The sequence below is a fragment of the Pezoporus occidentalis genome, unplaced genomic scaffold (genome assembly GCF_034315485.1).
Source record: "Pezoporus occidentalis ecotype Australia unplaced genomic scaffold, CSIRO_AGI_Poc_V1 ctg104, whole genome shotgun sequence".
In the NCBI taxonomy this organism is placed as follows: domain Eukaryota; kingdom Metazoa; phylum Chordata; class Aves; order Psittaciformes; family Psittacidae; genus Pezoporus; species Pezoporus occidentalis.
The window spans coordinates 1,269,671-1,493,326 of record NW_026912822.1 but is presented as its reverse complement, the minus strand read 5'-3'; the positions used below and the strand labels follow the sequence as shown (position 1 = coordinate 1,493,326).

Genomic DNA, 223,656 nt, shown 5'->3' with positions numbered 1-223,656 from the left:
CCTAAGTCATTAGGCTCAGAAGCAGGCTCTGGACATTTGCCCTTAGGGAGCTGGTGTCTCTGTCACCAGAGAGTGGTGTCCAGTGAGGCTTTAGAGAGACGGAGTTTTACATGTGTAAGTAAGTGAGAATATCCATGTTGGAGGGGCTGTTCTGGAAGGCAAGGCACCATATGTTGGACATACTCAGCTCGTAGTTTCTGTTCTAAGACATTAATTAGGCTTAGGAGCAGGGTTTGGACATAGGCACTTACGGAGTGGTGTCTCGGTCACCAGATACTGGCGTCCAATAATGCTTTACAGAGATTGAGGTTTAGGTGTGTAAGTAAGTGAGGATATCCATCTCTCAAAGGCCGGGGCGAGGGTGCAGGCACCACAGGGAGCTCCTTGGGCGGGGATAATGCTGCCTTCAGGGCTGGCAGCCACGAGGAGTGCACAAGGACGGGCTGTGAGGACGTGTCCCCACGGTGCAGCGCTCAGCAGCCTTCCCCTTGCTGCCTGCCAGCTCCCTCGTGCCCTGTCACAGCCGTTGCTGGGCCCCTGCATCTCCTGCCCCGCTGTGCCAGCCACCATCTCCCTCCCGACCAGCCCTGCTGAGGCCTTTGCCTTTACCCCTTCTCTCCTTCCTCCTGCAGACCATGGCTCTGGGTGTCGCCCGCATCCTGACCGTGCTGAGCATCCTCAGCTACGCACTGAGGGTTAGCGAGCGGTCAGACGTCATCACGAGAATCAACCTGCGGCAGCACGAAGCGGAGCAGGAGCAGCAGAGGGAGCGGCTGACGCGCATGCAGCATCAGCTTGAGCAGAAGAGGCAGGAGCCGCGCTCCGCGCTCTCTGGCAGCGCTGCGGTTTTGGCTCGCTGCCGACGCCCTGCTCATGCTGTTGGGGCTCCTGTGGCTGCGCAGGAAGAGGAGAGCGGCCGCTGGCAGGGGCAGCCAGCAGGAGAGCTCCGGCCCTGCGGAACAGAAGCGGGAGCAAAGAGGAGAAAGGGCCTGGCAAGGCAGAGCGCAGGCCCACGCCACGTCCAGCCCGCTCTTCCTGAGGCTCGGCATCTCACAGGAGGGAGGAGACGGTGGAGACCTTCTCGGCATGTTAACTAAGGATGTTAATTAAATAAACACATGCTTCTTCACCTACTTTTAGCCTGCCCTGGAATTTATTCCAGTAAAAAATCTAAATTTCAGGCTTAGGCCACAAAACACCTGATTTTATAATGGATAAGGTAGCAATATTTAGGGTTTTCTTTTTAAACAATGGTATCTACCATCCTATTGCCCCTCTCTACAATCAAGTGTACAAGCCTTACTGCAGAAAGAATACAACTCGTAACTGCCAACCGGAAAAATACACAAGCACTACAAAAGCCTACAGTTTCATCAGAAATTCAATCATTCGCTACTACACAGAACTGCATTGGTTTTCTGTCGTAAACGTCATTAAATTACTACATACGCTTCGAAGACAATCATTAAGACGTGTAAACGTATCAGAGGGCTACGTGGTCAGTACAAAGCACCACACAAAGTACATAGAAAGCCTGCTCATAAGTTGAATTGCTGAGGTGAGTAGCTCGAGAGAGGACGCCTTCAATCAGCGTCCAGGAGCCTCAACTCAGAGCGGCAGGAGCCACCGAGGGAGCCTCAAGTGCTCACCAGGACCTGCCCAGGAGCCGGCAGCTCAGCTGAGGCGAGCAGGGACTCACAGCGGGCGGAACCAGGAGGAGCGGCACCAGCCCTGAGTGGTTAAAAACCTGCCCAGGGAGCGCGAGCGACCAGGAGCGCGGCACGGTAGTTGGAGCGGGATGGTGAACACTCGTCGTATGAGCAGGGCCCGGTCTGGGAGCTCTGCTCTCACTGCCGCGGCAGTGGCCAGCGGAGGCACCCAGACAGAGCAGACGAGAGGGGAGGCTGCAGCGCAGAGCTCGGGGTGTAGAGAGTGCCTGCACCAGTCTTGTGAGGGAAAGGTGCACAATGGGCAGGGCTGCACTTGGTGCTCCCTGGTGGGGGTCCTCCTGCCGCAGGTGGCTGAGCTGCAGGATGCTGTTAATAGGCTGCAAGATGTCAGGGTAGCTGAGAGGAAGCAGGGCTGCTTGCTCCAGACCCAAGCTGTGCAGGGCCCTCAAGCTTCCCCTCTAGCTCATGAAGGAAAAAAGCAGGCCATTAACCCGGGAAGCTGGGAATTAGTGACAAAAAAAAACACAAAACAACAAAAACAGGTAGATGCAGGGACTGTGAGAATGAAGACCTTGGACCCACTGTATGAGAGGATCTGGTTTGAGACCATCTTAAAAACCTGAACGTGCACAAGTCCATGGGACCTGATGAAATCCATCTGCGGGTCCTGAAGGAGCTGGTGAATGAAGTTGCTAAGCTGCTGGCCATCATACTGAAAAAATCAGGGCAGTCAGGTGAAGTTCCCGATGACTGGAAAAGGGGAAATATAACCCTCATTTTCAAGAAGGGGAAAACGGATGACCCGGGGAATTACAGACCAGTCAGTCTCACCTCTGTGCCTGGCAAAATCTTGGAGCAGATTCTCCTGGAAGGCATGCCAAGGCACATGAAAAACAACAAGGTGCTTGGTGACAGCCAGCATGGCTTCACTAAGGGGTAGTCCTGCCTGACCGATTTGGTGGCCTTCTACGATGGGGCTACGGAACTGATGGACAGGGGTAGAGCAGCTGACATCATCTACCTGGACTTGTGCAAAGCGTTCGACACTGTCCCACACGACATCCTTGTCTCTAAATTGGAGAGACATCAATGTGATGGATGGACCACTCGGTGGATAAAGAACTGGCTGGATGGCCACACGCAAAGAGTTGTGGTCAATGGCTCCATGTCTGGCTGGAGACCAGTAACGAGTGGTGTCCCTCAGGGATCGGTGTTGGGACCGGTGTTGTTTAACATCTTCGTCAGTGACATGGACAGTGGGATTGAGTGCGCCCTCAGAAAGTTTGCCGATGACACCAAGCTGTGTGGTTCGGTTGATACCCTGGAGGGAAGGAATGCCATCCAGAGGGACCTCAACACCCTTGTGAGGTGGGCTGATGCCAAGCTCATGAGGTTTAACCGGGTCAGGTGCAAGGTCCTATACCTGGGTTGGAGCAATCCCAGGCACAGCTACAGGTTGGGCAAAGAAGAGATTCAGAGCAGCCCTGTGGAGAAGGACTTGGGAAACATTCTGGGTGCCAGAAGGCTCGGGGGGGGCTGAGTGGGGTTCGCAGCACTTGAAGCCCCGTGGATCAGCAAGAACAATACAAACTACAAGTCTCGAAATGGTAAAGAGCTGCAGACCTGACACCACCTGTAGGTACAGCACACGTCTCAGAAATGTGGACAGCAATACCAGGGAGTTACTCAAAACAAATTCAGAGCTTTAGGCAACTGTTGTGATGGCAGGTACCACTATGGAGCTGGAAACCATCAGGGAAACAGGAGAGAGCTACAGAAGAGGACCGCTGCGATGCCTGACTGCACGAGGCGAGCTCTTCATGCCAGACTTGTTGTAGTTACACCTTTACCTGGGCTGCCTAGAACACATTTATCGCAGGGCTGCAAGCGGCCGTAAGAATGGGCAGTGCCTACCAGGACCTCAGCGCCCACAAGCACAACATTATCAACTCCTAGATGCTTCTACTGATGCTGCAGGTGAGGGGGTACGCGCAACACCGCAGCTCTGTGGTCTGAAAGAGCACCAATGCAATAAGCGGTTTGCAGGGGTGAGGAGCAGCAAAGCCCTCAGGGAGGCAGGAGGAGGGGTGAGGTGGTGGCCTTCTATGATGGGGCTACAGAACTGATGGACAGGGGTAGAGCAGTTAATGTCATCTGCCTGGACTTGAGCAAAGCGTTCGACACTCCCACATGCATCCTCGTCTCTGTTCATCCTGGAGAAGAGAAGGCTGCATGGAGACCTCATATAGGGATGTTGGGGAGGGACTGTTCATTAGGGACTGTAGTGACAGGACAAGGGGAGCGGGTTCAAACTTAAATAGGGGAAGTTTAGTCTTCATATAAGGAGGAAATTCTTTCCTGTTAGGGTGGTGAGGCACTGGAATGGGTTGCCCAGGGAGGTTGTGAATGCTCCATCCCTGGCGGTGTTCAAGGCCAGGCTGGATGAAGCCTTGGTTGAGATGGTTTAGTGTGAGGTGTCCCTGCCCATGGCAGGGGGGTTGGAACTAGATGATCTTAAGGTCCTTTCCAACCCTATTCTGTGATTCTATGAAAGGAGGAAGGTGACAATTAATAGTAATGGGCTTGAAACGTGCTGCAGTGGCTCAATGGAAACACCCAAATCCTCCCATGCTGCCCAGACCCCCGTGCCCGCGGCGCCTGCTGGAGGCTGTGGCGCGCTCCGCAGTTTCCCGCGTTTCGGGGCACATCCCCCTCGGGGCTCTACCGCGCACGGCCATTGGCTGCTGGTTCCCGCCGCCTTGCCGAGGGAAACGTGCCATTGGCCAGGGCGGGTGCCCGGTTGCTGGGCAGATCGGGGTTGCCAGGCGAACGGGGTCTGGGACCTACGTGAGGCAGGGAGGCGGGCAGAGCCGCGCCGCCATTGCGCAGCAGGCGAGCGGTGAAGGGGTGTGCGGGCCCGCGGCCGCTGTGAAGAGAGCTTAAAACCAGCAAAGCGCAACACCCGCGCTTGTGTGCGCCGCAAAGGGCACATGAGGTGCGGTGCAGGGGCTAGGAAGCGTTTGCCTTGCCCTGAGGGACGCTGCTGGGTGTGCATAGCTGCCGGCGGTGTACTTGCTTCAGTCACACTGTTTACCTAGGACTAAACTGAGCTGATGTTTTCCTTCAGCTTCTGTGGGGCTTCAATAAAGTGACACAACTGCTGCTAAGCAGTGTGCTGTTGTGTGTCCCACAGGACAGCACGGAGTTGGAGGCAGCAGGAGCAGGACTAGCTTCAGAGTTGGAGCATGCAGCCCAGGTGGTGTGACTTTTCCTGGGTGGGCAGTGAAGCACCACACAGCTGCTCCCTCCATTCCACTCACTCCTTCTGCTCCACAGCAACTGGGGGGGGACAGCAAAAAAAGGGAGGTGGGCAAAACCCCCCCCCGCCAAAACCACCACCAAATTCAACCTCCCCTAAAGAATAAATGAAAGTGCGGGGATGGGAGGTACAACCCTGTGGGGGGAAAAATGTGACGGGTGGGGAAAGTTTGGGGAGGAGAAGTGGTTGTGTGGGAACTGTGGGGAAAAACCTCACCAACCAGAAGGGGGGAAAAAGGGGTAGGGGAAGAAGTGTGTGTGGGGGGGGGGGGCAGGAAAGTGTGTGTGTGGAAAGTAGGGGGGTAAAGGTGGAATAAACATGGACAACATCCTGCAAAATAAAAATAAAAATTAAAGAAAAAACCACCACAAACAGGCATGAGGAAAAACGACAACAAAAATCATACCCCAAAAATTCATAAGAAAAAACCCAGCAAACCCCCCCCAACCCCTTAAAAAACAAAAATCACATCAATACTCTCCCCCCCCAAAAAAAAGAACCAAAAAACCCAACACCACCACCAGAAAAAAAAAACGCAAACCAAAAAACAAACACCCCCCCCCCAATAACCTGGGGAAAACCCAGAAAAAAAGAAAAAAAAAAAAAAAGGAAAGGGGGGGAAAAGCCCTGAAGAACAATTAAATAAAAAAAAGCCCACCCTGTGGGGGATAAAAGGGGGGGAAAGTGTGGAAAATAGAAAACCCTCACCAACCAGTGGAGAAAGAAAGAAGGGGGGGGGGAAGTGGAGGGGGAAACAACTTTGTGGGGTTAAAAAATGTGGAACAAAAAACATGGTGGAAGAAAAAATGTAGGAAAAAAGGAAACCAAGAAAAAAGCAAAAAAAAATCCCAAACAAACAAAAAAATACAAACCAAGAAACCAAACCAACCAAAACTACAAATTGCCAACAACTTGCAGGGGAAAACCTCAGCAAAAAGAAAAAAAATGGGCAAATAGACCTCACCCCCAAAACACCAAGAAAACCAATTTCCCCTTCCCCAGAAAAACCAAGTGAAACCCGGGGGGGGTGGTGGGGTGGGGTGGGGGGGGGCAAAAAGTGTGTGTGTGGGGAAGCTTGGGGGGGGAGAAGGGATGGGGGAGGAAAGTCTGGGGGGGGGGGGGACACGAGACTGTGGGGAAAAACCCACCAACCAGAAGGAAAAACATGGGTGGGGAAAAAAGTGGGGAGGGATGTGAGTGTATGGGAAACTATGGGAAAACACTGGGAGGGAGAAAGGGGGAGAGAGAAATAAAGGGGGGGGGGGAAGCATGGAACAAAAAACACCATGGAAAAAAATCCAACAAAATAAAAAACACAAAAAACAAACCCAAAAAACCTCACCCCAAAACTACCAAAAAATATGCCCCCAACCTCCAAAAAAAAAAAAAAAAGGAAAAGAGGAAAGGGAGCAAGGAAAAAAAAAGGAGGAGAGAAAACTGTAGGGAAAAAGTAAAAAAGTGTCAGGGGATGTGAAAGTGGGAGGAAGGGGGAGGGGGGGGAAAAGAGGGGAAAAAATAACCATGGGGTTCAGAAACGTGGAACAAAAAAAAGGGGGAAAAAATCTAGGGGAAAGAAAAAGACCAAAACCCCCCCAAAATTAGAGGGGAACCCCCCCAAAAAAATCACCAACAAAAACATCCCCACCCCAAAACCCAACCAACCAAAACCCAAATAACCCCCCGGGGGGGGGGAAGGCAAACCCACCCCAACTCCATGGGGAAAAAAACAACCAACCAGTGCAGGAAAAGAAGTATGTGTGGATTGCCATGTTGGTGGCAGGGTTGAGGTGGGCACTATGTGCAGGTGATGCCCAGCACCAGCTTTCTGTCCTTGAATCTTAGGTTTAGCATCAGCTTCTGGACATTTGTACTTTGGGAACTGGTCTGTGGGTCAGCAGGGAGTGCATTACACAGATGGAGTTTTAGGTGGGTGAGGATATCCATGTTGGTGGCACTGTCCCAGAGGGACCATGTGTAGGTCATGCCCGCTACCAGCTTTCTGTCCCGGCATCTTAGGCTTAGTATCAGGGTCTGGACGTTCACACACAGGGTGCTGGGTTCTGGAGTGCCCGAGAGTGCACTCTGTAGGCAGTAGGCAGATGGACTTTTATGTCTGTAAGCAAGGATGGATTGCTGTGTTGATGTGAGAGAAAGGTTTTCGCACATTGGAGATGGGGCTATGCAATATTAAGACTTTGAAATACTGGGGCTTGGGCTAAGTTACTAAGGGAACAAAACAAAGGGTTTGAAATACCATGACTTAAACAGACACATTCTGTAGATCAAGACAATGTTACCTTTGGGTGACAGACACACTCTGTGGTTCAAAAGAATGCTCTTTGTACAACCTATGAAACTACACCGGTGCAGGCTGGTTCTGTAGTTAAACAGTAAGCTGGGGTACCACATGTCTGCCACAGAGTTACAAAATCAAACCATAAAAGGAGATAGAAAATAAGAGGAAGGGGCTTATGAAATTGAGTAAGGGGAGATGTAACCAGAGGCAGGACAGTTGGCATGTAGATCATACGTGTTGGACAGGCTGTAAACCTTGGAGTACCCAACCAATAGGGAAACAAGGGAGGGAACCTGCCGGCAGGATAGGATATGTGAATGCAAGTTTTGCTTTTGCTGTGTGTGCCTACTTGCACACCAGTGTGGTGTCTGGTGAGGCTTTACACAGATGGAGTTTTAGGTGGGTAAGGAAGTGAGAATATCCATGTCGGTGGCACTGTTCTGGAGAGCAGCATGTGTAGAATATGCCTAGCTATTTCTTTTAATCCTAACACATTAGGCTTAGGAGCAGGGTCTGGACATTGATACTTAGTGATGTATTTAATGTAGCATCTGAGAGCACGGCCCTGCGAGGTTGTACACACATGGATGTTTAGGTGGCTGAGCAAGGGTGGATTGCCATGATGGTGGCACTGTGGCAGAGGGCACTATGTGTAGGTGATGCCCAGCACCAGCTTTCTGTCCTGGCACCTTAGGCTTAGCATCAGGATGTGCATGTTCACACCTTAGGGGAGCTGGTTTGTGGGTTAGTGAGAGTGGTGTTCATAGCAATGCACCCTTACCTAGCCATGTAAAACCCCATCTGTGTACTGCAATTAGGGACGGTGCTCTCAGGCGCTCCAGAAATCAGCTCCTTAAGAGCGAATGTCTAGATGCTGCTCCTAAGCCTAATGTGTTAGGACAGAAACCAGGAGTTGGGAATGTCTTACACATGGTGACCTCTGGAACAGGGCCACCAACATGACAGTCCACCCTTGCATTGCCACCATCTGGATACTGTCAGAGCTAATGAGTGGGGATAGCTTAAAAAAGATATTCCTGAGCTCTGGGTTTGTGTTTCCTCCTTGCATCTAAATGCAGCAGGAGCTTGGAGCTCCAGTGCATGGGTCTTGCAGGTGAAGGGGGCCTGGTGGCATTTCTTGCCTCTTGGAGGAGTGTCTCTGCGGTTGCTGAGCTCAGAGCTTGCTGGGAGATGGGAAGATACTGCACAGTAGTATCTCATCCCGTGGAGCAGGGACTTCCTGGTTGGCCCTGTGCTTCTAGTGGCAAATTTAACCTTAGATTTTTGGAACAGTGCTGTTCCATGCACTAGTACACTGTGCATCTGTACCGGACTTCATGTATCAGGAGGAAGGATTGCTGCATCTCCCCACAGGAATCTTCAAAGGCTTAAAAAGGCAGCTAGCAAGGGGCTCCTCCCTGCTGATACTGTGTAGGAGGATTTCACCACAGCCCAGTGTGAATGGAACGTTGCTACCTGTTTCCACGCTCTCCATGTCTGCAGACATGTAGTTACACCAGACATCAGACAAAGAAGAGTTTCCCAACTGCAGATTTGATGCTCAGTTACAGAATGGAGCATGACATCTACTTTACTACACTTTATGGGTTTAACAGCTGTAGCAACCAAGATTTCTAATGACACGTTCAGCAATGCATCACGTAAGGAAACTAATCTGACAGCGCCAGGTCACTGAGCCAACTTACAAGTTTTTAAGTGTGTTTATTCTGCCAAATTTGCTGCCCTATTTACTGGACTAAAGTGAACAATTTGCACTGTGTTCATAAAACTCCGTACTTGCCTCTGTTTTGGCAGCTCAGATTCTTTTTCCCTGTTATGCTGTTATTCTGGGAACCATTTGGTTCTTCTTCTTTCCCCATCCTCTCTGAAAACCCTTTGAAGCATTTCCCACAGCATGTATCCCAAAAGGGGGTACACCATAGGATAGGGAAGAGGAGGGACTGTAGCTGGGAGGAGGTGCTGTGGACACAGGCAGAGATGAGGGATGGAGCAACTGGGAGAAGGGCCCACAGCCGTCTGGAAGATGCTGGTTGCCCAAGGGCAGAGGGAGACTGTGGCTCTGGCTGCTCACTGCCTTTAGGCAGGAATTTGTATCCCAGTCACTTGCAAAGATCGGGATCACTGTTACTTCTCCCTAGACTCAGAATTACAGCTGATAGCAGGAAAGTCAGTCCTAAAAAGCGTGAAACATGAAGACTGTACCCTGGGGCTGGATCCAGGCCCACTTCAGAGCCACCTGAGCAGTAACCTTCTAATCTCTCATCTTGCCAGTGGGCTGTGTGCTTCCACATTTTCCATCCTCACAGCACAGTCATCCACTGCCCAGACACAGGCAGATGGATAGCAAAGGATGGCTCTCGTCAGGGGTAAATGAGCTAGTTCTCCTAGAGGTTCAATACTCACAGATGCATTCTCATTATCCCTGCAGCTCATCCAGGAGTCCAGTCCAGCAAGCTTTAAATCCATTCCCACAAACCCTTTCCGTGGGACCAGTGAAGAACAATTAAGAACAAGTGTTTTGCCAGGTCTAAATTCACTGCAGAGAGTGCAGCACTTCCACTGACAAATACTCAAGGTCTGCAAATCAGAGGAGGCAGAGAATGCCCTAGGTATCCTTTTAAGACAGGGGGGAGATACCTCTTTGTTTTTACAAACATTGATATGAAACAAGGTCTTGTAAACAAATAATGTAATGTGTGACCCTTTTATTAATGTGTTAACCTCTGCAATACAGCAGCATGTGCTGCAGTTTATTTTTACCTTTATTCGTATCTAATGAACATTGCAAATATATTTATCAACAGGTAATTTAATTGCTCTTTTCCAGAAAATACACTGCCCAAAATAATCAGTTATTGTCAAAAGACAGTAATATTTGAGGCAGAAACATGCTGAAAAATATTCTTAAGAGGCAAGACCATTCACTGTTTTAACCTCCAAGTGAGATACTTCCTAACTGGTGTTAGGAAGAAATAACTCTGTCATTTGTGCTCCTACTTCTCTTTGAATTCCCTATTTCTCTTTTTTGTTTTAGAAACACAGGAAAAACATGTCAAGAGAGATCTGGAGCCTCATGTCCGACTCCACACCACCACAGACAACCACATCACATTTTCTTTTCTAGTTCCATCTTGAAATGAGTTAGTTTTATTCCCCCCTCCCTCCCTCCTGCAATGTTCTGAATTCATAATTACCTCATGGGACAAAAAGACGGTCCCATGAGCTTGCCTTGAACCCTATCCTTGTGTCAATGTTATCCTTTAATTTTAAATAGCTCTTTTTATTTCCTGTTATTTATCCCAATGGTGCACTACTAGAGAAAAATAAACAAACAAACTAACCCACCCATATTCCTGCTCAGCTTTAGCTTTGTTGGTGAAACAAGGCAAGTCTGTTAGTGTTTGCTTGGCAAAGAGGAGCTTTTCAGTTTCCTCTTATAAGGTCAGCTCTTCCCTCTGTGTGTGCGCAGGTTTTCATTCATTTTTTTTTCACTGTGTATGACCAGTGTGGCAGATGCATTGGGATTTTTTTCCTTCAGTGCTTTGTAATGCCCTTTCTCCTCAATGCTTTGTAAATACTTTTTTAGCTATACTAGAACTACGTCAACTGTGCTATCCTAGGATAAGCTTTGCCTTTCTTACAGCCCCCTTATACCTAGTCCCAATTATCCTACAGAAAGCAAATACCCCAGGTCCTTTCTGTCCCCTTTTGCTGAAACACTGGAGGGTTTATAGAATAAATTGTAGCTTTTTATTAAACTGATCTTTATTATTTGGTATCTCCAAGTTACGCATTGCTTCCCATCTTAACAGTTCCATCCTCCTCCATGTCCCCAGTGCCTCCCACAGCCCATCACCTGTGTGTTCAGCAGCACGTTGTGTTTCAACGCTATTGCTGCATCCTTGTAAGCGCATCCTTGTACTTTCTGTATGAACTCCTACTCTGGCTGTTTCTGATGGAGCACCATGGTCAAACCCTTCAGCAGAGCCTGGAAATTTTGGGTCTGTGCTGATGGTTGTTCTGCACAAGACAAGGTACCATTGGGGAAACCTGTTGTTATTTCAGCCTGCTTTTCATTGTAGTCCACTTCCCTGCCTTACAAAGTCACAGGATGTTTGGGGTTGGAAGGGACCTCTGGAGATCACCAGGTCCAACCTCCTGCCAAGGCAGGGCCACCTATAGAAGGTTACACAGGAACACATCCATGGTGGGGTTTGCATGTCTCCAGGGACGGAGACTCCACAACCCCCTGGGCAGCCTGTGCCAGGGCTCTGCCACCCTTAGCGTAAAGAAGTTCTTCCTCATGTTGAGGTCATTGCTCCTCATCCTGTTGCTGGCACAACTGAAGAGTCTGGCACCATCCTGTTGGCACCCACCTCTGAGATACTGATCTGCACTGATGAGATGCCCTCTCAGTCTGCTCTTCCCTAACTAACTAGACCCAGCTCCCATAGTGTCTCCTCATAGGTGAAATGCTCCAGATCCCTCATCATCCCTGTGGCTCTCTACTGGACCCTCTCCTGTAGCTCCTTGTCTTTCTTGTCCTGAGGAGCCCAGCACTGGACACAGCACTCCAGATGTGGCCTCTCCAGCGCCGAGTAGAAGGTGAGCATCACCTCCCTCGACCTGCTGCTGCCGCACTCCTCCCGATGCACCCCAGGGTACTGTTGTCCCCCGTAGCAGCAAGGGCACACTGCCGGCTCAGTCAACTTGACATCCACCGACACTCCCAGCTACATTGCTTTCCCTTTCCGCGTGCAGTCCGATATGGGGAGGGGGGGGAGGAGGAGGAGGAGGTGAAAACAGCCACCCCAGACCGAACTCCACCGGGTTCCCGGGCCGAGCTCCCGAACGGTGGTGGGAAGCCTGAGACCCCGATACCTTGAGGGAGGGGAACCGCGATGCTTGAAGGAAACAACACCGCGACCGTTACTGGCGCTGCAACCGCCCCGCCCGCCGGTTACCTCACGGCGGAGAAGGGCGGGGCGCGGCGCGGGGCGGAGATAAAGGGCGGCAGCGGAGCGTGAGGGGTGCGTGCGGGAGGCTGGCGCGGTCACTCGGGGTGCGCGGCGCGGCTGTGCTGACCGGTGAGGAGCGGGGACGGGACGTGGCGTGGCGGCTCCTCGGGTCCTGGCTCCGCTGATAAGCGGGTTCTCCTCGGTACAAGTGGTCGGTGATGCTAAAAGAGGTTGCTGTTGTTTAAAGCGGCGCTTTTCCGCGTGCGGGTCGTGCGTTGCCCGTTACGGCGCGGCAGAGCCCGCTCGCCTCTTCTCTCGGGAGTTGAGCCTTTCCGGCCTCCGATGCTGCTGGGGTCTTTAGGCACCGTGGTGTCACAGAGCCATGCTGTCTGCGGGTTTGTTAGGTGTTGGGGTCAAGTTATACCTCTTATAGGGGAGAAACTGCCGCTGGAGGGTGGTGAAGTGCTTCACTGTGTGCCAGAGGTGAAAGTATCTTGTTCTCATTTCTTTTGCCTCTGATTTGAGGTCTGCATCCTATAGAATGGGTATACACTTGGTATTAAATAGGCAGTGCCTGTCTTTGCTTAAGAGTTAGCTGCTCCCTGGTGAATGAGCATCTTGTGAGCACTTCCCTGGTAGTGGGAAGGCTTGGAGTAGCCTGATCTAGTGGAAGGTGTCCCTGCCTGTGGCAGGGGGTTGGAACTGGAGGAGCTTTGAGGTCCCTTCCAACCCAAACCACTCTGATTCTCTGATCTTCATTTATCAGATGATCTTGTGATGGAAAATATCAGTGGTGAAACAAGAGGCATCCAAATACATTAAAGTCATTAAAGACCTGTTGTCGCTAATATAAGCCTTGTAAAGCAGGCAAATGTGAGTGATTTAGGGCTGGGAGGCTTGATTCTCAGGTTGATAGCCTGAGAATTAAATTCTCCACTGAACTGGAAATGAAATACTACATCTTCCTCCTATAAGGTCAGCTATGTGCAGCATTGTCCTGGGTGAGGATCACCCAGCAGAGCCAAGTGTGCATGGTGTGGTGGGAAGTATAGTGTCCTTTCTGGTTGCTGTGTAGGCTGCATGTGTTGCAGCTGCCAAGGAGGCTACGAATGGGAAGGATAAGAAGGAATGTTTTCAGAGGTGGTAGCTGAAAACACTTGTAGCTTAAGTTGAAAGTCACGGAGGACACTTGTGTTCTTTAGTGATTTGAAGGATTTAATGGAAATACAGTGGGTTTACCATGAAAATGTACTTTAATGTACTTGAAGCACCTGAGGGCAGCTTCTGGCAGGCTGGATGTCAGGTTTATGCTGTGTGGGAGCATTAAGGATTGAGTTTGAAGAACCCCTTGATTTGTCCTGATTTCATCTTGTGAATCACAGGTTTGGTTTTGTGCCTGCTGGTTCTGATGTGACCCACAGCAGCAGAGTTTGTAATGCAGCAGCTCATGTGCAAGGACTGAAGTTACTTCCCCAGGAACATTTTTACCTTACTGTATACTTGATCTTGGATTTGACTCTCTTTGGAGGAAGTGACAGGTCAAATGAGCTGCTCCAAAATTAAAAGCTGGAAGAGGACAGGAATGAAATAACAGCTGCTCTCTGAATCTTGCTTGAGAAGCGTTTCATGTACTGTGCTGTTACATGTTAGGAGGCTATACAGTTGGGCTTTAAACAGTTCTTGGTAGGCAAGAGTTAACTGGCTTAAGTTCGACTAGACTGACCTTGGCAGCTGCAGTCTTCACAAGTACTTGGGGCAGAAGGAGGTGAGGCCTCAGTTTGTAGCTGTCAGGAAGCACCTGGCCACAGCAGAAACCTGTAATGTTAAGTGTATTAATACCAGTAGGAGTTGGGTTAACTGTAGAACATGCGTATCTACATACTTCAAAACACAAGCTTCTTAAGCACAACATCTTGTCAACTGTGACAAGACTCCTTAAAAAGTGCAGAAGTTCAGGTGAGGCTGTGACCAACTCTGGCCAGTGAGGTTCTCAAGTCCTTAGTATAACACTGACATAATACACATGTGGCAGCTCTTAGAAGCTTGTTTTTTTTTCTCCACAAATGAGCAAAAGGTTGGGGCAAATATGAATATTTTCCCAAAGGTAGTTTAAGAAGGGTGAAGAGTTGTATACAAAGACTGCAGTGCAGATTGAATAGTTGTTACCTGACTTTGCAGCTGGAATTCTGTCCAGGATGCTGAACTGCTGTAGCTTTTTGCAGGAGTAAGGTGTACTTGGTCTTTATCCCAAGAGTGGTAGATGCTGGATGGTTGAGAAAGCAAAAATTTCTATGGTAAGGAGGAAATCTCTCTGGCATAATTAAAGTGCTTTCAGTGGGCTAGATGTCTAAGCCCTGAGACTAATAGCTGAGGGTCTTCCAGTTGGAGAGAGCAGTTTGAGCTTTATGTGTAATGGAACAAGTTCAAAGCTTAGCTTTCAGAAGTGTTTTGTACTTACAGCTCCTGTGTCTTCAGCTGGTGCTGCAGATGATCTTAAACTTAGCTAAAGCTTATATGTCATCTTCATTGATAATTTCCCTTTAATACAAACTGCTTTGCTTATGTACTGAAGGCTACCTCACCAAAAAAAGGACAGTGACACATCAGTGTTTTGTCTGCATCAGTAGAGAATCTGTGCATCATTTCAGCTGAAAGGCTTCCTGATAATTATATGTACATAGAATTATTTCTGTTTATTTGTGTCTGTGTGTAGACAGAAAAGCAGAGCCTAGAATATATCTAGGAGTCATACAGAAAAGTCTAAAAAAGGTCTTAACTTGTCTTTTTTTGTATATATTTCACCTCCCTACAGTTTCTTTGGAGAAGAAAAATCTTAAGATGGCAGGCAAAGGAAGTAAGACAGACTGCATGTCATGCAGTGTACTGAACTGGGAGCAGGTCAGCCGTCTTCATGAGGTTCTTACAGAGGTGGTTCCGATCCATGGCCGAGGTAACTTCCCAACACTGAAGATCACTCTGAAGGACATTGTTCAGACAGTTCGGAGTAGGCTGAGTGAAGCAGGCATTGTGGTACATGATGTCCGTCTGAATGGCTCTGCAGCTGGTCATGTCCTAGTCAAGGATAATGGGCTGGGATGCAAAGACCTGGATCTCATTTTTCAAGTTTCTCTTCCAAGTGAGGCAGAGTTTCAGTTAGTTCGAGATGTGGTGTTGCGATCCCTCTTGAATTTCTTGCCAGAAGGAGTAAGCAAGCTGAAAATCAGTTCAGTAACACTGAAGGAAGCCTACATCCAGAAGCTAGTCAAAGTGTACACAGAATCTGACCGTTGGAGCTTGATATCACTTTCTAACAAACATGGTAGGAATGTGGAACTGAAGTTTGTAGACTGTATACGACGACAGTTTGAATTCAGTGTGGACTCCTTCCAAATCATATTAGACTCCCTGCTCTTTTACTATGACTACTCTGAAACCCCCATGTCAGAGCACTTCCATCCAACTGTAATTGGGGAGAGTATGTATGGAGACTTTGAAGCAGCTTTTGATCACCTCCAGAACAAGCTGATAGCTACCAAAAATCCTGAAGAGATCCGTGGTGGTGGGCTTCTTAAGTATAGTAACCTTTTAGTGCGAGACTTCAGGCCCATGGATAAGGATGAGATCAAAACATTAGAGCGCTACATGTGCTCCCGATTCTTCATAGACTTCCCAGACATCCTGGATCAGCAGCGTAAACTAGAGACCTACCTCCAGAACCACTTCTCCAAAGAAGAGAGGAGCAAATATGACTACCTCATGATTCTGCGCAGGGTGGTGAATGAGAGCACAGTCTGTCTCATGGGACATGAACGAAGGCAGACTCTCAACTTGATTTCTCTGCTAGCACTCAAAGTGCTGGCAGAACAAAACATCATCCCTAATGCCACTAATGTTACCTGTTACTACCAGCCAGCACCTTATGTTAGTGATGTAAACTTCAGCAACTACTACCTTGCAAGTGCTCCTGTGCCATACAGCCAGTCGTATCCCACTTGGCTGCCTTGCAATTGATTGCTTGAGTGTTCTTGAATGGAGGCTACTGAAGGCCAAGATGCTGAGTGTATATAGACAAGTAATTGTTAGAGGTTTTTCTAATGGAAACATGACTGCATTGGACTGTCCATTTCCTGGTGTGTGATAGAAATATGCAACCAGGTGACCTGCTATCACTATATATCTGCAATTTCTGAGAAGCCTTATTACCTCTTCATTAGGAGAAGAGAATCGACAGCCAAGTATTAAGAGGATTAGTTAAAAACTCTGTACTAGTTCTGGAAGTGGCTGTTAACATATGATCTAAGTGGAGTATTCAGTAAACTGGGCTAGTTAATCGTAAGATGTCTTGAGCAGAGAAGAAGCCACTTCTGGAGTAGCAGCAAAACTGTTTTCTATTGCCTAACCTCATTATTCTATACTTCCTCAGTTGAAGTTCTGGCCAACTTTCTGTTGAACTAATTGTGCAAGAGTGGCTCGTGTCGTGCTTGGGCTGCTTCTACTTCCTGGCTGTGTAGAACTGGTAACTGTTTGTTTTGTAAAGGACCTAAATGTTGTTTCTCATAGTACCTAGGCATACATGGTCCTGTGTCAAGTTCAAGATTAGTTTATTGGAAGTTGAAGATGGATTAGTAAGTCTGTCTTCAAAGCATAAACTGGCTGAGTTTTTCTTGAGTACATAAATTTGGAAGGTGGCATTTCTAAACATGCACCAAAATACAGCCTAAAACTTGGTAATGTGGGAAGTCCTTGAAATGAGGAATTGAAGCCTTAAATAGAATTGGAACCACAGCTTGATTGGTTGAATCCAGGCTCAAGATAAAGCCTTTCTGAATGCATCCTTCAAAACCATGTTTGTCACAGCTGGAAAGTAGCACAGCTCTTGCATTTAAGTTTGCCCCAACTTTCTTCTTCACAGGTCCACAGCAAGCAAAAAAAGAAAAGCCACCACTAAGTTGCAGGATGATGTGTACTCCTGCCACAGCACAAATTCCTAAAGTGCCTCTAAAATAAAGTTCTTATTGTACAACTTCAGGCAGGTCCTGAAGGCTTGTCTTTCTGCCGGCATTTAGGGGTTGAGCTTTGTGGTTTATCACTGTCAACTGGTTACGGTATGTGATGGTATTTTGAGTGGTTAACGTAAAATTCTTCTTCTTTATTGGTCTTAACCTTCACTTGAAGAGGTATATAAATCCTCAAAAGAGCTCTTCACAGAAGCTGTATGTGTTGAAAGCCTATTCCAGTTTTCAGAATATCCTCTAGAAGAGTATGTACTCCCTTGGAGGGGTAGGGGGCTGACCTTCCTAAAGGATGTGTGCTGAACTTGCTGCTTTGAAACTCCCGTGCTTTATAAGGAAGGTTAAAAATACCCCAGTTAATGTATATAGTGGTATTAAACTGGTATATTAACTGGATGATTTTCACTGAATTGCAATAGTAAAATACATGTAGCAAATGATCTTGAGTTTTCTTTGCTTACCAGAGAAGTAGACTAAAAAGGCAAATATAAGAGCTGTTTAATACGTATTGGTGCAATGTTCAAGAATACCTGTTTGCTAAACCTTTTTTATGACTTCTAGCTGTTTCTGCAAGCTTGTGAGACCAAAGTGGCTGATCAAACAGATGATTTAAGATGAGAGAAGGTAAACCAGACAGGAGGTGAAACACCAAGGTACGGTGGTTGTTCAGGGTGGAAAACAGTAGCAGTGCAGCACTTAAATGGCAGTAAAAAACCCTGCCTGTTCCTTATAGGACCAAAAACTTCTAGTTACATTGCAAGTTCTTTCACTTTTCAGAACTACTTCATAAAGATTGCCTGCTTAGAGCAGTGAGGTTGCTCTTCTGTTCAGACTTCTTAATTTAGTTTAGGAAGTTGGGGAGGGATGTAGCAGAGTATGCTTTAGCTTAATCTTTTTTTTCCAACAGTCTTGTAAGCAACTTCAGTAGCAAATAGACGAATAATTTGGTGTCCTCTGTGTAGTGTTGGGTTTGTTTGGGGTGGGTTTTTTTGTTTTGTTTTGGTTTTGTGTTTTTTTTTTTCTGTTAGAGGCTTCCTGAGTAGCCAGCTAAAGGAGCTAAACTCAAATGTGAACCCAGCCTTTTTTATTAACTGTGGATTGGACTTGGTGTAGCTTACAGACAACACACCTCTCACCCAAGGCTTAGACTATTTGGAAGGCTTTTTTAAAGCTAGCATGATGCCAGTGTTGTCACATGCGTTAAACTTAGTGCAGGCTTACTGCTGGAATGCAAACCTAGGCATGAGTAACTTTGGCATGCAAGGCAATACTTGGCCTAGTATAAAGTGTTGCTAGAAAGAAGGAACTTTTTTTTCTTAGGACTCTGTAATTGCTATCATCCTTTAAATAAGGTGTTTTTAAAGCCAGCCTGAGCTATATCCATGGAAGAAGTAAACCATTGCCTAGAGGCAATGTTTGATTCGCATATCAAATAGCCTAGATTATGTATCTGTCTTGTTGTGGCTGGTTTTTAGAAACTGTTCCTGTACATCAGCTCATGTGGAAGAAGGGGTCAGAGACTCAGGAGTCCTCACAAGCTTCAAACAGACTTGTTTTGCTAGTCTTCAAATGCCTTGGCGGCTGAATGTCTGGCCAGGTGTATCCACTGGAAGAGGAAGTGCTAGAAAAAGGGCTCTAATGAATCCCTACTGAGATAGAGCTATGGAGAATTTAAGCTTTCTGCTATAAAATTCTACTTTTGCTAAGGTAACTTCTTGTTGAGGTCTCTAAGGAAGCTTTATGTTGAGTGGCTGCTTACTGAACAGCTGACTTGGTTTAAGCTTTGCAGTACTGCTGTGCTCCCTGTTTCTGGCATATTAGAAACATAAATGCTTTGTAGCCTGGATGCTAGATGTTAAGTGCTTGAATAGTTAAAACTGTATCTGGAAGCTACACAGCACTGCATTGGCCCTGCTGTATAAGGGATTGCTGGGATATGGTCTCATAGCCTTCAAAATAATCCTGGTTTGGCATGTAAAGCTGGAGTACTCAGTAGCTTTTCATCATTGTGTTGCAACCAGGCTACCCCTTTCTGTTTCAAGTTGTCCTAGCAGCTTTGTGTTGCATGTGGCAGTGGCTTAATTTGGTGTGTGCTAGCGGGTTTGTGTTCAGGTCTATGGTGGTCCCTGTAGCAAGGAGTAACATGAGAATGAGCACTAGGTAAGTTAAAAGTGATGACCCTAGGCCAAGTCTAGGCTGCCTGCTTAATTCAGTCTCCCTTTAGTACTTGATGATGCCTTTGCAAACCTGCTCTTTAGTCTGTAGACTGCTACGCTTATTGCATTCCCTCTGGCAGTGATATCAAAACAAAGCTGTAGTAACACTAGAATGCAAGTCTAGTATCAGTGCATCATTCCTCAGGACTAGGCTTCTGATAAACTAGACAGTGTAGTTTAAAATAGCTATTTTCTTCCTGTAGTTTATAAGCTCTGCTGGGCTAAGCCAGTCTGAGGTTAAGCATCTGTGGTCACTATTTATTGCCAAGCTCCTGCTTAACTTACAGTTTACTGGTATGACTTCTTCATTGTAAGAGATTAATCTTTTTATTTGATAAAGATGCTGCCAAGGAGACCTAGTAGTAGACTGGATGTTAGTCACTTCGGTAAAATCCCTGTGCTGCTGATCCATGGTAGCTCTGAAAAGTTGTAAGGGAAAGCATACTTCATGCTCACTGAGCTCAAGATTGAATTGTTGCTGTGTTTGTCCTTAGCTAGTTCAGTCAATCACTAAGATGGAGGTTGAAGACTCCTGCTTGCTTTCAAGTAACTGTTTTTTTTTAAAGATCCTCACACTTTAACATTCATAATCCTGTCTACAGAACAGTAGGTAGTATTTAAATCTAGTCCAAACACCTGAAGCTTTTTATTGAAACTTAAAGACCCATATCTTGGGATTGAGTTCTGGGGTTAAGCATTTGGTATGCCTTGTGCCTAGGCTTTATGGGCAGATCACTAGAATAACTACTAATGTTGGTAGTGATCTCTGCTTATTGCTATATGAGTGCTTGGGAAAAGGCCTCACAGAAGAGAACTTGGACAAATTGCTTCAATTCTAAGCTGTCAGTGTACTGATGAGACTGTTTTTACTATTCCTCTCAACTCATTCAGTCAGGTTGCCGTAATTGTTGAGTGCAGGAATAAGCAATAAATTGACCATAGTCACTGGCAGCTTGGTCAAATTTGGGTATTGGGAGAGCCAGATGGATTGTTATACTTGTAGTCTTTGCCATCTAAGTCTTAACCATTTGTTAAACTTGAACTATATTTATGTTCTTTAATTTCAATGAAACTAGTTATAAGGTGGGATGCTGGGCTGTAGTTGTAGGAGCTTTGGGGAGAATAGTTGGAGCACTCTGTTTTTTCTCAGAAGGTGATTTGCTGAAGGATCTGGATTGGGCTTGTCTCTGATTGAAATTGCACTTTCTGTTAAAATTTAGAAGGCTTTTTTTTTTTTCTATGTTTATCTTTGTTTTTTAACTATTAAAAGAAGTCAGCTCTGGGAAAATCCTTCTCATACCTCTTTGGAAGAACTTAGTTGGGGTTTTTTGGGTTGGGTTTTTTTTTGGCTTTTTTGTTTGTTTGTTTGTTTTTAAGCTGGCAAAACAAGGTACTAGAAATACTTGGATTTGTGATGAGCCCAAATGTGAGATTGATCACAGTAACTTTGTCTACTGTTTTGCACTGTGGTGTTCACTTTCGATTCTTGGAATTTGGGGTTTGGACCTTGATGATTCTGAAATTCTTGTGCAAATAAACTTATGCTAAACATTGCTTGCCTCAAGTAATTCTTGCATCTAAATTAATGCTGACAAAATATTTGGGGAGCTTATTGGCCTGTGTGTGTAGATATGCTGGGGGGGAAGGAAGAAATAGTGATGGGATACATAGTAATGCTTGGGTTTAGATGTTATTCAAGGTACTCTTTTTCTTCATGAATGTACACATTTGCCTCAGCTTACTGAAGATTAGTCAGTGAAACATCTGTCTTTCACTTGCATTATAGTGGCATATTTTAGTCCATTTTTGCACTGACCATTATCTGACCTCAGTTTGAGTTTAGGACTGCCTCAAAATGTTTTAGGCCTGTTAGTGTCTGGTCTAAGCTAGAGCCTGCCAGCCTGTTCTGTGATGCGCTCCATATACTACTCCAAGTCGGCGGCTCCTTCAGACCTCAACTTGTGAGCCAGGCAGCTGAGACATAAAGTCAGCAGTTGTTCTTCAGGCTAGCTTGCAGGTTGAAAGACTGTGCTTTCGCTGTCTGAAGAACTGGTGCTTCTCCTGGGAGTGTGTGGCAGTCTACTTGCTGTTCCTTCTGCTCTAGGATTGAAAATAACTGTGCTGTTATTTCCTCTCCAGAGCTCAGACAAGCTCTAGCCTCTCAGTTAAGTAATGCTGGAGAAATTCTGGTCTTCAGGGCCTTTTAACACCTGCAGTGGAAACTTCTGTGGAGATCAGCAGAGGCAGTGTGATCTCATGGAAGTAATTGTGAAGCTTGTCTAGTCCTTTTTCAAAGTGTAACTGCTTCTCTCTGAACTTAAATGGAGAGCTGATAATACAGCTGGGCAGCATAAGCCATCTGCTTGTCACCTGAAACTTCTTCACCTCAACTACTGGGTTTATGTCATCATAAAAGCTTCAGGGTTATTTTGGGTAACATCCTTAAGTTTCTAGAATACCAAACTTAGCTTTGCAGGGTCAGATACTGAAACAGAGAAAGAGCTATGCTTAAGCAAGTGGTGGTATGTACTCTTTCAATTCTCTAGGGAATGTACATAATGGTAAAAATTGAGAAGAAGAAGAAAGCTGTTCTTGCTCTTTTGCTGTTGTGTTGGTGAAAATGCAATTACAAGTGTTCTGTCCTGTTGCAGTTCTAGAACCTGGCCTTTTCCATGCTGTGGGAATATGAGCTCAGTCTTGTGATGGGGTGGGAGAGGCATTAGACAAATGTTGTTCTAAATTGTTGCTATTGTTCAGGCAGATGTACTTATTTCCTTCCTTCCATGATGGAGTAGTTAATACTTTTGAAATTGGAGTATTCAGTGTGCCTTTCCGGAGTAGATGCTCCTGTGAGAGAAACAAAGACTTTTCTTTGTATGCCTGCTTATTTTGAATACTGCTTGTTACAAATCAGTATAGTTAGTTCACTAATACACTAAATAATCAAAGTTACTATTTTCAACAATAAAATAGCATTAGTATTTCTCCAGCAACTTAAAATGGAGGTATATCAAAAAGTGTAACACACCACCTCACTGTGGGTGTTAGACATAGTGGTTCTGCTTTACTGTAGTAGCAGTGCTGCAATCTGTTCTGCTTTGTCTCAATGAGAGAAAGATGAGCTCCATATCCTATAAGCAAGACTGCCTGGTGAAGGGAGTAGTTAACCTGCCAAGCCTGAGTAATTTTCCTAGTAGGAAAGAGTTGAGTCATATTGCTGGAAAAAAGAGAGTCTTGCCAAGAACTGTGGAAAGCAGCTGCTAGATCCTAAACTGGTAGTTCACATGTACATTAAGGAAAGCTATACTGCCTTCCCCAGTATTACCCACTGACTCTCAGCTGAAGAGAAGGATTGACCTTAGAGCAGCCCTTCAGTTCTTGAGAGGCCTATAAGAAAGCTGAGGAGAGATTTTTTTAGCAGGGCCTGTTGTGACAGGATGAGGGGTGATGGTTTTAAACTACAAGAGGCGAGATTCAAGCTGAATGTGAGGAAAAAGTTCTTTACAATGAGGGTGGTAAAACTGGCACAGGTTGCCCAGAGAGATGGTGGATACTCCATCCCTGGAGACATTCAAGGCCAGGCTGGATGTGGTTCTGGGCAACCTGATCTAATTGAGGATATTCCTGTTCATTGCAGTGGGGGTGGAAGAGGTGAGTTTTGAAGGTCCCTTCCAACCCAAGTTGTGATATGGTTCTATCCAGCAAGGCAAGTCTTCTGAGTGTGTTGGATTTGTGGCACAGGCTGGTCCCTTTGTGGATGTGCTTCTCACTTCAGAGTTGATCATCCACCTGCAACAATTCTCTTTTCCACCCCCTTTCTCTCTTAAACTGAAAGGTATATTTTGTGCCTCCCAGAAAGGTATTCAGTCTTGCCCTAAAGGTGCTCAATAGTGGCAATTCATCATGTACTTGGAGAACCTGTTAGAATATTTGATCGTGGTCATTACTGAGAAATTCATTTGCATTTCCATATTGGTGTTTGAACTTCATCTTTGACCTGCAGACTGCTGCATCCTTATCAACAAGGCTGAAAAGTTCCAGACTCTCTCCTGTTATCCACTAATCCCTTCAGCTCCTGGATGAACTGTGGAAAATGAGCTTCATGTTGTATATATTGGACTTAGAAGCTGGAAACCTTTTCCTCTGGAATTTTGTGGTTCCTGTTCTTCTCACAACCCAGCACCAGTTGCTAGCCCAATGCTCTACGTACCACAGATAAAAAGTAGTGCTAAGATTGCTTCTCAACCTTTTGATGTCTGTGTCCACAAACTGTGCCTGTGCTTTTTACCATGGCATTGTGGCATGCTAAGTGCTTGTGCTGAGTCAGTTATTTGTGGTGATTTCAAAGTTCATCTGCTGCTTCTCAAAGCAGCCTCTCCCATCTGATGTTGACATCATCTGTGCTCCTGGTTGCCAGATGGAGTATTTTGCACTTGGTGGTATTAGAAAAAAACATTTTGTCCAAATCCTATGGGTAAATAGTTGCAATGTAAATGGACAGAGAAGCTCCTCTTCTTAATTATCTACTGCCTTACTGACTTAAGTGTTGCATGGTGCCTGGAGATGACAGAAGTGCTCACAGGTTTGCATTGTTCTTGCATACAGAAGGGTGCACAAGGTTGTTGTGGGCACTTTGAAACCTGCAGGTGGTTTAAAACCAATGTCAGCACAAAGTACCCAAAGGTACTGAATGCAGGTTATTTTGGGAGTATTTTTTTCCCTCTGTAAATAGGGGTAGAGACAGCAAAGAAAGCTTATATGCTGTCACTGCTTAACAGCCCTTCCTCAGTCCTTTCCTCTGCACCCTCATGTCTAAACCACTGTGGTGACAAGTATCCCTGGGACAGCAGTTCACAACATGACCAAAGCAAGGAGCTCCATGTTTCTACTCTTGCCATCACATCTGTTAGTCATCACAATCATCTGCTTGCCTGTTTTACTGCTCATGTGGGGCTCCCCAAATGTTGTGCAGCCCTGACTAATTGCCAGGACTGATGTAGCTCTCTAGACCTCATGAGCTCCCTTTCACTTTCTTCTCCTGGGCAGCTTTAGTTAACCAGTTTAGACTGGGGGAAAGTAAGTTATTTTTGGGAAGATATCCTGCCGTCAATTCCTTTGCCCAAATTCCATGTGACACCAGTGGGAGTTTGACAATTGCTATGAGGGGTGTGCTAATGGCCTGGCAAACCTGAATGGCTGGGCTTGTGTGTTGCAGCTGCACTGGAGTAAGTTTCTGCATCCCTGTTTGATTGGTGGGAGTAACGTGTGGACGGGGCTCAGCCTCTGGCAACAAATTCATGGAGTTACTCCAGAGAAATGTTGCTCATAAAAAATCCCCCAAACCAGCATCTGTTTTGGAGCAGAGGAAACTTTGAATGTAAAGTAATATTCTAGCTAGGTATGTGCATGCTTTAAATTGATGCTTAGCCTCCTTCCTTGCAGTGCTTCTCTGATAGAGGATTCCTACTTACTGCCATTTCCCATACCAAAAAATGAGCCCTGAAGAGAAGCAGCAGCACAGTTAGTTAACACAGGGACTTCCTGGCAGGGCTAGGAGAAGGTATTTTGGAAGCCTTGCTCTAATGATAGGGTGGGAAGGGAAGGGGATGTGGATACTACTGGAACATGTCAGAAATTGAATAGAAGGATGTGGGTGTTTAAAAAGCCCCACACAGATGAAATAGGGAATGCAGTTTTGAAGTAGAGGTGACCATCTTCTCACAGGCATGTGTGACTTAAAACTGCAACATCATGCCAGCAGAACTTGCAGAGGGACTGTGTTATGCCAGTGTTTAGGATGCTCTACACATGTAATTTGTAAATGCTCAATTGCAATGTAAAATCACAGCGGTACATGTTCTGTTCTGTGTATTGTATCTCCTCAGCAGTTACTGTGTGAACCTTGGCCTTTGTTAGTATAATTTTTGCTGTCTGGTTAGAAATAAAAGATTACTGTAAGGGTGTAATTGCAGCCGTGGTCAGGAGTTTCAGTTGACCAGGACTTCAATTTTGTTTTAATAGCAGTTGAAAACATTGGTTTAGTTGAAACAAGAAAGGAAGTTTCTCTCATAAATAAGACTTCATTAACTAGCAGTGTGCTGTTTGATGGCAGTGGTCTTGCCTTTAACTGTAAAAGCTTGTGAAGTTATGACTTTTAGTTCCGAAACAGAAGCTTTTGCTCTGGAGGCATTTTCTACCTGGTTACTGATTTTACTTACTGCTAATGAAAAATAGATGAGTAGCGAATGGTCTCTGGTTCATCTTGGGGTTCCTTTGACTGACTTGCAGTATTGTAACACCAGCTCATTGTCAGATTTTATGTTCACTGCTGAAACCTCCAGATCCCAGACTTCACTGAAAAGTAGTAGTAGTACTATTATAATGCATTGTGCTATTATACTATATTATAATATTATAGTACTATATATAGTACTATAGTACTATTATAATGCATAATGATCTTGAATAAGAGAAAATCTGCAGGGAAAACAATCTAAACCTCGTTTCTTTATGACAACTGCTCTTGAGGCTGTTTCAGGTGTGCCTGATAGATTACGAATGATGTCTAATTTGTAAGAGAGACCATCTCAGAGGAGGCTGTTCATTGCAATATATATTACACTGTAATATATCACAAATAGGCTGCAATGTAATAGCACTGGCTCACGGAACTGTTTGAATCAGTCTGACTTAAATGATGACATTTTATACCCATTGAAGTGATACAACTTTTAAAAATGGTATCAGAGAAGCCTGCAGAAAGACGTTTAAGGTCGGGGTGCCAGAGCTGTCTGGAAGCCTACAGCTGGCAGTGAGCGCTCTGCATCTTGAGATGATTTCTGTGCTTGGGCTATTTCAGAGAGGACCCCAGGGTGCTGCTGAGCACCAAGCAGCAGCAGCACAGGAGCTTTCAGTCCCCTGCCATATTCACTGCTTAATGATACGAATTAAGCAGCAAGTTAAATCTTACCTCCAACTTTAATCAGGCTCCATAGCAACCTAACATACTTGTTTTATTTTTCCAGTGGTTTAATTTCCTTTTTATTTCCGTAGTGATGGATTCTTGAGAATCCAGACATGCCGGAATGCTGGCAGAGTATCTAGACTTCATCCAAATCTTTATTCTCACAGTATAGAGTTAGCAGAGGACTCAAGCACGGAGAAAACAAGGCATGAATACTGTATAAATGTTGTAAACAAACATATAGAAAACTGATTTTAATGTTCAGGAGACCCTTATTATGGAAAATATTTTAAAGAGCTAAAAAATCTTACTTTTATCATATAGCTGCCATTTTAATTTTTCCTTGGGTAGGTGCCAGAGGTGGCTGGTCTCCCAGATGTCATCTGAAGATTCCTTGTCATAGGTGTTAAGGACAGCAAAATGTAGGTATCGCTACTATTCAGGCTAATGTTTTACTTCCTGTGCTCCAGACTGAAGATAATATTTATCTTTTAAAATCATGGTAAGATATTGCACAGGCTCACAACAATATTTTTCTTTCACGAAAGATCACATATACATTCTTTTCTAAAAAAAGATGCATTGAAGCAAGCCTAGAGGTTTATTTTGGCAGGGGGTTCCTGACGTACAGCCACCTAAAATAAGTTGCTTGCAGGATTTCACACAGGGTCGTGTCTGCGCCCAGGGTGTTATTGAAGGATGGGGCAGCCTGTGGTGCTGGTGCCTGGCTGCAAAACCTTGTCTGGTGCTTTCTGGCTTGTGATAATTCAGCTTTGGGTTAATTAGGGTCCAAACTCGGTCTCCAGTTAACCTTTACAATAGTGCTTCTACAAGGGGTTGGTGCACCAGGCATTAGCTGATGTTGATGCAGCATGGGGGTCATAAGGTTTGGGGAAGAGAAAAGCTGTTGGGTGTACCAGAACAAGCTGCAAGAATGTGACTATTTCTGTGGACATGCTGTTTGTTGGCAGTATGTTTTGGAAACCTCTGTTCAACCCTGTCCTCTCTGCTGACAAGCTGTGCTGCACTGCAAGATCACTGGGCTCTAGGAATGTCTGTTTTCTCTCCAGGAACTAAGAAGATATCCTGGAGGGATTGGCTCAGATACCTACACGACAGACAACTGAAAAGGGTTGAAGAAGAGTCTTATCCCAAACTGCTAGAAATCAGACAAAAATACCAGGAATTTCCTTCCAAGCCCACTGGAAGCATTTCTTCCTTTCTGTGACTGTTTTTCTGATGACAACATGGGTTCTTTCTTGCAGGTTGCTCAATTCTCTTTCTGCACAGTGTGTCAAGGCAGGTGTTTGCAACTCTTCTAGCCAAAGGTCTGCAGGGAGCAGGGTGGAGATGTCTCCTGCAGGGAAGAGAAATCTTTGCACCATCATCTCCCACTCTCCCCTACAGTTGAGTGAGCCACTTGACTTGGCTTTTGTTTTTCCATGTCTGTGCGTGTGCCAGGAAACCCTGCTGCGATGGCAGGAGCAGAGGGTTCAGGGGAAAAGTCGGACTCTGAGATCAGAGCTTTATCGGGGAATGATTTACATCTTTTGAGCATGTTTAACCCATGCTCTTAACCATTTTTTTCCCAATTATCTTTGGTCCACAGTTGAGTGAAGTCATTGGACTTCAAGGACTCTCCTGTTTCCAAGTGAAAATCACTCCAAAATGACTCCAAAACATTTGGGGGCCAGAAGGAGAAACCTAGTCAGTGCTGAGCAGCAGCTGGTGACTATACAGATGAGACTGGTTCAGCCAAGAGCAGTTCAAGGGTCTGGAAGCTGGTCATGGAATATCCAAGCGATAACCATTAGGATGTGAAACAGGGTGTTCCTGCTAATGGTTTGATATGTTGCGGCGTGTATCTCTAAAAGCCTAATATCCCAACAGGAGGAAATTCTGAATAAGATGGGAAAAAATCTTTGTGGAAAAAAAATAAAACCCCATTTTCAAAGGGGAAAAAGTTCTTTAGGAAGAATATTTTAGGTAGCCAAAGAGCCCTCTTTCCATGTTTGAGGGACAATAGCTTTAGCTAAAAGCCATTGTACTGAACAGCGACAGCAGCAAGTTGAAGCAATATGTGCAGGATATTAGATATGGGGAAAAAAGCAGTAATAGGTGGCATTTGATGTAAATTATACTTCTGAAGTACAAAAAGATATCAGGAGGGGATGCTGAAAATGGATACATTTTGCTTAAAGATAATGTGACAGTCTTCAATTTTTGGAACTAAACTTACTGTGCTGAGGACATGTACCGTGCTGATTTTTGGAAGTAAGTCTGTTAGTAAAGATTCAAAAGGATAGGATAATCTTTTCTGATGGATGTTTGGAAGGGAGGGTGACATGCTTAGATGACATGCTACTCTTGAGCCCAGTAGCAATAGGGAAAACTTGTGAGAGTTGTTGGCTGGAGAGCATTCTGGTCTGCTGGTATTAATGTTAAATCTTGAAATACTGGGTAAATTCCAGGAGAATGAAAATATATGGCCTCTATTCCAAGAGGAATAAGAGGGAGAACCACATAAATCATAGAATCATAGAATAGTTAGGGGTCAGAAAGGACCTTAAGATTATCTAGTTCCAACACTCCTGCCATGGGCAGGGACGCCTCACACTAAACCATCTCACCCAAGGCTCTGTCCAGCCTGGCCTTGAACACTGCCAGGGATGAAGCATTCACAGCTTCCTTGGGCAACCCATTCCAGTGCCTCACCACCCTCACAGTAAAAAACTTCCTCCTTATATCCAATTTAAACTTCCCCTGTTTAAGTTTTAACTTGTTACCCCTTGTCCTATCACTACAGTCCCTAATGAAGAGTCCTTCCCCAGAATCCTTGTAGGCCCCCTCCAGATACTGTATCCTCATCTCTGACTCCAGTTTTACAGGTTAGTGGAAGAAATGCCTTGTACATGTGAGGGAGTAATCCTGGCATGTGAGGACTCTTTCACGTAAGCTTTGGAAGATAGTATGAAGTGAGGTCAAAGGGGAAGTGTCATACTGCCTTTAAAAGATAAGAATTAGAAAGATCTTCCTTTTTCTGCCATGGGCTTCATGGGCTTGTTCTGGCTGTGGAGAAGGGAGGGGCTTCCTATATCACTGCAGGGCATGAGGTGATGCAGACTCAGATCGGCAGCTTCAGGTATAAGGTTCCTCTGCTGCAGTGTGTTTCTGCAGAGCAGTCCCTACTTGCTTCAGTCACACGTGAGAGGATCTAGAACTGAGTTAAGGATGGGCGATACAAGACTTGTCACTTCACCTGTGTCACCAGCATAAGGGGTTCAGAAGCTACAACTGGCCTTCTCTAGACGTAGCTAGCAAATGCATAAGCCCCCATCCAGCCCCAGTTTGCACTCAAAAACAGGCCAGTAAACCCACCCAAATTTGAGATCTCGCACTCCATGTGGCTGACAACAGGAAGCCTGATTTCAGCTCTGAGAACCCATCTCAGGGTTCAGGGAACAGGCCTTTGTGAGGACAAGAATTACTTTTCTCTGACAATCCTTTAATAGGGCAATAGGAGTCTTTAGGAAACCACTCACCCTTCATGGAAAGGCAGGGTCCTTCTATGGGTGTCCTTACTCTACCTACCAGAAGCCATCCTGATGGACACTACTGAATGAGTCTTTTGAATGGACCCTGCTGAAAGGAGGACTCTTACAAGTGTCTTGATTGAGGCCAGGCTTTCACATGCAAATGGTGGTGGTGCAGTATTTGCTGCCTAGAATGACCATTCCAGTTTTGAGTGTGGCCATCTAGACATTACTGTGGGCTACTGACTCTAGAGCACACTACTTGAGCAGGGGGCTTGGACCAAGTAATCTCCAGCAGTCCCTTTCAACCTCAACCATTCTTGATTCTGAGAATCTGAATAGCTCAACCAGGTCTCATGGTATGTGTTGGGAAGCAGACCAGATTACCGTACTTCCTGGAATTTCAGCCATCTCAAAACTTAAAACCATGGAGGGCTGCTTGAATCTTTTTTCACTGAAATCATCTCTCATCCTCTTCTCACTTCCTGCATTCCCTGCCCGCATAAAAGAAAGGGGATGTGGTAGATCACTGCCTGCACTGAGCCATGAGGCTGGTACATGAGAGGAACTTTGCTTGAGAAACACTCTGTTCTTTGCCTGCTTGAGAAATAAAATGGACTTGGAGCACAGAGAACCTTCTAAAATTTTGTGAGCCAAGAGTCTTTGAAAATGCTTCAAGTACATTCTGCCTGGAATTTAGACACGGTGCTTTGGAGAATGTAACTCAAGGCTGTAAGGGCAGTGTTCCTGTTAGGAAATGATGTAATTTGTTCTTGCACTTTTGTCTTCAAAGAGTATTGAAAAGAATTCTTCCTATGTGTATTGTGCTGTGCACACTTAAAGTCACAGATGATGCAGGCTTTTTTGAAGAGAAAACAAAACAATGTTACTGATCACTGATGTTCAGATCCCTGATCCTGTCTGCAAAAGGGAATGTATTTCCTGTGTTTTAATTCTGGCTCACCTCAGCCAATAAACTTTATCCACTGAGGTTTCAAAACCAGTTCACTTTGCCCTAAATAAGTATGGCTAACAAGGAAAACTTTTGTTTTCAGTGTCTCATTTTAGAGAAACTTGGGCTCTCCATGTAAGAGAGAGAAGAGAGGCAGGCATTTAAAAGCTCATTTTTAGGCTCAGATAAGTTCTTCCCTCTGATCTTGTCTCTGTTGAATTGTCTCAATGAATAAGCAGTGACTCATTCTACTTGTGCATGTCTGCTGTGCTCTTTGGATGAAACATAGAATGGTTTGGGTTGGAAGAGACCTTAAAGCTCATCCAGTTCCAACCTGCCTGCCATGGGCAGGAACAGCTTCCACTAGAGCAGATTGCTCCAAGCCCCATCTAACCTGGCCTTGAACACTGCTGCCTGCCACCTTTTATGCACCTTGGGCAATTATACATACCACAGTTCAGCAGCTGCATGCGCCTGTTTGGGCTAGTGATAAGTGGGCCACCCCTGCCATGAGTCTCATTGTATGAATTATATGAATTCCAAGTTCAGAGAAAAGCCTGGAGGGACTCTAAGGGTAAAGGCCTGTGAAGAGGTTGGCTTGTTGAAAGCTGTAAGGACAATTAAAAATGTATCCTTACACCAGTGGTTTTCTGAAACTTCTTAACCTCTACACTTCTCCCCTGTGCTTTTCAGGCTCCTGCAAAGCTGAGCAAGGCTCTCTCTCCTTTGGCAGCTAGGGACTTTGCTTCAGAACATGGATTGAGGAATGAAGCCCACAGTTGCGTGTGGGTCATAATAATTTTGTACCTTTAGGGCTGGAAGTTGACAATACCCCTGAGGTGGTAAGGGTGAAGAAAGCCATCCTTCAAACTGAATTTCTAATGCGAAATTCCAATTTTTGTGTTGTTTTTTGCTCGCTTGTTGGGTGTTTGGGGTTGAGTTTTGGGGTATTTTGTTGGCTTTTTTTTTGGGGGGGGGGGGGGGGGGTAGGTGTGTTTGTATGTGTGAGTTTTCCCCCTGTCACCCGGCTTCACCCAAGGAGCAGACGCTTTGCTTTGCCCAGCAGTGCCCCCAGCCCCAGCAAGCCCCGGGGAGAGGCGGCGGTGGAGCTCAGCACCGCGGACAGCGCCCGGCCCAGGCTCTGCGGGACGGGGAGCTCTGCAAGCTGAGCTGCCGTGTTCCCTGCGGTCCCAGTCTGAAGGGAAGGCTTTTCTTCTCCAGGACTCTTCACATCAGTCCTTCTGAAGACAGCCTCCTTCTTGAGCCCAGGCAGGGCACTGAGCAGGTGACAAGTGACTGAAGTAGGGGCCTTGCTTACTGAGCAAGGACCAGTCTACAGCAAATGGAAGGACTGAACTTGGAGACTTCAGTCTGCCTGTAACAAAATCTCTCCTGAGCTTGCAGGTCATCCTCACGTTCTCCTGTGATTAGGAGTATGAATGGAAGGTGAGGGCTTCTCTTGTACGTGTCACCTACATGAATTCTGTGCATCCACCTACTCACAGCTATGGTGTGTTTATAGCAGTCCCTCTGTCACAAATGGTTAATACTATTTCATTGTGAGAGTCTCATAAGGATCAATTAATTTGCCTTTCACCATGACAGACGGAAGTATTTTAATCCCAGTTGTATTGGTGGAGACCTGAAAAGACAAGGAAAGAGGAGAATTGAAATAGTCACAGTACAGTCCCTTCAGGCTCACCTCTACTCTTAATATGAAGCAATCTTTCCTGCAGCATGGGCTTGCAAGGATTTCTTTGCTTCTTCCTCACAGAGCACAGATGAGAAAAGTCTCAAGGCAAATCCTCTTTAGTAGGCAGCTGCACAGGAAAGATAACTCAGGTCTAGGGCTATGACAGAACAAATACGAGAAGAAAAGCTTTCCCACCTTAGTGCCCACCCCATGCTCAGTATATGCTAATCAAAACCCACTAGGGACTTGTTTCCAGCCAGCTGAAGGCATTTAAAAGACATTGTTTACCTAGGTGATGGTTTTGAATAGTAGATTCCCCTTTCTCTTCTGCTGTTGCAGTGTGAGCTCCATGCCCTGTTTCAGTCTGCTTGCTCTCTCTAGCCAGAGGCCATGTGTTAGCTTGCAGCGGTGTTTGGGCAATGCTCTATTTAACCTGTAACTTCTAATCTCCTTGATGTGTGGTAGAAAAATAATGGGTAGGCCGTGCTGTTCGGGTTCTTGAGTAGACCTTCGTACAGAAGAGTGTGATACCAATGTGTAAAAGAAGATATCAGAAGGGAGAATATGTAAGTAGGGGTAGAGAGGTCAGGACTAGATCAGCCTGACCATGGAAGTGTCAACAGGAGGAAGGAGCTGGATACACAGATGGCTTTTCTTGGATTGCCCGTAAAAGCTCTGTCTGGGGTATGTGCCTTACTGTGCTGGTGCACCCAGTCAAAGAGGACTCAGCTGCCTCCCTCCAGTGTGCCCTCTCTGGCTGGGGAGAAAAAGGTGAGAGGACTTGGGGCTTGGCTTGGAAGCCTGAGTGGGTTTGAGTGGCCTTTGACTTCTAGGAGAATTAAAGGTCCCTTCAATGATAGAAAAATAGGAGGGAAGAAAGTGTTTCTGCCCATGGTAGGGAGTTGGAAGTAGATAATCTTTAAGGTCCTTTCCAACCCAAACCATTCTATGATTCTATGAAAGGAAAAGCTGCCATGGGATAGGATTGAAGAGAAAAGGGTCCTGCTGTGGAAAAACCCTGCCTCCCCAGGCTGGCAGGTCTCCCTACAGTGGAAAAGTCATTGTTATATAGGAGCAAAACAAGTGCTGCTGCTGAGGGACAACAGGGAATTCAGGAGCCCAGGGTGGCCTGGGGCTTAGTGTTTTTCCTTCCTTTTCCCTCTTCTCCTACAGACCTCAAACCTTACAGCCTCTGCTTGCTCCCCAACACCTCCCTTCCTGTTACCCTTCCCTTCACACCTCTTTGCAAGGGCTGCTGACTTTAGCCCTGTCCTCTCCCTCTTTAATTGCAGACCCCCTGCTGAAGCTTTCCTGCCTTTTCTAGAGGGGTGCTCTTCTGGACAAGGGCAACTCCCTCCATCTCTGGGCACCACTTGCCGTGCAGCGTGGTGGGGTCAAATGGGATGTTTGTGCCCAGCCTGGGCTGTCAGCAGCTCCTCTCCAGTTTCACATGTGCACTGGCACGTTGGTGGTGCAGAAAGCCCTGCGACAGCATTTGCATTCCCCCGGGAAGGCTGTGTCCCTGTGGTGTGGGGGATCCCGGCCAGCTGTGCGTGCTCCCTGGCAGCCGGAGGGTGCTATATTGTGTACACAAGAGTGTGTGAACTCAGTCAAACTTCACAAACAAGGATAAGAACAGAGCCAGGGCATAATCAGTGCTCAAATATAGCAGCTCAAGGTTTCCTGAGAGAAAGACAAGCAAAACAGTGAGGCAGAGCAGGTGGTTTGGGCCCTGTGGCTTTCACTTCCCCCTACCTTGGCTTCTCAGCACTGAAGCTGGTGCTGGCTAGGGGGCCCGATTTAGACTACAGGCAGCAAAACAGCCCATCACAGGCAGCCTTGTTGCTATGCAGGACAGGAGGATTACTGTGCCTTGCATGGTGGCACGTCCTGGTACCACGCAAGTTCCTCACCTCTGGCAGCGTCACTGCAGCCAGTCCCCACCTCCATTGATGGCTCCAGTGGTGCTACCAAAACAGCTAAGTGTGATCCCAGCCTTCACCTAGAAGCAGCCTTGTGACTGGTTCATGGACCAAGAGTTAGGGGCTGTGCCCCTCTTCTGCACAGCCCCTGCTCCTGCTCTGCAGAAGGAACCAAGGGATCTGGATCTCCAGCAGGGAGGCTAGCTCCCCACATCAGAGGGGACTGCAGTGCCTGAGAGAGGTCTGCAGCATGGGGGTTCCCCTTCACCTCCAGAAGAGAAGCTAGGCAGCTGGAGACCTTACAAATACTGACATTTGAATTTCATCCAGCCCATTGCTTCTTCAGCAAGGGGATGAGTAGTGTTGTTTGCAACACAGCTACTGGCTAGACTCAGCCCAACTTGGTCTCACTGACAAGTCTGGCCACATCTTTCTGATGGTGGAAAGGTTGGCTTGGTCAAACAAGGGGGGGCAAGGTGGCTCCAGTCTGTCTCAGCCCCTCACAGGAGGGACATAGCTGCCCAGCAGCGTCCTCCTCAGCCCAGCAATGAGATATGTGCTACTTCAGCTCTCTCTGGGAAGAAGACCCAGAAGACCCTATGGCAATGCAAAGCAGAGGAGTGTATCCCCACCCTGGCATGGCTTGGCTAACATGGGGTAAAATAAATTGCTGCCCCTCTGAGCCCACAGGGAGCTGCCATAAGAGATGGTGCTGCATGAGAGCCACCTGTAGCTCTCTGTAGGCTTGGTCACAGCTTGGGGTGAGGTAGTTGTGTGTCAGACGTGGCCTGAAAGAATGGAAAAGGGAACTTCTCAACCTAGAGCCAGGCTTAGAGCTCTTCTGGGGCTGGATCTAGGCAAAACCTGCCTTGTGCTCAAGTAGGGCCCACCAGAACATCAGCAGCCTCAGAAGACCCTCTTGGTCAGAAGCATTGCTTGTGCTTGGCTTTCCTGTTGCCGTACCATGGAAGGTACCCTGGCCATGCCATTGCCCTGGAGGAGAGGCTGGATTCCCTGGGGTGCTGAAGCCAAAATGGCAAGTATTCAGAAACAGGGGCCTCCTGGATACATCGAAGCCAGGACACTTTGGGGCTATCAGCATCCTGCAGAGCACATCTGTCTCCTGACCTGCTTCGTCAGCTGGGCTGGCTGCTTTTGACCTTGGGTGGTGGTACAGCCGGGAACGGCCGTGCTCTCGGTGTCCTTTTCTGACTCAAACCAGCAGCTCTGTGAGAGGACATGGCACTAAAATGGGATAAAGCTGGAGGGCCAGGTGCAGCCAGTGTGAAAGCTTTTGTGGTGTACTGAGTGCCAATAATGTCCTGAACAGGGGAGGGAGAAAAGCAGAGAGAAACCAGCTCTATCCTCCTGTGCACTCATGGTGCTCAGGCTCCCAGAAAAAGCCTAAACCAGCTGTTTCCTGGAATGTGCAGGTGAAGGGGGCCAGTGGCTATCCCCCTTCTTCAAGATGCTTTGGTCCCCATCCTCCTCCTCTCCCCTCATGCCTGCAGACAGCATGGGAACTGGAGTCACCTATGCCCCTGAGATAAGGAACTTGTCCCACTGTTTTCCTGCACCTCTGCACCCCACAGAACTACTCCTTCCCCTGGTTTTGTGCTCTGAACTGAACATCAGCAGGTAAATGGGGGCCATGGTCAGCACAGAGCTTGTCGCAGTGGTGCTTTGCTCCATCTCCATCCTTCACCATCAGTGTGGGGAAGTGCAATGACAGGGTTTGGCACAGGCAGACGGAAGAGACCTGGCTGGCTGAGTTGGGTGAGGGAGAGACCTTTAGTGTGTGCATCCAGCCACTGGCCACATTCGCTGCCCTGGCACGTGTCCCCAGGCTTGTGTGACCTGGGTATTTAACCCAGACGGGGAGGCAAAACAAGCCCTGAGCTTATGCTGTAGCTCAAGAGTCACATCCTGCTATGGTTTGCTGCAGAAGCTGCATCCCCAGTGAGGCACCAATTGCACCAACCCCTCTGCTGAGTGCTGGCATCCCAGGCTGTGCCTGCACCCAGAACCGGCTGGGTGGGTTTTGCTGGGGCAGCTGCTGCTGTCCTGGGCAATTGGGATCATCAGTTAAAGTGGGCAGAAAATCATTTAAAAAGGGTCTACTGAGCTGCTGTGTGCTGCTCCTGGGCTGGAAGAGGTTGGTACAGTCATGGCAGCACAGGGGATGCTGGGTTATCACATGGAGAATACATGCAATGCTTTCACGAGAGGTTTATGGGTGTCCCTCCAGCCTGCTTGAGACTGCTCATTATCAGCCTAAATTCAATCAACCCCATCTTTAATCTTCACCACTGGCCTTGAAGCCCGATCAAATATTCCTGTCCCTGTTCATAACATTTCACCTGGTCTTGAGCCATGGCAGCGCTTCACCCCTGTAGAGACTCACTGGGCTTTACTCTTCCTTAAATATACAGGTCAGGAACCAAGTAATGTCCATATGGCCTTGTAGTAATAAGGAAGGCTTTAATATCTATTTTAATAACCTTTGGGTTGAGCACCATGAGGCAGAATAGCTAGAAAGGAAAACAAACCCAACAAACCCACAAGCCTGTATCCTTACACTGTCTGCACATTACCTGACAAAAGACCATATCAAAAACTTTGGAAAGCCCAAATAAACATTAGTTCGTTCCCTTTTAGCCACTTTTTGGCTGACTCAGCTGAACATCCTGTTGGGTTCATGGGATGATGGCGTTTGCTCTGCAGCAGGCATTCCTTGGCTACGCTCAGTGAGTTTATGGTTTTTCAAACCATGTCTTTGCTTCTGCTTGTTTTGTTGCCTCCAGTGATTTGCCAGGTAAAGGTATAAGTCCTAAGGGTCTGCATTTCTCTCAAATGACAGGCTGAAGCTTTTTGGAAGTCTCAACACAAACTGCTGGCATAAAAATGAGCTCATTTTGTTCTGTCTCCAACATGAAAATGTCATTTTTCTTTGAAAAGCAGCATTAAACTGAGAGGGGAGTTGGCTTTCTAGCCCATCTTGCAAGGGGGAGGAGGGAGGACAAATGCTTTGCTTGGAGCATGGTTTGGGCCATTTGTTTCTTTAGAAGCAGACACAAATACCTGCAACATTGTCAGACTTGAGTTTCTTTCTTTTTATTTAGGAAATTGGGTCATGATTGCTCATTTTCTGGAAGACTTTGTGGGGTACCACTGATGTAGAAGATGCTTTTGACGCAACCCAAGCAAAGGGGAAACCCCAGAGCAAACAAAAAGCTCCAAAAATAGTTAAGTCAATCAGACAATTCAAAACATACATGTTTTATGTGGGTTCCTTTTAGCAGCCCTTTGTCTCCAGATGTCTGGCAAGTGGTAGAAGAAACATTTCATGTGAACGTTCAAAGAGCGGTTGCTGCTTCAGCTAGCAATGGAGAAGGTTTGCCTTGCTGTTTCTCCTGATCTAACCATCTTCCTGCAGGAAACAGAAGGGAGATGAGATAGACAATGTTAGGGAAAGCAGGTCATGCAGAGACAACACAATTCAGCATTAAAACCCAAATCTATATCTAAAAACCCCAAACCCAAGCCCCTTCTGGGCTATCTTGGGAGTTTTATAGACAGGAAAACAAAAGCCCTACAACAAATCAAACTCGTGCAAAGCCACAAATTGCCTGTGACCTTTTGGAGACCATAGGAGACTGTCATCACCCTGCCTCTGCCCCTGGGAGTGGTCTTGCAAAGGGCTGACTCCACAGCATGAGCCCTTTTTCTACCCAGGGAGGACACTTCAGTTTAACTGATACGGCTTGTACCTTGGGAAAGATTGAAACTGGCTTTGACACACTTCCTGCCTGTTTCACTCCTGGCTTTGCCTGGCTGAGAAGCTTTTACAAGACAGAAATGGAGCCTTTGCTGCTGAAGCTGTAGGGACAAAAGAAGGATAGCTGCTCTCGGCCTTGGGAAAAGAGGGGTTATTAGATTTGCATGCCATGGGCCGAACAGCTTGAGCAGGAATGTGCAGAAAGCCTGTGGAGCCCGTGTGGCCTGTTCCCACCACCCTCCAAGGTCACCCCTATCAGTGCTGCTCCCCCAAAGCAGCGCTGAGGCAGCAGCTGCTCGGCTTCCCTCTGCTCAGCCTCCCTCTACTCAGCCCTGGGGTTACCTGCACCAAGGTCCAGCCCTGCCAGAGCCCTCCCCTTGTGGGTACCAAAGCTCCCTATGCCCAGCCAGTTTAGTGCTGGGGATGGGGATGAGGGACTGAATTCACAACTTAACTTAGACATGGTTCCCCATTCACTGCGGTGCGGCCCCTTGCATCTGGTGTCTGAGTGACAAATGGGTCTGTGACAATTTCCCTTTTATTCTTCTTTATTTATTTATTTTTTTTGTTCAGAATAGATAGTGAAAATTGCCTCACTTGGCTTGGAAAATGGCAAGAATAGGATGGGAGGAAGTTGCCTGGATGTGACCTTTCCAAAAGGTGTCTGCCAGCAGGAAAGTGGATGCTAAAGGAAAAATAATAAAGTTTTAAAAGTGAAATATTGAAAATTAAAAAAACCCAAAACTCCTATGAGTATCACATTTTGGACCATCAAACAACACCCTTAAGGTGTATTCTTGGGTTGAAGACCCTGTGCTTTCTGGCTCATTTTCTGGCTGGCTGTGCATAGCAGCTGTCTGCCCACTGTGAGCCTGCCTGCCCTGGGGCTGTTGGGTGTCTGTCCTGGGACACAGCAGCCTTTCAGAATACAGCAGAACTCAGCTGCCATGAGGCAGGACTGAGCCCAGTTTAAAAACCAATACAGGTTTTTGGGCCCTGGAAAGCAAAGCACCTCGTCTGTCTGTCCTTGTCTCCCCCCGTCTTCCCAAAGGGACCAAGGGACTTTCTGCCAGCCTTGCAGGCTCTCTGTTGTGTTGCCTGGTCCCGGGGGGAGCAGCTCCAGCATCGCCCCCATCCTCCCCTCCCTGTGTGAGGTCACTCAACTGCACGTATGAAAATAACACACATGTCCCAGTTTATTATTTCTCCCAAGCGGATGAGAGGGCTGGAGGCTGATCAGAGCAGAGCAGTCTCCTGGTGAGTTCAGTCTTCAAAAGCTCGGCTGGCCTGCTTCTCATTAGGGCTTGCTATAGTGCCAGGAGAAAAGAATACTCCTCTCTGGATTCATGTGCACGTTCCTCTACTGCTGTCCTGGAGCTGCTACAGCTGCTCCCCTCTTGGAATTTGCCAGACACAGCAAACCCCATGCTGTTTAGACTGCACAGGGTGCTGGCAGCTGGAGGTGGAGGGCTCAGCACTGTAAGCTGTGCTGTGCAGCACTGCCATGGGCACGGCACTCATGTCTCCAGCAGTGCCTAAGTGCAGGTACCCGCTACATTCACAGACCCTGTGATGCATCAAAGAATGTCCAGGAGTCCCCTAAAGAGCTTTGTTCCTCCTCACCCACAAAAAGCCATGCCAAACCCCCAAGATCTCCAAACAAGATGTGTGGGGTCAATTTAATGACGATGGTTTAAAACTGCACCGAGCAGTGCTATGGGATGGGGTGCTCTGGAACTGCTCACAGCCCTGTTTTCCTTGTTGGCTGCTCCAGGGTTGCAGTGTATTTCCTCAGGCCAGTGGGTGAGTGGTGTTTCAGGCAGAGGGCACATGCTAATAGAATAGTCCTCCATGGGAAGACCTTGCTGCTGAGTGCAATGTATTTTCCACAGGTGTAAAGACTGTTTCTAGTTCTACTGCTTGGCTGTCTATCTGAATCAGTAAAGTAACTTGCACAGAACAGCAAACACTGGCATGCCTTTCCAACCCAGGTGTTGGAAAGGTTTTGCACTTTGAACTCCTTGGACATAGGCCACTGGAGGATGGGGCAGGAGGGAACAATGCATTTTGCAGTGGGGGCAGCCCCGAAGTCTGTTTTTAGTGACTCAACTTTGAAGGCTCATTGCTAATTGTGAAATGTTTCTGCACTTTTGCTTCTGTAATGACTATTTAACTGGTTTTGCTTGCTAATGGTAACAATGATGATTGCAGCACGGAGAATGAAACATTTACATGTGATGCAGCAGAGCAGAATTTGCCTAACGGCATCAATGGCTCCAAAAATGTCTAAAAGCACACGTTGCTCAAAGCCAGATGGAGATGTGCAGAAACTCCATCATCTTCTCTGGGTCTTGGTATGCTCTGCTGTACTGGGTACCCATCTCATTCCCTAGTTCAAATAGATGCTCAAGTGCAAACAAAGCTACTGAGATGGGACACGGAGCATCTCCCTTTAATGTAACTACTTCATTGGGATCTGCCAAAAGAAGCTACCCTACTGTTACCATAAAACACATTTGCATGTTCCAAATGCTCTTTGGCTCAGTGGTCTTTCTGATGGCCCTGAACAGAAACTCTTGTTTAATGTTTTTGTTCTGACCATGCTGTTGCACATCTGCTCAGTAACATCTTCCCAAGTTCACATTTCACACTGATTGCATGTGCAAGCTTCTGATGCGCTTTCATACCACATCAGAGAGGCGTGTTCCTGAAATGCCGTACTGTCCAGCCACCTGTGGTACAGCCCTCTGAAGGCCACTGAGACCAGAAAAGAGGGATTGCCCTGGCTTGCAATGCAGAGCACTTTCAGGGGGAGTTTCAGCTATGCCCAGCACTTTTGTGTCAGGTTTCCCCTCCCTTGCAGACTCAAAGGGTTTGGTGGACTGGCCTGATTAGGCTTTACCTGCAGATGGTGAAAGATTCAAGTGACTTCAGGCTCTGAGGTTTCTTTGTCCACTTTTCTGTCCTTGGGTGAGCACTTGCCAGGCTGGTGCAGTGACTCTTTTGGGATCTCCTGTACTGGCTCATCTCCGGGTTCTTGCATCTTACTGAAGAGGTGGCCAAAGACTTTCAGGAATGCCGCAGTCCACACAGGGTGTATGTAACTCTGAGGGCAGAGTTTGGTTACAGTTGGCTTGTTACTGCTGGGCTGCTACTGAGCAGAGCAGGTTCATTTGCTGTGGATCACCTGTCCCAAACTGCACACTTTTTCTTGCCCACCTTTGCCATTTCCCTGGTGTTTGATCCAGCAGGCACATGGCGGCTCACTGCTCTTGTAGAAACCCAGGGCAGCAGCATCCAATGAAGAGGATGCTGATGGATCACTGAGCCAGAGAACCAGCAGAACTAACATATGCCAGCCAGTCGTTTCCTTTACTGCCAGTACAAATTCAGACAAGGGGCCACATTGCACCTTCCCTGTTCTTGTGTCGTTCGTTACTGCTAGGTTTTGATATACAAAGCCACCTTTGCAAATCACTTTCTGGGCAGACTTGGTAACATCTTACTTGGAAAGAAGCAAACCTGTTCAGATGATGTAAATACAGCTTTTCTTGCCAAACTATTAGCAATGCCTAAGTGTGTCCAAGTGGTTACAGCAGCCAGCTGCTGTTATTAACCTTTTAAACCACGGGAGTTCTGAGCTCTTTATTGCTCAGACATCCTGGTGAGAATGAGAAAGAAGGTTTGTAACCAGTTCTTTCTAGAAAATAAGCATGACAAACCCGTGGACAACACTGGGCTCGTTCTGGGCCATGTTACCTAATCCCAGCACAGGACACTCACATGCCAACACAACCACCTGGTGTTTTATGTGTTGCCTTATGGTAGGCTGAGTTTGTTGCAGCGTCATGCTAGAAACAGAAGCAAGCCCACAAACAAGACTCAACTGTGAAGGGTCCTGTTTATAAAGTAACTCTGTTTAGCAATACACATCTGAAACTCCACCTCCACCCCTTTCTTTAAGCATTAGGCCAGACTACAGTCCATCTGCACTGGCCATGCAGGAGATGATGCATCCATGTGCCATGTAAGACCTGCAGCTGGAGAAGCAGTTTAGGTTTATGGTAGCCAGGAAGACCCTCCCACCCAAATTCCCCAGTCATGCACAGGAACCCCTTTCCTGAAGGTACCAGGCATGCAGGCTTTCATGGGGAAAAGATGCACAACACAGGACATCTACTGCTCTGCCACAGGCTACACAATTGGTCCTAGCAGAGGTCCTGACTACATCACTCCAGGGCTCCAGTAAAAGGTCAACAATCCATTCATTCTCCTTATCAACTACTTAAAAACTGCTTTTGGTTTTCTCCCCCAAAACTACCAGCAATGCAACAAGACATAAATGATCATGCTAAGCCTTTCTTCCGAGTGTCTGGTCTCCATGTCAGTTCTCAGTGAGTTAGGGCACCTTCCCAAAGGACTGAGATTAAGCCCATCATGTTTTCCCACAGCTTCCTTAATGGGTGATTGATTGAAATTCACATATGCAGATAGCAGTTCAGCTGCAGGTACCAGGCAGAGACAAGTCAGGACCACGCTTGACTGATACAGACACAATGCAGATCTGGTGCAGACTCTGGCTTGGGCCTCTAGTCTGGGGACAGTCCCTCCAGACCATCTCCCCAGGACCTGACTCAGGCTGCTCATACCATTGCTGACTCCCTGCCGACAAAGCCAGATCTCACTCCTAAAACCAGTTCCACCCAGAAGCGTCAGTTTTAGAGGACACTGAACTGTTGCTTGATGCTGTAGAGACAGGACAAGGGGTGATGGGTTCAAACTGAAACAGGGAAAGTTCAGGTTAGATATAAGGAAGAAGTTCTTTACTGTGAGGGTGGTGAGGCACTGGAACAGGTTGCCCAAAGAAGCTGTGAATGCTCCATCCCTGCCAGTGTTCAAGGCCAGGATGGACAGAGCCTTGGGCAACACTGTAAGACATCCCTGCCCATGGCAGGGGGTTGGAACTGGATGATGTTAAGGTCCTTTCCAACCCAAACCATTCTGTGATTCTATGATTCTATTCCTCATGCAGACCTTCTTCCACAGCATAGGGATGGGCATTTAACAGCCATTCACCCCTAAAAGGGGAGAATAAACTCCAGTCCATGGGATGAATGAAGCAGAAGAGGCTCTGCTGCCTACATCCTCCCTGGAGTAAGGGCTGCTTGTAACATTGCAGTGAAAGTGTTGAGCACGTGATAACATTTTGGGGTTTGCTGCTCTGGTGCAACCCACGCTGTAATTGCAAGCAGCCCTGCCCCAGCTGGATGAGGAATCTGGTTTTCAGGGGAAGCACAGCTGAGAAAGGCTTCAAACAGGATCTGATTAGCCGATTAAAAACAGATGCTGTGCTGGCAGACAGGCTGCCGTGGATGATCCCATACAATCCCCTTCCCCTCGGTTTTGTACATGATGTCCTTCCAAGAAAAGCCACCTCCCCCATATTTATGTCTAAATTGCATTAGGAATTTTAGTGCTTTTGTTTTTTTCAGCTATACGTGTTGTGAATGGTTTTGCCATTTAAAATATTACGGAGGGGTTGTAGAGTTGAGCAGTTGACTGCTGATCACAAACCCACCTGGTATCCAAAGGAGGCAGAAGCCATGCTGCAGTGGGCCCAGGACTGTAGCAGGCCCCAGGACATTTTAATCTCTGCAGTCCTTAACCTTTACACAACACTTTCCACCTCCTCCTGGAGGAGAGAGCTCCACTGGGAGCACTGGGACCAGAGGAGGAACACCCTCCCCACCACACGCTTTGGTTTAGTTTTAAGCATGAGCTGAGAGGGCTCTGTATCCCAAATACTGAGGCATAAAACATCTCTCTCTCTCATTTGACTTTGGAAGGAAAAAGGACCATGCAACAGGTTTGCTTACCTCTCACTGCTCTAGTATGGCTCAGGGCTACTTCAACTCATCCACATCCTCATCTTACCCTAGGGCAGAGACTACATGTTGTTGCTCTACGTACTCAGTCATTTATCTCTCTAACTAGAGGCCGATTCCCTTCCCATGGGAGACTGAATAAAACCCAGTGGGACAGCTGCCTTAGGAGTACAGGCTAGGAGCTGGTGCTAGTCCTTTGCTTCACTGGAGGATCACAAATTAAGTTGTTCCAGGTAGACTTCTTACCCTCTCCACAAATACAGCTCAACCACTTCCCTTACTCTCCCCCCAAGGCTGCACTTGCTAACAGAAGTCACTAGGATCAATTCCTACTTAGCCAGAATCAACATCCTCAGGAATTTCTGTAATATGCTTGAGAGGTGCAAACAAGTTTCAGACTGGGAATATTCATTCGGTTGCTTGGTCACAGATGTAACAGGAGACTCATCCTGGAGAGGCCAAGGGAAGGGGACAACTCCATGCTCTTGTTTTCCAGTTTGACAAAGGAGAAGGGCTGATATCAGCTTGTTGAACAGCAGAACGATCTAAATTAACTTCACGTGGAGTGTCTGCTCTCAGCAGCAGGATGCTAATCTTTTTTAAGCACGTAAGTGCTCAGGGACAGTGCAGGACAAAGGCCTCATTCGGTGCAAAGCTGGGGCAAGAGGCATATGCAGTAGGAAAAATCCTAAAGAAAAAGTAGTTTTAGGCTGCTGCTGGGTTAGAGAAGATGCCAGAGAAATGCAGCAGCTCTGTCTTCATCCTGGGATCTTGTAAGCAAGGGACCACAGAGAAAGAGCACTCAGCCTCCAGTGTACATGGCACATTCTACAGGCTCAATGGCCCGGAGAAAGCTGATGTTCTGACTTTGCCTGCAACTTTTTCCCACTTCCTACTCCCAGCGGCATCCAGTTAAGAAACAAGCACAAAACACACCAGGAGAAGCAGCCACCAGATACTCTACCTTTCACTGCCTTGGCAACTGCTTCAAACTCTGCTTGGGCAAACAACAGGGAAACCAAGACACTTTTGAGTCACCTGCCCATGGTCAGACCCAACTGCAGTGTCAGCAAGAGAGGACAGGATGCTTTCTGAAAAAGTGTGGCTGCGTAGTGCCTAAGTACCACATCTGAGTTTTAGTGACAACATACTCTGCTGTCGACATCCCATAGGGCGTTACGATGGTAGTAACACCACTCACAAGTATGTTAATACATTTCCCTATGGAGACTCCCCTTTGGAGCCTGCACGTGGTGTGAAATAATCTTAAGCAAGGCAATAGAACCTTCATTGGAGCTTTTAATTCTGCAGTGACTGCACTGGGTTGGGGGTGTTAAAATGCACACACAGTTATGAGATACACAGACTGCCTCTCTTCAAGAAGAAATCAGTGTATCCACTCTTAACTAGGGCATACCAGTATTTATCTCAGCTTAAATGCAGCTCAGTTGGCTTAATGCAATTTTTTTTGGCTTATTAGAATTAAAAACCTAAAGATTTTAATAGCAGTGAATGTCCTGAGCATTTCAATGATTTTTCTTTTTTCTTCCATTGGCACGTTACATTTAAAAGTCTCCATTAAAAGCAACCATGAATTGGTAAATAGCCACAACTTCTGCCTCACTAGAAAACACAGGATCTTTGCAGCACAATGTGGTCTGTCTTGCTGCTGAGATTTGTTAGTCTTGGGTAAAAAAAAAACCCAACTATTTAAGGCAAAATCTTTCAAGGGAAAAATACACACACAATAAGATGCACAGTGCCAAAATCTCTTTTTTGCTTTGCAAATGCTCTGGAGGTACATTCACACTTCACTGAGCCAAGTCATTTCTTAAAATGACTGGACTAGGGTTTGAAAAACGTGCAGACTGAGTCCTAAGAAGAACTGTTTTGGTTTTATGACTCTGAGCCATCTGTGAGTTAAAGGGACAGAACCCACCTAGACTGTGGAGAGCTCAGTTTTCACATTATGCTCTGAATCACCTTTAATCTGCCTCCGAAGTGCACGCTGGCTATTCTGCAGCAGCCCCAGTGAAAATGCCATGGGTGTGAAAAACAGCAGATGGTTAATGGGGGTGGAAAGCTACACAAATCGTTGGAGAAGCATGGAAAATTCACTGCTGGCTATAAAAGCCACTAGACAAGGGCAGCTTAAACAGCTAGGTGAACAGAGGAGGCAGGGACACATGGTAGCTGCTCTGTGTAGACTGCTGCCATTTCCTTCTCAAAACCCACCAGGAAAAGTGCTGAAAAGAACAACACACAAACTGACCATACAGTGGAACACTACCAAGCATTAACATCAAGGTGGTTTTCCATTGTGTTCGTTTCCAGCTTTTGGCAGCACCTTGGATCCGATAACGGAATCACGTAAGGACCCAGGGTACACTTAAAAAGCAAAACCACTTGCTTTTTACATGTTGTATATGCATGACTGTTAAACCCCAGCCAAATGACTGTCTTAATCTGTAACTGACACACCAACATGCTGAGGATCTATGGACTATTAACTCAACATTAAGCCAGGAGGCCAAGGTGGGAAGGAAAGGAAACTCTATGGCTCTTCTTTCACTGCAAAGCCCAAACTCTGACATGCCATTACATGACCAAGACAAGACTTTTTTTTCTTGTTTATCCCAACAATTACAGTATCTCTAAACAGGAGACAGGTATCTATTTCTAATCAACTTAATGGACCTGAATAACCACCTTCTAAGTTATTGCAGAAGTGGCAGAAGGAGGAAAACAGAAGTTTGGTAAAGAGACAGTAGTAGATACAAGACAGGGCAGGAAGGCAGTTAGCATGAAACCATGAAACTTGTACAATCATTTTCGTATTCAGTACTGTTGTGACATTCCCTTTTTTTTCCATGTTCCTGTATTTGGGACTGCCATCCCTGATTATGTTTTATACGGATGCATTCTCCCTCCTCTTTTAGCTTAGTATTGGCAGGCGGAAACACTTTTCACCTCCAGTTCCATATGTACTGGAACTTAATAGTGTATGGCTGAGCTCTCGTATGTATCACATCTGTCAAAAATCAGTGAGTGTCAGTGTATCAGGAAATAAAATGGGCACTGGTATCTTTAAGAAGCAGTCTCTGCCATCAGAGGTTGGCATTGGAGTCACTGTTTCCTCCTCCATGCATACTTCAGGCAGATGGCATTCATTTGTCTTGCATACACATTTGGCTACGTCAAAGGAGAACATAAACAACTGCAGTTAAAGAAAAGAAACTGCAAGTGCCTTTCAATTTTATTCTTACTGGAAGGTAGTGGCATCCTAACATGTCACATTATCCAATGAAAACTGACAGGGACTTTGTCAAGGCTCCTAGCTCACCTAGCATTTATGGTACTAAGTCTTGCAGTAATCTTGGTTTGGCTGTAGTGTTTTGTTCAGCCTGCAGACATGGCATTCCCAATTCCAGACAGTTTTGCTGGGTCAAGACCAAAGTAATCAGCACTTACAGAAAGGGAAAGTAATCAGATGTGAAACACAGAGACCACATGATGAGCAATGTGTCAGGCTGGTGCTGCACAATATTCATACAGACCAGCCAGAAATGGGTACTACAAATGGAGCTGGAAAATGGTAATAGTTAAACCATGATCAAGTACTTTTGATGAATGTCCCAGAAAAGGGAAAGTCTGTTCAGAAATAAATGTAACAGTTTCAAAAAAAAACCCAAAATAAAATGCATCTAGTGATCTTTAAATCAACTTTTCCATTGGATAAATATATTTGAAATAGTTGTACAGTTCACAGTGGCATAAAGTTCTCTGATTGCTTGAGTGCTTGAAAATATCTCATCAGTAAAAAAATACCAGAGCTGGGGGAGGAAAACCCTCTCTCTGAATTCTGTATATGGGCAAATGCACAGGTTTTGGCAGGCATCAGGTCACTGGATCCATGGGAAACCAGCAGCATCGCAGAACTGCAGATCACAAGTCAGGGGATGGAGGATAAGAAGAATAGTAAGGCCCATTTTCCTGCAATGAGAACAGAATGAGTAGTTGAGCAAAATCCTTCTCCAATACACCTTAGTGCAATAGATGGTGACATAGAGGCAGAAATAAAGAGGTACTCTTGACTTTGTCTTCCACAAGTATAGTGACTGCTACAATTCACCCAGGGAAGGACTGTGCTGGTGATGAGGCAGAAACAGGCCTTGGTTTTGCCTCTGTTTAAAGCAAAAAGTGCAGATTAAAGTTCTGCCATTAAGCCAAAGCTGTGATGCAAGGACACCACAAATGCTAGCATAGCCAGTCATTCAAGACAAAGCTGCTTATATAGACACACAGCTCTGGCTACTACTTTGTAGTTACAGCACATCCTCTTCAGAATGATTTGGCCAGTGAAAGGTGTATTAATTTCACCATTTGGTTAGGGACCTTAGGGAGAAGGGAAGAGTGCTTGTTGATACTGTGGAAGAGGGAAGATGAAACACAGGTATTATTATTTTTTGCAGCCAGAGTAAGGCATATAGCAAGTTTACAACATGAATTTTATCTTGCCCACAGGCTCTTGGTGTGTTACTTTACAGCTCTTGGCAGAATGAAAGTGGCCTGCCCTTTATGCACATAGGAGACTGCTCTATTGGAAAAGGAGTCTACTTCTTAGCCAAGCCCTCTACTTGGATTCATGTAGAAAAGAAATAAAGAAAGAAAATAGTTACTTACAGAAGAACAACCTGACACTCTAGGAACCCTCCCTTTCTTCTCCCCATTCTTAAGATGTGGAATTCAGCCCCTTTAAAGCTCTGGCAGAGCAGAACAGGAGAAGCACAAGAACTACACTTAGGAGCAAAGACTGCTTGTTACACACAATCACTTACCCTGGCATCATACTCAAGGACGAAGGGAGGGAGATCTATCTGTTCCGGGGGTATGGCTGTGAATAACTGCTGGAGGCTTTCCACATAGTGGATTTTGTCCTTTAGCCCTGAGACTGTAAAGGTTGTGAAAAACCATGCTGAGACCTGAAAATAAGACCCAACAAACCCAAATTAAGATGATGTTGTTTCAAAACCTTCCACTTCAACGTAATACTCCATAGTTAGAGGCACAAAACACTAATATCATGGCAATAACAAAACAAGATCAGGAAGCACACACCAATGACTGCTAGTAAGCACTGCCTTGAGAACTTTTGAGCTAATGTTTTCTGATGCCACACTCTCCTCCCCAGCTGCCAGTTTAAGGTCCCCTTCTGTACAAGGTCCCACTCTGTACAACAGTGACAGCTATTCTGCTGCTTGGTTTCAAAAAAAGCACAGGACAGTGGCACATTTTCACTTCCAGTTTAGCCAGCTCAGAATATGACCTATTTGACTCTTACCCAACAGCAGCATTTTCAACCTTTTGCCTTCAAGCTTTCACAGAAAAGGCAATTCAAGGGAGAGAAAACCAGAGATTTTTCAGCTGTTCCAATGTCCTCTTGAAATCTTCCTGGTTTGGGTGGGCTGAGTGTGTCCTTCTGTTTTACCACATTTGTTCTCAAAGCCTTATCAACTCCTTCTACAAGATTTTCCTTTGAAGTATTCACACTTTTGTCTCTTTTGGATGGAAACAGGACAAGGAATTTTTGTTTTGCAAGGGCCAGTAAGACACCACTGATACTTCTACTAGTTATTCAATATTGCTGTTTAGATTGACTACACAAGCTTTTACTTTTCAACTCGCCTTCTCCACAATTAAGCACTATATTACTTTTTGCTTTTTTCTTATTCAGTCCTGGAACAACTACACTGCCACCTCAAAACAGAATATTTTCATGAGAAAGGAACAACAACAAAGAGAAAAGGAGGTAAAGAACAGGACAGAACATTTAAGATTGAATCATTATTTTAAGGGCAGAGTTAGAGATTAGCAGAAAGCATGGAGACAGATTAGTAATGGCATCTATATATATATAAGACTTCTTATGAGTGACACTGTGTGACAATTTAATACTGTGAAAAATACAGCAGAGTGTAAACCAGGGTATAATTGAGTGAAAAATACTCAAAGTAGCATGCATTCCAAGGTGCATTACGAATGATAATCACTGAACACTGCTGTGGATGTTTAATGTATAAAAGCCTAATAGAGGATATTTTTGCAGCCATCATGAAAACTGTCAGCAGGAAAAGCGATTCCCCCCCTGGGGTTTGACACATCTTACCCAGTAACACAAAGGGAAGGAGTCTATCTAGAGAACTTTGCTATTTTCTCCATTCTCAATAATCACAGCTTATGGAAACAGTAATATGAGAGCAGCTATTTCCTTACTTGTAAGGGGACACAGAACTTGAAATTAAACCAAATCCCTGTTAATGCTCTGAAAGGAGAGCAAGTTACACCAGAGCAGTCAAAGTTAAAAATCTAGGCATCTGCTGAATTTTTCCTTTATTTTTCTTGTCCTGCAGTTCTGAATCTGAATAAAAGGTTATCAGAGTCACTCTGCCAAGCTGGAAAACCACAGGGTTCAGGTAGCAGACGTCTTTCCCTCAAAAAAACCCCATCACAGCACAGATAAACTGTGCCACCAATCTCATAAGAGTCACACCCCAAAGAGTAACATATTAAATTCTGGGATATTTTATTACAATTGTAAGGATTGTTAAAAAAGCCACAAGTGATTTGTGACAACCTTTATACTGGCATCCAATCTGCAGAAATCGCTTTTAGGACTGCTACAGAAAAACAACACGAAGATTATTCTTGATAAATACAATGATTATGAGTATCTAATTTGAGCATTCAGGTATGTTTCAGTTTTGAAACATTCCTGATTCACAGCTAAGTTACTAAGTTTATGAAAACAATTTCTCTGGGTGATATTGTTTCAGACCCATCCACCAATGCTTCCACTCAGAATGCAGGCTCTGAACAGCTTTGTTTGGAGAGCTCTCAGAGGGGGTGGGGGACTGAGAGGATTCACATAAAAATGCCCCCAGCTCTTTATTTATGTATCAGCAGCTATAGAAACAACAAGCAGAAGTACATTGACATGAAGAGCATGAAAGAACTTGTGATAGCACTTTAAAGGTATCTTAATCTAAGGCCTGATGGTGAAGTGTTAAGTAAGAGTTGCTGTCAGCCTAAAAAACCGCTGTTGCCTGTGCTGTGATTTCATCACAAGATTACATTTCAGCAGCACAAGAGCATCAAGCTCTTCACAGATCACAAGAACACTCACATCAAAGCATGAAAAGGCAGGAGCAGTGTACAAAATTGGACTGCGCAGTGACACACTCTGATTCAGCTATTCTGTGTTTTAGACTGAACCCCCTCCCTGCGTACAAAGACCAATGAATTCTAGACAGGCAAAACAGTTTCATATCCAGAAGTCAAAGAATCATGGTTGGAACCAGAAAGTTCATTGTTTTCTAAGGACGTGAGTTTTCCGAGAGACATGATTAAAAGCCTCTTGATCCCTTTTAGCTGAGAAATAAACAAAAGTGACTCTAAAAGATGGCAGCCATCCACTGCGTGAGGACTCAATACTGCTGTAAAACAGACAGTTTTTAGCAGGGATTTAAGAATGAGATATACACACAAGGGTGAGGTGTTAGGAAGCTGCATGAATGCACAAGGCTTCCTTATCACAGAATGGTTTGGGTTGGAAAAGACCTTAAGATCATCCAGTCCCTGCCACAGGGTGGGACACCTCACACTAGACCATGTCGCCAAAGGCCCTGTCCAACCTGGCCTTGAACACTGCCAGAGATGGAGCATTTACCACTTCTCTGGTTAACCTGTTCCACGGCTTCACCTCCCTCACAGTAAAGAACTTCTTCCTTATATCTAACCTGAACTTTCCCTGTTTCAGTTTGAACCCATCACCCCTTGTCCTATCACTACAGTCCCTGAAGAAGAGTCCCTCTCCAGCATCCTCCTGCATTTGAGACATGGGGTATTTTCCCATGGAAGGAAGTCAATGCTCCAAATAGGAAGATGAATGTGCCAAATGTTTTTGGTTTTCTGAGGATATTTTAGGCTTCCGTGGGGACAACAGCCCTGCAATAGCCAGAAAAGGAGGGGAGAGAAAAATCACCTTAGCAGCCACTTTCTCCACCACGACTTTCTGCTGTATATTCCCTATCATGTTTCATAAACTGACAGTCTCTACAACAGCCAGCAACGATCCCACTTGCCCTTCAGCTAGAGAAAGGGTTTGGCAGAAAAACATGGACACACATGTTCCTTTTGTCTCCAGCTGCGCTGCTAGAACAGGATAGAACCAAATTCCATTTCCAACAAGTTGAGAACTCTGCATCTCTCACCCTCCCTGCTTCCCACCAACTATCTGCTTGCCCCACAGACCTGTTGATCCCCACTGCAGTTCCCAAAGGGACAGAGAACATGGCAATGGGCTAGTGAACAGGAGTTCTCATCCTTCAACAACAACTAAAAAAAACACCACCAAACCTCCCCACAAAACAGAACACATTTCCCATCAAATAGAAACACATGGTAAGAGAAGAGAGGGATAAAGTGCTGCTGAGAATCTAAAACACTAGGACTTCGTAGCTTCAGCTTTTCCACTCAACTCCATGACCTTATCAACGTTCTATGATAGCACCTACATTTTCAGTAGCATCACAGCTGGAATCTCTAATTCTAGTACTAAGACCTCAGATCTGTATCCTGTGGGAATAATTAATAGAAACTGGAAGGCATGCTGTTGGGAAGCCTCAGCCTCATCTGCATGAAAACAAGGAAGCTCCAAGTCTCACAGTGTCCCAGCTGTGCACAAGCAAACAAAGGACTCTCTGGAAATGAGGAAAGAAATCCTTGCTGAACATGTGCAAACAGATGGGTTTTTTCCTAGGTGTGTAACTGTCTCAAATTTGATCAACGTCAGCAAAAAGCAGAACAAACACTGATGTGAACACGGAACGTCACATTTCTAACTGCTTTAATAGGACAAACAGAAGTTTCAGCAAGGGCTGCTGCCGATCCTTAGTTCATCTGAAGTATTCCTACTGTTGCAATATGAGTAGCGTGTATGAAGTACAGGAGGATGCGAGCTCCATCTTCTGCCACCCCATGCAGATTGTTATCAAGGATAATACCTTACTGCTTGACGAGTTCTGTTTTTCATCTCCTGAAAGCTTAACATGATTGTTCTGCAACCCATCACAAAGACATTCTTCCATCTTTCTTTGCTACTGTGCACTCTAATCCTGACTAATCTCACTGCTGCTTCACACACTGCCCTCTGCCCTTAGCACGGCAGCTCTAAGTGATACGCAGCACACATACAATACTCTTTGTGGGGAAAGAAAAGGTGAAATGTCCAGGAAGTGAACTCCACATAACAGGATTCCCAGAGGTTTTGGCCAAAAAAGGATAAAAAAAATTCTCCTTGAAAGAAACAAGATCCAAAGCTTCCCTCACACACAAAAGAAAAGCAGCCAGAGAAAGCTGTGCTGCACTGGGGTTTACTAAGGTTGGAAGACTACAGCTAGATCAAAGATGGGGATGAATTTCAAGGTATGACTGTGGATCCAGAAGACACTGCCTAACTTTGGAAGTCTTCTATACACTCTCCATATTCCTTATGTAAGGGCTTACATGCTACTCTGCCAACACCCAAAATACACTTTTCTTTTGTACTGTTTACCTCACCTTTGAACGAAATGTTGGGTGGACAAAATACAGTGCCTTCAAGTTCCTCTTGTACCTAGTTTAGAGAAAGAAAAACATCTTTAAAAGTGACTTCTAATCTCACTTACACAACTCAACTGGCAAACCAGATTTTTTGCTGTAAGGGCAGATACTAGAAAAGTAAATGTAAAGAAACAAACAAAGCAGAATAATTATTTTTTTCAGATCATCACAGCATGCAGTCTTCTATGTGCACAGTGAAAGCTATGGACAAATTATGATTGCCAATGTTACCCAAGCCTCTTCCCTCACAACCAGCAACACACTTTAAAGCCAGGCTCCAGAAGCTCCACCTCTGGATAGACACTCGAACAATACACCCAGTATGCCTCTTTAATAGCTCCAAAAGGGAGACCACAAAGGACAGAACTTCCTGGTTTAACAGATTTAGGTTTTGAGAAGGAAAGAAAACCTATCTTTGTTTCTCTTGCTTTTGTTATTTATTTAGGTCTTTGTCCCAGTAAAACTCTCTCAAAAATAAATGGGAAACCAGATACAGTGAATAACAAACATTTGCACAGCACAGAGGAAGACCAGAACGGGTTCTTTTCCTATAGACACTCACTTGGCATCAACAACATCGTAGAGTTTCTTCAAGAAGTTAGAGTCTAGTTGATTGTAATCATTTGTGAGTGTGTGGAAGTACACTAGGACATATTCCTTCACGGCAATATGATCCATGACGTGGATGAAATACAGAAGAGCCTGGGACAGAAAGAAATTAAATTTATATTTGCAAAGAACTCTTTCACGGTTACATTACATCTTAATATGCTTTCTTTAATTCATTCTTTCACAAAACAGGAATCATGGGGCTTGGTGGCACTACGCTTCAGCTACAAAAGCAAGTGAATATTCCAAGTCTTCAACTCGACTGTAATAACTTAGATGTCTCTTTTGTCTACCTGACCTCAGAGATGAAGAGGAATTCTTGCTGTTTGCATGAAAAACTAACCTGACATTCTTCATGACTATGTAGTTATGAAAGCAGGTCAAGCATCTTCTTGAGACAAAAAAGGAGTCTACGGTAGGCCTGTTTTTCTAAAAATAGTCCAGTTCCTCCTTGAAAGAGGCCACCCCACCCCACCCAAAGCTTTATAAGGGAATACATTTTCATCTGCCTATAAGAATAGTTTCTATTTAGTCTTTTAAGTCTTCTACAGATGAAGTTTCTAATATTAACACTGAACTACTCTTATAATCAGACTCTTACATCCTGAACATTCCTATTCAACCTACAGAACTCTAGTTTCCCAAGGTCTTACCTTTTCCATGTCTATCAATGTTACTGGGATATTCCTTCCAACCACCACCATCACTGTGCGGCCACAGTTATCTACACCTACAAAAGAAAGAGAAATATGTCCCAAAACCTGGCATGGCTGAGAGTAGTTTAGAAGTTGGTCCCTTTCAAACCAGGAACAACCAGTCACAGCTCTGAATTCTTGCAACAGATCTGCTTTCCATCTTAACAACAGAGGAAATAGGCTTAGAGGTACTGTTCTCACTATACCAGTAGCTATTCTGATCCAAAAAACAACCCCAGTTCATCACATCTGATAAACTTAAGGACTTACATATTATGTTGCTTGTGTACCCCAGATTTATCCGAATCTCCAGTACTAACAACTAACATGGTTTTAATTAAAGAAATCCTCAAAACCAAACCAGCAAACAAACAAAAAATCCCCACAAAACCAGAATACAAAACCCCCACCCTCCACTTGCAGCTCTACCACTGAAGCAAGCTTCTTCCAAGAAGCCAAGCTCTGAAATCTAATGCACATATTCCCAGAGCACACCTTATGGACCTCCTGCACCCCACAGAGCTGTCTTTGTCCTTTGTCTAAGGCAAACAAAAGGATTTTAAAATTGCAGCTACTGAGTAGAAAGTATTGCACAGCCTTGATACCTGCACGAAGATCAAGCACCTGGATCTTCATGAGGCCAAAGGATCAGCCAAAGTGCTGAACAGACTTTCTTTGCAGCAGCACAGCTATGCTTTCAAGAGCCTGACTACTTGCCTGTTTCTTCCTGTCATGGTGCAAAGCAGCAATAAGGCGCTGGGACTATGGCAAGTTTTTATGTTTGAGTATGCTGCTACGTAAAGAGTAAAAGTTAACTGAAGAGTACAGGTTCCCCATCTCTGCTTCCCAGGCTGCAAGGCCCTCACAGCTATTTTCTCCACTGAACTCTCCACTGGATCACTCCCTAATCTCCCCATCTACTGAACTCAAGGTTGCAAGATGTGCTGACCGTGGTACTTTGCCATTAGTACTAAGAAACACATACAGAGGAGAGCAACACATACCTAACCTGAGAGAAATAAAGCAAGCCATTTTGTTCTGGAAATCTCTAGTTGCTTTGTTAACTGCTTATTCTGTACACTTATCACCTGAAAGCAATATTCATTTCTTTGTAGTGAAAGGGTGGAAATAGTTCTTTTGGTCTGAATTACCTCATACTGAGCACCTTATGTATTGGCTTATTCTAACAGTACTGATTTATATCTAAAGCTACAGATAATTCAGGTTATGCATGTATCTTCATATTGTTAGAGTTTGGGAGTTTACCACAAACTGGTTTCCAAAGCCAATCAAGAAAGAATTCCTGCTTTACTGCAGAGATGATGCCTAGCTCTTGGCCAGGCTTCCAGCTTAAGGACGTGACTTACTGCACACTCATGTCCAAAGCAAATACTATATTTTTCTTTAAATTATCATACATCAGATATTGGTACCCTGAACTTACCTGTCTGGTACAAGGCCTTAAGAGAAGCAATATCAGAGAGGTCTTCAGCTCTTGCCTGACACAGCCAGCGATTATAACTAGAAAGTCAAAAACATCTGGTCAGGTCTAATCCCTCTTTGGATTAGCATTATAAGCCTGAAGAGGTTTAAGGATTTTAGTGTCTTAGTTACATAGCTACTGATTTTCAGTAGGGCAATGAATATGCACCAACTAGTAACTATAGTGGCATGGCATTTGGGTTAAAAAGATCTGAGGCTTTTTCCATTCAAATATATCACTGTTCGAAAAAAAAAATAGGAAAAAAGTAATCTTTAAAGAGTCTAGAAGTCAAATACAAATATGGAGGAACCACTGCTACACAGAGACGTGCCCTTCTTCCCACCCTTTGAATGGTGAACAACTTAGTGCCTCAATTGACAAAACAGGCCAAGTACTATGCTTCAAGAGGACTCCAGCATGGAACTGGTTCTAAGAAAGTGATCATGCATGTTACTATTAGCTGGAGTGGGGGGAACAGAAGCCTCAGAATTTAGTTATCTTTTTGTTTTGAAAGACTGAAGAAAAATGTTTTGCTATCTGCCCAGGGCCTCAGGAGCTAGCGGGCGGTATTGAAAGCAGGTGATCCCACCAGAAAAAGCAGTAACAAAACAGTGACATCTTGTGGCAAAGAAATAAGGCAACTAGTCGGCTGCACTAGATACCCCAGGGGATTCATCATTAGCTTCCATTTCCCTCCTATTACTCTTTTCCTTCTCCCTTCAGGAGAAAGAAGCTACTACAGCGATCCAGGATGACACCAGGCTTTACATGTATTTCTGTGCTAAAAGATTAGGCTTTACAGACAAAGTCATCATAAGGGTTGGTTCTCAGAACAGCTAACACACAACATTCACACCGACAAGGAAATTCTCACTTCCTCTGATGCTGTTTTTGCAGTGCTGCCTCTGACAACTGCCCCTGAAGGATGAGGCGTCTCTGTTTATCAACATCTCCCTCCATGCGGGCAAAAGCATGGGAACCAATGAAAGACAAATCTGCCTCCAGACCCTCTTCATCTGAAGCATCTGCAGTAGAAACAAAGGCAGTGTAAAATGTTCAAGCTGTGTACAAGACAGCAATGCTGCTGCTGAATTGCTGTATATCTCAGTGAGCCAACCCAGTCCTCATGCTACAAGCCAACATAAAACCCCAGGATGTAGGCCTGTTACCACATTACTACCACTGACAGATTATAGCACGTGACTAATAACTACAGACTCCCTTAACATGTTGGTTTGCCTGGAAACTAACTGAACAAATCTTAGTCATCAGCCTGTAACAACGGGATAATGGTAAACTCTTGAAAAACAACACCTGAAAAGAGTGACTTGGGTTTTACAGCAGGAAAAATAAGTGTGCAAAGGAACAGATGCTGCAGCTTTACTCAGCTTGAGAAGCTGTACTTCAGAAGGGGCTCACTCTTTGTACTGACACTGCTGTAGAGCTGGCAGTGAACGGCATTTAGATATTTTTATAGTATTGTTTACAACATGGTTGGGTGATGAAATACAAGAGTACAGGACAGGCTCACTGGCCGGTGACAATACCAGAATGCTCCACTGAAGTTGATGCTATCAAGGAATATTGGCTAAGGTTTCTAGCACCACCTCCAGGCAACCAGAATGGGAACCAGGTTGCCCAGTTTTTAGTGTGACATGCTATAGTAGCAATGGGACAAAAGTGCAGGATTCTGCTATGCCTGTTCACTCCTACAGATGCAAACCCACTAATTTCACAAATTATTAGCTAGTGGTTGAGTGCCTAAGAGTGAACAGCCACAGCTGCAAATACTGTTCTAAACAGCATTTTGGATGGGGGTGTGTGTATTACTGGAGTCTGATCAGCAGGAGTAGGTTCATCAGATAACAAACTGAACAGGAAAATTGTCTGATCCTCATTGCATAGTCAGCCTTATCCCAACCAGCCATGCAAAAGTAGAAAACCTTTGAAATCCATTCCAAGTTATCTGCTTTTGATGGTTTCAGACTTCTCCCGAAGAAGTGCAAAACTCTTGACAGCACTGCTTAATAAATAAGTCAGTGTGTGCCAACTGTGCCCATTTATATATTGTTTTGCCATACACATCTCACTTCCTCAACCCTGACATCTAGGTAACCTCTTTACAGACTTCTTTCACTGAGCTTTGACAGCCATTTCCCAAAACCTGATCTTCGGGCTGATCTATCTTTTAGGGAGCTTCTGCTATTTTTCACTGAGCATCTGCTAGTTTGATACACATGAATATGATGCATATTCAACAGAATCTTATCATTTGAGACAACATTTGCTAACATGTAAGCAACACTTTGCTAATATAGAAGCTAGACCATTAACAATAATGCCTTTTTAAGTTAGGGGCTGCACAAGATTCTGCAAAAAAAGTCTGCAAAAGTCCTAATCATCTTGTAGAAAATTTGCAAAGGGAATGAAAACTTAACTATCCAGGCTCTTCCCCCAAGAAAGCAAATAGAACAACAGCTCAAATAGATCCTCTAACCACATCATTCTACCCAACAAGGCAGAAAGCAGAAGTTACTACTGTGGAACACATGAAACCAACAAGACAGCTTGACAGCTGTCTTCATTATAGCCTGCTTAGGTGAGGTGAGTCGAGGTAGGAAAACATCTGCTTCCTACGTGCCTTTCCTGGTTTTCCACTGATTTTCACACAGAGATACTTATTCTAATGTTCAGTTAAGAACTCACCATCTGGAACACCTGGCTTTTCAGTAATCCTGATCTGCCGCTCTGGTACTACCGGCTCCCCTTCTGCATTGCCAATATCTGCAGGGAGGTAAGGCAAGGATTGTATCTCTTCTTCCAATGATCTTGGAAAATACAGAGGCAGCAGCTTCTGGTAAGTGGCCTACAAATAAGAAAAATGCGTGAAGGGTCTATCACGCATCCTTGCTCTTCAGGTGAGTAACAACTGCTGAGGGGTCTTCTCAGCAGTTTGCTGGCGAAGTACTACTTCCCTCAATGGCTTAATTTCTTTGGTCAGAGTAGCAAATGACGTTAAGAGGAAACTACTTTAACCTGCATGAACTCAGGAGACTGCAGATACTTTAGCTTTGTAATGAAGTTGCAACATGCGTGGATGACAGACTTCAGTGAAGGCTGCTTATATTTAAGCGCACCACTACAGAGACTACCTTTAGGGATCAGGTGGGGAAAAAGCCATCACCGACCAAGAGAAACTCTACCCACATGGATGAAAATAGTGGAAATCCCCATTAACAATGTAGTACTTCATGTGTTCTCCCCCAGATGATTAGGAGTTTTAGAATCCCCAACAAATGAGTTATTTTCCTCATTCAGATGCCACAGAATCTAAGCAATAGCGTGGGTGTCCTGCCCCGGGACTGCCATTAGCAAGTCCAAGGTACAAGAAAAGTCAATATTCAAACTGCTAGCCTCTGTCTGGACACAGATAATTCAATGTCCAGCTTGTTATTTCAACAAGCCAGAAAGCAAGATATTTGTAGGTGATGTGTGAGCATGCTAAACTGGCTCTTTTTAAGCACAAGGGAAGCAGCATTGTGTAAGGAGGAAATCTTGAATGAGGAGTTTCCTTTCTGGCTGGCTGATGCCATCCAGCACAATTGCATTGCTGTAACCTCTAGTACTGGTTTCCTGCTCATGGAAGCCAGAAGTGAAAAGATTTTGAACATGACCATAGTGACTGCTGTAAGAGCATAAGCAGTACTGGGAAAGACGCTATGCTAGTAGGAGGCAGAAGGACTCTCTGGGACCAAAAGCCTGCGTAATCTGAAGGAGAAATCCAAATCCAGCCCTACAATGCAGGAGTTAATACTGCTGCAGAGAAGACTGAACATGCCCATGAGTTTTGGTGGAATGAATGTCAAGGAGATACCTCTTCAAGCTCAGAGACTGCAAACACCACCTTCTCCAGAGTCTCTCCATGAATTTCCAGGAACCTTCTAACTGTGCCTGCAAGCAAGAAGATTAAATGTAGTCAACAAAACAGGAGACATTTACATACACAACTATAAGCAAGGAAGTCAGAGTGCAGAACAGACACACATTGCTCTCATACAAAACAGCTTCACAGGCTGTACACAAGTGTGGATTAAGAGGCAGTTTAGCACACCAAATGGGCTGTTTGCCATATTGGAAGTTCCACCTCTATACTCTCCTGTTGCTCACTCTAGTGATGGGTACAAAAAGAGAAGAAGTCCCTCTCTCATTTTAGCTTACAAGGTATTCCACAGTCTGTGGAATGTGATTCTATGGTCTGCAAAATCAAGCCAAGTCCACCCTTTACAGAGACCTGTGCAAACTGCCAAACCCAGACCCTCCTAGAACAAGTCATCATGCCTAAAGTTACCAGGAAAGCAAGATCATAAGCAAACTACAGGAGAAGCTGGTACAAGACATTCAGCCACACAAAATCTCAGGGGTCAGCTATGCCCAAGAGGCATCTAAAAATTACATTTGTAAATCATGAGAGAGTTTATTTCCTCTATTACTTTTCTGGAACTCCACCAAAGCTTTGGTATAAATCAGGGATGCAGACAAGTTCCTAAGCATTTGCAGCTGAGGGGAAAAAACGTTTTGTAACCAAGCTCCCGGTCAAACATATCCTTGAACAGATGAGGTCCTTGAGCTGCAATAATCTTGACACATCAGGCTTTTCAAGTGCTTTCCTGTCAGACTGCCAAGAGAGAAAGCGTCCAAACAAATAGGTTGGCCTTGCAGTATTTTATTAAGTGCCTATATAGCCCTACAGAGACACCAGAAGAGAGCAATAAAAAAACCTACTCTACAGAGAGTACATTAGCGTGAGTTCTTTGGGAAACAGCAGAAGAATTAAAAAAAGAGGAAAAAAAGAAAAAAACAGCTATTTCCAAATACTTCCTGTGCAGAAATACGTGCAATCGGGTTGACCTGCGCTACTTCAACACGACAAATGCAGCAGTGCGGCTCCAGAGCAAACAGTGTTCTGAACCTATGTGAGCAGATGTTTTCAGATGTCTCACACAACAGGCAGATAGAGAACACAACAGACTAATCTGTTTCCCCAGTATCGGCACCTCTGCTGAACAGAGGGTAGGAAAGATTTCTCAACTCAGCTTGCACAACAAGAGAAAAACCCACCCCTTCCATCTGCAACAACTTCCCTATTGTGCAGGCGTACCCTGCAGGAAGTCCAGGGACTGGGTGGTGGTGGTGGAAAGCAGACAGGAGCAGGCCAATAGAAAAAGTCAAAAAAGGGGAAAGTAAGAATGAGGCAAGTATATAATTTCTTCTCTGAGCTCTTTACTAGAACTATTTTCAGCCTAGGAAATGTTCTGATTTAACAGCCTTCATTTTTTTAATATAGTTTCCTCTTGAAAGCAAATTTGAGAACTTTTAGCTTATATAATGCTTTTGGTAAGAAATTTTATAAAACAAACACTGTAAGAAGAACAACTTCCCCTTGTTTGTTCTGAACCTGATTCATACTAGCATTGTTTAAAGGTTCTTCTTTTGGGAGACAGTGAACAACTGATTCCTATTCACCATTTCCACACCACTCATGAGTTCATAGACATCTATTACACTCCCTTCTAGTTCAGCGTATTCCAGCCTGAAAAAGACTTCAGCTTACTTAGCTATCTCTTGCCTTTCCCTATTCCTGTTGACCTCCTCAACTTCCACTTCTGCTATATTCTTTCTGAATGTGCAGCTTTAAAGGGTGGGCAAAACAGAGATTTATAGCCTAACATTCTTAATTTTGTTGTATCTTACCCAGCTTGCTGTTTTGAACTCCAGTGAGCTGCTGTGTTGATGGAACTATTATAATCTTGATTTTGCTCTGTAGGATTAGCCCATCATTTTGCATGTGAAGGCATCTTTTCCAGGTTATTAATTAATACATTGAAGACTATGAGTTCCAGAACAGATTCTCACAGATATTTACTGATGACATCTCTGAGAAAGGATCATTTGTTTTTATCCTCTATTTCTTGATCAACCATGGAAGGCCTTTTCTTTTTTACAGCCTCTAACAAACTACAGCCCCCTAAAAACACGGTTTCCCCATATCAACAGCAACCTGTCAGACATAATGATCTGCAGAATACTGCCATCCAGTTTGCCTCGCTTTCCAACAAACTTACGCAGAGCTATGTGGGTTGCATCCTCCAAGGGGTAGCATCTTTTCAGAGAGTTAATGACACAAAATCCTATGGAGCACATTGCCTGTTCCCTGAAATCCAGAAAAAAAAGCAAACAAATGAACAGACAGCCAGATGAGAAAACATGTCTGGTGCTACAGTAGCTAACACCAGTACTTTTTATCCCCTGCAGCAATCCTGTTTCAGGTTTTTGCAGAAGGATTCTTTCCTGGCAAGATGTATACATACCACCATGAAGCAGAGAAGAAGGGAACCATTAATGATTCCACAGTTTCCTCTTGTGTTTGTATTCAGATTTCTCCTTCTACCTCAGCTACATTGTTCCTGCAGTTTTCCATATCCTGAATGAAGTTCTTCCCTCAAGCTCCCTGCAATCCTTTGCAAAATACTCTCCTTCCAGCATAGGAGTGGCAGTGAGGAGGAGAAGGGGAAAAGAAGGTGCTCTTCATTGCAAACATTCTCCCATTCTTCCACCTGACCTACCACTTGTTTTGTTAAAGGTCTAGGCAGTCCAAGGTGGCATACTCAATACTAGGTGTGATTAGAAAATCACTGGCACAGAGGTAACATACATTTTAAGATCAGTAAGACACTTCCACCAGAAGAATAAATCAGAGGTGTTACTAACACTCATCAGAGGAGTTCGAGCAAGCTCAGGGTTGGTAGACAATTTCACAAGTAACAGATTTACTCTAGAGAACAGACTGACCAAAAGAATTCAGTAACCAGAATTATTAGAAACTTTAGACTGTTTATAACATGTTTGAATCCAGGCCTGACCTTGCTTGTTACTTCTGAGACAGAACAGAACTGGCACATGTTACAAACCTCAGCTGTAACCTTGATTATGAAATGATTACTATTGTACTGTAACACACGGGGTAGATTTGAAAGAACTGATCTTCCCAACCTTAAGAAATTGTTAAGTAGGTTTTCTGACACTGCTCTTGTTCAGGTATTTTTTGTAACTGCTACCATTACAGCAGCTGTCACAGGAAAAGACCAGAATACAGGAAAGAGCACAGACAAACAGAAAGAAAGACCCATTAGCTAAGAGGAAGTAGAAAACACCTCAGATGAAACAGGAAAAGCTAAAATCCCCAGGAACCATGGATTTAGAAATAAACTTGCACCATGACTCAGAGTTTTAGATGGCTGATGAACAGAGGCCAAATATATGAACTGATACAGCAGTCAGATCTGCCTATGGGTATATCCATGTGGCTACAGAGATACATGAAGCTGCTGCTTGAGAAAGCTCATTTAAAGCTTTTCACAGTGTGAAACCTAACACACTTACCAATTCTGCCTCTCCTCAGAGTAACTGACTACTACACAGCTCTAGCTACTGTATTTCAGGACCCGAACCAGCTCAGATCTCTCTGCACATTTTTGACAAAAGGCACGAAGTATACCATGAAGACACTAATGTTCTCATGTCCTTAACCCAATCCAGTACGTATGAGAAGACATTCACAGACATTTGGCCTCTGTGCAGACCTGAGTAACTAGAATAGATGTGCAAACCCTCCTGGAAGTTGTGTGCTTACTTGGCAAGCTGCAGGACATTCCGGTAGCAGCTGTATAGAGAGCTCTCGGCTGCTGTGCGATACTGGCTTTTGTATTTGGGTCCCACTGTGTGAATGATAAAACGTGCAGCCAAATTAAAGCCTTTGGTGAGTTTAGCCTCGCCTGTCCTGCACCCTGAAACAAATAAACACAAGGATAAATGCCAACATCACGATAACAAAGCTAGAAGCATTCAAGCCCTTGACTTCCTCCAGAGTCGGACAACTCCGCATACTGAAGTCAGTGTTTTAGACATCAAAATATTAAGGACAGCATTCTATTTTGTATCAGCTGCTTAGTATCACCTAGTCAGGTTGAGGTGGCAAGAGCTGTACTCATTCCTCTCAATTTTAAAACTATGCATATATGGACAAACCAGAAATTGCTAGAAATGCTGCCTTCATTGCAGTAGTTACCGTGCTACATACAGAGGCAAAGCGAGAGATGATTTAACAATGTGAAGAGAGCAGATGCACAAATATGCTATACAACCAGCCATAAGTCCTTGGTTTGGGGAGACTGCTTTTTGGATAAAAGGACTTAAAGTCTCCTCAATCAAACCGACCAGCTGTTTGCAAAGCTATTAATATATTAATACATTAATAAAGACCAAGCACTTGTTCCATCTATGCTCCCAGTACAAGGTAGCTTGCTTTGTTTGCAAGTTTCTTCATGTCCACAAGGCAGAAGAATGATTCTCATGGAGATGATAATTTCTTGACAGACTAGTCTCCAGGCAAGGAAGTTCAAGCCACACATTTAATTGTTCCATTCACAGCACCCTCCAGTTATATACTCTAGGATCATTTACTGCATGTGGTTTTGACTGCTCTTTGGCTATCCCCTGAAAGTTACTCATACTTAATTCCTGTCATTTTTCACAAGGGAAACCTGTTTGTCAGAACTCCTGATGACATCCACAGACCCCTCTACTTCCTCCAGTGTGTCAATACATTTTTGATAATGAAAAATCCAGTAACAGCTACGTTTTTTTTTCCTATCTGTTTTTGAAGTCTGTTTTTATTTTGGCACCTGGAAGAAAAGCCTACTAACTCTCCCCTTCTTCACCCAAATCTAGTCCAGTTCTGGACAGCTGAAGAAGTACTTCGCTATCTTCAAAGACAAGTATTTTCCATCATCTTCCTTCTGCTTGTATAGTCGCACTTCAGTCTCTGATCGGACTGAAAATTAGTATTTTCACTGGATCAGCTTTTAACCTGATCTTATAAGTTAAGGTGCTAGTGCCCATGAAAAGGAATGACACGTGAACAAGTGGCTGCGACCACCTTTCTGGCAGCAGCACTGCAGTAGCTTGACTTAAACCAATCATGAAGGCGCCCACTGAACAGGAGTGTTCACCTCCCTCACTCCACTCTGTTCCTTGTGGTATTCAGGCAGGCTATCAGTGTGTATGTGAAAGTGTATTTTATGGCAAGAGACATTCCAGGTTGAAAATCTCTCTTACTCAAAACTTTAATCATGACTTCTTAATGGCAATAACATGCTGCTTTTAACCCAGCATCTTGTAAAATTTTTGATCCAATAAATCACACTGCTAGCTGCTATAGATCTCCACCTTCTGGGCTAATCAGAAGGAATATAACAGCATACTAAAACTAAGAGTCCTCTTCTGCACATCCTCCAAGATATATCAGCTCAAGGGAGCAACTAAGTAAGCACAATATGGAAAAAGTAGAAGCTGAACCTGAAATATTCAATACATTATCTGTGGACCATCCAAGTCACACAACTTGAAAAGAGCAAGCAAAGGCCTGCTGGAAAAAGTGACTTACGAGAAAGAATGAAGCAAATTTGAGTGATAGAGTTGTGAATTCAGTAGGGAAACTAATAAATTCAGACAACCAGACGTACCATCAGTAATCTAACTACACTTACATATACTTAGTACATCCCAATGCCTTCTGCCTGGAGAGCTCTACAAAATTTATAAACCTAAAATGAACAGCAAGTATTATCCCTCTTTTAAGATACAAGGTGAGGTAAGCTAGTAGAACAAGCTGCACAGATCAAGGTCTGTGGCAAAATAGTCAACAAAGTCAGTATCTTTTTAATCTGATGAGATTCAAACATTAGAATGGCTTCTCTCCAAGTTTAAAATGGAAAGTCTGAATCCCCTACATAAAGTGTGCAATGGGAAAAAGTCTTGCTAGAGTTGGAAGACTACTGTGCATTGCTGTTACAGAACACCCTTATTAGCCTGCAACAAGTATGTGTTGATAGGCACATATATCAATAGCACTTCATTTGCAAGCCTGGCCCCTTGGCTGTAGTATTTCTGTGTTAATCAAAACTACATACTGCTCCCAGGAATGCACAGGTTAGCTAAGCCTTAAAGAAAGAACAGGCCTTTGAAAGGTCAGCACGTCACACACTTTAATATCATGATTTTTCTTGAAGTCTATGAAACATGAATACATATCAAGCAGTAGAAATAAAGCAGGAGAGCATGAGCTGAAAATCATCACTGCACCCATTTTTCTGGGTGCACCTATTTTTAGCTTTAGAGCAGAGACCATACATTTCCACTTCTTCAAAAAAACATTCTCCTATGAAAAAAGTTCAAGGTTAAATGGGAAATAATGCAAAAAGGAGGAAGAGGTGACAAAAGAATCAAACTAATTTCTTAACTAAGTTGCCGTCCACTTCCACTACTGTGACAAACACACTAAGGGTATACAAAAGCCAAAGCTGTAACCCAGCCTGTCTTTCCTCCCTCGTGCAACATGCCAGTGGAGTGTCACAGAACTGATTTCCAAAAAGATCTTGTCACAGGATTAAAACAAAGCTACCATGTATAGGGAGTCGTGAACCTGCAGAATGTGTGCCTTCACAGGGGTAGAGGATGCAAAAATGCATATAACTCAGCATGGTAAAAATTTAGGAAGCTAAGCCAGCTTTCACAAATAACTCCATTCAGAGCTGACAGATCTCAAATTTTAAGGACACTTTGAAATGTTGCCCCTCTCTTCCTACCTCACAGAGCACACAAGAGACCCAAGTTTATTTCAGACGAATTGTGGCATACATAGCAGGGTCCTAACTATTCTGTAACACCTGCTGTATTTTAACAGTTGTTTCCACCCAAAGGACAAACTGATGTTTTCCTCCCCTGTGAAATGGTTACTTTTTCTCCTTCCTTTACTTCCAGGTTACTCACAAAACGCAAGCTAAATCAGCAAAACATGATTTTTATAAAAACCAGAGGATGTCTATTCAATTATAGTTTAACCTACTGAAACACTGTATTAGAAATATTATTGCTGTTCTATCCGTTTTGCTACTACATGGTAAGGTTAGGGCTGTTACCCGAGAGTGAGCAGAACTATTCAGAGATCAGCTGGGTTTCAAAATACAGCTCAGTACCATAGTTACTAGAAATCTGAATTTCTGCCTGCAAGCTAAATTAGACTTTTGTATGACCTTAGATAACTAAAAAATTTTTGTTCCTCACACACAAATAAAGAAACTCTTCATCTATCAGGCACTGGGAATAAAACTGAGTATTTGCAAATCTCATTATCAGCCATAAATTCTGTTAATAAAGAAACCAGGTCAAACAAACCTCACCCGTTCCCAGTATTGCCTTCCGTTAGGGATAGTCTTGTAACTTTCTAATGAAGTAGTTTGTTGTGCTGAAGAGGCAAATGAACTGAACATTTTAAGTAGTCACTAAGACTTCATTTAGACATGCACTGTTTTATCAAGCCACCTATTGTTACCGTTTCCTGAGTGGCTGTGTGTGTACATTAATATCCAGAAAGAGGATACACAAAGTGTATACTAGAACCCACTTAATTTCTTCAGCAATGAACTTCAGTTCCTGTCTTCCACGGTATGTACACACTGAACAGGATAAAAACAAGAGAATGTACAAGACTGGTGCCTTGAGCGAAAGCTTTGAAAAGCTAGCTACTCAAAGTGGCTTCAGATAAAAGCAGGGATAACTACAGCACAAAGCAATGGCCAAGTAACTTGAGTACCTGCCACATGCTTTCAAGGATCTGCAACCTGAACAGCAAAAAGAGAAGAGTCTAGATTGGCATATGTTTCCTCCATTTAGTTCACATTAACACCAGATGTCAGGGGCGAGAGGGGGAAATCACTATAACCTGATTTCATTTTATGCCCAAATCCTGATGCTTTGTACTATGCAAGGACAATGGATTCAATATGACACAAATGTCTTCAGTTACTTACCTTTGAGCTTTTGGAGTTCATCCCTCAGATCAGGCCCAGCATGCATGAATATACTTTCAGATACTGGATTTTTATCAGTGAGGGACTCATTACTGGTATTTACTATGGCTGTGCAGTTCAACAACGCTACATCGCCTTTCCTGAGGAAATAAGGGAATGGTTTATTGCAGGCCAAATGCAAGATCAAGCAGGATATTCTCAAATAAGTGCTAACAAGCAAGGAAACGCCAAGTTAAAGGAAAAGCATTAACAATACTCCAATGCCCACAGAGTGTAGAAGACCCCGACATGCAGAATCCTCCTTTACTGATGAATACTGCATGCAACCAGTCATTTCCTTAAAATCTCACAAAATCAACAGTAACTTATTTATGTATGTAGAAAAATCAACGTTTTAGTGGTATGTATGGCAGCTTAGCTAGCAGAATATGAAAAGCAGCATGTTGAACTGATGAAGTGTAGTATGTTCCACAAAAACCCAAGTATTCACACTTGGAGAGGACAGTCCTTGTGATATGCAACTTTCAAAACTCCAATGATTTTTTGCATGTACTTTCTTCATCTTGCATACACACTATCGAGGGCACCAGAGCTCCTGCTCTTCCTCAGACCATTGAGGATCTAGAGTGACACTGCAGTTAGACAAGTTTTCATTGCTTTTGTTCCAAAACTGTGACCTTGCAATCTGATCGTGTTTATTCTGCTGTTCAAGGATCAAACATGCAGAAGATAAACAAAGCAGAGATGTGTGAGACAATGGAGTAGCAGAACTCTGACCTGCTTTCTGTCACAGCAGCAGCCATGAGGGATTTTGGGATCAAAGAGCATAGGAAGGGAAATAAAGATTCCCACATGCAGGGAGAGGTTCAAATAACTGTTGAAACTGCACATATATTTATTACACCTAAGCCCTTAATCAGGTTCAAGAAATCAATTTCATGGCATGTATTAACCAGAAATGGGTTCAGGCTGATTCCTGAATTTGCGTCCCTGAGAAATCCTCCTCTCTTCACGCTGATTAACAGAGTTGCTCTTCTACAGAGCAGGTTCAAGCACCTGAGTTACAGGAAAGAAAAACTGATGGAGCAAGTTCACCTCAGCACACTGTACTTTATCAATAGATTTTAGCAGAAAAACATGGAAACAGAATACCCAATGGAGTGAGGGGAGGGTGGGGGGAAGAGCCCAAAGCAAGCCACAAGAACCACATGATCCAACCCAGAAAAGTGAATGTAAAATAAAGCCAACAGCCACAAAAATCTATCAGACAGCGAGAGTACTTTTAGAAAGTTTTAAAAAATAGAATCAAAATGCCCAATTATGTTTTGGTATTAATCTTACAGTTTGACAGCAGTAAGTACACTTCCAGTCTGCTGCATCAAGGAATGCTTATGAACATGCAATTTATAACCCATGGTGGAGCAAAATCTCATATTTGCAGACTTACAGTGAAGAAAAAGATTATTTTCTTCCCAGATCCGTAATGTCTGACTCAAGAAAAGAAGGTTTAAAGCTTTATTCTATAGCAGTGATTGTTATAGGAGGCAATAAGATCGTGCAATAAATGGAGAATTATGGCAAACAAACCAGAAACACATGGAACTTACCATAAAATTATTTTTGCATTGATGTCTTTTCTGTATGGAAAAGGTGACCTAATATCAACTTGAGCTTTTTCAATAGGATTTTGGTGAGAGTCCAGCTGCTTAGCCTCATAGGCATCAGTCCAGCCTGGCAGACTGTCAACATCCACAAACTGGGAAGGAGCACCCAAGGGATCCATGGAATGGAAAACAACAACTCCTTTCCTCTGCTAACTTTTCACACTCCAATTCTCACTGGAGTCTTCCAGGTGCTTTAAAGGAAGAAAATCAAATCACATCACCAAACTGTCCACTAAACATAATTCCTGAGGAGCCAGACCTTTCCCAAGGCTGCAGTGCAATTACAACTTGCAGAATACAGAAACAGTTTTCCCACCCGACTGCTCCCTCTCTGGTTTGTTATCTGTTCTCAAAAAGGCAATACAAATAGTAGCAGTAAAACAAACCTTTTCCAGTAGTGCAAGATGAAAACACATTCTCTAATCAATTGGTCCAACTGGCTTGTGATCTTGCATTTTAAAAACTCTGAAAACACATATTCAAGTGCAGAAAGGACCTCAGTCTTTCTGAAAATGATTATTTCTTTATATAAAGAAAAAAGCAAGTCTGTAGCAGGGTTATGTATAGTCCATCCCTTCAGATTTCAGTCTAGCCCTGGGTCATACTTAAAAAACAAAAGAAACCAATCAACCAACCAAAGAACCTCGAAAGAACACACACAACCTTCCAAACCACCACAGACCCAAAAAACCCTAAACACAAAGAACCGCCTTGCAAACAAAGCAATGAAAACCTCATCCCTTCCTCCCCCCATATCATACAGCTCTCACAGGCCAGTGATCCTGAAGCACTGCAAATAAGGCTTACAATGGCATAGGTCTTACAGGCACGGTCTTAGGGACAAAACCCCTTCACTCAAATAGGTTTTGCAAGAATGCGAGGAACGCTGTAGATATGAATGCTGGCCCAATGAACTTGCAGGCTCAACTGTAATACCTGGCCTTTTTAAAGTCAGAGACGATACTGCTTGCTGGATTAAGACTCAAACTCACCAAAACATACTTTTCAAATGCCGGGACATAATACCTAAGTTACTACATTTTCACTGTAACTACTAAACTATACTAGTGAGTTAAGCCAGCACAAACATACTTGCATAAGTAACTTCAGTTTACCACATACACACCTGCTACTTAACCTTTTCACAGGTTCATAATTGACAGCATCCACAAGGGATGATTCTGAAATATGAATTATGAAGTACCTTCACTAGCTATGGAAAAACACCCCGAATAACCAAATGTCCAACCCCAAACTGAGGCATAATAAAGGCTGCCTCTAGGACAAAGATAGCCATTAGCTCAAGGCCAGGTTGGATGGGGCTTAGAGCATCCTGCTCTATGGAAGGTGTCCCTGCACTTGGCAGGGTGTTGGAGCTGGATGAGCTTTAAAGTCCCTTCAACCCAAACCATTCCATGAATCTAGGTAGAGCATCTAAATGAAATTTTTGCCACGAAGAGTGGGGAGAAAGGCAATGAGCAAGAAGGCAAGAGCAGTTGGACGGGCTCCAACCAAAAGCTCATCTTTAACAGCGTCTTCCCTCTGATGACCAGACGAAAATAGGGGCCCAAATAGGAGATAAGAGGCAGGCACAAGAAGAGGGGCGCACATCAGCCCCTCCTGGATGCTCCCCTACGCGCGCCGCCCGGGGCCTCCAGCGGCGGACCCGACCCCTGCGGGGATGACGGGCTCGGAACGCGGAACGAAGCGCTGCGAGCGGCATCCAGCGCCCACGAGCACCCTGCCCGGAGGACTGAGCCGCTCTGCCGCCTCCCCTCCACCCTGTCAGGGCAGCGGTAACCTGCAGAGCCGGTGAGCGGACAGGAGCTTCCTCCCGCCTCAGTTCGGTTCGGTTCGACCCATTCCGGCCCCACCGACACCTCCCACCGCGCAACCACCAGCTGCAACTCACAGGCAGGCCGCGCCGCCGCCAACCCCCCCCGGCCGCTCGGTCCCGGTCGGCGCCGGCTCGGCGACATCACCCAGAAACCCGCAGCAGCCGCCGCCGCCGCCGCCGCCCGCTTCCGCTTCCGGGAGGAGCCGCTCTCCCGCCCGCCCACCGCGGGCCGCCGTGCTCCGGGCCCTTCCGGGGCGGGCTGTCCCCGCCTGCTCTGTAGCACTTCCGGGCTTGGTACATGTGGTGGCTCTTCGCCGCGGCCGGGGTTCCTGAGCGCTTTCCCCCGCTTCCCGCCGCAGCTCGGCACCGCCATGGGCCTCACCCGGCAGTACCTGCGGTACAGGCCGGCCGCGCTCTTCGGGCTGGTGGGCAGCGCTAAGGGTAACGCGGCCTTCGTGGCGCTGCGCGGGGAGCGGGGCCGCTATGTGGCCGTGCCGGCCTGCGAGCACGTCTTCGTGTGGGACACGCGGAAAGGAGAGAAGGTGAGAGCGGGGACACACACGCTGGTGAGGGGCAGCCACTTGCGGCGTGGGGCTGTGTGTGTGTGGGGGGGGTAATCGTGTGATGTGTGGCGTTTTGGGGCCACCCGAAGCAAAGCGCGTTGTGTTACTGGGCTTAAGGGAAGCGCCGCTTCCACATCTTCCCCATCTCCCTTTTCTGTAGTCTAAGCACATAGAATCACAGGACAGTTACGGCTGGAAAGGGCCTTAAGATATCCAGTTCCAATCCCCTGCCGTGGGCAGGGACAACTCACACTAAACCATCTCACCCAAGGCTCTGTCCAACCTGGCCCTGAACACTGCCAGGGATGGAGCATTTACCACTTCTTTGGGCAACCTGTTCCACGGCTTCACCACTCTCACAGTAAAGAACTTCTTCCTTATATCTAACCTAAACTTCCCCTGTTTCAGTTTGAATCCGTCTCCCCTTGTCCTATCACTACAGTCCCTGATGAAAAGGCCTTCTCCTGCATCCTTATAGGCCCCCTTCAGACCTTGGAAGCTGCTCTGAGTTTTCCACACAGCTTCTCTTCTCCAGGCTGAACAGCCACAACTTTTGTTTTGGTGTGAGCCTGTGAGTGTGCCCTGGTTGAATTTCATTGTTGATTCTTTGAGATTTGCCTGTGGTATCTCAGTTGAAGAAGTGTAGTTACTGTCATAGTGACTGGAAAGCTTTTCCCTGTTTAGCTGGTGACCAGAAAGTTACGGGATGAAATAGGCATGTTGTGGAATTTGTTTTCAGCTTTGGAACTGGGCTTCCCCTGTGAACACTGTATCCCATAGGGGTTTGTGAGCTGTAACTTTAAGGACTTTGCTACATGTTGCATCATGTCAGATTCTGAAATCATAGTAAGTACTGCTGTCCACTGCAAACTGAGTTCAGGATTTGCTTTACAGCCCCTAGAGTGCTGACTGCTGGCATGTTGTTTGGAGATGTTTTTGTCTTTCTCAAGTTCCTGTGTAGCCTATGGACAAGAACTCTGTCCTATACCTGAGAAAGAAAGACCAAGTAAGAGATGATGGGTCAGGAAGAAGCTTTCAGACTTTATACTTGAGCAATGTTCCTTGCTTTCCGGCACTTAAAATGCAGGGTGAGAAATTTTGGCTTCGGAGTTCCAGGACTTGTTCTGCACCAGTTTTCTGTTTGATTATGAGAAATTATTTCAATTCTAGCTGCTGTCTCCCTTGTAAAATAGAGGTGATGACAGTGTATTTGGTGCAGGAAGTGGAAAAATGAGTTTCTAAAGTGACAGAAGTGCTCAGTTAGAAGTTCAGTAGAAGAGTACAGTATATACTTTGTGCTGTGTAAGTATCTGGCTCTAACATGTCATTTATCTGTATTGTATGTCTTTGTCTCCTAAAAATTGCAGGTTGTTATCCTTAAGGGTCTTAAGCAGGAGGTCAGTTGTCTCTGCCCTTCTCCAGATGGGTTGCACCTGGCTGTTGGGTATGAAGATGGATCCATCCGTGTCTTCAGCCTCCTAAGTGGAGAAGTGATTATCACTTTCAATGGACACAAGGCTGCAGTTACAGCCATGCAGTATGACCATCTGGGTGGCCGGCTGGTATCTGGCTCAAAGGTGAGGGTTGCATATCTGGAGGACAGCACTTTCATAGAGATGCTCCATAGAGAAGGCTGCTGTAAAATGTTTGGTATTTTAAGTGGGTTATGTGGCCTCTGCCTATAGGGCTGGGAGAGCAACTGAGGCTGCAGGGCAGGAGTGAGGTACCAGTAGGGCTGTTAAAGTGAAGAAGCTTGTGAGTCAGGAATAGTAAATGCAGCTTTTAACTGGGGCAGAGGTGCATTTATTGGCCTGAATGCACCTTTGGGGAAGGAATGTCACTTGCATTAATCATCCCTGACATTCAAATTCAGAGGGAGAAAGTGTGCTTCTAGGTAATGTCTCATAGCAGAGGTAGATGTTTTGCAGAGACAAATGTCAGGCCCTTAGAGACACTCTTGTCTGTTCCAGGATACAGATACCATTGTGTGGGATGTCATCAACGAGAGCGGTCTGTACCGGCTGAGAGGGCACAAGGATGCTGTCACTCAAGTCCTTTTCTTGAAGGAGAAGAACCTGCTGGTCACCAGGTGAGCCAGGCTAAGTGTAGTAGTTGATCAGGAAAGCAGCCATGGTTTTACTTGCAATTTAGGCATCTTGGGTGCTACAGTCATTTGTATTTCCCTTTTCAACTCATGTATCTCAGACCCACCAGTATTTTAGAGTATGATTTTGCCAGGTCCACAAATTTCTTAAATCTGATGCCTGAATACAGATATGGCACACAGAACTGAAATGTTCATTATGTACATAGCAATTTTTGCTGTTTATCTTGAAGAATTAAGCAGACTTGCCTTCTGAAGGTGTAATTCACACAGCTATAGGACAGAAAAATTGCCTCCTGCTAAACTGGATTATAGGAATTAATTAAAAGATGAGAGATGTTTTTTTGAGTTGGTTTTCAGTTATTCAACATGAGCTGCTATTGACACTATCCCTTTAAAAATAAATGGCTGACAGAAGATACTCAAATACCAGCCAATGATTTCTTTGTTTATCAATAGTCATCTAATAGCTAAATAGAAATCAGTTCAGTGTAAAATTAGAACAAGTTTCTTCTGCCTTTTTTTTTTGTTGTTTCCAGTGGAAAAAGTAGTATTTTGTTGGTTTGGTAGATGGTGCCCGTTTCTTAATGCAATTTCAGGTCCTTGCAGACAAGCTTTAGAAATGCTTCTTAATTCTAAATTGGGATAAAGAAATCTGCTCAATTTATTTTATTGACAGAGTAGAGATCCTGCTTTTCTTGAAATAAAATGTTGCTTCTTTATATTGTTTTTTTTTTTTTTTCCCAGAGGACTGCAGTCCTTTGTGTACAGTTGTGGTTTTTTTTTTTGGTGATACTTTCATATGTTCACTTTACAGGTATCTTTGGATCCTGTGTAACAAAAGAGATGGATTAACAATAAATACCACTTGTAATCAGACTTTTTTTCTTGTCCTGTGGGAGCTTACTAGTGGAACAAGTGTTCTATTTTGATTTAGTTGAAACTAATTGAGGAAAATAACTAGCAAAGTTACAACCCCCCAAAACCAGTACTAAATATTGTAAGATGTACTGAGAGAATCTATATAAATGTTCAAATTACTTTTCTCCGGTGCTCTTGTAGTATTGGCATAGCATAATATGGCCAGAAATGTGTTTTAAGGAAGATCTAATCCTACAGGGGTTTTGAAGGACTGAAGCAGCTGTAATTCTCTGTGAGGAGGAGCAGTTCCAAATCACTGTTCAGAATGAAGGAAACGGCTTTTCTTGTAGCCTGGTGAATATACAGGCATGGCACAGGTTGAGAATGTGGAGGGGAGGTTTTAGAGGCAGCTTTAGCATTGATCAGGGCTTTGCACTTACCATTTTCAACCTAAGTAAACAGTACTGTTCTCACCCTAAATAAGTGAGAAAGGAGGCTGTGTGACACTTGGGCTTGCAGCTGAATCCAGGGGAGGAAGCAGTTTTCAGTGATGTGCTAAATACCTTTATGCAGTACCTTTGTATTGCTATACTTTGTTCTTCCATAGCTTGAAAATGCAACGTCTGAGCAGCTGCTTTGTGAGATGTTGTGGCATGGTTTAGATTTTGTTTCTATCACTTTTCTAAGCACGTGAGCTCTGGCAGTCTTTCCTCATGTCTTGAGTTTTTCCTTCTTTATACTAGCGGCAAAGACACGTTGGTGAAATGGTGGGATCTGGACACCCAGCACTGCTTCAAAACTCTGGTTGGACACCGTACTGAGGTACAGAGGGTTTGTGGGGAGCTGTTGTGCTGGAGGGATTTAGGATTATATGTCATAGAATCACATAATGGTTTGGGTTTTAAATGACCGTAAGATCATCTAGTTCCACCCCCTCTGCCTTGGGGAGGGAGACCTCACACATGGCTCACTTTGCTCTCTTCCTGCTCTTATGAGTTGTAAACGGGCACTATGATACATTTTGTTTGTCATTAGGCTTTAGGGATGAGCAAATGAGAACCTTCCAAACTTTCCCTATGCTGTGGGTGACTCCAGAACAGATGTACTTGGAGGAGGTCCTGGCTAGATCCAGTCTCCTGTTGGTTGCTGTTTAAATAAATCAATTAAAGATGCTCTGTTGTTACAATAGTTAAAGGAGCCATAAGCCAATTCCTCACATTGTGCCTCTGCACAGGTCTGGGGGATGGCCGTGGTATCTGAAGAGAAGCGTCTGGTCACTGGAAGTGCAGACAGCGAGCTGAGGGTGTGGGATATTGCATATATTGAGGAGGTAAGATACTCCCCCTGTAACCCTTCACAGCCTTGCCCAACCGCTTGTCTTTGGACTGAGACTGGAACATGTTAGATCTGGTTGATGTCCTGGGAAACTGAGCCAAAGCAATGTCTTTGCTGTTTGAGGGGTCCAGAAGCTGCTCTAGGGATAGACTTTGCTGTTTTCTGTGCTTTGAACTTTCATGTGGACCTGTGAGCACTTCCAGAACAACATTTCCAGATCTTGTGTCAGATCTTCCTGCCTTCTGGCTTTTGGCTAGAGAAGATTAGTCTTGTGGGTGGGTCATAAGGAGGGGAGGACACAGTGTTCCGTGTCTGCAGACATGCTATAGGCCACTCCTTAGTTGCAGTGCACACTAACCACTTGTTCCTCCAGGGAAATGAAATGGGAGACAGAAACCTGGACACTGTATCTCTTGTGATTTAAGGTATTCCTTATGTTCTTTTTGTCCATGAGCAGGTAAAAGACCCTGATGAGCCAGAATCCAAGAAAAGCAAAGGGTCTTCACCTGGAGCACAAGAAAACACTGAAGAGGATGAGACCCTAGAGTTGGATGAGCATCCTGAGGAAGTAAGCTGTTTTGCATGCTGTCTGTGGGATGTTGTATCTTAACCTCATTTGCATGGTGCTGCTTGCGGAGCCAGCAGGAGTTTTAGAGATGGTCACATACTGCTTCTCTGGGGGTTTATACCCCAAGTGTCATATTTAGCCTGCAAGGGAAATTGTTAAGCAAAACAAGAATTACGACATCTTCCTCAGCAGCAGTCAGAGTTGTACCGTAACAAAATACAGCATGAGATTTGACTGCAGAAAGCTATTCCCACTTGTGCTGTTCTGGAGACTTCACTGACTCTCTTTCCAGTAGAACTTTCCAGGGTCCTGCTCAGATTTCAGACTGCATCTAGTTATGGTTGATACCTGACCTTGTTAAATACTTTCCCAACTTCCTCTCCAGTGGATTTCCCTCCCTTCAATCACCTGTTTAAGAGTCTGTTATCACCACCTCTGCCTTTTCTGACAGAGGAACTGAGCTCTGCTGCTGTTGTAGCATAAAAAAATCAGCTCTGCCTTTACTGGCAAGCAGTAGTCATTTAATTCTTCCACTGAGCCTGTCATTGATTACTTTCAGCTAAAAAGCAGCAAAAGTTCAGGAGACAAGCTCATGGTTCACACAATGCTTGTTTTGTCCCTAGGTTATCCTTCCTAGCTGTTCTACCAGGACCCTGTAGGTTTATTTCCCCCTTTTCCTCTTGAGTTCACTTGCCAGTAGATTTCTGAGTTTGAGAAGATCACTTTAACTTTCAGACCAGAGTTGTTCTCCTTCTTTCCCTATAGCGCCTTGTAAAGTGCAGCAAAGTTGGATCCATCATGCGGCAAGGGAGAGACCGAGTAGTAACTCTTGCCACAGACCAAACGGGCAAGATTTTGGCCTGCCATGTAAGTAGTGTGGGGTTCTGCTATCAAGCTGTAGATGAGGCTTGTAGAGACTTTGGGTAAATTCTGTATGACCAGAGCTTTGCATGCCTTTGACTTTATTTGCTGTGTCTTTAGGGAACGGGTGTTGTTCTGGAAGTGTTCTCTGTCCTTTCTGAAGAGGAAATCCGGAAGAAATTGGAAAAGAAAATGAAGAAAGCAAAGAAAAAAGCCAAGTAAGCAATCTTTTGCATGTATTTGGAAGCTGTCTGTTTCCAGAGAATTGTTAGAAAAGCCTTTCAGCAGCACGACACAGTGGTTGAATTCCAAGCTACTTGTTCTCTCTCTGCTAGCTGTTCTATTCTGGGGTCACTCTTCCTATGCATCCTTAGTGCTTGTCTGAACAACACTACTTCCAGAGACTAAGGAAATGCCTCCCTGCAAAAAAATCTAGTACATGCAAATGAATGGACATAAAATGTTTTTTTTTGGAGCGGCTCACTTCTACCTGATATTTGTATTTACACTGCTTGGTGCATCAAAGAAAGTCCTTGATAGAATGTACAAGAATGAGAGTTTTATCTGAGAAGTCAGAGTGACTCTAATACCTCATCTCCTGTTTTACAGCAGACAGAGATACAAGTGAGAGCTTTCTTAATGTTTAATTTGTGTTAAGTGTCTTTCTGGGTATCGTGGCACTTAACAGGGGTCTTAGAGCAGCCCTTCAGAAGAGGTCTGGCTCCAGGGTAGAAACTGAAGCGCAAGGCATGTAAATCTGGAGATGGATTTTTGGCAACGGCTGAGGACTTCGGATGAGTGGTAGGACATGAGCAGAAGCTGAACTCCCTCTCGAATGCAGCTCTCTGTTGTCTGTTTTAGAATCATAGAATGGGTTGGAAAGGACCTTAAGATCATCCAGTTCCAACCCCCCTGCCATGGGCAGGGACACCTCACACTAGACCATGTTGCCCAAGGCTCTGTCCAGCCTGGCCTTGAACACTGCCAGGGATGGAGCATTTACCACTTCTTTGGGGAGCCTGTTCCACGGCTTCACCACCCTCACAGTAAAGAACTTCTTCCTTATATCTAACCTGAACTTCCGCTGTTCCAGTTTGAACCCATCACCCCTTGTCCTGTTGCTACAGTCCCTGATGAAGAGTCCCTCCCCAGCACCCTTGTAGGCCCCCTTCAGATACTGGAAGCTGCTCTGAGGTCTGCACGCAGCCTTCTCTTCTCCAGGCTGAACAGCCCTGACTTTCTCAGCCTATCTTCATATGGGAGGTACTCTAGCCCCTGATTATCCTTGTGGCCTCCTCTGGACTTGCTCCGCAGCTCCATGTCCTTCTTACGCTGAGGACACCAGAACTGCACACAGTGCTGCAAGTAGGGTCTCACAAGAGCAGAGTAGAGGGGCAGGATCACCTAATTTGACTCGCTCTCCTTTTGATGCCACCCAGCACATGGGGGCGGTTCTGGGCTCAAGCGCACACTGAAGCTGGCTCTTGTTCAGTTTCTCATCGACCAGCACCCCCAAGTCCTCCTCTGCAGGGCTGCTCTGAATCTCTTTTCTGCCCAATACTGTGCCTGGGATTCCCCTGACCCAGATGTAGGATCTTGCACCTGGCTTGGTTGAACTTGTTGAGGTTGGCATTGGCCACCACTCAAGCTTGTCAGTGTCCCTCTGGATCCCATCCCTTCCCTCCAGCGTGACAGCCACACAGATTGGTGTCATTGGCAGACTTTCTGAGGGGGCATCAATCCCACTGTCCATGTTGATGGCAAAGATGTTGAACAGAATCAGTCTCAACACTGACCCCTCAGGGACATCTTCCTGGACATTGAGCTATCTTTTGTATTCATTTTTTGGTTTGCATCCATCTTTCTAACGTGCCTTGTTCAAATGCTTTGGGTTCAGAAGAGATAGTCCTTTTTTAGGGCAGTTTATCTCTTCAGTAGTCTGCATACCAGCATGATCTTCACTGTTCTTAAAATGTAGTTAGCCCTGCTGGGTAAGTGGGTTGTTCTTTTCAGCAGGCTAAGCGGTTTTCTTGTTATTCACTGTCTCTGTTAAGTTTGTGTTGGCTCTGCTGGGTTATTTGACTCTTCTCCATTACCTGACATTCCTAGACAGAACTCTGAAGAGGAGCCTGAAAAGGGTGTGGAGCTGAGCCTGCAGGAGGAGATTCAACGACTGACTAACATCAGAGCTTCTTCTAAAATCAAGTGAGTGGAAAGCCTGTTGTAGAAGCTGAGCTGTGGCTGTGTAGCTACTTGGGAAGAACTGTGTACAGCTCAGTATAGGGAGAGGTAGAAGTTTAACCCTTGACATGTGTTCTGCTTGAAGCTGGGGGAGAAGCCTACCATAATCTCCAGTCCATTCACACCTCTTCCACAAGTGGTCCCCTTCTTGCACACCTCTGTGAGTTAGTGTGGACTTGCTTGTGGCATGCACTCTGCCTATATTCCTCTTTCTCAGTTCTTGATATTTGATACATCCTACATTTTGTCTTACTGCCCCTGTGTACAGCACTTTTTTTGGTCTAATTTAACAGGTCATTTGACTTGTTTCTCTCTCCGAAAGGAGAGCTGAAGATTGTTCTGCTGCTCCAGAGCAACATCATTGAGTCATACAACCTGAACCTGTCAGCACAAGTCCCACAGGCTGTCCGTGTATCCAAGATAACCATTGGAGGGCACCGCAGTGATGTCAGGACGTTGGCTTTCAGCTCTGACAACATTGCCGTTCTCTCTGCAGCTGCAGAGTCTGTAAAGGTTTGGAACAGGTATGCAGACCAATTGTGTCACTCCCCTCTGCCCTACAGGTCAGTCTCCCAGAGCTCGGGGATGCTGTCTTCAGATGGGCAGTGATAAGGGGCTGATGGAGAAATATGAAATAGTGAATGAAGTAAAGGAAATAAACAGAAAGCTATTTGGCTTCTTTCCTTCTTAGGAAAACTGAAAAACTATGGAGCTAAAACTCCATAATTAACTCATGGAGTTTCTTGATGTAAAGCAGCACTGAGGCTAAGTTTAGTAGCAGGTATGGAAAGATAAATACCTAAACACAGAGGTAGTATATAGCAGTCCAGTATAGACTGTATCTTGTTGCTTTTTTTTCTTTTTAATAAGAGGTACTAACTCTGAGCTAGCTACTACCTGTTCTTTTGGGAACATGTGGGTTTCTTGGCATTGTATCAGAAGGATGTAGTATTAGACTGAGTAAGTTACTGTTTTGTTCTAGAGGGTTGTCCCAGTGTTTCCTTAGTGCTGTGGATTTCAAGCTGCGTTTCCTTTGAGCGTGCCGTTTTGTACTACTTCTTCCTCTCCTGAATGACAGGAGCTGTCCTTGCTCGTGACAGCAGGAAGTCATGATGGTGGACTGTATAATGGCATGTTTTTATGGAAAACGTTCTTAGTGATGTTGGATAGCATTTGTGTCATAGCATGGTGGTGGTGTATCCTCTGGCCCCAGCTGAAAAGACAGCCCTGGGCAGAGGCCACGGTGGAACATGTCTCAGTGGGACAGACTGTGTGTGTGATAAGAGGTTTTTGGGCTTTGCCTTTATCTCCAGAGCGACCTTGCAGTGCATCCGGACAATGGACTGTGAGTATGCGCTTTGCTCGCTCTTTGTCCCAGGAGATCGGCAAGTCATCGTTGGCACCAAGGTAAGCAGTGTGCTTTTGTACTCCAGAAACAGCTCTCATAACAGATTTCCAGACTTGGGCATTTCCAGACTGGCCAGCTCTGGAAATATGCTATGAAAATGTCATGAAGGCAGCCTTACAGAAAATACATTGCATTTCTTCATCTGCAGCATTCTGGTTTAGGTGTAAAAACCTCTCTGACAGGTTCTGCTCTATTCCCAAACTCTTTATGCAGCTTTTGTGGCTTTTTGAGCTGGGTAGCTTTGGCAAGTCCCTGATGGTGATCAGGAGTTTGGATTTCTGTGTATAGCAGCCATCTAAGGAAGCTGGCTGCTAGGGAGATGTGTGACAGGAGTACTCTTCTGCTGGGAGCTCTCGTGTGTCGTCGAGGGGCTGATTAGTCCTCTGTGATATATCTTTCTTCCCAGACAGGGAAGCTGCAGCTATATGACCTGGCTTCTGGGAGTCTGACAGAGACACTTAATGCTCACGACGGGGCGGTGTGGTCCATTGCTCTTTCACCAGACCAGGTAACTCAGCCACCATTCTAAGTATCATCTGTTGCACGTCCTGTCCTGTGTATGCACTGCTGATGAGAGCATGGGATCCCTTCATCCTGGGAGGTGGAGGATGCAGCTAGTAGTCTCTAAGAACTTTAAACTGTGGATACAGGCATGGTTTGCTGAAATACCTCTCTAGCTGTGTGGCACATGGCAGTAGGTCTTTGGGCTGAGTGGAGCCTCATCTTCATCACCTAATCTGGCTTCTGCATGATGGAGGACACTTGGATTTCCCTGGTGGAGTCTGTGTGTGCAGCAGTACAGACCTTGTGGATGTGTTCTAGCTGTGGAGAGCTTCAGCCCCTTTAACCTGCTGCAGTGGCTGATGAGCCAGTTTAATTTGCTGCTTGTCTGCTGGATTAACGATTTTGTTAAACACAGTGAGGTTTTTCCTTTGTGTGGCATTCATCTTGAATGACCAAGTCACTCTTCCTATCTAGCTGGTGGTCATTAGGGTGAAATTCTCCTGTTCCTGCAGGATGCATTTTTCAGGCTCTTAGTTCTTGTACTTTTTCAGTTAATTGTAGTAATTTTTTTGCTGGTGGCCCCGGGATCTGGGTGCATTGTGTAATAGGGATTACACCAGTGCCAAATGCCCTTTGGGATCCATCCAAGGGCTTAACTAACATTTTTGATCTTAAGGAAAAGGATAATCCCTAACAAGTTAATTTTCCATAAGCTTTTTTCTCCATATTCAGTTCCCTTTCTTTGGTTGATGGAAACTGTAATTACCCATTTGTCCTGTTGACCGTGCTCACAATTACCAGGCCTGCCTGTTCACTCTGAATGATAGTATTACATTAGTTTCTTCTCACTGTATTTCCAAAGTTGCTGAGAATGGAAATTGAGAGTTCAGAGAGTCCTCTTCATCAGGGGCTGCAGGGATAGGACAAGGGGTGATGGGTTCCAACTTTAACAGGGGAAGTTCAGGTTAGATATAAGGAAGAAGTTCTTTACTGCGAGGGTGGTGAGGCGCTGGTACAGGTTGCCCAGAGAAGTGGTAAATGCTCCATCCCTGGCAGTGTTCAAGGCCAGGTTGTACAAAGCCTTGGGCGACATGGTCTTTTGTGAGGTGTCCCTGTCCATGGCAGGGGGGTTGGAACTGGATGATCTTAAAGTCCTTTCCAACCCAAACCATTCTATGATTCTTCATTGTACTGCTCTGTAAAAATCTTGCATTTGGGGAATCTGAACCATTTATAAATGTCTGACATGAGTAGCTGCATTTTAACAGCCTTGTGAGTTTTTGGAGCAGTTTTTCATCGCTGTTTTGTAATGTGATTATGGAACATGTTGTTTTTTTCCTGACCACAACAGATGATAAAAGTTTCCTGAACCCATGTTTACTGAGCATTGCTGTTTAATAGTTCTCATACTAGCCTTCCTAACTCACTCTACTTGGTATAACCGCCGTAGCTGTAGAAATCTATTTGTGTCTTGTACTCCTTGTATCAATTTTGATCCATTACCACAGTTCAGGTTCATACTGGTTTCTCTCAGTTTCCGCTTCTTTTTGTTGTATATGCCCATCTTTTCTCATGTTGCACTCGAAGCTGGAGTGGTTTTTAGTGGAATCAAAACCATAGCAAGTAATAACCTTCCTGAAATTTGTTTATCCTACACATTAAAACATAGGGGATAGATTTTCCCATGTTATTAATGTAAAAGGGATGATGTTGAACTGTTCTTCCTTTAGAAGGCTGTGCTTGTGGGGTAGTGGACTGAGTGTTCTGGTAAGAGTGAGAGGGTCAGCTTGCCTACAAAACACAAGCACATCATTACCTGCAGCTGATGTTAATGTTTTCAGACCCAACATTTCAGTCCATGTCTCAACATTTGGAGTCTTTGCCTTTGAGGTCCCTGTCAGAGCTTTTGAAACATTTGTTGTTGCTCAGCTGATGGGTAGTGCATGATCTAACCATAGCAAGTGCTCCTGGTGGTGTCCACTTCATCATTAATAGCGTAGGAATGTGGGACATTTCAGAAACCACCTTGTGTGTTGACAGTTCCTTGCTGTAGAGTTTCTCTGGATTACAGCAAAACTAGTTTCAAATATGGTGTATTTTTTGCTTTCCCCTGCAGCGTGGCTTTGTGACAGGTGGTGCTGATAAATGTGTCAAGTTCTGGGAGTTCGAGCTTGTGAAGGATGAGAGCAGCATTCAGAAAAGGTGAGAAAATAAACCTTTTGAGACTATGTTCAGCTTCAGTATTCGTTGTTGCTGATGGATGCTTTGGCCTTTAGTGTGCGCTGTAACAAGTGCCCATGACTTGTATGTGGAACACGCGGAGAAGAGTGTGAACTCAGTGCTGTTTTGTGAAGGTCTGAGCTTTGTTCAGCCACCTCAAGGACACTTGCCACATTCTGATCCCTTGCTTTTTGTGGGAGTGTAGCTTCTAATCACACGATGGTCCTCCAGCTCAGAAAGCAGTAAATTTAGCAGTGAAGTTTATCAGCCTGCAGTGCTGTGCTTATTTCTGGGCCTGTCTTGTTGTAACGAGGGATGAGATGCTGTGTGTTAGAATTAAGTTGCTTTCCCAGGGTGCAGTCTTGGAGTCATATTTTTATCTCTTCCCAACTTGTTTGTTTGGGATCACAATTGTTGTTTTTATCTTCATGTTGCCAGGCTTTCTGTGAAACATGTGCGTGTTTTGCAGCTGGATGAAGATGTCCTCTGTGTGAGGTACAGCCCCAACCAGAAGCTGCTGGCTGTCTCCTTACTGGATTGCACTGTGAAAGTTTTCTATGTTGACACACTCAAGGTACATGACCCAATGGGCTGTGAGGCTGTGCAGAGAGTGATGCAGTTGTAGCCTGATTGGGAATACGTATTGTGGGACACTCGTAGGGAGACCATACATCCCACTTCAGCTGCCTGTTTGCTAGCAAACCTGTCAGAACATGGCTGCCCAACACTGGGGAGAAGATAGTTTTTCATCTGGGAAGTACTGTGAACCCCCATGTGCAAGGTTCACTCTAAACCCTGAGGGCATGGTGGTTCTCCAGAGCTGCAAGGCACTGTAAAGATGGATGTGTCACACATGGCATTAAATAGGGCATGGGAGAGGAGAATCTTCCTTGTGATCAGTGTGTTGTGGTTTTGTGAGTTGTGTATTAGCACATGAATGTTAAGGAGTGACACAAGACAGACCAGCACTGACAGACAGGCAAAGAAGAGGAGAGAGGAATTCCATAGGGAGTGGTGATTAGCATCAGTGTTAGCTTAGTTCGCTTGAGTATTTCCACCCTCAGTTCTGCCATCATGGCTCTGCAGTTAACAATGAAAGCGGGGCAGTGCTAGAAAGACAGCACTCCTGAGGCACAACAGAGCTGGCCTGGAGCTTGAGATTTGCACACATCTCTACCCAGCATGTCTAACTGAGACACCTTTCTTCTGCTTTAGTTTTTCCTCTCTCTGTATGGACACAAGCTGCCAGTGCTGTGTATGGACATCTCCTATGTAAGTATCATTAGGGCTGTGTGTTAGGTGGGACTGCGATGATACTAATGACTGCAAGAACCTCTGCTGGCAGCCAGGTCTCTAGGATAGTGCTTTCTTGTCACCTCCTTGCTCTGACTTAGCAGTTTCTTAATGGGACGCAGCAAGCCCCTCCTTATCCTGCAGTTCTGTGCTCACCAGGAGGGTCACTGAGTAGTGGTCATGACAGAACTGACCAGGGTGTTCTGTGAGCAAGTGGAAATCAAAATGCTGTGGTGGTTCCCTACACTCATCTTAAGAGGTACAGCTTTCTCTCTGCTGAAGTTACTGACTCTGTGAGAGGAGCTCGAATTCTTTGGTAGTGTGAGCAGAGAGCAGGTGCTGAGGTGGAGCAGCCTCCTCATGCCTGTTCATTCTTGGGCTGTATCTTGTTCTAGGGTGTCCTTGGGAGGAGGCTTATTGGAAGCCAAAAATGTCAAGATGTAGCTAAGGTCTTAAATGCCTGCAGAGGTTCAGAAGAGAGGAAGGGTGCTGTCAGTGGGCTGTGCTAGTAGCACAGGCATGGGCCACTCTGGCGAGGTGATGGAGGGGTTGGGGGGGGAGCACGTTTCAGGAGCCAGGTATCTGTATACTCAGCAGTTCTTAGTCATTGGTTCAGCAGCAATTCTTCATGGGGCTGCCAGCCAGTTCCCCCATACCTTCCTCTCTGTTGCTCTGTAGGATGGGACTCTAATAGCAACTGGCTCCGCTGACAGGAATGTGAAGATTTGGGGCTTGGATTTTGGGGACTGTCACCGTTCTCTCTTTGCCCATGATGACAGGTCAGTCATATTTTACAGCATCTCTGGGTTGCGGGTTATATCACAAGGGATTGTGATCCAGCAATTGCCCTTTTGTCCAGCATAATGTGGGTGTAGGTCTGCAGTGTTCCCCAAGTGGATGAATTTGAGCCTTTTTCCCTTTCAGTGTGATGTATCTGCAGTTTGTGGCGAAATCCCATCTCTTCTTCACAGCTGGGAAGGACAGCAAGATTAAGCAGTGGGATGCAGATAAATTTGAGCACATCCAGACACTGGAGGTAGGAAGTTTTAGAGACTGTTGGAAGCAAGCATTATTCCTTTATGAGCAGCACTTCCCTCGGGAGTGGGAGCTGGGTGGTGTTCTTGTCTAATCTCTTCTGTCTGCCACACAGGGACATCACAAGGAGGTTTGGTGTTTGGCACTCAGTCCTAATGGAGACTACGTGGTGTCGGCATCCCATGACAAGTCCCTGCGCCTCTGGGAAAGGACAAGGGAGCCACTTGTTTTGGAAGAGGAGAGGGAGATGGTGAGAGTTGCATCCTTCCTGCCAAAGACAACTGTTTTCTCTTTGTTTTTCACTGTGGAGGAGTCTGGCTCCTCACTTGGCAGGTTGCTCACTGCTAACCACAGCCTGGTGGTGAGGTGCTTAGGGTTGACTGGCACCTTTTGCACCACAGTTCTGTTGACCTGAGCTGTCTAGAGAGAGCACTGCAGATGCTGCAGTTGCTTGCTTGTTTGCTGCATTGCAGATGCCTGGCTGACTTGCTGTCTGCTTTGCTTTTCTCTTGATTCTCAAGACTTTACTCTAGAGCTATGTTTTTCAACAGGTCAGTTGGCTACACAGTTTGACCTTCTCTTATTCTATTGTGCTCCTTTCAATATGTGTGCTTTGTAGGCAGCTCAGCAGGTGGCTGTTGTGGAGTGATGGAGAGCACTGCTCCTGTTAAATGCAGTTTGTTTTGTTTTCCTCTTTTCCAACAATGACAGGTCTGTTCTATCTTAGAGGCAGGCTCCAAAGCTCAGGAAGGATGGAATAAGCCCATTCTACTCCCATTTTAAGCATATATTCATGTAGCATATATATGTGAATTATAGACTTGCAGAAAGACTTAAGTAGGGTGGAAACACTGTTGTCAGAGTCCAGTCCTACCCTTTGTTCACTGCAAGATCACCTTGAAGCTGTATCAGATTGCTCAGAGACTTGTCTTGATATGAAACCTGAGGTGACCCATCAGCAGCATCTTGATGCCCAGTGGTTGGTGTACTAGGAATGGTAATGGTAAAAGGAGAGCAGAGACAGCTTTTTCCAGATGCCAGGAAAGTGTTGTTTGGGTCAAGTTTGAGTAACAAGATGGGCACAAATACACCAGTAGTGAATTACCCACTGATGGGGCCCTATTGACGTGAGAGGTGCCAGACAGGAGATTCTTTCCTCTTGCAGGCTAGGATAACCCTAGGACTTTTCTAGGCTCCTCTGTGTTGTGTGCCAGGTGGAAAGTGTGGTGCTGAATTGCTGTTGTCTCCATCTCAGCTTGGTGGCCTGTCTATGGGCTATTCCTGTATTCAGAGCAGAGACCTTCATTTCTTTCAGTCTGGGAGATTACAGAGTTCTCTGTGGGGTTGGGACCAGGGACAAGTGGGTATTTTGCACTGTTGTTGTTGATCCCTGCTGATTTATCCTGGTTCTGTAACAAGCTGCATGAAGGTGCAGGTTCTGTTGCTCAACTAGTCTGGAAGGGATCTGTGCCCAAATCTCTTAATACATTGTGTTCTCCTCCACTGTAGGAACGAGAAGCTGAATATGAAGAGAGTGTGGCGAAGGAAGAGCAGCCTGTGGTGAGTTGCAGTGAGCGTGTGTCAGTCTGACTGTACAGATGCTGGAATAGCTACTGCTGTAAGAGGCATAGAAGAGGTGTTGGAGAGGACTGGTAATCTCACTGCTTTGAGGAGGTGCAGGGGGGGAAAGGTGCTGATGAAGCTGTAGCTGCCCCAAGATACAGTTGACTCTGATACTTCACACACATAACTTCAGGAGAATGTGTGGAGCTGGCCAAACACACAGTAGCTGTCGACACTGAAACTTCTCTGTGCTGTAGGCTTTGCTATCTCCAGTGTCTGGGTCCACACCAGCTCTGTACCATGGCTGCCTTCTGACTGCTTCCAACTCGATGTAATGCAGGATTGGTGGGGGAACCTAATCCCTCTTGCTTAGGTGCTTGGGTTGTGCTGCTGGTTGTATTATTCAGCCTCTGTTGGCAGAACAGGAGCTGTGTTTACCTACCTCCCAGAGCATACTAACACACAGCACCTCTGTTCATCAGAAGGAGCTATGCACTTGGCAAGTACAGTATTTTCCCAGATAAACCACCCGTTTAGGGAATGGGGCTGTTTTTCTTAATATGGATTGTGGTAGGATGCAGACTCTGCATTTTGTAGGTGGCTGGGGAGACACAAGGAGAGACGGGGCTCGCAGGAAAGAAGACCATTGAAACCATTAAAGCGGTAAGATCATGCGGGTCTACCAGCACTGCTTTGTGCCTCAGCAGTCTCTCGAGGGTTGGAGCATTAGTTTGAAAGAGTAACCTGTGCTGTCACATGAGGGCAGTTTACCATGCATACGAGAGCAGTCTGTCCTGCTTCATGGCCCACAGGGAAGGGTCTGACTCTGGAGAGTCAAGGACCAGGAATTCTCCCCAGACCTCTCCAGGGAACAGGTGAGGTTCCTGTAGCTGCGGCTTTCTCTGCTTGTCATGTGTGGGACAGATGGGGCTGCTCTTGACCATTGGGGTCCCAAAAAAGAACACAAGGCAGCTGAAATGTTCTCTAGGATCCAGGCTGCTCCCCAAAGGGCTGCTCAGTCTTGTGGGCATCTGTGGAAGGTAGAAATGTATTGCAGTGCCTGAGGCAGAAGGTGTACCAGGAAGGTGTGGGGATGGGTAATTTCATGGCACAGATTTCAACAGTCTGGTGCTCTTATAAGTACAGAGAAGATGTTAATCTGAGTAATCAAAATGGCCTGACCCTGACTTTGCTTCAGAGGCATGCTGGTTGCTTGTGTGGGGGGTGGGAGCTCAGTGTCAAGGCAACAGTTGAAGCTGCAGCAGAGAGCACCCAGGGCAGTGGGGGAAATCACAGAATGGTTTGGGTCAGAAAGGACCTTAAAATCATTCAGTTCCACCCCCCTGCCATGGGCAGGGATGCCTCACTCTAGACCCTGTCACCCAAGGCTCTGTCCAACCTGGCCTTGAACACTGCCAGGGATGGAGCATTTACCACTTCTCTGGGGAACCTGTTCCAGGGCCTCACCACCCTCACAGTAAAGAACTCCTTCCTTATATCTAACCTAAACTTCCCTTGTTCAAGTTTAAACCCATCGCCCCTTGTCCTGTTGCGACAGTCCCTGATGATGAGTCCCTTTCCAGGACCCTTGTAGACCCCCTTCAGATACTGAAAGCTGCTCTGAGGTCTGCACGCAGCCTTCTCTTCTCCAGGCTGAACAGCCCCAGCTTTCTTAGCCTGTGTCCATATGGGAGGTGCTCCAGCCCCTGCTCATCTTTGTGGCCTCCTCTGGACTTGTTCCCACAGTTCCATGCCCTTCTTATGCTGAGGACACCAGAACTGCACACAGTGCTGCAAGTGGGGTCTCGTGAGAGCAGAGGGACAGGATCACCTCCTTTGACCCACTGGTCACGCTCCTTTTTGATGCAGCTCATGTTCTGACATCTTCAGGACATGATTGACATGCTCTGAGTAGTGGTGCAGTCTGGAGTAGAGGTTGCCTTTCTGCAGGAGATGTCCTATGATTCTCCACATCAGTCTCTGCTTCCACCTCCATTTGTCCAGTAGGACTTGATATTTGCTTTGGCTTCTCTGGTGTCACTGATGTGCTGTTCCTGTGCTGTACAGGCTGAGCGGATCATGGAAGCTATTGAGCTGTATAGAGAAGAGATGGCAAAACTGAAGGAGCACAAGGCCATATGCAAAGCTGCAGGAAAAGAGGTAAAAGACTGAGGATTGTGCCAATCCCAAGGGTCTTGGGTGTATCCTTCCAACTCAGCACGCAGATAAAATCAGAACAGCTGGAAATAGCAGAGATTTGCTGAAATCTTTTGGAGAACAAAATGACACTGCTCTGGGCATGGCTGGTGGGGTGTTCTTTCCAACGATCTTTGTTTCAGGTCACAGTAGGATGTAAGATGGGTGTTTTTGTTCTTGGGAGAGCATGCTGCTGCAAATTCATCTCAAAAGCCTGTTCTTTGCCTTCAGCTCAACGTTTCCTGCAAAATTAGGGGCTGTGGTATCAGTGGGAAAAGTGACAATGAAGAAGTGGAAGAAGATCCATGCATGTTTGCGTTATCTATGCATGTCTGAGAACGAGATTATCTGTAAATGAGGCCTCATCAATGTTCTGGGGAGGGTGGAGGTGAAATTGCAGGAAGACTCTCGATAAAAGCTCTGCAGATTAAAGTTTTCTCTGTGAATATGCATTTGTACACGTACACCTATCTTATTCTGACCCATTCTGTGTCTCCAGGTTCCCTTTCCTGTCAATCCCATCCTGCGTGCCTATGGAAATATTACAGTAAGTGGAATGCCCACTGGCTGTGGCCCATTCTCAACTGGAGTGGGGCTGGTTCATTTGCAGGCTGAGCCAAAACACTGGGTTGCTGTGGACTAACTATTTGGTTCAATTTGAAGTGAAAATTCAGCACTTCTGCTTGTGCAAAGTGAACACTTTGGAGGTTTTGTGGTGGTGGTTTTTGGTATTTTTTTAATCTCCTGGAGGTGTTACAAATGTTTCACCTCATCAGGGTTAAACATAACCCTGATGGTAACCGTGACCTTATCATGGACCTCACCATGAGCCAGCAGTTGACAGTATTCTCCAAGATGTGGGAAAGCTAGTTCAAGCCCTTCCTGTGCCTCTGCCAGGAGGGTGCAGTTGCCATTATATAGCATGCTCCAGAGGAGCTGTGTCATGTTACCCAAAATACCTGAGCATTCCTGGGAAGTACCCATATCACTGTGCCTCCCACCCTGTGAATAGAACTTAACACTTAGCTTAAACACTTAGCCAGAGCCATTCCCTCCCTTCCTGTGTGAATACAGGCATATTTAAATGCAAGTGGAATAGATTGAAGATGGGTGAGTGAAATCCTATGGCTCAGTAGCTAGCAAAATTCCTTGGAAGCAGGTAATGTTTAATTGAATCTTACTGTACAAAGAAGGGGATTTGAAACTGTTTCCAAAGGCTTGGAAGAATGTGCTGGTCTACTGGGTAAAAACATTAGCCACAAGTTATGAAATGTCCTGTTAGTTGGTGAATTGACCATGATGAGCATTCAGTATGTCAGACCATGAACAGAAAGACTTCATGTACTGACCGTCACTTACCCTTTTTCTTGGGAGAGATGCTGCTTGTGGAGCACTTGTCCCAGCATTCCTGCTGTGTTGCCTTGACTCAAGAAGTTGGAGCTGGAAGCACGTGAGGGTTTCCTGACCCTAAATCACTGCCTGTGCAGTTGTAACAACAGCAGGGCAGCTCTGAGCAAGGCAGGGCTATATGGTAGCTGCCCAGGCTTATTTCTGTGGCACTGGTACAGCAGTTACTGATTCTGTTTTGGTTTTCCTGGTTATTCCAATGTGTACTCCTGGACTGCATTTTGAATTACCCTTAAGAAGATCCTTGTTTTTTTCATCCTCACCTTCTCTGAGGAGTATGTGATTGCCAGATGGAACAGCCTTTTGTCTTCTAACTACCTGTAACCACCTTATAAGAGCCCTTCTGCCCCCTCCCCTGTGACTATATTTAATTACAAGTTGAATAGACTGAATGGAAGTGAATGAAATCCTATGAATTAGTAGTCATGTACTTTACTGTGGCAATTCTCAGCTCTGCTCTGCATCTGCCAAACACTTTCAGCAGATAAGCAAGAATTCAGTCTTTGGGAGATGAGTTTAAGGTTTTATCTCTGTAATTTGTCTGTTTCACCAGGCTTTTCATTCCAGGTTGTACAGGATCCACTGAACTGCATATGAGATAATTTAGCTGCTTGAATATAAACTTCAATTTTCACAATATTCTTTACCAGACCGGGTTATGTTATGGGGAGGGACAACTTCTTAGACTGATTGAAGCTGAAGGAGTTTCCTCTTTGCTATAGTCAGCCTGATATGGTCATGTCAAGACGTGATTGCATGTTTGTAACTGGGTGACACAGACCTTAAGGCACATGTTTGTCCTGGAATATTTCTTGGTATGCAGAGGTCGTTCTTTCCTCTGTTACAGCCTTCTGCATACGTGCTAGAAGTTTTCAAGAAGGTCAAGTCGAGGTGAGTCCTGAAAGCCTTATCATTGAACAGCTCTGTGACCAAGTATTGCATTTCTGGGCCTGGGACTGGCTGGGGTCCTGGAATGGTCTCTCATGCTGGGTTTGGGCAGTGCTTAGAGAGTCTTGAGTTCTGTTCCTGGCATGTTCCTCATGCATGGAATTGGGAAATGGAAATTGTTACTTCCATGGGGAGTGCTGGATGGAGCTTGTGTATGAGAGTTGGCTGCTTGGAAGTGCACATTTATGTGAAGAGCAGCTTGGGGATGCTGAGGAGGGAGGGTTGTGTGCCTGCTTCCTGTGCCAGAAGGTACCTGCTGACCTGGGCTGTAGTCTGTGAAGGTGCACTGTGCTTTGTGGGTGGTCAAAGAGCAGCAGTCTTGCTTAGCACAGCTTATGTTCCAGAACCTACCTATACAGAAGTGCTTCCTGCTCATCTGTAGTAGTGCAGTGGCTGAGATTCTATTAGCTAACTAAGGCTTCTATTCTAATGCTTCTGTTCCTTTGCTTTCTCCTCAGTGAGCTGGAAGAGTCTCTCCTGGTGCTGCCCTTCTCCTATGTCCCTGACCTGCTCAGACTGTTCAATGAATATATTCAGCTGGGCTCAGATATTGAACTCCTGTGCCGAGCTCTCCTCTTCCTGCTCAAGTGAGTCTTTCCATCTGCCCAGACAGATCTGTTAGTGTCAGTTTGGTTGCTGTTGCTGTCCAGAACCTGAGACAACCCTAACAGGGCTCTGATCAGTAATGGGCTTTCTCTTATATCTCTTGATCTGGAGCTCATGAGAAGCATTGTTGGGAATAAGGAAGTGGTCTCTGCAGGAGGTAAGGAATCACTGCAGCTGCAGCAGACAGTGTGTGGGAATGGACTGACTGGATGTAGAATGTTGACGTGCCCAGATGGGGTTGCTGGTCCTGGTCCCTGAAGTTCATTGTATAAAGATCCTGCATCAAGGCACTGTTGACTGGTACAGGGTCATTGCAGAGCCCGTGTCCTCAGTGCCTGACAGAGACCTTCCCCTTGAAACACTTAAAAAGAAGCTTCAGAAAATAGCTTTTCCAGGTCAATCTGCCTATGCCTGGCTGGCCTAATTTAAGAAAAATCCTATGTGCAGAACGCAGAGAGGCTCAGGTGAGGGCTTTCTGATGTTTCCAACAGTAATGCTGCAATACATCACTGCCTGCTTTGTTCCCAGGATACATTTTGGACAGATCACAGGCAACCACATGCTGGTGACTGTAATAGAAAACCTGAAGAAAACCACCATCTCCAGAGTCAGTGAGGCCCGGGTGAGTGTTGCACCCACCCCCTGGGATCTGGAGTAAGAGGATGGGCCAGTGTCTGGGAATGTGTGTTGTCTGTGGTGTCCAGTGGGAAAGTTGGTTGGGGGTCTGAGCCCATTTTGCCTTCCTCTGCTGCAAACAGGTTGCCTTTTCCTCACCTTCTGATGTGTGAGACTGCCCAGTGATGAGCCTGCACTTGTGCTCCCTCATTTACTCTTGAATTTGAGTATTTGGGCTCTGGCTCACTAGTTTCTTAATATGTTGGAGGTAAATAAACTATTTCTCTTGGGCTTTTCTGTGGGCTTCTAATATCACACATGATGCAACTAGTGCCTGTCAGCATCTTGTCTTTCAGCAAATACAGTGGATTATAGGTGCTCTTGAGAGAACTGTGGGGAGCAAGGTGCAGGACTGACTGTTTTCCTACTCGGCTGAAGTTTACATGTAAAGAATGTTGGTTTATTTAAACCTGTGGGCTATTTTGCTTGCATCATTTCTTAGTAGAGGGTGGCCAGTGCAGGACCCTCTGCCCCCAAACAAGCTTGTTATGTACCCAACAGTGTGGTGCTGGTCTGTTTGCAGGATGTGCTGGGATTCAACATGGCGGGACTTCAGTACCTGAAGAGAGAGATTGAGGCCAGGGATGAGGTGACATTTTTTGCTGATGCTACTGACCGTTTTGAGGAGAAGAGGAGGAAGAGGAAGAAGAAGGAGAAGATGATCCTTGCAGTGCTTTAGCGTCTGCTGCCCAAGACCCAGAGCAGCTGGATGGGGTCCTGTAGCCTCAGTGCTGGCCCTGGAAGTTTTCTTGTGGCTGAATAGCTGTGATGATGTCTGCTGGCTGGGACAAAGCCCGTCTGCTCCCCATGTGGTATAGCCCAGCGTATAACCCCAGCTCAGAACGGTTGTCTCTGAGATGAGCTCTCTGTAGGCTGCTGCAAATGCATGCATGTGAACTGTTTCTGAGGTGGCTGTGTGAAATGGAGGCGATTTCTCCTGCAGAAGAGTTCAGCTCATTCTGACTGTGTTCTCCACGGAGTCAATCCCGCACATGCAGTGCTGGGGAGACCATGCCCTGGCTGGGGAAGGCAGCTTGCAGGATTTCATGCTGCTTTGGCACCTGCTGGTGGTTTGTGGCAGTGCTCAGAGCCTCTGAGCAAAGCTACGTGACCTCTGCCCAAGTGTGAGAGCTTGATCTGCAGCCACTCACTTCTTGATGGGATGGGAAAATATGGCTGCCCTCTATTAAAGGCATATTTATATATGCTTTATGAAACACCTTTTGTTCGTGGAGTTTTGTCCTGATATTTCTCTGTAAAGCCTCAACTGCCTTGCCTTATGTGTCAGTTTTGAAAGGGTTTGGGTTTTTTATTCTGCCAGAATAAAATCTGTGGGAGCAAGTGAAAGGGCTGCCATCCAGGCTTGTGGTATTCCTTACAGTTGGCAGGCTGAGTATGAGAAGCCTGGGTTGTTTGCATCGTACTTGCTCCAGTTGTCAGAAATTAGAGTGAATTGTTGCAGTGCTGTACCTGTCCTGTATCAGATAAAAGGATTTATTTTCACAGCAGGGGTGGTGGGGCAGGATAGAGTGAGCAAGGCTCTGCTGCTGCCTGTAAGTTACTAGTCTGTAGTACATGCTTTTTTTACCCAGTAATCACTGGTTTGGTGGATATCGTAGGGGCTGAGTAGTTTTCTGACTTTTGGACTTGTGTGTCTGAGTTGGGCACTCAGAGCAGGACTTCTTTCTAACTTGAGCTTTATGTGGACTTCTAATTGCATCCCAGTTGTTCCTGTCTTTGACTTTGGTTTTCTGTTAGTAGCAATTACACACAAGGCAGACAGTTCACTTGGTCAGTCTCTTGGCAGCACCTCAGGTGTAATAACCATGCCTATTAGAATAACTGTTGTTAGTAAATAACTGTGTCAGGGGGCTGATGGTTCACTTGCTACTTCAGAGCCTGGGTAACTTGCAGCAGCACCAGGATATGGGTCCCACAGTCTTTATGGGAATAGCAGTCTCCATACAGCTCTCTGACAGTTTCTGGATGCCTCTAAGATTTTATATTTGTCCAGATATGGATGAAACTTGTCATAAAACAGTTCCATTCAGACATGTCTCCATCCTGACCTATTCTGTTCTATTCCATTGTATTCTGTTCTATGTGTTTCTCCCAAAGGAGACCCTCAGCAGTGGGAGGGAGAGGAGACTCTGTAGGATGATGAATTGTGTTGGTAACTTCAGTTGACATCTTCAGCTGCTGCTGAAATGTGCTAGTCCACTAGGAAACAAAAGGGTTACAGATGGAGGGGTGGCTTCAGCAGGGGACATTTCAGCAGTGGTGACTGAGGAAAGAGATACCAAACCAGGTGCCAAAAGGGGAAGGCTGACTCTATGCTTCCGCATGATGTGCTCTGTTTACCTTCATGTCAGGGCTATAAATGTTACAGAACCTATGTAAAGAGCTGCTGTGGGATGATCCTCTGGGAGGAAAAAGATGGCCAGAAGTGCACACAAACTGAGGAACCAATGACAAGAATGTAGATGGTGGTATAGAAGAGACACTTGGGATGCGGAGTCATCTCATGATGATGACAGGTGTCTCCTCTGACCTGAGGTGGAATTCCTTTGTGCTGTTAGTGGGATTTGGGCAGAATCCTTGGAAGAAAAGGTCTTTGAGGTGGTAGACATTAGTTGTCCTCTCTCCACTGGTGCTAACACAGGCTTTCCCATTGAGCTTGCTCTCTGATTTCTACCACTTGTGACCAGTCTGCCCCGGCAGCAGTGGCCTCAGTGCCCAGAATGCACTCCTGGCAGCCTGTAGAAACCTGAAAAACATCAGGGCAGAAATCAGCAGAGCCAGCTGGGTATATATCTGGTTTAGCACATTCCTGAGCTGGCTTTCAGCCTTGGTTTATAGGTCAAATCTGACTCAAAGGGCTGATAGACAAATAGCCTATGTCTGGTGAAGCAGTGCAAAACACCAGTAAAGGACTCAGCTGCTGTGGGAGCTCAGCACATGCTTTAAATGCAAGAGGTCCGTCCTGTGCCAGCAATCCACTGGTATTCTAGAATCCTGATATCCTTGGGTACCTCAGCTTGCCTTTTCTTAGGTGCAGGTCCCTGGATTTACAAACCTGAATTAGAATTTGTGTCTCACCAGTGTGGATGGCAGAGTCCAAAACTGGCATTCATATTTCACACTGAAAGCTATTATTTAATCCCTGATCATGGGATTCTTGGTCACTGTAAGGAAAATTCCCCACCTCTCATGTCACATGCTGGGAAAAGCACAGGAAAGCACCTCATTGGAAATGAATAGAAAGCAGAACTGAACTTGGATGTACAAATACAGTGTCTCACAAAGAGACTGAGATGTTTCTTTTAGTCACTACTGTGTCAGTGGGAACAAAGGAGGGAGGAAAGGCCATCTCTAAGTGGCTCAGTCTTCCACTACAAAGAGATGTGCAGAAAGCATCTGAAAACTATCAGAGCTGAGAATAAATGAGCTATGACAAGAATAATCCCTGTCAGTCCCTCTCTGCAAGTGTCACTCATAATCTGCATCTGGTGGCTGCAGCTAACTAAAAGTAAGTGAACACCCAGAAAGTTAAGCCTGTCCTCCATCCCTGGCAGTGTTCAAGGCCAGGTTGGGCAGGGCCTTAAGCAACCTGGTCTACTGTGAGGCATCCCTGCCCATGGCAGGGGGTTGGACCTGGATGATCTTAAGGTCCTTTCCAACCACCTATGTTAATCTGATTAAATAAATGAACAAGTCGACGTTAAGATGTTTCCATAAGATTATGCACAAGTGGTGTGCGAGTACCATGATGGCTACAGCCTGGCTTCAGTAGAACTGTCCTCTCTGCTGTTGGAAGGGAACAACGTGAGAAAGGGTTCTCACATGGGCTTCAACTAGGTTAAGGGTTTGCTTTTTCTTTCACAAATTGAGTGGGATAAATACCATGCCTGTTGAGTTCAGGATTTGCAGCCTACTTGGGAATGCTGAAGGCTTTTGTGGGCAGCTTCCTGTGCAGTATTTGATTTTGAGTATATTAAGAGAATCTTTATGAACTGTTATAAATACCTAAGAAAACATAAATGAGGTATGATTAAGTTGGGTCAGATGATGCTTTAGGGATTTTTGCTTGTTGGTCTCTACTAGGAGGTGTGGTAAATTTGTCAACAAGTCGAACATTGCAGGAAGTTTCTAGATCTCAATGGAGAGAATCACTGGCTCTGCTGACAGCCACCTGGAAAAGGTGATACCAACTTAAGAAGTTGTCACTGTGCCTCTGCAATGACTAAACTCTTTCTGTTGTGGATGGTTGAACGTGACTGTTTAACCAAATCCAAGACTTACGTTTGGAGTGTCATGGTTTCATGTTTTGTGAGACTAAACCATCCAGTCCGGAGTCCCTTGACATGTTTGAGATGGATATGGTTTTGAGTCCAGGGGATTTTGTGGAGAGGAGTGTTCCAGGAGGCATTTGGTACAGTTACTTGGGTAGCATAGAGTAGCTATCAAGTCGCAAAAAAGACTGTCAGAACAGAAGGGAGATTGGGCCATGGCAATGGCAGCTATGATGAGGCCCTACATTTGCTGTTCTAGACTATAACTGCATGTTAATCCGGAGGTAAAATTCCACACCGGAAAAGGTAAGAGGATATTTAAATGGGAAGGAGCTCTTTGCTGTACTCTGGGCAGTCCTAGAGCAGATGCAGCAGTCAGAGATGCATGTCTCTGTGGTTTCTGTTGAGAACTGACTGATACGGTTGCTTTTACTCTGGAGGAAGTGAGCTACAGCTGGGCTTTCCTTACTGACTTGTTGGATAAATTGGCAGCCTGACAGATGCTGAAGTTAAAAGAGGATGTCAGTGTTAAACATATGAGGCAAATGGGGACTTTTGAGCAGAGAGGAAACATCCACAGACTTGCCGTTTATGACTACCTGTTCTCCATCTACTCTGACTCCAAGGCTACAGAAATGTGTTGCATGAAACCATGTGTGCAGAGGGTTGTGTGTGCTTGAACTTCTTACTTAAGGTTGCCCTCTGTATCTGCAAGACTCCTTTCTCCTATTAGACTTGCTGTCAATGTCAAAGGGTCAACAGTAGGACTTGGTTTGCATTGAAAGCAATAAAGAGAGGCTGATTTATTAGAGCTCAACTGGCTGCCAGGAGGCTCAGTGACTCCTTTAATGTGGAGACAGCCAAGTGAAGGGTTTGGGACGGGCTTGGGGAGGCTCTGCTGCGAGTGCCTCCCCTGAGCTGAGCACCTGCAGTAATCTGTAAACCTCTTGCACTCGTCCTTTGGTTAATGTCATCCAGTGCTTCCTTTCCTTTCCTTGTCTCAAGTCATCATGTGTGTGTGATGGCAGTTGTGTGAGGTGGTGTGATGACAGAAGCCAAGAGGAGGTAAAACAGCTGTAATTTTATTTGTGACTGGTACCGCTGCATCCAGTACTTCTGTTAACTAGAAAGCTTCCAGGGTAGTGTAATCCGAAGCTGTGGCTTGGGGCTTGCAGGCAGTGCCCGGACTTTTGCTGCCATCCCACCCCGGGGGTATCCTTGTGGGCGACACTCGTAGGTGTCATTGGTCAGCACAGGTGGAATAACATGTTAAGGATCAAACTGTTTCTCTGACTAACATAGTACGTGTGGAGGCTGTAATGAACTCTGGAAATAAGGCTGTGAAACAACTTGAATCTCCACTACTGCCTTCAGCTCAAAGATTAAAGACCAGGCAAAATGCTGGAGAAGGTCCAGCCACTACCCTCACACTGCCAAGTCCCACTAACATGTCCTTAAGTGCCACATCCACACAGCTTGTCTGCAACTCTGTGACCGAGGACTGGGTAAGTGGGAACAGAGCAGGAGCTGCTTTTGCTGGTATGCCACCAGTCATGTCTAGCTCAGTTCCACAATAAGAGGCATCACAGACTTCCTGGGGTCACTATGAAGTAAATCTGGGGGTTTCAGTGTCGCTTCCACAGCGTATTAAAGACTTGGTGGTGTTTCTCTGGTCAGTCTCAGAGGACCCTGAAGTTCTCTCTCCTTTGGTAAGGGTGGCTCTTCCCTGGGGGTGGAGTTTCAGTCAGGGATGATGGGAAAGATTTCCTATTATTTTCCTTTCTTTTTAAAAAGCCACGTCTTTCTGAGCTTACTGTTCTTCCTTCCCCACTTCCCAAAACCTTGTATCTGTGATGTAAGCCACTTTTGGTGTCAGAATCTTAAACTGTTCATTTGTTGTGCTTTTGAGAATGCCCATTTTTGTGTTTCTGAAAGGACAGTAAAGCTTCTTGCTACCTCAGCAGCCTGCACTGGGAATGATGCTTAAGGCTCCCGACAGGTAAAGGGTCCCCAGGGTTGGTGCTAGATGGTGTTTGTGTGCGAAGTAAGACAACAAAGGATATTTGCTCTCACGGGCAGAAGAAGAGTCTCTGTTTCTGTTAGTATTTCAATATCGTGGGCAATTTCTTCAAGGCCACCAGTATCTTCCCCTCCAGTTACCATGGCAAAAATCTCAATCTCCAGTTCAACCTGCAAGCCTGCAGCCACCTAGCAGAGACAGAGGGTTACTCACAGGTAAGGTGCATGTTTCATATACTTGTTTCTGATGACATTAAAGACTTAGTGCCCAGCACACGGGTTTGTGCTTGCCAGTCACCCAGTATCTGTTTCACTAGAAAAGTCAGCACAAAACATGGCAGCTTGAGAGAAAACTGCCAGGGGTTTGTATTTTTTTCCCTTAAACTTCCTTTTAGGTTGCAGAAGGGAAAAGGGAATTGGGGCAGCTGAGAATCAAGAAGAGAGGGCCTGCTTCAATAGGAATGGTTATAAACTAAAGGAGGGTGAGATTTAGGTTGGATATAAAGAAGAATTTCTTTTTACTGGGAGGGTGCTGAGGCACTGCCACAGGGTGCCCCAAGAAGCTGTGGCTGCTCCATCCCTGGCAGTGTTCAAGGCCAGGTTGGACAGGGCTTGGAGCAACCTGCTCTAGTGGAAGGTGTCCCTGCCCTTGGCAGGGTGTTGGAACTGGATAAGCTCTAATGTTTCTTTCAACCCAAACCATGCTGTGATTTGAAGTACTGATTTGTGGCTAGGGCTCTGGACTAGGAGGTTTCACGTGCCTTCTGGCACTATGTTCTTGCACAAGTCATTGTTTCTTGATTCCATGCCTGTAAAGGCATTGTCAAGAACATTGTCTGGTATGACCTGGATACTGTGGGGATACTGAGCAGCACAGTATTTATCCACACACAGGTGAAGAGAGAGACTGAACAAAAGCAGAAATGTGACAATTTAGAATGCTCTGGTGCTTTGCTAGGTAAGACTTGAGGTGGAGAATAGTTGCAAGCAGAAGAAATAGCTTTAAGAACTAAACTCTTCCCTCAACTATTGGGACAGGAGATGAAGTCTAGGTGTAGGACAGAGCAGATGTTTGTTCTAAATGATGGGAAAACTCAGGCAGTAGTAGCGTATCCAATTTACTTCTAGAAGAGCTCTCTTGAATCTCAGTGTTTCACCTGCTGCTTTCCACTGAACTTTACATGTTTACCCCTTCGCATTCTGGCACAGGCTGAGACTGGGAGTGCATGGAATGCTTGGTTGAAGGCAGGAGAGAGACAGTGGAAGGCAGCATCACTTTAAACAAATCATGTGTTCCTTGCCAGCTTTATTCCCAGCCAGCTGGTGGGAGAGGAACCCAAGATGGCCTGAGGGTAATAAAAAGCCAAGGATCGTTTGTGTAACCTACAGGTCCTGGTGTGTACATCACTCTCAGTCCTGTGTGTGGAGGTGGCTGCTTCACCCGAAACCTGTCAGAGAGAGAAGAGAATCAGTTTGGAGCAGCTGTTTCAGGCAGGTAGGAGGCATTGCTGGAAAGAAGCCAGCCTGCTCTTCCTCTGCTTGTGCAGCCAACAGCAGAATGTGTTAGCTCATCCTTCCTGTCACAGTGTACAACTTGGGCTGCAGCAGTATTCCTGGGCCTCTCCTCAGGACTCAGGTTTCTAACAGAAACACCCAAAGGAACAGATGAATGGGCTAAAGTCAGACTCCAGAGACCTCTTTACACTGACTGGACCTTACAGCAGCATGTGAAACGTCAGCGTGCTCAGCCTGCATACACAAGGGAAGCTGAAATGCACATTACATCTCCTTGGCAAACATCTGCGTGTTGCACACCCAGAAGTCCTACACGATCTTTATTTAATGCCCTTTTATATGATTCTATTGCAGACAGATACCAGTGTAAATTGTGTGTAAATAATTTCACAGTACCCACTAAGGCAGTAGTTTCACTTCTTCATTTCTCACTGATGGTTTCACATCTCTGCAGCCCTTTTGTGCACACAACTTCCACTGTCAAGGTCTCTGAAGGTCACTATAGCAGATATGACCTCTACTTTTGGAAGGCTCTGGACTTTATCCTCTGGTTTTCATCTCTACCCGAAGAACAGTTACCAGCCTGTGCTTGCACCAGAGGCTGTTAAAGGAAAGGCAGTAGAAGAGCCATTGCTAGTACATGGCTCCATCTTATGGAAGGCTCTGTCAGACTTCTAAACTGGCTGCCAGAATTCCTGTGCTTTCTCTGGAGCCTGGACTGTTAGGAGAAGCTGGACTAATTTTCATCAGGATGTCCCAAGTTTAGACTATGATATGAACAATTTGGAAAGCAATAGTTAGCTACTGTCCCTGTCATTGAAAAGCTCTGGCTGCAGCACGAGGCAGACATAGGGCAGAATTGCCATTCAGGAGCTTGCAGTTCAGCTTTCCTGTCAAAGCATCAGCTAAAAAGCTTAAAAGCTAGCCTGGACTTACCAGAATCATGGTGGTATTTTCCTTGACTCTCCTTACTGCTGTCCTTAACCAATGCTAATGTTGCAGGAAAAAAACAAAGACTATTTATCACCCGTGCTAAACGGAACCAGCTTCTGAGTGACCTGGACTGGTCTCAGAAAATAGACAAATGGGTGAGTTTGGCCTGAATAGCAGCTTTCAGTTAACTGCTAAATAAAATCAGACTCTCTCAACCTGCAGGAGGTAACTGAGGGTAGGGAGGCCTGAGAGGCTGACAACAGAGAACTTTGGTGGGCACAGCTGTCGTGGAACACAGCAATTTAAAAAGCTTGGTTTTGGCTTTGGGACTTTTGAGCCACCTGAAATGAAAGCCTCCCACCAAGTACTGAAATTCCTGAAACCAGCTGGTGGGATTATAACAATTCAAATGCGGCTATTTTGAAGTGACAGAGCTTAGGTGGAAGCCCAGAAGCTGTAAGGACATAAGAAACCTGTTGTTGCAGGCTCTCCTTTCAGCTAAAAAGCAAGATACACATAGCACAGCTAAGGCAAGTCCAGTTGAGCAAACTGAGGGTGAGAAAAAGATTTTGCCCTCTTTTCTTGTCATGGGGGAGGACAGGGCTCATAAGCCTAAAGTAAAACCACTGGAGTTGTGCTGGTGCAAGAGTAATGCAATGAACATGTGTGCAGTGTGACTCCAAAGGGGAATTCTAGAACAGAAGAGCAATCATAAGTATTTTCTTACTGTATTTATATATTCTTTAAGCTGCAGCTGGGTAAATAGGATCATTTCCTGTGATTTGTCATGCAAAGCAAGAGACAATCTGCTGGACTGCAGGCCTAGAAATGGACTCACTTCTCCTCACCCCGCGGGAACACAAGTACAGTGCTGGTTTGAGCCATGCACTGAATAAGGGAAGCGTGTGCACAAATCAATGCTTTATTTGCCATGTATTCTGCCATCACTGGAGTTGTTTCTCAATGCAACTAAAAAGACCTGTGTCTGCCTGAATACAGCTGTGCTCATTTCAACTGACTTGCAGCATCCAGCACCATTTCCCAAAGCCAAATGTAACACTGGTTTCCATGAAAAACTTTGGTCCCAGAACCTGAGAACTTCAGTGAGAATGAGTAAATCATCTGTATGGGCCAGGACTATGCATCCAGGGCCTGCTGGCCCTTACTGCTTTCCATCTTCCTAATAACATTCATATGCAACTACTGCTGAAGTATTTCTAACATTATTTCTTCTACCCAGTCAGTCATTATTAAATGATTCCAAATATAAGAATAGCATTTGTTATCTCACATTAATCAGATCAGAAGGTTGACAACAAGCAATGCATATTTGGACAGTTAAAACCCAAGGTACTAAAAAAATCAAACTAACCTTGAGAAGTTCACACCAACGTTCTTCAGGATCGCTGTGGCTGCATAGGTGCAGCCTTCCTTTAGTACCCCAAATGTCACGCTGGGTGGAATGAGGTGGAAACCACTAAGCTGCTGTCCTGCTGTTGCAAGAGAAGACGTGTTGACCTTTCCCGCGACAGGATCTTCTATCTTTGCAAACAGAATTAAAATGTTAGATAACAGAGAAAGTTGATGGCCATCAAGGTAAGTTTGGAGTTACTTAGCCTACATTTGACCTCTGGTCACTCATCCTGAAGAACTACAAAAAGACATTCTAATTTGAGTAAGAACTGAAGAGGCACTTTGAGTATTGTCTGCAAACTTATACTGGTTTGAGTTTTCAGACTATTAAGCCATTGAGATGTCTCAGGGGAAATGGGAGAAGTTCTGCTCTTCTGGAGTTCTCATGTGGATGCCTGGTGCAAAGTTTGGCCTAACAGCTGAGAGGAAAGGTACTTTTAGAATTGCCAGTAAACTTACGTATACCATAGAATCATTTAGGACCTTTCAGATGACTGAGTCCAACCACTACCCTTGCACTGCCAAGTCTCACTGAACTATGTCCTTAAGTGCAACATCTAAATGGCCTGTGAGAACTTCCAGGGATGGTGATTCCACCGCTGCCCTGGGCAGCCTATTTCAGTGCTTGCCAAGCTTTTTGGGGAAGAATTGTTTTTTATCTCCAGTCTAAATCTCCCCTGGTGCAGTTTGAGGCAGTTTCCTCTTGTTCTACGGCTTGTTCCTTGGAAGAAGAGACCAACACCCACTGATAAGGTCCCTCCTGAGCCTCCTCTTCTCCAGCCTAAACCCCCCAGGTCCCTCAGCTGTTCCTCATCACACTTGGGCAACACAGGTGAAGGGTCTGGAGCACTCCTCTGGACCTGCTCCAGCACCTCAATGTCTCTCTTGTAGTGAGGGGCCCAGAACCAAACACAGGATTCGAGGTGCAGCCTCCCCAGTGCTGCTGGCCATGCTTTTTCTGATACAAGTAAATAAATCCAAAATACCTTCCAGTATTGCCCCACAGTAAAGATTTTATGCAAAAGAGATGACCGAGAGGATATTAATATTAACAAAAAAAATGTTATTTTACCTTTTTATTTGGTATGGAGTTTGGTTTTCTCCCCTGAAGGGATAATGGTAATTTAACTTTCTCTGTTCTTGGCTGTCCTGCAACATTCACCAGCAGACTCTGAACTTTATGTTGTAAAGGTGTCTCTTGCGATCTTGCAGCCTGGTTTAGGCCTGGACAAGGAAGATTTCCAAAAGCACAAAAAACTAAGCATCATATTAAGCATAATCCTGAAATTCTTCTTTAGATAAGAGCTTTATTTTCTATGAAAGCATCTGATCAGCACAAGGACAGAAGAACTGGTCTCATTTCAGCGGTCAAGAAATCTGCAAATAGTAGTATGTAATTAATGTAACTAATAAGCCAAGTCGTACTGTATTTATTAGAACTAATCAGTGGAAATTTGCAATGAAGATACAAACACCTGTGGAAATGATTAAAAACAGAAGTGTCAGTACAAAACCTTAAGCACTAAAATTAACATCAAAGCCATTGCTATTCCAGAGGCAATGCTGCCTCTGCCATCAGCTGTACAGAAACAGGCTGCTCAAGTCAGATCTGCCTGTTCATATAACAACAAATTCTAGTCCAGGTCCCAAAGCAGTACAGCTTCATCAGCATAATCAGGTAGGAAGCACTGTCTCTGAGCAGGATTTATTGTCTTGAATGCAACAGTTCATTCAGATGTATGACTTGTATGTGTCTGACTCTGGGGTTAAGATGATCTTTGCTGTCTTTTAATCTTTGAACTGTGCTCTCCTCCATAATGGAGAGTCTGAGCATAGGGATGACCAGAGCAACTTAGATCTAAATACAGCTTTTTTTGCTTGACAGCCTAAGACTCATGTAGTTTATGGTAAAGTCTGATAACCTCTGGAGAGGAAACACATGACAATTATGGTGGCTGCCTTCTCAGGAGATGAACAGCTGAATATTTTGCATGGAAGAGGATTGTTTTTCTGTTTGGACTGCAAGGACCTGTCTAGCTGGAATGCCAAGTCCGGTCAGTTAGCCATTGTGAGGAGGCAGAAGTGTTACTTGAGAATAGCATCTTCTCTAGATTCCCCTCTAATTTCCAGACAACAGAACTGCAGGTGGTTGAGAAGGGCTTCCCATCTACACAGCTAATGGCCCACAGCATACAACAAAAAATCCTAAGCATGGACATTAGGGAAAAAAACATCAGCATTTCTTGTTTTGCCTAAAGGTGAGCAACATTTATGCTTTGACATTAGAAGTTAGTGTAGTTTTGGCATCTCTCTCCACACACACCCTCTCTTCTTGCCTTCTTGTCCCTCCCAAGGTGCTGCTCCTTTCATCACTTACCCCCTGGCTCTGGAAGTACAGGTGAGTACATACGCCCCAAGGTCTATGGATTATGCATAAATAACAGAGGAAATCTGGGAGGTTTGAAGGCAACAGCTTGTTGGCAGTAGTGGGCAAACATTCCCACTCCTAAGAAAGTGTACCAGAACGAGTGTAAGGAAAGGGTGAAGGGAAACCAACTATGAGATGCAAAGACAGATTTTGCAAGCATGCACTGCCAAAGTTCAGCTGGTGTTTGGCATTATGTGAGCACCAAAGGTTGGGAACAATTAAAGCAAACTAGTATCTCTCCAGTGGCGATCATCCAAAGCTGCCACCACACGCAGATGCATAAATAGAGGGAACAACAATAAACATAGCAAGGAAAGCAAAACTGAACTGGGATGTTTCAATGGCAAGGACCATTTAATTACAGCAAACTCTGTTCTGGAGTGTTCTGTTACAGATCTTCATGAGCAGGAATATTCAGCTTGTGCAATTTTTGTTTTAGGAGAGAAATTACTTCTTGGATTTGTCTGCAGTTCTACCCGTCACCCCCATGTTGTTACAGCAGTGTCTTAGGGTGAAGGAGAAAATCTCTGCCATTAGTTTTACACCCCTCTTCTGCCAGTCTTGCGTTTAGATGTATTCAGGATGCTGAATAGAGCTAGGTAAATTTAAGTTTCTATTGTAAATATTTTGTCAAAAGTTATAAGAAGATAGGTATTAGCCTGCTCCAAACTACATTCTGAAAGTCGGCTTTACCTGTTGTGCTGCTGGAACCTTTATTTTCTTTGGAATGAGCCTGCAGCAGGTGGTCAGGCGAAGATGAGCGATCACTCATGGTACTGAGACATTCAGCTGCCAAAGGGAAAATAATGGAATACTGTGAAAAGTGTTTTTTATACTCACCATTTTCATAAACATACGAAGAACAATTCACAAAGTCTTTGGCACTTTAGACAACCTTTGAAAGCTGTCTGCATGTGACACACTGCTTCACTGGGCAATGGGGATCAAAAATACATATCTTGTAATTAGTCATTTCTTGTTCTCTTTCTAACTGAGCAATAAGCCTTAAAGGGCTAATGGGCAATTTAACACGTCTGCTGGTGATTGCAATACGGTGATTCAAAATGAGGAAATATGGGAATTAGTGGGGGCTGAGAAGGCCCTGTGGAGGACTGCTTCCTGATAGGACTCTTTGCTGTGTATGAGCTTTAATCTCACTATGTGATTTCAGTCATTTTTCAGGGCTACTTTTCAAACAGAACTGAAGTGCTCCTCTCAGTGCTGTAAAGCTCAAACCTAAGATGATGGTTCACTCTTTCACTGCTTCCCATCATCCAGTCACTGATTTCTTCCTGTATCATCCAAACTAACTTCATCCTGCATGTTTCCTATTCCACATCACTTTTGCCCCAGTCCCCAAGCTGCCCCTTTTACCACTGAGTTTCAGAATTCCATCTCCCTTTCTTTTTTTTCCCTACAGTCAGACTAGTGCTTTTCTAAACTCCTCAGTTCTTGCTCATCAAGAATTATTGTTTATTCCACTGAAGTTTTTCTTGAGCACTTTGCATCCATCCACCACTCATTCATAGCACAGTCCCTCAGCTTTGCATCTTAAACCTATGGTGCTCCCACCTCAGTGTTGTTGGCAAAGGCTTCAACACATTAAATGTAAAAGTTTCATAGACCACATTTATATTAGTGGATTAAAGAGGAACATTCCCAGTTACTAGAATATGCTAATCTATACTTTTAACTTGTTAGAACACTGGTATGATGTTGACTGTGGAACTTAGCGATCTCCCCAAAAACATGGGTTACATAAGTTTTGGTCAGGGAAAAGCCCACCTTGATCTGGGAGACTGAATTTACGCAGCTCACTTGGTACTGGTGGATCTCAATGTCAGGGAGTGCTGCTGGATAAGTTTCGTGTATCAGAATAGATACAGCCATTGTGGTTCAAGTAGTTTATGTGTCAAAATGACTGGGAATCCATAGGGTCAGTGAGACAATGGACAAAACAATGAAGAAGACACTGAGATGTTGCCAGACAGCAGATTACCTGTACTGGGTTTCTCAATTGTCTCCACAGGGAAATTGCCATTTTCCTGTTTTTGAACCGGAGGAAGTTTCCTAGACAGTGCTTCCACATCAGGAAACTAGAGGAAAGTAAGAAAGAGGGTTTAGATCTCCCAGCTAAACACTCAGGGAGAAAAAAAAACCCAAAACCAAACCAATGGGTGCAAATGAAACAAATAAGCAGAACCAAAGTGGTGACTATAAAAAAGATAGACATAAGTAAACCTCAGATTCCAAAGTACATTTGTGAGTATGCTTTATGCACTTACAGCATTTATCAAGTGAGACTACACTAGGAAAGTTCCCAAGGCCGCTTTTAACCCGGGAGGGTGAGTCTTATTAATTCCCTTTCTAGTTATGAGCAAGAGGTTTAAGATGGGTAAGTGAAAAGACATGAGGTTCAGCTTTTGCTCCAAATCGGACTCTTCCCAGAGCGCATGTAAGGAATCTACAGAGTTTGTACTCAATAAACATACAGCATCTCCAAGATACGTTCCCTTGGACAACGGCATATAATTCTCACCATTAATTCTGCCACAACTGTTCTCTCTGTAATGGTTTCTTGAGATAAATTGAGGCTGAGATACAAACCCAAAACTATTTTTGTGGGAGCAGGGCACTAACTACCTGGCCTAGCACAAACTCCCCCACTTTTCAGCTACATTACCTTTGCTAGGAAAAACTCCTTGCTAAATTCTGATTCAAAATACGGAGGAATTATTTTGTATCTTATTGCCATCAAGGACTTCTTTTCTTCCTCAAGTTCTTTCCTAAGAAAGTTGTAGCATTTTTAGTAAGGAAAAGAAAGAAAAACACGTTAGAACTGAGTTCACACTGATTTTCAGTGTTACATTGAGAACACTGAGGAATGGAGCTGGTAAAGGCAAGCAATATCAAATTATATTCTTTTTATTTGCAATTTTCTCAGTGATAGATCAACAACAGGCTGCTCTGTCATGCCCAGACATTGCCCTCCTCAGCTGTGGTGGAGATGATTTATGGAGGAGCTGACCAAAATGCATATGGACAGTGCTTGGCTGTTAAGGAGAGCTCCTCCTCAAAACATGCTCTAGTTGTCTAAGTCTTATGGAACACATCTGAGACTGACAATAGCATTTTTTCCAACCTTCCACCAACCATTTACATGAGAATTGGTATTTCAGATGCATTGCTAAAACATGTAACACTAAATTAATCTGGTTTCTTTATCACAAAAAAACTTCGATGTCTCTGGATACAGAAAAAGCTGTTCAAACTTCTGAAGATAAGATTCACCAGAGTAAAGACCAGTTATGGTTTCAGCTTGATTTACTCCAGTTTTACAATGCTATAGTTACACTGACTTGCAAGGTCTAACATCAGCTATGAAATCATCACCCTTAATGATATTGAAAGTTTTGACACTGGCTTTAGAGCCAGAATTGCACATGGTGTTCTTAGGTACTGACTCAGACACACACACTTAAAGCAGTTCTTAAAATAGTATGCAAATCAGTGTAAAATGCTGTATCAGAATATAAATCTGAAATTATAAGAGTTTTTTATCTCATGCAAGTCAGAAAGTAATTAAGAAGTAGTATGAAAGAGAACATTTTCAATTGTTATTCAACCTTTCGCAAAAGTACGAAAAAGCAAGTTTCTGATCGCATTAGTCCATCACCATTTCAAGTTGTGTTTAATTTAAGAAAGACTAAATGACCTAAATAGATGTCAAGATAATGATTTTCATTTTGTTGTGAATTAATGTGCATTACTGGTAACTTTCTCTATGTTAATCCTCATTCATGTACCATAATTTCTACTTCAACCTTGTGGCAAAGATGAAAAGCAGAATCCTGGGCTGCATGAGGGGGAGTATTGCCAGGCCCAGGGACATGTACCCTTCCCTTCTGCTCAGCCCTGCTGAAATCACACGTGGAATTCTGTGTCCCTTTCTGACCAACCTGATACACAAAAGGGCTACAAAGCTGATTTAAGTGCTTGGAGGATCTTTCAACTACAGAGAGTCTACAAAAGAGAGTTGTGAGTTTTCCCTTGAGAAGCTGTGAAGCACCCCCATGTGACAGACGTGCCTGGGATTCTATTTGAACAGCTGGGCTTACCCAGTGGAATACCCAAATCTTAATGTATCAGCATTTGAAAATGTTCCCATAAATCATTTTCCATCCTGGTGGCAGAACCAGAAAACAGAACACAGAGCTTCTGACTTCAGCCCTGTTTGGATAGTGTAAGTTATCAGTAACACTGCTAGGTTTCGAAAAAAGAAAGAGAGACTTCATCCATCCATTCAGTATTTCTGTTACAGAGAACACCCATTATTTGCCAGCAATGCTAGTGGACCATTACCCAACACCCAGTGAAATCAATAACAGTCTTGCCAAAGGCAGACTTAAGTTAGCTCATAAAATAAATAACTTTCGGTCCTATTAATGCTATTACCTGTGCTCTTCTTTTCTCCTCTGCCACTTGGACACTGGTCTTAGTCCTTTCAGGCTGGTATATCGAATAAAGGAGTGAAAATGAGAAAACTAGTATTATGTTTTTTAAGCACAAACATACTTACAAGATAAGCCTGGAAAATTATGAGAGTATGTTTTGTTAACATCTCCGGTGACTCCTGACTTGGACTTTGATAGTTGGTACAAAATTGTTCACTCATATCTATCTCTATATATATCATATATAATTTTTATTATATTATTCAAAGTAACCTTCAAAATCTTTTTCCAACAAACTTTGAAGCATCTTTCAGATAAAGAGGCACAGAGAGACAAAATAATCATAGGAAAAGGTAGTGTAATGTTGTGGTATGTCTAGAGATGCAGGTGCCAGACCTTAATGACAGCCAGTTAAGAACATTGCCTTGCCCATGTGCTTGGTTCCATCCTCTGTGTTACTCACATTTGCATCGGTTATCACTGGTCTGTCCTACCTGCACCTCTGCTGCTGGTCCTCTCCTTGCGTGGCGATTGTCTTCGCTGTGTGATTCTGTTGAGGAGAAGCCACTGCCTGTTCATACAGCTCAGTTATGTGAGCTGCAAGGTGAAGAGTATTATCGAATGTGTGTGGTCTGCTAATCACTGCTAAGTGTTATGAATAAAAACCTTAGAAGGATATATTTTTAATGCATCTTTCTGTCACTTGATAAAACCTAACAGATTCTGTACCACTGTGAGGGAAGGGGAGAAAGAACCTCAAATTCTGGACATTAACAGACAGGAAATCAAATCAATGTACAAAGCACAAGAGGCAGATTAAGTTTATACCCCCTGTATTTCCTGAAATCTCTTTATCATAAGAATCATATATCGTAAGAATCATATATAATAAGATATATCTTATCATAAGAAATATCACCATAAGACACAAGTCAAACATCTGTCAATAGGAAAAATTGCTGATATTCAGTCACTTTCTGCCAGGGGAGCAACGTTCCATGTCTCTATCTCCTACTGAAGAAAGTAATGTGGGCTTTCAGGAACCTTTATTACTCTCAGCTTACTTAAGTTGTGCTTAATTATATCTCTGAAGCAGCCATAATCAACACTTACGGAAGCAATTACTAGTTCAATATGTAGAATGGAGAAAAGCCAGTCTTTCCTTATTTAAGGCTGTGACCAGTTCTGGGGCTTTAATAAGGAGCTTCCCTATCCTCTGACACCGTCTTTTACAAAATGTGTTGTATACTTGATGCTTTGAACCTAAAGAAATTTCCTTGGTTGAAAAGAAATTTCTGTGGCAAAATTTAGGAGATTAAAGTATTTGAATGATACAATCCAATTTGACTATGACAATGTATCTCAGCGTTTCAGGGGATTTGGGCAGCTTTTTCACCACAGAAGACTTTAATTTCTATGCTTCTTCTATTTTTAGCTTTTAAAGAGTTTTTCTTTCCCAGTATCATCTTCATTAATAACGTTATGTTAAAATCGCACCTCCATTTAAATCAGGAAACTGGGGAGCAAGCATTTGTTGCAGCAGTTTTCATTTACTTTGCACAGGATGCTTTTTTTAACAAGCATAAATATTCTTGACAACACGGGAAGGATAGAAAAATAACCCTTTAAAGGCTGGCATCACTATGGGATTGAATACTATAACTTTTGCTATGGAAATGTGAGTCAAAATGCCAAACACACATGCCTAAACATAGGAATTGTTTTTTAGAGGTACTGAAACATTAATGCTAATAAGTTTTAATCACCTGTGAAAATCACACAGAATTATCTAGCACATAGACAAATTCACCTTCATGTTCCTCCTTTAAAAATAATACTACAGTACTTTAAAACTTACTATGATATTTTACAATTTAGAAAGATATTCAAGTTTTATTACCTCTATCACTGAGATTTTCAATTGACTTCTCCCAGTTAGGAAAGGACTGCAATGAAATGGAATAACTGTGACCATTGAGAAACAGACTTCACAACAACAGCATCCTGCTCAAAGGATTTCCATCCTAAAAAAGTGTTGTTATCTGAGAATGTGACTACAAGACTGGAGGTATTTCAGTGTGTTAGAAAACATGAGTTGGCAAAAAAGGAAATGAAGTACAATTTCCCTGGTCTAAAGAGGTATTAATTTCCTTCTTGATGACCTACTTCACAGATGGCTTTGTATTTTATATGGTTGCTGTTTATTAAATCAACTAAACCAGTTCATAATCAAACTTGAATCTGTCTGCAAGGGATTTGAACCAGATCTAAAACTCATGGTCACAACAGGAAGTCAAATGGAAAAAGTGTCCAGCAATTTGTAGGCTTCATTACTGAGGAGCAATCTTGTAGTTGGCTTACAGTAAAGTCTTTGAGGGGTAAGCAACTCTAAACTAAGCTGTTTCCTTTATTCTCATGCTATCCCTGAAATCCAGAGATCCTATGACCAGGCAGTCTAGGTTGTAACAGAGATAGGGAACAACCAAGACTTGTGAGGAGTGCGACACAGATTCCTAGGTCACAAGAAGGTCCACAATGAGACTCTACTGCTCAGAAAAGAGTTGTCCAGTGTGAAATCTGTACCTGGAAATGTGCTTATGGTAGCCAGGACAACCAACAATAATTAAGTCACTAGATAAGTTCATTGGAACCAAGCAGCATGTGAGATTCAGCACTTGGATCTCATCAAAACAAATAGAAAGAGGCAGATGTAGTTACTGACACATCTCTTCTCTACGTTCCTCTTTCCAGAGGATTTGTGAGCTCCTTCCAGGTTCTTTTGCTAGATACTTCTTTTCTCTACTCTCTTTTTAAGACTTGTATGTCACTTGACAATAATGAGCAAAAAAATAAATACCAAGGCTTTTAAAATCAAAAAATAGGCTTTAATTTCAGCAAATGAAAATGCTATCTTGGCTAAAAAGTTCAGAGACAGATTCTAGAACAAAGTTAAAATAGCATTATAACATTCTAGAATAAAGTTAAGATCTATCCAGAAAGCCAGGAAAAGGAAATTAACAGCATTTAAAAGTGGAAAGATTTCATTCCTAGTGTTTTTTCATGTTGAGACAAGGTTTAAAAGGTAGACTGTAAGGGTAAGATGTGTTTGTTTGCTAGAATACACTCACTTTTGAAAGGTCAATGGAAGTGAATATTTCAACTAACATGGCTAGATTGCATTTTTCAAGTGCCAGATTTTTTATTTCAGTATGTCTAAATTCACTACATGCAGGTTATTTGATTAAGTGGAAATAAAAGTATTTGAGTCTAAAAAAGAAAATGATGCTTATTAACTACTAAAGATTTAGGATGTGAATTCACAGCATGAAAGTTGCCAAATTTGAAGGAAGCTGTAGGAAACAAATTATTTAAAGAACTGAAAGAAAGCAAACTGATCACTCTTTCCGTAAGATGTAAGCAGTGTTTCTCTCATTCATACTAATTCATTCCACCCACTTCTGTTTCTTTTACCACTCATCTCTCACTAACCTCACTGTTTCCTGACTGCTACTCCAAGTCCCTCTTCCCCTATTTAGCTACTTTTCCCATTACTTATTCTCCTCCTTTTCTTTTCATGCTCTAGTAATCCGTGCAAATGAGCAGAGCACCTTTACCCCAAAATACAAATGCTTCTCAGCAGTGATAACAATATTCTTTCAAATTGTTTTCAGATTATCTCAAAAGCAGGGCTTAAGCTCTTACTGTGGAGGTGGCTGTGGTTGAAATACCCAGCTGCAATGACAACAGACTGGAAACATTCCCATCTTAACGTGGGGGAATATACACATTTCAGTAATTTTGGCCTTTGTGTTTCAGAATGATTCATTCCATAGAGCCAAACTTCTGAACTGTTTTGAGGGCTGCTACCCCAAAATGGTAGTAGTGCCATGCAGCAGCCCAGCTGAATGCTGAATGTGGCTCTTGCTTTTCCATTAAACTACGGCAGAGACAGCACTATGCTTTCCTGACATTTGCTATTAGTAGACAATGATGTGTTTTAAGACTGACACTTCCAATACAATACAATGGTTTTGTTGGAAAAGGAAGTTAAAAATGTAATTTTTCTCACTGTAACCAGTTCAAGGAGACTTGTGGCGTTCTTCTTTTCCTCTTCAGTTCGTGGTTCTTTTATGTTCATTTCTTCTAGCTCTTTTTCCTGCTTTAAAATGTTGTCTGTATATTCCTGGTGGAACAATGAAAAAGAACAAGAACGATGCAGATGTTTTCTTTGCATAGGTAGGCTTAAGGGCACATACATAGGGAAAAGAGTTGGAAGTGACCTTAAACATTATCTAGTTAACCCTCTGCAATGGTGGGCTCTTCAAAGCCCCATCCAACCTGGCCTTGAATGTTTCCAGGGATGGGGCATCCACAACTTCACAGGGAAACCCGTTCCAGTGCCACACCACACTCATGAGTGAAGAATTTCTTCCTAATATCTAATCTAAATCTCCCCTCTTTCATCTTAAAGCCATTGCCACATGTCCTGTCACTACACAGCCTTGTAAGAAGCCTCTCTTCAACTTCCTTGTAGGTCCCCTTTAGGTACTGGTCTCCTTGGAGACTTCTCTTCTCTAGGCTGAACAGCCCCAACACTCTCAATAGCATGTCTTTGCATGCTATTTCTCAATGTCATAAAGGTCCCATCTATCAATTTTTGTGAATGGATTATATAGATATTTAACAGTCTGCACAGAGAAATAGTTTTTAGGTCAAAGAGACAAGTTTTTCAGACAGGGTCTTACTTTGCCAGAATCACACCAAGTGCTACAGAAAGGAATGCTGTAGAAGCTCAGTTGGATGGAAAAAAACGGTCCTTAAAAAATGTTGTCCTAATACACCACTCTGCTAGAAAGCTACATGCAGTGCCAAACTTTATGACAGACAAGGTCTGCAGAACCAATCTGTTTCCAGTTCTTTTTCATTCCTTTATACCTCTTATGTCTTGAAGGAGACAGAGGAAGGAAGAATACCTCTTTCTTTAGATCTTGATTTATTTCTGAAAAAGTGAATATTTGGCTAAAAATTTAAGATACCTCTTTCTGGAAAAAAAAACCAAACATTACTTAAATATTAATATATGAGCAATGAGAATATTTCCATTGCACATTAACAGCATTATTACAGCAGTGTTCTTGGTGTCAGTAATTGCAGTTCTTCCTTCCCAAGGTAACCCAATGGCGTTCTTCTTTCTCTAATAGCCAACAACAGATTTGGTCAATGGAGAGACTCAGCTTGGGATTGTGGTGTTACATTAATAAATTATAGAACACGTGTAATTTGCTCTTTTCTAATTGGTAAGTAATAATGAGGTTTTTGTTCTAAAATCTCTTCTAAGAGCATCCTCTCAGTCTGAATTAAAGAAATCAATGTTTGATACCAACACTGTAAACCTTCTGATAAGGATCAACTGCAGAACTTTCAGATTCCACCTCTGAACACTTGCAGACGAGGTATAGCTTCCACCTTGTTTGAACAAGTCACTAATGAGGGATGGACACACACTTTGTCAAGAAGGCTACACAGCTATTTTCTAGACATGGAGAGATTGACAGAACTAAGACTTGAACTTGGAAATTTTCTCTACTGATTTATGAAAACAATCACACAGCCAAGACTACAGTGTGTCTCAGTGACCAAATTAACTGTAGAATTATGGTGGGCAAGAAATTCTTATACAACTTTATAGATTTCAGTTTGTAAGGCTTTGTGAAGGGAAACAAAACTTAAGCAAAGTAACATATCAATATTGACAACATGGATGCTATTGTTAGTGTACTATCTTTGATGTGTACTGGACTGGATCCGATGTGTTTACACAGAGAATAGGTTTCACAAGAGATAAGTAGAACAGTTGAGCTGCTTCAGAAATACACTTTTCTTAGAGCACTTCTCTATGTATGAAATGTTGATTGTTCAAACGTAGAAAACTTTTTTCTTTGCCTCAGGTATATACTGCAAATGCGTGTCACCCACTTTGGAAGAATAAATAAATATGATTGTACTACCTTGAGGGAAAGCTGCAGCTTTTCTCTTAGTTCATCATTGAGTGGCTTATACTGGAACAGCTGACGGATTTGCAGTTTATGAGGACATTTTCGCACAGGTACTGACAAGTGTGCCTGCTCTTTGGATTCAACGCAGAGACCCCTCCAAATACATGTTCTGGCTGAGGGATCTGTGATCTTCCTCTGAACATAGACAAGAACAAGCAAAAGAGCAAGAGGCTACTTATATTACTGGCTAAATGCACATACAGCAATGTGTGTCTCATCTGAAAAGCACATGCTCTCCTTATAGCATCACAGCTCTAGACAATAAAGCCAGTAGATTCCTGGCCACAATTTATCTGGCAAGATGAACTCCCCTGAAAATTACTATATTCCCTCACTGAGTGTAAAAGAAGCCCAAGAAGACTGCATTTTCCCTGACACAGCCTACCCCTTGCTTGGTCTGCTTAAGAAACTAAACTTAACAATGTCACGCTGTTTAGAGCTCCATTTCACAGGGACAAACATCTATTGCTTAAGCAGGAAAAGACAATTTTGGAAAAATTATACCTCAGGAGGAGAATATGTGTCCTCTTGGGTCCTTGGCTGAAGATTTGGAGGAACAATACTCTCTGGTTCTTTCTTCATTTCCCAGGGGGAAGCTTCAGCCAAAGGGCGGAGGACGGTAATACATAAAACACCTGGTTTAAAGGCAGATTTTTCCAAGAATCAGTTCAAATCAAAAAATGATGGACAAGCGTCTCCGACCTCCAGAAAAATATACTCACCTAAGCGTAAAAAGCTCTTACCATCGTAGTAAAAGTCCATGTGAAAATGTGATCCTCGTGGCTACAGATACTATTGGATCGCTGAGGTGATTACAGAATACTTGGAACTAGTTCAGACACTCTGACTCTTTAACAACAGACTGCCTACACTTCTTGATTTGACTCTTGGGTGTTGTATAGTGTGTGTACTTCACAGTCTAATTACTGGATGGATTCCATTAGAAGATGATTTGGTTTTATTGTTCTGATTAATTTTAATGTTCATAAAAATATTTTTTCCAACCCAGCCCAAAAATCTATTTAATCTACTATTATCTATCTCAGAGGTAGCCTTCAAAATGGCTATTGCCATTGAGGTACTTTATCACAATGATACAAAATTATGAAGCTTGCTCTCAAGGCAAATAGAGCCAGTACTGTGAGAGGCAGAGTGTGAAGTCTGGAAAAGCAGATGTGCTACATGTGCTACTATGAAAAATGAGAGCCAGTTGTGAGCAAGTTTTCTTGACTGGGATTCTCACTGGGAAGGTATCTTCTCCATCTTCCCGATCTTCCCACCTTCTGGATCTTTCTGACTATCTCAGTGCCCTTTTCTCTTTACCCATGGCAAAATTATTTCATTAAGTTTTTACAATGGGGAATCAGTCATTACTGTGAATAGAAGTAGCATTTAGAAGTGTACAAGACCTGGTAAGAGCAGTAGGTGGGAAAGATGTTCCCCAAGCTTATGTTATAAACCTTTGAGAAGAAAATACTTTATGGCTTGAAGCAAACTATCATCTCCCCCCATCATAAGCAGAGGAAGCATATCTTCTTGTCTTTTTTGTTTGTTTTCTTAGGACCTTACACCACCACAGTGTATTTCATAGAAACACAGTATCTCCAACTAACTTTGCATTGATTAGCAATCATATTGGATGTAAGCTCTTGTACTGCTACTACAAGGTGGTTGGTGTTATGTACTGTTGTGTTTTCCCACGAGCTCCTTTCTCATGCTTCACCAACAGAAGCATGGGCACTTGCCTACCTGGGGAAAACCATTTTGGGATTTCCTGCCCAAATAAAGAGTTTTGAAACTTCTGACTCCACTTTTGCAATTATTTCTGTTATTAGTTTGTCAGAAAAGTTTCCTACCTGGAAGCTCTTCTACAGGATCCTGCAAGACAGCAGCAGCAGGATCGCTATAGACCTTGGCCAGATACTCTTGTACATCCCTGTTCCGTAGGATCTCAGTTCCAGAACCATCTGCTTTGATGATGAAGAACCTACACAGCCAGCCACAGACTGTATCAAGAAAATGGGACTCCCACATGATGATATCAAATGTGGAGAGTACTGAACAAAGGAAGCACAAATTTATGAACGCTGCACAAATACAGAGTAGTGAAGGAAGTGTAAATCTAGGAATCCACTGCAGGTTACCTGGGGACATGCTCATCATAAATGATGGGTTTGTTAACTTCTTGGAGTGCTGCTGCTGAACTTCTGTCCTCCTTGTCATTGGAGTCAATGCTAGGAACACACACATTTGTGCTGCCATCAGCCATGACCTATAATAGAAATTATATAAAATTACTTGAGTTATATGATATTTGCTTGTATCTTGCAGTAACTTGCAGATACTTGCAGTAACTTGCTGCTGAACTTTAATATGACCTAGCTAAGTGAAAGAGCCAGAAAAACCATATTTCATGCTGAACAACCTGAAAAAGAAATGAAAAAGAAAACTGAAAACACAGTGAAAAAGGCAAACCAAACACTTCTAGGAAGATGGGCCATATCATAAACACTAAAATCACATGCTGACATTTAACAAGGCTCAAGGACTGTTAGTTGTCAAACAGGGCCATCCATGTTTACATTCCACATTCATCATACGTATCTGCAGGCATCAGCAGGCAACTTCACACAAAAATACTCACTTGCTGGTCAAGTCAGGTAACAGTATACTCAGCCACTGATGTATCTCTGTGAGGTATATATGTATCCATGTATATACACCAACACACAGAGAGATATAAACAAATATACATGTAATTGTATATATGTCTATATGCTAATGTATTGGTTAATGACCACACAGCACATACATATATAACTATACATAGATTTATATACAAAAATAAATGTGTATATATAAATATGTGTATATACATACGTACAGGCGTGGCTGTATATATAGGTATATAGGCAAATGTGAATAAATATGTATACACATCTATATGCATGTGGATATATGAAGAGATATAGATGATACAGATACAGATTATATATTTGTATCTGTCTACCTATAGATATATATATATATTTATAGAGGGAGCCCTTTTCAGGCATTCATTCACTTTAAAAATATGGTCTCAGATTATCTTCCGATAATACTGAGTGAATTTCTACAGTATATTCCTTCTTGAAAATACTATGTGATTATTAACTAACATGTCATTAACATACAAATAAGGTAGCTAACAATGAATAATAACCTAACCAGGAATAATAATGCCTTTGGAAGATACAGTTTAAACCAGGGTGATTCAAAGGGCAGTCAATGAACTAACTGAATCTGACATACCCACCCCACACCTTTTTTACTGTAGTCTCAGGTGTGACTAGGACAGAGGAAAACTGACCCTACTACACCTGTGCCTGGTTGCTATCTCTACCAAGCATGCAGAAGGTGAGAACTGGATAATAGCTGATTGTAACAGCAGGCAAGGCAGGATCCAAAAGCTGGATGCCTATCATATCTGTGCACAATGAGAAGCTTAGATCCATGAGCTGTTACACGTATTTTATCCACGTGATTACCCTCTCCATCACATGAACACTTACCCAATGAAAATGGGGTCCTGAAAATAAAGTGGTGGGATGATGTAAATAAAATATACTCCATTAATGGCAAACCCAATGAAACTTGTTTTCCCTACAGTTGTTCTTCATGTCTGCATCCTCTCATACTGCATTAGATCTCATCTTTCTTACTACCACCCATATCCCCTATGATTACTGCTCCCATGATGCCTTCAACTGCTCCCACAGCCTCCTCAACCCCCTTCCTTTGTTCCTTAAGTATCAGCTGAGAAAAAGCAGGATGTGCTGATGCTGATGCCAAAGCAACTTCCATGCTGCTTTGAATTGCACTGATTTTATAGGAACTTGATATCTTTGAAATTTCTATCCCTCTGGTTGATCAGTTCAAAATTTATTAGGGAGAGATTGACATATATCATAGATTATACAAGCACTGCTTCTTCAGCCAAGTTAAACACTGTTACAATGAGTATGTCCAGAGGAACCTTAGTGCTGTTTTACAGGAATATGGGAAACTGGTAATGATTACAGTTGCAGCAACAGAAAGGATACTCTAAGGATGTCACACCTAGAAGCTTTAATGAGAACCTTACTTAGAAAACAGTATGCAGGTCACAGACACTTAGATTAAGTTCCTGGAACTCAAAACTAAGCACTAACCTAGCTCAAAAGTATCTCTTAGATGTGAAAGGATCACAGGACAAAGAGTATGACTTTAAAGACTGAATCATTCCTTTTACAACATTTGCCTTACCAGACAGATTAGGGTATTTCTATGGACTTTCTGAAAAGCAAATGTCTTCATTTGCAGAGCTGATTTTTTACTCTAATCCAAGTCATGCTAATTAAGGTTTGCTTACAGGTGAGGTGAACTGAAGACCATGTGTTTTATTTCAGTCTCTCTAAACAGGGGAAAATCCCTAAAAAGGGGAAAATCCCAAAAAAGGGAAACCTATCACATACTCAAGAAAATTTCAGAGACCTGATTCAGAAGCTGATCCCTTCTGGCTAGCTAGGCTACTTTAAGTATTACAAGGCTTAAAGCTGACTATGAGAGATGTTTATGAGAAAAAATTACTTAAAATTACTTGTTCCCTTCCATTTATTTTACCTTGAAAATATTTCCTTCAGTATCCATCATTTCACAAACAGTGCTGGAAGTGTGTTTCATAGTGTATCTCCCTGGTTGTTTTTCTTCTTCCTTGCTGATGAAATTGACAACTTCATGGGTATAAACTGCTGAGCAATCTTCATCAATGAAAAGGGATCCTGTCTTCGTAGGTAAAACCTATGAGAGTGAAAAAGGGAAGAGGTTCAGTCCTGGAAGGTGAAATCTTCAGCCCAGAGGTACCATGAAAATGAAGAACAGATGCAAATCAAGAGGAGAGCTTTCAGACCTTCATCACTGAGTTATCCAGTTTTGAAGGACTGAAGGGAAAGAAGATAAGGTCCAGGAGGCAGGCTGATGTTAGTCTTTGTAATATTTTTCTTTGACTTAGGGAAATTTAAGATTGTGATTTAACTATACTATACAGTTGTGAGCTAGTATCTAAATATTGGCAGGATATGAAAGAGATAGAATCACAGGATTTGTGAAGGCTATAGAAAAGGGAGTTAAAACAGTCAAGGTCAGAGTTGCTGATGGCAGGGAACTTGTAACACAAAGATGAATTTCATTGTCGCAAACTGAAAATAATTCCCACCTGATATGTTCCCTGTGGCTTTGCAATAAGACGTGTCCCATCTCCAAAGATGGTACAACAGGTACCATCCTCACAGTTTATTATAACAGTAGCGAACTCGGGATTCTCTACTTGCATATATTTCACCTTCTTCATGGTGGCTCCTGAGGGTTTATCTAAGAAATAATACAGAACAATGAGACACTGAAATTGTTAATGCTCGTAATACGAGCTCTAAGATGTAAAGAAGCTCCTATTCAGCATCACAAATCTTGGAAAACAATCACATTGGTATGTTAATCTGGCCATTGCCTTCCTGTTGAATAAGCAGATCAGTTCGAGGTCAGTGTTTTGATTTTTGAAATCATAGAATGGTTTGGGTTGGAAAGGACCTTAAGATCATCCAGTTCCACCCTCCTCCCATGGGCAGGCACACCTCACACTAGACCATCTTTCCCAAGGCTCTGTCCAGCCTGGCCTTGAACACTGCCAGGGATGGGGCATTTACAACTTCTTCAGGCAACCCATTCCAGTGCCTCACCACCCTCACACTAAAGAACTTCTTCCTTATATCTAACCTGAACTTCTCCTTTTTCAGTTTAAACCCTTCACCCCTTGTGCTGTCACTGCAGTCCCTAATGAAGAGTCCCTCTCCAGCATCCTTCAGATACCGGAAGCTGCTCTGAGGTCTCCATGCAGATTCTCTTCTCCAGGCTGAACAGCCCCAACTTTCTCAGCCTGTCTTTATATGGGCTCTAGCCCCTGATCATTCTCATGCCTTCCTCTGGACTTGCTCCAACAGTTCCATGTCCTTCTTATGCTGAGGACACTACAACTGCGTGAGAGCAGAGTACAGGGCAGGATCACCTCCTTCAACCTGCTGGTCACACTTCTTTTATGCAGCCCAGGGTATGGCTGGCTTTCCAGGCTGTACAAATCCCACAGAGAGATGTTCCTGAACACTTCCTGTGAATATACTGCCAGCCAGAAGAAACACGAAAAACCATTAGCCTAAATTATTACAGGCAAACAGAAGTTCTACTTCAGATAAAACTCAAATCAGCTTGCTTGCTGAAAAGAGGGCAATGAACATACTAGAACTCCAGCACTGTGGGCTCATGGTGAAGGTGGGCCATGAAAGAAGGAAATTTGCTTGTTTGAAGCTATGTCATTTTTGCACTGAATACTGCTGAAAAAAAGACCAAGCAGACAAACTAAACCTTGACTGCACTAGTGAATTGTTATTTAGGCTACTAGCATAAGCTTTCTTTAGTATATATTTTGACAATTATCTGCTTCACAAGACAGATCAAAGACAAGTGTTCCCCTTTTAATTTTACCTGTTTCCTCACTATGCTTGGGTTCAAAAAGTTCTTCACAGTTTTTATATGATGTCATGATCCTAGTGCCGTCAGCATGATCTACTACTCTGCTTCCATCGAGCTTCTCAACAATTATCACTTCATCATCTCGTACAGTCATAACCTGAAAGAATGAAGGGATACTCATTTATTTAGCACTGTGATAGTTGAAACAGCAACAAGAGTAATACAAGGCATCATGTAATAACATTCTGAAGAAGCAACTGCTACTTTATCTACTTCAGAGACTGAGGAATCACATTTTCAACAAAATTTAAAGCCTCTGTATTAGTAACAGTGTAATAACACAACCTCTAGCCTATGTGCTCAAAAACCAAAAACAACTAGTATGATGGCAGCCCTCTTAGCTTAGTAGACAGTGCTATAATAACACAAATATAGTAATACCGTTCCATCAGCTGGGTCAGTTGCCTGATAGATTAAGAGTGGTTTCAGATCCATTCTTTTTCCTTCCTCAGTGCCCACTTGAATGCCTGATGGAGTTGTTGTTATCCAGGTTCCTGCCTGTTTCACCTCACCTTGCTCAGAATTAACCACATCCTGTATAGTATTTTCAAACAACTCATCCTTGGCTGGGTGTAATTTGTTGGTTTTGTCATTGGCTTTCCCTGCTGAAACAAAAAATTTCTGTATCAGACTTGGTATTCTCTAAGGCAAAAGAAAATCAATGAAGTGCAAAGATTCTGTGAGTACTGGTTTTGACAGAGTTGAAAGAACAACTATGTATCAGGCTGGAAGGAAATTACAAGTCCTGTTATTCAAAGGTGTGCCCCTGAACTAACCTTATTTAATGTGTTCATTAATGACACAGAAAGAGTGAAGAGCGTGCTACTGACATCTGATTGTGACCTGACTTTGGAAAGGAACTATTAATGCAGAAGGAAATCTTAATGGATTACAGAGAAAAAAAGCTTCCAAAAGTGTCCCATGAGCTTGAAGATAAAACTAAGAGGAATTTGATACAGCTTATTAAAATAATATTTAATGCAAAAAAGAATAAAAATCTACTTTAGACACGTTTGCAACAGTAGAATAAAAGAAAGACCTGGAGGAATCATCCATACAGAATGATTACAAGTTATCAGTGTGAAAATATGCTAACAAAAAAAAGGCAAACACAATCTTGTGGTACATCAGAAGAAAACGAGGGGAGACTCCATTGTGAAAGGGAACTGGAGAGAATAGTGATCATATTAAGAATGTGATGGAGAACTCCAGTCTCCCATATTTTGGAATACGAAACTTAGATTAAGGGTATAGCGTTTACTATAAATTTGACAAGTGGAGATTAAAAGTGTGTGGGGGAAAGCAATCATGATTAAAGGATATACACTGGCCACAGACAATGAGACTTAGAAGATGGTTCATCAGAGATGTTCTCAAACATCCAACCACTTACCCTAAGGAATATCCTAAGAACAAGGGCTGGATTTGATAACTCAGAAAGTCTCTTTCTGAGAGACCTTTCTCTTTGTCAGCAATTTTTATTCACATACTTCCAATAGATTCTAAGTTAGTATTATGATGGGTCATAATTATTCTGTGCACCGAGTAGCACTGAGGGTGTTTTTGAACTACACTCTGAGGTATGAAGTACACTTTTATTAGGTTCTTTCTCAGTCAAACAAAATAAGGTAAGAATGGTTATACTGGCACAGATAACAAGTCTATACAACCAACTGCTAAATTGCCTTATAATAGTAGTTGCCTTGAAATACATACAATGAGAAGGAAAAATACACTAAAAGTCCTCTGTGAAAAAGCATTTCTCAACACCAAGGCTAAAAAACTGTAACACTTAAGTAAGGATTTGACAAGATTGTAGTTACAAGGATTTCTTTTAAAAGCCTTTGTGTTGAATCCTTTTGGTACCAATGTACTTCTTACATAAACTTTTACTTATTAGAGTCCTAGCATGTTAAAAGAAAAATAAATCTAGATTAGAAGAAAAATTATTTGCTATGAAGGTATCAAATCAGCAGTGGAGTACAGATAGATTTGTACTAGCAGAATTTTCAGACTAAAGAAAGATGCCCTTTATTAAGTATCATCTGCCTTTCTAACTTTATCCAAAACAATGGAATTATTACCTTTCTTAGTGCTGGTCTCAGGTAAAAGATCAGATTCTGGTAACAGTTGCATAACATCTGGAACAGCGGGTGCTGGTAGGACAGGGCCAGAATCAGGACTCCTACTCACTGTGCCATCAGCAAACAGAATCTGCAGAAATCAAGGATATACTAGAGGTTAATATCACTACAAACACCAACAGAAAGTCTCAAAAGAATCTGCTGCAAATGCAACAGCCACTGCAATATTGTGGGTGTCAGAGGGGAAAAAAAGTAAAAACTCTCAAAATGAATACAAGAATAAAGAAGCTCCCTAAAAAAAAGAGAGGAGGGGAGAAGAGGGAAAGGGAGGGGAAGGGAATGGGAGAGGGCAGAGAAGCGGAATTAATCCCATTAATCATTGCCCAAAGGACTGCTAATTGCTGCAGTTCACGTATATAGTGTCTTACTTTTATAATGACAAATAGGCATTATAAAACCAAGTAGTAAAGATTATTCTTTGACTATTTAAGTGGTCAAAAGTTGACTTTTTTCTTTGTAGCAGTGGTAATGCACATGTATCACCATACTGATCTATATTCAGGTATTCCACATGTTTGGGATTACTGTTAACTTTTTAGCCATCAAGACAGCTAACAAAAGGAAGTCATAGTACTTTCTATTACAACTGTTTTCTGACATCTATTGTCCATTACACTCAAATCTTGATATGCATGCTCCTGTGTGGTAGACAAAGCCTAGAACTGCCCCAACTGCCTCTGAATTCATTTACAAATCAATATAGATGTTATAGGGAGAAAGTACAATGTACAAAACAGACAACATAAAGAAACATCTCAAGAGTTACATTTACTGATCAGGAACGTAGTCCTCAAAACCATATTTAGGTATTTCCCAATCCCAAAGTTGCCTAAAACCTTCACATGCCTAAAATTTTCATCATTGGAATTCCCTATGTGCCTTAAGTTCTTATTCTGAACAAAGCCAAAAGCATGTCTTGACATGGCTGCATAACTCAGTGGTTACTTAAACCCTTCATCTACAAACTGGACAATTCTCTATCTCAGTTGACAAGCGCAAGTTTAAGGGTAATTGCACACAGCCTGCTTTCAATTAATTCTATTAAACCTACCTGGGTAGATCCATCCATCAGGTACTTTATGACAGTTCCTTGACTGGTGATGACTCTTGACACCTCTTGTTCTGCTTGCCTTGCCACAGATGTATATAGATGAGAGTTCTTTACTTTTTGGGGATAACTCTGCCTAACTAGAATTTCCCAAGTGGTCTCCTTGTCCTGTTCTCTTTCAGCGTCTTCATGCTTTACTTCACCCTTTGTAACTTCATGTTCCTCCTCCTCTCCAGTATTCGTAACCTCTCTCTCCTTTGCTTTGTTTGCCTCGGCCTCCTCTTCCTTGTCTTCATTTGCTTTGCCCCCCCTTTCCTTTACCACATCTTTGTCAACTCCAGCTGCAGTGGCTTCACCTTTCAAAATGAAATCAAATTCTGAAATACTTAATACTGCACAGCACATTCAAACAGTGCTAAACACCCAGCATCATGGCTTCTACAGAAATTATGCAATTTTAGGCAAGTAAGGTTAACCCTCCTTGGCTTCCTCTCTAATCCACAGAGTAAGTGACAGACTGTGTGTTGGGTATATGAATGAGTACAATTATGGTAGGTGTGCCACAAGATGACATGGATGAGTCCGTATTTGCTGTTCACCTCATCTATTCAACATTTCAACTTATGCTCCTTGCCAAACTGTGTACGCTTGAAAACCCTCTGCACCTTCTTTACTTCATACCAGACTCATTAGAACGTATTTATACTAAACTGGAAAAATCTGGCAAGCTGGCTGCATCTGTAGGAACTTTACTGGCGGAGACAGAAATGTGATCATGCCACTCTATCCAGCACTTGTCAAGCTGCACTTGAAGTACTGCGTCCAATTCTGGCCTCCACAATTCAAGAAAGATGCAGAGACTGGACGGGGTCCAAGAGAGGGCCACAGAGATGACAGAAGGGCTGGAGAACCCATCCTATGAGGAAAAGGTGAAGGAGTTGGGTCCCTTCCTCCTGGAGAAGGCTAAGACAGGACCTCTTCACAGTATTCTAGTACTTAAAGGGTGGCTACAAAGAGGACGGAGGCTCTCTCTTCATAAGGAGCCACACGGAGAAGACAAAGGACAAGGGGTACAAGTTGCACCAGGAGATGTCTCACCATGATATAAGAACAAAGTTTTTCACAGTGAGAACAATAATTCCCTGGATCAATCTCCCTGGGGATGTGGTAGAGACCTCACTGCCATAGGTTTTCAAGATGCTACTGGACAGGGTGCTACATATTCTCATCTAGGCTCCCCTTTCTACAAGAAGTTGGACTAGATGATCTTCCAAGTTGAGCTGTTCTATGTTTCTATGATTTTGACATAAAAAGGGAAAAGATGTCTGAGAAGAAAAATGAGGGAAGCTTTTATTAGCAGTTCAGATCAATGTGGCCCTCCAAATATAATCCAGACATTCCTCTCTCACACGATTATAAATTTGTGCTGGATCCTTGTGTACCATATTATATTTATGAATGCTATTTAATATAAATGTCTTATTTTTTGTTAATTTATATGCACTGGTCTTACCGCTTGGCTGATTCTTAAGAGGTATGTTGTTTCATCAGTTGCCAGGAAGACAAATGACTCTGTCAAGTTTTATGCAACAGCTCACACATAGGATATTATAGGTAATAGGAATTACTACTGGCATCTACTTGGGGTGTGTGTGATAAATCTGTTTTATTCCTGGATATGGCTACCTCTGAAGTTGTGCTGATCTATTTTCACATAGTCAATATATCCAATACAGCCTGGGCAGGACAGATTTGTATTAAAAGACATCTGGCATCCATTCATATATATATGTGTATATATATATGCATTTATGAAATATGAATTGAATTTGTGTATTTTTCTATATTCCAATATACATGCAAATTCAACTGATTATTCGACATGACTCCCATGTGCTTTTTAGGATTGCTGTTTTTATGTGCAATAACTTGCAATTCTAGATTTCAATTTTGTTTGAATTGAAACATATTATTTATGTTGCAAATACCATTAAATAGACATTATGAGAGACTTGGCAATCCGAGACATTAAACTGGTCATACTATTACATCTAAACACATCAAGGCAGAAACTATTTTCTTCTGTAATTTTAACTTGGTTTAAATTCCTTACTCTGCAGTGGCTCAGAATACTAACCTCCAGAACTTTCACCAAGGAAAGTTATTACTAGTCCATTGGGACAGGAGACGTTCAAACCTGAGAAAGCAGGAGCATCGGACGTCACTTGTGCTGGAGAAACAGATTCTTCCACTTCTGTCTACAGAAACATGAATTAGTTTTATTCCTGTCATGGTTTAAGCCCAGTCAGTAACTTAGAGCCATGCAGCCACTTGATCACTCTCCCCTTTCTTCCTCCCCCCCCGGCTCCTGGAGGGATGGGGAGGAGAATCGAAAGAATGTAACTCCCGCAGGTTGAGATAGGAGCAATCCAGTAACTAAGATATAACACAAAACCACTGCTGCTACCACCAATAATAATAATAATGATGATAAGGGAAATAGCAAGGGAAGAGAATACAACCGCTCACCACCTGCCAACCAATACCCAGCCCAACCCCAGTAGCGATCTAGCCCTTCCAGGTAACTGCCCCCAGTTTATATACTGGGCATGACATGCTGTGGTATGGAATACCCCTTTGGCAAGTCTGGGTCAGGTGTCCTGTCTCTCCTTCCTCCTGGCTTCCCCTCCCCTCCCTGACAGAGCATGAGACTCAAAGTCCTTGGTCGGAATAAACATTACTTAGCAACAACTAAAAACATCAGTGTCACCAGCGTTGCTCCCAGGCTGAAAGTCAAAAACACAGCACTGCACTGGCTACTAAGAAGGAGAAAAATCACTGCTACTGCTGAACTCAGGACAATTCCATATTTTAAAAGAATGAAGAAAAAGAACAGACTACAGATTTCAGTTGTTACAAAATATTAAAGTGCTTTCCACCACTCATTTTTAACATTTTGAGAGTTTATGGCTTCTGAAGTGGAAACACTAGCTTATTTGCTTTGGTTGTGCTATCTTCTTTCATTCCTCTTCACTAACCCTTGAAGAGCAACCCTTACTAACTTTATTCATTTTGCTGAGTCACTGTGTTATCTTATGCACAGTGTTGAGATGACAATAAATGGATAATGTGAAGCAGAAGAGAAATAATTTTGAAGTTGCACATCCATTATTTTATCTATAATCATTAAAAGAGCACAAAAGGTAAGCAGAGCACTACTTCAGTCTGCTGCAAATACAGCACTGACTTGAGAAAGGAACAGAAAGGAATGTTTGGCAGTCAAAACATGGAATGCTCTTCGCATTGCTCCATAGTGGAAACTTTTGGTGACTAGAAAAGATGAGGCTGACCTAAGGAACACATGAAGACCCTAGAACATACAATGGACCCTTTGATGCCATCCCCCTCAAAACCTATGACACTACGCCAGGAGTCATCAGGTGAAAACGGTTCAGGGCTGCAGACAGAAGTAACAGAGAGAACTTGTCCTGAGATTACCCCATATTCTTCATTTTTAGGAATATAGGGAAAAATTGGCAGATGTTTTGCCACCTATCCTAAAAATTTCTAGGGCTGAAGCTCTCCCAGCAAACTATTCCAGTACTTTACCTTGGTTAACCTTATTGACATTTTCTTACAGATTAGCCTGAATCCCTCTTGCAGAAAATTAGTTTACTTCTGACAATTTCTTCTGATGACATGGGCTAGCAGAAGAAATGATGGTGTCCCTTTAGCTCTTTACAGAAGGCTATTCTTTCTACTCTTGATCAAATAAACCCAAACTAAGTCTTTTAATCTTTCTCTACCCATCAAGTTTTTCTAGACCTCTGTTTTTTCTTGGTGCTTTTCTAAAAACTCTTCAGTGTGGCTCATTCTTCTTGCAGTGCAATATCCGTAACTGGACACAATACCTCACCTGAAGCCCTACCAGCCCTGAATGGAAAATAACTTCATGTATTTAGCATGCTGTACTCCTGTTTATTCACCTCAATGTGGTCTTTGCCCTTCTCACAGCAAGATGGCATTGTTGACTTAGGTACAGCTTGTGATCCCTTCCCACTCTCGGACCTGTTATTGATAGAGCTGTTACCCATTCTGTAGATATATTGAATTGCATCCTATTTTACAGACCATGTCCATGTGAATTTCTCTAGCTTGCTTTAGATTCTAATTCTGTCCTCCAAAATACTTGCACGATACTCACACAGAGGGTGCTGCATGCACTAATGATAGTCTCTGTCAAAGACATTCTAAACCAAATAGTAAAAAGCTTTTTGGAAGAAGAGGAGGAACTCAGATGTTCTCCAGGCAGAATTCTAATGGCAGGGGTATTTGCTTGTATAGGGTTCATTTGTGCCACACAATTGCTGTATATTATGCTGAGTGCTGTTTGGCAACCCCCTGCTCACTTTCCATGCTCACGCTCTTTAAATACCTAACTAAACTTGTTGAAATTAGGCAAGCAGGTCTTTCTGTGGATATGGACAGAATATATGTTGAAACCTTACTTCATCCACTAGGTATCAAGGAAGTAGCGTAGGTACATCGTGTTTAGAGTCTTCCAAGTCTATTCTTACAACTCTCAGTTTGTATTCATTCTTATCTTATTACTCTCTCCTCTCATTTGCTTTGTAATGGAAGCTACCTCTTTTTTCTAATAAACCTGTACTGCCTTTAACCCTAGTTCAGGTTAGATATAAGGAAGAAGTTCTTTACTCTGAGGGTGGTGAGGCACTGGAACAGGTTGCCCAGAGAAGTGGTAAATGCTCCATCCCTGGCAGCGTTCAAGGCCAGGGTGGACAGAGTCTTGCATGAGATGGTATAGTGTGAGGCATCCCTGCCCATGGGAGGCGGTTGGAACAGGATGGTCTTAAGGTCCCTTCAACCCAAACCAGTCTGTGATTCTATCATTTACACATAAAGTCATAAAGGCAAGCTGCCAATATGCATATCTGAGAGCAACTGGATGAGTAAAATATATCCTTAGAAGCACCATAAGTAATTAGGAATTTGTGAAGGGACAGTTCAAGTCCCTCTGAGAAGAATCTATGCTTCTGTTTTTTAAGTTTATGTATTTGATTTCTTGTCGTATCTTTTCTGTCTTCGTTGGATCATGTGTCATCTCTCACCTTTTCTTCTTCATGCTTCACCAGGTCCCCAGGAGGTGGAGGGCCTGTTTTGCTATTTGCTTTTGCAGATGGCTGAGATTTTCCTGATTTTTGTTTGATGGGCTTATCTTTTTTTCCTGAAGGTGAAGTAACAGGAGAAACTATGGTTGGAATATGAATAGAAGGGATGTTCAGAATTCTTGCTAAGACAGGATCCATTTCATCATCTAAGGAAGAGAAAGACGATATTTTTAATGCAAGTAAGTTTCATAAATATAGATGGCCACAGTTTATTTTTTAACAATATTTTGTACACTAAATTTTACCTTAGAAATAATAACCTCGGTGAGGGTGTTTATTATTTTAGATAGAGGGACTGACTATATTAAATTATTCATTATTCCATAGACTGACTACTTGTCAGCCTAAAAAACATCTTGAAATTACTGTGTCCCACAGGTCAATGAAATGAAATGAATACAAAGGTATTCTGTAAAACATTTTTGTTTCAATGAGCCGACATTTCTCTTCCATCAAAGAACCCAGCCAGCTCTCACCTTCATGCTTTTCTGAAAGAACTTTTTTGAGTCATCTTTTCTTGCTTCAAGGCAACCTCAGTCCCAAACCAACAAATCACAAAATAGCACCTTGTCTCCCATCCACACAATCTGAACAATTGAATTCTTGTTTGTTTTGGAGAACATGTTACTGCAGATGGAGCAACTTATTACCCACATCTTAACCATACTTATACAGGTAAGAACTGGAAACACCAGTGAGCAAAACACAGTGATCTCAGAAACCACTTTTGAAAACCTTTTTAAAATAAGTAAAGCAAGCTTGATTCGCTTAGTAGTTGCTGCGAACTATGAAGTTTAACAAGTCAGTCATTTTAACAATGTCCTTAAGAAGACTTCCAAAAACACTTGGTTTTGTTTGTTTTGGTAAAATTACATTTTAATTCTGCTTCTTCCCATGAACAGTATTATTTAATATGAAAAGTGTTGCATCAGGCAGGGAAAAGTTAAATAACTCATTGACAAATTGCCATCCAGATCTCACATTCAGGCAAAGAAGGAAAGAAATGCATCTGGAAGCACGACAATGGAACCATTCTGGTGTGACATAATAGCATTTTCTCGAATGTAGATGAAGTGTTAGTATATTTTTGGCTAAAAAACTTAGAAGGTAGGCCTGAGTGCTACTATGTCTAGTGTTTCCAGAAAGGTTTTGACATAGATGGTTTTAGCTCTGCACATTTTCCTTATGGATGATTCTACATTTCTGGCAACTGAAAAAAGTGACCCAAAACCTAAGATTCTAAGGCTAGAAGAAACTATTATTATCTGGTAATAAACTCCTATTTTGACTTGGATAACAAGCCTTCCACCTCAGTATTTAAGCCTTCAATCTCAGTATTCGTCTAGGTGCCAGCATTAGGGAAACACAGAGATATCTGAATATATCCATGACCTTTAGTGTGAAAGGGAAATTTACATCACCACAAAGATTTTTGAAATCCCCATTTTCATTAGATCGTGAGTGAGAGTCTGGTGCTTTGTTAGGTGACTCTGCTTTCCTGTACTGAAATTATGCTGTGTGGCTTTTATGGCTTATTGGAAGTCTGAGGAAAGGAGAGCAAATCTGTTTCTTTAGTAATAATCTAGAGATAAAGTCTCAGCTAATTGTATAAAATAGGAAAGTTTAAAATTATCCATGGAGTCTGTTCTGATACATGTCCATTTTGAGACAGCATGGCCATGCAAGAAACAAGCAGTAGTACCCATCTCCAGGTGAATGGTGGGAAGAATCAGCTGACTAATAAGCTTTGACAGAGCTAGTACTCCACAGAGAAGTAAGATAGCTTAAATGAAGGATTCTGAGGCAAATGTACAATAAAATCATTAGTGAATGTAGTCCATCTTGTCAGATGAGTATAAATATCCATGTGAACACTACAAACTGTGTATAAGCATGGTCCTACACGTAGCAACGGAGTTACCATGCACAGGTACCCATGCTGTGAAATGGAGCATGCTCAGGTTCAGATGACACTACTTCCCAGAGTGCTGAATTAAAGAACAGAAGCTATTATAAGCTCTTGACCCCTAAGGAAATTTCACCTACCCCTTTACTCTGATTGCCCTGAAAAAAGAGAACACAGTGTCAGAGGATAACAGTGAAAAAGTGTATTGTTGAAACTGAGGAAAAGTGTCTTCAGGAATCTGAAGGTTTCCTTCCTCCTGCACAGACATGCAGGTTTCTAACACTTGGAATTGTACTCTCATAATTTTATCAAAGCACGAAGAGCAAGTGCAAAGGTGCTGTAGTACCCGGGGGTGAAAGCCCTGCAGGTGCTCAAGCAGTGCCTGTTTCACAAAGCAGTGAGAAGCTCACTTATAAAGCTGGCTGTAAGGTGGTCTGAAGTTAGATACTGGTCATGCTAGAGAAAACAAATGCTCATTCAAAACTTCAACAAATATTAACATTTAACCAAGAAATAAAAGATACATGAAGCTGCAAACAGTCTAAGGCGTTTCATCTTAGCTTCCCTAAAGGAAGATGTAAGAGAAAAAAATGAGAAAAGCAGGAAGAAAAATGAGCATTAAAGAGGTTCCAGAAACTTACTTTTGTAATGCAGGGAAAAGAAGCAATTTGCACCCAATGTAACCACTCGGTGGAGAGAAACTGTGGATTACATGGCATACTGTTCTACATTAGGGATGGATGGCATATGAGAATGGTCTAAACCAGAGTATTTCTGGTCAGAATTTTTCTGAACACTTATGGTTGGAACTACATGACCTTAAAGCCCTTTCCAACCCTAACTATTCTATGATACAAATACCCACAAAAGGAATTAGGCATAAGCAAGTGATTGTAATAAATCTGCAATCAAAAAATGTCAGCAGCGCTGCACTAAAGCTCAACATGGCAAGGATTATTCTGATGTAGAACAGGATGCACATGATAGATGTGAGAAAGCCAGAACATTCCAGCTGACATTTTTAATTAGACACATCTCACTTTCATGCAAAAATACAAGTTTTCACAGTCCACTACCTTGTAAATGCTCTCTTGGCCCAAGTTTTAAAAGTTATTTTTTAGTCATTAGTTTGTAAAATGTATTTTAAGAATTAAAACTGAGTGTACAGTTGAATGGTTTGCCACAGACCACACAAAGATGCAGCCAACTAAATGTTTTCAGATTTTAAGAGCTGAAAAAAGCTGGGATTATTTTCTAATCAGAGGAAGGCTTCATTTTTATCCTTATGATGGTTTCAGTAGTCTTTCAAATGTAATGGAAACAAAAAGCTCTTGGTAAAAGAAGATGCTATTTTCACTGTGGTTTTGTGAAGCAATTGCTTCCAGTTGGTGAATGTGTTTATTGAAGAGCTGAAAGAAATCCCTCCTTATGTCTGCACAACTGTAACCTAATGTCTAACTCCTCATGTCAAATGAAAGTTCCATAATCACCTCTGTAACTTTACAAAAATATTATTTCTTGGAAAACCAAGGAGACACCTCGCCAATTCACATTTGCTTTGGCTCAAATGAATTGGCTGATTTTGCTGGGCTACTTAATAACAATACTTGCAACTTTCTCCCTGCACTGCCCTGTTTTCACAGGAAGCAAAACATCATTGAGACCTCTCTCTGTTTTGAAATTCAAATCACAGAATATTCTTGACAATGTCATCTCATCTTGAGCCTTGCTAAAAACTCCCCACCATGTAGTAACAGCTGCTGAGAAAGGCACAATTGCATGCGACAAATTATTGGGGTAAGGAAGGAGTGGATGAAGAAAAAAAAATTAAGCAAATAAAAAGAAAAGATTTCCCTCTATGGTTCTCAAATATCCACTTTTATTTGCTTACTTTACCTGCTGTCTTCCCTGTAGGTCCGTAATAGCTCAGGGACAGCTGGATTCCATTTTCCAAGGTGGCTGAAAAAGATCCAAACTTGCTCACAGCTTGCTTCTGATTTTCCAATTTTCCTTTTAAAGAAAAATTGAAATTAATTTTATAGATAGCAACACATACCAGAACCACCTGACCTGCAGACCAGTGACTGGTGTGGACTGGTGTGAACAGGAGCACCTCCATGTGGATGATTAGCCTGTACAATAGCCTAATGTAGGATGGGAAAGCTTTATGTTTATATATATATACACACACATATATATATGTATGTGTGTGTATGTATATATAATATAGAGTAGTATATAAGTCAGTTTTGTGTAATACAACTGTGACCTTCCATCTAGAAATTGCAGTTTAATTAGCTAGGGATTTCCAATATGGGGAACAGCTTCTTAAAACTGTGAGGAGCAGCAGAGAAGCCTACAAAAGAAAGTTAAGGAAGGTACTCAACACTTAGCCATCCCCAAGGTCTTTCATCAACAAGACACATGTTTAGACCTTGCCTGCTCCTACTTACTGTCTGTCATTGCAATATTCATTGGTGACTTCACCTGTGGAATGCTGTCTTGCTATTTTGACTGCATTAAAAACCTACCAGGTCACCATTCAGCCACTGCCAAGTACCACAGATTGATTCTTCTCTGCCCTACTGCCTTTCTGTGAGGTACTTCTGTTTACAGAGGAGGAAAGCCTCCCACTCATGGCAAGGGAATACAACTTGCCTCAGATGCTAGCACACTGGTGACTGGAAGTACCATTTGGCATTCCCCAGAATGATACAGGTCTACTTTCAGAAAGGCAGACATGAAACATCCCACCTGTGGAAGGGATGCAAATTTTCTATTCAGATGACCTGTAATTACATCACTGGTGGTAGCTGAAGCCAACGAGAGGAGCAAGAACAGGATACTCTCTAACACTGTTGAAGATTGAACACCTACTGAAAGTTATACTTTTCCAATACTCTTCAGTGCAGTGAAAGCAATTCCATAGTGCTTTTGGCAAATATACAAGTTGTTACAGACTTGCCTCCTTCTTGGAAACACCTGGTTTCAGAAAGGATTTGAATCCAATGCTTTTGGAGCTTTAGCAAAATATGAACCAGCAGCAGAAGCTGCTGAACTGCAGAAAGATCTGTTTCCACAGCACAGGTCTTCAGGAGGCACTAATGCTATGCTCATCTGACCCACAAAAGCAGGTCATGTTCAAAGAGGGAAGTCTTCCCTTTAAAGGGCAGACATTTATTTTGGTCACAAAGGACATGATTCAGTTTGCATCTTCTTAGGCTTTCCCAGGCCATATTAAGATCTGAAGGAGACTTCCACTAAAGAAGAAAACTCTTTTCTAAAGGAATGGTGACTCTTTTCATTGATTTCCTTGCTTTGTAAAAGAGGCTGGTTTGTGCCTATTGCTGTACTGTGCTTCTTTTCTTGGCAAGATCCCTCTACATGGTGCTTAATTCAGCCAACTGGATTTCTACTTCTATTTACACAATACTGATCTTATTTACCCTCTGCCATTAGTAGGAATTTATTTTCTATTAGTTGATAAGGTTTGCATCCAATTACAAAATATGTCAGACTATTAAATTCTTTGTATCAGTAATGCCAATCCACTAACCTGATCTCATTTTCTGTTCTTCATTAATTTCTTGCATTTCGATTTCTTTTAAGTCTTTCTTGGGATCTGTGATATGAATGAAGAAATTGTGGTTGTCTTTCATCACTCTCACCTTTACCAAGGTTAGACCTGCAAAGCAACAGAATCCTGTTATCGCTCCCACCAGGCTTCAGAACAGCCCTGCACCTGCAACTCTAAAGCACACAAAGAAAAATAATTGCTCAGAAGTGGACTGCATTGCCCAGCAGCAGACCAAGAAGACAAAATAAATGTTAACGCTGAGCTTAGCCTAAAAATTCAAAAGCTTCCTGACAATTAGATCTGAGAGACAGCAGAACAACCCTCTTGCTTAGGTACACTGCATTTGACTAGACAAATTATTGGAACATGCATTCTTGAAATATCATGCATTGGCTGCCACTGAACAGACAAATACAAACTGATTTTTTTTTCTCCATTTCCAATTTTCTGATACTTTATTTATCTATCAGTTGCTAAGATACTACAAAAAACCGTAAACACTAGTAGTGATGAGAGGCTGAAATGGAATTACTGGTACCCTCACAATGTCTTTACTGAATTTCTACTACTGGGACATGAAAAAGCTTTTATGGATTAAGAAACTATGCCATCAGTCTGTAACTGAGTCAAAGCAAAGCATAAAGAATTAACAAGTCACCTTTTACAAACTCTATCTTCTCTACTTGAATCTGTCCTCCATCAGACGGGAAAAGATACTGGGTGGTCCCTGATACTTGAATGACATCTTCCCCCATATTGTAGCCAAGAAACTGGAAAACCAAGTTTTCAATTATGCGTAAATGAGAAAGGCAGAAACCATGAAAGAGGTAAATGAAGGTCAGATCATCAGGATCCCGCTGTTCTGATTAACATTTTTTTGCTTAGATATTTAACTAATGTAATAATGACTTTAGCAAATATATAGCATGCTATTCTCATACCCAAACACTTTCTCAGTTACTAGATGAAGTAACTTGTTCCACACGAGAGCAGAATTTGGTCCTTCAGTGGTATGGTGCCTTCATGGAAGCTGAAGACTAGCTAACACATAATAGAAAGGAAAGCAAAATTCTGGCTAAGTACAAAGAGACAAAGTACAATAGGATCAGATAAAGGGCAGATAAAGATTCAACTTTCCACCTTCTAGATCTAGGAATTCAGACACTGTAAATCTGATCCTGAGATTGATGTGTCTTCTAAAGAGCCACAAATTGGCAAAAATTAGGGGAGTGTACCCAAGTTCAGATTGAAATATTATGTACCTCTGAGTCTGAAGTTAAGACTAAAACATAGTGACACACATAAGTATTGGATGCAAGGCGTAGACTCTGCAATTAAAAAGCAGTGCAAACAGCTTAAAACCTGGACAAAACTAGTGAAGAGTTCCCTCTGTAAAAAATACGCCTCTGCTAGTACAGCAGGTGGAACACTTTGTATTAGGTCACTCCAAGAATGAATTTTGAAACAGGAAATGGAAGAAACAGTTAACCCCTCCTCCTTGACTTCCAATATGAACAGCCAAAACTTCAACTAAGTCTATCAGTCCCCGAAAAATATGGGTGTTAGAACAGGACTTTATGCTCCCCCTTCCCACCCGCTCCCATGGAAGTCACTTTTTTAGGCAAAATTCATCCCATACATATATTTTCCATGGGCACATAAACATGATCAACTTATCTCTGTGTTCGTATCATATACACTAAAAACCATGAAAGTTAATTAAATAATCTTGTGTAGTATAATCTTAAGCATCGGAAACTGCTTTCCAAAAATTTTAGGAAAGGAGCTGCTGCAACAATGGAGTTAAACATGACCTAGAAGGCTTAATTTGCCCTGAACTCCAATGTCCCAATGGATAATAGCTTTGCTGTAATCTTGACTATATATATAAATAGTTAGCAATTTCCTAACGTAGTGCACTCCTTACCTTATAAACTTTCTCAGAATGTGGTTCTGGGATGCTGGGATCCTCCTTAGCTTTTGCTGACTCTTCTTTAAACTTCTCTTGCAAAAACTTCTTGTTGGAACCTTTACTTTCTTCATGTATTATCTCCTGCCCTTTCTTTTTACCTCCCAGAGTTTCTTTTCTTCTTTTCTTTTCATCCATAAGTTGTTCTTGCTCTCGTAATTGCTCCTGCTCCTGTTTCCAAGCCTACATTAAACATTAGGAATTCCAAAGACTGTGGTCCTCCTTGTATTACAAGATACTTCATATGTGCATGCTGAAAGTACAAGTATGCAAACTCAGAGGAATCAAAGTTCAGAGTCACCCTAAGACATGCCTTCCAAACATGTCGAAAGGTTTAAATAATACCCACTATATTGTGGCCTACAAGGATGCTGGAGAGGGACTCTTCGTCAGGGACTGTTGTGATAGGACAAGGGGTGATGGGTTCAAACTGAAACAGGGGAAGTTCAGGTTAGATGAAGAAGTTCTTTAACTGTGGATTGTGAGGCACTAGAACCCATTGCCCAAAGAAGTGGTAAATGCTCCATCCTTGGCAGTGTTCAAGGCCAGGCTGGACAGAGCCTTGGGTGACATGGTCTAGTGCGAGGTGTATCTGTCCATAGGAGGGGATTGGAACTTGATGATCTTTAGGTCCTTTCCAATCCAAACCATTCTATGATTTTGCATAAAATTACTGACTCATTCAATACATGGGATCAGGTCTCCTGTGGTGAAGAATAACTATCAGATGATTATTTGTATTTTATGCATTCAGTCACAAAAGAATTACTTTGTTGTGCACTTTTCCACAATGCTCATCACAGAATCAGAATGCATCACTGGTATTAGCTTATTCCCAAAATGCAACTGAGATAAAATGATCTTATTCTTTTACACAAAGAATGAGGTATCAATGCCAGAATTATCAACTTGTACCAGGAATATCTGAGATTTTTCAGAGTATTTAGGGATTTGCAATATTTTTTATTCTAAGCATACCATAGCACAGCCATTTCTGTGGAAGAAATGGTAAGCATTCACAGTTATATGTTAGCCATTAGTCTAATTTGCACCCTTACAGTTCAAGCTGAGTACCCAGGCACTGGTTAATATCATTTCACATCTACATTCCAATATCAGTACTTTAAGTGCAGAGAATTACACACTATGAGAAAGATAAGACATGCTATGTCTGTGAAAACTCAAAAAAATGAAGTACAGAATAAGGGAGCACAACATTAATTAATCTAGATTTTTGCCAATTAATGGATAGTGCCAAGGATGAGTTGAAAAATGTGTGTTTAACTCCTACCTCAGCCAGAAACTGACTGTGTTGACCTAGGTAAGTCAAAAATCTGTAGCCTATGACCATGGACTACATCTATAAAACGTGATTCTCTGCCAGAAGGGAACTCTGAGGTCATACTTACATTCCTTAATTTCAAAGAGCTCAAGAAAGCAAAAGTAGAAATCGGGTACGTAAGAACTTTTATGAATCTGGATCTATGTTTCCATAGCTTTATAACCAGAAACCTCCAACAAGATGTAGGATATTACCCGTAACTCTCATTTCCCAATATTGCAATTGTGAATTGCCTTCTGAAACTATAGTCTAACTTCAAACAGCCTTCTCTTCAGAAAATAATGTAACTGAATCAATAAGGAATAAACTAAAGAAAACAAGTACACAAAACATAGCCAAGAGCAGAAAAACTAAGAGGAGTCAAGCCTATGCAAGAATGAAGGCTTACGTTCCTAAGAAAGAAGTGTTATTTAGTCCGTTTCAGAAACATACTTATTTTTGCCTCACCTTTAGAGAACCTTCTCTGATAAAAGGACTTCTTTCATTGTTGGACTGAAATTCTGGAATGGTCCTCATTATACCCTCAAGTATTGATGCGTTGCCTTTGAGAAATGAAAGGGGAATAAATGAGGTTACAAAAATAGGAAAATTGAATAATTTTTAAAAATGGAAAAACAAAAAGGAAGTGCAAGTAAATTATATTTAAATTATATATATTTGAAAATAGTAAAAGCATAAAAGTAGAATAAGGGGTTTTATTTTTTTTTTAAATGAAATAAAAAGCCTGTTCAGGTTAGAAGAAGCTTCTCTCACAACTAGTATTACTAGATAGTCACAACTGGTGTCCAAATTTGCTAAACAATATATCAACATGTTTAAAGACTGACTCTCTGGTTCTTGCTGTTGAAAGCTTTGCTCCTGAAACAAGTTTGTGTTTTTTTAGTAGAGAAGCAATGTGCAATGAACAGGAAGCTGTATTTATTATTTGTGCTGCTATCATTGTTTCAGAATCCAGATCCAGGGCTTCAACCAGCTCACCCTGAACAAGCTCAATACTGGAGTCAGACAAAATAATAAGTGAACAAATGCTTCCTGAACCTTCAAATCTTAACTAAAGAAACACCATATCCCCTGTTTACTATTAGGTCTTTATAGCACCTTGACTTATGAAAAGGGTATCTTTCTAGGTGTGTGGTTTTTCTATCATGCCTGGAAACCCAAGATTTACCCGCTAGAAAAGATGAAGTATGCTACCAGAAACTTGTAGTTAAATTACAAAGTAGAAATTGCAGTGTGGGTTACAGGAGAGTCAGTGTTCTTGAAATCACTTAAAGACATTCTTGCCCATCTGCATGTCCCACCTAGAAGTTTACTTCTTTCAGGAAGTGAACTTCTCTATGAATCATATGTTTCAGGAGGCACCAGATGGGCGAGATTCATTCTAGCTCCTGTGAGAAATTGATAGATATGATTTAGAACTCACAACTGTAGTTTCTGTTTCCAAACTGTAATCTGATGTGTTAACTGGGTTGAGGAATAGCATTCCCATTTTTGTAAATGCTAATTACTAGTACTAGAAGGTTTCAAAAAGCATTCTCAAAAAAAGGCAAACAAAGCAAAGGCTAAATATCAACAAATCATTGTTAATACCATTTAAATATGCAAGTAGACAATTTGGACAGAAGTTCTCTTTCGTCAGAAGGAGTTTGCAGTCTAGTCAATTCCAGTTTCCAGTTTTAGCTTCTAGCCTACAGCTCCTGACCTAAGCTTTATTGTGCCCTTTTAAAAAGGAATTTTCCTGAGCCATGTTGCCAGCTTTAACTACTGCTCATCTCTTCAGTCATCTAAACAGAAATTCATACTTGTATGCAATTCTTAAAGTAAGTCCACTAAATAAACCCAGCTACCATAAATGTACATTGACATTAAAGGTCTCGGTTTTCAGAAGAGAGGATGATGCAGACTATTTAAATTAGTGTATTTAATTAATTTCAAAACATAGTTATGTCTATACAGATGACAAAATAAGGTTACCCTATGAAAAAATACATTCAGTTCTGCTCTGAAGAACTTTGTGGCTCAGCAGTCAACATGAAAAATGAATTTTCCAGGATAAAACAAAAGGACACTCACTTTCAGCTTTCGTAAGGAAGCCAGGTTTTTTGACTGTCAATTCAGGAGGTCCTTCTGCCATGGGTTTAGGAGACTCTGTTTTCTTAGCCATCTTCTCTTCTTGGTATTTGACTTCTTCCTCTTTCACCCATTCTTCAACTGAGTTGACCACCAGCTCGAGATAGTTCCTGAAAAGCACAACATTCCTCTATTTATATAATATATAATAATACACTATAATACAATTTTGACTCATATGATTTTAGGTCAAGCAAGATCACTTGGCTTCTCAGTTTCTTATACAAATATTACTCTATAATCTTTGAGAGAAGGCTTGTGTTTGAGGGGGTTTCTGTTTTTACTTGAGAACTGGTACTTTTGCCTGCTTTGCTTAATATATCTTACTGTTTGGGTTTTTGGTTATCCTTTTGCAAAGAGGTATTAGAAACTTGTCTTCCAAAGAATGCCTGCTCCCAGAGAAAATCCAGGAAGTCAGAAAACATGCAGACCTTCAGTTTAAGAAAAGTTCAGACTCATTCTGCTCCCGTCTGCTTTACCACCAGGGTAACTTATTTTCTTAGTTCCTCTTAAAATCACAGAATCATAGAATGGTTTGGGTTGGAAAGGACCTTAAGATCATCCAATTCTAACACCCCTGTGAGGAAGGGATGCCTCACACTAGACCATGTCACCCAAGTCTCTGTCCAACCCAGCTTTGAACACTGCCAGGGATGGAGCATTCACCACTTCTTTGGGAAACCCGTTCAAGTGCCTCACCACCTTCACAAGGAAAAACTTCTTCCTTATATCTAACCTGAATTTCCTCTGTTTGATATGATGTCTTAATTGATACTGTCTTTTAGAACACACTTAATTTGCTCAGCAACTGAGGTATAATTCTATTTAATTTCTAGTTCTTCTTTATCTGTGTGACAAGAAAGGTGTTTGGAAATTGTCATCCAAATGCGGATTAGAGAATCAGAGTGCTGTCGCCTGGTGTAAATGAAGAATATTCACTCTTAACAGTTAAGCTGAAGAGAGCACTGAATACAAAACAGATCCAGTTTGCAGCTGGTATCTGTAGTTGCACTGTGTCATCAGCCAACGGCGTCTGAAATGACTGCTAAAATAGTTCATGGTGAACAACTGCTCCTAAGGTACAATGAAGCCTAGAAGTCTCCTATGCAGTTGCTGCTCAACCCCTTGGTTTGGAGTGTTACCATAATTCTTTCAAGTAAAATTCTTCATTTGTGAAAAAATAGAAGGGGCTTTTAAAGAATGTGTCAGATGCAGTTGTTGTGTCTTCATAATGGTTTGCACTTATAAATTCAAGATGATTCAATTGTATTCAAAAGCTCTGTACTCATTACAGTTTTTGGTTGTGAACATGTAGGCAGCACAACCAGTTCTGGACCTCATGACAGTTTCAAAGCATTTATTGCAGCATTATGTTGTTTAAGAGGATATGCACAGAGTGGAGATGTATATAGTTTGTGTACAGCTTCAAGACACACAAGTCCATCCCAGCTTCTGCAATACAGGTGGAACCTGTTCTGCCAGACTTACATGAAGAAATTGTTGGGGCCAAGGTGACCCTGCTTGTGTCTCAAGAAAAAAGTACAAGCTCTAAAAACAAAGGTGTTGAAAAGAAAAAGCAAAACTAGGCTGCAACCTAGAGTTGCCAGTACTGGAATAACTTGAAGATGAATATAGGTTATAAATAAAAAAGTGATTATTCGCATGGAAAATATTTTAGGGCAATGAAACAGTCATTCAAAGTCAAAAATACATGTTCTATTAATATGTGTTCTGATGTCACTACTGCCAATATCTGACTCAGAATCATTTCTCAGAAAGGATGATTCTTTTCCAGTAACTTGTGTAATATGTTTACTATGAAACAGTAAACAAATGTCATTAAGATTAACTTTGAGCAAAAGAATAGTTTTGATAATGTCTGAATTCATTTGGCTTCCTGATGGAGGGGCCACTTATCCTAACCAGAGTTGAAATGTTCTATACACACGTACCACTGCAGGTACATGTGTCCATGCGTTTGGATCCTCTTAGTAGTATAACTGGATTTCACATGCAGACTCCTGCTGCCTGCTCTTTTAACAGTACAGTTCCTGAGTTCTACATGAACTATGGGGCATGATATCCATAAGGAAGGGTAACTGAGATCACCAGGAGCAAAAGCCGCTACTTTTGCATAAGATAAATATCTTAAACCAAGATACTTAATTCTCCCCTTGCATGAAGATTTGCTGTAAAGGACCCACTGTAACCAACTGATTAACAGGTAACAGAAGTATATTCCAGACAGCAACTTCGGAACAACCCCACAGAGTGGGTCTGTGGTCTATAAGATGTCAGAATAGGTAAGAAACAAATAAACACAGGCAGAGAACTCCTAACAGAGAGACAGTCAAGCAGTGTTTGTTGTGTATCTGTAATTCTGTTGTGGTGGAAGTGTAACTCTTAAATATATCCCCAAAATTAGAATTACAGTAATTTTAATAAAAGGAAAAATCAGTAAATTGTTACTAAACTCATCGAGAGCCAGTTATTTCATACAAAGATGGAAACTAGTAATACTACTGCTTAATCGAGAAATAGGGTTTGTGCCTGTTTCTGGCAACTCAGCAGGATCTGGAAGCTAATTGTATGCAACAGCTTGAAGCACTCTAGGTATGTAAAGACTGTCTTGCACAGAACTGTTACGTTGCTTGGAAACATATGCTAGCAAATATTTATGATACTTTGGAAATCTGAAATGATCTTTAGCAAAAAGGTTGACTAAGGTCAGAAAATGTGCTGATTATTTTTGAGAGGAAAGGTACAGATGCCACATAACAGATCAGCAGGAGATCCCACAGCTCTTCAAAGATACTAAGCAGCATATAGAGCAGTGGCACTGAATATTTCTATGACAAAAGAGCAAAGTGTAACCTTCTTGTAAGCTTTCATGCCAGTTTAGAAACTTCAGGAACCCCTTGCTGCTTTGAAACAGAATTTGACAAAGCGTCACTGAACAAAGATGGTGTGCCCCAAGCAGAAGTTATCTTTGATGTTTAAGCCTTGTTTCTACTGTATGTGGAAGAGTAAGAAGGAAAAAGCATAGAGCTATTTCATCCTCAACTGAATTATAATGCATCTACCAAAGTGCATGCTTCATTCCTTTTCTGGATGTCAATTAGTAACATTTGTTTTGCAGGTATCAAGAGCTCTTCCCATTTCTCAATTGGCCTTTAACTGGCTATTTCAATTCCCTTTCAAGGTAACCAGCCAAATTGTTCTAAGACTCCACAGATGTAGAATTGTGTTTTGAAGAGAAATGCTTCCTGAGGAAGTCTGCGTCCTCACTATCTGCTCCTACAGACAACACAACAGCAATACGCCACCCGGATGACAAGTTACTCAGTGTATGTAAATGCTGAGTGACATGTTAGATACACTGGAGTATGTGATCTGGCCTCCAATGTCTGTTCCAAAAGGGTATGGATTTCCTGTGGGTCTCATACCACCTGTGTCAGCCCTGTGCACACATCTCAGATACACCAGGTATTTAACCTGGCAACTTGTTCAATGCTCCCAAACCCAGTAAGAATAGCTGGCAAAGTAAAAAGCTCTCAGCTTCAGAGTTCTGTATAACAGACTTTAAGACCACTGTTGATTTGCCCAACAATCACAAAATAGTCAGCATTTTCTCCAAGGAACTTTGTGTTTCTGCTGGCAAATCTCTTCTGGCCCTGGTCCCAGACAATGCTAATCACAATATCTCTTTTCATGGCAAATAATTTAAGTCCAAGTGCCTAGAAAGCTAAGATGGACTCACACAATGTTCCCTGACTGAAAGACAAGACATGAAATCTAATACAAAATATGTCTTCAGAAAGTCACGCTTTGCCTGTTTAGCACTCAAACCTGTTCAAACATCTAGGTGCCAACAAAAGTTTCCATGAAAAAAATCTCATATGCTGATAAATGAGGGATGCCTGCAGAAAAATGGGGTACGGGATGTCCACTGGATAATTTGCTGAAATTCTATTTGATAAATCAAATTTAATAAATCCATAAAGCTCCAGAGTGACATGGTTAAAGATAGCTCATCCGTCTCTCCATGGCATTGTAACTTCTTTACATATCAGTACATGGACACATGTTCTATTTTCTGTCAATTATTTAGCATAGAAATTGGATCCACCTCATCACTTATCATTGTTTCAGATCCACATCACCATTTATATTGCTGTTTCAGTGCAAAATGAATAGGTCCACTGACAAAAGCTCTAAGTAGAGACATCAACCACTCACATCCTTCTAACTGATGACCAGGGATTAAGAAGAATGTGGTATTCTGTGAAAAAAGGGCTTCTAGCATTTCTCGAAACATTTTCCCAGTACACACACCCAGTTTGTGTATACAGAGATAAAAAACCTGTTAAGTATATTCTTAGACAGAGTTTTCTTTTCAACCTCCTTCACCTGAAGTGTCCTCATCATAATTTTCTCGATGTTTTGTTCAAACCATGACAGGATATCCCTACTATGACTCTGCGTGTATGTGTGCATTACCCCTCTTTTTATAGTTTGCAATAATGCATCACATGCAGTTACTGCATGGACCTCCTCACTCAGAAAAGCTTTGTCTCAACAGAACACTTTTTTGGTATAACACTGCATGACATTTTACATGTTTTCTCATAAATGTGTTACATCGTGATATCTTTTACTACCCCAGCTTCGCCCCAAGCATAGCCATGGAAGCTTTAACTGAAAATGACTGAGAATGAGATAAGTAAAAACAAATACAATAAATTACCTGAATCCAACATTAGAATGCAATGCAATATCCCAAGTCTCTTGGCACAAACGATATTGATTCATGGGATTGTGAAGAACCATTAACAAAGAATTATCTTGGGTATGATAAAAGGAATCAATACATCTATATTCTTGGGATGCAGTATGAAGAACCTGGAAAGGAAAGAAATAAAGGTACTTCCTCCCTGCACACAGTAGCTTTCAGCAAAAAGTGTTTCAGAACTTTGCCTTCCTATAAGATGCATGCAAAGCATTTGTATTCCAGCAATCCAAAGTGTTCAGGTAGGTGGAATTGAAACTCCTCTGCTATTCATATTGAGAAGAGGCAGTCACTATGGTCCACCTTCTGAGACTGCCTATGAATGAGGAAGTTTGGCTAAAAATAAACAAATACATTTAAGTATTAAAGAAATACTTAAATTTCAATAATAAAGTGCTTAAATAATAACTACTAAATTAAAGCAAAGCTAACATATACCAGGTAAAATGAAAACAAATTTACTTTTTTCTTAGCTTGGTTAAGCTTACTTGCTATTCAATTTGCTGTACTCTAACCTGCCTAGCTCTGAGATTTACTGTGTTCAAAATCGGTGTTTCACTCTGCTCTGTACTGCCCCATCATTTGCAATGTTTACTTTGTCTGCAGGCTGAAACTTATTTTATAGCTAGAAGAAAGCCGCCTTTTAAACTAGTATTTTTACAGAACCATGTAACTCCAATAAAATGGAAATAATTCCATATCAGTTAATATTCTTTATAAACATGAAAACTTTAACAGCAGCTGCTGGAAAAAATATGTTCAGATCTGATGTAGTATAAGGAAATATTCTTATAAAATGCTATTTTCTGTTGCAATGTTTTTTTTCTGTTGCAATGTTTTTTTCTGTTGCAGTTATTTTCCATCAGAATCTTTTGACTAGATTCCCTAATTATTGACAGTTCAGATAGTATTAGCTATTTATGTTGCATAAGAAGGAATTCCCCATGTACTGAAAGACATGGCAAGACTTCAAATTTGTGATACTAACGTGGTACTGAAAATGTCCAAGCAGCCTTTCTTTCACCCATCTATAGCATGTGTCAGCATCAAATAAAAATTGCAGCATATAAAGCTCAAGGCAGCACAAGAACTCCACTCCTCTCAAGAGAATGCTTCCAACTTAAGCCATTTACACTTGAACTTATCTTTCATATATTTCATTCTTTCTGAAAGATGAGTTTTAGTCTTTAGCTTGAAAGATTTCTGTAAGTGAAACTTTTGTAGCCCTGAAAGGCTGAAGCACCATTATAACAACCTTTTCTATTTGCCCATAAATCATACACTGCATAGGTATTTGCAAAGCGTGCTTTCACATACACTGTGCTAATGAGTCCCATAACTGCCAGGGAGGATCACCCCTAAGGGCAAGATCATTTTGTGTCTATCACATGTTTAGCTAAAAGAGTCACTACCAAACAGGACAGCTGCATTTGGCCAGGCCAGGAAATAAAACCCATTACAAGCAAAAATTCACAGAAGAAGCTGAAAGAAAAAATGAGGGCTGGTAAAATGTAAAGGGATAAAACTGGATCAATTATCTAGCAAGACAATACCCTGTACTTCACAACTGATTTCTTTGTACGGCATTCTGAGGGATGACTGAATGGGTAAGATTGTCAGTTCACTGATACCTGAAGAAGAACATGTGGTTGAAAATGCTCATCAAAACTCCAGTCTGTCAAACAACGCCTCTGTGTCTTTTTGATCTCTTCTAAGTTTGGTTTTAAGCTGTAATTTTCCAGACTCACCTCAAAATACACCAAAACAAAATGAATACCAACATTTCAGTGACAGTTGTATTAAAACAAATGTAATCTTGTAGACTTACTAGACAGCATCCCATATTATATCACAGTTAATTGCATAATGCTGCACATGTGTAGACCCGTATGGCACTATTACTCCCAAAGGTTTTTGGTCTTGCCTTTTTCTTTTATGGCAAACATAACCTGAATATTTTTATTATTAGGTTATATGTTTTTGAGTTCTGTAAGCAATTACAAATATTTAAACATGTCCTATGAAGTCATCTTGAAATTGCTATATTTATCCAGAGCTGTATGGGAGACAGGTGCTTCTGAAGATGCCAAACTACAGAGTTTACTAGTGTGATACATCTCTCAAACTCTCATGCTAGTATTTGACCCCTGGTATTCATTGAAACCAGTGCAGAATTGCCATTAGTAGCTTCACCAAGACCTATCACCTCAGAAATCAAAGTGATTTTATAGTGCTTAAAATCTATGGCACTACTTGTCAAACATCACAAAATTAACATTTGCATGCAGCACTGCAAAGGAATCTTCAGTCCTGGCACTGAACAGTATCTTCTGTTGTCTTACACTATAGAACACAGTTTATTCCATTCCTCACACTTGCCATAGCCAAAGGAGGAAAATCCGATTCTTTCTTCAAAACAGGATCAGCCAGACTATCTCTTCCATCTTTGCCATTCATTTCTGTATGTCCTGGAAATTGAAAGCAGAATGTTAGGAAGTGCTGCAGAAATTTCAGTCCTTAAAACTGAGGTCAGAATGATGCAATTTCCCTAGCCTCTGTAATGAGACTGCCATCAACTTGAAGCTGTCTTTTACGACACTTACCCCTATAAATGCATGATCATCTCTGCTAAGCTTCTTTCCTAAAAGAGTGCTTTAAAACCCAGGAACAACAAGTGCCAGACATCAGGGACTGTAATGATAGGACAAGGGGTGAGGGGTTCAAACTGAAACAGGAGGTTAGATATAAAGAAGTTCTATACTGTGAGGGTGGTGAGGCACTGGAATGGGTTGCCCAAAGAAGTGGTGAATGCTCCATCCCTGGCAGTGTTCAAGGTCTGGTTGGACAGAGCCTTGGGTGACATGGTCTAGTGTGAGGTGTCCCTGCCCATGGCAGGGCGGTTGGAACCGTGTGATCTTAAGGCCCTTTTCAACCCAAACCATTCTGTGATGCTGTGAATTATCATTATTATTACCACTATTAATTATGATATTAAATATCATTACATATAGCATATTATAATTATATATAACATATAGTGATATTATGCCATTGTAATATAATTAATTTAGTAATAACAGTAGTAGTAATAATAAACAACACTTCATAAAGCCCACTGAAATCGCTGCCTTTATCTGTCTTATGCTGACCATACACAGTGAAAACCATTAAAAATACCATGAGAAGTGTGCTCCAGATGAAGGACCATTTTTCTACATACTACCTGAGAAGCAGTAATAAGCATTCCCTTGCAGAGGTGACATAAAAGAAAGCAAAGTCAACTGCTTTGATATTTTCACCTCTTTCTGAAAAATGCAAATTTAAACCTTTCAATTAATTCAATTTATCCTGTTCTGTAAGCTACTTGACCGAATATTGTTTCTGCTGAGGATCTGACCAGTCATTCCATAGTTCCAATGGGCACCTGACATGAACAGGATCTCATAGAGACTTTAACTTTCCTATTCTCATAATTCTAAAAACATAATTTCCTTTTAGTAGAATTCTTTATGCCCTGATTTAGGGCAGAGATTACTAATACTCTACAGAAATTCACACATACAACAGAAATAATGTTCCTGGGAAAAAATACCCCAGAAAGTACTTGTTCATAATAGGCTTGTAACCAGCTCAGCTTCCAGACTTGTATCTGCTTTTCTAGGAAATTTACTGACTGCCTTTAGAAGATTTAAGAAATCTGAAAGCAAACCTTTTCTCTTCCTAGTATTTGCTTTTGTGCTGCAGAAGTGTTGAAATGTCGGTGGCTATGTTTGTAACTAAAATTATTTAGTATTGTAACTAGTATAAAAGTCAAATAAACTAACACCCAAAAAAAGTTCATGAAATTCAGAAGAGAGACAGATAAGCAGGATTATTTTTTGTCTACTTCAGCCTTCTAAGGAAAGGATCCCATCTAAGCTGGTTGCCTAGACATCTATATTAGGAAAGCATGGGCAACATAATGAACCTAAAGGTACAGCCACTTAAATGAACCTAATTTCTACTTTTCTTGCATCCCAGAAAAATAATCACTTATTTTTAATGTTGCTTCTTGTCCAACACTGCTCCTTTAAGCAGGCCAACAGCTTTTCATTAAGTTAGAATCTGCAGGAGAAAATACAGAACTCTGAGAAAATTGATCCTTCATTGTGTACAAGAAGTTTACCACATCTCTGTTCCTGCTGTTCAAAATGTTCCTATTCTAACATGAATGGTAGTTACAATGGCTCAAATGCTGAAGATATACCAACAGCGCAGACTGGAAACGAAGTAAGAGAAGATGAGGAAGTTGAAACACAGCTCAGACATTCTCTATGATTTTAACTTGCGGGTTTTCAGATATTTCTGGCCAAATGCAGACAGACTAATGTGACTGTGAAAACCGGATGTTTAAACTTCTACGTTACAGCACCTGGTCTACTATGCTACCCTTATTCTGATTTCTTTTCACTGATCTCACTTTCTTCAACACCTGATAGATACGTTCCTCTTTCCCTGTTACTTCTGAATTTGGCCTCAAATTTTGGATATCAAAACTCTACTGGATTAACCTACATGTGGAAGAACAGGGAAGCCTGGAAGAAAAAAGTTAAAAAGGAAAAGGTATGCATGCATGGGTTATTACAATGTATAGCATACCTTCTTTTTTTTTCTTTTTTGTCATTTTCAGCTTTTTATATCCCTCTCTAGAGTCCCCATGTGTAAGTTATATGCTCATTGCATTTCTTACTACTCATTCACTAGTAATCATCTAATTAACCTGATACATAGAATCACAGAATGGCTTGGGTTGGAGAGGACCTTAAGATCATCCAGTTCCAACCCCCTGCCATGGGCAGGGACACCTCACACTAGACCATGTCGTCCAAGGCTCTGTCCAACCTGGGCCTGAACATTGCCAGTGATGGAGCATTTACCACTTCTTTGGTCAGTGGGTTCCAGCGCCTCACCACCTTCACAGTAAAGAATTTTTTCCTTATATCCAGTCTGAACTTCCCCTGTTTCAGTTTGAACCCATCACCCCTTGTCCTGTCACTACAGCCCCTGATGAAGAGTCCCTCGCCAGCATCCCTGAAGGCTGCCTTCAGACATTGGAAGCTGCTCTGAGTTCTTCACGCAGCTTCTCTTCTCCAGGCTGAACAGCGTCAACTTCCTTAGCCTGTCTTTATATGAGAGGTGTTTCAGCCCCCTAATGCTTGTTACTGACTTCGTAAAGACCAGGCTGCCATCATAACTCACAAGAGCCTTTCTTCAGAAAGGTATTTAAGCATGTCTTCAGTATGACAGGTCTATAAAATATCTTTGATGTAATAAACCATAAACCAGTTTTCTAGTACCTACTTTTCAACAAATATAATTTTAGAAAGTTGCTTACACAAACTGTTAATGTTGTCATATAAACCAGATAGCTTTAGTCTTTACCTAGTATTCCTACATAGATACTGAAAGTACAGACTATACAATACTTGAAAATTCAAGTGGGGTTTTTTCCTGGTGATTTGTACTAGGAAAAAAAACAAAACCAAACAATAATCACTGCCCTGCAAGAGCAAATGACATGGTAAAATAAATAATGGATTCAAATATTTCAGGAGTAATGTAAACAGATTTTCTTTTTCCAGAGCCTTTTGGAGATACCCCATTAAGCTTCTTTTCCATAAGGAAGAGTTGCCTCAGCTGTCTTGCAAACCTGGCTGTATTATCCCAAGGGTTATAAGACGCTTCACAGTCACCTCTAATCATAGATCCAGAGCTCTCCAGGAGACCAGAGTCACTTGGCCCAGTCAGCCTCAGGCTTTCAAAAGTAAGCACTCTGAAGGCCCTTTCTACTTCAGCCCGACTCAGAAGTTCTATAAAAGAATTACAACCATTAACTGAAAAAGTCCTTATGGCTCAGCAAAAGATAAATAGAAGACTATGCAAGTGTATTGTTCTTGGCAACTCTGCAAAAGCCAACAATAATTTCCTTAACAGTATTGGATCAAATTAGATGAGCTACATTTTACACTGCATTCAAAGTTGAATGCTTCCAAAGTGCAAAATGATATGTTTAACTTTTAATTCATCTTAAATGAAGTACTTCCTACGTCTGAATACCTCCTGGCTCATTAACTTTCTATAAATGATGTTGGTTTTAAAATACTGAGTAGACTTTATCGAACCAGTTAACAACTGGTTCAGTTAATGAAAAGTTTTCCATTATCATATGGTTTTTCATTATCTGCAGCTCTCAAAACAAGTAATTTTTCTATACTCAGACTTTTAATTTAATTTTTAATAAATTTTTATTTTAATAATTTACACAGAAGTATGCAAGGTGCAAAAGGAATAATAAATCCTATTTATGGCTGTATGCATTGGTGTCCATATAACAATGATAATCATGAGAAGCACTGAGTTTTAATGAAGGTAGATCAGTGCCCAAATCATCCAAAGAGCATCTTCAGTTTGAAATCTTTTCCCTTTATGGTCAGTTAAACAACCAAGCATGTCACATATCTCCTATTCAGATCAACCACCTTCTTGCTAAAAGCTAAATTAACAGTTGGGAGAGTTTGGCCATATATTATGGTCCAATGATGACCATCAAATATGATACCCATCAGTTAGCATGCTACAGCAATACAGACTACCTAAATAGCTCAGTATCCAAAATGAACACACCAGTAACTAGAAACAATGCAGCGAGTGCAAATTAATCCAACACAAGGGATTTCAGGACTGAATAGATGGAAAAGTACCTTCAAATCCTATGCCTTATATGATGGCATAAATGTAACCAAAGGGATTTGGATGTTTGTGTTTCTTAATAACCTAAACCTCTGAAACTACCTAAGGGTATTTATGTAGTCTTTGGGACTGTTTCTCAGCGTAAGTCATGGTGGTATGCACACTCCAAGAAAAGGTGACTGCAGAAGTGATTATACTTGAAGAAGTGAATGTATTCTTGGTTTGATAAAGGGACTATTACAGAAGTAACTTCATTATTGACACCAACAGCTTCCACCAAATACATTCTGAAAGCCATACTCAGTGCAATAAAAATCTTCTGAGATACATGTGCATTTTACTTCCTAGGATCAAAATAGTGATAACAGTTGTAATTTATACAACTTTTTTCCCCCTCAGATTCAGTAAGTGCTTGTATATTTGTGAATATAAATAGATAAAGAAGTTCTAACAGACTTTCAGCTCTTATGCAATATTTAATACTTGTATAGCCTTTCCCATTAACCACGAAACTGAGGTTTAAAGTTAACCCTAACTTGTGTAGTAGGTTAAGATATAAGGAAGAATGGGAAAATGGGAAATTCCGCAAAATGTTTTAGAGAGGTGAAAAAACTTGTCCCCAGATTCCTGCTATTTAATAAGGTGATCAACTAAATGAGAAAAAAAAAAAAGGAATATTTATCAATGCAAAAGATAATCTCTTTACCACTGGTACAGTAATGCATGAGCTTGTGAAGACTGGCCATGCGTTTAGGGTTGTTTTCAGTTGAAGGAAGGTTTAACTGGATAAGTTCTGTAAGAGGAAGTTTATCCATCATTTGCCGCTCAATCTTTTCTGGATTTAAGTTCTCCCGGACCTGGAACAAACCCCAAAGTTACCAGAATCAAAGTAAACTTTCACACTAGTGGATTTCTAAAAATTATGTTTGAATAAGGAATTCTTTTTATAGTGAAAGACATAGGCATGTGCTTAAATCAGCTGGACTTACATTTGAGCATGTGCTCACAGTGTGATTTTGAATTATGGTGGCAGGTGTTTTAGGCAGAAAAAAAAGGAGATACATAAGAGAATAACTTACGGCATAACTACAGACATTTGTTAGAAGGCATCTGCTTGTGCTACCTAGACTAAAAAATTCTGGAATACAAAAACATATACTGATCTATTCAGACAGGCAGCAGGTCCCTTCCATGTATCTTTCAGCTGGTCCGTGCAACTTCTCATGGTAACGAAGTCTGTAAACTCATTTACCAAGTCTGTGACAGCATCATCCCTACACATTAAGGATTTATCTAAAAAGGTAAATATAGATACCAGTAAGCACTGGTATCTTCCAACTTCATTCTTTTTAGTATTAAACACTTTACTTTTAAAATTAAACAATTTAGTATTAAACACATTTTAATATTAAACACTTTTTTTAAGTACCTTTTTCTTGGACTGTAGCTTCCAAATCTTTTTCCTCTATCCACCACTCATTATTGTGCTATCCACTCCTCATTGTGCTATATCCTGAACTTCCTCTTCAGCAAGTATATCATACGCATCAAGTATATGCCTGCTAAGAGCACCTCTCTCTGTGATTACTCAGTCCTGCCTTCTGCTTGAATGCCTCCTCCAATGTATCAAGCTCAATTTGTTTCTGAATACTGTTATAATTAATTGTTGTCAAAGTATTTCACAGAGAATTTGTAATTCATGAAGCCAGCAGATGCTCCTTAACTGTGAAATCTAGAACTGTATTACCACTTCTTTTGTCTTCAGAGTATTGTCAAAGTTTAATGGCAAAACTACACCTTGGCTTGTTTTGGTTCACAAAGTCTGGAAACTGTTACTTTGCAATAATTCCAAACCTTGCAGTCTCTGAACATTTCTGCCTTTGTTAGAATTTGGCAACATCTTGGTTATACACTATGCTTCAACTATTAAGCCAACCTGAATACACTTATCTTCACTAACAACCTTTATGTCTTTTCTCACATTTCTCTACATCTTAGTATTCAATCTAGTCCAAATGCTAAATCACTGTTGGAAAGTTAGTAACGAATTTTCCAGTTTCACCAGTGTTTAACTACAGTAAATCAGAGTTCTGTAGTATCTTTCATCTATGCCAAAAGCTAAACATTCTTATTAATAATGCCAACAGATCACTGAAATCACTGTCATGCTCTGTCTGTGATGTGTCCTCTGTCAGTGGCAGTAACTCATCACTTCTTAAGCCGGCTAAATATGTTAGTGTGTCTATCTCAGGAGGAAAGAATGTAGGCTACACTGCTCTGCTTTGGAAAAACACCATCTTTTTTAGTGCATTGAGTGTTTACAGCCTGTGGATTTTAGAACTGTTTATATATGACAGGTGGGACCATACCTTCAGCAGATGCAACCGCTGAGCCAGGGTATCATGGCAGTTAAATAAGAGAGGGTACTCTGGGGTGACAGGCTTTTCTTCACTGTAGTTAGGTGAAAAGTAGTCATATAGATTCTGTTAAAAAAAAAAGAAAGATGCATTAAACACCAATAATGAAATTTGCCATTTGAGGAAATGAACCAAAGACAACACAAACCTTTTTTTCACTTTTAGAAAGTGGAAGAGAAGGAAGAACAGAAGCTATGTGTTCTGCAAGGGTATGATGTAGCCCATCTGCCCGAGGCTCTGGTACTACCAGACTAGGCGGCGTAAGGCCCTCTTCACTTGCGATAACCTGGCGAAGATGACAGTTGTTAGCTTTCATTACAGTATGACTGCTTCTTAACTTAAAACTACCAAGTAGACCTGCTTATAGCCAAACAGACAGCCATAAATTTTTGCCAGGACTGTAGCAAAATGCAACTTTCCGTGTCAGTTCCTGCCCAAAACAAAGATTATAGAAAACAGAATATTTTCTCCTATTACTTGCTTTCGGAAGAGTAAGAAGAAATGTATTTCCAACTTGAAATGTTAATGAATACAGGCAATGAAAAACTGGTTGTGTATCAGGTGTTGGACTTATTTTGGGTGTTTTCACCTGGGTCCATTTTCAGACTGAATTGGAAAAAGTAGAAAAAAAAAAAAAGAAAAAAAATAGAGGATTGTACTGAAATTTTCTTTCTAAAAGGAGGAGGATTTCCAAATCATGCTGTGGGGCTCTGCTAACTCCTAGCTTGTGCCTAAACTCAACAGAAGTCAGCTCTGCCTAGCATGAGCACCAATATATGCCATTTTAATGTTAGGCTTTCCCTAAGACCTTTGTACTGAGTAAAACAGTGCAAGTTCACAATCACCAACATTGTGGCAGGGCATCAGGACATGAAAAATAAATATAATGACTTTGCTAAAAAAAAAAAAAAAAAAAAAAAATTACTTTTTTTCCTCATTTGGTTATATTTGACCTGTAATCTTGGAAGAAAATAATCTTAGAATAACACTAGATACACACAGTAAATACAAAAGAAAACCAAAGATGCCACTTTTGAATTGTGATTCCTTTGTATTGAACCACCTTGGTCAGTGCCTCCGGTCTCATACTTTTGGCTGAAACAGATAGATTTATTGATCTCTGATCAATTCATTGTACCAGGTCTAAGCAGAATTACCCACAGGAATTATAATGAGAATATTCTCACCTGTTCCAACATGCAGTTCAGCATTAAGGGTACAGAAAAGTATTCCTCAGGAATCTGACTCAGCAAGTCATTGTAATACCTCATGTCCACAGAAGTATCCAAAAAAGAAGCTGTTGTAATAATAGGTAAAATATTATGATCTATTTCTTCAGAAATACCAATTTTTATTACCAACCAGTTCAATGTTCAGACAGTTTTTCTTGGAAAGGCTAACAAAATCCACCCCTATAGAGCTATTTATCTGACTGTGACTAGGAACAGATAGAAAAAGTGATTTCTAAAAAACTTAGTTATCACCACTGCAGTTTCTGGAGACTTTCACAATGTATTCACCAAGAAACTACTTTCACAACATTGAGTCATGTCTTCAGCTTATTGTGCACATCATGCCAAGGATTTGTGCTCAGGTAAATGACATAGTGAGCAGCTACAGATGAGTGCTTTAATCCTTTAGACATACCCTGTGACAAAGTTGGTGTTGGAAGAATTTCTCCTGCTTGCCCTTTTTTCTTTGAAGTTGTAAACTGTGATGGTGATCGTACCTAAAGGAACAAAAATAAAGATAAAACCTATCAGAAAGAGTAGAACAAATGAGGACTGAACAAATAGATGGGAGAAATCAATGATCTTAAAGGTCTTTTCCAACTTAAAAATTATTTGATTAATTTAGCTTTGGTTTCACTAACCCTAGACCAGATGCTAAACTTCTACACAGCCAATATTAGGGGAGAGAAATCCCATTTAACTCTCAGCTGAACAAGACAGTGAGAATATAGTCTTATGAATGCCTTAAATTAGCATTCAGTAGTACCGCTACAGATGGAGTAAGCCGATTTTTCCGTGCCCCTAGTACATGTCCTAATAAGCCACTTTCTCCTGCCCACTGAAGCTTTTGTTTACCATGAACAAAATAAGGAAGCTGATCTTGCACAGAACTAAATCTTGTTTTGACACTTCACAGATCTGCAACAAGACACGGTACCTCTGCGCAGGCATGTTGAGTTTTGAGCCCCAAGAAGGTGTCATCATAAGCTATTAAAGGAATTTTTACACCTGTGATATTTTATGCCTGTATGAACCTTTAAATTTCCCTCTTCCTGTTTTCCCAATGCTTTTCTTCCTTCCCCTCCTCCCCATTCTTTGCGATTTTAAATGCTGAAGTAGAAAAATCCCAATTTTATTAACAGAAAATTACATATGAAGTGATGGTCCAAGGGGAATTTTTAAGTGCAGAATTAAAGATGGGCATTTCTAGCCTACAACTAGTTATTCTTGACAAGTAGAGAAGGATCCTTGCCTCAAATTCACGTGGTTGTGTCAATTTGCTCTCTGATAATGCAGGCACATTAGTAAACTTGGTGTTTTCCAAGTAGTTACGATGCTGTCTTCTCCAGTCCAGGCAGTCATACATTAAACAAGCAATGCTTTCAAACACCAGAGTGCCAAATGCAAGCTATGACAGAAAATCAGATACAAAGGATGAAGTTTGCACACAAAAGTATCATGTAACTTAGCCATGTAAGTCCTTAGCTCTCTAACCAGCAAATCTACAACTGTTTAAAAGTCTTGCAAGGGATTTTTTTTTTTTTCTCCACTAATTCCAAATGTTTTACAGAGTTATTCAAAGAAAAAAAAGGCTTCCTCATTTTAACTTTATTTCAGCTATAATATAGCTGCTCGCAGGGTATTCACCAGTAGCAACAGCCTGATATGATGTGATGATGGGAAAGGTAAACAAGATAAAAAACTTCTTTTCCAAAATAGGCTGAATATTTTAACATGAAATCAATAATATGCTGATAAGTAATGTTGTAAGTAGCAAGCCTACACATTTCCTCAATTGAGGCATTTTTAGTGTCTGACTTGGAAACCATTCTGGCTTTAGCCAGACTTAGTTCTGATCCCCTCGGGATCAAGTGTACTTCCTGGTTCACCAGATTGTTTATATACAGGATTTAGTGTACAATAAATAAGTGTTAAGAGGACATCGTCTATCCTTTAACCCTAATAACATAGACCACAAATAGAGGAGGTTGAATTATGGCATATTGCTTTATTCTGCTTTAGCAATACGTATTTTTTTACTGCTGCCGTTGTGGATTGAAAAATATTTGACCCTTTACCTCACTACACTTGGAAACCTGGCTGGAAACAATTCCTACTGCTTCACTTTCTCTTGCAGTGCCCAGTAATAGTCCTGACTCAGCAGGTGATAATGAGTAATATGCCAGAGCCATGTTTTGGGTTGGACAAAGCAAAGAGGTACTGGGTATGCTAAACCAGCATCTTCTGTCAAAAAGGGTTCTCACATTCATTTTAGTTTGGTTTCATGTAAATATTCTGAAATACAGTAAGTTGACCTACTGTTATGAGGACAAAACTGTAATTTTGGTGTTATTTTATACAGACATCTGACTCTCCAATGATATCCAAATTGGGTCTATGTAAAGATGCTGAACAAATTTAGTATCTTGAACTGTTTTAAAACTCTGCTGCTGTGGCCTACAATATTAAGAAACTCCAAGTCAGGTATTTTTATGCAAAGAACTCTTTGTGAATACATGCTGAATAAACTTATTTGATACAAGAAAATAATTTCTGATCAGGATTACAAATATATTAATTGCACTGGTTCTGTTTCACAGAAGGCTAAGGTAAAATTCCTGGCATTTCTAAACTGTCTTAAATGTTACAAACCCCAAAGCATGCCATGTGTTCTGAAAGCAGAATCTACTGACCAGCATTTCCCTGTCAGACCAATCAGGAGGAAAGGCACTCTCCTTAACTATGTGATGAAGTCTGGCAACATCAAAGAGACTTGATCCAGGCTTTCCACTGTTCAGAACTGGTTCCAGGTATTTCCAAAATGTTTCCAGATCTTTGATAGCTTCACTGTTCTTTCTTTTCTCCGCTTCTATAACTAAAATGTGCAATTATTAGATAAATCACAGTACAATGCCCTTTTACACAAAGCACAAATCTTGTATTAATATATTTAAGTATAGGGTAAGCAAGCTTTATTATTACGATTTTATTGGTGTGGAAGCTGGAGATTAAGGTACAGTATGACTATGGACAGAGAACCTAGAAGTTGTATGGTTTCCTGATTCACTGCATAGTAATGATCAGTTATCAAAGATGCTCTAGATACTGCAAAAAAAGAAAATTCTCTCTTGACGCCAACCTTACAGTCACACTCTGGAATCTACTATAGCCTAATTTGAGAGACATAAAGACACCAAACTTGCAGTGACTTGCTTTCATTTGGATTTATGGGTGCTCAGCACTTCCAAAATGTAATTATGATGGCCAAATACCTCACTTGTGTATTTCCAGTGGCCCCAGGGGTTTAAAACAAAACAATTCAGTGAAGCCATTCCCCCTTGTCCTGTCCCTACAGGCCCTTGTCAAAAGCCCCTCTCCAGATTTCTTATAGGCCCTTTAAGCATTGGCAGCTGCCCTAAGGTCTCCCCGAAGCCTTCTCTTCTCCAGGCTGAACAAGCCCAACCCTTTCAGCCTGTCTCCAGCCCTCTGATCATCTTTGTGACCTCCTTTGAACTCACTCAAGCAGGTCCACATCCCTCTTGTGTTGGGGGTCCCAGAGCTGAACACAGTAATGCAGGTGGGGTCTCACGAGAGCCCAAGTCTTTCTCAGGGCTGCTTTCAGTCCATTTTCTGCCCAGCCTTTATTTGTGCTTGAGATTGCCCCGACCCATGGGCAGGACCTTGCACTTGGCCTTGTCGAACTTCATGAGGTTTGCATAGGCCCACTTCTCAAGTGTGTCAAGATTTCTCTGTATCCCTTCCCTCCAGGATGTTGACTGCACCACACAACTTGGCGTCGTTGGCAAACTTGCTGAGGATGCATCAAATCCCACTGCCCATGTGGCTGACAAAGATGTTGAACAGGATCAGTCCCAACACTGACCCTGTGGGAAACCACTTGCCACTGATCTCAACTTGGACTTTAAGCCATTGACCACAAGTCTTTTGAGTGCAACCATCTAGCCAATTCCTTACCCACTGAGTGGTCCATCCATCAAATCCATGCCTCTCTCCAGTTTAGACACAAGGGTGCTGTGCAGGACAGAGTCAAGTGCCTTGCACAAGTCCAGACAGGTGATGTCAGTCACTCTTCCCTTATCCACCAATGCCGTAGCCCCATCCTAGAAGGCCAACAAATTTGTCAGGCACGATTTGCCCTCAGTGAAGCCATGTTGGCTGTCACCAATCACCCTTACTTTCCATGTGTCTTAGCATAGTTTCCAGGGGCATCTGCTCCATGATCTTGCTGGGCACCATGGTGAGACTGAGCAGCCTGTAGTAACCCAGGTCTTCATTTTTTCAGTTTTTTAAAAATGGGAGTTATGTTTCCTTTTCCAGTCAGCAGGAACTTCACCAGACAGCCACAGCTTCTCAAATATGATGGATAGTGGCTTCTCAACTACATCTGCCAGTTCCCTCAGGGCCTGTGGATGCATCTCGCCAGGTTCCATAGACTTGAGCACCTTCAGGCTCCTTTAGATGAGTTTGAACCCAATCTTCTCCTACAGGCAGTTCTTCATTCTCCTTGTCCCTGCCTTAAGTATATTTTCATCCTGTAAATACTCTCAGAAAGAATTAAAGTCTTCAAGAATCACTAGGATGTGTCAGGTCACTCATTTCCAGCAGAAATGGGGAAAAATTAATTGCATTTTGTCAGGCTGAGAGATTGATCCGAGTTTTCTCAGAAAAGTGGAATTAGTAGTGGTACACCTACTAGACTGTTTAGAGGAACAGAAAATTAACAGTAGGAAAGGGTACTAACAGTGCTTGACTTGTTAATCACAAAATGAAAGTCATTAGGGGATGCAAACACTTGGGAAGGAAAAGGAACATGAAAGCTATGGTCCCTAATCCATGACTGATGTGTATTCATGCTAAGAACAACAGGAACACTGTAACAGAACAGCATTTACAGGTTAACGGCTTCCTGTTTGAAAATTTCTCTGTACATTACAGAAATGATCAACCACGATCTATTTTTTAAGTCACTGAACTATGAAGTACTTTAGTTAATAACTGCTCCAAGGCACAATCAACTGTACCTGTATCAATGCAAGCAGACATTTGTCTTAATCTAACTTTAAAAGCCTCAAAGACTCAATAATATTCCTACTCGGACTACTCCAATACTTTACTAACCTCACCTATGGAAAGCTTCTACCTGCTCCATTGTATTTCCTTGACTGCAATTCAAACACTTTATTTTCTGTCCTAGCCTTTTACAAATGTCAAAACTTTTATCAGTTTTCCACTACATCATTCAGCCTTCTCTTCTTAAACTTAAAGATAACAATTCCATTTTTTTCCTCATAAGTAAAATTTTATAGATCCTTAATAACCTTCTTTTCCATCATTTGAAGTTTTTGTGATTGGCACATATTTCATACAAGGTCTTACCTCATCACTGATTTGCTTGATCAGATTACTTCAGGTATTTTTAGGATATATTCTAATTTATAATCTGGAGATTTGCATTTGAACCTCACCCCCTTATTCTAATACTCATGACAATACCTAATAATACCAGACACAGCACAAATTCCCTTGAGTTCACTCCATGCATCCTATTTGAGGGTAAAGCTTTAAGTTACTCTAGACAGGACAAAGTTTTTTGAATGAGACTGCACCTACTATAGATTTATTTTCATCTAGACCTACCTTGCTTACTGTGGGCTATGTGAAAGAGCCTTATTAAAATCCAATTATACAACACTGACTATTCCTCTGCTCAGAAGGCCAATACTTCATTTTGTAAGGAAATTAAACTTGTCTGACATGATTTGCTCTTGAACTGCATACATTAGGTGTTACTCATCTCCTCATTCTTTTTTTAAGTGGTTATAAATTATTGTTCCAGTATTTTTCCAGAAACAGAAGTTATGCAGATTACAGAGCCTTGGCTATTTGTGCTCCTTCCTCTCTTCCTCACAGCTCTTTTTTCCACTATCTCACTTGCTTTTTATGAGTTCTCAAATAGAAATGAGAATGGCAGGCAAATCTTTAAATAGAATACCATGTAAGTTAATCTGAATCAGTTGATCTGAAAAGTTCTCTACCTCACCTAAGTAGCTGTTATTTTACCTCTTCCTTCACAACCAGAAGATAAATCTTTCTGCTACTAGCATTAATTGTGGTTACTTAAAAGTATCACCTGTCTGGAACAGTACTTATAGCAAAAACAAACCACAACCCAATTCCAACAAGAAGTACATACCAACAAGAAGTACAAAAAAGACCCCCAAACACTAGCCACTGCCAGTTTTCTCAGGATCACATCCTGGCAGCTCTTCCTCTCTGATGACCAGCTAACAAACATTTAACTTGTTCCTCCTCCTGCACTCCATTTTATGTCTTGCCATTTCTGATTTTGTGTTAATAAGCTCATAATAAACATATATCCTCATTCCTAGTGGCCTGATCTATTCCTAATTCTTAAATGCTTTCTTGTATCTGAAGTCTACAAAGAACGCGTGGTCCAGCCAAGCTATTATTCTGTGCCACCTGCCCTTTCTTAATGATGAGGAAAACTTGCATTACTACCTGTAACACTGCTTATGCAAGATACTATCATCTATAGATGTACTATAGATGTACTCTTTTTCCCCTTTAAAATTTCCTTGCAAATTTTACTTAATAATTATCTAAGTTTATTAAAGTCTTCCTGCTATTATACATACAAGACAAAGAAAAGATAGTATCACTTTGGAAATATCTGGGGGAACCTGTCCCTGTTCCTTCATCCCCAGTAGGTGTTATAAATACAATGAAATTGAACAAACCCATGCTTTCTGCTCTCTGCACTTCTAACTACTTTCTAGTAAGTCATTACCTTCAAATTTTACCATTTTTGCAATGGCAAACACAGCTGCTCACAGCTAGCATGCACAAACACAAAGCACAGAGAGGGAGAAAAACACAGCAGGAACAGTCTTTACTTGGATATGTAATAGCCTCTTTCCTATACAGACTTTGTTCTTATGACCAGATTACCTTCAGTTGACTGTGAAGATTCTTCTTTAAGTTTAGTTGCTCCCAAGTATGTCTGCAACGGCTCATAATTCTCAGAAGAAATTCTAATTACACTCGAAATGTTAACTCCAAGCTCAAACATCACAAGCAACAACTGAAGGTTGTGGAAATCCAAAATTATAAAGTAATGATGGGCACCATCTTCTGGTTCATCATCTATTCAAAATGCAATAAAACCAGATTAAAGACAAGGACATAGCTAAATAAATACTGATTTTGCTTGACTATATAGGGATACTGAAAATTAAGGTCACAGAAGCAGCTCTTTTATAACCTCAGCAGGATAATTACATCTAAGTTTCCAAATATCTGAAGCAGGCCTACAAGGATGCTGGAGAGGGGCCCTTCATCAAGGGCTGCAGTGAAAGGATAAGGGGTCAGAACGACTGATCCCATGGACTGAATGAGTCCGTAATTTTATGCAAAATATAGAATCACAGAATGTTTTGGGTTGGAAAGGACCTTAAGATCATCCGGTTCCAACCCCTGACACGGGCAAGAACACCTCACACGAGACCATGTCACCCAAGGCTCTGTCCAACCCAGCTTTGAACACTGCCAGGGATGGGGCAACCACAGTTTCTCTGGGCAGCAGGTTTCAGTGTCTCACCACCCTCACAGTGAATAATTATTTTTTCCTGTATCTAATCTAAATCTCCCCTCTTGCAGCTTGAAGCCATTCCCCTTTGTCCTATCACTGCATGCCCTTGTAAGAAGTCCCTCTCCATGTTTCTTGTAAGCCTCTGTTAGGCAGTGGAAGCTACTATAAGGTCTCCCTGGAGTCCTCTCTTCTCCAGAAGACTTAGACTATGCTGTCCAGAAGACTTAGATGATCAGGTGATGTAATTCATCTACCATGGTTGTTTACCCTAAGACAAAAGAAACTGCCTACTGAAGAGCCTGTATTTTTCCATCAACTATGGAACACATAACAGTTAGTGTAATTTTACATTCTATTTAGTATTAAGATTTTTGCTGAAGCCTACTATCACAAAACACTTTAAAGTCATTTAGCCAATCCTAAACTCACAGGACTCATTCACCCAAGGGACAAAAACAAGGGCAGAAAAAAAGGTAGCCTGGCACTGACATCTACCTGTGCTTAGATACAGAGTCAGACCTGTGCAAATGCTGTTACTACGTGGAGCAGCAGGCTAGCAGCATGGTTGTCTCTCTCCTTGTAACATTAGGTAAACATAAAAGAATTTAGGATTTAGGAGGAAGACTGACGGAGGAAGCAGCCACCACAATCCAGTACATACATTTCACAAAGCAAAAGCAGAACCAGAAGAACATTGTATCACTGCTAGCACTGAAACTGAACTACATAGTTTCATGCTTTTTCCTTTGCTGTAACTGGGGCATCAACACAGGAATTACTGAGCATTAATGATTCCTAACAAAAAAGACAGCCAGCTGCATAGTCACTTCAAGATCCAAAAATTTCAATGCATACATGCCAAAGAGAAGACTGCCTACCATTAAACAGCTATAATTAGGATTATGCTAATAATGACAAATTGATGATAATCAGTCAGTTCTGATAATCAGTGACTAGTTTGTATTCAAATGATGAAAGACAGCAACATAAGTAAACTCAAGTTTACTCAAAATCAGAACTATTCCTTTCAGTAAGGTGATAATGTACTAGGGATGAATGATAAAGAGGCTGTTAACCGTCAGAAACAGATACAGATTGTCTCCAAATTCAAGACATGGTCAGATATGAGTAACATCTCAGACTACTCTCAAGTACAAATTGTGGCATTTCCCTCTTTTGGCTTTTTTTTTGCTTACTACAGTTATATTAAAACAACTATAAATAGGCAAGGCTTAGATTGGATATTGGGAAAATCTTCACTGAAAGGGTTGTCAAGCATTGGAACAGCCTGCTCAGGGAACTGGTGGAGTCACCATCCCTGGAGGTATTTAAAAGACATGTAATGTGGCACTTGGGGACATGGTTTAGTGGTGGACCTGGCAGTATTAGGTTTATGGTTAGACTCGATCTTAAAGTGCTTTTCCAACCTAAATTATTCTATGATTCTCTAAAGTGCTGAAGAGTGCTTTAAGGATCATTCAAGGTTCTTCACATCTTCTGCTCACACTCTTGTGAAGTATGAAATATGCATGAAGATTTTTAAAGTACTACATTCTCAGTAGAAAAGTTTCATAGATCGGTATGTTCTTGACACTGAGAAATGGAGCTGGCACCACCCTGTCCCGAGATACAAATCAAAGCTTTACTGTGAGGTCCTTGAGAACATTAACTGTCACGTTCTCAAGAAAAGACAGAAAACCCTGACAGAGTTGTTTCACCACGCTTAATGTGCATTTAGAATAGCCTCCAGAAATTTTGGCAGTACTTGACTTAATTTTCTCTTGGTATGGGCATTGAAGTAGAATTGTGATGAATAAAGAAACAATTACCTCTCCATAAAACAATAGTTACGTTTTTCCTGTAGCCTAGATGAAGGGTTTGAGGCATGCTGATCTTCTCAGGGCTACAGGTTCCTCCTCACTGCCTTCCTCAGCCCAACTAGAGGAAGTAGCAAGGTCAGGTTATCTTTTTCCTTGTTATGTAGTTCCTTACTGTCTTCAGACTGGAAATCAACCCACTGAGCATGTTTTTTGTATGAGTCAGAATCAATTTCTTTATCATTAAGTCCAACTGTGTGGATGCACAACGAATGTGGTGAATTGTTCAGAATGGCTTTAGCTCAGTACAGTCATGACTGTAAAATTATATACAGAAGTGACCAAGCACAAAATACCTCAACAGCTTCTCCTTTAAGGCAATCTGCAACTATTGCTATTTTGTAAATATCCTTGGGACTAGTGTGACAAATCCAAGTCAATGAAATCATAGTTTAACAGCAGTGCTAGCAGCTCATAATATAAAAATACTAAGCATACTAAACAAAGGATGCTTTTCATGGCTATTAGTTTTTGAAGGGAATTTGTATTTTCCTTACTTTGTCTTTTATTGACTGTGACTAGGAAGGCAGCAAAGCATGGGTATCTTATGCAGGTAGCTGATGTTTTCTGCCCATCCCTCAAGGCAGTAGGGAGTAAAATGCTAGAGCTAGTAAAATTGTTTCTACAGGGCTTAGTGGAAGCACATGAATACCTACACACAGGCACTCTCTACTGTACATTCTGTACCAATTTTAGTTAGATGACATGAGTTGCCTACGTCACTTCAGCTTGGATTTTTAAAGATGAAAAAATTAAAAACTATGCACAAAATAGCTACTGTTCTGTTCTTTTGTAGTTTTGTCAGCTTCACGAAGGTTCAGACTTGCTCTAAACACCTGGACTGATGCTCTTTAGATGCCTGAAGAGTGCCATTGATCTGGAATAAGATGCATGTGAAGGTCTGCTGCAAAAGGGAGGAAAAACTGCAGCAGTTCAACTGGGGAATAGCAGGTACACATAATGCATCCAAAAATCAGTAAGTGCTTCTTAAGAAAGAGATCCTGTTTATGTTGATGTAGCTCAAACATAACTCTGATCTAATAAGGAGAGCTATGCATATTCTCCAGTATTTTTTGTTCCAGTGACATTTGTAACCATGGGTGCTATGTATCAAAAGATAAAAGATTTTCTTAGCGCTTGTTAGCATATTATTCTTTACCTCATTTCTGTAGTACCTCATTTCTGTACAGCTCATTTCTGGAGTAGATTTCTTAGGTCTGGGTTCTATTCACATGTTTTTACAGCAAATGAAATCATATTGTCTTTTGTATAGAACCTGGCTTCATCCCCAGACAATGGTATACGGCTCTGTTATACTTTATAATACAAAGAGAAAGCCACCTTTGGATACACAAACACATTTAGTGTGTATTCTGAAAGGTTTTCCATAGCATTTGTTTAGCCACTTTCTTCTAGTCTTACACATGCTAAAATATTTTGATGTCAACATGCCACATATGCCTCATCTGTATTTTATTTCTTGGACTGCACAATCTATCCTAATGCTGAGCAGAACACAGTACCCTTTTCAAATGCAGTGGTAATGCTTTAATATTGCCAAATAAATCCCGACTTTTCAAGAAGCTAAAAAACAAAGTTAGAAGCTAGGTTGCAAAATTTCTAACAAGTTTATCAGGAGTATATCTGGTTTTTACATACCAATGTATTTGACTTCCTCTTCCACTTTTCCCCGTCGCTTCAACTCGGTTTTCTTTTTAACAGTGCCTGGTGCTTGAGGGCCTCCTTCTGTCTTTTTTCCTTTCTTTTCTTTCTCAGCTGCCTTGGCACTAGGGAAGCTCTCCCTCTTGCCAAGCTGTTTAGTTTTCTCTTTCCCTCCATCTTTTTCTTTTTGTTGCTCTTTTGCCTGACAAGATTAATAAATTCTCGTTGTAGCCTTCGTGAAGAACAAAGGGCTGTAAAATTGTAGTACTTTAACTTTTTTATTTGAATACTTTTCCCTCTCAGCCGCTATAATGTTGATGTAGTAAAGCTGTCTTGAGCACTCTGCTTTATCCTTCTCAAACACAGCATTGTTTATTATATTCTTACTAAATCATAGTGTTAAGTCTTCACATTAAAAAGGAACTGTGAGGTGTAGGTAGGCGTTATACCTACAAAACTAATGAAACATTCTGGTAGAAAGATGAGTGAAGAGTCGAATAAAGAATTCCTGTGCTTTAGTTGCTGCCACTACAGCACTTGCATCAGCCAGAAACCTGCCCTGGACTGAAGGAAAATAAGACAAAACCTCAATTTCTGATAAGACTTCAGCATCTCTGTTAACACTCTTGAGTATGGTGTAAAATAGTACCAGCACTGTTTTCCTTTGATCCAAATATCTGTCCACTATAAACTAGAACCAAGACTTTGTGCTCATTTCACACAGGATATTACTCAGCCATTCTCATTATTTTCAAACAAAACCACCTACATTAAGTTCTGCCCCGTAATTTAAGAGTAAAGAATGAAAAAAGGTTTTGTAAGTATCCCAAAGCCTCACTCTATAAATCCAGAAAGCTCAGAGCTAGTCTGAAATTCAAATAATCCAAAATATATTAAGGTAAAGGTGCTAGAAGAGCAGGAAAGCCTCCATCTTGTATCTACTCAGCAGCAGTACTACACACTAACTATGCAAGAATGACATTTAAGGATTGTAAAGCTAAATTAAATACAGTAAAATGATATTAAAGCACCGTTACTATCCTGCTGGTGTCACTTTAAAGGCTATTAAAGGAGAAAAGCTCTCCATGCAAATGAGATAGGGCAGTTTACACAGTTGCTTTTCCTAGATCCCGCTGGAAAAGCAGACTTTCCAGCTGTAGAGCTTGTGTTTAGCTGGAATTCAAAACCGAAGCAGAAAATCTTTTCCTGCTTCTCCCTTCTTCATGCATTCCCTTTCTGTAAATTCAGAAATGCCTTCAACAGATTCTTAAAAAGTATTTGTGCTGTGAAATGGGGGACTTGAATGATTTCATTATTTTCTTTCAAGTTTATTCCACTTTGGACATTTCAAATCAAATATTTTGATACTGTTGCTTTGAGTTCTAGGCTGAGAAACACATCAAAACAAATGATACAGTCATCAGGTTACTAAGTTCACAATCAGCTTTATCTATCGCATCGGCATTGTTTTATGTAAGTCAGTCTCAAATAACCAGAGACATTTCTGAACTTGGAAAGACTCCAACATAGAACACTAGTTGACCTTAATACCTTAGGAAGTAAATGTCTCTCCTTTCTAGGACTCTTTCCTTTCCACTCAATGTCGTATTTGTCTTTCCCTACAAGATGCAGCTTTTTGTGGAGTTCCTCATCTTCCATTAGCTTCACATTCTGTAATTTTGTTATTTTAAGGTTCAGATTACAGAATCTTACCACCTGAAACTGTTCACTAACTCAGAAGCACTTCTCTTCTGCAGATTAATTTCAATGCATGCACCTGTCAATGCACCACAAGCTTCTCCTAATAAAATGCAGACATTTCATAATGGCTTATTTTTGTTTATGCACTTGCTGGTTTACTTCTGCCAACTCATTCTATTAACTGGTGTCTATTCTAGAAAACAATAGACAGTTATGTTGGCTTTCTGAGAACTGATCTGCTAGCAAAATCCTGGTTTCAACCCCGAGTTGTTGGCAATGGAACTTGTACAAGCGAGTTGGAAAGGATTAAAAATTTTATGGCAGGCAATTTAGAGCAAGAATTCTAAATGAAAAGCCAGTTTCTGCCCATTCTGTACTGCAAATAGCAATACAAATAGCCATGAGCCCTTCCCATTCTTGACTCTTTGTCCTTCAGCTGCTGCTCTAGTCTTTGCTTGTCACGCTCTGATGTAGATATAAACCAGAGGTGACAACTTTGTCCAGATTGCTTGGCTACATCAGAAGAGAAACTGCAAGTTCCAGAAATTCTTCAACCTTCAATACCAACTATCATCAGATTCTCCAGGGAAATAGTATTATAGTTACAGGAGTAATCTTGCCAAATCAAAGCTAAAGGCTCCATCTTAATATTGAAGTGCCTAATCTTTAAACTTCAAATTTTTGTTTTGCAGTTTATTTCTTAGCCTTGACTGATATCTAAGAGAAAAACCACCTTTTCTCAATTCACTATAAAAAAATCTGCTCTATAGCTTCAGCTTCTCATTTCTCTTCAGATGGAAAACATTATTTATTTTTTTTTTTCTCAGATTCTTCATATGTTTCTGTGGCTTACCTTATCATTTGCTAATCTAATAATAATCTAGTAATTGGAGCTTTGGAGCAAGTCCAGAGGAGGCCACGATGATCAGAGGCTGGAGCACCTCACGTAGGAAGACAGGCTGAGAAAGTTGGGGCTGTTCAGCCTGGAGAAGAGAAGCTGCATGGAGACCTCAGAGCAGCTTCCAGTATCTGAAGGATACTGGAGTACTCTTAATCAGGGACTGCAGTGATAGGACAAGGGGTGAAACTGAAACAGGAGAAGTTACACATAAGGAAGAAGTTCTTCCCTGTGAGGGTGGTGAGGCGCTGCCACAGGCTGCCCAGAGAAGTGGTAAATGCTCCATCCCTGGCAGTGCTCAAGGTCAGGTTGGACAGAGCCTTGGGTGACATAGTCTAGCGTGAAGCATTCTTGCCCATGGCAGGGGGTTGGAACTGGATGATCTTAAGGTCCTTCCCAACCCAGACCATTCTATGATTCTATGATTGACCTTATAATTTGCTAATCTATTTTGCAATAGAATACTGTGGGAACAGGACACAGATTTATCACCTAGAATTTAATATTCTTGTCCTTGTGCACTATACTTTATCCATCAAGTACTCCCACAAGTAGAATTATTGGTAAAGAAACTTACAGATTTTGTGTAGCTGAAAAGTCTATGAAACTGTTTTCTTCTTGCACCTTTTACATGCACAGACTGCTTACACCTACATGTCAACTTATTTTACATTATAGTTTTTGATCAATTAAGAGAGTAAAACTATTGCAGCAACTATATGACTTCCCAAGAACAGTCTTCAGCTGCACGAATGTTTGCTGGAAAAGGACTATCTAGCAAAGACCAACTGTTCAGTAAGTTGTTGAAATGTACTACTGACAACTTCTTTTTGCTAAATTACAGATGTTAGAAAGCAATTAGAAGAGTGATCTGTGATTCTGTGCAAACTTGGTGAAATTCCTCCTAGAAGAAATAAGCAATTTGACTGAGGCAATCTTGGAGCTAGCAGTGATGATCTCGGAGAATACATGGCAGCAAGTTTTGGGAACACTGGAAAATGTGCTACCCAGTTCCGAGAAGCAGACTTCAAGATACAAACTATTTGGAGAGAGTTCAGAGGAGTGGAACAAGCATAATCAAAAACTAGAAACCATGGCATATAATTGGGTTTATTTAGTTAAATATGTAATAGATTTCTGGAGAATGGAGGGGAAGAACTGTTGTCCTTATACACAGCAAGAGACAAAGAGGTAACAGGTTTAAATTGGATACGGTTCATACGCTTAGAAACCTTTTTCAAATGGCTATGTTGCAGAAGTAGTCAAGCAGTAATACTGACTGCTGTAGAAAAGCTAAAGCACAGCAGTGGAAGGTTTTAAAAGAACTGGTTCAACAAACATCTGCCAGGATTAGTTCATGTAAATTTCATCCTGCCTTAGTGCAGAGGATGTAAAAGACAACTTCTTCACATTTCCTACGGAGAGGTGATTCATGATAGTAACTTCTTCATAGTGCTGCTCTGCATCTGTCCTTGATACTTTTCCTACCTTTTCTTCAGAAGAGACATTCAGCTGAAGTAAGTTTTCAGCTTTATTTTCTACTGGGCCTAAGACTGTGCTAAGAAACTGCTTCTCCCTCTAGCACAGAGTTCTTGCAGTGTATTTTTTCTTTCTTTTCTTCCCCCCCCCCCCCCCCCCATCTCACCTGCATTTGAGGAATGGAGAGCTTCTTACCCAAAATCTAATTAATTTAAAAAAAAGATACATTTCTATTAACATCTTTCTTCAATTACAGATCTAGGAAGCTAGGCATGAGGAGAAAGTTGAATTTATGGACTAGACACTAGAATAGAGGTGTCTTCCTAAAGTTAATTAAGCATCTTCCCTAAGGCATACGATAGTACCTTCTTTTCAGCTTCTCTTCTCTGAAGGTCCTTCTCTTTGAGACAAAGCAGTTGAAATTTCAACAGCTTTCCAGTTAGTGTTACTGGAATTTCTTCACCGTTATCCAGAAGGGCTTTGGCTACTTCTAACACCTGCAGGAAAACAAACAAACAGAATAACTATAACTCATTTTAATATTGCACTTGACACATATCTTGCATGCTGAAATGAGGAAATGCTCTCTCACATTGTACAACATATGGGTGAAAATGAGCACATGTTCAGAAAACCACTGTATCAGTAAGATGCCTGCCTATTTTTTGTTTCCTAAGACCTCAAATGAAGTTATATTTGCTACAATGAGAGACAAAAATAAAACAGAGACAACTTCTACGATTTATGTAAAGGTCAACAGACACTTCTCACAGTAAAAATGTCATTTTTTTCAGGCTTTAAACAAAGAAGCAACATCAAGCAACTATTTAATATAAAGTAATAAACGTAAAGACATTGAACAGATAGCAAATGAAGGGGAATCGTTTGGAGTGCTGTTTGCAAAGTAACCAGCGTCTGAGGCACTAGCTCTGAATGAAGGATAAAAACTTCTTGAAGGGAATTTGAGAGGGTCTGTCTTCATGAAAATATCCCCCCCTCCCTGTGTAATTCTGATTCTGCTGGTATGCAGCCTAATTGGGGTGAAATAAGGCTATTGAGTTTTCTTCGGGCGATGACAGCAGCAGGAACATACAGCTGCATTGTCCAGATGTGTGGCATTGACAGGCTGTTTTATGACTATGTTTTTTACAGCTTGTTTCCACTAAATTTCATACAACTCACTAACATCTGGGCTGTTTTCCTTGGAGCCTCATAACCACTTTATTTACTGTGAAAAAAATAAAATAACATAAAAATACCATAAAAAGTTGTTATATGTTTCTTTTCACTTGCGTTGTCTCCGTGATAAACTTCACCTATGTAGGAAGCGCTGTTGAGGAATAATACAACCATAATGTTTTTCTACTTTTGTTTTTAAGCAACCATCAGCTTTATTTTATAACCATGGGCTAAATTAGGTGTTACTCAAATGTTCTGACATGTTTCTCTTTTCCCCCTCTTGGAGCAATTACAGTGGGTACATATGGTGTCAATTTTGCTTGCTAACATTCAGACAATGAAGGTGCACACTGCATCTCACTGAACTGTGTCTTGTCTAATGCAAACACCACCATTAGCTTTGAGCTTTCATAGCTTCTTGCTCAGCTCAGAAATTCTCACTTCTCAAGTAAAACTTAGGTAAACAAATGTAGCCACTAAAAATGCTTCTTTGAATAAAACAGCCAAAATCCAGACTATTACATGCCAAATTATTGTTTCATACAAATTGAAGCAAAATACAGAAATATCTTTAAATTCAGATTTTGCTGAAATCCCACAACAAGGACAGTAACAACCAAAACAAAACCTCCCAAAGCAATTATGCCACCCCTCCAACACCAAAAACCTGATGATCTCCTTAACATACACATAGAATCACAGAATAGTTAGGGTTGGACAGGACCCTAAGATCATCCAGTTCCAATCCCCTGCCATGGGCAAGGACACCTCACACTGACCACATCACCCAAGACTCTGTCCAATCTGGCCTTGAATGCTACTAGGGACAGAGCATTTACCACTTCTCTGGACAACCTGTGCCAGTGTGTTACCACTCTTACAGTAAGGAACTTCTTCCCTATATCCAGCCTGTTCTTCCTTGTATCTAACCTGAAAATACATCATGGTTAAAATCAGCTCTGCTTTATATCTTTTGTATGCAGAGTAAGACTACTTACTGGCCACTATCTCTACAAGCCATCCATAGAAGGCTTCTGGAAAGATTCCCACTGACTTCGGAGTCATGGCAGAAAATCAAGGCCGTGTTACGAAGAAACTTAACTCCCAGACTGTGGGCACACTAGGAATTAGTAGCTATTCCAAAAGCAAGTAGTCCCCCAAAGCTAGCTACGCAAATCTGTGCTCTGAAAGGAAGAGACTTTGGTAGAACTGACATAATGATTTCCTTTAGAGAAAAATACCAATCTCAAACAGGTATTTTTGCAGCAGTGGTGTTAACAGTCTATGGAAAGGGATGCTTCCCAATTGCCTAACCTAGATGAGTTGCACATTTCTTGAAAAACAATAGAGGGGAAACATGGATTCTGGAAGGATTCCTCAAAAGAGTATATATAGTAACCCTGCTTGATGGCAGCTGCTGATTTATTGTTTGTGGAAGAAGAATCGCTTCAACTCTTTTACAACCCATTCTTCCTGAGAAGTTCAAAGCATTTTACCAGTCAAAAGCAATGCATCATAACTATTCCTATTTTGTAGGTAGACAATGCAGAAATTAAAAGACAAGTCCAAGGTCTATAGTGAGCTGAACGACTCTGAGTGGGTTGGAAGGACAAATTTTCTTATGTGTGGCATTAGAGAAGTATAAACCAAGCTATCTAACAGAAGTATGCTCCATGCCTGTGAAGAGAAGTCAGATAAGACAAAGACAACATGAACACGCTACATCTGGCAATACAGAGAAAGCAAATAGTTTGCATACGGCAATGTAAAATCTGCTTTATGCACAAGCAAATAAAAACCAAACCCTCATCACTGATAATTTAAAGTCAGAACATAGATCAATCCATGCATAGTAGATAAAAGAAACTAGATGTATCACACTTATGTATGTTTACTTCATCTGTGGTCCTGGGAGTTTTATTCAGACACCTGGCATAAACAGTTAAGAATCCACAGGGCCTCAAATTAAAGAAAGATAAAAGCTGAGACAAAGACTTGGTAGGAGAACAGAAGGAATTTTTTGGGATACTATGAAGTGGATTCATTTCAGATTGGCTGTCCTTCATCCCTCCAGTGATGACCTTTTTCTTATGTGAGGAACCATGGAAACTTGGATGGACAAACTCAGTTAGGCAGGGCTCTTTTCCTTTAAAGGAAGAGGAAACTTAGCATTCCTCACACAGCAGGGGTCACATTTGTGAAGTGCAGAAAGGCTTCAGTGATGCAGTATTTGATCTCATATGGTGGCAGTATGAACCATGCAGAGATTTAGCCGCCTGGTGCAAAGGGCATGTATTTCAAGCTATTCAAACACTACATGAATGCTTGTAAGTGACACTACTGCTGGCAGATGACAGCACCATTGAGACAGGAGATGGATTTAAAGTTAGGGAAACATTTAAAGCTAGCATCTTTATGGTATCTTTCTTTGAAATGCCTTCTTTTCAATATACAGAACCATTGTGGCAGCTAAATTATAATCAGAAAAGCTTTCAAAGTCATAAATTGCATTATCAACTTTATAGTTTTATCACTACCTGGAAGCAGTAGCATCACTTGCTATGTATGCATAGTGGTCAGCCCATTTCAGAGTGTAGCTTTCCTATATCCGGGGTGAACATTTTAAACCCCTGTGCTCCCTCTTGTTCTTGATACTGTAAGAAATCCAAGCCACCTCATACACCTCGGACTCACGTAACACTTTCTAAAAGAAATGTAATGGTTTCTAGAAGAGCTCCTCAGTAATTAAAATCCCTTAGTAGGTAACACAGTTCAAAGTCACTTTGAAGCAGGAGAGATCTCGGTCAAGAGACTATGTGGATTACACACACCAATCAAGTTCTTATTTACTGTTCAAATGTATTTTTCTGAGCACAAAAATAAAATATGTGCGTGTGGGAAGCAACCTGCATTTACTACAATATGCCATCAGTATCATGAAAACCTCACAGACAGCTTTCAAGACAGACTAGGGAACAAAAGCTGCATGTGTCATACTGATACATTTCTTTTGTTCAAAGAAAACTTCTTTACGCATGCTATTAAACAGTTCTGAATTGCTGTAGATTCATTGACTATAGCATGCTATGATCAATCATTTTGATCAATCATGGCACGGCCCAGCACAAGCAATCCAGGAGGTTCCTCGATTGTGTAGAAGACAACTTCCTTCTGCAAGTAATAGAGGAGCCGACAAGGAGAGGTGCCATGCTTGACCTCGTGCTCACCAACAGGGAAGGGCTCGTTGGAAATGTGATGCTCCAGGGCAGCCTTGGATGCAGCAATCATGAGATTGTCGAATTCGAGATCCTCAGGGCAGTGAGAAGAGCGTGCAGCAAGCTCACTGCCCTGGACTTCAAAAGAGCAGACTTTGGCCTCTTCAGGAACCTGCTTAGTAAGGTTCCATGGGATGTAGCCCTAGAGGGCAGGGGGGCCCAAGACTGTTGGTTGATATTCAAGGATCACCTGCTACAAGCTCAGGAGTGCTGCGTCCCACCCAGAAGGAAGTGCAGCAGGAGGGCCAGGAAACCTCCTTGGATAGGTAAGGAGCTGCTGAGGAAAATTCAAATGAAAAAGAGGCTTATAAAAGGTGGAAGCAAGGACAGGCGGCCTGGGAAGAGTACAGGGATGTTGTTCGGGAAGCTAGGGACCAGGTTAGGAAAGCTAAGGCCCAGTTAGAATTAAACTTGGCTAGGGATGTTAAGGGTAACAGGAAGGGATTCTACAGGTACGTAGCAAATAAAAAACAGACTAGGAACAACATAGGCTCACTCTGGAAGCTCTCGGGAGAACTGGCTACACAGGATTTGGAGAAGGCTGAGGTTCTGAATGACTTCTTTGCCTCGGTCTTCACCGGCAGAAGCTCTGACTGCACCACCGAAGTCTTGGAAGGCAGATGCAGGGACTGTGAGAATTAAGACCTTGCGCCCACTGTAAGAGAGGATCTGGTTCAAGACTATCTTAAAAACCTGAACGTGCACAAGTCCATGGGACCTGATGAAATCCATCCGTGGGTCCTGAAGGAGGTGGTGAATGAAGTTGCTAAGCCGCTGGCCATCATATTTGAAAAAAACATGGCAGTCAGGTGAAGTTCCTGACAACTGGAAAAAGGGAAATATAACCCCCATTTTCAAGAACGGGAAAATGGATGCCCCAGGGAATTACAGACCAGTCACTCTCACCTCTGTGCCTGGAAAAATCTTGGAGCAGATTCTCCTGGAAGGCATGCTAAGGCACATGAAAAACAACAAGGTGCTTGGTGACAGCCAGCATGGCTTCACTAAGGGGTAGTCCTGCCTGACCAATTTGGTGGCCTTCTACGATGGGACCACGGAACTGATGGACAGGGGTAGAGCAGTTGATGTCATCTACCTGGACTTGTGTAAAGCATTCAACACTGTCCCACACGACATCCTTGTCTCTAAATTGGAGAGACATCAATGTGATGGATGGACCACTCGGTGGATAAAGAACTGGCTGGCTGGCCCCATGCAAAGAGTTGTGGTCAATGGCTCCATGTCTGGCTGGAGACCAGTAACGAGTGGTGTCCCTCAGGGATCGGTGTTGGGACCAGTCTTGATCAACATCTTTATCTCTGACATGGACAGCGGGATTGAGTGAGCCCTCAGCAAGTTTGCCGATGACACCAAGCTGTGTGGTTCAGCTGATGTGCTGGAGGGAAGGAATGCCATCCAGAGGGATCTTGACATGCTTGTGAGGTGGGCTGATGCCAACCTTATGAAGCTTAACCATGACAATTGCAAGGTCCTACAGCTGGGTCGGAGCAGTCCCAGGCACAGCTACAGGTTGGGCAAAGAAGAGATTCAGAGCAGCCCTGTGGAGAAGGACTTGGGGGTGTTGGTTGATGAGAAAAAAAATGAACATGAGATGGCAGTGGGCGCTTGCAGCCCAGAAAGCCAAGCGTATCCTGGGCTGCATCAAAAGGAGTGTGACCAGCAGGTCGAAGGAGGTGATCCTGCCCCTCTACTCTGCTCTTGTGAGACCTCCCCTGGAGTATTGTGTGCAGTTCTGGTGTCCTCAACATCAAAAGGACATGGAACTGTTGGAACAAGTCCAGAGGGGGCCACGAGGACGATCAGGGGGCTGGAGCACCTCCCATATGAAGACAGGCTGAGGAAGTTGGGGCTGTTCAGCCTGGAGAAGAGAAGGCTGCGTGGAGACCTCATAGCAGCCTTCCAGTATCTGAAGGGGGGCTGTAGGGATGCTGGGGAGGGACTCTTCATTAGGGACTGTAGTGACAGGATAAGGGGTAATGGGTTAAAACTTAAACAGGGGAAGTTTAGATTGGATATAAGGAGGAAATTCTTTCCTGTTAGGGTGGTGAGGCACTGGAATGGGTTGCCCAGGGAGGCTGTGAATGCTCCATCCCTGGCAGTGTTCAAGGCCAGGTTGGACAGAGCCTTGGGTGAGATGGTTTAGTGCGAGGTGTCCCTGCCCATAGCAGGGGGGATGGAACTAGATGATCTTAAGGTCCTTTCCAACCTTAACTATTCTATGATACTATGATTCTGTGTTTCTATTTAGCACTCTGACTGTCTGGAAATAGCTTAAATAGCACTGAAGTGGTTTCTGAAGAACTACAGAACCCAGGCCTCTTTAAAAAGGGAGATTGGACCGGTCTGCTGTGACCTGTGCTCAGAAACACAGGTACACTAATATGAGCAAATCTGGACATGTTGACATTTCAGGGGCATGAAACTGCCCAGCAAGTCTTTCCACTGTGGAGCAGAACAGAATCACAGAATCCCAGAATAGTTTGGGTTGGAAAGGACCTTAAAATTATCCAGTTCCAACCCCCCCCACCATAGGCAGGAACACTCCACACTAGACCATCTCGCACAAGGCTCTGTCCAACCTGGACTTGAACACTGCCAGGGATGGAGCATTTACCACATCCTTGAGCAAGCTATGACACCCTCACAGTAAAGAGCTTCTTCCTTATATCTAACTTGAACTTTCCCTATCTAAGTTTGAACCCATTACCTGTTGTCCTATCACTACAATCCCTGATAAGGAGAATATTTTATGCTTCTGAGAAGTAAATTATCCCCAGTAATTTCAGCCAGTTGGATCCACTCAATGAACACCAGAAAAGTAAAGGACTTAGGTCATGCTTCTCTAACATTGCATCTGGCTAGCAAGAGAACCCAATCAGAGACAGAACAAAAACATTTCAGCAGCAAAGTTGTCTCATCAGCCCTTGTTCTGGCAGAACCCATCAAGCTACATCATGCCAGAGTTTTCAAAGCCACCTCAGAACCTGTGGGCCAGGAAGCCAAAACGGCCTCGCCAGCTTGGTAGCACAGAACTCCTAGGCAGGATCTTTCCTCCTGGATCCAGTTCTGCAACAGGGCTTTGGACATTTATTTGACTTTCTTCCTTTGGTAACAAAGGATTCTGGGACTAGTTGATCTACTTGAGAAAAACGTCTTACATAAAATTGTCCTTAATTAAGCAGTTCTAGTCACCTGAAATTCCTGAAGGCAACAAAACCGAGAACACCATTTCCTTTGGCTGCTCCAGAAAGTCCCTCTACCCAGTTAAGGATGACATTCTTACAGACATAACTACTGTTTGCTCTAGTTATTCAGAGATTTCAACAAAACCACCACAGGAAAAGCAGAGAACTTTATACCAAGCTGCATGCATGCAGGAAACCTTATCATCTAGGAAGCAAAATCAGAGTCCCACCAGTGTTCTAAAGCAGGTTTTAAATAGATGAATTTCAAAAGGTATCAAGTTTCTTTCCTAGAAAATAAATTGTCAGCAATTTTGAGTGTTATGAATGGCTGCAGGCCAAATAATTACAACTAAGAGTCGTGAAATAATACATGCAGAAGGCACTGCTTCTAGAATCAGGAGTATAAAGAAAATTTGCTATTATGAAATGGAAAGATTAATATGTTCAATTGTCTCATGTAAATAATAAAACCCAACTTCTCAGATTTGAAGAAATAGAAGACTAGAAGACACAGATTGCTCTCCTGCAGGAGCTCAAGACTTAGCCCCAGCTTCAGCATTCAGAAATCCTGGAACTTCTAAACTTGGCATATTGTCCTTAGAGGGGTCCCTGTAAAAGGATACTGAGCTGGATAGCCTTTAGAAACTAACTGCAAACTACAGTTTCTGGGACTGACTGGTTCATTGTAACAACAGTTCAGTCTCATGGAATATATTAATCCCAAATGGAAGGCATATAATCTGATAATTTAGAGGACTACAGAGGCCATTACTGATCACGCAGCAGTATCAGATGCTCTGACAATGGCAAAGACTTGTGCAAAAACATGGTGGTATATCTTCATGCTGGGTAATATTTTATTCTTTTTAGGTGGCATGGGTTTCCTGTATTTGAAATAAAAATCCCTTTTCTCTTATCCGAGGCTTAGAATTATTTACTTTACACATACCTTTCAGGCCACTAGGATGGCCTATATCATTAAGGCATCGATACTGTACAGGCATATACATAGAAGACAGAACTAAGCAAGTTCTTTCCAGAACTAAGCTGTTCTGGAAAGGCAGGTGAATCCAGGTGCATGCCTTTTCTTTTACCAGGACATTTTTTTTTCCATTTAGCCAAGTTATGTGAAGGCATTTCACAACAATAATCTATTTTCTTGGATATTGGTACTAGCAAGGCAATTGTCTGTGCAAGCAATTTAGCAAGCGCAAAGTCGACCAGTGAAAGGCATTATGAAGGAAGAATTAAGCTGAATATGAAGGCAGAAGCTCGTGCAGCTTCTTCTCAGTGAGGTCTTGTGAAATCCTCAAGATATCGAAAATCTTAGACTATCTTAACATTATCTAGGAGGAATGCAGATAGCCCAAGTTTGCAGTTCATATGAAGAGGCCAAAGATTTGTGGCCTGGGATGTGACAGCATCTGTTTGGAACAGTTTGGCATAGCATAATCTGTTCCTATTCAGTTGGCAGCAGAGCAAACTGAATTGCTTTTAAAGGTCTCCTGTAAGATAAAGAGTAGAGTAAATCTAACCTCAGCTGATACTGGGAGTCTTCCAAAACTCTCATTCATACTGATAGTCACAAATGCTGAAGACCAACGGGAGTCGTGAAACTTGCTAAACCTGTGCTAATATATTTTTTCCTTATCATTGTTTTAAGTAAACTAAACTAAATACTTGGACCCAGGAGGCAAAGTAATTAAACTTTCCTCAGAAGGCCATAAATATCTCAGGTAAATGTACCAGCTCATGTAGTGGGATTATTTACAAAACATACTATGTTCTGTACTATGATGTATCTGGTAGGAGCTTGGTAACAGATGCAACAGAGCTGAAAACAGATGAGTATATAGTGCCCACAGGAGGATACAAAGTTCCTTACCCTTCCCTGGAGCAAGTACCTCCCTAAAAGGCATCTTCATTTAATAACTCCCAACTGTTTCTTGAGCATTAATCCTCTACATATTCATACAGTGTAAGGGCCAAGTCCTTCTGCAGTAAAATTCTTTTAACTTGCATCCACACAACAGCACTTGACAAGGACTGACTGGAAAATTGTTCCGTTTTGTTACACCATTTGAGCCTGCAGTATTTGTTTTGTTCTGTACTAAAATGAAAAATAAGATTAAATCTTTCTACCCTTCTCACCATTCAGTATGGCTGCCAAAATTGTTTTGACTGTCAAACCCTCTCATCAAAACAATGACACCAGACAAGTTTTGTTTCCCGAGCTGTTCCATTTTACAGCAACTTTTAAAATTAATTTTGTTCTACAGTTCAATGAAAACAATCTTTTATTACAAAATAGAATTCTATTCACATGCATTTTTAGACTGAGAAGGCTGGGGTTTAATATGATTATCTCCAGATTTGATAAAGCCTATTTTTGATCACCAGCCTTTCGGATGGTGTTTTGTCAAAATCTATACACCTCCACAAAAACAGCACATTTAATTGTATGTTTCCATAAGAAACCAAAAGGCTTCCTTAAAAACACTCCTGACTAGCATTATCTCTGAACCTTTTTTCTTCATTGGCACTACTAACAAGCCTTTGCTCCACATGCTGCACATCTCCCAGTAGCTTGTACACTCCTTGGGTGAACACAGTCCTTGCCATAAGCATTATGTCTGTGACACTAAGAGTTCTGTTTTCTCATCAAGCTAAACTCAAGACTTCCGATTTTTCTACCCTAGGTATTTACTATAATCCTTAACACATTTACTATAATCCTCAACTACTCCTTGTCCCCAGCACTGCCCTCTTCTCTTTGTTGTCTTTTCCCTGAAGACAATGATGAGCAAGTCTAAAATGGGGACAGTAGAAAGGTGTAAGATAATAGAAAGGTAAAAGGTATTCAAGACCTATTGAGAGATAACATAAAAGTTATTTAGCAACAGAATAGCTATTCTTAACTCATTTCTTGAATGAAATTCATGCCATTGGGGTGAGTAATAGAAGGCAGTTTTGAGTAATTATGCACATGCACACACACATATTTAAAAGTATATACGACATAAATCTATATGATATAATTATATAGAATACAATATAAACATACACACACAGTTCCAATTTAAAGTGGATCTTCTCTTTGCATCATGACACCATCAGCACTTCAAGTAGTTTACCACCAACAACCCCTACTTCATAGGTCTACATTCCACACACTTCTAGCAAAGCATTAATTCACAGAAATGCTTAAAATTTGCTTTAAATTTACTGCTTCCTGGCTAAATTCATTCCACTTCTCTCTCCTTCATTTGTTCATTGTAATGTTTTATTATCCCACAAAAGTTCTTAATATCTTGGCTTATGTATTTTGTGTTGGAAGTGACAGGCAAGGAATCTGTTTCATTTACACCTAGAAAACCCAAGAATCCTTCTGTCTCTGCTACAGCCTATTGCCTACTAAGTCAGGAAGTACTGTGAGCATTACACAATTTCCCAAGGATTCTGACATCACAGTCCTAGGGAAAAAAAAAAACAAAGAAAAAAGTCCATGTACCATATAAATAATTATAAACCCATGCAATATTCTATTCTAGGCAATAACCTTTTAGTTCTCAAAATGAGCTGTACAAAGCATGAACTAATTTAAGATTTATATGGAAGCACTCAGCTGAACTGGATTTTAATGGCAAAACTGTGCATATTATGCTTGGCAGTGGAAGGATTTAATTTCGGCGTCTCTTTGCTTTGTTAGTTGAAACTGCACAACCAGATTGGTGCCTCAATATGCCTGGTGATACGGGTTGGCTGTTATGTACCTTGACTCAGGCAGAAAAACTGGCACTTCTCCTGCTTTTATCAGGCCAGAAGTTTGAAGTATCTGAGTTGACACTACCTTCCCTTTAGCGAGGAGGTAAAATAAAGGGAGGTTTTATGAGAACCATTTGCCATGCAGATCTGGAAGCAAGTCAACAGGAGAATCAAACAGGTCCTGTGTTTAGCCAGTGATGACAAGAAGCAGAACAATTTGTAATCAAAATACTATATTCTATTCTGTTTAAATATTAATAGTTCCAGCATGTTATATCAAGCTAATGTTTACTTGCTTGTCACATGCAAGAATCAAACAGAGATAATTCAGTGAAATCAGATGGGTAACAGGATAGCCTGATTTAAAAGCCATCACTATTTCATATGTAAGGAAGAAGAGCAAGAAAAATAAGAGCAAGACAACATGGAGTCATGGAGTCACAGAATCAGCCAGGTTGGAAAAGGCCTTTAAGGCCATCAAGTCCAACTGTTCCACAGCACTGCCAAAGCCACCACTAACCGATGTCACTGAGGGCCTCACCTGCACAGTTTGGGAACACTTCCAGGGACAGTGGCTCCACCACTGCCCTGGGCAGCCTGTTCCAACACCTGACCACCCTTTGGGGGAAGGAAATATTCCTAATACCCAGCCTAAAACTCTCCTGGCACAGTTTAAGGCTGCTTCCTCTTGCCCTATCCCTTGTTCCTTGGGACAGGAGACCAGCAGAGATAAGGACAGTAACAGATTTTTTCTTTTAATTGGCAAGAAAAATATCACTAACATGGCATTGGTCTGGTATTATATGGAAACAGCAGAAGAGTCAATTAAGATGCAGGAAAACTAGGGCCAAGTAGTGATTATTCTGCTTTATATTTGGAAAACCAACAGCTAATATGGTTGCACAGCTTCCTTCATAAGCTGTTATCTTCAACTGTATCAACAGAACCTTGCAAAAAGGCAGGTTTTAAAGCACTGCCATCCCTATATATACACATTTACTTCGGCAGCATTCACTGTGGTCTCTTGGGAAAGTAGATTATATTTACACTTGAAAAGCAAGTCTGAAATCCTCATACCTGACCAGAAAAGTTAGCTCTCAGAGAAGTGATGTAACTCCCATTTCAAACCCCTTGTAAGCCAGAACAGTGTAAACCTTAACAGTATAAGCCTAAAATACCAGGCATTTACACAGCCCTTGCCAACTACAACTGTGAAGAACATAGAAAGCATTTGTTTTTATGCATATACTTTCATATATACATGGATATAAAATTCTACCATGTTTAGGAGCTTTTCTAACTTATGTTCACCTCTATCTGTTCTCAAGGATCTCAGGAGTGCAGTGCATGCTGCTCATGCTGCCTCCCAGCCTCAAAATGCAGATGTAGTTAGCTATCTACCCAGCTGGAAAATATTTATGATTTATTTACAATTAAGAATGATTTATTCTGCTCCAGTCCCACAGAATTCCAGGATGAGAATGGGCCATGATTTGTATTTGGCACCTGATTTGATTGTATTTTTCAGCTTGACAACTACGGGTAGGAGCTTTGCTGTGAGAAACCAGAATTAATATCTTAATCCTTGACAGGAAGTGAAATATAGATTAATGATTTTGATTGCAATTAAGCCTTTTTGGTTACACAGCGTGGCTTATCCTGGAGATGAGTCAGAGCAGTATGGAAGGACACTGCTATTACAGGACTTCAGTTTTGCTGGCTTCACAAGCACAAGGACACATTTTGAAGGCAGCAATCTAGGATCTACATCCAAACAAAACTGCTCGTGTCTGCCACTTGGGACTTCTTCAGCCTTCCACGAGCCTTCATCCCAAGCATCTCAGTTTATCCGAGAGCCACACTAAACCATCTCGCCCAAGGCTCTGTCCAACCTGGCCTTGAACACTGCCAGGGATGGAGCATTTACCACTTCTCTGGGCAACCTGTGCCAGCGCCTCAGCACCCTCACAGTAAAGAACTTCTTCCTTATATCTAACCTGAATTTCCCTTGTTTCAGTTTGAACCCATCACCCCTTGTCCTATCACTACAATCCCTGATTTTAATTTTTCTCTGTTGGAAAAACTGTCCATGATAAGTTAATTATGAGATTTATTGATACAGAGATGTACCATTTTCCCTTCCATACACAAAGAAAAAAAACATTTCCATGGCATCTTTACGAGAAAAATCAGTCTAAAATAATTTAATTTAGCACTAGAATTCACACAAAATTACCTCTCAGGACTCCTACTCCCATCAGGTCACCTAAGAGACAGAAAAAGTGTTACATATCGCTTTCTCCTGGATTTGGAAATCTTTTAGCTACATGCTCATAAACCCTGCTCTGATCTTCTTCACTTTGTACAATAGAAGTGATATGAAATACAACACAGTAAGATGATAGAAACTGTGAACTAATTTAGAGTAGGCAACAGGTATATAATATATAATTAGCCTGCAATATACCAAGAGCAGTCAGTTAAAGTTTGCTGTCTTGCAGGCGCTGCAGACCTCTGCACTGAAATGTATTAAAACCCCCTGCATTTCAGTAGATTCAATGTGCAAGTCCAGTGACATGGGTACCAGTGTTACTATTAATACCACTAATAACCACGTTACTGTGCATGTCATCATCCCCAAACTGACACACATGTACACGTCATATGTTCAAACATCATTAAATGTCGGGAATCTCATTTACAGTCTGCCTAAAAAAGAATATGCTCTTGTGGAAATGCCAGCATGTTGAATCCTACCACAGAGAAAAGAATTGGTATGCGGTGAAGACAGAAATGCTCTCAGAAGAACATTTCACAACCTTGTTTCCTCTGCTAACCTCAGATTCGTTTCTCCTTGCTGTAGTGAAAACTCTGAAAGCACAAGCTGCACATGTACTTTAGGTGAATGCTCAGGAGCAAATTCTGCCCAGAGAGGCAGGATCTTAATGCTCGTGGCAACACGATCAATCTTCTAATTCGCTACAGCCAGAACGGAAACTGAGTCCAAGCAAAAGGTCAGAACAGGCATTTTATATTCTCTGCTAAAGGAGGGAAGGAAAAAAAAAATGTCCTTGAGGAGTAAAGTAAGTAGCTAATGAGACACAGCACTGACAGCTGGAATTTAATAGGTATCCACTTCACAAGCAAAATTGCTCTTAGTAATTAAATACAGGTATCATACAAAGCTGCTGCTCAGAGCTAGACTTCAGAATCTTTCTGTCAGTAGGACTGAAGAGGTTTCATATACCAGGTAATATAAGGGTGAGTTTGCCTGGGAGGCTAGTCCTAAACGAAGAGGGTTAATTGCATAAAATTCACAGTCATGTCAGTGGTAAATAATTCCAAAGGGACTTGTTCAGATAGTAGTCTGGCATTACTGAAAAACAGACTACAACTAAAAAGACCTGTTATACAGTCCACCAAAGCCTGAGACACATAAAAAGTTTATTAGTCATTGCAGGACTAAAATGCAAACAAGATCTTTTTAGAGGGATCCAAAATTCTTTATGCTCCAGGTCTGTAGGGCCATAAAACTACCTGAGAAAATTTTAAACAATCTTCTAATTAATCACAGGATTTTATAAGTTCTCGCAAACTGTAAGTAAAACATTAACAAAGTAGGAGGAAGTACTCTTTGCATAAGCATGGTTGCTAACGCTGTTGACATGCCCCACTAGATGAACCTGGGTAGAATTTAACATCAAACTGAGATTATAATGGATACAAGCACACAGAGATGGGGTTTCATTTATAGGACCGCATTCCTATAAACAAAGGTGTAAGTCTCTCAATTCCTGGGAGCATCTGAGCAGGATCTAATTATTTTTCTGTAATTTGTGACACCACCATCAAAATACGACCACATAACATATAGAATCATAGAATGGTTTGGGTTGAAAAGGACCTTAAGATCATTGAGTTCCAACCTCCTGCCATTGGCAGGGATGCCTCACGCTAGACCATGCCATCCAAGGCTCTGTCCAACCTGGCCTTGAACACTGCCAAGGATGGAGCACTTACCACTTCTCTGGGCATCCTGTGCCACTGCCTCACCACCCTCACAGTAAAGAACTTCTTCCTTATATCCAGCCTGAACTTCCCCTGTTTCTGTCTGAATCCATTATCCCCTGTCCTGTTCCTACAGTCCCTGATGAAGAGTCCCTCTCCAGCATCCTTGTAGGCCCCCTTCAGATACTGGAAGCTGCTCTGAGGTCTCCACACAGCTTCTCTTCTCCAGGATGAACAGCCCCAGCTTTCTCATACTTTACATAATAAAACTCATACCCCTGGAAAGACATCTTCACCTTTACTTGATCAGCAGTCCAAAAGAACATTGCTGGTATCACATAAAGAAACCAGCTGAAGCACCTAGATGGTCGAGTGCTTTTACCAGCAATATCCACTTACTCAGGTGTGCATAACAATCACACAGCTGCATGTGCTTCAGAGTAAAAGAACAGCGACTTTGCAATACATATTTTCACCTACCTCATAGTACATAGGCACATCTGTAACCTTTTTTCCCTTCTGATTCCCTGAATCTCTGATCTGCAAGAAAATAAAGCATTCTACTGTGAGAAGATTGGAAGTTTACACATATTATTTTACTCATTATTCTCTCTTACAAACACTACACTCACACTCCAAAACACGAGGAATCATCTTATGGTACCCCTGTACCTTAGTGAGGGAGTTTTTGTGTTCAGGAGCTTGGAGAAAAGTCTGCAACAAAACCTCACTACTTACAAGGAACAGACCAACTTAGACAGTAAACTTTTCTATTTTTTAACCCCTATGAACTACTGTAACTTTTAAACCTTCCACATTGAATATTGACCTTCAATTGAATATTGAATAGAAAATGTATAGTTACCATAGACTGAAGAAGTGAGTATACAGAAGCGAGATTCAGGGTTTGGTTTGTTATCAAAAGTTCCTTTCTTGGAATACCTGTGTGAGAATGTCTTCACGTGTTACGACGCTGAAGAGCTTCCGCTGTGGCACCCGCATAGCAAGAGACAGGGCCTTGGTGTGGATTTCATCCTCAGTTCTGCTCCCAACAACAAAAGCAATGCTAGGCTTCCAGTCATCCTGTTTTCCAAAATAAAACATTTCAGGTATTAAACCTCAAGCAGACAAAACTGCTTCTCTGCAGTTTCAAGGACTAATCCTGTAGAGATGGTTACTGCCTTTAAGACGTATTAAACATCACTGTATTAATCACATCGAAATAAAATGTATAAAACCCGAGAAAGCATGCACTACATTGTCCCAACTATCTCTGCCATCAGGTGGCAGCATTATCCTATAAAAACCCCAAACGCCAACTAACAACCTCTACAAACCTCAGCGGCTGCATTACCATCACGCAAAAAGAAAGTAACTTTTAAATGTCATTTGACAGTTCAGTAAGCAAACAAGAAGTGAACTTTCAAAATATGCATTATTGCCATTGAACATTATTGTGATTATTTGCTGTAGTAATAGTAATACTAGTAATAATAATAGTAGTAGTAGTAATAATAATTTCCCAGCTCCCTCATGCAGGGAATCAGACAATGCCCACACACTAACTCCTAAAGACTGTAGCATTATTTGTATGATGTTTTATGAAGCTTTAATTATGCACAACATAGTTCTTGGACGTTTTCACCAAGTATTGTGAACTAAGAAAAATAATTTTTCAAAGGCAAATTATATTTCACTATAGGAATTGACAGGTTAAAACCACTAGGAACTGTCAAACATTTGCAGTAAAATAGACAAATTTTAATGAAAATGATCTGATTTTAGCACTACAGAAATGCAAAACAAGACAAGATTGGAATACATCATTTAGTGGTATCCATCTGCAAAACCTTCCAAATGTTATTGCAGCAACTTTTCTGGCTACTCTTCTTCCCCATTTCTTGTGCTTGAGCCTACTGTAATCCCTTTCACAAAGTGAGTGGCTATCTCCAGCACATCTACATCTGACTTCAGAGTCTTCTTTATCAGCATCAGTGGCAGCTGAACCATAAGCACTTCCAAGGGTTGTACTCTACATCAAATCACGTGTAAACTGCAAGCTACCAATAAAACTGCATAAAGGTGAATATGGAAAGAGCTTCAGTAGCTCCAGGTAGTCTCAAGGTGGTGTCACACTGATCAGGACCAGGCTAAGCAGATTCACATACTACTTTAGCAGGGAAAGGTTTGAAAGACAAATTTCAGAGAGGGCTCTAACTCTAGGATTTTGATGGAAATATTTTCATATGTGTGTATTACGTACAAAGTCCTTATGAAAAAGAGGAACAAAACCTGAATTGATGGTAAAGAGAGGGAAAGGATGGTTCCAAAACAAAGTTAGATGTAAATGGTAGAAGGAGAAATTTCTTTTTCCAGTTTTACTATACCCTTCTTCATGTGCTCCTTCTCTTCGCTGAAAAAAAGGCCTTCCTAAATGTTTGCAATTTGAGTCACTGATGACTTCGGATGAGAGAAAGCAACAGTTGGCATAAGTTTCAAACTAGTAAATGCTTGCATGGAGGGAAACTGTCATACTCTTAAGATATCAAAGCATAACATCACGTGTAGATGGCATGACATGATTGTAGATGTATATGTAGATGGTATGACATACAAGGAAAAGATTACCTTCATTGCTAAGGGTGATCTTCTGAAACTGCAAGTAGCCACTGGCAGATACTTAACCCAAAAGGGCTCCATAGTTCCACACATAAACTTCCTTAATGTTTTATAGCAGCATAAAAGAAACTTTAAACTTTTTAAATGCAGGACAGTGCAAGCAGATTGCTGATGCTTTAGAAGCATGCAAACACGATGGAATTCATGAGAGTGTCCCACTGACCTGAGGCAGCAAGCACTGCTCAATGGAGAAGTGGCAGCAACAATAGCCTGTATAGGGACTATACACTGTATTTCTTCCCCCTCCTTCTACTTGGGGGGGGGTGACAACAATACCTTCTCCTTCTTAAAGCTGCCAAGACAGCTACTGGTGCACAGCACTACAAAACAACTAGATATTATGATATTATCATCAAAACACACGCACAGGAGTTGCAGTTAAAGTTGTCATATACAATGAATTCATGTTAAAAGTTGTCATTGTATATTTGCCAAGAACTGGACAGAAAACTTTGCCATTCTTTGAACAGAGAGCATTTACTTGTGTACAAATGCACAATTCTCCACACTTTCAGAACTGAGATTGAAATGCCCCTGTGTGGCAGTGTCATGGTGCTCCTAGGGCTCACCACCTTTGAACAGTCATCCATCCATGACATGGGCTAATGAAACAACTGATACCACTACGCTTTGCTGAGGACCACCAAGAAGGGAACTGGGCCCAGGAAGTCCCACAGACAGATGCTGACAGCACAAGAGCAGCAAGACTCAGGAATGTCAGGTTCTAATCTAGATGCTAGAAATATGGTCCAACAGCAATATAGAGCCCACCTCCACAACTTCCTGCAGTTCTTCAGATATACAAAGAAATCTCCATCAGAGCATCCTAAAACTTCTGCCTTATGCCTTCTTCAGTTCCTCCTTAAAACATGCTGGTATCTTGGTACCCACAAATTAAACCTGCTAGTACTGATTAACACTATCCCACAACAATGTTTGTGAAACCTGTTTCCCTATAGTCTTGTCTCGATCTTTCTATCCCTTAGTCGCAACTGTCCCTATCTCATTTCTCTTTCCATTTCCACTCTGTTCCTCATCTGACTCCCACGGCTTCTTGTAATGCTTCCTGCCATCTGTGCATTCCTTGATCCCCTAGTTCTCATCCTCAGTCTCCTTGTCCAGCTAATCCCTAGTTTTAGAATCTAATCTCACTTCCAGCTTCCTCCATCTCCAGGTTCCTTCTCCAAATCTTTATTCTCTAGCCCCTCTAATGCTTCCCAAGCACTTCAGAGTTCTGTTTAAGCAAGGAGACTCTTCTTCACGTTACTTATGCAGTCCTTAGAAAGGCATTACAGGCAATGGAGAGAGAATTTTCCTGATTTCCCTAGCTGCAAAATAACTAAAAATATATTGTTTTTATTAAAAAGGTACAATACCTGGGAAATGGAGCTAGAGAAATACCAAAATCAGCTACACACCAGAGAACAATCCAGAATTCCCACTCATCTGTTTCTAGACTGACTGATTATGAAGCCCTTTCAGAAGGGCTGAATATTGGGAACAGCAACTGAAGTCACTAAGCACAGTGAATGTGCAGCGTTAGTATATAGTTTAAGGTGTTTAATTGACTATGCTCTTTTATGACCTTAAAAATTATTATTTTTGCAATATTGCCCTTATATTATCAATATTGTAACAGTATCCTTAATGTTCAAGGCACTGAAAGGCTAGAGAAGAAACAGACCCTGCTTCTACAGCTCACCACCTAAAATCACAACATAAAAATGAGAAGAAAAAGTAGTAAAACGTATACGGTTACTTTAAAAATATTTTCTCCCTCAATATACAACTGCTCCTCTACTTAGTTTAATTCTTTCAAATGTTATTGTAGAAGTGAGACCTGAGAAAGGATCTGAAAGAGGATAGATTAGTGACCCTAAGGCTACCTGAACTGAGGTTCCCAGCTTAAAGTACATAGAAATAACTACTGAAAAGCATGGAAACAGCCTAAGGAGGCTGCCATCCAGAGTATAGCCCAAGCACTATGTACTGTGAAAAATGACAACCAAAATGCAGGGAGTAGACAGCCCACAGAATCAACAATGCTGATTCAAGCACCAATGGGAGAAAAAATGAAGCTGGAAACATGGTGTTGGTAACCGAATACTCCTTAAACCATCTGCACCAAGCTCCACTTCAGGGGAGGCCAGACCACTCTCACTGTAAAACATCCAGTGACAATCACTGTCACACATGACACTGTCACCACCCCGTTTTAAAACTCTTAGCCACGGCAACAGTTGAAATGCACTGAAGTCTTCTCCTGTGTTAGAAATAACCACCTATGTGGGAAGCTTGTATGTCCCTCAGGTGAAGGGGCTCCAATCCCAGCAAGACCCCCCTAACTCTGAAAGCTCCAAGTAAGCAGCTAGCACATCTCGTTTTCTCTGCTTCATTTCCTAGCACAAAAGGGCAGCAGCTCTAGATAAGGCATTTGAACAAGTCAGCTCTATTGTTTATTTCTGCAGTACCAGTTTCTAGATCTCTGCCCAGGAAAAGCATCAAGCAGACATCAAACACCCCACTGCCATTTCCAAGCAATCTAAGTAACCATCATTTTGCAGCATAATTTATGCTTATAGTATTTAATGGTGAGGTTTTCTTCGGCTTTTTGTTGGTTAGTTTTTACTTAGTTTGTTCTGTTTTGGTGTTTTTTTTTTTCCTTAGGCTCACAACTAATAGCTCCATTTCACTGCAGCACAATTCCAAATTTAACAGTAACAGCTGAAGAGAAACAGTTGAAAACTGAATTTCCAAGCATCTGAGCATCAAACAGCATGACTTTTTTAATCTGATTGTTTCTTTAGAAATCATGAGATTAATTAGTGATTTCTGAACACTAAGGACAATATTACACCTAGCACTCTTCACTTTAACAATGGGGGGGGGAGCTTGCAAATCAGTAGACCATAGAATCATAGAATGATTAGGGCTGGAAAGGACCTTAAGATCATCTAGTTCCAACCCCCTGCAGTGCTGGGAGAGGTTGCTCCTCAGGGATTCTGTAGCTTTAACATAGTAACTGTGTAGGGCATCACTGCTCAGAAACCTGCAAGTCCATTTTCATTACCTGCTGACTGGCATACACCTGGATTACTAAGGGATTCTGATTTTAAGACACTGAGCTTTTGCTGTATAATCTGGGCAGGTTAAAGAATATCAAAGCTCAGTTGAATATTAATTTCAGCAATATGAATAGTTATGAAAAGTGAAGCCACCCCATTTAGTACATTTTTAATGGTTTTACAAGGTTGAATTTCAGTTCAATTCGAGGGCCCTAAAATGGTAGTAAACTGAGAGAAACTATGCAGAAGGCAGGTCTGAGCAGAATGTGGCTTTCAGGTGCTATGAGTAGTTACACTAGATAATAAGAACATGAGAGATAGCAGTTATTTTAATCAAGGGCTGTATTTGCCCAGAATTTAACTTTCCCTTAGCAAACATCACCCCTGAACTACTTAAAACATGCAGAGTTTCAAACTAAGAATTTTAATTTATATTTTGTAACTTAATCCTGCAGTGAAGCCAATCAAAATATCTTAATATCTGGCAGCAAATACAGCTTGCAGACCCATGTTCTTCTGTGTAGCACACTGCAAACAACGCAATTTATATAAACTATAATGTGGGGCTCTGCAAAATCCATATTTCCTCTGTACATGGTTTTAAGCTGTCTGTTTGCCAGTTTTTACAGTGTGTTTAGTAAAAGCAATTATTTGGTTAGTAAATACCATTTAAATCATATTTTACTTAGCATTCCCATCCATAAAATCTTAACACCACTGGTAAAATGACTCCTTTTCATAGATCAGACTAATAAAATATTGCAAGTCATAAACACACATTAAAATGTGAAATTTCATTGCTTGGTCTATCTGGTACAATTTAAAACCAGTTCTAGTAAATTCCGTTTGACTCCACTAAAGGGAAAGAATATTTTCTAAATTGATACAAGTAAAAGATCTAAAATTCCTTAGACATGAATCACAAAGAGAAATTTGTTTAATTGATAGGAGTTCCTACCATCTCCCAAGTAATTTCAGATTCATATCATGTACACACGTAGCATGCATATCGCATACAACTATCGAGCAGGAGTAAGAAATAATTGTGTGCACTGTGTCTGATGACACCTAGAATTAAAGATGCTCAACACTCTCTTTTACAGGCTGCTTTCAGTTCCTGAGCTTTATATATTCACGTTTAAATCTTGTATGCTATACAAGTACCAGGGCAGGGTAGGGTAGGGATAGTATGGTTGGACTATTTGCAGAATGAGATTTGATTTTTAACAACCACATTTATCCTTTAATAAACCCCCCCTATGTGATTAAGTTATTAAGATATTCAATTCCCTCCATGTTCAAGAGGAAGGAACTAAATTTGGCAGCTCAGCCATACTCGTGTCAAAGATGTGCTTTCACAGAGCATGTTTATTTACATTAAGTATACCCACATTTGGCCATACTTGATGAATCTCAAGTCACAGAATCCTTACTCATAACAGATTTGTTGGCATTTGCCAGTTTTGCGCTGAGCTCCTGCCCATGACTGTAAGAGCTGAATAAGACTTTTCCTGCAGTAAGAAATGTCAGTGGCTGCTCAGCATCAAAGAAACCTGAGTTCAAGCTGACTGCAGCAGGGAGACAGTTCTGCCCATGCTCCCAAGACTTCTGCTACAGTGAGACAGAGAAAGTGGAATTAGCTTAACTGGAACAGAAAACAGTTGGACAGTAAGAGAATTAAGGAACCAAGGAATCTGAATTCAGTCCCCATGGGTACAGGCATTATGATAATCTTTAATTAGGTGATCACATTTCCCCTCCCTCCCCCTTACAGAATTCTTGCCCTATTCAGTGAACATTTGAACATTTCTTTCCATCTGCCTCAATGCATGGTCCTGAATAATCCTAATTCTGGCATTTTGAACATTTTATCTCCTACCTTTTAAAATACTTCAGTACAATGGCTTGCATTTACCAAATGTAATAAATTTCACACAGCAGCAGCAGGGCAAACAAAGCACTTTGTTCTACAAATTCACTGGTCAATATCCACAACCACAGTAAACATCCCCATAAAGAAAAAATATCACTAATTGGCACCTCGCTATGCTAGTAAGCATGGGAGAAAGGCCAGGAACTAAGGAGGTGATGGAGACTAAACCTCCATCCCCTTCTCATGCTTCAGGGAGGCTCTCCTGAGGTATGGGAGAGATTCATAAGCAAGAAATAGCTCAAGCACCTTAGAACTCTACTGAAAAAAACTATGTTTTAGGGAAAAGAAAGGAAACAATGGCCTTAGCAGCTTACTTCAAAAAGTGATTTTCTTTGGCTAAACTTGTACTATACAGTTACTACCAAATGAAAGTAAAAGCAACTCAGTATTTAAGAGATTTCTGGACATCTGTGGCAACCAATTAGCCAGTTTAAAAGCCTCCTCCTGAACTCAAGAGCTCCTCGTACATCAATCAAAACTGCTGGCATGTTAAAAAAACAAAGAAAAACAAAACAACCAAAACCACAGCAACAAGAAAAAAAAACTTTTTTTTTTTTCTTTTTTTCAACAGGGCATAACAGAACCCATGGCACAAGGAAGCCATGGAAGTCATTTGTCTCACTTGCAGCAGCAGCCCTAGATAAACACACACGAGGTAAATATTATTGTTTGCTAAACTCCTACCCTATTTTGAAACTAAATTCTCTCTTGCAAGTCAGGATTTATTAGAGTTACATTGCTTACACAGAACCTGGAAACCTAAACATGCCTTGAGATCCTTGCAGGCTGTAAAAGAAAATAAAGAAAAAGGGGGGAAAGCGCCTTTTAGCTGCACACACTCAAGCAGGAAAATTACAGCCTCCCATTTTCAACGCTACAGTTAATGCTGTGTCAGCACCTCCATCAAACCTCGCTGGTCAGCAGTTTATGAGAAGTTCACTCCGAGCCGAAACTTGGCACCCAGAGCCTCAGGAAGAGAAGCACCGAGGAGGGAAAGCAAGAAACACGCTGGGTCGGGTCTGCTCCTCTCCCCGGAGGCACCTCACCGGACCCCCAGCAGCTACGCTGCGACCACCACGCCAGCAGAGCGGCGAGAGCTGCCTCCGCCCTCATCCCTCCACCTTCAAGCCCCAGGGCCCGCCCTCCCCTCGGCCGCCTTCACCTCCTCGAGGTGGGCGGACACCAGCGCGGCCTCCCAGTTCTTGCCCACGGTCACTGCCGGGGCGACCGCATCGGTTTTAGGCCGCTTCGGTCCCATGGCGGTGCGGTGCGGTGCGGGCGGCAGAGCAGGTCCCACGCGTTGCCCTAGCGACCGGCTCCCGGAGGGCGTCGCCTTCCGGCCGGGCCGCTCGGGTAGTAGCGGGTGAACAGCTCCGCGGCAGGGCCTGGGCCCGACTTGGGGCGGTACCGGGGTTTCTGTAGGGGCGGCAGGAGCTGCGCTGGTTTTCGGACATTGGCATCGTGGTGTGCCGCCCGGGCGGGCAGCTGCGGCCGCCTCCTGCATGGATGCCTAAAGGCGAGGCTCCGGTGGGGCTGCACGGGAAGGGCTGGAGCCGCTCCCCGGGTCCCGGAGTTACCAAGTTAAACGTGACACCCCAAGGGCTGCACGAAAGCGGGCACCGGCGGCTAGCGGTGTGCCTGGGGAGGTGCTGCCGCGGGCCTGGAGCATGACCCGAACGCAGGTGTGGGCAGGCAGCCTGCTCCCAGGCCGAAATCACTCCCCAAACATTACCATATGTTACAGCGCCGGGACCAGAAGGGGAGAGGGAGGCACAGTTGGGAGAAAGCAGGAGAGCTGCCAAGATAAAGAATTCATTACAGAAGGAGTCATGTCGTGATCTCACACTGGAGACGAGTGAAATATTCTGTGTGATTTAACATTTGGTGAAAATACCCCAAACCACATGCTGCCCTTCCCCCAGCCCCTTCTACCGACCGGGGTTGCTTGGAGCCTCCAAATCTTTAGTTTAATTTCATCGGAGCCTTAAAGCCTTGTTGTGCAGTGCATTGTTGCTCTAGTCAATTTCAGTGTGGGATGAAACCGACCTAGTGTATGCGCTGAATAAAACACCTTTGGTTACACGGTTTTAGTGGAGAAGTAGGAATTTCATATGGGATGTAACAGGCAAATTTCACATCATCTTAGTTTGCAGAAGGCTATCGTCCCTGGGTTTGCAGACAGTGATGTAGTTTATAACATGGGAAAGCTGCACAGTAGATTTGCCAACACCCATAAACATTTTCCCCCACCCTGTTTCTTGGCTGGTGTCCATTTTTCTCTTTTTGAGTTTTTCTTTTGTTGTCCAGGAGAAAAATCAGACTTCAGTTGTTCACAGAAACAGGCAGTGCGACATTCCCACCATGCCCTTGTTCTTCATTGAAGTTCTGGATAAGCAGCCTGTGCCTGCTGAGATGCAGCAACAGAGCACGGGAACAGGGCAGGCTCACCAGCTGATGCTGCACAACAGGGCAGAGGTGCAGGGCAGAAGGCACAGATAATAGTGCCAAAGAAATATCCTTACTGTGAACCACCCTTCTGCTTTTTCATGGCTCAGCTTTTAGGGCTGGCTGAAAGCTTCAGGAGGACCAATGGTAGAGGGTTGTGCACCCAGATCCTGATGGTATGGCTGGAAATGTGCACTACCACGATGTCCATGGGAGATGACAGCTGCTTAATGATGCCCACACTTGGATAGGTATGCTCAGGTCTCTGTTATAACAGTTTAAAAACTAGCAAGACTGATGTCAGCTACAAACAGCTGTGAGAACATTAACAATGGCTGTGAGAACCATGAACTAGCCTGTTTGTTGTGTGTTTGCTTGAATGCGTAAATATTATTTAAAGGAAATTGCTTTGTTCTGCTGTTTGTTGCCTTAGTAAATGCATCTTGATAACTTAAATAATGACATGCTGTAGCAGATAGCAAGTTGAGCTGAAGCAGGGCAGCCAATGACCAGGAGCTTATACCAGTTCATTTAAAATTACCTTCACCACTCTCCCAAACAAAGGAGAAAAAGAAATTGTATTTATTCTTTATTACAAAGGGTCCTAGTGTATAGTCCTGATATATGCTCTCCAGTAGTAAAGTCAGCTAAAGACGTCTCCTGTTTGGCTTCTTGTCCCTGTCTGTTCAGTTGTGCTGCCAGAGATGCTTGCACTCCAAGCTGTAAACTAGATCACTGAAACACTCTTGGTTAAATCCTCCAAAAGCAAAAGAGACAAATTACAAATATTGGGAAACTACAGCCTTTGTTTCTTCCAGATGGTCTGGACTGAAAAACACCCAGGTGTTACTGGGCCATCTGAAAACCTTCAGCTTCCTTCTGATACCTAAAAGATAAAGTTGCTGCAATCTTAAAACTTGTACTGGCAAAACTGAATGTAATTCAACTCGACCAATAAGCTGCAGATGAGAGGAATAGGCAAACCAAGGATCCAGAGAGACAGTACACAGTTTGGTGTGCCTCCTGCATAAAAAAGAAGTGTGCAGATGTAAGCCTGACATTTCCATGTAACAAAATTAAGTCTACCATTAGTGCAGGAGTTAATAGGCCTATCTGTGATGACTGTGCATATAACAAGAACATTTATGTTGAGATTTTTGGAGAGTGGCAACCTAAAAATCATAAAGTCGGGCTTTTCTGGCTTATTAAAAACCCATTGTTTGTGAATATGTAAGTGGAGTTGCCAAAGCCATGAGCTTACAATACACTTGCAAGTCTGAATAATACTCTGTGTAAACTAAAGGTCGCTTGCCTTTCTCTGGGCAGAATACAAGCCTGTGTATTCTGAATTTACACAGCAGGGTAAGAAAGCATGCATGGTTAGTACTGTGGAGCAGCTAGACACAGTAACATGCTACCTTTTATTTTAAGGTGACTTAGAGAACATTTACACTTACTTGTTCTCCAGTAAAGTGTGGGCGATGGAAAGGCATTACTAGTTGTAAAAGTCAGGTCTTCTCCACTTGATATTTCCTGAAAGGCTGCATTTGACTAAAGAACTAGTAAAGACTTTGAATCTTAAGTAATTGACTGAGGGGGGAATTAATTTTAATCGTGCTTTTGCTTTTTGGTTTTTAAATGCTTATTTTAAATCCTTGACAAATACTTTTCAGTAAGAACCATCAACTTCTTGCATTCAGTTGAGAAGTGAGCAGAGTCCGCTTTGCTTGAGCCCTTAAGAACACACTTAATTGCTTTATATTGCTTTCATAAGGTTTAAATGCTTCTTAAATGTGGAGGCTTCCTGACTTATGTCTTCAGAAAGCTGTTTCCGTTTTAGAACACTTTCCAGAAGGTTGTGTAGAGCAGCTAACATGGCCTTCAGCACTGCTAACAAAAACACTCCTTCATATTCCATACATTTCTAAAAGAAACAAGGAATATGAAGAGAGAACACTGTTCAGTCCCTTTTCCCTCAAAAACGAAGAAGGGGAAGACCATAAAACTCACTTTCCATTCCTGTTTCATAGCACTGCAGCATCTGGGCTGGGAACAGCTTTTGCTTGATGTTTGCAACCCCCCAGGTTACAACCATCTCACAAGTTACACAGATTTGGCAGCTCTGCCATGTGTTTCCACAGCCTCTCTGAACTCTCTCATACCAATTTGAATGTAGGAGGTCTTTGCCTGCAGTTGCTGCTCTGGCCACCAAATGATCCCTTATAATTTATTTTTCAGCCTCTACATTGGGTTATATAATTTGCATAAAGCTTCCCACATGGACTGCATTGGCCTTGTGGATGCAAACCAAATATCTGTCTTAGCTTTAGGATCTAGAAAGCTTATTCCTGCATCATCAAATTATAAGTGCATGTGCCCTGAAAGGGACAAAGGCTAAGCTGAGTGTAAATATATTAATGTAGTCCACTTCTGAGTGTGGCATGGTATGCCTGTCATTTTCCTAGCACCAAGGTCAATAATTTCTTAGTTAAGACCAAGTTCTAACCAGAATTATACAATAAAATAAACTCTTCTCCTCAGATTCTAATAAGATAAGGTAGCTAAACGCTTGCTGAACTGTGAGAACAGGCAGGGATGCTTAGAGAGAAAGGGAGCAACTAAAGTGTGAAGACAACACAATTCAATCAAGTCCATCCACCACATGGCAAGGCCTTCCCTCTGATGCACAGATCAATAGACCTTGCCTATTTAAGCCTGTCTGTGTAATAACATGGCCAAAAATCAAAGCAAGTTGTATCTTCTTCCTCTGAATCTAGCATTTAGTGTTGGCCTGGCCACTCACTGTTTTTTCTTCACTCAAATATTTCCCATCAAGCTGAGTTACAAATATGTGTAACCTCTGTTGTTTATCACAAAGCGTAACATGAAGAACAGATCAAACTCCCTTTGTACATGCAAATAAGTTTACATTTAAGAGTCCCCACAAACTTCATTTTACAGGGGGAAGGGGGTGTGAGGGAGGGGGGAAAGTCTTACAAGGCCCTGCGTTTAATTTTGGAAAAGATGCTTTCACAGTCTGCTCTCCCATGTGCATGCATGTGCAGGGCAAATGCTTTTTCCTGTCAATAGCCAATGGTATAAGGATTCCTGGCAAAGCTCAAAATGAAATCCATTATCATCTGTCAGTAAAACAACTTCCAAATTCCAGCTGGATGCTGTGCAACAGCCTCTTGAAAGAAAGACTCCCTCTGCATTTGGAATTGTAGTTCTACTGTCTCTAGGTAACTGAATTTTGGAAGCAGTTCAATGCTGCCAGTCAGCAAAAAAATCCAGTTTCAGCTATCTCAAGCTTTATTCCTGCCCCTTTCCAAAACAGATCACAGGGTTTTATTCTTATCCCTGAAGAAAGAAATCCAAAGAAAACATTTTCCCACCCTTACAGAAAGCCAAATTCCCCACTTCCACTGCATTCTCTTGCACTTTCAAATCCTGTATCGTTGCCTGCTTTCTTCTGGCACAAAAGTACTTTCCCTGATGTTGGAGGGCCCTCCAGGGAGATCTGCTTCTGTAGCACTCCCCACTCCTACCACTGTCGAGAAAGGGAGTCTTACGCAGTGGTGCAACACCATGGAGGGTAAACAGACATGGGATGTATGTCAGCGTTTGCAACAGCAATATTGATAATAAGTGAGGGAAAGACCTTGTGTGTTTGTTAGTTTTTAAAGGAGAAGAGATTATTTGTGAAACTACATGCAATCTCATGGAATTGGAGTAATTAAATGGCTAGAACCATTGTTCTTTGACCTTCGTATCCTAAATCTGTAACTTAGTTTTTAACTGAATTTTGTGAGAGTAATGTCTACCTGCAGAATAACTAAATTGCAACAATATATATTATACTGAAACTGTTCCTTCAGCTTTAATTCCCCCTCCTTTTTTTCCAGTGGAGTTCCCTGAGGACATACTCTCCCCAGTAGATCTAGTTCAATGAGTAGGTTTTGGAAAGAATACATGGAATAATGACTATTTCCTGCTCAATTTTGGCACCCGTCTCTCTCGGTCATACTAGTGCCTAAAATCTGCTTTATAGAATAGCCATGATTAAACTTCTCAGTCCTAGGACTGTATCCCAAAACACTGTCATGCCTTATCTTATCATGCACTAAATCCTATACTCTTACATAAATCTGAAGTCTAAGCGTTACCTCCTTAACTGAGACCAGAACAGCATCCTCTCCTTCTGTCTTTCCTACTTCCATCAGTCTTAATTCACAAACTTTTCTTATTCTGCATCTCCAAATTCAAGCTGGGCTCCAATCCCCTGGAATACTCCCCTCTGGCCAGCATATCCCCTTGCCTGTGCCAGCAGACTGTGGCACCATGAAGACTCAAAGCCAACATCTCCCAGCAGGAGCAGATCTTTCACATTCAAAGGACCAGCACCCCTTTCCTGCCAGTCCTTGCTTCTAGATGCAGCTGGTCCATGAGATCTGTGATACACCCCAGCCTGCCCCAACAAAAGTATTTTTGCAGATGTGGTCCTCCCACTCCTCAGCTATGCTGGAGTGACACCTCCTTTGCCATCATTTCCCAGGTGACATGCAAAATAGAAGAATATGGGAAGGCTGGGTGCTGCACTAGCTAATGAATTGAGTTCACAACCTAAAACTGGGCCTGTCATCCTGTAGAAACTCTTACAGCTGATTTTGGAAATCTACTTATTCCCTAGGGCATCAGGATCTAGCCCTGAACCTATGCAAGTGCCGTAGCTCCAGCTATTATTAGGAGAAACACAGTGAGAACCAGGTGATGGGGATGAGCACAAAAAAAAAGACTGCCCCCCAAAGTCTGCATATGTATCCTGTATGAAAGATCTTAGTGAGTCTTAACAATATGGCAAGTTGAAAGACTTTGTGCTGTTTCTGCAAATGACAGCAAACCCAAGGCTCTACCTGATTTTCTGCATATCTTAAATCAGCTTGTTTAAATGAGAGCAGATTTAATTGAAATTCTCAGAAAACAAATTCTTTAAAGAGTAAATGATACCTTTTAGAAAAGATAAACGATATTTTAATCCTATCAGATATTAACGCCTGCTTTAGTGTAAAAACTCCCCTTACTACTGGCAGGGATTGTGCAATAAATAAAGCTTGCAAAGCAGAATCTGTAACACCTTATCATCAACACTATACAGCTTCTGCCATGAGCAGCCATTCAGATGGATTCAGTAAGTTTTAAGAAAATAAAATTCAGCAAATGTTTACATTATAGCATTACTGAGATCAAGTTTAAAAGGATTTCTAATTAGCACTTGCCTTAGTTAACAAACTGTGTTAGCACTAATTCCCATCAGCCAAATTCCTTCATTCCCATTAACAGCGCTCAGAAAGAAAAATCAGGCTTTTCTCCATCTCTTTCCATCATTAATTTAGACAAAGCAAAACATTTACTGTGGCAGGGCTGCAAAATGCTGAAGGCCGTCAATGGAAAAGGAACATGAGTTAGCTAAAATTTGGCCGTACTCCCAACATACTGACCTGCCTGTGCCAGTGTTTTCAGATCATGCCATCTGTGATGTTGTTTTGTATGCAGTGAATTTGAAGAGAGGTACTCATCAATGTTTGAAAATAATGTGCAGAGATTTAAAATAAACAGCTGAGCTCAGCAGTTGAGCCCCATGTACTGACTGTGGTGTCTAAAACCTCATCCTCTTCTACATGGCTGTTTTCTGAGTACACAAACATCATAAAGTCATTGTGACTGTCATCAGGTGTGGCAAAGCAAGACAGCAAAATGAAAGGAAGCAGAATTTCTTGGCTTTCTTTAAAATATGTTAAATGCCAACAAAAAACTTTTTCTGGTGAACCTGTCTGTCTGCTTCTGTTTGCCTTGAATTCTTTTCTTCATCTCACAAACTCCTATGATGACTAAGCCATAAAAATTTAAAGAAAGCAGTGATGAATTAGTTCTTTTTACTGCAAACTCCCATCAGCAAACCTGGAGTGCCATTACTACCAGTGTGTATCAATGAAGTGCAACTTGTCTGGTTTCCGCTTATACAAAAGTCTGACAAGTTGCAAGATTTATTTAAACTGGTTTTGGATTTTGCAACAACAACTATTGCTTTCCAGGGCAGAAAATTAATGAACTGAAATTGAAAGGCTGTCTCCTGGTCTAATGATGTTTAGAAAACACTAGAACGACAGAGCTATGCCACCAAGAAGTGTGAGGGTTTGGATGTAATAAAAGGCTACTCTGAAACTGAATCACTCCTAAGGTAGTTTTCATTTCAGAGGTGATGGAATTGTATTTCAGAGATCATAACATAGCTTTTGCACAAAAGGTTCAATCAGCGCTTCATGTTCCTTTTTAGAGCTTAGTACTTGGGTTTCCAACCTGGTGCAAATACACTGCTGTTATTCTGGGGCAGTGAGTTAGCTGTGGGAAAAGCTGATCAGTTTTGAAGCAAGGAAAATCCTGACTACTGAAGGTCAACACTTACCTCATTCAGACCTTTCCATCGGAGTGAGTAATTCTAGCTGCTTGTAACAGCAGGCTGAGGCCCAGATCTGTAGACAGTTAGCTCCCCAGGTACCTTGAACCATCTGAGCTTGTGTACCTGGCTCACTCACCTTTGGCCACACATCCTGGCTCAGAGGAGGTATACTCACATCTAATTAGAAGGCTGTCTAATAGGACAAAACAGGGTAGACTGAGCTGGCTTACACTTCTTTTCTGCCCAAAATGAGTAGATTAGCAACATGCAGATGCGATTGGCAGAACTTCTCCTCCAGTGATTCGATTAGATTTTAATGAAACATCAGTCAGTCGATCATGTACTAGGATGCTGTTCAAATCACAGGCTTGGAGACCTTTACTGCCAAACACAGCAGAGTTCCTTGCAGAAAGCTCTATCCTTTTTGTTTTTCAGAAATAGGGCAAAATTATGGAAAGCTTCACAGTGCCATAAACCACATTCTTTGAGTGTTCATGAAAAAGAACTATTGATAATGCAGCTTGGCCTTTGGGAGAGATTCCTCAAAGCTGCATTTATGCCATCGTCGATATTTCATCAATTAGCCAGCAACACTGTGGTTTTCTGAAAGAATGAGTACGTTCCTTTTCCTGATTCTATCTATGGAGGGGATGCAAAGGCCTGGGGAGAACCAAGGAGGGGCAGAGCTCAGAACCCTGGGGCACACTGCATCGCCGCTGCTGCACACAGACAAGCAGACCATGGAGCTGGAAGTGTGATGAAGTGTGAGCTGGCACTAAATGCAGGCATTTGAAGCTGGGAGAAAATAATTCCAGTTTTCTCCATGCAAATACACTGCTGGTGGGGCATGGCAATATTACCTTTAGGGCCTGCACTATGTGTTTCATGTCTTTTTAAACTGAGGTACCTTGACCTGCCTTAACCCATTTGTTTGCCAATCCTCCCATGCTGGGCTGCACTTATGTATTTGGAATTTAAAGAATTGTTGAAGGGAGGAAACATTATGCGCTGACTTTCATCCATTTGTTATTCTCAAGTCAGTAGGGACGTAGAATGTTCTAATCGAGTTTTGAAAGGCTCCTGACCTAGAAGGAAGCCTGGAAATCGTTTGCATTAGACTTTTTAAAAGAATAGCTAATCAGTCTGATAAGGATCAAGCTGGGGATGTCTTGCCCAGCTGCTTTCTATGATGATTTGATGTTGGGTGCTTCAAAAAGGCTGTGTTTGCTGTTTTTTTGTTGCTTTGTTTTTGTTTGTTTTTTTTTTTCCCCAAGGAATACAAGACACTTCTGTACTGTAGTATGTCTAAAATAAAATTTCAAGGAAGAAAAGATAGAATAAGACAATACAAAGCTAGTTGTAATGTTAAATATCTGTATTTTTTCAGTGTGGTTCTGTACTCATTTGTAAAACCGGAGGTGCAAAACTCAGGCTAGATTCTTGATAGCAGTATTCTACAAAGTGAAAGAGCAAGATTGCTCTCTAAGCTGACAGATGCTCAGTACTTTGTGTCTATGAGAAGAAAAGTACAGACATAGATATGCAAACATCAGTGTGGGAAACTACAACCTTTCCTAGGTAGAATAGATAACTAGGCTCCCACATGGAAGAGAATGTGTGTGTTACAAAGTTATCCCCTGTGCTATCTCTTCAGCTATACTTCAGATGAAGTCTACGCACCTGGACCAGAAAGAGTGGGATGAGAGTGTACATACTGAACCATGAAACTGTAATGTTTCCTATATGATTATTTGGTTGTTTCAGACTTACACTCAGGGCCTAGAACTGTGGAAAACACTCGTGATTATTATAATATGCCCAGTCTGGTGAAAGGCAGGCTTGTGAGCTGAGGGAGCCTGTGGTAGGTACCTCCGTTACTGGCGAGGTGGTAGTAAATGTTATGTCTGAATTAATACGCATGTGCACGTTTTACAGTTTGAAACTCAGCTCACTGTCCTGGTGAACAAGTTCCTGCTGTCACAGATCTGCTCATCCATGTTCTGCTGTCCCTGGGCACTCTCTTATATCCAGCAAAAAGCCATTTTCATAAGGATGGCTCACTAACGATTGACATGCTTTGCATTTGTGAAGTGCAAAACCAGACACCATTCATTTGGCCCTCTTCAAGAACAAAGTTGTAATTAATCTTGTACAAATCAACCAGATTCCTACTGCTCTGGGACAGTGAAGGTCTGTTTTCTCTCAGCTTCCCAGTAGCTTCCCAATTTATGCATTTCCAGTGGTCACTCTGCTTACTCTCTGCAGTAGTGGGTTTGGGCTGCAGTTTGCTGGTATAGTGATGTGGGCTTATGGCATGATAATTGCCTTCAGGGTGGCACCAGCGAGCTGGCAGTAACGCTGGAAGCTGGAGTAGCTGTGACAGCACCAGGACTCATGCCCACTCTGGGAATGTTGTTCGAGATGGTGGTTTAACTCCTCTGGCAGAAGAAGCCTCCCATTGGCACAGGAGTCTCCATGTGGACAGTCACACTAGCAGAAGGCTGTAATTGTAGTTTAGACAAGAGAGCATGTAGGGGAAGCTCTGGCAGCCGATTCCTGCGATTTCCAAGAATCCCAAAGAACCCAGTGGTTTAGAGACCATGCAAAGTACACCATGACAGGACCACTGCAGAATGAGCCTGTAGAAGTGCTGCAGCACAGTACCAGTCTCCAGCCTGCTGGGTGCTGCTAGGGTAGGGACACCACAGCCCAGCCTGGGTCACACATCTTTCGGAGAATCAGGCAATGTGCTGATCCCATTATCAAGTGAGAGACGACTAGGGTTATTGGGGTTTGGACTTCTGAACAGGAATCAATGCAGCTTGAGAGAATCACAGAATGGTTTGAGCTGGAAAGGACCTTAAGATCATCCAGTTCCAACCCCCTGCCATGGGCAGGGACACCTTCCACTAGACCAGGTTGCTCCAAGGCTCTGTCCATCCTGGCCTTGAACACTGCCAGGGATGGAGCATTTACCACTTCTTTGGCCAGCCTGTGTCAGTGCCTCACCACTCTCACAGTTTAAAGACCTTCTTCCTTATATCCAACCCAAACTTCCCCTGTTCCCTTCAGTTTGAGCCCATTACCACTGATGCAACTCCTATCTCCTTCAGAGAAGGAAACTGCCCTCCAGGGCTCTCTTCACAGTGACCTTGGCCTCACTGCATAGCTGGCTGATTTACATCCTCCAGCTCCTCTTTCTCTGCCCAGTGTTCTCAGCAGCATATGGAGCCCTCTGCCATAGCTGGAGCTGGTGCCCCTCTGCGCCAGCAGCTGCCTTCGTCCTTGCTGCTTTGCCTTGCCACCTGTTGGTGGATGGATGCTCACAGGCGGCTCTAGCCCAAGGAGATTAGACCCATTCGTATCTGGGGGACTGAACTGTTCAACCAGCTCCTCCATGGGCCCTTGTCCCCCCACAAAGCAAGCGTGTTGGAGCAGCTGCTGTCTGTCTGGCTGCCCGGGCCTCCTGGTCAGCTGTTTGGTGTCACCCATCAATCTTCCATCTCTCCTGCAAATCTCTGGTGATCAAGTTTCACATTGCCAGGACTCTGACCGTGAAGCCCCTTTCACTGGTATAATTAGTAATTAGAGGAAAAATGTTAGCAAACTCCTCTTGGCATAAACAGACACTCAATCCCCATCTGTCAGGTCAGGAAATTCACATCAGGGTGAAAGCCCAACACAGATTTTGCTATCTGAGGTGAGTGACCGCACACACTCTGCACGACTCAGTTAAGCTGGCCCCATGACAACGAGCGAGAGCTATTTATAGGAGACCACTTTGATTATAAATAATTTTCAGTGTTTTGAAAAGTCATCGTGTCTTTCCCACTAGGAGTCCCCACAGACTTCAAAAGAAATGGGGGCTCCAGCGATGCGCTGCAACCCTCGGTAAGGAGGCAGGAATTTTCCTTCATGGCTGGTGTTCTAGTCCATGGTCTTCCACAGAGCTGTGCTGCTGAGGTAACACCACTCAGTGGAGTCACCCCGTGATTCAAGCACAAACAGGTATGGCAGACCTATGGGCAAAGCTGAAGACAGACTGGTTCAGACTGGAAACAAAGCCCACATATTTAATGTGGAACACAGCTAATGGCTGGGGACAATTAGCAAGCACTGTGGTGAATGCCCCTCTGTGAAAAGCTTCCAGGCGAGACTGGAGGTTTTTTCCTCCTGTAACACATGCTGTAGCTTGAAGATAAGCTAATTTAGAGAAGTCCTATACCTTGTATTATGCAGAAGGCTGGATCAAAAGATGGCTTCTTCTGGCTTTATCATCTGTAATATAAGCAAACAACGTCAGCCAGCCCTGCCTAATGCCTGCTTGGGCACCATGCATTGCTGTTCCATACAGCATATCCTCTGGTCTTGTTTGGCTCATCTTAAGAATGATTTTTCCCCCTTCTGCAGAAGAGGATATTCATATATGACTGGAGATCAGACCTCTGCTCCTTCCATAATTATCTGAGGGAAAGCAAGAGGTTGCAAAGCTGGGCAAAAGCTCAGCAGTGGTTAAGATCAGAAACCCTCTTATGGGGTTTTTGTTTCTTTTATATGTGTTGGTGCAACCAAAGCAAAGATAACCAAGCCAAGTCTGTGGCTGCATTCCATGCCTGGAGTTGAGCAGACTATAAATACAAAACCCCAGCACCACCACCAAGGCAATTCTTATGTGCCCATAGTTTCATGTTGCTCTGTAATCCAGTCCTGCCTGGTCTCTCCAGCAGGAAAACAATCTCTTTCCAGGTTTCTGAGGTAAAGTAGCCATAACTGCACATGGTTGTTTCAGGTATGGGCAGAGGAGCTGGGCTTCCTTGAGCCACACTCTAAATGGGAACTGGAAAATATGATTCAGTTTATATGATCCATGGTACTTTAAAATTACCCTTTAACTTTAAAGTACCCAAGGCCAAAGGGTGAGGCTTACTGGACAGGCTTAAAGAGACTTATCTCTAAGGATTTTGAGAGGGACAGGGTGAGCCACAGCTGCTGGAGTGGGAAAAGGAGTTTCTAGAGGAGGGGAGAACCCCTGAAAGCTGTATGAGACGTTTCTTGTCATAGGCTTTCTCTTTGCAGGATGTGTAGCTGAAGAAGGGTGCAGACAATCATTTTTTTTGTTGGAACCATTTCCAGATATGCTGAACACTCTGTCTCAGGGTACTAAAAATCAAAGTCAACATTGAGCTCACTGCTAGGGAGAAAATAGAAGATGATACAAAATCAATCACAAGAAAACCAGAGTTAAACTCTTACAGTAGAATAACCTTGAACTTTTACCCTGATGCATGCCTCACAATGCTGAGCTTATTTTAAACAACTTAAAAGACTTTGACCTTAACAGCTTAAGAGAATTCTCTTGGAATATTTCTGTGAGTTTATGTTGCAGGCCTCAAACAGGCAAGGTGAACTTGAGGAAAAATAAATCGGTTGTATAGGATCACACTGACATCCTCAACTCCACAACTGATAAGTTAAGGTCACTGTCAGCAGCCCCTGTCTCTTGAGCTAACTGGAATCACTGGTAATATTATAAAATATTCTAAAGTATTATAAAAAGAGGTTTGCTACTTGATAGGTGAATGAGCATGAAAAATAGATGAGGTCATACAATTCATATTGCCACATACTATTGGCTTTCAGAGATTCCATGGCAGGGGAGGAGTGGGGAGATGTGGACTCTTTTCTGATGGGGACTGTGGTCAAAGGGGATGCCTTGTGCCAGCTCCAAACAAGCTGTGATCCTTGTGTCCCATATCTGTTCCCTGGTCATTAGTGTGGTTCTCTCTTTCCCCCATCCGGAGATACATGTTGTAGTTCAATACCTTCTTCCCCTCCCAGTTTCTTGGCTCAGTTTGTCCCTGACTCCCTCCTATGATTTGTGTCACCAGCATTGACTAGTTCCCTGATCAGCATTTCTCTGCTCTGAGTTCACAATGATTTCTCTCTACCTGTGTTTCTCACAATCCCTGTTGCTCTGTACCGCTCCAGCTTCTCTGACTCTTCATTCACCGTTCGTGTTCATCATCTTTTCTGCCTTCTGTACTCCCTGCTCCCTCTCCAGCCTCTGTGTTTATCTAGACCAACCCCTTTACCTTGAACACAACTCCTACTAGAAATGATCGCTCTCCTGCCACGCTTCATCTGATGGGTTTCCAATATAGCTTGTAGCTTCAGCCTTCTCCCCAGGCTGAATCTTTCCTCCTCAGGTTTCTCCTCTGGTAGCCTTCCCTTTTCCTCAGATCTCTGCCCCAGTCATTATCCAAACAACCCCTTGTTGTGCAAAGCATGCACAAAATCCTTGGTGACTTCACCTGCACAACTCTGACCTGCACTATCAAAACGTGCCCCTTCCAACTTCGCCAAGCTTTGATAGTTTTCACAAGAAGAGAAAGAGGAGCACTCCAGACTCAAAAGCCATTCCTTCTGACAGGACCACATTTTCCTTTTGAATGTTAGTACTGTTACAGCTTCTAAAATAAACATATTTATCAGAATGTGTTCAATATGGGAGGGGAAAAAAGTTCATACTTAATTTTTCAGTTTTTTTAAGTTGGTTTTTCCAAACAAGTTTCTTATTATGAATATGGCAATGACTGGAACAGGCTAGGGATGGAAAGGGAGAAGAGAAGCCAAAGTGAGTGGAGGCTTGAAAAGGAAGAAATCTATTACAGAGGTGCCCACGTCTTCCTTTCTTTATCAGTGGTTGCAGTAGGTCTTTAACAACATATGGTTGTTATGGTACTCTCTTTACCTGTCTGCTTGTCTTGTTTCCTCCTACTTCATTCAATCTCTTCTCGAATTCCTTGTCCCCAACATTTTTATCCTTCAATTCTGTACCTGTGTCACCTCTTACTCTATCTCCTTATGCTCTCTTTGCACCTCATTTTGTTTTCCTTTCCCACTCTACCTCTTAATTATCTCCTAAATCTCTTCTCTTGGCTCCTTTTCCCTCATGCCATAATTTTCTCTCCCCTCCCACCCTTCTCCTTGATGTGCTTCATGGAATAACTCTGTCTATGAAAAAAAAAAAAAGATCCCAAACCAGCCAAGAACAATAGCTATAAGGCCAGATGTCTGGACATCAGCATTCATTTGTGCTCTTATTTTTGGTCATACACAAAATGTGCCCAGCTGTTGCACTAAGCCCTTTAAGCAATCAACAAATCCCTGCTCTGGCTGCCCTGAATATATATATGCATGCTTAGAACTCCATCTGGAATTGCTCATCTCCTCTCAGGTCCTCTTAAACTACCTTATACTTTCTGCTTGGAAAAAAAAAGGATTTTATGAAGACTATTTTGAGCAAATATGAATAAATCCTGTAATCTTGGAAAGCTCTTCAACTGACAATATGCTTTCCACTGTGAAAGCAGGAGGTTTCCCCTTCATTGTTCTCTGTCCTCCCTATCCATCCCTCCCTCGCTTCATCCCCATCCGTGCAGATATTCCTGCTGTGCTGCAGATCTGCTGCTGAGCGTGTCTAGTTTGTCTGTGTTTGACAGCCCCAGGCTGCTTAGTCCAACACCTGTCCAGCCACTTAGAGAGGGTCCACATCTAATGGGGACTGTGAAGGGAGGCAAAGGCAGCTCTCTCCATTCAGCATGACACTGAGGGTTAATAGAAGGAAAATATTGATGTTTGATTGAATTACTCCTATAGGTTGGATCATATAACATGCCCAAGATCTAAACAATGATCCTGTGCTGGAGGAATGTGAGGTTCAGACTGATGAGATAAACCGTTTGCTGGAATATCTCTCTGAGTTCACTAAATTGCTTCCCTTATTTAATTACAAATTAATTGAAAACACTCCTTGCCCAGCAGAACAATACTTAAAACCTGATTTGTTGATAGTATCCTAATCCTCTGTAATATTCCCGTAGACTCTCCCACAATTATGTCATCAGTTTTACACTATTTTAGACTTTGGCAAAACCTTTTAAGCAGGACTCAACATTAGCAAGAGGAATAACTGGAGCCCTGGGGTACACAAAGCCTTATTAATCCTGGCCAGGATGATGCTGACGTAAATAACCAAGTGGCACAATTGCAACTGATGTATATTTGGTAGCAGAGTATCAGAGCTCTGGATGGGAAGGTGTAGCTCTGTTAGAGGAAAGAGGAGACGAGTATTCAGACAGGAAGCAAATGAAATCTGTGTGGGAAGAGGCTGAGTTATATAGAATTACTTGAATTTAAAGCTCCTAGGGGGTCACGTGTCTGCTGCCTGTTGCATTTCCAGTCTTGAAGCAGAACAATATTACTCACCTTGCTGCACTTTTCAGTGCATTGCACAATCTGTCTCTTCATATTCCACTGAAGGCACTTTCCCTGAAGCAGACAGCTCCACTGTGTGGTAGAAAAGCCTGGCCGACAAGGAATAAAATCAGAGTTTACTTTCAACGCCTAAGAAGCAAGTTGCTAATTTTTTAGCCAAGTCATTTGCTTCTCAGTTTGGGCTGATGTCTGCGTGCCTAATATGAAATGCTTTGTAAAAACAATAGCAATACAAATACAGCAAATACTTAGTAATATCAAATTCTTACAAAATTTGTCAGGTAGCTCACAAGGTATTCTTGCTCAGACAACACAGCACTAGAAATGTGAACCACTGTCCACTTTCCTTCACCCAAATAAAATTTCCTTCTTTCCCTTCTACCCTATAGCTGACCCTTTTCCAGAAACACTAATCATAGAAACAATTTCTATGGTATACAAATGCTGAGCAGTCTGGGCAATTTTGGACACCACAGTGGAAGAAAGACAGATCTGGATTTGCCAAAGCTCCTTCCCTAGCTTCACGGTGGACAGGATGCAGGGAAGAGTGGATGCTTTATGCTTTATGCCGGTTGGTCCTGGCTATTCTGAGTCAAGGGGAAAAAGTTGAAATCCAATGGGCATGTGGTACAAATACCACTTGGGACAGGTGTGTTGTAGATCTGGAAAGACGAGACTGCATGTGCTGAGTTTTTTCAGATAACTGGGGCTTTCACCATAGAGGAACTAGAAGGTACTGCCCAAAGCTCTATGTTTGGTTGGCCTGTTAAGCTGGGTTCCTGGGAAAATAGGGTGGTAAATGTAGCCTGGGGTGCTATGTAAGCAAGCAGCTCCACTTTTGATCAGCTACAGCTAATTTCAAACTGGCAAAATCCTTCCTAGACGTAGCTGAGTGTTCTGGTGGTGGGTCCAAGACTCATTTGCATCCACACTTACTCGAACGTGTGAATCTTCACTGACCCAAGGAAGTGAAAGGCTGGAGCAGCTCATCAGAAATGACCATCATGTGAGTAAAATAAAAGGAATGGGGTTTCTGGTAGGTCTACCCTGCCAAGAGAGTGCAGTGATCTCCTTTGTCTTTGATGGAGAGGGGTGTGTATGTGTGGTGAGCACTCACTGTTACCTCCTCTATAATTCTAACTAGTCAATATCCCCATGCATTAACAACATCACACCATTTGCACTCGTTATCTGTCAGCCAGAGAGTTTTTAATAGTGCCTTTTCCTGAAGAGGACTGCTTAGTGCAACTAAAGTCAATTCAGCACTCCAAAACCCCCCTAAAGTAAACATCACTATGGGCTGTGTACCCCAGAACTAGGGAACATGAGTCTAGGACTGCAGAAAATGCCCGCACATGTTGGATAATCAAGTAACAGAAGTATTAGTGTATTGATGGATATAGTGAATAAAAAACTCTATCAATGAATATAGCAAATAAAAAACTCTATCAATGAATATAGCTAATGGTCTCAAAGACTTCAGGATACTGGTGATACAGTTTGGTGTGTTTGGAGTTTACTTGGGGTTTTCAAGACAAGGAAAACCCAGCAGAGGCTCCAACCAGTGGCTATGGATCAATGAACAAGTACAGGGACAAATGACTGAGGATGTTTAAAGATCATCTTGAACATCTGAACATGAAAGCTGGGGCTGTTCAGCCTAGGGAAAAGAAGCTGTGTGGGGACCTCAGAGCAACTCCCAGTATCTGAAAGGGGCTACAAGGATGCTGGAGAGGGACTCTTCATTAGGGACTGTAGCAAGGGGTGATGGGTTCAAGTTTAAACAGGGCAAGTTCAGGTTACATATAAGGAAAAAGTTCTTGACTGTGAGGGTGGTGAGGCACTGGAACAGGTTGCCCAAAGAAGTGGTAAATGCTCCATCCCTCTCAATGCTCAAGGCCGGGTTGGACAGAGACTTGGGTAACATGGTCTGGTGTGAGGCATCCCTGCCTGGGGCAGGGGGTTGGAAATGGATGATCTTAAGTTCCTTTCCAACCTAAACCATCCCATGATTCTGATTCTATGTAATGGCTAGATACTTGCATCACCACCTATGTTTTTCTTAAAGTCAATTTACAACTTTCCTAATTTCACTCTCCCAGTGCTAAAGTAGTCCCTTTCTTACCATTTTGACATGGTTGGAGCCAGTTCAACAAAAATCAGGAAGATTCATTTCTCTTTAATTACAGTGAGAGCTGGGGACAGAAGGGAGCAAGAAACCCAAAAGTCATAAACTAGTTAGGGAAGAGAGGGAGGAAAATGTTCACAAACTGCTGACAAGATTAATATGCAGTTGATGGGAAGCACTTTCACACCAGGGTGCCAACAAATAAACACAATTCAAAAATACCATCCCTGCTGCAGTGGATAAGGGTGGATTCCCAGCAACAGAGAGGGAGGGAGGAAGGGACGGAGACATTTAGAGGGGGCAGGAGACCTGTTTGCTCTGTGAAGCTTCGTGCCCAGAATTCCTCCGGTGGAATCTGATAGCGGGGGGCTTGCCAGGCCAGAGGGTTACTGCTTTCCGCATTAAAACACAACAAGGGAGAGGAGGGGAGGCTGAGGACTGTGTGTGAAAACCTGAAGATCAAGCCTGGGCACAGCTGCTGCGGGGCTGGGAGCTTCACCCTCTGCAAGTGCCGAGCTAACTTCCCAACGCTGCAGGGTTGGCAGAAGCCAGGGAGGAGCAACAGGGTGGATGAGCCCTCTCCCTGCAAAGCACACAGGGGGAGGTTGAACATGGTTTAAACAATGGGGGAAACGTCTTGCTAATGCATGTTACCTTAAATAAAGAAACAAACTTGGGGGTGGGCAAGCTGGGGGCAGGGGGCAGGCACTGAACAGTGTGCTGCCAGATGAACAGTTTACAATTAGTTTACAACACACACCCCCAAATGGAGAACCTGATCATTTTTCCCTTTCACCTTTCCTGGCTTTGCTCTCAGCTTCCCCTGTCTCTACATAGCGCTCTTGTCTCCCTTCCACACTGCCATATTCCAGTACTGCCATTCCACTGTCAGTCACCCCGTTCAAATACAATTTAGGTAGTATTTCAGCTAAGCTGGGATGTAATTGCCAGGCCTGGCGATTGAACAGCACTGGATTATGTGTCTATATATATCATCAGAGGAGGTTTAATGAAATTGTTCACTAATGAAATCTTAGCTTTAAGACTTCACATCCCTTCAGGGAAATGTGATGTTAAGAGCCCTCTGCCTCTGTTATGACTGAGGATTGTTACTGTGACTGCACTGTAAACAAAATGATGAAAAGCCATTGCTGAAGCCAATGGGAATGCCACCAGTTACTTCAAAAAGGAGTTTTTAATCCCCATATTCATCTTCCTATGTTTGAAAGCAGAAACATCTTAGTTCTGACTGTCAGCTCTTCACTCTTGCAGTCCTACAACCTCTGTCCTGTGCTGGTTATTTCCCTCTAGCTGTGCCAGCCCTGGTGTTCCCTGTTCCAAATCTACTTCCCACCCTCTTCAGCTTTCAGCCATTCAATGTCTAGTGCAGGATTTGCACGCAGCAAACTATACAATGGTTTTAAGATGCACATAACTGGGGACTATGAAGGACAACAACGGCCCTTGCCTGTTTGAAAGGGAGTGTTTAAATCTAGGTTTCCAAGGGAAAAGGCACTGGAATATCTCCATTAAGCTGCAGTTCACCTGCACCTCTGAGCCACAGCTGGATAAGGAGGGATGGTTTTACTTCTTGGGCTGATTCTACTGGTCTTGTGACCTTTTGGTTCCCACAGGAGCATGACAGCTCTGCCTGTGTAACAGCTCGTGCCTTGCCGCTGACCTCAAGGGCCAAGGGCATTGTGCTGATCCGTGGATGGCAGTAATAGTTGTGTTGACAGATGCATTTCACCAGCTGTACAGCCACTTGCTTGGTGGGACTTGAAGGTAACCCTTCCTGTGCCACCTGACACTGGTGGCTCAGATATAATTTGCATGAGACGGATCATCGACAGCCCCTTTGCCCTCCACCAAGTATAAATCTCTCCAAAATAAATTGCCTCATCGTTTCAAGGAAGAAATATTCAGGTTCTAAATACCAGGCTCTCCCTATGCCCTCTCCTTCCACTCAGCATAGTCTGTCCAGCTTTATGCCTCTTATCTTTTCCCTCTGTTTTCTTCCTCTAAGATCCCTGCTCGATAGTTAAAACGCTCATTTAGACCTTGTAATCTTTCTTTGGTTCTTCATCCTGTCACTAAGACCAAGTCCTCTCCTGATGACAAGACTGGTTCAACTACTGCCCAGAGGATCTTGGCTGATTGTTGGTGATGAACCACCTCCTTGCTCCTTTTCCTGTTTTTCCAATTTCTTTCCCTGCTTTTTTCACCTGTCCACCTCTTCCTCCCTCACCCTGTGGTGCCCAGTCCTTGTGCTGGATGATTTCACTGATTGCATCAGTGATGTTTTGAGCTGACTGCAGATTTCTGTTTGCTTTCATCCTCTTTAGGGCTGGCCCAGTGCCCTTACTCACCCACTCAGCTGCTCTTACAGCACATTTTCTGTGAAGCATTGCCTTCTTATATTTCTCTCTCCAAGTTCCTTTCTATTTATTTCTATTTCTTCCTTACTTGTCTCTTAGCCCTTTTAGGATCTTGATGGGGTCTCCTTCCCTAATAGCTTCTCTAGTGTGTGTTCACACCTACTCTGCCTCATTTACCTTTGACATGTTTTTTTGCCTTCTCTTCCTGTTGACTCCTTCATTGCCCCGGATGAGTGTCTCTCCAAGCCTGTTCTCTGAGTCTCCCTTAGGACTTGTGTAGATGATCAGGGATGAAAAGCTCTTTACAGCTCTTCCTCTTGTGGAACAGTGGCTGTTGTACCTTCAGTGACTTGGGAACTAGCTGAGAACCATCAGAAGCACTGCTGCATGCTGCATTGAGGCCACAGGTCAGGCCCAGCTTCCTCATCCCTTGGTTTCTAGGAAAACTCCTGAGACTGCATGACAACTACAACTGAGCCCAGACCTACTCACCCCACATCTAGCTGATTTGTGTAAGTGAACAGTAAGATGACAGAGCCCCCCAGAAGGGCTTCAGACTTTGGGTCTACAAGTCTAACAGTCCCACATTGCAATCCCGTAGGATTACCATCAAAATAGACTGTAACTCTGCATCTGGAAAACACCAGCCTTGTGCCTTCTGGCATCTCTCACCCCTAGACCCTTTTCCTTTCCCCTCCCTTTCCTGTATTTTAAAGATTGAATATTCTGATGGAATTGAAATCTCCTCGTTGGATAATAAAAGTGCTGTTGGAATCCACTCTGGTGTGGCAAGATATAAAAAGGTGAAAAAAGTGCACAACTGAGGAAAGAGAAAGAGAGGTAAAATGCATGAGGTTTTGTATTTTAAGAACTGTAGCAATGTATATCGAATCAGACAGGTCAAAATGCTCTTTGTTTTTTGATTGGTTTGTTTGTGGGGTTTTTTTACTTCTTCTTTTACCATTTTGATCCCATTTTAGATACACATTTTCATTCTTACTTTTTCCTGAACCCTTTTTTCCTTATACTTAATTTTCCACTGACTTTACTGAACTATTTTGACTGCTAGGGAACTTTTATGGAGTGAACCGGTACATCTTTGCCCAGATCCTAACAAATATATATTGGCCATGTGCCTAAAATCACCGGCACAGCCTCCATCAGCACTCACCACTCTTCCTGTCCTAATTGTAAGTAGAATTCACAACTTCATTTTTCACTGAGACTGCAACATTGTGTAACACCCATTTTGATAGAGGGTTTGTGAGGGGCTCAAACTACCAGAATGATATGGATCAGTACAGACACCCTCCCCTTGCCCCTCAATTTTATTAAATTAAGGAAAATCAATCTATCTCCAGAGCTTCTCTCTAGCTTTACTGGTGCATATAACCTCTCCCTGCTCTGGATCTAAAGAAATAGTGCACATCCCTCTATTTTTCTTTCTTAGATACAGTCAGTTCATAAAGTTAAAAAAAGAAAGAGTCAAAAAGAGATGAGACATTTTGGAAGGCTTGTAATGGTACCTGTTTCACATGCGTAGAATACACTTTCTTTTAGTTGACAGCAGTGAAGAGGTAAGTTCCTTCTTAATCTAAATATGATGTTCCAACATAATTTTGCTAATAACACTTATATTTGGTCATCCCTTGTTGTCGTGACTGCAGTGAACGGGTAATAGAAAACGTTTAATCCTCTTCCCTTGCAATGAGGAAATGCCAAATTTGGCTCTATTTTCTAAATGAATGCATCACCAAGAGTATTATTTAAGAAAAGAAAAAAAAAAAGCTTTCCAAATAGATTAGTTTTGCATTTAATTCTTAAAGACTGAACATTCACTTCAGTTTCACCAGACTGCAAAAGTCTGCAGCCTGGCCTGGGTCCTGTTTCCCGTGGTCAGAAGCCTCCCTCTATCGACCAACAGTTTCACTGTTCAAGGGGACGAAGCTGGTTAGAAGCAAGAGCAGGAGCTGATCTACCAGGTATCCGGGACCTCTTACAAAAGGGCTTTTGAATCAAAATCAAACAATGTAATAAATGTGTCTGCATAGATTTCAATTGTTTCTACACTGACTACTTTTTGTTAATTAAAGGCACACATAATGCTGTTGAAGGAGTTAGTCCAGCAGGGATAGGAAATGAAATTCTGTTTCTTTATAAGGAATAAACTATCTTCCTGCCACGGTATCTCTGTTCCTAACCATAGTGGAAAAAGTGAATTACTGTGGCTGCATGTCTTCTACCTGAAGGTACTTCAAACAAGACCTGTGGAGAACTGAATCGGTCTGGTGTTAAGCATTCAGGATTGACTGCACAGTCTTGGATGTACAAACATGGTTGTCATTTAAAGTCACTCAGAAGAAGGAGAAGAAATTTGCTGACCTGTGTTCAAGTGGCTGTGTTTATGTGCTTGTAAACAGCGTAGGTGAGGCCCTCAGTGATATGGTTTAGCAGTGCTCTTAGAAGTCCTAGGTAACGGTTGCACTCGATGATCTTAAAGGTCTTTTCCCACCTAGATGGTTCTGTGATTCTGTGATTCTGTGACCTGTTATTTTGTAGTTACTTGGGAGAAGAACTCAGCATACAGTGATATGTATAAATAGCCATTTTGATGGCTCCAAGAATAAAAGGAAGAAAAATCAATTAAATTCAGTAAATATACGCTCTCTATTTTTTAGTTTTTCTTTCAAACATAGGGAAATGATAAATTTGCAGGATATGCTTATTTATACACCCCAATGGACTAGGCAACAGATAGATACACGAATTTGGGCAAGCAACTCAGCAGGGACCTTTCTCAAATGTGCATTGCCATGAGTCATTGTGATGATGGAGCAGATCCTCACACAGCGTAAATCAACACGGTGCGATTAGCTTCAGTGGAGCAGTGCAGAAGTACAACTGGATACCTAACTTGCCTGTGAGAAGCCCTCAGAGTTCTGGGCTTTGTCATGTGTACTGACATGCTGATTTATTGTTAAAACTTTGGGGTGCACAGGAGAACTGGATGAGGTACGCTGCCTTGCTGTTTTGAGTTGCTTAGGAAGGCTGCAATGTGCACCCAGAGACTTATTTGAACAGCCCTGCTCACAAGTGCAAGTGGGGAGCATGAAAAGGTAGAGAGTGAGCAAGCTGAAGGAAAGAGGCGAGTTTGAACGTATTTCTACACTCGCAGGGCTACAGCTGTGGGAATCATTTAAAAAGCACACTTTTTTGGGTAATTTATTTTTTGAAACTCTGCAAAATTTGTCAAATCGTTTATTTGATGAGCATTATTTGACCAGCTGTACAGGGAGCCACATGGAGTGCTGTAATGAGTGCTTTGGAATGCGACCAGAGTTAATGTGCCTCTGATAGTTGGATAATTCTTTCACCCTGCTCATTTCTGTGGTTTGCCTATAACTGTGGCCCCGCTTGATTGCTGTTATGATGTGAGCTTTGAATTCTCTCTCTCCTTTGGCCTTCTCCTTTTGGCAGTTCCCACCGAGCTGAGCCCTGATTAGAACCCCAGCAGGTCATTTGATCTTCAGATGGCTATAAAAGGTCTGTGCAAGTGACCATCTCGCTTCTGTCCCAAATGGATGATCACGCATAGCGCACACTGCCACACTCCTGGCACGACTTCAGGGAAACTGGCAACTTTTCCTTCCAAAGCTAAAGCATAACACAAGGTAGAAGGAGCAATTCCATTAAATGCCCCTTTAAACTGTCAAATTTAGCAGGAACATTAAAACAGAGCAGACTTTAAAGTGATGAGGGAGAAGTACCGTTCCCCTGCTTGAAATCACAGCTGGGTTTGTTACCAGCAGGTGTGATATGAAGTCAGCATTTTCCTTGATGACTTTTTCCTTTGCCATTGTTGCAATCTGGCACTGCAGATCAGAGCCTCATTCCAGGTTTTTAAAGGGAACTGTTACTTTCCTGAAGGATTTTACTCCTTGTCTCCTTCTAAATGGATTTTATTATTTTGTAATTTCTCAAAAATAGGTGAATTTGATAAAATCCAGATATTTGGAACCAAAATGGAAAGTTCAGATAACAGGTTTTTACTGCAGAAAAAACAGACGTTTAAGTACTCATGCTATTAAAAAGTCTACAGTCGTGAGCTACCCTTTCTTTCATGGGGTTCTTCAGAATACTGATGCCCTGTTTCCAGGCACTTGCTCTGTTCAGGTGCTGGTGGCATTTCCATGTGAAACAGAGCCATATGAGCTATGCCGGGTTAGCTTCCCAGCTTGGTGGGAAGCTTTGTACCTTGCTTTGCTCACAAGACATATGCTCTGGAACACAGGTTGGACACAATTGTTTCTTCAGCAATCTCAGCCTCTTACACAGTTCACAAAAGACAATGTTTCAAGAATTCATAGGATCACAGAATTGTGGAATGGTTTGGGTTTTAAAGGACTTTAAAGCTCATTCAGTTCCAAAACCCTGCCATGGGCAGGGGTTCCTTCCACTAGACCAGGCTGCTCCAAGCCCTGTCCAGCCTGGCCTCAAACACTGTCAGGGATGGGGCAGCCACATATTCTCTGGGCACCCACATATTCTCTGGGCACCCTGTGCCAGCGCCTCACCACCCTCCCAGGGAATAACTTCTGCCCAAGAGCTCACCTAAATCTCCCCTCTGTCAGGTTAAAGCTGTTACCCCTTGTCCTGTCATTACAGGCACTTGTCAAAAGCCCCTCTCCAGATTTCTTACACTCTGATGAGACATAGAGTCAGAGAGTGAATTTTTCTGCTGCTTGCACAGCTGCTGTCTTCATACACTGTTGCTATCAAGGGCTGAAATTTGTAATGCAGAAAATCTTCATGTAATTAAATGTCTCCTTTTTTGCTAAGTGCAAGTATCATCTGGGGATGTCTGGAGCAGGAACAGTTCTATTTATTGCTCCATTATTTGTGTTCATTATTTTAATAGCATTCAAATGGTGGATTTCAAGCCAGAAGCCT

General features: G+C 42.5%; 4 protein-coding genes across 7 annotated transcripts; 2 read left to right on the top strand and 2 right to left on the bottom strand.

The window, feature by feature from the left end:
* The first annotated feature begins 12,244 nt into the window (after nucleotides 1–12,244).
* Nucleotides 12,245–21,045, top strand: TENT5C (terminal nucleotidyltransferase 5C). 2 transcript variants are annotated; one of them, XM_062618305.1, is made up of 2 exons: nucleotides 12,245–12,393; nucleotides 15,077–21,045. In XM_062618305.1, the coding sequence occupies exon 2, from the start codon at nucleotides 15,103–15,105 to the stop codon at nucleotides 16,273–16,275; it is 1,173 nt and encodes a 390-aa protein (XP_062474289.1). In that variant the 5' UTR covers nucleotides 12,245–12,393; nucleotides 15,077–15,102; the 3' UTR covers nucleotides 16,276–21,045. The 2 variants fall into 2 exon arrangements, with proteins under 2 accessions (XP_062474289.1, XP_062474298.1); XM_062618314.1 differs by lacking the exon at nucleotides 12,245–12,393 and adding an exon at nucleotides 12,982–14,206.
* A 26,418-nt stretch (nucleotides 21,046–47,463) lies between these two features.
* On the bottom strand, nucleotides 47,464–72,293 carry GDAP2 (ganglioside induced differentiation associated protein 2). 3 transcript variants are annotated; one of them, XM_062618286.1, is made up of 15 exons: nucleotides 72,170–72,265; nucleotides 70,644–70,722; nucleotides 70,201–70,448; nucleotides 68,594–68,733; nucleotides 64,357–64,510; nucleotides 62,789–62,877; nucleotides 60,541–60,617; nucleotides 59,373–59,532; nucleotides 57,541–57,691; nucleotides 56,628–56,704; nucleotides 55,142–55,218; nucleotides 54,442–54,581; nucleotides 53,838–53,892; nucleotides 49,058–49,201; nucleotides 47,464–48,212 (listed from the first exon to the last, which is right to left on the bottom strand). In XM_062618286.1, exons 3-15 carry the CDS (start codon nucleotides 70,374–70,376, stop codon nucleotides 48,165–48,167), a joined length of 1,488 nt encoding a protein of 495 aa, XP_062474270.1. In that variant the 5' UTR covers nucleotides 70,377–70,448; nucleotides 70,644–70,722; nucleotides 72,170–72,265; the 3' UTR covers nucleotides 47,464–48,164. The 3 variants fall into 3 exon arrangements, with proteins under 3 accessions (XP_062474270.1, XP_062474264.1, XP_062474280.1); XM_062618280.1 differs by lacking the exon at nucleotides 70,644–70,722 and having other exon boundaries at nucleotides 72,170–72,293; XM_062618296.1 differs by lacking the exons at nucleotides 49,058–49,201; nucleotides 70,644–70,722 and having other exon boundaries at nucleotides 72,170–72,293.
* Nucleotides 72,294–72,361: 68 nt separating this feature from the next.
* Nucleotides 72,362–95,699, top strand: WDR3 (WD repeat domain 3). Its single transcript, XM_062618267.1, has 26 exons — nucleotides 72,362–72,636; nucleotides 74,025–74,234; nucleotides 74,628–74,746; nucleotides 76,366–76,444; nucleotides 76,857–76,952; nucleotides 77,415–77,525; nucleotides 78,291–78,392; nucleotides 78,507–78,604; nucleotides 80,496–80,591; nucleotides 80,921–81,151; nucleotides 81,941–82,034; nucleotides 82,442–82,543; nucleotides 84,656–84,741; nucleotides 85,198–85,333; nucleotides 85,975–86,031; nucleotides 86,731–86,831; nucleotides 86,977–87,088; nucleotides 87,203–87,337; nucleotides 88,597–88,647; nucleotides 89,248–89,313; nucleotides 90,718–90,810; nucleotides 91,346–91,393; nucleotides 93,101–93,144; nucleotides 93,660–93,788; nucleotides 94,336–94,429; nucleotides 95,006–95,699. The coding sequence occupies exons 1-26, from the start codon at nucleotides 72,466–72,468 to the stop codon at nucleotides 95,159–95,161; spliced, it is 2,817 nt and encodes a 938-aa protein (XP_062474251.1). The 5' UTR covers nucleotides 72,362–72,465; the 3' UTR covers nucleotides 95,162–95,699.
* A 4,141-nt stretch (nucleotides 95,700–99,840) lies between these two features.
* On the bottom strand, nucleotides 99,841–198,288 carry SPAG17 (sperm associated antigen 17). Its single transcript, XM_062618253.1, has 47 exons — nucleotides 198,184–198,288; nucleotides 190,287–190,427; nucleotides 189,825–189,884; nucleotides 174,277–174,408; nucleotides 169,831–170,035; nucleotides 165,655–165,849; nucleotides 161,358–161,539; nucleotides 159,917–160,072; nucleotides 159,080–159,161; nucleotides 158,620–158,729; nucleotides 157,581–157,718; nucleotides 157,385–157,498; nucleotides 155,722–155,872; nucleotides 154,019–154,135; nucleotides 150,660–150,754; nucleotides 149,918–150,034; nucleotides 148,245–148,399; nucleotides 143,441–143,607; nucleotides 141,815–141,909; nucleotides 139,984–140,208; nucleotides 138,715–138,826; nucleotides 138,036–138,164; nucleotides 136,376–136,489; nucleotides 132,514–132,719; nucleotides 129,522–129,642; nucleotides 127,388–127,740; nucleotides 126,277–126,406; nucleotides 124,574–124,797; nucleotides 124,145–124,289; nucleotides 122,826–122,980; nucleotides 122,234–122,410; nucleotides 119,737–119,864; nucleotides 119,449–119,579; nucleotides 118,097–118,227; nucleotides 117,545–117,727; nucleotides 115,606–115,719; nucleotides 113,437–113,482; nucleotides 112,031–112,133; nucleotides 111,538–111,591; nucleotides 109,766–109,868; nucleotides 109,082–109,178; nucleotides 107,776–107,871; nucleotides 105,727–105,878; nucleotides 104,614–104,783; nucleotides 102,181–102,241; nucleotides 100,838–100,982; nucleotides 99,841–100,030 (listed from the first exon to the last, which is right to left on the bottom strand). Exons 1-47 carry the CDS (start codon nucleotides 198,277–198,279, stop codon nucleotides 99,894–99,896), a joined length of 6,450 nt encoding a protein of 2,149 aa, XP_062474237.1. The 5' UTR covers nucleotides 198,280–198,288; the 3' UTR covers nucleotides 99,841–99,893.
* Between the last annotated feature and the right edge of the window lie 25,368 nt (nucleotides 198,289–223,656).

Coding starts and splice junctions, on each gene's coding strand:
- GDAP2 (XM_062618280.1), bottom strand. CDS start 70,376: ATGGATCCCTTGGGTGCTCCTTCCCAGTTTGTGGATGTTGACAGTCTG. Junction 60,618..62,788: donor TGCAACCCACATAGCTCTGC/GTAAGTTTGTTG, acceptor TCTTGCTTGCAG/GCACAGTTAGAAGGTTCCTG. Junction 53,893..54,441: donor TACGATGTTGTTGATGCCAA/GTGAGTGTCTAT, acceptor TCTCTAAACTAG/GTACAAGAGGAACTTGAAGG.
- SPAG17 (XM_062618253.1), bottom strand. CDS start 198,279: ATGGGACCGAAGCGGCCTAAAACCGATGCGGTCGCCCCGGCAGTGACC. Junction 122,411..122,825: donor AGCCACAGGGAACATATCAG/GTGGGAATTATT, acceptor TCACTCTCATAG/GTTTTACCTACGAAGACAGG. Junction 111,592..112,030: donor GACCAGCAGCAGAGGTGCAG/GTAGGACAGACC, acceptor TCGATATACCAG/CCTGAAAGGACTAAGACCAG.
- TENT5C (XM_062618305.1), top strand. CDS start 15,103: ATGGCAGGCAAAGGAAGTAAGACAGACTGCATGTCATGCAGTGTACTG.
- WDR3 (XM_062618267.1), top strand. CDS start 72,466: ATGGGCCTCACCCGGCAGTACCTGCGGTACAGGCCGGCCGCGCTCTTC. Junction 82,544..84,655: donor TTGCTCTTTCACCAGACCAG/GTAACTCAGCCA, acceptor TTTCCCCTGCAG/CGTGGCTTTGTGACAGGTGG. Junction 91,394..93,100: donor GTGCCTATGGAAATATTACA/GTAAGTGGAATG, acceptor CCTCTGTTACAG/CCTTCTGCATACGTGCTAGA.